Source organism: Loxodonta africana, chromosome 10 (genome assembly GCF_030014295.1).
Source record: "Loxodonta africana isolate mLoxAfr1 chromosome 10, mLoxAfr1.hap2, whole genome shotgun sequence".
Taxonomy (NCBI): domain Eukaryota; kingdom Metazoa; phylum Chordata; class Mammalia; order Proboscidea; family Elephantidae; genus Loxodonta; species Loxodonta africana.
In genome coordinates this window covers 108,291,473-108,542,530 of record NC_087351.1, presented here as the reverse complement: position 1 = coordinate 108,542,530, position 251,058 = coordinate 108,291,473, and the positions used below count along the sequence as shown (strand labels likewise).

General features: G+C 47.3%; 1 protein-coding gene across 2 annotated transcripts; it reads left to right on the top strand.

Moving 5' to 3' along the window:
- The first annotated feature begins 92,250 nt into the window (after positions 1–92,250).
- Positions 92,251–226,625, top strand: CLMN (calmin). Of its 2 annotated transcripts, none has more exons than XM_064292915.1 (13): positions 92,251–92,371; positions 184,704–184,765; positions 192,128–192,223; positions 195,286–195,369; positions 202,517–202,609; positions 204,416–204,606; positions 207,667–207,860; positions 208,960–209,042; positions 214,629–216,278; positions 219,718–219,914; positions 223,465–223,525; positions 224,092–224,162; positions 226,307–226,625. In XM_064292915.1, exons 1-13 carry the CDS (start codon positions 92,290–92,292, stop codon positions 226,473–226,475), a joined length of 3,033 nt encoding a protein of 1,010 aa, XP_064148985.1. In that variant the 5' UTR covers positions 92,251–92,289; the 3' UTR covers positions 226,476–226,625. The 2 variants fall into 2 exon arrangements, with proteins under 2 accessions (XP_064148985.1, XP_023402307.2); XM_023546539.2 differs by lacking the exon at positions 92,251–92,371 and adding an exon at positions 129,557–134,182.
- Positions 226,626–251,058: the final 24,433 nt, after the last annotated feature.

Sequence of the window (251,058 nt, the reverse complement as noted above, 5' to 3'; positions counted from 1 at the left end):
TAGAGCAAACCAAGTACAAAAATATTGTGAAGGAAAGTTGAGGGCACCATCCAATTGTTGCCATTGGGGATGTATACTTTGGGTTACTCAGTATTATGGATTAAATTGTGCCCCCCCAAAATATGCGTTTGGATCCTAACCCCTATACCAGTAAACCAAACAACAAACCGAACCCATTGCCATCGAGTCGATTCCAACTCATAGTGACCCTACGAGACAGAGTAGAACTGCCCCAGTGTGTTTCCAAGGCTGTACTCTTTGCGGGGAGCCCTGGTGGAGAAGTGGTCGAGAGCTACCGGTAGACATAATCTAATCTAATGCAATGTAATCACCTTTCATAAGGCGATCTAATGCACTGTAACTCATCAGTCAGTTGAGGTCATACCAGCTAGAATGGATCCTAAACTTAATCACTTCTGTGTTGTATAAAGAGCAGTGTGTAGACACTGAGACTCATACATAGACACAGGGGGAATACAGACACCATCTGAGGACAACCCCTGAGCCAGATGAATATACAAGCCCAGGAGCTCCAACAATTGCTGGCTGCTGGAGTCCCTGGGTGACGCAAACAGTTTACGTGTCTGGCTGCTAAGTGAAAGGCTGGAGGTCCAAGTCCACTCAGGGGTGCCTCAAAAGAAAGGCCTGGCAATCTATGTGCCCCAAATCAGCCACTGGAAACCCTATGGAACACAGTCCTACTCTGACACACACGTGATCGCCATGAGTCAGGGTCAACTCAACGACAACTGCGCAATAATGACAAACGCATAAAGCCAGGGAAGACTTGATCCCAAAGTTGCATTTAGCTCCACTATGGCATTTCCAGAGTTCCTAAGGATTGAAACATGATCCTCTTCAGTGAATAATCCTGCAGGCGTTATTAGGACTGGGCCAGGTACCTGTGGCCTCTGTGTCAGCAGTCCCATAGTGGCCATCCAACCCATAAATTGTCCTAAAGGGCTGCCTGGTTTCGGCTGTCAGTGGAAGGTGGGAGACATGGAGAGGCTCTGAAAGGCAGTATCTTTCCCATCTGTTGTGCATTACCGTGCGTTAAAGATTTCATACTTTCCACGTACCAACAAATAAAAGCAGCACTAATCTCTTTGTTTAATGTTCCTTGATTGACATCGCTGGGGATTAAGTGGCATACTTATTTCCTCATAACTGGTTCCAAGGGAGAGTCAGAAAGAGAATAAGCTCTCACCCACCAAGCTGGGTGGGAAGCATCATCATGCTGATTGAGGAGGGAAAAAATGGCAGCTCTAGGGATGGATGGGGTTGGGAAAGAGTTTTTTTATTGTCTTGGCCATGAAGACAAGAATCTAGAGGGGACAGAAGATTTTCTGGGTGCATCCACCCATCCATTCACCCATCCATTCACCCATCCATTCACCCATCCATGCATCCATGCATCCATCCTTCCTTCCTTCCTTCCTTCCTTCCTTCCTTCCTTCCTTCCTTCCTTCCTTCCTTCCTTCCTTCCTTCCTTCCTTCCTTCCTTCCTTCCTTCCTTCCTTCCTCCCTCCCTCCCTCCCTCCCTCCCTCCCTCCCTCCCTCCCTCCCTCCCTTCCTTCCTCCCATCCATCCACCCACCCATTCAGCCTTCCATTTATCCAATTAACATTTAGTAAGGCATTTCCATGGCTCAGTCCCTGCAACAGGCCCAGGGCTATATAAGGAGGTATGAGACATAATTCCTCACAGTTCGCCAGAGGAGAGTGTCATAGGCTCTGAAAATTATGTTCAGTTTTAGAAAATAGCCTCCTCCCTCCCAATCATTCAGTGACAGTTTACTGAGTTTCCCTTCATGCGAAGCATTTTTCTGGGTGCCAGGCTCAAGAGGTACAAAGACATAAGCTCTACTTTCTAGGAAGGGAAGCGAGAAGCAGAGAAACACATGCCTTTGAACACCTAGTACATGCCAAGCCGTGCAGAGGTTCTCTTGATTCCTTCTCTCCCGGTACAACAGCCTTAGTAAGATGGGAGTTATTGTAACTATTGTTAATGGCAAGGAACCCAGGGCTCTGAGAGGTGAAGAGACTTGTTCAGGCACTAGATTTCGGGATAGTTGGCCACACACCATCATTGTTGTAACGGACAACTGAGACAGAAATAACAACTACAACAACTACCACTGACATGTCCTGGGGACGTACTATGTGCCAGGATCAGAACTAATGCTTTACAGACATCGGTGTTTCTTACTGACACACCTGGACAAGAATCACCGAGAAGCTTGTAGGAATGTCCCAGAGCCCCAATTTAGCTTCGCATAATCAGAAAAAATCTGAAGAGGAGTCTGGGAACCTGCATTTTAACCATCTCTCCCTTGATTCCTGTTCATGATAACATTTGGGAACCATGAACTATTATTATTTCATTTCCGCTTCACAGCAACCCCACAGGGTAGAGAGTCTCACGCCCACTTTACAGATGAGGAAATGAGGCTCAGAGAAATTAAGTTTGTTGGTTTGAGGTGGAGCCAGAACCTGAACCCAAGTGTTGTGATATAGTCAAATACCAAGCTCTCAACCAGTCACCAACGCTGCCACCGTGGGAAGGCTTGGCTGCACACAGCTCTGCCCTTGGCCTGACATTCTAGAAGCTTCCCCTGGTGACCAGTGATAAGTTGTTCTGGGCTTACCTGAGGCTGGTCCTGCTGCAGGCAGAGGTGAGATGTGTCAGGGGATGGATGAAGTCTGCTAAAATGGAAATTGTTGTTAAAGAAGAGCATAAATATTTAATCACCTACAGTGACTGCTCTTTGCATAACGATTTCAAGTCCAGATTCAATATGAAGCTAGCTTAAAGTAAACACCACACCTGGCTATAAGTCCCATACTTTCCTGAGCAAAGCCGGCTGAGATTGCTCCCTCATTCCAAGCCTGGCTTCCCACGTTCCTGCCCTAAAAAGAAGCCTTTCATTTTGCCCTCACTCACAGAACTTCCAAGGAGATGAAAAGTGCCAGGGACCCGTCCACAGTCTTCTGCCACTTCTGATGGCTTTGACGTTAAAAATCTCACCTCTTTGCCTTCAAAAGACCTTGGAGTGCATGGGCCCCCACTGTCTGAGGTGAGGGGTGAGGATGTAAGGTTTCTCCATGCCGCTGACTGCTCCTTGTGGCTCCCCAAACAGCCAGTTTTGCAGGAAATACTTTGAACTGTTCTCTCCATTACCTGCATTCTTTTGCCTAGATTTTTTTCTTCTTCTGGAGCCCTGGTGGCTCAGTGGTTAAGAGCTTGCCTGGATCCACCAGCCTCTCCTCGGAAACCCTCGGGGGTGGTTCTACCCTGTCCTATAAGGTCTCTACATGTCGGAATTGACTCCACGGCAAAGAGTTTGGCTGGGGTTTTGACCTTCAAAGTGCCAAGCCCATTCTCCATCGAAATACTTCAAAGACAATACCAACAGAACCATGAAACGAATTCCATGGGATTGTCTTTAGCTGGGTCTCCTGAGACGGCTGCAGTATGGGGTAGGGAGAGCAGACAAGACATGAAGGCAGAAAGAGAGGCAACAGCCAGAATGTGAAGAGGGAAGTCACAAAAATAAAACAACAACAACAATAGTAATAACGGCTGATTTTATAGTCCGCTTACCATATGCCAATACCTATATTAAGTCATTAAATACTTACAATTGCATTCGAATTGTGGTATTGGCAAAGAATATTGAATATACCACAGACGGCAAGAACAAGGAATAAATCTGTCTTGGAAGGCGTACAGCCTCAGTTCTCCTTAGAAGAGAGGATGGTGAGACTTTGTCTCACATGCTTTGGACATGTTATCAGAAGGGACCGATTCCTGGAGAAGGGCATCAGGCTTGGTAAAGTAGAGGGTCAGCACAAAAGAAGAGGGCTCTCAACGTGAGATAGAGTGACACAGTGGCTGCAACAATGGGTTCAAACATAGCAATGACTGTGAAAATGGCGCAGGACCGGGCACCGTATCGTTCTGTTGTGCATGAGGTCATTATGAGTCAGAACTGACTCGATAACACCTAACAACAATATTCACAATAACTCTGTGAGGCAGGCACTGCTATTGTTCCCATTATACAGAAGGGGAAACTGAGGCTGCCTTGGTTCCTGCCCATTTCTAAGCCAGATCCTTCAACCTCCTGTTTTTTTTTTTTTTTTTTTTTATGCGTTTTTCCTTCTCTCTACTATATGCTCCCAATACATTTCCTTTCGGTAATGTCAGCCAGAATTGACTTCTGTTGCTTGCCACCAAAGGCCCTAACCAGTATGGGGCAAGCCGAAGAGTCTTCATTTTTTCCAATAATTAGATCCCTGTTTTATTCTCCAGCACCTGAGTCTGCCTCCCAAGCCTAAAATGTGCTCAGTCTCCAGACCCTTCAAAGCCAGTTATTCTCAATGGGAGACAACCCTCATCCAGACCCCGGGACAAATGTCATTCCAACTTGGGGAGGGAGCGCTACTGGCATCTAGTGGATGGAGGCCAGGGATGCTGCTAACCATCCTACAATGCATGGGACAGCCCCCACAGCAAAGAACTACCTAGCAGTAAATGTCGGTGGTGTTGAGATTGAGAAACGCTGCTGTAAGCCTAGGGCCTGGCTTTGTTCTTGGCCGACTTGTGTCTGTCTCCTAACACAAAGGTTCCACTTCTAAGTCCTGCTTCCACTAGACCCCTGAGAATTCATTCCTCCTGCCACTTACTATCTGCAACCCAATCTTGGGGGGCCCTATCACTCTCTGTTGAAATCCTCACTCCCTGCTTGGATGGCACCCTGCTCCCTGTCATCTTTGTCATGTACTCTCTGACCATCTGGACACCTGCTCACCACCTACAGTGAGTCCACCCCACCCACCTGCCCTCCCGCAGTGCCAGCCTTGCCACATTGGCACGAATGCACCCAGGTCTTGGCCAAGACCAGTGCAGTCCCTGTGTTTTGCCACAAAGCAAATATAACCCCCTTCTGGGAAGGGGTCTTCTCCCCCCAGGACTCAGAGTTCAGCACAGACAGAAAACCATCCAACCTGCTTCCTGCTGAAGCCATTCATTTCCCAGGCAGTTCGGAGGCCCAATTCCCTGGAGTTCCAGTGCGGGGGTGAATCTGGCAGCAGAACGAAAAGACTCCATGACCCAGGTCTAAAAATAAAGAATATTATTCAATTGTCATGTCTGACAGAGTGAGCTGCTGATGCAGGAAGCAGACCCATGGCAACTGGATAAACACATTGGAAACCTTTCCCTTGGGTGGATTAGAATGGATCTCACTCAGCCTTCTGGAAACTGAGAATGAACAGGCTTCTCCTGGGCCTGAGAAGCTCAGCTCCCTGGTTTATGGACTTGGGTGGGGTTTGGCTAAGAATATGGGGCAAGATCCCCAGTGGCACAAAGTTTAAGCTCTTAGCTGTTAATCCAAAGGTTGGTGGTTCAAACCCACCCAGACCTGGCGATCTTCGCACATAAAGATTATAGCCTAGAAAACCCTAGAGGGCAGTCCCACTCTGTCACATGGACTCACTGTAAGTTGAAATGGACTTGATAGCCCCTAACAACAATGTGGGAGGAGAGGCCATGGGCCTTCTAGGCTGGTCCTGTCTATTTGGGCTTCCCTGCTTAACAGGTGTTGTGAATTGAACCACGTCTTCTAAAAAGATAGATTGAAGTTCTTATTCCCAATACCTGTGAATGTGACTTTATTTGGAAATTGCATCTTTGCAGAGGTACTTAGTTAAGTTCACATGAGGTCGTACTTGAGTAGTGTGGGGCCTAATCCAATATAACTGATGTCCTTATAAAAGAGGAGCAGAGCCACAGACAGACACAGAGGGAAGACAGCCATGTAATGATGGAGGCAGACACTGGCATGATGCATCTACAAGCCAAGGATTGTGGGAACCCACCAGAAGCTGGAAGAGAGGCAAGGAACAGATTCTCCCTCGGAGCATCCAGAAGGAGCCAGCCTTGCCCACACCTTAATTATGGGCTTGTAGCCTCCAGAACTATGAGCAAATGAACTTCTGTTTCAAGCCACCTAGTTTGCTGGCCTTTGTTTGCAGCCCTAGGAAATGAATACAATGGGTATTCATCTCTCTCCATCTCCAGTTCCTCAGCTGTAATCCAGGATAGATAATACCTACACTGAAGGTAAAGAATGAACAAATCTGTCTTGGAAGAAGTACAGCCAGAATGCTCCTTAGAAGCAAGGATGGCAAGACTACATGTCACATACTTTGGACATGTTATCAGGAGGGATCAGTCCTTGGAGAAGGACGTCATGCTTGGTAAAGTAGAGGGTCGGCGAAAAAGATGAAGACCCTCCATGAGATGGATTGACACAGTGGCTGCAACAATGGGCTCGAGCACAGCAATAATTGTGAGGATGGCACAGAACCAGGCAGTGTTTCGTTCTGTTGTTCATAGGGTGGCTAGGAGTCAGAACCGACTCAATGGCACCTAACAACAACAACACTGAAGGGTTGCTGTATGGATTTGGGGAGATAATAGAGGCAAACTCTGGGCACCTACTGGCTGCTGAGGTAATATTAGTGGAATCTGAAATGCAGCCACCTTCAGAAAAATGAAAACGGGGTCTGGAAAAATGAGGGAGAGAAACACATGTTCCTGGCCCAGCCTAGAGGGAGGCAGCGTGGGCCCCAAGAGATGATCCAGTTGGCGATGTCTGATTTTATGTTTCTGTAAATATTTATACTCCGGCACCTCCCATGAAGGCAGACAATGTACAAGAAATTCACCAAACAATAAGATAGAAAAGAACTTGTCACTCCGCCGGCTCCACCCAGCTCCACCTGCACCTACCCAGGACCTTTCAGAAGCTTCTGCTGCAGGGTGGCCATTCTTTTTTCTTTTAAAATAATTTATTTATTTTTGTTGCTGTTGAGAATAGACACAGCAAAACATACACCAATACAACAGTTTCTACCTATATAACTGAGTGACAAAGTGAATGTAACCAGAAGTAGCGAATGCGACAGCTTCCTGCATGCAACACATGTATCTCCTGTCTCTTGGCTGAGCCTGTGCCAGGGGTGCCAGGAAGGGTGACTCACACCACTTCTTGAGTAGCCATGGGGGCTCCTCAGGGTCCGGCATACCTCCCAACACCCGCACCCAAGTGGAGCATCTCAGCAGTCCCTAGTGGTGAGTAGCAGGCCTGGCCATGGGCAGCAGGCTTCTGCGAGGGCACACAGGATACTGGGTGGAAGGAAGCTCCCAGTGCCAAGCCAGGGTCAGAGGTCACAGCTGGAACCCAGGTTCTGGGTGAGCAGGTGGGTCCAAATGCCCAGATGCTAAGAGCTGTCAGTTGGGTAACCCAGTGCGAGGTGAGAACTCCTGCAGGGACCGAAGGCCTGAGAAGGACAGATGGTCATCTGAGGTTGGGCCAGCAGGAGGCACCTGAGGCAGGGACTCAGGCATCCGAGCAGGAGGAGGTGTCTGGCGCTGCCAGGAGTATAATGGTACAGTATATATATTACCTATATTACCTTGCCAGATATATTAGGTGAAATACAGTACTGTACGTGTATAGGAAACACTGGTGGCATAGTGGCTAAGAGCTACGGCTGCTAACCAAATGCTCAGGGGTTCAAATCCACCAGGTGCTCCTTGGAAGCTCTACGGACAGTTCTACTGTGTCCTGTAGGGTTACTATGAGTAGAGGTCAACCTTATGGCAACAGGTTTGGTTTTGGTTTTTTGGTATGTGTACAGTGTCTTGCTATTTAATCAGCACAGGTACACTATAGTATCCCTTCTACAATATATAAGACGGTGTTCACACAAAGTCCAAATCATATAAGATCCTTTTTCACAGAACGTTAAGTGATGCGTGTTTGTATTATTTTTAACAGTTGCTGTCAAGTTGACTTGACTCATGGCAACCCCGTATGTGTTAGAGTAAAACTCTTCTCCATAGGGCTCTCAATGGCTGACTTTTTACAAGTAGCTCACTAGGCCTTTCTTTTAAGGTGCTTCTAGGGGACTCGAACCTCCAGTCCTTCAGTTAGCAGCAAAGCATATTAACCATTGGCACCACCCGGGGTCTCCATCAGTATATATATGTACCAATATGTACTGGTACGTACCAGTATCAAAAATATATACATAAATATATATAAAACTATGACACTGAATTTATATTAATGGTGGTGGAATATTTTGAAAAGGGTAGCGATAATAGCGGCACAATATAAAAATGTAATAATGTCACTGAATTGTAAATGGGGGCTTTGTTGTATTGGCAAATGTTTTGGTGTGTATATTTTCACCACAACAAAGAAAAATTATTTGAAAAATATTGCCCAGATGCCTCAAAGCCAGAGACAGATTATCGGCTATGAGATTTTCATTTCTGGCGAGACTTCTGCTCCCCCTGCCCACGTTTCTTCTAGGTAGAGACTGTGGACTCCGACACGCCTGGTTCTGAGTCCTGTCTTCACAGATGACCTTGGACAACTCCCCTGAACCTCCTTCCCTCATCTGTGGTCCTCCCTGGGGTTGCTGTGAGGGCTGAATGAAGCTCTGTGTGTGACAGTGTCTAGCCTATTCCAGGTCCATAGACTGAACTGTGCCCTCAAAGAGGATGTGTCCTGACCACTACACCTGTAAACACGACCTTGTTTGGGAATAGGGTTTTCTTGGGTTATGTTAATGAGGTCATACCAGAGTAGATTAGGTCCTAAACCTAATCACTTCTGAGAGATGTCTTACAAAAAGAGCAGAATAGACACACACATGCATGCTGGGAGAAGACAGATGCCATGTGCAGATCATCTACAAGCAAAGAAACACCAAGGATTGCCAGAAACCAGGAGCAAGACCCACAGAAGGAATTGACAAGGCCGGGACCTTGGTTCCAATTTGTAGCCTCCAGAACTATGAGAAAACAAATGTCTGTTTCTTAAAACCACCCACTTGTGGTATATTTATTATGGCAGCTCTAGGTAATTAAGACCAAAAAAGAAAGAAAATTAAACCCAGTGACTAAGACAGTGACCAATAAATAAAGCCCCTCTTTCTCCTGCCTGCTTTTAAAACCTGGGCAGGCCTCGGCTGAGTAGAATGCAGGTTGGTGCCTGGCACAGAGATGGAGCTGAACAAATGTTTGATGAATCAAATTGACTCAGGGGATGCAAACCACCCAGAGAACACAAATTGATAAACTAATCGGATTCTGGAGCCTTCTGCTTCCCTAATTGTTGGGAAACCAAGATGCTGAACTTTGATGACCCTCTGATCTTCCCCAGCAGCTGTAAATTCCTCCCAACGAGTTATCAGATAATGACACGTTTTTCCTGTGAAGTTTTAAAATTCTCTTGAACAATAAAGGTGACCCTTTGGCCTCACTTATCACATTTCATGATAAAGTCAGGACTGGAGATCATAGAGACATTTGCTTGAGAGCAGAAGATAATACTAATTCAGGATAAGAGCTTCAAATGGGAGAGTTCCCGGCAATATAAAATCCTGACTCCACTCACTGATAAACTTCAGAAACCCAGATCTGGTTTGGGCCCCAAGGAGAAAAATAAGCCCAGAAACTGGAGACACAGGTACCATGTTTTGTTTTGTTCTTTTTTATTGTATGTGTGAGGAACACATTCTACTGTCAATAAGTCATTGATCTCAACAGCAAATATTGTGACTTTACAAAAAAAAAAAAAAAAAAAAAAAAGCTTGGCAATATTGGATTGAGGTGCATAAAGCTTCAACTTTAGGGACAGAAGAAGAGGACTGGAATTTCCCTGAGCAGACACTATCTGTCTTGTTCACTGGCATATCCCCAGCCCTTTGTAAAAGGCCTGGGTCGTAGCAGGTACTCACCGAATATTTGCCTCATAAACAAATTAAGCTACGATCTCAAACATAGTTAATAACCACCACTATCAGTCAGAACGCACTTTCACCCCATGCCAGTGAAAAATCCTAAATAGTTTAAGTTCAGTGTGTCCAGGCTTCAGAATAGGCATTCACACAAAAGAAAGCCTGGAGACACCTGATTTCCTGTAAAGGGTCAAGTCAAACATTAGCCAGCCTCATGTCTTGGCTGAACTTGTCTCCCTGCTATGGGTTAGCTGTCTTCTCCTCATTTCTCACTTGAGAAATGTCACACACACAATGAAGCAATTGTCACCCTTTATTCTTTGTCAGTCAGGTGGAGGCATCTTGCCTGCAGAAATGACTCTAAAAAATGCCTAGAAAGATTTCAAACTTAGCAGCCTACACAACTCCAGTGGTCCAGGTTTGTATACTAGAAAGAAACTACTAGAAGCAGAATCAAAGCTGTGGAATATTAGAATAATTGAGGTGGTAAAGAGAGAAAAGCCAGAAAAAAGTGGGGGAACAGAGTCGGAAAGCTCAGACAGGCACTGTATTTTTTAATACTGCCTGGAAAGAGCAGAAGAAGTTGCTCTGTGAAGTGAGATAAATTGTCTGAACCAAGCCTTCTTGTATAAGTTCAGGAAAACTAAATTCATATAAAAATGAGCAATGGAAAATTATCAGGGAAAAATCCTATGCCAAATTATTGTAAGAAAAAAGAGGATGAGGAGCATAATAATATTCCTATAGACAATGAAAGCGTACCAGAAATACATGCTCACAAAATAGACCAAAACCAAAAACTACTGTTGAAAAAAACATGCTAAAAGTCATTCCCCCACACATCTGTCAGTTTGTCGTACCATGGAGGCTTGCGTGTTGCTGTGATGCCAGAAGCTATGCCAGAAAATGAGCCCCTCAGGTTGGGAGGCACTCAAAAGACGACGGGAGAAGAGCTGCGTCGACCTTAATAATCAGGAGGGATCAGTCCCTGGAGAAGGACGTCATGCTTGGTAAAGTGGAGAGTCAGCAAAAAAGAGGAAGACCCTCAACGAGATGGATCAACACGGTGGTTGCAACAATGGGCTCAAACATAACAATTGTGAGGATGACACAGGACTGGGCAGTGTTTTGCTCTGTTGTACACAGGGTTGCTGTGAATTAGAGCCAACTCGATGGCACCTAACAACAACAACAAAAGTCATTAGGAAAGTAATACAAGACACAAAAGAAAAAACATAAATTAGAATTTGAAAATGAAAAGAAAAAATGAGGTAACAGAACTCAAGAATTAGAAATAGGGAAAAAATTCATTTTAAAAATGAAAACAAAGTGGGGTCTTGAAAGCTTGCAAGCAGCCATCTAAGACACAGCTACTGCTTCCATCCCCTCCGGAGCAAAGGAGGATGAGGAAAACCAAAGACACAAGGGAAATATTAGTCCAAAGGACAAATGGACCACAAGTACCGCAGCCTCCACCGGTCTGATCCTAGAAGAACTAGATGGTACCCAGCTACCATCAAAAACCACTCTGGCAGGGATCACAGTAGAGGGTCCCAGACAAAGCGCGAGAAAAACGTAAAAGAAAATTCAAATTCTCACACACAAAAAAGACCAGACTTATTGGTCAGACAGAGACTGGAAGAACCCCCACGACTATGGCCCCTGGACACTCTTTTAACTCAGAACTGAAACTACTACCAAGGGGCACCTTTCAGCCAAAGATTAGACAGCTCTATAAAAGAAACAATAACCCACGTGAGGAGCCTGCTTCTTAATTCAGCCATGTATACGAGACCAAAAGAGCAGCCCCTGCCCAAAAGCAATGACGAGAAGGCAGAAAGGGACAGAAATGACGTACAATGGAAACCGGGAATTGGGGTGTGGGAGGGGAGAGTGTTGACACGTCCAGAGAACTGCAACCTATGTCACGAAACAATTTGTGTCTAAAGTGTTGAACATAAAACTAATTTGCTCTGTAAAGTTTCACCTAAAGCACAATAAAAAAATAAATAAAGATGAAGACCAAAAAAAAAAAAAACGGGAAGAAACAATAGCAAATAACACAACATAAAGTGCCTTTAGCTTTTCACGGACCACGCCTGTGTTACCTTTTCCGCCTGGAAGGTTTATTGGCAGGCATTTGAGCCATTTTAGTATGTTCTGGTGTTGTGGTGGGTACTGGTACAACTGCCTAAAAGACAAGGAGGTTGGTTTGCACCCCATTTGAGTGTCGAGGGCCATGTGTATGAGGGATGCTTCCCGAAGGAATGATTGTGTGAAACTTCTGTGTCTTTTGGCTTCTGTACAGCGAGATAAGGCTTGCAAGTATGTTTCCTATTTCCGTTGGGTCATTGAGAATGTATGGCTGTCAGCATTCGGAAATATTCAAGTAAGTGAGTTATTTTTTGGGTGAAAACAATTTGGGATGCACTTCCTGGGCCATGGGGCTGATATGTCCCGTGCTTCTTTCCTGGAACGTGGTACCCATACAGCCCACCCTAGATCAAACTGGTAACAATCATGTGCAGCGAATGCAAAGCTTATTTAGTATTTTGTGTGTATTTTTGGAAAGCTAAGATACTTGATGGCTTGAGTATAACCAGTAAGTGTGAGGCACCACGAGACTGATATGTCCCACGTGTGTGATATGTTTCATGAAACGGGACTGATACGTCCTGCTTGCAATTGGCACCCCATTTTTTCAAATAATAAACAACTACCAATAAACAATGATGTAGCATTCATTCCATTAGTGAAAAAAATGACATCACCAAAAATGATAAAAATAATAATAATTCATCCATAAAAGGGTTAAGAGAAATAGAAGATGAAAAGCAGGTAGATTTTAAACACAAAAAATAAAGAAATAGAAAAGATTTGAAAGGAAGTAACAAACATTGAAAATAGGCAAAGAAAAACACTTTAGCTTCCTATCCCTTGGTGGGGCATTTCTGAAGGGGCCCCGACCCTCTCTCAGAGAGTCTGCAGTGGGATTGAGCCCAGCTTCCCACAATGACCCGCTCATTCACTCTCTCTTTTTTGGCTTTTCTCCCTTCTCATCTTACATCGCACGCCCTCGCGTGCTTCCGGGAGCCATCCCCAAATAAGCTACTTACACCAAGTCTCGGGGTTCGATTCTCAGGCAAACCTAAACCAAGACAATGAGCACAAAAGCAAAGGATAGCTAGGATGAACTGCAAAACTGTTCTGGACTGTTTATGGAGGTAAAATCAACAACCCCAAGCCCTAGATGGACCAGTGCCCCACTATCATGCTCTGTTCCCAGGCCACCCCCCCAAATATGTCGAGTACAAAAATACAAGTAAAGTTTTCCCTCATAACTTCCTTCTTGGATCTGTTACTGAAACTGGGCTGGTTTGGAGTCCCTGGGTGGCACAAAGGGTTAAGCACTTGACTACTAACTGGCAAGGTTGGAGGTTTAAGTCCACCGAGAGGGACCTCGGAAGAAAGCCCTGGTTATCTGCTTCCAAAAGTTCAGCTCTGAAAACGCTATGGAGCAGTTCTTCTCGGCACACATGGGGTCACCATGAGTTACTTAGTTTGGGGGAAGGACCATACTCTGGACAGGAGGGGACCCTCCAGACCTTGCAGTGGCTCCCCAAGCAGCTATCTTTGCCGCCTCAGATGCCAAGGACACTCTTGGCATCTGTTGCCCCAAGCAGAGTGGGAATTTAGCCCCCAGTGGGATTTTAAAATTTAAACCCCTTTGCAGAATATTAATCCCGCCAGCCTCTTTCCTACCTGGGACCCCAGAGGGGTTGGCCATAATTGAGACCCAGCCATTCCATCTTCTCATGAGGAAGGCTGGGTTCCCAAGGCGTAGCCGACTTGCAGCGGTTTTTATTTGTGTTTTAACGTCTTCAAACTCCAGAGTGTTTCCCCTGAGCACCAGAAGGGCCTGAACTCTTTCCACTCCACCTGCCGCCCGCCTGACACAAAGCTCTGTTTGTGTCCCTGCGGCCGCAGGAAATGGCTACCCCGTGCCACCTCATCCACCAACAGGCCAATACAGCCCCAACACAAGGTGAAGATCAAAACAGGCCTGGACGAGGTGCTGCCAAGCCAAACGCGCAGGAAACGGGGTGCGAGCCAGCAGAGAAACCAGATTCCCTGAAAGCGCTGCTCCCTGCCACGTCTGGAAGGCCGACTCCAATAAACCACCTCCGGAAGGCCTCAAGGACCCCCATGGCCCTCGTCTTTATGGAGATGCCAATAAAAATCTCAGAACATCCAGCCTGCAGGCCCCGTAGGCACTACCCCGGGCTGTAAACCAGGATATGAGTGGCCGGGGAGCCAGCCGGAGGGAAGAGGCCTGCTCTTGAGAAAGCCCACCAGCCACCAGCCCACAGCTAGAAAGTAAAAGAGACGCCATTAGGGAAAGGGAGGGTGGGAGGCAGGGCCTGGCTGATGGGGAGAAAAGCCTGCGTACCCGGCTAGGCTTCTGCTCCAAAGCCAGGCCCAGAGTTGTAAAATCCAGGGGAACTCCAGGAAGGAGTGAAGACCGCCCAGCAACTGCAGGTTCTTAAGCAAGAGGAAGGAGCCAGCCTAGGAAGGAACCGCAGGCCCTGTGGTTGTAAACTCAATCCCAAGGGCACCTTGGGGACAAACTGTGCTCAGCAACGGAAAAGGGTGAAACGTCTGTGTGGACGGGGATGCATGCACTGGGCCCATGTTCACTGGCCATACCCGTCACGTGTGTACACATGGACATGGTTGTATACGTGTGTCTGCCTCCTTTTGTGCTTGGAGGCGTACATAGGCACACAGGTGTTGCCAGGTTTAGCGAATGGCAATACAGGATCTGAGACCAAAAATGAATCATTTCTTAGTGTAAGTTTGTCCCAAATATTGCATGGGACATACTTATACTAAACATTATTCATTGTTTGTCTGAAATTCAAATGTAACTGGGTGTTCTGCATTAGTGCTGAAATTCAGAATGGCACCTGACATTTGAGATCACAGGAGAGGGTCTTTGGTAAGACATCTACTTGCCATCAAGTCTACTCCGACTCATGGGGACCCTGTGTGCATCAGGGTAGATCTGTGCTCCATAGGACAGCCGAACACATTAACTATTTGTAGCACCCAGGGAATATATATATGTAAAAGGGGTGGCAATCTACTTCCAAAAATCAGCCAGTGAAAACCCTCTGGATCACAACTATGATCAGCTGGTCTGATTCCCAACTGATTGTGGGATGGTTCAGGACAGGGCGGTGTCTCGTTCCGTAGTGCACAAGGCCACTGTGATTTGGAGACCGACTAGACGGTGTATATATATGTCAACCAAACCCATTGCCGTCGAGTCGATTCCGACTCATAGCGACCCTATAGGAGAGTAGAACTGCCCCACAGAGTTTCCAAGGAGCAGCTGGTGGATTTGAACTACCGACCTTTTGGTTGGCAGCCGTAGAACTTAACCACTACACCACCAGAGTTTCCGTATATATATATATAAAATGTTAGTATGATAGTCCTCAAAAGTTCTAACAGGTGGTTGGCCAGCCTTAGTAAAAGGAAGGTCGTTTGCCTTGCACAGTGCAGTTGTGACCAAATGCATTTAACTTGCAAATTCACCTACCGGGCTTGCAGACAGAGAAGTAACCACTGTAAATGGCGGGGTGCTATTTCCTGTTTTCACGCCTATGAACAGAGGCACCTGAGTGTGTTTCGGTTGGGAGACTTGAAGCTGCTCCCACCGCCTCAGCCTCAGACACCTCTCCCAGGGGAGCACTGGCCACCCTAGGGTCCTCTAGGGCTTAAAGACATATGCTTTCTCTACCCCATGACCGTGAATTATAGGCCAGCTTCTTTATTTGTGGCTCACCACAAATGCATTGAATAGAAAGAGCTGCCACTCACCTTCTTCTGGACTCCAGAGGAACTGATCATCTAACACTAAGACTCCTTGTCCCTTTGGAAATGGTCTGAGCTCCCAAACTCCCAAAGTCTAAGAGTAGCCCAAGGATGATGTGTTTGGTTGCATCTCTGTATCCCCACTCCATGTGGCAAACATTTCCCGAGCTCTTCCCTGGCCTGCTGCTGGGCATGGATATGAGGGACAGGGAGGTCGCTGGTGGTGGACGAGTCCACCAGACTGACCCCTGGAAATGTTCTAGTTGAGGATCTCAGACTGGCAGCTGCTGGACGAGTCTGGCTGGCCAGTAGCTCATGGCATTTTTTTTTTTTTAAATAATTTTTATTGTGCTTTAAGTGAAAGTTTACAAATCAAGTCAGCATCTCACATAAACACTTACATACACCTTACCACATACTCCCAATTACTCTTCCCCCAGTGAGACAGCCCGCTTCCTCCTTCCAGTCTCTCTTTTGTAACATGGCATTTTTTTAAATGTTTGAATTTGAATGCTTGTAAGTAGGGCATGCACCCTCCAGTTTTGTCCAGTGTCCACTACCCACTATGATCTTTGGATTGGCAGTTTAACGTACGGATGCTAGCTGCTTGCTTCTGCTCAGGGCAGACTCCTCAGTGAGGGCACTGAGTCTCCGAGAGGAGAGGGTCCACTGCAAGGTTGGGGCTGGAACCCAGGTCTTCCAACTTGCAAGTTGGGAGGGGACTTCCACTCCACAGCCCCCAGGCTATGGGGGAGTAAATCCCACACGCTCAAGGGTACAGAGGTGAGACATGGTCCACCTAGCCACGTCGCCTTGGGAAACCTTCCCAGCAGGTGAAGACCTGGGACGACACTACCTTGGGATTTGATAAGGTGGGAACCAATGGGTTACACTGATCCTGGTTGCCCAGTGGTTAAAGCACTCAGTTGCTAACCAAAGGTCCATGGTTTTAACCCACCAGCAGATCTGTGAGAGAAAAGACCTGACGACCTACTCCTGTAAAGATTTCAGCCTAAGAAACCCCATGGGCCAGTTCTACTTCATCTTATAGGGTCTCCATGAGTGGGAATCAACTTGACGGCACACAATAAGAATAATAGCCAATTTCCTTTAGTTAAAGTCACCACTTGGAACGCCAGACATCTGCAAAATAACAAGAACTCCTTTGTTTCTCTGAGGATTTTTTTTTTGGTATGAAAGGATCTTGTCAGAGCCTATTGTTAAATTTTCAGGAAGCTCGTGATTGTTAAACACAAAAAAATTTAACTAAATGAGCTTAAATTAAATAAATTATATCAAAAACATAGGTAATAAATACTCAAAAGTCATCGATTCCTAATTATTTCACTGCGTTTGATCATTACCAATGCTCTTAAGGATATTTATTTATGTTTATTGTACATGTGGCGATAATATTATATAATCGTGTGTTATTGAGCATCTCTTCCCAGCTCCATGTTCAGTCATGTCCTTCATGTTAGTAGCTTGACATTGCTCATTGTGGGAGTATTTACACCATGGAAATTGGCAAGCGCTACAAATGAGGGCTTGATTTATTGTTTTGTTGATTGTTTAAGTTTAGGGAAGTGGTGAAAAAAATGTTAATAATGAAAATTGTTTAAGTGTCATTTTTAAAAAATAAAATCATGACTCTCATACAAATATAAAATTAATGTAAGTCAAAGACTTTATTTAACTCATTAATAAATGGGGACCAGGAAGATATTGTCGTTTTTATTAGTTGTGGTGGAGGTGGCTCTGATTCATGGTGACCCCACATATGACAAAAGACAGCATTGCCTGTTTTGGCACCATTTTCACAACCGTTGGCACGCGCCAGTCCATTGTTGCAGCCCCTGTGTATTTTGAGTGCCTTCCAGAATTATATGGGACAACATGCTGTTGTGGTGCATAGGGTGTTCATTGGCTAATTTTTGCAAGTAGAGGCCAGGCCTTTATTCCTAGTCTGTCTTAGTTGGGAAGTTCTGCTGAAACCTGTCCACCATGGGTATTCGAAATACCAGTGGCATAGCTTCCAGCATCACAGCAACGAAAGGAGGATTTGCCTTACAGAGATTTATATATCCTACCTGCCAAAATTCATTTGCAAAGCCCTGAACAAAAGTTGTTTGCATAGTTAGGCACATAAAACATTTGCATGCTGGCCGTTTTCTACATGTTTAACTTCTATCTCTGCAGATTTCTAAAATAGCCCAGTCAAAGACAAATGAAGGCACATACCCTCATGGTGCCGTCAGATTGGTTCCAATTCATAGCGACCCCACGTGCGACAGAAAGAAACACTGCCCAGTCTTTACCAGCCTTATAAAAGCTGTTATCCCTAAGCCCATTGTTGCAGCTACTATGTCAATCCATCTCGTTGAGGGTCTTCCTCTTTTTCAGTGACCCTCTACCACGCATGATGTCCTTCTCCGGGGACTGGTCCCTCCTGATAAATGTCCAAAGTATGTGAAACGAAGTTTTGCCATCCTCGCTTCTAAGGAGCATTCTGGCTGTGCTTCTTCCAAGACAGATGTGTTCAGTTCTTCTGGCAGTTCATAGTATATTCAATATTCTTCGCCAACACCATAATTCAAAGGCATCAATTCTTCTTCAGTCTTCCTTATTCATCGTCCAGCTTTCACACACATATGAGGTGATTGAAAACACCATGGCTTGAATTCCATTAAAAGAATATCTAGTCATCTCTTTTTCCCATTTCAAAATCTTCCACAACTTTTCTCAACAAAATTAAATTTAAAATCGTCTCGCATACATAGCCATTACAGTTTGAATAACACCAAAACTGAGAAAATATTTTTCCAGGATTTGAAAACTATTATCTAATCAGCAAAGAAGTTTCTCACATCAGTGATGCATGAGTAACGTTCTAACACGTCTTTGTTGTTTCATTTTTGTCTTACTTGTTAAAGTAAATGAAAATCCCAACCAACGTCCATGTCAGAAGTATATTTGTTCATCCCTAATGTTTAATGTGAGCAACTTCTTTGCTGAATTGGACAGTAATCAAGTATTTATTAGTAGTCCGAGTCTGTCAAATCATGGCCGAATGGTAACCATAGGTTAGTTATACACTCAAGAGTTCAGCAAAAAAATCAATGAAAGCATTCTATGAGAATCAATTAGCTGTATAAAACCAAACAAAACCCACAGCCATTGGGCCCATTCCAATGACGCTGTAGGACAGAATAGAACTGCCCCATAGAGCTTCCAAGGCTGTACTCTTTACAGAGGAAACCCTGGTGGTGCAGTGGTTAAGTGCTATGGCTGCTAACCAAAGGGTCGGCAGTTTGAATCCGCCAGGCGCTCCTTGGAAACTCTGTGGGGCAGTTCTACTCTGTCTTATAGGGTCACTATGAGTCGGAATCGACTCAACGACACTGGGTTTGGTTTTTTTTGGTTACTCTTTACAGAAGCAGACTGCCACATCTTTCTCCTGTGAAGTGGCTGATGGGTTCGAACCTCTGACCTTTCAGCTAGTAGCCAAGAGGTAAACGAAGAGTTAACACTGTGCCACCAGGGCTCCTAATTAGCTATATATAAAAAAAATAGCTGTACAGAATTTATAATAAAGAGTAGTATATATTTTATTGTTTGTAAATTGTGTACCGCACATCTCTTACGCCAGCAGCATTTATAATAAACGTATGTACCTGGAGGTATGCATCCATTTTTTTCCCTGGAGAGCCGGTCATTAAAATTTACTAGCACATCACTGATGAAGATCCCCCAGGTCTCACTGGCGACTTCAGGGAAAAGAACAGGCAGCCTCATTCGTTGGCAATTCTCACAGGAAGAGGAAGGGAAAAATAGCCATTATGATTATCACAGGGGTCCCTGTGTGGCACAAATGGTTAACGTAGTCAGCTGATAACTGAAAGGTTGGAAGTTCTAGTCCACCCACAGGCACCTGGGAAGAAAGGCCTGGCCATCTACTCCCTGCCCCCCCCCCAACCACTGAAAAGCCTGTGGAGCACAGTTCTACCCTGACACACACGGGGTTGCCGTGAGTTGGGGTCAGCTCTATGGCACCTGGCTTTTACTGGTTGATCATTATTACACAGCAGAAACCAGCAGATATTCCCCACCAGCTGGAACAGGAAGCTAAGTTGAGTGGTGATCTGTAGCTGCTGGAAAACAGAACGCATCACCGGTAATGGAATTCTAGAAACTCATAGGGTAAAAAACCAAAGACACATACACACACTTAGTTTCTTAGGCAACAGTCCCAATCAAAACAGATACTAACTCATATCATATCTTTTACTTCAGCTTTGAATTACTCTGAAGAAAACTTCCAGCTGGCAACTCTCCACACTGTGGATTAAATAAGCTGATTCAGCTCTGGTTTTGGTGTCGACTGTGTTCGATATGGTCATCCATATTTTATTAATAATAAAATCTTATTATTTTTTGAGGTCACTGGGTGGTGCAAAAGGTTTGTGCTCAACTACCAACCTGTAGGTTGGCAGTGTGAACTCACTCGTCAGTGCTGTGGAAAGAAAGGCCTGGTGATCTGCTCCCCTAAAGACTACACCCAGGAAAACCCCATGGAGCAGTTCTACTCTGTGACACGTGGGGTCACCATGAGTCGGAATTAACTTGACACCAGTTTTTGTTTTTGTTTTTTATCGAGGGCCAGGTTCTGTCTGTATGCTCTTCTGTAAATCCCATAATAACCCTACAAGGTAGTTACTTACGATCTGCATTTCACAGATGAGGATTCAAAGAGGCCCTTCGGCCAGTGAGTGGCTGAGCTGGGATTTGAACCCAGAGCTCCAAAGCCATTGTTCCTTCCACAACACCTGAGCGCCTGGAGCAACACGTGTGCTGAATTTACCAGGAACTATCACAGGGTTTGTAGGAAAGGGCCTGCAATATGTTTGCTCTACCCGGTGCGTGTATGTGTGTGTGTGTGTGTAGTGTGTGTGTGTGTGTGTGTGGCGTGTGGGGGGGTGGGGTAGGGGGAACAGGTTCAGAGTGACCTCTTGGTGGCGCTCTGAGGAGTACACACAACCTGTGGCCCCTGGCTGGTGACTCCTGGCCTTGACCCACTGCTCATGGTGCCCAACCTATTGACAGGTGGTCAGGGTCGAGGGCCGCCTGCCTCCGTGGGTGCCAGTTGCCGTGGAGTCCATTCCAACTCCTGGAGACCCCATGTGTGTCAGCGTAGTACTGTGCTCCATAGGGTTTTCAGTGGCTACTTTTTCAGAAGTAGATCTCCAGGCTTTTCTTCCAGGGTACCTCGAGGTGGTCTTGAACCTCCAACCTTTGGCTTATCAGCTGGCACAGTGCCCACAAAGGCAAATGGGGGATGAGGGCTGCACTTGTTCAGAACTGGTTTCCTGGGCTCAGCAGACATAAACTTCTCTCCACAAACTGTCCTGCAGCGAGGCAGTCTAGAGTGCTCCAGATTTAGCGTGACTCAGGTTCCAGAATGGGGCCGCCTTCCATCTCCCAGGTCTATTGTTTTAGAGCAGAGTTCTCACCCTCGGCACTGTGACATTTGGAGCAGAATAATTCTTTGTTGTAGGGTCTGTCCTGTGCATTGTGGGATGTTGAGCAGTATCCCTGGCCTCCACCCACCAGATCCCAGTAGTACCCCCAGTTGTGACCACCAAAAATGTCTCTCAACATTGCCAGATAGAAGATCCTATAGGACAGAGTAGAACTTCCCCACACGGTTTCCAAGGCGGGGATCTTTATGAAAGCAGACTGCCACATCTTTCTCCCTCGGAGCGGCTGGTGAGTTCAACCACTAAACTTTTGGTTAGCAGCCAAGCGCTTTAACCACAGCACCACTAGGGCTCCATCAGATATAAGACTAGATGGTCCTACATTATTTGCCTGTGAGAGCAGGGGAGGAGAAAGCAGCACCTACTGTGTGCCCGGCACCCTGCCATGTACTAGGGGTGGCAGGGCCCCTGCTCACATGGGTCTTGTCTTTGGATTGGGGGCTTTCACACGAGGAATGCTAAAGCTCTGCAAGCACCCATGGGGCACCTTCTCCGGGTCAGACCCTGTGGGGCCTGGGTCCAGCTCCTCCAGAGCCATGCTTTCCATTGAGCTAATGTGGCTCTCAGTCCCTGGGGGAGACGCTAACATTAGCGAGTGCTGCTTTTTTTTGTGGTTGTTCTTTTGTCTTTCTAGAGAAAGGATGAGAAATTCGCAAGTGATATTTATCATTCTTATCTCCTGAAAATAATCTGCCTAAAGACCCATCAGCACTGAAAAAAAAGTTATTTATTATCGATGTCACTGGAGGCAAACATGAGGGAATGGAAGACAGAGGAGGAAGGCAGCAGGAGGGTGGGAGAGGGCAGGAGGAGGGAAGGAGGAAGGCAGGGGGAGGGAAGGAGGAGGGAAGAAAGAGGGCAGGAGGAGGGCAGGGGAAGGGAAGGAGGAGGGAAGAAGGAGGGCAGGAGGAGGGAAGGAGGCGGGCAGGGGAGGGAAGGAGGAGGGCAGGAGAGAAGGAGGAGGGCAGGAGAGAAGGAGGAGGGAAGGAGGAAGGCAGGGGGAGGGAAGGAGGAGGGCAGGGGGAGGGAAGGAGGAGGGCAGGAACAGCCGGGGTCTCGACATCATCGTTTCACTTACTCCTCTGAGAATTACATAGGGTGGATGGGGAAGAAAGACCAGGCAAGTCGTGGGGCAGGTGAGTGGCAGAGCTGGGGTCCTCTCTCTTGCTGGGAAGCCCACGCTCCCTTTTCTGTGGGAGGAGGGAGGAGGAAAGTGTCTGGGGCCTGGGACCTGGAGGGCTTCGGAGCTTATCTAGTCCAGTCTCCCCAAGATCACAGCGATGACCTGACTTCTTCAAGGCAGTAAGCACCTGGTGTCTGAAGCCGGCCTGTCATCAAGAAAAGAGGGAAGCATAATGTTTATTGCAGCACTTTTCACAACAGCCAAACTGTGGGAACAACCAAAATGTCCCTCAGCGGATGAATGGACAAACACAATGCAGTACATACACACAATGGAATAGCGGTTAAGTGCTACAGCTGCTAACCCAAAGGTCGGCAGTTCAAATCCACCAGGCGCTCCTTGGACACTCTATGGGCAGTTCTACTCTGTCCTTTAGGGTCGCTATGAGTCGGAAGCAACTTGACGGCAACGGGTTTGGTTTTTGGTTCTACTTTACCAAGCATGATGTCCTTCTCCAGGGACTGGTCCCTCCTGATAACATGTCCAAGTACCTTAGATGAAGTCTTGCCATCCTTGCTTCTAAGGAACGTTTTGGCTCTACTTCTTCCAACACAGGTTTGTTCGTTCTTCTGGCAGTCCATGGTATGTTCCATATCCTCGGCTAACACCATAACGCAAAGGCATCAGCTCTTCAGTCTTCCTTATTCTTTCACACAGTAGGTGCTCCTTTATCCTTCCCTGCTCTGACAGGCAAAGAATATAGTACCATCTAGTGCCCCTGGTGGCATAGTGGTTAAGTGCTATGCCTGCTAACCAAAAGGTCAGCAGTTCGAATCTACCAGGCACTCCTTGGAAACTCTGTGGGGCAGTTCTACTCTGTCCTATAGGGTCACCATGAGTCAGAATTGACTTGACAGCAATGGGTTTTTATAAGATAGAAAATGATACGAGTGAGGAGTAAGCTTCTTAGCTCAAGCAGACACATGAGACTGTGTGGGCAGCTCCTGTCTGGAGGGGAGATGAGAAGGCAGAGGGGGACAGGAGCTGGCTGAATGGACACGGGAATACAGAGTGGAGAGAAGGAGTGTGCTGTCTCATTAGGGGGAGAGCAACTAGGAGTATACAGCATGGTGTATATAAATTTGTGTATGAGAGACTGACTTGATTTGTAATCTTTCACTTAAAGCAAAATAAAAATTTTAAAAAGGAAAACAAGATGGAGCACATTTCGGACACACATGGGGTCATCATGAGTCAGAATCAACTCGATGGCAACTGGTATTTTTGAATTTTTTAGTCCTCCAGGGACACCTAGCAATGTCAGCAGGCATACTCAGTTGTCACAACTGGAGGAGGAGGTGGTGCTACGGAATCTAGTGGAGAGGACAGGGGTGCTATTTAACACCCTGCAGTGCTGGACACCCCCTCCCCCATCCCCCAGCACAGAATTATTCCGCCCCTGCTCTAGTCTAAACCCTCTGCCTCCTCCCACTTTACAGATGGGAAACTAAAGCCCAGAGGCGGAGACTCCGGGGTGCCATTGAGGCCCAAGGTGGCACGGTCCTGAGAGTCTCTGAATGGGACCCTGGGTGGCCTGGGCAACAACACAAACTACTATTGGCTGAGTCATGCCCGAGGGCCTAGCTCTGTGTCCCCGCTGAGTGAGTATCATCTCATTTAATCCTCGCAACAAGCTTGTGAGGTCGGTACTGTTATAAACCTGTTATAAACCGAAGCACGGAGAGGTCAGCTGGCCTGCCCAAGGTCACACAGCTCTAGGCAACAGGGTCAGGCTTTGAGCTGGGGACTATCAGAAGGAATCTAATGCCCACATTCTTTCCATTCCACAGCCCCACCCCCCGCAGAGTTCCCAACAAAAACACCCATAACAAACAGAATTATCCTTCCTGATCTCTAACACCACCTCTCAAGGTCATAGGCCTTGTGCTCCTGTTGATTTTGGGCTCAACCATTGTTGCTGTTACGTGCCTCAAGTCATTTCTGACTCATGGCGACCCTGTGCACAACAAAACAAAACACTGCCATCCTCACAATCATTGCTATGCTTGAGCCCACTGTTGTTGCCAATGTGTCAATCCATGTCATAGAGGGTCTTCCTCTTTTTCACTGATCCTCTACTTTACCCAATATGACATCCTTCTCCAGGGACTGTCCCTCTTGATAGCATGTCCAAAGTAGGAGAGATGAAGTCTCACCATCCTCACTTCTAAAGAGTGTTCTACTGCTAACTAAACTATCAAGGAACCCTGGGGCACAGCGGTTAAGTGGCTGCTACCCAAAAGGTCAGCGGTTTGAGCCCACCAGCCATTGCTTGGGAGCAAGATGTAGCAGTCTGCTTCCGTAAAGGTTACAGCCTGGGAAACCTCATAGGGCAGTTCTACTCTGTCCTATAGGGAGGGTCTCAATGAGTCAGAGTGGCCGCCACAGCAACGGCTGTACTAACCTAGAGGTTGGCAGTTCAAACCCAGCCAGCAACCCCAAGGAAAAAAGGCCTGGCGATCCGCTTTCATAAAGATCACTGCCGAGAAAAGCCCATGGAGCAGTTCCACTCTGTACCATATGGGGGCGCCATGAGTTGGATTGACTGGACTGCTGCGGGTTCTTTTTGTCCTCAGAATCACCACCGCCGTGTGGCTTTGGCCAAGATCTCTGGCCTCTCTGAGCCTCGATTTCCCCAGTTGAGTGATGGGTTTCAAGGCCTACACCAGGGGCTCTGGGACTATGGAACGGGATCCTGGGTCACTGCCTGACCCCCTCACTTGTGCGTGGTCCCTCCTCCCCAGCAGAGGACTAGCCGGGTCTGCCCCTCGCCCTGCCCCTCTTTGTCTTTGCAACGGTGGATCTGGTTCCGGTTCCGGGCTGCTGGGCGGGTTTTTTCCACTGCCGGGGTTCGGCAGGCTGGGTATTTGTGTGGGTGGCTAAGCAACCGCCCCCACGCGAGCCCCTGAACAAAGCGTCCCCATAGTGCTTCCCCGGGACCCGCCTCCAGCGCCCGCCGCCTGGCTCAGCCGAGGGTTGGTGCCATGAAGCTGGGCGCATTGTGCATTCGCTGTCTGAGGCCAGAGCTCAGCGCTGGTCAGAGGGTCCGCGCAGGCCAGGGCACGATCAAGGTCATGCCTAGGGGGCCGCAGCCTCAGCCGCGCCATGGACCCCTCAGAGCCCCAGGGCCCTGGGGACTTAGAGAGAAAGCCTTCCCGGGGCCCCCCGGTCCCTGCTGAAGGCATCCACGCTGGGCCACTGCTCTCCTACCTCACCGGGCAGCCCAGGCGCGCTCAGCCGCTGTTCCTCAACAGAGCCCTGGACCGAAGTGACCCGGGAACCACGGTGCAGTGAACCTCCGGCTGAAGCCGAATGTTGGCTTCTCACTGAACTGTAACAACGCCGCGTGTTTTCCAAAATCATTCATTTGGAACATCTGTACATTGTTTATTCATCTAATAAACACTTACTGGCACTGTCCCTGGGGCTTGGGGGGAGTAGGAGTGCCTTCTGGTGGCAAGGAGTCACCGACATGCAAACAAATACCAGGGCATATTCTGGGAACGGGAGCCATTCCCACGACCTTAGAGCAGAGTGTGGCACAATTGGTTAAGCATTGGACTACTAGCCAAAAAGTTGGTGGTTCAAATCCTCCCAGAGGGGCAAGGAAAGACAGCTCAGATGGCTGAAGATTTGGGTTCAAATCTGTTTCCCACTTAGTAACAAGTGACTTGAAGGAGAAAATTAATTTTGTTGAGTTTGTTTCCTCACTAGTAACGATAGATGTCTTACAGGGCTGTTGGGAGTGTAATGGTTAGGAAATGCCTGGCACAGATTGGGGCTTTGTAAATGAGCCCGCCAGGATTGGAATCCTGTTTGTGTCCTGGCCTTCACAGTTTACAAAATACTTCCGCTTGCAGTGTTTCATTTGATGTTCACAGTAACCCTGGGCGTTCAGCAGGGCAGGTGCATTTAGTAGTCCCTTTTTATAGAGGAAAAAAAAAAAAATTTTTTTTTCTTTTTAATATAGAGGAGGAAATTGAGGCTCAGAGAGGTGAAACAACTTGTCAAGGTCACACAGCAACTCAGGGTCAGAGTTGAAAACCCCACACGTCTGGGGATTGGCCTAATGCAGTTGACAAGACTTCACGATGGTGCCAGGAGACTCTGAGGACTAGTGTTTTCAAAGTTCTTGTCCACGCCGAGAAATCTGGAAGACAGCTACCTGGTCAACCGACTGGAATCGATCCATATTTAATGCCTATTCCCAAGTGTCATGGACTGAATTATGTCCCCCAAAATGTGAGTATTCCCATGAGTTCCCAGTATTGTGTGGTTGTCTTCTATTTTGTGATTGTAATTTTATGTTAAAGAAGATTAGGGTGGGATTGTAACACCACCCTTACCCAGGTCACATCCTCAATCCAATATAAAGGGAGTTTCCCTGGGGTATGACCTGCACCGGAAACCCTGGTGGTGTAGTGGTTAAGTGCTACGGCTGTGAACCAAAAGGTCAGCAGTTTGAATCTGCCAGGTCCTCCTTGGAAACTCTATGGGGCAGTTCTACTCTGTCCTGTCAGTTGCTACGAGTCGGAATCAACTTGATGGCACTGGGTTTGGTTTTTTTGGTTTTTATGGCCTGCACCACCTTTTATCTCTCAAGAGATAAAAAGGAAAGGGAAGTGAGCACAGAGGCGAACCTCATACCACCAAGGAAACAGTTCTAGGAGCAGAAGGTGTCCTTTGGACCCGGGGTCTCTGAGTGGAAAAGTTTCTAGTCTGGGGGAAGATTGATGAGGAGGCCGGCTGAGAGTGGAAGCCTTCCCCTGGACCTGACACCCTGACTTTGGGCTTTTAGCCTACGTTTTTACTGTGAGGAAATAAATCTTTCTTTGTTAAAGTCGTTCACTTGTGGTATTTCTGTCGTAGCAGCACTAGATAACTAAGACACCAAGAAAGGTGATCCAACCAAAAGCGGAAATTATCGAACAATATCATTACTATCACACACAAGTAAAATTTTGCTGAAGATCATTCAAAAGCAGCTGCAGCAGGATATCAACAAGGAACTGCCAGAAATTCAGGCCGGATTCAGAAGGGGACGTGGAAGCAGGGATAGCATTGCTGATGCCAGATGGATCCTGGCTGAAAGCAGAGAATACCAGAAGGATGTTTACCTGTGTTTTATTGACTATGCCAAGGCATTCGACTGTGTGGATCATAACAAATTATGGATAACATTGCGAAGAATGGGAATTCCAGAACACTTAATTATGCTGTATGTAGATTAGCATAATAACCTATGCATAGATCAAGAGGCAGGGGTTCTAACAGAACAAGGAGATACTTCGTGGTTTAAAGTCAGGAAGGGTGTGCATCGGCGTTGTATTCTTTCACCATACCTATTCAGTCTGTATGCTGAGCAGATAATCCGAGAAGCTGGACTGTATGAAGAAGAACAGGGCATCAGGATCGGAGGAAGACTCATCAACAACCTGCGTCATGCAGATCACACAACCTTGCTTGCTGAAAGTGAAGAGGACTTGAAGCACTTACTGATGAAGATCAAAGGCCACAGCCTTCAGTATGGATTACACCTGAATATAAAGAAAACAAAAATCCTCACAACTGGACCAATAAACAACATCATGATAAACGGAGAAAAGATTGAAGTCATCAAGGGTTTCATTTTACTTGGACCCACAATCAACAGCAGCAGTCAAGAAATCAAAAGACGCATTGCATTGGGTAAATCTGCTGCAAAGGACCTCTATAAAGTGTTGAAAAGCAAAGTCACCTTGAAGACTAAGGCGTGCCTGACCCAAGCCATGGTGTGTTCAGTCACCTTATATGCATGTGAAAGCTGGACAGTGAGTAAGGAAGACAGCAGGAGAATTGACACCTTTGAACTATGGTGTTAGCAAAGCATATTGACTATACCATGGACCGCCAGAAGAATGAACAAATCTGTCCCGGAAGAAGTACAGCCAGAATGCACCTTAGAAGCAAGGATGCAAGACTACATCTCACATACTTCGGACATGTTGTCAGAGGGGCTCAGTCCCTGGAGAAGGACATCATGCTTGACAAAGTAGAGGGTCATCGAAAAAGAGGAAGATCCTCAACGAGACGAATTGGCACAGTGGCTGCAACAACGGGCTCAAACATAACAACGTTTTTGAGGATGGTGGAGGACCGGGCAGTGTTTCATTCTGTTGTACCTAAGGTCACTATGAGTCGGAAAAGACTCAGTAGCACCTAACAACAACAAGAACTGTGTTTTTATGCAGATAGTGCCCACATTCTACCTTTTCTTGCCACTCACCCCACCTTCCAGGTATTTTTATAAGCTCACAATGCTAATTTTTTGCTGTAGAAAAATTAGCATGGCACACTTACAAAAATGCCTTGGCGGGGGCAGAGTTGGCCAAAAAAAAAAAAAAAAAAAAAACCTAGAAGGCATGTGTTATTTGGGTAAAAATATGGTAGTCATTTCTGAGATTTGGGAGAGACTGGGGATTGGCCTGCCTCTTTGGGCATGTTGGTGGCCCAGGGAATGTCCTAAGAGGCATGCCTCGTGAGGCAGATCATATTTCCCAAAGGTGGTCACAACAGTGTCTCCTGTCCTGAGTTCTGATTTGCGCTGTGACTTTTCCACTCTCGTCTCCCTCCCCTTGAGTCTGAGCTGGACTTAATGGCTTTAATGACTTGCTTAATCAATAGTCTGTGGCGTTAGTGGTATTCTGGGACTTGTAGGACTAGGTCACAAGAAGGCTCATGACTTCCACTGAGGTCTCTTGGATGGATCTTGGAACGCTCTCTAAGAACCCAGCCACCATGCTGTAAGAAATCCCTACATGGAGAGGCCACGTTTCGGTGCTCAATGTTCAAATTCCAGGGAAACATTCCTAATTGACCCACTTTGCTGGCAGTCCCACCAAGACTGTACCCATTGGGGTAAGGGTGTCCCCTAAACCAAATTGGGGTACTGAGGCCAGAAGAGCGGAGGGTAGGTCCTGAGCGGGTGAGGCTGGCCACACATTCACCTTAGCAACCCCAGTGTCTGGCTTGGTGTTCAGCACATATCACAGGTCCTCGGGAAATGTTTGTTTAAGGAGTGAGCAAACAAACAATTGAATGGGTAAACGTGCATGAATGAATGAATGAACAAAGAAATGAGTGAATGACTACACAATGAAAGAGCAGCGTGCCTGTCTTTGAAAACACCTGCCAAGTCTCACAGCATCTGAACTTCCTCCACCCAGCCAGGCCGTTCTCTCCTCAAGATAGCTTTCCAGACCTGGATTCTAGAATGTGCAGAATTTTAATCCCCTAATCCTGTCAGTTTAAGAACATTACACGCTTTGAACAGGGTCTGGGATAATTCCTGAAAACACCCAGGCGCAGCGACTCCCTAGCCCTGATTGATTTTCTGGTAAGTTTTCTGGGGGGGGCAGGGGAGACAGATGTACAGCAGAGTCAACTCCGAGGCCACAGCTGGGCGGCCTGGTGTCTCCTCGGCTGAGTCGGCCAGCTGTGGAGCAGAAGGCAGCTGGATGATGCTCGGCCTGCTGGAGGTTACACTTCCTACCAGGCAGGTGAGTCATCCACACATCTGCCCCAAACCACATATTTCAGGTGTCGGATTATCTCACCCTACCCTGTACGCTGTCTGGCTGAGAGGAAATGGCTGCACTTCACCAACCCCCAAACAAGAACCCCACTACTTCTAATTTCCCACGTGCTCTCAGACCCTCACCCTGGGTGTATAATACAAAGTACTTGATAAGTGTTTGCAATATTGAATAGAACCTTTGAAGCCTTTACAATCTTGTTAGAGCATGCACAATTTAACAAATTAAAAGGCAAGGTGACTCAAGTAGGTATCAATAAAAAACCAAACCCTTTGGCATCAAGTTGATTCTGACTCATAGCAACCCTATAGGACAGAGTAGAACTGCCATATAGGATTTCCAACAATGAAATCTTTATGCAAGCAGACCGCCACATCTTTCCCCTGTAGAGTGGCTGGTGGATTCACTGCCATCCTTTCAGTTAGCAGCTGAGTGTTTAACCACTGCGCCATCAGGGCTCCTTATTAGTACCTACCTGACCAAACCAAAGCCCTTGCCTTCGAGTCAGTTCCAAGTCACAGTGATTCTACAGGGTAGAGTAGACTGTCCTACAGGATTTCCAAGAAGCAGTTTGTATATTCAAACTGCTGACCTTTTAGTTGGCAGCCAAGCTCTTAACCAGTGTGCCATCAGGGCTTCCTTAGTACCTACAAACATCTTAATTATCTAGAGGTACCTTATCAGTTGGCAGCTGTTATCCAGAACAGGAGAGAAGGTTATGTGCCAGGGGCTGTGCTAGGCACTTTTACTATGTCATTCAATCCCTACAGCAACCTGAAGATGCATATCGACTCCATTTTACAGGTGAGGAAACTGAGCCCAGAGAGGTGAAGTACCTTGCCCAAGATCAAGAAACTCCTAAGCAGCAGAGCTGGGACTTGAACCTAAGTGAGATCAGACTCTGTGACCCATCTCCATGCCATTCTGTCACGCTGCCTCCCAGGGATTAAACAAAAGAGGTTTTTGAAATGAAAATCATGGACCTGATTCAAGAGTGAGCCTGCCAGAGCCCTTTACTCTTAGCTTTACATAGTTCTCACAGGTGTGATCATCTCACCTCCTGGTTGACAAATGACTAGAAACAGCAAATAAGAGATAGCAGAAAAGGCTGCAGAGGAGGTGAACTGATAGGAATGGAAGACAGGGTTCAGTTACAGTAAATGGTGGAGTAGCTTCAATCACACTGCTAACCCTCCTGATGAAAACAATGAAAAACTCTGGATAACATATGTTTAAAAAAAAAAACTGGAAAGCAACCAAAGACTGAAGGAAAGGACTCTTGAAAGAAAGGAAACATGATTTTATTGATCTCGACAAAAGACGTTTGCTTTCATTGACTTTTCCCTTTTTTCACTTTCAATTTCATTGATTTCTAAGTTTATTTTTTAGTATTTTTCTTCTCTCATTTTGGGTTTAATTTTCTCTTTCCTTTCTTATTTCTTAAAGTGAAAGCTTAGATCATTAATTTTAGACCTCTTCTCTTTTCTAAACCAGGAGACTTGGTGGCTCAGCTGTTAAAGCACTAGTCTGCTAACCAAAGGGTCAGGGGTTCAAACCCACGAGCTGCTTCATGGGAGAAAGATGTGGCAGTCTGCTTTAATAAAGATGACAGCCTTGGACACCCTATAGGGCAGTTCTACTCTGTGCTATAGGGTCACTGTGAGTCAGAATTGACTCCATGGCAATGAGTTGGTTTGGGGTTGCCTATTAGAAAAGACAACTGACTACCGTCAAGTCCATTCCAACTCATAGGAACCCCATAGGACAGAGTACAACTGCTCTATAGGTTTTCCAAGGCTGAAATCTTTATGGAAGCAGACTGCCATGTCTTTCTCTCCTGGAGCAGCTAGCGGGTTCAAACTGCAACCTTTTGATTAGCAGCTGAGCACTTAACCACTGCATCACGGAGGCCCTTTAGTAGGCAACTAGTGCTATTAATTTTCCTCTAAGCACTACTTTAGCTGCATCTTACAAATTTTTCTATGTAGCGTCTTAATTTTAATTCAGTTCAAATTGCTTTATAACTTCCCTTTTGATTTTTTTGGCCCATAACTCACTTAGAAATTCATTATGTAACATAGTTTATAAAGAAAATGTTCTACATTCTACTTTGGTGAGTAATGTCTGGGATCTTAAAAGCTTGTGAGTGACCATCTAAGATACTCTACCGGTGTCACCCTGTCTGGAGCAAGGGAGAAAGAATAAAACCAAAGACACAGGGGAAAGATTAGTCCAAAGGACTAATGGACCACAACTACCACAGCCTCCACCAGACTGAGTCCAGAACAACTAGATGGTGTCCGGCTACCACCACCAACTGCTCTGACAGGGGTCACAATAGAGGGTCCCACAGACAGCCGGAGAAAAATGTAGAACAAAATTCTAACTCAAAAAAAAAAAAAAAAAAGACTCGACTTACTGGTCTGACAGATATAGGAAAAACCCTGAGAGTATGGCCCTTAGACAACCTTTTCTCTCAGTACTGAAGTCACTCCTGAGGTTCACCCTTTAGCCAAAGATTAGACAGGACTATAAAACGAAATGAGACTAAATGGGCACAGCAGCCCAGGGGCAAAGACAAGAAGGTAGAAGGAGACAGGAAAGCTGGTAATGGGGAACCTAAGAGTGAAGAAGGGGAGTGTTGACATGTCATGGAACTGGCAACCAATGTCACAAAAAAATATGTGTATTAATTGTTTTAAAAAAATTTTGTTATTTAATTTCTAATATTTGGAAATTTCCCGAATATCTCTCAGATATTGATTCCTAATTTAATTCCATCGTGAGCACAGAGCATACTTTGTATAAGTGGCATCCTTTATATTTGTTAACCATTGTTCTATGATCCAGAATATGGTTTATCTTGGTATATGTTCTGTGTGTGTTTGAACAGAGTGTATTCTGCTATCATTGGGTGAATTGTTCCATATATGTCAAATAAACCTTGTTGCTTGATAGTGTTTCATCTGTTCTTGATTCCTCTTTTCCTCTTTTTTGGATTCGGTAGTTTATGAATCTATTTTTATCTGCTTTGTTGGTTTATCACCTCTACCTCCTCGTTTTGTTCTTCTTGTGTTTGTTTTAGGATTTACTTTTAACTTATAACCATCTACCTTCAAATGATATTATATCACTTCGTATACTGTATATGGACCTTACAACAGTACACTTCCATTTCCCCTCCCCTGGCCTTTGTGTTAATTTGTTATACGTTAGACTTCTATACGTGTTATGTTGTTTGTTGTTGTCAGGTCGATTCCAACTCATGGTGACCGCATGTGTTACAGAGTAGAACTGCTCCATAGGGTTTTCTTGGCTGTAATTAACAGAAGCAAATAGCCAGGCCTTTTGTTCCATGTTACTGCTGGGTAGGTTCGAACTGCCAACCTTCCGGTTAGCAGCTGAGTATTTAACCATTGTGGCACCAGGACCCCTGTATATAGCATAAACCCTAAATATATTGTTAATATTTTACTTTAAATAGTTATCTTTTAAATGGATCTTAAACAAAAAAAATGCATTTTGTATTTACCTACATATTTGTTATTTTCACTACTTCACTACTCTTTATTCCTTTAAAAAGATTGACCATACCAAGTAGTGCCAAGGATGTGACTGGCACTCTCATACACTGCTGGTAGGAATGTCAAGTGGTACAACCATTTTGGAAAATAGTTTGCCAGTTTCTTAAAAAGCTAAACACAACCCACATGTGATCCAGCCATTGCACTCCTAGGAATTTATGCAAAAGAAAATAAAGCATATATCCACAGTAAGACCTATGTGAAGGTCTAGAGAAATTTTATTTGTAATCACCACAAACCGATAAAAAAAATAAAAAGTGTCCATTAACAGGTGAATGTATAGACAAACTGTGGTACATACATATAAGGGAATATTATCAGTAATGCGAAGGAACCCACTATTGACACCTGTCTTAGCTATCTAGTGCTGCTATAACAGAAATATGATTTAAAAAAAAAAAAAAAAGGTGGAAGTTTATTCTCTCACAGTCCAGTAGGCTAGAAGTCCAAATTCAGGGCATCAGCTCCAGGGAAAGTCTTTCTCTGTCTGTCGGCTCTGGAGGAAGGTCTTTGTCATCAATCTCCCCCTGGACTAGGAGTTCTCAACGCAGGAACATTGGGTCCAACGCAGGAACCTTGGGTGGTATGAGGTGCCCCCAACTCTCTGCTCAATTCTCTTTTATATTTCAAAAGAGATTGGCTTAAGACATTGTCTAATCCTGTAGACCTCATCAATATAACTGCTGCTAATCCATCTTATTACATCATAGTGATGGGATTTACAACCCACAGGGAAATCACAGCAGATGACAAAATGGTAGACAGTATACAACACTGGGAATCACGACTCAGCCAAGTTGACAGATATTTTGGGGGGACGCAATTCAATCTGTGACAGCCCCACAGTAACACAGATGGAGTACAAAATAATCATGCTGTAAGAAATACGCCAAAGAAATTTCCTGAATAAACTGAATGCTTCGAAGGCCAGCCAAGCAGGGTCAGGGGTTTGGGGACTATGGCTTCAGGGGACATCTAAGTCAATTGGCATAATAAAATCTATTAAGAAAACATTCTGCATCCCACTTTGGAGAGTGGCATCTGGAGTCTTAAATGCTAGCAAGTGGCCACCTAAGATCCATCAATTGGTCTCAACCCACCTGGACAGGGAAGAATGAAGAACAACAAAGACACAAGGTAGTTATGAGCCTAAGAGACAGAAAGGACCACATAAACCAGAGACTACATCAGCCTGAGACCAGAAGAACTAGATGGCGCCTGGCCACAACCAATGACTGCCCTGACAGGGAAGACAACAGAGAACCCCTGAGGAAGCAGGAGAACAGTGGGATGCAGACCCCAAATTGTTGTAAAAAAGATCAGACTTAATGGTCAGACCGGGACTAGAAGGGCCCCAGAGGTCATGGTCCCCAGACCTATGTTAGCCCAAGACAGGAACCATTCTCGGGGCCAACTCTTCAGACAGGGACTGGACTGAAATATGGGATGGAAAATTATACTGGTGAAGAGTGGGCTTCTTGGACCAAGTAGACACATGAAACTGTGTTGGCATCTCCTGTCTGGAGGGGAGATGAGAGGGAAGTGGATGCCAGAAGCTGCCCGAATGGACATGAGGAGAGAGAGTGGAAGGAAGGAGTATGCTGTCTCGGGGGAGAGCAATTCGGATTGTATAGCAAGGTATGTATAAATCTTTGTATGAGAGACTGACTTGATTTGTAAACTCTCACTTTAAGCACAATAAAAATTAATTTAAAAAATATGCCAGATTTTTTTTTAAGTGTACATACTATATGCTTCCAAATATATAAAATTCTAGAAAATTTTAATTACTGTATAGTACAGAAAAGGGCCCTGGTGGTGAAATGGTGAAAATACCCAGCTACTAACCAAAAGGTCGGTGGTTCGAACTCACCAGCCACTCCGCAGGAGAAAGATGTGGCAGTCTACTTCCACAAAGATTTGCAGCCTTAGAAAGCCTATGGGGTAGTTCTACTCTGTCCTATAGGGTCACTATGAGTCGGAATCGACTTGATGTCAGTGGGTTTGGCATAGTACAGAAAGCAGCTCAGTGGATTCCTGGGGGATATAGGATGGGAGAGAGGATGGCTTACAAATTCATACAGGGAAATTTTGGGGGGTGATGGCTATATCTATGTTTTTTTCTTTTTTTGCTAAATTTATACAAACTTTATTCATTAAACAGCTACAACAACAAAAAAAACTTGACCAGTTTCTCTAGAAAAGGCAAACATGAATTGACATATTTTAGAATATACAAAGAAGTCTTAGGGTGGCAAAATAGTTAAGCACTGGACTACTAGCCGATAGGTTGGCGGTTCAAATCCATCCAGATGCACCTTGAAAGAAAGGACTGGTGATCTGTTTCTAAAAGGTCAGCCTTGAAAACCATATAGAGCGGTTCTACTCTGCACACATGGGGTCACCATGAATCGGAGCCAACTCAACATCAACTAACGATAGCAACAGAATGTATGAAAGCAAACCCAGACTTGATTCCAGCTTTTGTTCCAGCATATTCTGGGTGTGCCCTTCTCTCTTGTCCAAGGACTCTCTGATAAGCCAGGTCCTGACAGCTCAGCCTCAGGCCGGCCAAAACCCAAACGAGACCATCTCCTCAGGAATTAGTGTTCTTCCTCTCTGTATAGCCATTATCTTGATTGTGATGATGTTCTTATGGGTGTGTACATGTCAAAACTCTTACGAGTTTCCACTTTAAGTAGGATGCGTGTAAATTGCATATCAATAAAGCTGTAAAAATTAATCAGATGGGCTTAAAGTAGATTGGACATAGCAGAAGACATGATCAGTGAACTTGAAGAGAGCGCAATAGATACTATCTGAACTGAGAAAAGTAATAGTAAAACAAACAATGGAGACTCAGTGATTAGTGGGATAATATCAGGCAGGTTAACATATGTGAAACCAGAGCTTTATACAAAAAAGAGGAAGATAAAAAAAAAAAAACAAAACAAGCCCACTGCCGTTAAGTCAATTCTGACTCATAACGACCGTATAGGACAGAGTAGAACTGCTCCATAGGGTTTCCAAGGAGAGGCTGGCGGATTTGAACTGCTGACCTTTTGGTTAGCAGCCATAGCTCTTAACCACTGTGCCACCAGGGCTCCATATGAAGAGGAGGGAGTTAAGGGAACAGAAAAAGGTATATAAAGAAATAATGATAAAAGATTATTCAAATTTTTCACCAACTACAGGTCCAAAAAGCTCAAGAAACTCCAAGCAGGAAAAATAGGAAGAGATCCATTCATAATCAAATGTCTGAAGACCAAAGATAAAGAGAAAATCTTAGGAGCATCCCGAATAAAAAATATAACACTAAATACAGGGAAACAATAAAAAGGATGACAGCTGTTTTCTCGTGGCAATGTCTTTAGGGCAGAACGACATCTTTAAAAGGGCTGAAAGCAAGTAACTAGCAACCTAGAATTCTATATGCAGTCAAAATTTGCTTCAAAAATCCAGGGAAATAAAGACACTTTCAGATAAATAAATGCCGTGAATTCATTGCCAAGAGATCCACACTATGAGAAATGTTGAAAGAAATTCTTCAACCTATGGATGCGTGGATAAACAAAATCAGGGCTATTCATACAAGGAAATATTATTCAGCCATCGAAAGGAATGAAGTACTGATACATGCTATTTTGTGTATGAAACTTGAAACTATTATTCTAAGTGGAAGGAGCCGGAAATGACAGGCCACATACTGTATGGTTCCATTTATGTGAAATATCCGGAATAAGCAAATCCATAGAGACTGAAAGCAGGCAAGTGGTTGCCAGGGGCTGGAGGAGGGAAAGTGGGGGAGTGGCTGTGTAATGGGTGTGGGGCCTTCTTTGAGGTTGGATGAAAATGTCAGGGAACTAGATAGAGGTGACGGTCACACAACACTGGGAATACACTAATGTAGTAAATGCCGTTAAAATGGTCACAGGTTAACTTTACGTTACGTGCATTTTACTTAAAAAAAAAAAAATCCAGGCTAAAGAGAAATGATACAAGATGGAAATACAAACCTAAATGAGTAGAGTATTGGGAATGTTAAACATGCAAGCAAATATAAATGACATTTTTTCCTTCATTTCCTTAAAAGACGAGCATTTAAAGCAAAAACTTTTTTTTTTTAATATAGTGTAGGACTTACATAAAAGAACAAAAAAACTCTTTGCCATCGAGTTGACTTCAACTCATAGCGACCCTGTAGGACACAGTAGAACTGCTCTATCTGGTTTCCAAGAGGAGGCTTGTGGATTCGAACTGCTGACCTTTTGGTCAGCAGCCAAGCTCTTACCTACTGTACCACCAGGGCTCCATAACTTATGTAGAAGTAGAATATGTGAGAAGAAATATGCAAAGGACAGGAGAAGCATAAATGGATTCATGCCATTGTAGCTCTTACATTTTACACGAAGCGGCACAATGCTAATTCAAGGGAAGCTGTGCTAAGTTAAAGGAACATATTGTAATCTCTGAAGTAACCACTAAAACATAATACAAAAGGGTACAGCTAAAATGCCAAGAGAGGAAAGAAATGGAACACCAAAAAATACTCAATTATCCCCAGAACCTGTTGCTATCAAGACAATTCCAGCTCCCCCCAAATGGAGGAATAAAGAAGAAAAGAGAAAAACAAATAGAAAATGGAGGCTTAAATCCAACCAAGTCAATAACAAAACCCAAAACCAAATCCATTGCCGTGGAGCTGACGCCTACTCATAGTGACCCTGTAGGACAGAGTAGAACTGCCCCATTGTTTCCAAGGAGCGCCTGATTGGTTCAAACAGCCAACCTTTTGGTTAGCAGTTGAGCTCTTAGCCACTATGCCACCAGGGTTTCCAACCATGTCAATAGTTACCTTGAACATAAAATAAACACTCCCGTTAAAAAATAGCGGTTGTAAGACTGGACTAAAAAACAATAATAAAATAATACCCATCTCTATGCTGTTAACAAGAAAGAAACTTTAAATGTAGGGGGGTAAACAGATCTGAACGTAAAGACAGAAAAAATACGTATACCATGCACACACCAATCGTCGATTTAATGCAATACTCGTAAAAGTCAAAATTAAAGCAAAAAATCCATGATGGAAAAATTTAAAAAGAAGATCGGTATTCCTGATTTTTCCTCTTGCCTCAGGCTCCCATGTGGATTGGCACAGCACCATCACTGATCCTTTTTATTTAAAATGTGGAGATTTTCTTCAGCACGTCTAAGTAATCCATGAGTCAAAGGAAAAACCATAAGGGAATTAGAAAATACTTTAATCTTAATGATACTAAAAACATAAAATATTTAAATTTATGGGATGCAGCTAAAACACTTCTTACGGGGAAATATATACCTTTGAACGTTTATATTATGGAAAGAATAAAGTTTTAAAGTCAATGATGTCAGCATTCACCTTAAAAAGCTGGGGGGGAGGCGGGGCCAAGATGGCGGACTAGGTGGACGCTACCACGGATCCCTCTTGCAACAAAGACTCGGAAAAACAAGTGAATCCATCACATACATAACAATCTACGAACCCTGAACAACAAACACAGATTTAGAGATGGAGAACGAACAAATACGGGGAGGCAGCGATTGTTTTCAGAACCTGGAGCCAGCGTACCAGTCAGCGGATTTTCTGGAAAAACTAGTTTCCCAGTGATGGCTCGGAGACAGCAGTCCATATCAAACCACATAAAGAAGCAGACCATGACAGCTTCTCCAACCCCCCAAACAAAAGAATCAAAATCTTTCCCAAATGAAGATACAATCCTGGAATTATCAGATACAGAATATAAAAAACTAATTTACAGAATGCTTCAAGACATCACAAACGAAATAAGGCAAACTGCAGAAAAAGCCAAGGAACACACCGATAAAACTGTTGAAGAACTCAAAAAGATTATTCAAGAACATAGTGGAAAAATTAATAAGTTGCAAGAATCCATAGAGAGACAGCATGTAGAAATCCAAAAGATTAACAATAAAATTACAGAATTAGACAACGCAATAGGAAGTCAGAGGAGCAGACTCGAGCAATTAGAATGCAGACTGGGACATCTGGAGGACCAGGGAATCAACACCAACATAGCTGAAAAAAAATCAGATAAAAGAATTAAAAAAAATGAAGAAACCCTAAGAATCATGTGGGACTCTATCAAGAAGGATAACTTGCGGGTGATTGGAGTCCCAGAACAGGGAGGGGGGACAGAAAACACAGAGAAAATAGTTGAAGAACTCCTGACACAAAACTTCCCTGACACCATGAAAGACGAAAGGATATCTATCCAAGATGCTCATCGAACCCCATTTAAGATTGATCCAAAAAGAAAAACACCAAGACATATTATCATCAAACTTGCCAAAACCAAAGATAAAGTGAAAATTTTAAAAGCAGCCAGGGAGAAAAGAAAGGTTTCCTTCAAGGGAGAATCAATAAGAATAAGTTCAGACTACTCAGCAGAAACCATGCAGGCAAGAAGGGAATGGGACGACATATACAGAACACTGAAGGAGAAAAACTGCCAAACAAGGATCATATATCCAGCAAAACTCTCTCTGAAATATGAAGGCGAAATTAAGATATTTACAGAGGGACACAAGTTTAGAGAATTTGCAAAAACCAAACCAAAGCTACAAGAAATACTAAAGGATATTGTTTGGTCAGAAAACCAATAATATCAGATACCAGCACAATACAAGGTCACAAAACAGAACGTCCTGATATCAACTCAAATAGGGAAATCACAAAAACAAACAAATTAAGATTAATTAAAAAAATAATAATAATAAAAATAATAATACACATAACAAGGAATCATGGAAGTCAATAGGTAAAAGATCACAATAATCAAAAAGAGGGACTAAATACAGGAGGCATTGAACTGCCAGATGGAGAGTGATACAAGGCGATATAGAACGATACAACTTAGGTTTTTACTTAGAAAAATAGGGGTAAATCATAAGGTAACCACAAAAAGGTATAACAACTCCATAACTCAAGATAAAAGCCAAGAAAAACGTTTAACAACTCAACTAACATAAAGTCAAACACTATGAAAACGAGGATCTCACAATTTACTAAGAAAAACGTCTCAGCACAAAAAAGTATGTGGAAAAATGAAATTGCCAACAACACACATGAAAAGGCATCAAAATGACAGCACTAAAAACTTATTTATCTATAATTACGCTGAATGTAAATGGACTAAATGCACCAATAAAGAGACAGAGTCACGGACTGGATAAAGAAACACGATCCATCTATACGCTGCCAACAAGAGACACACCTTAGACTTAGAGACACAAACAAACTAAAACTCAAAGGATGGAAAAAAATATATCAAGCAAACAATAAGCAAAAAAGAAGAGGAGTAGCAATATTAATTTCTGACAAAATAGACTTTAGACTTAAATCCACCACAAAGGATAAAGAAGGACACTATATAATGATAAAAGGGACAATTGATCAGGAAGATATAACCATATTAAATATTTATGCACCCAATGACAGGGCTGCAAGATACATAAATCAAATTTTAACAGAATTGAAAAGTGAGATAGACACCTCCACAATTATAGTAGGAGACTTCAACACACCACTTTCGGAGAAGGACAGGACATCCAGTAAGAAGCTCAATAGAGACACGGAAGACCTACTGACAACAATCAACCAACTTGACCTCATTGACTTATACAGAATTCTCCACCCAACTGCTGCAAAGTATACTTTTTTTTCTAGCACACATGGAACATTCTCTAGAATAGACCACATATTAGGTCATAAAACAAATCTTTGCAGAGTCCAAAACATCGAAATATTACAAAGCATCTTCTCAGACCACAAGGCAATAAAACTAGAAATCAATAACAGAAAAACTAGGGAAAAGAAATCAAAAACTTGGAAAATGAACAATACCCTCCTGAAAAAAGACTGGGTTATAGAAGACATCAAGGAGGGAATAAGGAAATTCATAGAAAGCAACGAGAATGAAAATACTTCCTATCAAAACCTCTGGGACACAGCAAAAGCAGTGCTCAGAGGCCAATTTATATCGATAAATGCACACATACAAAAAGAAGAAAGAGCCAAAATCAGAGAACTGTCCCTACAACTTGAACAATAGAAAGTGAGCAACAAAAGAACCCATCAGGCACCAGAAGAAAACGAATAATAAAAATTAGAGCTGAACTAAATGAATTAGAGAACAGAAAAACAATTGAAAGAATTAACAAAGCCAAAAGCTGGTTCTTTGAAAAAATTAACAAAATTGATAAACCATTGGCTAGACTGACTAAAGAAATACAGGAAAGGAAACAAATAACCCGAATAAGAAACGAGAAGGACCACATCACAACAGAACCAAATGAAATTAAAAGAATCATTTCAGATTATTATGAAAAATTGTACTCTAACAAATTTGAAAACCTAGAAGAAATGGATGAATTCCTGGAAAAACACTACCTACCTAAACTAACACATTCAGAAGTAGAACAACTAAATAGACCCATAACAAAGAAAGAGATTGAAACGGTAATCAAAAAACTCCCAACAAAAAAAAGCCCTGGCCCGGACGGCTTCACTGCAGAGTTCTACCAAACTTTCAGAGAAGAGTTAACACCACTACTACTGAAGGTATTTCAAAGCATAGAAAATGACGGAATACTACCCAGCTCATTCTATGAAGCCACCATCTCCCTGATACCAAAACCAAGTAAAGACATTACAAAAAAAGAAAATCATAGACCTATATCCCTCATGAACATAGATGCAAAAATCCTCAACAAAATTCTAGCCAATAGAATCCAACAACACACCAAAAAAATAATTCACCATGATCAAGTGGGATTTATACCAGGTATGCAAGGCTGGTTTAATATCAGAAGAACCATTAATGTAATCCATCACATAAATAAAACAAAAGATAAAAACCACATGATCTTATCAATTGATGCAGAAAAGGCATTTGACAAAGTCCAACAACCATTTATGCCTTGTGGTCTGAGAAGATGCTTTGTAATATTTCGATGTTTTGGACTCTGCAAAGGTTTGTTTTATGACCTAATATGTGGTCTATTCTAGAGAATGTTCCATGTGCGCTGGAAAAAAAAGTATATTTTGCAGCAGTTGGGTGGAGAGTTCTGTATAAGTCAATGAGGTCAAGTTGGTTGATTGTTGTAATTAGATCTTCCGTGTCTCTGTTTAGCTTCTTACTGGATGTCCTGTCCTTCTCCGAAAGTGGTGTGTTGAAGTCTCCTACTATAATTGTGGAGGTATCTATCTCGCTTTTCAGTTCTGTTAAAATTTGATTTATGTATCTTGCAGCCCTGTCATTGGGTGCGTAAATATTTAATATGGTTATGTCTTCCTGATCAATTGTCCCTTTTATCATTATATAGTGTCCTTCTTTATCCTTTGTGGTGGATTTAAGTCTAAAGTCTATTTTGTCAGAAATTAATATTGCTACTCCTCTTCTTTTTTGCTTATTGTTTGCTTGATATACTTTTTTCCATCCTTTGAGTTTTAGTTTGTTTGTGTCTCTAAGTCTAAGGTGTGTCTCTTGTAGGCAGCATATAGATGGATCGTGTTTCTTTATCCAGTCTGTGACTCTCTGTCTCTTTATTGGTGCATTTAGTCCATTTACATTCAGGGTAATTATAGATAAATAAGTTTTTAGTGCTGTCATTTTGATGCCTTTTTATGTGTGTTGTTGACAATTTCATTTTTCCACACACTTTTTTGTGCTGAGGCGTTTTTCTTAGTAAATTGTGAGATCCTCATTTTCATAGTGTTTGACTTTATGTTAGTTGAGTCGTTACGTTTTTCTTGGTTTTTGTCTTGAGTTATAGAGTTGTTATGCCTTTTTGTGGTTACCTCATTATATACCCCTATTTTTCTAAGTAAAAACCTAACTTGTATTGTTCTATATCGCCTTGTATCACTCTCCATATGGCAGTTCAATGCCTCCTGTATTTAGTCCCTCTTTTTGATTATTGTGATCTTTTACCTATTGACTTCCATAATTCCCTGTTATGTGTATTTTTTTTTTTAATTAATCTTAATTTGTTTGTTTTTGTGATTTCCCTATTTGAGTTGATATCAGGACGTTCTGTTTTGTGACCTTGTGTTGTGCTGATATCTGATATTATTGGTTCTGTGACCAAACAATATCCTTTAGTATTTCTTGTAGCTTTGGTTTGGTTTTTGCAAATTCTCTAAACTTGTGTTTGTCTGTAAATATCTTAATTTCGCCTTCATATTTCAGAGAGAGTTTTGCTGGATATATGATCCTTGGTTGGCAGTTTTTCTCCTTCAGTGTTCTGTATATGTCGTCCCATTCCCTTCTTGCCTGCATGGTTTCTGCTGAGTAGTCAGAACATATTCTTACTGATTCTCCCTTGAAGGAAACCTTTCTTTTCTCCCTGGCTGCTTTTAAAATTTTCTGTTTATCTTTGGTTTTGGTGAGTTTGATGATAATATGTCTTGGTGTTTTTCTTTTTGGATCAATCTTAAATGGGGTTCGATGAGCATCTTGGATAGATATCCTTTCGTCTTTCATGATGTCAGGGAAGTTTTCTGTCAGAAGTTCTTCAACTATTTTCTCTGTGTTTTCTGTCCCCCCTCCCTGTTCTGGGACTCCAATCACCCGCAGGTTATCCTTCTTGATAGAGTCCCACATAATTCTTAGGGTTTCTTCATTTTTTTTAATTCTTTTATCTGATTTTTTTTCAGCTATCCAACAACCATTTATGATAAAAACTCTTACCAAAATAGGAACTGAAGGAAAATTCCTCAACATAATAAAGGGCATCTATGCAAAGCCAACAGCCAATATCACTCTAAATGGAGAGAACCTGAAAGCATTTCCCTTGAGAACGGGAACCAGACAAGGATGCCCTTTATCACCGCTCTTATTCAACATCGTACTTGAAGTCCTAGCCAGGGCAATTAGGCTAGACAAAGAAAGAAAGGGTATCCGGACTGGCAAGGAGGAAGTAAAGTTATCACTATTTGCAGATGACATGATCTTATACACAGAAAACCCTAAGGAATCCTCCAGAAAACTACTGAAACTAATAGAAGAGTTTGGCAGAGTCTCAGGTTATAAAATAAACATACAAAAATCACTTGGATTTCTCTACATCAACAAAAAGAACACCGAAGAGGAAATAACCAAATCAATACCATTCACAGTAGCCCCCAAGAAGATAAAATACTTAGGAATAAATCTTACCAAAGATGTAAAAGACCTATACAAAGAAAACTACAAAGCTCTACTACAAGAAATTCAAAAGGACATACTTAAGTGGAAAAACATACCTTGCTCATGGATAGGAAGACTTAACATAGTAAAAATGTCAATTCTACCAAAAGCCATCTATACATATAACGCACTTCCGATCCAAATTCCAATGTCATATTTTAAGGGGATAGAGAAACAAATCACCAGTTTCATATGGAAGGGAAAGAAGCCCCGGATAAGCAAAGCATTACTGAAAAAGAAGAAGAAAGTGGGAGGCCTCACTCTACCTGATTTCAGAACCTATTATACAGCCACAGTAGTCAAAACAGCCTGGTACTGGTACAACAACAGGCACATAGACCAATGGAACAGAATTGAGAACCCAGATATAAATCCATCCATGTATGAGCAGCTGATATTTGACAAAGGACCAGTGTCAGTAAATTGGGGAAAAGATAGTCTTTTTAACAAATGGTGCTGGCATAACTGGATATCCATTTGCAAAAGAATGAAACAGGACCCATACCTCACACCATGCACAAAAACTAACTCCAAGTGGATCAAAGACCTAAACATAAAGACTAAAATGATAAAGATCATCGAAGAAAAAATAGGGACAACCCTAGGAGCCCTAATACAAGGCATAAACAGAATACAAAACATTACCAAAAATGATGAAGAGAAACCCGATAACTGGGAGCTCCTAAAAATCAAACACCTATGCTCATCTAAACACTTTACCAAAAGAGTAAAAAGACCACCTACAGACTGGGAAAGAATTTTCAGCTATGACATCTCAGACCAGCGCCTGATCTCTAAAATCTACATGATTCTGTCAAAACTCAACCACAAAAAGACAAACAACCCAATCAAGAAGTGGGCAAAGGATATGAACACACATTTCACTAAAGAAGATATTCAGGCAGCCAACAGATACATGAGAAAATGCTCTTGATCATTAGCCATTAGAGAAATGCAAATTAAAACTACGATGAGATTCCATCTCACACCAACAAGGCTGGCATTAATCCAAAAAACACAAAATAATAAATGTTGGAGAGGCTGCGGAGAGATTGGAACTCTTATACACTGCTGGTGGGAATGTCAAATGTTACAACCACTTTGGAAATCTATCTGGCCTTATCTTAAACAGTTAGAAATAGAACTACCATACAACCCAGAAATCCCTAGAATATACCCTAGAGACACAAGAGCCTTCACACAAACAGATATATGCACACCCATGTTTATTGCAGCTCTGTTTACAATAGCAAAAAGCTGGAAGCAACCAAGGTGTCCATCAACGGATGAATGGGTAAATAAATTGTGGTATATTCACACAATGGAATACTACGCATCGATAAAGAACAGTGACGAATCTGTGAAACATTTCATAACATGGAGGAACCTGGAAGGCATTATGCTGAGCGAAATTAGTCAGAGGCAAAAGGACAAATATTGTATAAGACCACTATTATAAGATCTTGAGAAATAGTAAAAACTGAGAACACATACTTTTGTGGTTACGAAGGAGGGAGGGAGGAAGGGAGGGAGAGGGTTTTTTATTGATTAATCAGTAGATAAGAACTGCTTTGGGTGAAGGGAAAGACAACACTCAATACATGGAAGGTCAGCTCAATTGGACTGGACCAAAAGCAAAGAAGTTTCCGGGATAAAACAAATGCTTCAAAGGTCAGCGGAGCAGGGGCGGAGATCTGGGGAACATGGTTCGAGGGGACTTCTAAGTCAATTGGCAAAATAATTCTAGTATGAAAACATTCTGCATCCCACTTTGAAATGTGGCATCTGGGGTCTTAAATGCTAACAAGTGGCCATCTAAGATGCATCAATGGGTCTCAACCCACCTGGAGCAAAGCAAAATGAAGAACACCAAGGCCACACGACAACTAAGAGCTCAAGAGACAGAAAGGGCCACATGAACCAGAGACCTACATCATCCTGAGACCAGAAGAACTAGTTGGTGCCCGGCCACAATCGATGACTGCCCTGACAGGGAGCACAACAGAGAACCCCTGAGGGAACAGGGGATCAGTGGGATGCAGACCCCAAATTCTCATAAAAAGACCAAACTTAATGGTCTGACTGAGACTAGAGGAATCCCGGCAGCCATGCTCCCCAGACCTTCTGTTGGCACAGGACGGGAACCATCCCCGAAGACAACTCATCAGACATGAAAGGGACTGGTCAGCGGGTGGGAGAGAGACGCTGATGAAGAGTGAGCTAATTATATCAGGTGGACACTGGAGAGTGTGTTGGCAACTCTTGTCTAGAGGGGGGATGGGAGGATAGAGAGAGAGGGAAGCTGGCAAAAGTGTCACGAAAGGAGAGACTGAAAGGGCTGACTCAATAGGGGGAGAGCAAGTGGGAGTACGGAGTAAGATGTATGTAAACTTATATGTGACAGACTGATTGGATTTGTAAATGTTCACTTGAAGCTTAATAAAAGTTAATAAAAAAAAAAAAAAGCTAGAGGGGAAAGAGCTAATGAAACTTTGGGTAAGTAGAAGAAACTCCATTGCTGTCGACTCAATTCTGACTCCTAGTGAGCCTGTAGGACAGAGGAGAACTGCCCCAGAGGGCTTCCAAGGCTGCCACATCTTTCTCCCGCAAAGATGGTGGGTTTGAAATGCTGACCTTTCAGTTAGCAGCAGAGTGCTTAACCACTGCGCCACCAGGACTCTTTTCCAAGGTACTGGAGTGAGAATTTGCAACACATATTTGGGGGGGGGCACAACTCAATCCATAACAAAGAAGAAGGAAAAAAATGGTAATGAGGAAAGCAACCTTGGAAACCCTATGGTGCAGTTCTACTCTGTCCTGTAGGGTTGCTATGAGTTGGAATCGACTCGACAGCAATGGGAGGTTTAATTTTTACAGAAGCAGACTGCTACATCTTTCTCCCAGGGAGCAGCTGGTAGATTTCAACCACCAACTTTTCAGTTAGCAGCTGAGCGCTTAACCACTGCACCTCCAGGGCTTCCAAGTAGAAGAAAGTTAAAGTTGAGAGTAGAAACCAATGAAATAGAAAGCATACAAACAATAGGAAAAATCAGCAAGGTCAAAGTGATTTCTTTGAAAGGATGAATATAATGTATCAATCCCTAGCAGGACTGATAAAGAAGAGAGAGATAGAAACCACGATTTACCAATACCAAAAATGAAGATGGTACATTGCACTTCCGGCACTGATCAGTGTCTTAGGCTGGGTCGTCTGGAGAAGGAAAACCAGTAAGGCACATAAATATATATAGAGAGAGACTTATATTAAGGAAATGGCTCACGCCTGTTGTAGAGGCTGGAACGTAGATCAGGCAGGAGGCTTTGCCGGATTCACGTAGCCGCAGGGGCTGGCGAACCCAAGATCGGCAAGCCAGACAGCAGGGCTCTGGCTCACAGCTGCAAAGTCTGACATATCCCAAGATCGGCAGGCAAGACGGCAGCTATGCTGCTAGCTCAAGTCCCAAGAACTGGAGATCAGACGAACAGAAGCCAGCTGCAGGATCCAGAGTGAGCAAAAATCCAGGAGCCTTGCCAGAAAGTCCACCTATGTTGGATGCAGGCCACATCCCCAAGGAAACTCCCTTTCAACTGACTGACAGCAGGTTCCATCATGGAGGTGATCACATTATATCAACTCTCATCACGGAGGTGATCACATCATCATACAACTGCCACATCATAACTACATCATAACTGCCAAGCCACTGAGAATCATGACTCAGCCAAGCTGACACACAACCTTAACGATCACACCAGGCCACCTAGGGACCAAAGAGCTGCAATGGCAGGATAGCTAGCCAGCCTGGAGGGTCCTAAGAACACCTCCTACCTAGGCTCTGTGCCCATACTTACGCACAGTGCAGAGTCTGTCTACACAACCCAAGAAGCACTGCAAAATATTAAGAGAGGGACACGAACTATTGGGTGTTCTAGAATTATATCTACTTCTTGACTTCTGCATGCGCTCGACAACTTCAGAAGTTCTATCCTTGATTTCCTTCGATCTTCACAGCTACCATCTGAGACGCAGGGAAAGCCACATGTCCATTTTACAGATGGGCGAACCCTGTGGTAGAGGTAATCAGTGACTTGCCCGAGAGCCCATGGTAGGTGGCACAGCCAGGACTCAAATCCTGTCAAATCTTTGTCCTCGACACCATTGGGTGGCATGGGACTCAGTGTTCCCCCCTAGTGGGGAGGATGAGGTTGGAATTTGTTGTAGACACTGGAGGCGAGCTGGGAATCCGCCCCCCCCCCCGCCCCCTTACTGACTCTTTTAAGTATCCCTGGGGCCAGGTGAGCCCAGTAAAATTTAAGTAAATAAGGGCTATCTCTTGGAATCAGGAGGCCATCTCCTGGAGGGCTGGGACAGGCAGGCATGCTGGAGGGAAGGTGGGGGTGGTGGGGAGGCGGTGCCCCTTGCTGTGTGTGGGAACGCTGCTGCTGCCAGATTGACACAGCTAGACAAAGAAGGAACTGGAAGGCACTTTGTGCCAGGATGGTGAACCCCTCCCCCCGATGGTCCTGCTAAGAAGGGAGTGCGAGGAGCTGTGCGTGACCCAGGTTTCCTGCTGTTCAGCCACCTCCCCCAGCCCCTGCCTGAGCCCTCCTGTGGGCTGCTTTTCTGGGCCTTGCAACTGAGAAAGGCACCGGTTGTCTCCATTGTCCCGGAGCTCACCCTTCTGGATGCTTCACTCCCCTATTTCTCCCAGGCTGCCTGCCACGGGATTGTTGGGCTTTTTCTCTCCACCTGCATGAAACTTAAGTCGTCTTCTTCTTCTTCTTCTTCTTTTTTTTCTTTAAATTATTTTAAAATGTTTATTTTGTTAGACCAGACTTCATGTTCTGAGACTAGAGGGACCCTGGAGGTCATGGTCCCCAGACTTTCTGTTAGCCCAAGACTGGAACCATTCCCAAAACCAGCTCTTCAGACAGGGACTGGACTGGACTATAAGAAAACGATATTGGTGAGGAGTGAGCTTTTTGGCTCAAATAGACACATGACACTATGTGGGCAGCTCCTGTCTGGAGGTGAGATGAGAAGGTGGGGCGGGGGGGCAGGAGCTGGCTGAATAGACATGGGGAATACAGGGTGGAGAGGACGAATGCGCTGCCTCATTAGGGGGAGAACAGCTAGGAGTACATAGCAAGGTGTACATAAATTTTTGTATGAGAGACTGGATTTGTAAACTTTCACTTAAAGTACAATAAAATTTTTTTTTTTAGTTTTGTTGTTGCTGTTGAAAATGTAGACAGCAAATTGCAAGCAGCCATCTAAGATCCATCAGTTGGTGCCAACCCACTTGGAGCAAAGAGAATGAAGAACACCAAAGACATGAGGAAAATATTAGCCCAAGAGACAAAAGGTCCACAAAACCCAGAGACTCCATCAGCCTGAGACCAGAAGAACTAGATGGTGCCCCGCTACCACCAATGACCACCCTGACAGGGAACCTAACAGAGAGTTCTGGATGGAGTGAGAGAAAAGCACAGAGCAGAACTCAACTTCATGTAAAAAGATGAGACTTAATTATCTCACAGAGACTGGAGGAACCTCTGAAACTCTGGCTCCCGGAAGCACTGTTAACCCAAAACTAAAACCATTCCTGAAGCCCACTCTTCAGACTACAAAACAAAAAATAATACTCGAGAAGCATGTGCTTCTTAGTTCAATCAGATACACGAGACCAAACGGGTGGCTCCTGTCCAGAGGCAGGATAAGAAGGCAGGAAGGGACAGGAACTGATTGAATGGACACAAGAGACCTGGAGTGGAAAGGCGAAGTATGCTGTCACATTGTAGGGATTGCAACTAATGTCACATAAAAATAGGTGTAAAATTTTTTATATGAGAAAGTAACTAGAGCTGTAAAATTGCACCTAAAAAAAAAAAAAAGCACAATAAAAAGAAAGAAAATATACATAGTAAAACATAAACTAATTCAACAATTTCTACATGTGCAATTCAGTGACATTGATTACATTCTTCAAGTCTGCAACCATTCTCACCCTCCTTTTTCAAATGAACTTGCCTCTTTTCTGAATCAGAAATCTGGTCTTCCTGGTATCTGTCTTCCACAGCCCCACCCCAGGGAAAATTTCTGACATTTTGCATCTCCTTAGTTCTATGAACTGTGCCAGAAGTGGGATCAGTCAAAGGGACTCCATGGCAATGAGTTTGGTAGCTCCCCCCACACCTCCATCCAAGAGCAGATCTGTACAGGTACAGTTGTGGTTGCCCCTTAGAGGTTTTGGGTTTTACCAAGTGGAGTCTCAAAGCCAGCTTAGGGGCCCTTAGCCATCCCCACCTCCAATCTCCAATAGCCTCCTCCCTCCCAAGCCACTAGAAATAGTCATCACTCCAGGTGGAAAACAGTCTGCTTGCTCTGGGAGCAGATCTGACAGAAGCTTCTTATCTCCTCTTCCACCCACAGAGAGACCCGTCAACCTGTCCTACACCGGACTTCTGAAGCTGCCATGAGGCTTCCCTCCTCCAGTCTACGCCCTCAACACCCTTGTGGCTCTGTTTCCTCATCTGTAAAATGTTGTTACGTGCCAACGAGTCAGTTTCGACTCATGGTGACCCTGTGTACAACAGGATGAAACACTACCCGGTCCTGAACCATCCTCACAATCATTGCTATGTTTGAGCCCATTCTTGCAGCCACTGTGTCAGTCCATCTCGTTGAGGGTCTTCCTCCTTTTCACTGACCCTCTACTTTACCAAGCGTGATGTCCTTCTCCACAGACTGGTCCCTCCTGATGATGTGTCCAAAGTACATGAGACAAAGTCTCGCCATCCTCACTTCCAAGGAGCATGCTAGCTATACTTCTTCCAAAACAGATGTGTTCATTCTTTCTGTCTGGCAGTGCATGGTATATTTAATACTCTTTGCCAACACCTGTGAAATAGGAATAATAGTAGGATCAACCTCAGAGGATTGCTGGAAGGTCTGTATTGCATCAAATGAGCAGAACTTGTAAGGTGCAATCACTATACACCCCCACCTCACCCCCCACCTTTTGCTCATTTAAATCTGCTCTCAGTGGCTAGTCCTTGCCCTTGATGAAGACCCCCTGGCTTATCTGCTCACTCATAAATAAAACCAAAACCCGTTGCCTTCAAGTCGATTCCTATTCATAGCGACCTTATAAACCAAAACCAAACCTTCCAGTTGATTCTGACTCATAGCGACTCATAGTGACCCTCTAGGACAGAGTAGGACTTCTCCAGAGAGCTTCCAATGTTGTAATCTTTACGAAAGCCAACTGCCACATCTTTCTTCCTCGGAGAGACTGGTGGGTTCAAACCTTTCAGTTAGTAGCTGAGTGCTTAACCACTGTACCACCAGGGCTCCTATAAATAGTACCATTACTAATAACCATCCTGTAGTGTCTTCGCTATCTACAGCTACAGTAACAGAAATACCACAAGTATTTGTGCACCATACCAGAGTAGGGTGGCTTTAAAGAGCAGCTCTGGGAGCTAAAAGTCCAAAGCAGGGACTCGGCCATGTCGATTCATTCCGTGGGCCTCTCTCCTAGTTTCTGGTGTCTGCTGGTGATCTTTGGCGTTCCTGTGTACACAGGTCCTCAGATGTCATCCGTCTCCCTGTATCTCTGTGTCTTTTCTGCTCTTTTTATAAATCAGAAGTGATTAGGTTTAGAGCCCACCCTACTCTGGTATGGCCTCATTAGCATAATGAAAGAAAACCCTGACTTCTAAACAAGGTCACGTATGCAACCACCAAAAGCAGAACCAAACCCGTTGCCACTGAGTCCATTCTGAGTCATAGCAACCCTATAGGACAGAGTAGAACTGCCCCATAGGGTTTCCAAGGAGCCACTGGTGGATTTGAACTGCTGACCTGTTGGTTAGCAGCTGAACTCTTAGCCGCTGTGCCACCAGAGCTCCACATACAGATATAGGGGTTAGGATTTCAACACATATTTTGAGGTAACAAGATTCAATCCATATTATAACATAATAATCCTATGTTTACAGTGTTCCCCTGGAAATATTTTAGTAAATATTCATTTTGATGTAATAATCAAAATTCCTACTTCAATCAAAGTTACAGTTTATTTTCTCCCTTGACTAACCTGTTAAAACCTGTTGCTGTCGAGTTGTCTCCGACTCATAGCGATCCTATAAGGCAGAGTAGAACTGCCTCATAGCATTTCCAAGGCTGTAGTCTTTACGGAAGACTGCCATGTCTTTCTCTCTCGGAGCTGCTGGTGGCTTGGAACTGGTGACCTTTTGGTTAGCATCTGAGCACTTAACCACTGCACCACCAGGGCTCCTCTTGCTTGACTAGGCCCTATCAAGGAGCCAGGCAGTATTTAGGTCCCCGGGAAACTCATCCTTTGCCCCACTGTTGATGGGAGTACAGTCCTGTCACTCCACCTCAGCCACCAAGGCCACTTCACTTCTAGCAGTCACTTGTAGATTTCTTGAAGGTGAGTCGAACACCAGCCCGCTGTGACTCTGAAGCTCCAGGAGACACGGACCATGTTCACTGAGGCCTCCTCTAAGCCCGTCTGGTTAGCCTTGGAGGAGAGAAGGGCACCACTCACAGCTCCCTGACTGGAGGTGGGGTGAGTCCTGGTGAGGTGGAGTAGGGGCTCACCACACACTGAAGGACACATCCCATCTCCTGGCCTCACCTTTGCATTCTGGGGTGGACAGGAAGACTAAGCTCCTAACAACAGTTTTTATCTACCTCCTTTGAAAGATCCTCCCCAGCGGTCTGGTATCCACTCCAGAATGTGGGAGTCGTTAACACCCACCCATTTGAGCCATCATCTCAGGACCTCAATGAAAATAGTGAATAAAACATTTCCATCTAAACACTACAGGACATAACCTTCTCTCCGTTTAAAGGGCCTAGCACACAGCAACCACTCAATGAATATTATTATTCAACTAAGTAAGTTAATGTTAGCTAGCACTGTTATCGCTACTAACGACGATCACCTGTCTAGGCTCTGCTCTTAAAAAACTTCTCTCTGAGTGCCTTGTGCTTTCCTGCCTTTTTGCCCATGCTGTTTCATCTGCACTGGCCACCTTCCCATCTTGCCCCCAGCCTGGAGGACTTCCCCTCTTCCTCCAAGCCCCAGTCAGCCCATGGGCACACTGGCGGGCGATTCTGACCTCCCAAGAGGAAGCTGACTCCTGTCTTATTCTAGGGCTCCCTGTAGCAGATGCTGTGCCTAAATCCTGGCCCTAATGCCACTCACTGTGTGGCCTTCGGAAACTCTGGTGGCATAGTGGTTAAGTGCTATGGCCGCTAACCAAAGGGCCGGCAGTTCGAATCTGCCAGGCACTCCTTGGAAAATCTATGGGGCAGTTTTACTCTCTCCTGTAGGGTCACTATGAGTCAGAATTGACTTGCCGGCACTGGGTTTGGTTTTGGTTGGTTTGGTGTGGCCTTCAAATGCTGTCTTGTCTGCCTGCTCCCTACACGTGCGTGCACACACACACACACAGACACACACACACACCCCTGACTTTGAACCATGGCTTCTCCATTTACATATTCACATAGTCCTACGGCCTGTACTCAACAAGGGTCATTGAATGAATGAGTGAATGGATTCATCAATTAATCAAAATATTAGTCAATCAAAGTGCAAGGATGGTGAGATTTTGATTCACCTACTTTGGACACATCATAAGGAGAGTCCAATCGCTAGAAAAAGACATCATAGGTGGTAGGTAAAGTGGGGAGTTGGTGAGGGAAAGGGAGACCCTTGGTGAAATGAACTGAAACAGTGGCTGAAAGAATACCTACTCAATCATGAAGATGGCTCAGGACCAGGCAACATTTTGTTCTGTCATACATAAGGTCACCATGAGTTGGGGGAGACTTGACGGCCATGAACAACAACACTGAGTCTGACCATACACAACCCCCAGGCATACACCTAAAGCTCACATATGTGCATCAAAAACCATGAACGAGAGTGTTCTTAGCAGGATTGTTTTTAATTGCCTCAAATTAGAAACTACCCAAATATCCACCAGCAATAGAATGGATAAATAAATTGACGTATGCTCATATAATGGAATATTGCAGTAATGGCGGGGGAAAAAAAGCAACAAAATTAACTGCCACGTCTAGGACACAATAAATCCCACAGCCATAAGGATGAACAAAAGAAGCCAGACACAAAGAAACGAGTACTGGGTAATTTCATTTACATATAGTTAAAAAATAGGCAAAACTAGCTTTTCACTTTGCAAAAACTTATCATTGAGTTGTATACTTCACATTCATGTACTTCACAGTATAACATGCTTCAATTAAAATTAAAAGAAAGAAAAACAGCCCACCAGTGGCTTCCCATCACACTGAGAATGAAGTCCAAATTTCTTACGGAGGGCATGTGTGACAGGACTGCCCAGCTCCTGGACTCTGCCTCATTCACCCACTCTCGCCACACTGGCCCTGCTGCTGGTGCTGGAAGCCCACAAAGCTAGTTCTCGCTAGTGGTGGAGAGCGTGACTGCTCCCAGTTCTTCCCCCGCCCTCCATCACGCCCTGTACCGTGTGACTTTGCAGCTCCTCCCTCAGGAGGTTTGGTCTACTTCTCTGCCCTGTTGATGTTAAGCTTGGCCGTGTGTCTTAGTTAGCTAGTGCTACCACAGCAGAAGGACCACAAGTGGGTGGCTTTCACAAACAGAAATTTATTTTGTCGTAGTTTAGGAGGCATATTGTCGTTGTTATGTGCTGTGGAGTTGGTTCCGCCTCATAGGGACCCTATGAAACAGAATAAACACTGCCCGGTCCTGCACCACCCTCACAATCGTTATTATGCTTGAGCCCAATCTAGCAGCCACTGTGTCAATTCATCTTGTTGAGGGTCTTCCTCTTTTTCGCTGATCCTCTGCTTTTCCAAGCATGAAGTCCTTCTCCAGGGATTGGTCCCTCCTAATAACATGTCCATAATACATGAGACAAAGTTTCGCCATCCTCACTCCTAAGGAACAGTCCAGCTTCATTTCTTCCAAGGCAGATTTGCTCGTTCTTCTGGCAGTCCATGGTATATTCAATATTTTCGCCGACACCACAATTCAAATGTGTCAATTCTTCTTCTGTCTTCCATATTCATTGTTCACCTTTCACATGCTTATAAGGCAATTGAGAACACCATGGCTTGGGTCAAGCACACCTTAGTACTCAAGGTGACATCTTTAATTTTTAACACTTTTAAAGAGGTCTTTTGCAGCAGATTTGCCCGATGCAATATGTCATTTGATTTCTTGACTGCTGCTTCCATGGGCATTGATTGTTTTTACAAGTAAAATGAAACCCTTGACAATGTCAACATTTTCTCATTTATCATGGTACTGCTTGTTGGTCCAGTTGTGAGGATTTTTGTTTTCTTTATGTTGAGGTGCGATCCATACTGAAGGCTATGGCCTTTGATCTTCATCAGTAAGTGCTTCAAGTCCTCTTCACTTTCAGCAAGCAAAGTTGTGTCATGTACATAATACAGGTTGTTAATGAGTCTTCCTCCAATCCTGATGCTGCATTCTTCTTCATATAGTCCAGCTTCTTGGATTATTTGCTCAGCATACAGATTAAGCGTGGTGAAAGGATACAACCCTGACGCACACCTTTCCTGATTTTAAATCACGCATTATCCTCTTATTCTGTTTGAGTGACTGCCTCTTGGCCTATATACAGGGTCTGCGTGGGCACAATTAAGTGTTCCAGAATTCCCATTCTTTGCAATGTTATCCATAATTCTTTATGATGCACACAGTTGAGTATCTTTGCATAGTCAATAGGACACAGGTAAACATCTCTCTGGTATTCTCTGCTTTCAGCCAGGATCCATCTGACATCAGCAATGATTTCCCTTGTACCATGTCTTCTTTTTAATCTGGCTTGAATTTCTGGCAGTTCCAGTTGATGTACTGCTGCAACCATTTTTGAGTTATCTTCATCATAATTTTACTTTCCTGTGATATTAATGACGTTGTTCGAGGCTAGAAGTCTGAATTCAGGGCATCCATTCTATGGGGAAGACTTTCTCTCTCCATCAGCTCTGGGGAAAGGTCCTTGTCTCTTCTTAGCTTCTGTTTCTCAATTCCTTCTTGTGGCCTGGCATCTATCTTCCCCATCTCTGCTTCCTTCTGCACCTAATCTGCTCCTTTTATATCTCAGAAGTGATAGGTTTAACGTACACCCTACACTGATACAGCCTCTTTAATGTAACAAAGAAAACCTCATTCCCAGACGGGATTACATCCACAGGTATGTATGTGGATTAGAAATGACAACACACATTTGCGGGGAACCTAGTTTAATCCATAACACCATGTGATATGGGTAGGTGTCACAGTGTGCCAGTTCCAAGCTGTATCTTCAGAGGTCTCACCTGCCTCTGCTTGTCCCATGAGGACATGCCCTCAGGTCAGGGAGGATGACAGACATACGTATGCAGCTGGATGCCTGCCATCAGCTGACCCGCCGAAGCATCACCCAGAATAAAATCACTGTTGGTTTAAGCCCTTGAGTTTGGGGATGTTTGTTTTTCAGCATTATTACGGCAATAGCTGACTAATACACCACTTCGGGGTCTTTACATTTGCTGTTCCTTCTGCCAGGAAAGCTTGTCCCCCAAATAGTCACATGGTTCATGTCCTCATTCAAGTCTTTGTTCAAACATCACTTCTCCAGAGAGGCTTTCCTTAACCAACAAAACAAAACCCATTGCCGTCAAGGCAATTCTGACTCATGGCCACCCCATGTGTTACAAAGTAGAGCTGTTCCATAGGATTTTCTTGGCCATAATCTTTACAAAAGCAGATCCCCAGGCCTTTCTTCTGCAGTGCCGCTGGGTGGGTTTGAACCCCCAACCTTTCCATTAGTACTCGGAAGCAAACTTGCTTGCACTCCCACGCTCTCTGAACCACCCCCAATTCCCTCTTTCCTCTTCCTACCCTTGTCATGCTGAATATTTCTTCCCAGCACTTACTGCTAAAATATTTATTAACTCTTTGTTGGTTTATTTATCCAGCCTCCCATAAGAGAATGTAAGCTCCATGAGGGCAGGACTTCATCCTGTCATTACCCCCAGTGCCTAGTACAGCATCTGGCTCATGGTAATACCAATTCCTCTCACGTTGACTCTGACTCATGGCCACCTGTGTGTACCTAAGCAGAGCTGTGTTCCATAGAATTTTCTTTTTTTTCCTTTTAAATATATAACTTCTTTTTGTTGTTCTTGTTGAGAAGCCATAGGGTTTTCAATGGCTGATGTTTTCGGAAGTAGATTGCCAGGTGCCTCTGGGTAGACGTGAACCTCCAATGTTTCGGTCGGCGGCTGAGCATGTTAACCGTTTCCAGCACCCAGGGACCCGGGCACATTATAGGAGTTCAGTAAATACTTGCTGGTTAAACAAGTGAATCTGCACCTTCTCCCTCGTCCCCATCCACGGCGCTTCCAGCATATGGAGAAACTGAGTCACACGTCATAGCCTTCCCCTCCCTCACACGTTGGGGTTGGCCCAGCCACTAGGTTGGCGGAAGGAAAAATACAGCAGTGAGGAATCTGTGAAATCCAGAAGCTGTCACACCAGCCCCAGGGAAGCTCTTCCTTCCTGACGATGATGGAGTGTGAGCCAGTGTGGGCCTGTAACAGCGCACTTTCTCAGTGTGTCCCTTCCGGAGCCTCTCTGGGGGATCTCTGCGAGGGAACATGCCCCGGGCTGGAAACTCAGTGACCCAGATCAGTGTGGCACTGCGTACTTACCCAACATCACCCACGTTCCCAAGCTCACCAGAGTCTGGCCACAGTCCGCACTGGGGGCTGAGTGTCAACTATGTGCTTAGATCTGTGCTAGGCCCTTTGTGGACTTGGTGACATCGACCCTCCCAAGAACCTGGCCAGTACTCATCATCATTATTATCATTGACGGGGGAGACTGCAGCCGGGGCAGTTATGGGAGCTGGCCCAAGGGAAGAGGCAGAGTCCTTCTGAGGCCAGAGCCCGTGTGGTTTCCACTATATTCTGCAGGCTCCCTTCACAGAGGGCGAGAGAGGGGAAGTTCACATGCCCAAGGTCACACACAGAGCAGCTGAACCTGGGCCAGGATCGGAGCCCCACGCCTCAGAGCTGGGGCTTACCACATTTTACCACATGTTTCAGGGTCTGGAGTTTGATATTTGGAAGTTTCACGTTGAACCTGACCTGCTCACTGGGAATTATTTTTGAGGGCTTAGACGGATAAACAGACAATTCTTGCTTGTGGCTTCAAATCCAAGCCTCCTCTTAAAATGCTTAAATAAGGAAGAGGAAAGAGCACCTACAAAATAAACCAACCAACCCATTGCCATCGAGCCAATTCTGACTCATGGCGACCCCATGTGTTACAGAGTAGAACTGCTCCATAGGGTTTTCTTGGCTGTAATCTTTAAGGATCAGGTCGCCAGTCATTTCTTGCACATCACTGCTGCGTAGGTTCGAACTGCCAACCTTTAGGTTAGGAGTGGAGAGCAAACCATTTGCACCCAGGAACCTAATAGCACCTATATGTCCCTATGAACATAGGTGTAGACATAGCTATAAAGATATGTAACTATAACTATAAACTAGGGAGGAGGAAATGGCCACAGAAATATTTAGAGGGAACTGACGTAGAATGAGGGAGAATAAAAGTCACCTTGGCTCCTACAGGGAAACAGCTGAGCAACTGCAGGGCTGTGCACACAGAAGCCTCTGGCAAGTTTACAAGGAAGATGCAGAAAGTTTCTCTCCAAATAACTTTGCAAACCTCTGTGCAAAGGTCCCTGGGTGCGTGCCCAGTGCAGTTCAGCCCACTGGGCAGCAGTGGGCAGTGTCGGGGGTGGTGGAAGGGAAAGGACAAAGCCGGAGGCTGGAAGCAGTTCAGTCAGCGCTAGTTGCTTGGCCTAAAAGCTGAGAGGTGGGTCCGGAAAGCAGGAAATCAGCTTGTGATTTCTTAGTATTTCTGCAGGCCTCCAGGATGCTGGTCCAGTATGGTGGCTCTGAGCAGGTGCTTTGGTGACAGACAGACCTGGTTCGAATCTTGGCTCTGCCTCTAACTGGCAGTGACACTCCAAGCACATGGCTTTACCTGCCTGGGCCTGAGAAGTGGGATAATAGCATGTAGTCTGCAGAAACATGTGATGAAGAAATGAGGCAATCCGTGTGATGCCCTTAGGTCACCTCTGGTGCCCAGAAAGTGGGGCAGGGATGGGGCTGAACTGCTGCTGGTTCAGACTTCATCGCCACCGGACATGGATTTTCCTTAGTTCAGGTTAGTATTGAAAATGATTTCCATCTTTTGAGCTTGCGCCAATGGATGAGGACGAATCAGGTGGGTATTTACTATTACACAGTGAATCGAAGGGTCGACAGTTCGAATCCACCAGGCGCTCCTTGGAAACTCTATGGGGCAGTTCTACTTTGTCCTGTAGGGTCGCTATGAGTCGGAATCGACTCGACGGCACTGGGTGGTTCACGGGCTGCTTCAAAGAGACCTCTCACTTGCATATTTGTTAACTGTACGTTGCTGTTAGCTGTCATCAAGGCGGCGCCTGACCCCTACTCATGGCGACCCCATGCACAGCAGAATGAAATACTGCCCAGTCCTGCACCATCCCCGTGATGGATTGTGGATCGGACTGTTGTGTTCCATATGGCTTTCATGGGCTGATTTTCAGAAGTAGTTCGCCAGGCCTTTCTTCCTAGTGTTAGTCTAGGAGCTCTGCTGAAACCTGTTCAGCATCATAGGAACAAGCAAGCTTCTACTGACAGACGGGTGGTGACTACACACCAGGTGCATTGGCTGCGAATCCAACCCAGGTCTCCCGCATGGAGGGCGAGAATTCTGCCACTGAGCCAGCACTGCCTCCTAACTGTCTGTCTGCCCCACTGGAATATGTGCTTCAGAGAGGCTGGAAATAAGAACAGTGAGTCCCAGTGCCGGCATACAGGGGCGCTCAGTAAAAGTTTGGTGACGTGAACGTGTGCATGCCTGAGCTGAGTCAGACCCTTGGGGGGGATGAGCCCCCAGAGGACACAGCTGCCCACTTACTGTGGTGCAGGCAATACTATCTGCATGTATCGAGAGCCTGACCAGCATACTAGAAAGACTGGGGCTTGTAAGGTAAGCACCACTGACGCCTCTTCCAGGAAGTCTTCCCCATAACCCATCAGATGACTTGTGCTTCCATGGACCCTGGACACATGAGGTACAGCTTGTGCCCCTCCTGGTCAGGATGCGGAGGGCAGGGGCTCATGCCCGCCTCTCTGCCAAGGCCCGGCTGCAGCCGAGTGAGGGGCTGCCAAGCCCACCGTCATGTTCCCTGCAGACCTCTTCAGCTCACTTTTTCCCCCATATTTTTCCAGGACCCCCACTTGCCACTTGCCCAGAGGACACTTCCAGGCCCTTTGCTCATCTCTGGGCCAGTAATCTGTACTGAAGCCTGAGCCGAGGCAGGCAGAACCCCTTGGCCACCCCTGCGTGGGCCGCTTTCACACCCTTCGTCGGAAATGCGGCTCTCAGGCCGCTCGGGGAAGCCAGGCAGCCATTGATGGTAATAGCCATAACTACGGCCAATTTTCCATAATTGGTGGCCTTTGCCAGGGAATTTTTGCCTGTCGCAGCAGCTTCCCTGTGCTTTGATCTCCCCCAGGTTCCATGAGACACAAAACACTGTTGTCACCTTGAATTACTCCAAGGAGCAGAGTGGCCTTGACCTTCCCACCAGACTTCCCCAGCCCACAAGAGGTAGCAGCAGCAGCCACAGAGGAAGGCCAGGTGACAGGCAAGGGAAGTCCCCAGGCCCATTCCTGGGGGCTGGGGCTTCTGGGAACCCAACTAGTATTACGGTCAAAATTTGGGACTCCAGAGGTGAGGGCTGAGGGACATGTTAGCATATCATAAACACTATTGGTTGTGGGGGGCCTCTTTTGTGCCCAGCGCAAGACTTTTCTCTAATCCTCTCAGCAGCCCTTCTGCAAGGGCATGTTATTATCCCCATTTTACAGAGGAGGAAAGTGAGACTCAGAGATAGTCATATAGCAGGTGGGTGGTGGTGGGAGCGTGTGTGTGCTGAGGGGGAAAGGTTCAGCCCAGGTGTGCTAGGCTCAAGTTCAAAGTTCTTTCTGCCCTGCACAACTCCCTGGAGCTGTGGGCAAGATGTAAGCTCCACCTTCCCAGCAGGGTCTGAGATCCTTGAGGACAGGAGCCTCTCTCCCAGGAGCTCCCCAGGGGCCAGTGAGATGAAAGTGACACCCCTTTCATCTCATTGGTCAGACTGGGTCATGTGGCATTGACAACCACAAAGGAGTCTGGGAAGGTGAGTATATAGCATTTCAATCTCCTACGGGAGCAAGTGGACAAGAAAGAAAAGAGCTAGGAAGAGTTGTTGTGTAGACAACCAACAACATCTCCCACAGGCTAATATAGGTGTTCCTTAACTTTGGCTCACACAACCTAGACCTGCCTTGGTCAGGTGGTTCAACAGCTGTAAGAATTTCGATCCATTGAACTAAAACGGACAGAAGTGGAAAATTCAGTCATTGCCAAGCAAACACTATGTGCCCAGTTCTAGACCTGGTTCATTTCATTCTCACCCTGATCTATGGGACAGTGGTGTTAATTCCACTCTCTGCAGGTTAGGAACATGAGACTCACAGTTTAAATGGAGTGTCCCTACTCACACGGCAAGTGAATTAAATAAAAGGGTGAGAACATGGACCTGAATTTATCTAACTCTGAAAACCCCTCTTTTCCCACAGCTCCATACCCCCTGAGGATGAGGACATTTGGGTGACTGGCCCAAGGTCACTCAGCTGGTTAGGGGCAGAGGCAGGACTACCAACCAGGCTGGTGTTCTTTTTACTCTAAAACTCCTCAGTCACTTCCAGGAAGGGTGTGAGGGGTCTTCCCCACACAGACTATTACCGCTTAGTCGACGTTTCACCATTAGGAAGTCAGATGGGGAACATACTTCAGGAAGAATTCCACTTAGAAATTTGCATTTAAAAATGTGTGGTGAACAGATGACTTGAAGAGTGAAATCATTTACTGACAGACAGGAAAGGCAGGATAAGGTTGTGGGCGGCAGGGGGGAGATAAGTGTAGAGGAGGGGGCAGCGTCCAGGCAGCAGGAACCCACCAGATGGTCCCCTCCATACACTCCCTGCCCTCTTCCCCAGGTAGATCAGCTTCAAGAATTTTCAGTGCTCTTGCTCCTGTGCTCCAGATAGAAACTCCAGGGGGACAGAGAGAGCCTCTGGTAAGCTGAGCTCACCTCTTGGCCAGCAGAGGTGGGCACTCTGACTGATAATCCCACCAGCCAGCCCACCATGAGGAACAGGCAACCCGCCCAAAATAAGTCAGCATGCTACAATCTGAAGGAGGGGGAATTGATGTTGGGCAGGGAAACTCAGCACCTGCCTGGCCCACTTCCCCTTTTGGAGCCTCAGTTTCCTCATCTGTGAAATGGAGACCGTGATACCCATCTAACCGGAAAGTGGTGTGGACATGTCGATGGCGGGCACGCTAGCTGGACGTTCATGTTGTTGGACTGGATGAAGACTGGACGTCCGTGGCTGCTGGTCCCAGTTCAGAGGTAATTCCTTCCATGGTGAAAGGGGTGGGGTGTACAGACATGTATTCTCATTTAATCCTCACAGCGAGCCCACTTTCTGGATGAGCACCAAGCCTCTGAGAAACTAAGTAGCTCGGTAGTCCTGGGCACAGCAGGATTCAATTCAGGTCTAGATGGCTCTGAAGTCACAGTGGCAGTCACATTTTGGGGACCCTAGAGCCAAAGTCAAGGGAGAAAGATATGAAAGTCTGCTTCATAAAGATGTACAGCCTTGGAAACTCCATGGGGCAGTTCTACTCTGTTCTATAGGGTCACTCTGAATCAGAATCAACTCAGTGGCAACGGGTTTGTGTTTGGAGCCAAAGCAAGTGGCCTGACTCATGTGGCATCCACGTGGGCGTCGGCCCGCTGGCCCCCTCCCCGTGGGTCTCCTTTGGAGTCTCTCCATGTGCTTTAGGCTCCAGGGCCCCAGGTCGCTCGGCTTCCCCTCAGAAAGGGCATTCTGTGACTCACTAGAAGTCACTTTGGGGGTGAACAAGGTGCCAGATGCTGGATGCCCTCCCCCTTTCTAGAGGTGTCTGAAGATTTAATTTTTGTTTTTCTTAAAAAGGAATCATTGTGGGGGCAAGGGGACTCATGAAATCAAAGGGAAATTACAGGCAGGCTCAGGCAATTCTCGTTTTCCGGATGCTTGTCAACCATGCTCAGGAAACAAGCTCTCCTTGCAGGTAGGGGCAGCCAGAAACCCTTCTCAGCTGGCCAACATCGTGGCCGAGAATTACCAAAAGGCCTCCCTCTCCCTGGGACCTCTCACTCTACTCAGCAACATTTAAGGAGCAATTGCCCCATCACTCCCTGTTAGGAGCAACATCAATTCTAATGTGAGGTGTTGCCCTAGTTTGCCCACATGCCCTTGCTGGAAGAGGCCACCCTTTCTCAGGCTGCTGCATTCCCTTCTCCCCCAATTTAGGCTCCGGTGCAGGGGGTGGGGTGGGGTGGGGGACAGCCCACCTTTTCTATTGGCTGAGCGGCTGACCCCCCCGTCAGTCCCCATCACCTGGAATCCTCCCGGCAAAGATATTCCATAAAAAGAGGCCATTCATTTGTATGGGGCTGTGGATCAGGAATGGGGTTACAGATTTCTCTGGCACCCAGGCCCACCTAGAAGCCCCAGGGAATGCAGAAATCCCTCCTCCAACTGCAAATTGCCCTCGTGTGATGTTCTCTCGCTTGCTCTTTCACAGCTGCGTGCATTTTCCGTGCCTGAGCAAATTTGGGTACATGCAAATGCGAGTTGTAAACACAAAGAGAAAGGGACATTTGAATGGTGGCCCAGGTTCAGGGGGGCTCACAGTCTCTGATGGCAATGTCTCTCCAAGTCTCTTACAAGGACTCTCTGAGGCTGCAGGTGAGAAGGACATGGGCTGGTTGTGAGCAAGCGAAGAATGGAAAACGGAGTCATGGTGCAGGGCCCACCATTCTACTTCAGTTCCATGGAAGCACCATTGAAATTGATCTGATTTAGTGCACTGATTACCTTGTCTCATTTTATAAATGAAAAAAAAAAAAAAAAACACTGTCGAATTGGTAAGAAGATGTATTCTACAACCACAGCTGAACACCCACGTCGGTCACCATGCCAGGAGTTGGGGTTAAACTGAGGAATAAGATTAAATCCAGGATGTGGGTATGAATTCATCTACTCATTCTTGTACTCGTACGTTCATTCTTTCCCCCCATGGTTATGGATTGAATTGCTTCCCCGCAAAAGAACACGTTGGAATCCTAACCCCATCAGTCCCTGGAGAAGGACATCATGCTTGGTAAAGTAGACGGTCAGCGAAAAAGAGGAAGCCCCTCAACAAGATGGGTTGACACAGTGGCTGCAATAATGGGCTCAAGCATAATGATTGTGAGGTTGGCAGAGGACAGGGCAGTGTTTCCTTCGGTGGTTGTACATAGGGTCACCATGAGTCAGATTCAACTTGAAAGCACCTAACAAAAACATAGCTGTGGATGTAATCCCAATTGGGAGTAGGCTTTTCTTTGTTATGTTAATGACACCATAGCAGTGTAGGGTGTGCCCTAAATCCAGTCCCTTCTGAGTGCTCAAAAGAGCAGTAGAGACCAAGAAGAAAGCAAGCACGGATGGAGGGGAAGATACATGCCACACAGAGATTGCCTAGGGATCAAAGAATGTGGGGTCTGCAGAAACTGAGAGGGATCTTCCCGAGAGAGAGCCGACAGAGGGAGAGAGCCTTCTCCTAGAGCCAGTGCCCTGAATTCGGATTCCCAACCTCCTGAACCGTGAGGAAATAAATTTCTGTTCTTTGAAATCATCTACTTGTGGTATTTCTGTGACAGCAGCTCTAGGACACTAAGACACCCACTAGCTGACTGAGGGCCTACTCAGTGCCAGGGTAAGCCCTGGAACCCAGCGAGGAGCAAGACAGACAAGGTCCCTGCCCGCAAGGGACTGCACTGGTTGGGGGAGGAGGGATAGGCAGCACTTGGGGGAGGGAGGGCAAGAAAACAAACAGGAACAAATAAGGTAATGCCAGCTTGTGGACGTGCTACAAGAGAAAGAGTGAGGGTGGTGAGATGGTAACTGGGGTTTCTTTCTACAGGTCAGTACACACAGATGTCCCAGCACAGGGCACATGCGTATGGAGCCCCATTCTACTGGGGGTGGGGGACAGGAAAACCGGGGGAACCCATTGCTGCAAGTCCATTCTTCAAGCACCTACATGTGGCAGAAGCCTTGCCAGGTGTTGGCCAGGTGCTTTTTCCTAACACATACACCAAACTGTGAGGTCAGCATCATTGTCCCTGCTTTGCAGATGAAGAAAACGGAGGCTCAGGGAAGTCGAGTGCCTACTCCAAGGTCACACAGCCAGTGAGAGGCAGAGTGAGGGGACTCCAGGCCACTCTGTTGAGATGGACATAGGCTGTCTGGTCTTGCTGTTTGTAGAGGTGGCGAGGCCCGGATGGAGTGCTGAAAAATGAGCAGTGGTCAAGGAGGAGGGAAGAGCCGGGAAGGGCAAGCCAGCTGAGCAAAGCTGCTGGGAGAAACTGCCTGGTGTGCAGTGGGAGTTCAGTGGGGCAGGCACGGGCTGTGAGCCAGGAAGTAAGACTGTCCAGACCCTCCAGGGAGCACCTGCCCCTGCCCAAGGTAGGTTCCTGGTCCACAGTAAGGACTTAAGGCTCGGTGATGGAGCCGCGGAGGGTGCGAAGCAGGGAAGGGCCATTTGGGGCTCCCTTCCCCCCTCAGTTGCCCTTGGCAGGTTTTCCCCGCAGGCCTTCCACTCTGGCTGCAGGAGCTGGCGGTGCTGAGCACACGGTCTTGGTTTGGTGCACAGGCTTTGCCGCAGATAGCACACCCTGGGTTCAAACCCCAGCTCCACCACTTCTCTGTGAGGCCCTGAGGAAGGGACTTTCCCACTCTGCACCTTGTCTGCTTCCATTGTAAAATGGGGGCATAGGGTCGCCGGGATTTTTAAATGAAGTCTTACCTACAAATCATTTAGAACGCATCCTGGCACACAGCAGGCACGCGGCAGGGACCAGCTCTCATTTTCCACTTTGCTGGCTTAGGCACCCCACATTCAGTGTAAATACAAGAAAACCCACTGGCACACATATATTTGGTCTGTAGGCATCTGATGTCTTAACTGAGGCTCTAGCCACGAGCTGACCACATCTGCCACCACCTAGGAGGAACCAAGGAGGCTGGAGAGGGACTCGCTCTGATTTGCTTTCTCCCTGAGAGCTGCATGCTCCCACAGGCTCAGCTTCCACACTGGGAGTGGGGTAGCAATAAGAATAGCTGTGGCGGATTTAGGGAATAAAAGAGCAAATGCCTGTAAGGGGCTCCATGACACGCCTTGCATGGCATTGTCACTGGCTCCTGCTGCCTGCCTACTTTCCTTTCCTGCTCTTTCTCCCCAAAGGTCACTTCCCCAGAGTTTCTCAAGGGGCCAGGAGAGCATTAAGCAAGCTGTTTTCTGAGGGTTTCGTTTCTCTTTTCACTGATCCCTAAAAAGCTAGGAGGAAAGCAGCCAGGGATGAGCATGCGGGGGTCAGGAATTCTTGGAGCAGTTCCTCATTTGTGAAATGGGCAGAAAGACTCCTATTCCCAAGGGTGAGGTGCAGATTCCATAAGATAATATTTGTGACGTTTCTGGCCCAAGGTAATTACCTGACTCACAATAAGTAGCTGGCCCACAGTAAGTGCCTGGTCCGAGTAAGTGCCTGGTTCACAGTTAAGTACCTAGTCCACAATGAGTACCTGGCCCACAGTAAGTTCCTGGCCCAAGGAAAGTTCCTGGGACACGGTAAGTACTCGGCCCATGGTAAGTGGTTGGTCCATAGTTAGTACCTGACCCATGGCAAGTACCTGGTCTACAGTAGGGGGCTATTTTTATTAAGATCAAACCACCTTCCCCACTTCTAAGGGGCCTCTCTTCCAAGTCCTAAAGTGCACCAGGGTGAGCACCTCCCAGCCCCACCTTGACCCCCACAACCACCTGCTTTTCTAGAAGAAGCCTCTTGCCTCATTGCCTTTTGTGACATCTGCCATTGTTGGTCATTTCCCTCTGATTTTAGCTGGTCACAGACATGCATGTCCTGGGGCATCTGACAAGCACCTGCAGGCAGATTTTACCCCAAGGCAAGTGCACCCCTCTTCTGAGGACAGGGTCTGGAAGATTCCATGAGCTCAGGCTGCAGAGTCCTTGATGCCATGGGTGGATGCTTGCTGGTCCAGGTGGAGCAGAGGACAAGGCATTCCTGGGAAGGTGTGAGGCTGCTAGGCTCGCAGGATTCTTGAACTTGGTTCATGTAGGACAAGAAGGACCTCCGTGGTCTTGGTAGCCAGCTACATTTCTTGCACACTGCTCATTTTACCAATGAAAATGTGTTCCCAACTTCTGTCTTGCTAACTGACCAACCCTGGTGCCAATTTAGCATAGCTGTAGTTGAGGCTTGCTGGATTCCTGATTATGTTGCTTCCAATACCCACCCCTTGTATATAGGTTAAAGTTAACCAACACACCAAACAAATCCACCAGTGTGCACTGAACCACAGTTCTAAAGACAGCTGCAGCACGCGACAAAGGCTTATTGTGGGTGATGACGTGCTGGGCACGCCTGCCCCTCCACCTCTTCCCTTCCTCCCAGACCTCACCCCCTGGGTTCTGAATCCTGCAACTGGCCTGCTCACCAACTAGTCTTCTGCAGAAATTGAGCTTGGAAGTGGGAAGCGGGCAAGGCCAGAAAAGCAATAAGGAAAGGGAGGGCGCGTCAGCAAGGACATTGATCGCAACCAGGGTTCCCGGCCTGCCCAAATTTGCTGGTGACCTTGGGAGTCCCTTCCCCTCTCTAAAGAAGTGGGCCGGCTAGCTCTGACATTCCACGGGAGATGTGGTCACCCACTGCCCACAAGAGCATCAGGCAGAAAGCTGCAGGCCTGCCTCTGGGCCCTGGCCCCTCGAGGACAGTCGCCTGCTAGCCAGGAGAAGACAGGTTCCTCCCCTCCTGTGGGCTTCCTTCACTGCCCACAGTCATGAGGTCAGAGCCCTGCGTCCCAGCTCCTGCACCCCTGTGGGTGGACGGCTAGTGGCCCACCCCCCAGCTCCAGGCCTCTTCCAGCTCCCACACCCCAAGAATTTGACCCCACCAAGACAGAGATGATGGCGTCCCTGCCCTCAGGAACGCATGGTCTCAAGGTGGGTACCTTTTTTTTTTTCTTTTATTGTGCTTTAGGTGAAAGTTTACACCTCAAGCTAATTTCTCATACACAAATTTATACACATATTGTTATGTGACCATAGTTGCAATCCGTATAATGTGACAGCACACTCCCCCTTTCCACGCTGGATTTCCTGTGTCCACCCAACCAGCTCTTGTCCCTTTCTGCCTTCTCATCCTGCCTCCAGACAGGAGCTGCCCATTTTGTTTCATGTATTTACTTGAACTAAGAAGTATGCTCTTCACGGGTATTATTTTATGTCTTATAGTCCAGTCTAATCTTTGTCTGAAGAGTTGGCTTCGGAAATGGTTTTAGTTCTGGATTAACAGAGAGTCCGGGGCCAGGTCTTCTGGGGTTCCTCTAGTTTCAGTCAGACCGTTAAGTCTGGTTTTCTTTTTTGTTTTTTAACATGAATTTGAGTTCTGCACCACACTTTCTCCTGTTCCGTCAGTGACACTCTGTTGAGTTCTCTGTCAGGGCGATCATTGGTGGTAGCTGGGCACCATCTAGCTTTTCTGGTCTTAGGCTGATGGAGTCTCTGGTTTATGTGGACCTTTTGTCTGTTGGGCTAATATTTTTCTTGTGTCTTTGGTGTTCTTCACTCTCCTTTGCTCCAGGTGCGTTGGGACCAATTGATGCATCTTAGATGGGGTGTCTTTTTTTTCGTTATTATTTCATTGTTGTTGTTGTTGAGAATATACACAACAGTACATTCGTCAATTCAACAATTTCAACAGGTACAATTCAGTGACATTGATTACATTCTTCAAGCTGTGCAGCCATTCTTACCCTCCTTTTTTGAATTTCCTCACCCATTAACATGAACTCACTGTCCCCTAAGCTTCCTATCTAACCTTTCCAGCTGCCGTGGAGTCGATTCCAACTCATAATGACCCTATAGCGACACTATAGCACAGAGTAGAACTGCCCCATAGGGTTTTCAAGGAGCTGCTGGTGGATTCGAACTGCCGATTTTTTGGTTAGTAGCCAAGCACAACCAGGGCTCCTTGATCCCATAAAGATAGTTCTTAAAAGAGCACAATGCTCAAGGCAGACATTCTGTACTAGTTAAGCTAAACCGTTGTTTGGTTTAAGTAAAGAAAACTTCCAGGGACATTTTTTGGTTTAAGGTTTAAAGATTTCCTCAGGGCAATAGTTTTGGGGGACAGTGGGTGTCTTGAACCAGACTGACCTACACTCGAGACTTAGCTCCACCTCTTCTTGGTGGATGACCATGGACATCGAGCCTCTCAATGGCCCGTTGTCTCATCTATGTAATGGAAATATTGATAGATGTATCCCCATGGGGCACATATACCTCATTTCTCATGGGGCTGTTGGGGTGCTCCACTGAGATTGAGAGGATGCATGTTCAGGATACGGGCACTTATGCTGGGAACGGTAATTGAGCCACTCAGAAACTAAGGCGGACATGATGAGGGGGTTGTCTGAAGAGGGAGGGAATCTTGAGCTGCACTTTGAAGGAACCACGGGCTGTGAGAGCAGAAGAAAGAAGGTGGGAGATTAGCCAGATCAGGGGAGCAGGTAAACCAAGATGCAGAGGCTAAAATGAGAAGAGTGGTGTCATGGATTGAATTGTGTCCCCCCAGGATATCTGTCAACTTGCCTAGGTCATGATTTCCAGTATTGTATTATTGTGTACCATTTTGTCATCTGACATGATTTCCCCATGTGTTGTAAATCCTATCACTATGATGTAATGAGATGGATTAGTGGCAGTTATATTGATGAGATCTACAAGATTAGATAGTGTCTTAAGCCAATTTCTTTTGCGACATAAAAGAGAGAAGCAAGCAGAGAGGCATGGGGACTTCATACCACCAGGAAAGCAGAGCCGGGACCTGAGCGTGTTCTTTGGACCCAGGGTTCCTGTTTGGAGAAGCTCTTAGTCCAGGGGAAGACTGACAACAAAGACCTTCCTCCAGGCCTGACAGAGAGAGAAAGCCTTCCCCTGGAGCCAGTGCCCTGAGTTCGGACTTCTAGCCTACTGGATTGTGAGAGAATAAACTTTTCTTTGTTAAAGCCATCCGCTTGTGGTATTTCTGTTATAGCAGCACTAGATAACCAAGACAAGTGGTTTGGGGAGATATGTAGAGTGCCCAGCTTCCCAGACATAATCCGTCCTCTGCCAAACAAATTTCTTCATTTTTCTAGGGCTACCCTCATCCCGTTATCCTTCCCTCCCTCCCTGCTTCCCTCCCTGAAACCCTCCTCCTTACATCCCTCTCTCCCACTTCCTTCACCAAATATTTTTGTTGTTAGCTGTCATGGAGTCAGCCCTGACTCATGGCACTGCCATGCCCAACAGAAGGAAATGCTACCAGGTCCTGTGCCATCCCCATAATTGGATGAGGATTGAATTGTTGTCATCCATAGGGTTTCATAAGCCGATCTTCAGAAGCAGATTGCCAGGCATTTCTTCCTAGCCCATCTTAGTCTGGAAGCTCGGCTGAAACCTGTCCAGCATTATAGCAACATGCAAGCCCCCACTGACTGAAGGGAAGTGGCTGTACATGAGGCACATTGGCTGGGAATGGAACTTGAGTCTTGCGAATGACAGGTAAGAATTCTACCATGGAACCACCAACAACCTCTAAATATTTCTTAAATATCCCCTAAATATCATAAAAAATTATGGATAACATTGGAAAGAATGGAAATTCCAGAACACTTAATGTGCTTATGCAGAACCTGCACTTAAACCAAGAGGTAGTCATTTGAACAGAACAACGGGCTACTGTGTGGTTTAAAATCAGGAAAGGTGTGCATCAGGGTTGTATTCTTTCATCCTACTTATTCATTCTGTATGCTGAGCAAATAATCCAAGAAGCTGGACTATATGAAGAAGAATGCAGCATAGGATTGGAGGAAGACTCATTAACAATCTGTATTATGCAGATGACACAACCTTGCCTGCTGAAAGTGAAGAGGACTTGAAGCACTTACTGATGAGGATCAAAGAGCACAGCCTGCAGTATGGATTACACCTCAACATAAAGAAAACAAAATCTTCACAGCTGCATCAATATGCAACATTATGACATACAGAGAAAAGATTGAAATTGTCAAGGATTTCATTTTGCTTGGACCCACAATCAACACCCATGGAAATGGCTGTCAAGAAATCAAATGATGGACTTCTGGCCAACATGGCGCCAGAGACAAAAGCACCACACCATCCCTCCACAGCAAAAACCAAAAAAACTAAGCAAAACAGAGACAAACGTCATTCCTGGAACCTGAAGTGTCAAATGAAGAGATAAAGAACTCAGATAAGCACCGAATGGAATAACAAACTGACAGAGGACAGAAAGCAAGGAGAGATATGTGCTGAAGGCTCCATCAGCTAACGCAGCACAAATCCGCCATCTTGGACTCCTGTTGGGGATTGGCAGACAGGGAGCACAGGAAGGCAGCTTTGCAGAACTCCCAGCAGGAGACAGAGCACCCAGTAACCAGTGATACACGCTTTCCCATCCCCTAGTCTCTCTCTGTTGCTCTACCTCTGAGCTTCCTGGCTGACTGGGGTGGCTCGGCCGGTCGGAAAGTACAGCATCTGTGCTGCTTGGATTCACCCCACCCACATCGGAGATGGGCGAGCAGGGAGTATGAGAACGCAGCTTCACAAAGTTCCCAGCAGGAGACAGGGAATCCACTCCACACATCACAACCTCGCCTCTCTTTCTTGCCTGTCTGCACTGTGTACTGAGCAGCATATCCCCAAGCAGCAAAGGCACGGCCTGCTGGAACCTGCCCAGCACTGATTCCTGGCCTGCCCTGTCGGCCCTAGTACAAGCCACAAAAAACCCATCCCAGCCCCTACCTTTCAGCTGGATCTGCCCTGCTGCACCAGAGCTGGATGACTGACCCTGCCCATTGGACAAGGAGGTGAAATGTACCATGACTACAGATGAGCAAACAACAAAGAATGCACAGCCTGCCTGCTCAGGCATAATCAAATAAAACAAAACAGCAGGACCAAACAAACAAATGTACCATCAAGGAACGAAGAAAATAACAACTGAACCTCCGGAAGAGAGTGGACAATATCAAAACATATGAAAAAAATAGGACAGGATGGTTCCAGTAGGCATTCAAAATAAAACACCAGATGACTTTCCAGTAGAAGAAAAGGCACTAGAACTACCTGATAGGGAATTGAAATCTCTACTATTCAGAGCCATGCAAGTGTTGGAGCAAAAAGCAGACAAAAATGAGGAAAAAATAGAGAAATTTATGGGAAAGGCAGACGAATTCATGGAAAATACAGGGAAAAAAATGGAACAATTCAGGAAAATAATACAGGAACAAAATGTCAAAATAAATTCCCAATTAGAAATGATTTAAAAAATATAGAGAAATCCAAAAGATAAACAAGATTTCAGAAATGGACAGTGTCATAGAAGGGCTGAGGAGTAGGTTTGAAACGATGGGATACAGAATCAGTGAAATTGAAGACACTTGAATACACCTCTGTTTGAGGAAAAATCAGAAAAAAGAACGAAGAAAAATGAAGAAACCCTGAGAATTATGTGGGATAAAATCAAAAGCAAAAATTGCGAGTGATGAGAGTTCCAGAACAGGGAGAGAAAACGGAAAACACAGAGAGGATCATTGAAGAATTGCTGACAGAAAACTTCCCTGATATCATGAATGATGAAAAGCTGAAGCTCCAAGGAGCTCCGTGAACTCCATATAGGATAGCCCCCAAAAGAAAACACCAAAGCATGTCACAATCACACTCGCTAAAACCAAAGATAAAGAAAAAATCCTGCGAGCAGCTCAAGAAAAAAAGTCACATACAGAAGAGAAATAATAAGACTAAGCACTGATTATTTGGCAGAAACCATGCAGGCAAAGAAGGCAATGGGATGATATATATAAAACCTTGAAAGAAAAAAACTGCTAACCAAGAGTCATATATCCTGCAAAACTTTTGTTCAAATATGATGGGGAAAGTAGAACGTTTCTGGATAAACAGAAATTAAGGGAATATGTAAAAACCAAACCAAACTTACAAGAATTATTAAAAGGAGTCCTTCAGTCTGAGAACAAACAACATCAGACCACAGCCTGAATCTAGGATGCAAGATTGTACCAGCCAGATACCAACCTAGGAAATGAACTCTGAAGGACTATCCAAAACCAAAACAATTGCAACAGGGAACCTGAAAAGTTAATCTGTAAATGACAAGATAAGGGTAAATTTCAAGATAACCACAAAGAAAGTTAACAAGCCTACTCATCAAAATAAAGAAGAAAAACAGTCTCAATAAAAACAAAATCTACGAAAACAAAAGAAATGAAAAAGAAATCCACGAACAAAAGGAACCCAACACAGGAAAGTAAGAAGAACAAAGAAAACGTTAGCACCACAAAAAAAGCACTACAAAATGACAGCAATAAACTCACACCTATCAATAATTACACTGAATGTAAATGGCCTAGATGCACCCATAAAGAGAAACAGAGTGACAGAAAGGATTAAAAAAAAAAAAAAAAAACAGAATCTATCAATATGCTGTCTACAAGATACACACCTTAGAAGCAAAGATGAAAATTTATTAAAAATCAAAGGAGGAAAAAATATATATCAAGCAAATAACTACCAAAAAAGAGCAGGAGTAGAAATACTAATCTCAGGTAAGATAGACTTTAAAACAAAATCCACCATAAAAGACAAAGAAAGTCACTATATAATGATTAAAGGGATGATCCATCATGAGGACTTAACCATAAGGTACATCTATGCGCCCAATGACAGGGCTCCAAAATACATAAAACAAACTCTAACAGCACTGAAAACAGAAATTGACAGTTTCACAATAATAGTAGGAGACTTCAACACACCACTCTCAGTAAAGGACAGAACATCTAGAAAGAAACTCAAAAAAGATACAGAAGAGCTAAAGCACACTATCACCCAGCTTGATCTCATAGACGTATATAGAACACTCCACCCAAAAGCTGCAAAGTACACATTCTTTTCCAACACACATGGAACGCTCTCTAGAATAGACCACATCTTAGGCCACAGAGCAATCCTCAGCTAAATCCAAAACACTGAGATGATACAAAGTATCTTCTCTGACCACAATGCCATCAAAGTAGGAATTAACAATAGGAAGAGTAAGAAAAAAAAATCGATTACATGGAAACTGAATAACACTCTGCTTAAAAACCATTGGGTAATAGAATCAATCAAAGATAGAATCAGAAAGTTCCTAGAATCAAACGAGAATGAAAACACATCATACCAAAACCTTTGGGACACAGCAAAGGCAGTCCTCAGAGGTCAAATTATAGCACTAGATGCACACAATAAAAAAAGAAGTAAGGGACAAAATCAAAACATTAGTTACACAACTTGAACAAATACAAAGAGAACAGCAAAAGAAGCCCACAGCCACTAGAAGAAAGGAAATAATAAAGATCAGAGCAGAAATAAATGAAATAGAGAATAGAAAAACAATAGAATCAACAAAACCAAAAGTTGGTTCTTTGAAAGGATCAACAAACCACTGGCCAAACTGACAAAAGAAAAACAGGAGAGAACACAAATAACCCAAATAAGGAATGAAATGGGGGACATTAAAACAGACCCAACTGAAATAAAAAAGATCATAGCAGAGTATTATGAAAAACTGCACTCCAACAAATTTGAAAACCTAGAGGAAATGGACAAATTTCTAGAGACACATGACCTACCCAAACTAACTGAAAATGATGTTGAAAATCTGAACAGATAAATAACAAGAGAAGAGATTGACAAGATAATGAAAAAAAAAAAAAACTCCCAACAAAAAACCCTGGCCCAGACGGCTTTACTGGAGAATTCCACCAAACATTCAGAGAAGAGCTTACACCAGTACCACTCAAAATATTTCAGAATATAGAAAAGGAAGCAATACTTCTGAACTCATTCTATGAAGCCAGCATAACCCTGATACCAAAACCAGGCAAAGACACCACAAAAAAAGAAAATTACAGACCAATATCTCTCATGGATATAGATGCAAAAATTCTCAACAAAATTCTAGCCAATAGAATTCAGCATCATATCAAAAAACAATACACCATGACCAAGTAGGATTCATATGAGGTATGCAAGGATGGTTCAACATTAGAAAATCAATCAACATAATCCACCACATAAAGAAAAGGAAAGAAAAGAATCACATGGTCATCTCAATCAATGCAGGAAAGGCATTTGACAAAGTCCAACACCCATTCCTGATAAAAATTCTCAATAAAATAGGTATAGAAGGGAAATTTCTCAACATAAAAAAGGGCATCTATGCAAAACCAACAGCCAACATCATTCTCAATGGAGAGAGGCTGAAAACATTCCCCTTGAGAGCAGGAACAAGGTAAGGATGGCCTTTATCACCACTCCTATTTAACACTTGTTGAAGTCTTAGCTAGAGCAATAAGGCAAGAAACAGAAATAAAGGGCATCCAAAATGGTAATGAAGAAGTTAAACTGTCCCTATTTGCAGATCATATGATACTATACTTAGAAAATCCAAAAGATTCCACAAGAAAACTACTGGAACTGATAGAAAGATTTAGCAGAGCTGAAGGGTACAAGATAAACATACAAAAATTGGTTGGATTCCTATACGCCAATAAAGAGAATGGTGAAAAGGAAATTGGGGAAATGATACCATTTATGATAGCCTGTAAAAAAATAAAACACTTGGGAATAAATCTAACCAGGGATGTAAAAGACCTATACAAAGAAAGCTACAAAATACTACTGTAAGAAACCAAAAGAGATCTACATAAATGGAAAAACATACCATGTTCCTGGATAGGTAGGCTCAACATTGTGAAAATGACAATCCTACCCAAAGTGATTTACAAATACAATGCAATACCAGTCCAAATGCCAAGAGCATTCTTTAAAGAGATGGAAAAACTTATCATTAACTTTATATGGAAAGAAGCCCTGGATAAGTAAAGCTCTATTGAAGAAGAAGGATAAAGTAGAAAGACTCCCACTCTCTGACCTCAGAACCTACTATACAGCTGTGGTAGTCAAAACAGCCTGGTACTGGTACAATGACAGATACACTGACCAACGGAACAGAATTGAGAACCTAGATGTAAATCCACCCACCTATGGTCACCTGATCCTTGACAAGAGCCCAAAGTCCACCAAATGGGAAAAGACAGTCTTTTTAACAAATGGTGCTGGCAAAACTGGATGTCCATCTGCAAAAAAATGAAACAGGAGCCATGCCTTACACCATATACAAAAACTGACTAAATATAAAGCCAAAACCGTGAAGATCATAGAAGAAAAAATAGGATCGACACTAGAATCCCTAATACACAGCATTAACACAATACAAATCACAACGAACAACACACAAGCTCCAGAGGATAAGCTAGATAACTGGGATCTTCTAAAAATGAAACACTTAAACGCTTATTTAAAGACTTCACCAAAAGAGTAAAAAAAGAACCTACAGACTGGGAAAAAAAATTTGGCTATTACATATCAGACAGAGGTCTAATCTCTAAAATCTACAAGAAAATCCAACACCTCTACAACAAAAAGACAAATAATCCAATTAAACAATGGGCAAAGGAAATGAACAGACACTTCACCAAAGACGACATTCAAGTGGCCAACAGACACGTGAAGAAATGCTCATTACCTCTAGCCATCAGAGAAATGCAAATCAAAACCATAATGAGATACCATCTCACACTGGCATTACTGGCATGAATCAATAAAACAGAAAAGAACAAATGTTGGAGAGAATGTGGGGAGATCGGAACTCTTACGCACTGCTGGCGGGAATGCAAAATGATGAAACCTTTTTGGAAAATGATATGGCGCTTCCTTAGAAAGCTAGAAATAGAAATACCATATGATCCAGCAATCCCACTTCTAGGAATATATCCTAGAGAAATAAGTGTTGTCACATGAATGGATATATGTACACCCATGTTCATTGCAGCACTGTTCACAATAGCAAAAAAGATGGAAACAACCTAGACGCCTATCAGTGGATGAATGGATAAACAAACTGTGGTACATACACACAACCGAATGTTACACAACGCAAAAGGACAACAATGAATCTGTGAAGCATCTCACAACGTGGATGCGTCTGGAGGACATTATGCTGAGTGAAGTAAATCGGTCACAAAAGGACAAATATTGTATGAGACCTCGACTATAAAAACTCATGAAAAGGTTTACATACAAAAAGAAACAATATTTGGTGCTAACGAGGGAGGGGAGGGATGGGGATGGAAAAACACTTAGTAGACAATAGATAAGTGGTAACTTTGGTGAAGGGTAAGACAGTACACAATACTGGGGAAGCCAGCACAACCCGTACAAGGCAAGTCCACGGTAGCTCCATAGACACGTGGACCTGAGGGACTGAATTGCTGGGCTGAGGGCTGTGGGGACCATGGTCTCAGGGAACCTCTAGCTCAATTGGCATACAGAATTTATAAAGAATGTGTTCTACAATCTACTTTGGCGAGTAGTGTCTGGGTTCTTAGAAACCTGTGACTGGCCATCTAGAACACTCCACTAGTCTCACCCCTTTGGGAGCAAGGAAGAATGAAAAAAACTAAAGACATAAGGGAAAGATTAGTCCAAAGGACTAACGGACCACATCTACCATGGCCTCCACCAGACTGAGTCCAGTAAAACTAGACGGTGCTCAGCTACTACCGCTGATTGCTCTGACAGGGATCACAATAGAGGGTCCCAGACAGAGCTGTAGAAAAATGTAGAACAAGATTCCAACTCAAAAAGAAAGACCAGACTTGCTGGCCTGACAAAGACTGGAGAAACCCGGAGCGTATGGCCCCCGGACACCCTTTCAGCTCAGTAATGAGGCCGCTCTTGAGCTTCACCCTGCAGCCAAGGATTGAACTGTCCCACGGAACAAAACAGGACTAAGGGGGTGCACCAGCCCTGGGGCAGGGACTGGAAAGTAGGAGGGAACAGGACAGCTGATGATAGGGTTGAGAAGGGAGTGTGTTGACAAGTCGTGGGCTTGTTAACCAATGTCATACAACAGTGTGTGTATTGTTTGAGGAGAAACTAGTTTGTTCTGTAAACCTTCATCTAAAGTTCAACTAAAAAAAAAAAGTTTTAAATTGCAAAAACAACAACAAAAGAAACCAAATGACCTATGCATTGGGAAATCTGCTGCAAAAGACCTCTTGAAAGTGTTGAAAAGCAAAGATGTCACTTTGAGGACTAAGATGTATCTGACCCAAGCCATGGAGTTTTCAATTGTCTCATACGCATGTGAAAGATGGACAATGAAGAAGACCAAAGAATTGGGGACCGTGGTTTCAGGGGACATCTAAGTCAATTGGTATAATAAAATCTATGAAGAAAACATTCCGCACCCCCCCTTAGAGAGTGGCGTCTGGGGTCTTAGACACTAGCAAGCGGCCATCTAAGATGCATCAATTGGTGTCAACCCACCTGGATCAAAGGAAAATGAAGAACACCAAGGACACAAAGATAATTATGAGCTCAAGAGACAGAAAGGGCCACATAAACCAGAGACTACATCAGCCTGAGACCAGAAGAACTAGATGGTCCCAGCTATAACTGATGACTGCCCTGACAGGGAACACAACAGAAAACCCCTAAGGGAGCAGGAGAGCAGTGGGATGCAGACCTCAAATTCCGTAAAAAGACCAGACTTAATGGTCTGACTGAGACTAGAAGGACCCCGGAGGTCATAGTCCCCAGACATTCTGTTGGCCCAGGACACGAACCATTCCCAAAGCCAACTCTTCAGACAGGGATTGGACTGGACTGTGGGATAGAAAATGATACTGGTGAGGACTGAGCTTCTTGGATCAAGCAGACACATGAGACTATGTGGGCAGCTCCTGGCTGGAGGGGAGATGAGAGGGCGGGGGTGGGGGGGGAGGTCAGAAGCTGGCCGAGTGGGCACAAAAATAGAGAGTGGAGGGCAGGAGTGTGCTGTCTCATTAGAAGGAGAGCAATTAAGAGTATATAGCAAGGTGTTTATAAATTTTTGTGTGAGAGACTGACTTGATTTGTAAACTTTCACTTAAAGCACAATAAAAATTAAAAACAAAAGAGAAGACCAAATTAAAATTGATGCATTTGAATTATGTTGTTGGCAAAGAATATTGAATATAACATGGACTGCCAGGAAGAATGAACATATCTATCTTGGAAGAAGTACAGTCAGAATTCTCTTTAGAAGTGAGGATGGCAAGACTTGTCTGATGTCCTTTGGACATGTTATCAGAAGGGACCAGTCCCTGGAGAAGGACATCATGCTTGCTAAAGTACAGGGTCAATGAAAAAGGAGAAGACACCTCAGCAAGACGAATTGACACAGTGGCTGCAACATTGGGCTCAAACATAGCAACGATTGTGAGGATGGTGCAGGACGGAGCAGGGTTTCATTCTGTTGTATATGGGGTTGCTATGAGTTGTCGATGGCACCTAACAATAATAACGACAGCAACAACAACAACACTATGCCAGTTATGAGTCAGACTTGACTCAATGGTAACGTTTTGTTTGCTTTTGTTTTTTAACATGCCAGTTGCCATGCTGGGCACTGCTGAACGTCCTTGCCCCCGCAGAGTTACAGACAAGTGGAAGAGAAAGACAGGAAACAATTCATTCTACAAATAGTCCATTCCAAGGGGCGGAAGGGCCTAGAGGGAGAGTTCAGGGAGAGGTGAGAGAATTTATAGGGGAATCTGGTCTCTGTATGTGGTGGGGACAGGACAGAAGCCTTGGATTGTTTACAAAGGTTTGTCCACAACAATTCCTCCCATCAAGATGTGAAATTCATTTCATCACCTCTTGAGTCTGAGCTTGGCCACATGACTTGCTTTGGCCAATGGGGGATGTAAGCAAATGTGACATAAGCAGACGTGTGACCTCTGGAATTCCGAGACCGTGATGTGTAGAGCTTGAGTGTCTTAGGCTGGGTTCTCTAGAGAAGTAAAACCAGTAAAGTGTATAAATATCTATATAAAGAGATTTACATCAAGGAAATGGCTCACACAGTTGTAGAGGCTGGAATGTCCCAAATTCGTAGGTCAGGCTGGAGTCTTCTCCTGATTTACGTAGCTGCAGGGGCTGGGAAACCCAAGAGCAGCAGGTCAGACAAGCAGGACTCTTATTCACACGCTGTGAAGACCCATGAATCCGAAGATGGGCAGGCAAGACCACAGGTAAGCTGCTAGCTCAAGTCCCAAGAATCAGAGATCAGCTGCAGGACAAGAGCGAGCGAAAGCTCACAGGCCTTGTCAGAGGGCCCGCTTATATTGGATGCAGGGCACATCCCCAGGGAAACTCCCTTTCAACTGATTGGCTACTCAAAGCAGATCTCATCATGGAGGTGATCATATTAAATCAAATCTTCATCATGAAAGTGATTACATCATCATGCAACTGCCAAACTATGTCATAACTGCCAAACCACTGAGATCAAAGGCCCAGCCAAGCTGACACACAACCCTAACGATCACACCGACCTAGCCTGCTGAAAGCACTAGCAGACATAGAGTGCCCTTACCAACAGTGTGCCCCACTCCCCACCCCCATCGCACACGTGAGACACTCCGAGAGCATCCATGCCAGCTGAGATGTCAGTGCTCTGCAGGTACAAGAAGGAGCCCAGGACAGACAACAGAAGAGCAGCCCAGATTGCCAACCCATGGAATCATGAGCTAATTAATGGTTGTTGTCATACGGCACTACATTTTTGGAACGGTTTGTTACACAGCCAAAGCTAACTGATACGATGGGTACACCTCATGGTGTATGAGTTGAAGGGATGTCTAAGCTAAATCTGAACAACCAGGAGGAGCTAACCAGGGAAAGACTAGGATGGAGAATTACAGAGAGAGGAGAGAGTGTGTGTAAAAGATATTTGGCAGGAGAGACAGTAACACTTTAATTTTTTAACTTTTTCTTCAACACTTTAATTTTTTAACTTTTTCTTCAACATACATTCAGAAAAATGCACAAATCAGCAAACTATTATATAGTGAGTAACCAGTTCCCATGGAGTCAGTTCTGACACATGGCGACTCCACGTGTGTCGTAGTAGAACTGTGCTCCATAGTTTTCAATGGCTGATTTTTTGGAAGTAGATCACAAGGCCTTTCTTCCAAGGTGCCTCTTGGTGGACTCGAACCTCTAACCATTCAGTTAGTAGTCTTACCCAGGGACTCTACACGCTTGTGGAACCAGATCCATGTAAGAAATAACACAGGAACGACACCCCAGAGGACTCCCTTATGCCTTCTCCCAGTCATCACCTCTTTTTAAGGGTAGCCAGCATCCTGACTTCTATCATCATGGATTGGTTTGAGACCAGTCTCTTTTGTAACTTTTTCTCAGTGGAGGCCTACAGGTCTTGCTCATTTCACTCCACATAATTGTTGTGAGACTCATCTATGTCATTCTTTCACTCTTGCTGATGAACAGTACTCTGTAATTTATCCATTTTCCTCTTGATGGACGTTTAAGCTGTTTCCAGTTTGGGGCTACATGTATGTATTTCTGTTCAGTGAAATTGGTGGATCATGAGGTTTGCATAAGAAGCCCTGGTAGTGCAATGATTAAGTGCTCAGCTTCTAACAGAAAGGCTGGCGATTTGAATCCACCAGTGGCTCCACGGGAGAAAAGACTTGGTGATCTGCCTCCGTAAAGATCCCACCAAAACCAAACCCACTGCTGTCTAGTGACCCTACAGGCAAAAGTAGAACTATGCACAGGGTTTCCAAGGCTGTAAATCTTTACAGAAGCTGACGGCCACATTTTTCTCCTGTGGAGCCACTGGTGGGTTTGAACCACTGACTTTTAGGTTAGCAGCCAAGCACTTATAACCACTGCGCCGCTAGGGTTCCCCGTAAAGATTATAGCCTAGGAAACCCTGTGTAGCATGTCCATGGCATAGTACAACAACAGGGTTTGTATATAAAGCACCTCTTTCAAGGAACAGGCAACTAGAAAGAGAGACAGGGGTTGAAGGCTGAGAGGTGTAACGGGAAGCCAGAGAGTGCCAAGATCCGAAGACATTTTAGGGTTTGAGCGTGTGGTTGGGGGCCATCAGTGGAAGCAAGGAAATAGGTAGGAGATGGCGGAGGGACTCTGAGGGAGAGAAGGTGGTGGCCTAGACCAGGATGCCAATGGAGATGGAAAGAAGGGATGGCGTTCTGGTTAGCTATTGCTGCAAAACAAAACTGAGTGGCTTAAAAGAGCAAGGAACTATCGCTCATGATTTTGGGCATTGGCTGGGCTCAGCTGGGAGGGTCTCATCGGGATCTCTCAGCCAGATGGCAGCTGGAGCTGGGGCCATCTGAAGGCCCAACTGGGCTGAAGATGAGCTTTTGTCCAAGATAGCCTGGCACCTGGGCTGGGATGGCTGGAGCAGCTGAGGCTGATGGGGGAACTCTTCTCTCTTCACATGTGGCTAGCTTAGCTTCCTTACAGTATGGCCGTTCCTGACTCAGTGGCAGCTGACTTTCCCCAGAGCAAATGTTCTAAGAGGCCTGGGCAGAAGCTTCAAGAGTTCTTATGACCCAGTCTCATGTGTTCCAGGACATCGATTCTACCACATTATTCTCTTGGCCAGGCAAGTCATTAAGGCCAGCCCAGGTTCATGCGATGGGAAATTAGACTCCATCTCTTCACACAAAGAGCTGAGTGTGCGCACTGGGAGGAAAGGATTGGTGGCAGCCATCTTGGGATTGAGGGAGGCTTTATGGGATAAAACAGCAGGATTTATGACTACCCCTCTAAAAGGCTTGGATGAAGGCTTTGGGCCTTTTCCCTCGGGAATCTACAGGCTAAAATCCATTTGACTTGCACAAAGCAAACAGATTTTCCCAGAAGAGTCACGCTGTGGTTTCCTCACGAGGATATCCCGCTATCTGGAATGCTCAGCAGTCGGACATCAACACTCCGGAGTGGAAATGCCTCTCAGGATTTCACGCAAACGTAAGAAATCTCCTTGCAGAGGGCAATGGAGAGAGTATTTTTATTTCTGACCTAGCCCAGAGAACTTTCCCTCAGTGGTCTAGTTTACACAAGGCCAACTATGGGTTGAAAGATTTTTCAGTGAATCAGTAACTGTTTCACTGAGTCACCCGGACCAGTTCAAAGAGGTCAAAGGCTGCTGACCTGGAGCAGCAAGAACGGACTTAATTTCTGCACAATACCTGGGGTCAAGGCCTGTCTCTGCTAACCTATGGCCCGGGTCACCTTGGGTACATTCCAGAACCTCTTTGTGCCTTAGCTTCCTCATCAGTCAAATCAGGATGATAATAGAACCTCCCTTGGTCTCTTCTGGGAGAATTCACGAGATAATAAATGTAAAACACTTGACACAACACCTAGCAGACAGAGTGCACAGCAAGTGTAGTCGCACAGCAGATGACACTGTTGTTAGGTGCCACCAAGGTGATTCAGACTCGGGGCCAGAGTAGAATTGCCCCATACGGTTTCCAAGGCTGTAATCTTTCCTGGGAGCTCTCGTGGCCCAGTGGTTAAGCGTTCGACCGCTAACCAAAAAATGCACAATTTGAATCCACCAGCCGCTCCTTAGAAACCCTGTGGGGCTGTTCTACTCGGGTTTCGTTTTTTGGTTTTTAGAATCTTTACTGGAGCAGATCACCAGGCCTTTCTCCCGTGGAGCTGCTGGGTGGGTTCGAACCTCCGATCTTTCAGTTAGCAGGGGAGCACTTAATTGTTGTGCTACCAGGGCTCCTTTACAGCAGACAATAGGTGCACAGTGTATTTGTTAAAACTGAGCACCTACTATGTGCACAGGACCCCATAGTCTGGCCCAGTGATTTTATTTACACCAAGCTTTCGCTTTTAAACCATTCCGTCTCAGGAGGATGACCGACCGAGTTTGCTCTTGATTCTGAAATGTTAAGATATCTTAATGTTAAAAATCTTTTTTCTGCCATGTTGTTGCAAACACCTCATCGAGGGTGTTTTTTCTTCCCTCAACGGCATCCTTTCTCCTTCCACATCCTCAGATTGCCAACATCTCACATTCAGGGGTGAAGAAGAAGCTTTTATCATTTGCTTTACTGGAAAATGTACACTCCTTAAATAGTGTTCTAATGTCGGCAAAAAAAATTAGCAGAGCTGTCTCCAGGGAAGCAGCCTTTGACTATTCAAACCTGGAAAAAATGAAGGGTTTTATTTGTGGAAATTGGGGCATCCAGTGCTGTCTACTTAGAGAAGCAGGTTTTTTGTTTTTTAATTCCTAACCGCACACCAACACCTCCATAGACCAAAAAATGTAATAAAAGTCCAGAGAATACATAAATATTTTACATTATAGGTAATCTCCCAAGTTCAAGTGAAGTTTTTCCTCAGAACACACTTGACTTTGTCCCATAGAAATGCTCTGAGTCCAACTGAAGAAAAGCATCTCTTCTCTGTATGTGTATCTCTTAAAGCGAGCCTGCCTCGTAGGGATTCTCAGCCCCATTTTACTGACGAGATCACAGAGGCCCAGACAGGTTGAGAACTTGCCTAAGGTCATACGGCTTGGACCCTTGAACTCTCTGTCCATGTACTGTACACCCTCCATCCTTCTGCTTGAGCCTGGGTTCCTTCTGTGTCTCAGCACCTCTCTCTGCCACTGGGATTCTCATTACGTCCCACAGGATTCCCGGAGGCAGATGGCAACTGATAGGGAAAGGTTAGCAGGAAAAAAATGGACACATAGGCCAAGACACAGGACACCTGGTGTTCCTAAGGCACAAACGAGGCCCTGACCCTCTTGAGGAGCTTGTGGCCCAACGAGTATTAAGAGTTACTTCTTGGTAAGATTTAAATCTCGTTTGTCTATTCATGCCTCAGAGCATTGGTGATTCAGTGGTAGAATTCTTGGCTTCCATGCGAGAGACTCAGGTTTGATTCCTGGCCAACGCACTTCACGTATAGCCACCACCCATCTGTCAGTGGAGGCTTCAGCATCTTGCTAAGATGCTGAACAGGTTTCAGGGAAGTTCCAGACTAAGAAAGAAAGCCCTGGCAATCTACTTCTGAAAGCCAGTCAGTGAAAACCCTATGGCTCCCCATAGTATGATCCACAACCAATCATGGGGATGGTGCAGGACTGGGCAGTGTTTTGTTCTGTTGTGCATGGGGTTGCCATGAGTCAGAGGTCAACTCAACGACAGCTAACACCAACAACAATTCATGCATGCAGCAAACGTTTATTGAGCACTTACTATGTAATGAACATGGTATTGGGCTCTGGTGACACAAAGACAGCCATGCTTTCAAGGCGCTCTCGAAGAGTTTGCAGTAAAACGGGTGTGATAGATGAGCGACAGCATTGGAGGCAGAAGCATATGGACAGACTGCTGCACAGCTTCCTCGGCCCACCACCAGGTGCTGGGGTCCCACTGCCCAAACAGCTGGAGAGCCTGTCTGCACCGCCGGGCTCTCCTCTCCTCCCATCTCACCTCCACTGATGAATCCAGTAGGGCCTCCCACCTCCCGCCTCGGATCCCTCCTGCACACCACAACCACAGGGACCATCTGACCCCTGTTTGAATCTTCCAAAGGCTCTGCCCTTACGACAAGGTCCACATTCCTGGGTCAGGCCACACCACAGAGAGCTGGGCCCCTGCTCACAGGCAGGTTCTCGCCTTGTTCACTGTGTGATCCCAGTGCGTAGTGCAGGCCCAGGCCATGGTGGCATTCAGTCAGCGTTTGTTGAATGAATAAATAAGCTGGGGGTCTTTATGTTTCAGTGTAGCCTTGTGACATCATAATGCACCCCCTGCCCAGGAAACGCTCTTGGTCTATTAATCATTGGTTAAGTTAACTGAGATCCACTCTAACCTCTTAAAAAAAAAAAGTTGCCTTGGAGTTGATTCCAACTCATGGTGACCCCACGTGTGCCAGAGCAGAACTGTGCTCCACAGGGTTTTCAGTGGCTGATTTTTCAGAAGTAGATCACCAGGCCTTTCTTCCAAGGCACCTGTGGGTGGATTTGAACTGCCAACCTTTCAGTTAGCATTTGAGTGCAATAACTGTACCACCCAGGGACTCCATAGACCCTTAGTTGGACTTGATTTGAAATTTATAATAGTTTTTATATGCTGGGAGCACTGTGACATTAATAGAGCTAAGGCTTTTTAACATTATATAGCCACAACAATAGATAGGTACGTAAATGAAAAACCAAACCCATTGCCGTCGAGTCGATTCCGACTCTTAGCGACCCTACAGGACAGAGTAGAACCGCCCCATAGAGTTTCCAAGGAGCACCTGGCAGATTCGAACTGCTGACCTTTCGGTTAGCAGCCGTACCACTTAACCACTATGCCACCAGGGTTTCCAGATAGGACTAATAAATTGCCGAGCATTTGTCTGGCCCATAGCATAGGCCCTTGACCAGTCTTATCTGGTATAGATCTGTGACCTCGGGCAAGTGACTTAGCAGCTTTAAGCCCCATCTAAACAGGACCCCTGCCTTGTTGGCTCAGGAGGTCACTGAAGCCCAGATGAACATGGCTGTGGACTGCTTTGCAAACCCTAAGAGCTGTGCATGCACAAGGGGTCATAGCAGCCATGAGACAAGGAAGCCACCCAAAGCCCCATCATGGTCCTCTCCAGGAAGTATCTGGGAGGGTACACTGGAGCTATCTTTGTGTTCCCTATTCTTTCCCAAAGGGGGTTTGGGATGTGGAGATGCAAACCTCTTGCTACCACCATCCATGGTTCCTGCTCGGAGTTACCAGCTCCCTAAGCAAAGGGCAGCCCGACCACTGGGCCTGAAGTTCTCCAAGTCCTTACATGGAAGGGATGGCGGATTCAACAGCTTCTGAGGTTTGGTCCAGGGAGTCTCTGACTCCAAGACAGAAGCCAGTTTTAAATGATGACAAGGATTCTAGCAGAGTTGGGAAACGCCTAAAAAATCAGCCTCCGGAAACTCCTGGGAAGCTGAGCCTTCAGGCAGAGTACTCCCCCCGCCCCCCAAAAAATGGAAAGGAAAAAGAGTACTGTTAACTCATGCAGGAGGACCAATACCAATGTCCCCTGGAAGTCAAACGCGCCTCTCTCCCCGCCGGAACTCCAGCCCCCCCCAGGGGCTGTACGAGCCGAGGCAGGGACCGATTTTATCCTAGTCCTTGCCTGGTGTGCAACTGCACCCCTTGCAAATGTGGAAACGCTTTCTGACTGCTCTCCTGGAAGTTTACTCGGGCCCAGGACATGGGGGTCAACTGTTTGTCAGTTTGGTCCCTTTTCCTGCGTGTGGGCCTACAACAAAAGTCATTCATTTATTCATTCAATACTGAGACCCCTCTCCGTGCCAGGCACCATGCTAAGTGCTTGGAGGGAGGAATGAATGAGACACAGCTTTTGTTCTACAGTACCTCATGGTTAATTGGGGGAAGCCACCCCATAAACATAATTATAATGCAAGTGGAAACAGGATAGCAGGGCTCATGGGATATTATGAGATGGTACCAAATATATTTTTTTTTACCAAATATTTTGGACATTGTACAAGATGGGCGCTCAGCCGGGCCTATGGGTGTCGGAGAAGGGTCTCTTGGGTGGACGTGAGTGAGCAGAAGTAAGTCAGGGGAAGGTGACGTGCAGGTAGAGGGGAGGGGGACTGCGTTTCAAAGGGAACAAAATGAATGAAGTCTTTGAGGTGACCATGGAGTGGTGGACTTGCAGCTCAGCAGCACTGAATCAGAAAGTTGAAGCAGGGCTAAGGGTCAAGGAGGCAGCCCAGAGACCAGTCACAGAGGACTTTGTTTGCCAAGCAGAGACACAGAAGGGGGGAGGAGCAATGCTGACACATTACTTCAATGACTATTCAAGCCCCATTAGGGGCCACCCACACGCTCAGCACTGGCGCAGGCTCCTATTCCATGTTGTTGTTGTTGTTATTAGGTGCCATCAAGTTGGTTCTGACTCACAGCCACCCCACGTACAATATAGAACATAACGCTGTCGGGTCCCTCGCCATCCTTACGATCTTTGTTTGAGCCCATTGTTGCAGCCACTGTGTCACTCTCCTTGAGGGATCTTCCTCTTTTCTGCTGGCCCTCTACCTTACCAAGCAAGATGTCCTTCTTTCTCCAGGGACTGGCCCCTCCATGTTGAAACCACCTAAAATTCTCTCCACCTTGGTGCAAAAGAAAAGTTCTTTAGGCTGGGGGTGTCCGATATCTGGTACACAGTTGGTGCTCAGTCACGGCCCCTCTCTGCCAGGGAGCCTGTTAACACCTGTGCAGTACTTCCCAAAGGAGACAGTCTTCACAGATCAGTCATCCTTGGATCTTGAAAATGGCAGAGGCCCACAGCCAACAGCATACGCTGTTTCCCGCCTCCTGCCTCATGACAGGGAAGGAGGCCCACTCTCTTGGTCCTTTGCTCTGGAAAGTAAATGATTTTTGGCCCAACTTCACCCCACAAGAATTACAGAAAATAAGTTGACTAGCATATGGGGCAAAATGAGGTGACACCTGATGACAACCTTGGCTCTGCAGGACACAGATGCAGACAGACCTGCTCCCTGGAGTGTGGCATAACGTTGCACTAGGTCTCAAGCCCTGGGACTCAGGCTCACACACCCAGGAGGGCCCTCATGCACCCAGGAGCACGTGCTCATTCACCCAGAAGCCTGCGCATGTACCCAGGAGTGCCCTCACACACCCAGGAGCCTGCTGACACACTCAGGAGTGCCCTTACACTCCCAGGAGCCTGCTGACACACCCAGGAGTGCCCTCACACTCCCAGGAGCCTGCACATGCACCCAGGAGCACCCTCACGTATCCAGGAGCCCACGCACGCACCCAGGAGTGCCCTCACACACCCAGGAGCCTGCTGACACACTCAGGAGTGCCTTCACACACCCATGAGCCTGCTGACACACCCAGGAGTGCCCTCACACTCCCAGGAGCCTGCACATGCACCCAGGAGCACCCTCGCGTATCCAGGAGCCCATGCACGCACCAAGGAGTGCCCTCACACACCCAGAAGTCTGCTCAAACACCCAGGAGCACCCTCACCCATATAGGAGCCCGCTCATGCACCCAGGAGCCTTCTCGTGCATCCTAGAGCCAGATCAATCGTGTACCCAGGAGCCCACTCAGCACCCAGGAGTTTCCTTATGCACCCAGAACCCCCCTCAGGCACCCAGGAATCTGCTCATACACCAAGAAGCCTAATGACACCATGAGTCCTCACTCCAGGTTTCTGGAGGGGGATGAGAGGACTTGGGGCAGGCTGCTTACTAGTTTTCTGCCTGGTTACAAAACTCACAGTGGGAAACAGGGAAATGGAAACGAGAAAGAAAAAGCCATCTAGAGCTCCACACCGAGACATCCTATTCCTGCTCATGACCTGCCTTCCCATGGGAACGCCGTCAGCCTGTCCCTGGCTATGTCCCTAGAAGAGGGCAGTGCACAGGAAGGCACCCCACCGGGGCTTGTCTCCCCCGATCCCCTGCCCATTTGGCTGCCCCAGTTGGGCTCCTGACAAGGGTCAGCTTCAATGTCAGTCCTCAGGGACCTTCCCTGACTGCCCCCACCCCTCAACCCAGCACTAGTGGCCATGGAGTCGACCCCAACTCCTGGAGACCTGGTGTGTGTCAAAGCAGAACTGTGCTCCATAGGGTTTTCAATGGCTGATTTTTCAGAAGTAGGTCACCAGGTCTTTCTTCCAAGGTGCCTCTGGGTGGATTGGAACCTCCAACCTTTTGATTGGTAGCCAAACTGTTTGCACCCCCCACTCACCTAGTTACCACAAATTGATTTTCTCCTGTTTGGATCTCGCTTTGATCTGTAATTACCTTGTTCTGTTGTTTATTGGCTATTCACCCCTCTGCCCCATAAGGAGCTGGGTGGCCTGTAGGTAGACTCGCCCATCTTACAGGCCTTACCTCAAGGACACAGGTGGCACATAAACAACCATGAGGCCTTCCCAGCTTCTGGTATTTCAGCACCACGAGCAGATGACGCTGGTCACAGGCCCACTTGTTTAAAGGTTCAGGGAGCCTGCCCATTTTTTTCTCTTGGAATACTCCAAATTTAAAGTCATTTTCTGTGTGGCTTTAGGAGTCTTGGAAAGTGACAGAGCACTGAGCTGGGGGCTGGGATTTAGCTCGAGAAACTCATTCCTCCGCCTTGGGCAAATTCCACCACTCCAGGGCCTGGCTTTTTCCGTGTGTAAAACCAATAAAGGACTATTTGCCCTGTCTGAGCCTTGGGCCCCAAACAAGATAAGATCCAGGAACACTCCTGAGTTTAAAGAAACGATGGGAAGAGAGAATTCAAAACAAGAAAGCCTCAACGAGGGCTCCGGAAGGGTCACTTGGAGAGTCAGTGGCCCAGGGCTCAGCGGGGTTCCCCAGCTCCCGAGTCAGGCTGCTTCCCGCTCCTCCCCAGAACCTGGGGTCACATTTCTGGAAGGGGATCCCCGCAGGAAAGGTTCCCAACATCGACACCGGGAAAAAGGCCTTTTTTATCCATGGCCCCCTACTTTGGAGGCAAACGAGAGACTCCCCCCAACTCCCTCTCCGCTCTGGTTCTCCCCCAAGCCAGGTCCTTGCAGTTCCCAAGGTGCCCCCGGGGAATCCGCACTGGGCACGGCTTGGGTCCCTCCCCTCCAAGGGGACAGGAGTGGGAGGGGACCAGGTCCTGAGCCCGGCAGGCTGACCCCCAGGTTGCGTCACCCGGCCCACCGTCCTCTGAGACATCACAATCTGGGGGCCGGGACCCCGCGCCTCAGTCACCGCCCTTTTGCAACCGAACAATCCAACCCACAAACACCCCAAGGAAAAAAAAAAAGAAGGAAGCGCCGGAGCCCGCCTCCCGCCGCCCCGCCCCTCGCCCCCCGGGGCCCCCGCCCCCGGATGGGGGAGTAGCGAGCCCGGCGCCCGCACCGCCGCCCCGCGCCGCCCAGCCCGCCCGCGGCGGGGCGGCCCCTCCGCGCCCCGCCCGCCGCCGCCGCCGGCCTCCAGCTCGGGCGCCTCCCGGTGCCGCCCGCCGCCGCCCGCTCCCCGCTGCCCGGCCCGCCGCGCGCCCGGCCGGCGCCCCCGCTTCATGGCTGCGCACGAATGGGACTGGTTCCAACGCGAGGGCTTCATCGGGCAGCTCAGCGACATCCGAGTCCAGAACCTTCAAGGTACGCACCCGGGCCTCACCGGGAGGGCACCCCGGAGAAGTCCGAGCGCGCGCCCGGGGGACAGCGCCGAGACTTGGCACCTCCGCCCCGCGCCGCCCCCGTGCCCCCGGCCTGACCTCGTTCGTGTCCCTTGACCGGGGCTGAGACAGCCGCCCCCGAGCCCGTCCTGGCCGCCCCCAGCCGGCTTTAGAGTGGCCCGGCGATGGGCGGCACGTGTGTGTGTGTCAGGGCCCCCCATTTTCCTGCGGGGCACATCTCCCACGGAACGGCCACCCTCCGGGCACCGCGGCGAGTTCGGAGAAGTTCTGTGCGTGGGTTCTTGGGGGCGGTGGCCCAGGTCAGGGAGCGGAGTGAAAGTGCGACTGCGTGTGCGAATGTGTGTTCGCGCGCTGCCCGAGCACCTTGGAGACTGGAGACTCTGGGGAGTGAAAGGGGGCGGCGCGGCGGAGCGTGGGAGGGGAGGAGGGGTCCCGGGCTCGGCGGGGTCGGCCGCACTCCAGGTGGTCCACTTCCCTTAGGGTGCTGCCCCTCCCTGGCCTGGGGCTGGAACTGGGGAGAGGGCGAGAGCCGCCCCCCCCCACCATCTCCTAGTCCTGCCCTGCGCGGGATTCTCAGACTTGTAGCGTCTACCTTGCACTGACACAAGGTGAAGTGTGTGCGCGACGAGGGCTGGGGCTGGCTTGTGCCACAGATGAAGTGTGTTTATCTTTCAAGAGTTTGTTCATTGTGAAAACTTAGAAAGCGCCAAAGTACTTAAAGGGGGTAAAAAATCATCCACTGTCACCTTCCCTCCCCCCAACCCATTCAACCAATGAGAGCTCCAGTTGGTGAAGGTTTATTTCCAGCCTGTCTTTTTCATAAGTGGGCTCTGCGGAACTGGACAGAGTTCAGTTCCCGGCCTGTCTTCACCCACCTGTGCAGGTGAAGTTTCCTTAGGCGCTTCACCGGCAAGCTTGGGTTCCTAGAGATTCAAGGGTTGGGGGTGGCGCTGGGAGGAGCTGGGGGGAGCTGGGAGGCCTGAGCAGAGAGGTGATGAGGCTGTAGGTGCCCCGGCCTCCAGCAGGTGCAGTGCCATCACTGCCTGAGGGCAGGGAGCCCCAGGGGGCAGGGTGCCGGTGAGGTGCCGGCCCAGCAGTTAAGTTTAAACACTACATCTGAGGGACTGCTTCCTGGGAGCCCAGGTGGACCTGCTCCACCCCCAGGTTCGGCAAGGACAGTGCAGGCAGAGGTGACTTGGAGCTGAGGAGGGGAGCCTGGTGCAGAGGAGACTGGAAATGGAGTCTGCTCTAGGCTCCCAGATTTCTGGCTGTGATTTGTGTCAAAAAAGGAAGATCGAGCTGGAAATGCTGAAACAAGCAAATGTCTGAATCCCGTTGCCTGAAAAGAACTGATGTCCTTTTAGCTGGTGGGCATTAGACGAGTATCTTTTGCTGAGATGGTGTCTGGTGTGGGCTCTCAGGGTGTGCACGTCTTAGGTGACCAGTGAGTGTTTAATAAGCATTTGCTAACCAATGGTTGGTGCAACAGTTTCCTGCATTCCTGTAACACTCCTTTACAGCTGGCACCTAAACCTCCAGGAACAAATCCTAGGGTAGAGGAGACCGAGTTTGGTGAAGCGATGCTTTCCAGTATGAGCAGTGGTTACTCCTAGGACAGTGGGAGAAGCCTTCAAAGAACAGGGGCAATTTGAGATGGGTCCTGAAGGATGAGTAGGAGTTCACTGAGTGGGCTCCTCCCTCTCCCTTGGCTCCTGGTGAATTATCCTCTATGAAGTGCACTAATCTTAAATTTAAGTGTTATGGATTTTTATGTATGGATACCAGAGACACATTACCTGATGACCAAGGTACACAGGAGTTGACTTGTGCTGACTTACTAATCTGTAGTGCACCATTCCACTTGTTTATCACCACGTCAAAGACGTGGTGAAACCCTTGTGGAATTGTGCGCTATAGATTAGTACCTAAACACAATAAAGCCCGTGCATGCTTTGCTTACTGGTTAACCCACCCCTGAATTGGCTATAGCATGTAACCATGACTCGGTATAAGACGGAGATGATTTTAAGTACCCTACTGCAGTCCCTCATCTCCCTTCTGATCTCCCTTCTCAGTTAGTAAACCCCCTGTGCCCAAAGTAACTGATATTCTGCTTCTATCACACATTACTCTAGAACTTTATAGAAAAATGGAATCATAGAGTACGTCCTCTTTGAATCTGGCATTTTTGCTCAACATTATGTTTGTGAGATTCGTGCACATGGCTTCCTGTATCAGTGTAGTCCTTTTTATGGCTAAGCACAGTTCTGTTGTATGGATGTACCCTGATTTGTTAATCCGTCCATCTGCCAAGGGACCTTTGGGTTGCTTGCAGTCTGTGGCTGTTATGAATGAGGGTGTGCATGCCTTTGGAGAGGGACGTTAGTCCTTGTTCTGCTGGGCAAACCCTCAGGAGTGGAACTGCAGGCTGGGGCTTTGCTGCTCTGCCCGACGTTGCTGAGAGAAGGCTGGGAGTGGAGTCGGGGGCAGGAATCTGTCTTCTTTCTTGGTTTCTCCGTCTCTTGACTGGATGCCCGATAGACATTTTCTCTCCTCGCCTCTCTGGTACCCAGGAAGTGCCAACCAAAGGACAAATCCTGAAGGCACCCCACGCGTGCTCAAAGCGTCTGCCCAGACCAGCTGGTGGCCATCAGCCTGGGCCACGTGACTGGACCATCAGCTATGGTGACATTGGCGGGTCCTTGTCCATCTTAACTCGATGTGGGTGGTAGTCAGGGAGGCAGGAGGAGGCCGGCAGAACGATGACTTTTTAAGCTGTGTGCTGACTTGCCACCCAGGTAGCTGCAGCTGTCGTGGTGATGGGAGGTGGGTACGGGGGGCCTCAGGAATCTGTAATAATAGGTACTGAGAAGGAGTCCCAGCCTCCAGCTGCAGGCGGCAGCTGCTCTCAGCCCAGGCGGTCCTAACTTTTTTTCAGAAAGCTTTTTCTCTCAGGCCTGGGGCAGAGTGCTTCTGGGCTCAGTAAAGAGAGGTTGCTTCCCATAAGACATTGCATTTCAGGGAGGAAAGGTTTGGTCATAGAGCTGTACCTATATAGCGCTGGACTACTGACCAAAAGGTTGGTGGTTCGGACCCACCCAGAGGCACCTCAGGAGAAAGACCTGGTCATAACGTAGTTCTACATCCTACTTTGGTGAGTAGCGTCTGGGGTCTTAGAAGCCTGTGAGTGGCCACTGGTCTCACCCCGTCTGGAGCATGGAAGATTGAAGAAAACCAAAGACACAAGGGAAAGATTAGTCCAAAGGACTAATGGACCACAACTACCACAGCCTCCACCAGGCTGAGTGCCGCACAACTAGATGGTGCCCGGCTACCACCACTGACTGCTCTGACAGGGATCACAATGGAGGGTCCCGGACAGAGCTGGAGAAGAATGTGGAACAAAATTCTAACTCGCACACGCACACGCGCACATACACACACAGGTTTACTGGTCTGACAGAGACTGAAGAAACCCCAAGAGTATGGCCCCCGGACACCTGTATAGCTCAGTAATGAAGTCACCCTTCAGCCAAAGATTAGACAGGCCGTCAAATAAAACAAGACTAAATGGGCACACCAGCCCAGGGGCAAGGAGGGGACAGGAAAGCTGGTAACGGGGAACCCAAGTTCGAGAAGGGGAGAGTATTGACATTGTGGGGTTGGCAACCAGTGTCACAAAACAATATGTGTGTTAATTGTTTAATGAGAAACTAATTTGCTCTGTAAACCTTCATCTAGAGTACAAAAAAGAAATTTACCAAAAAAAAAGTCATTGTTTGGATTTGTATACTTTAGTATTTAGGGGCTAAATGTCTGTAATTTACTTGAAAGCAAAAATAGATGAAGCAAACATGACTAAAAAAAAAAAAAAAACTAGTGCCATCATCATGTTAACAATTGTTAAATGTAGGTAGAAAAGAAGAAGAAGAAAGGCCTGGTGATCTTGTGAAAAAAATCACAGCCATTAAAAGCCCTGTGGGGGACAGTTCTACTCTGACACACATGGGGTCTCCGTGAGTAGACGTTAACTCAATAGCAACTGTTTTTTTTTTTTTTTTCTTTTTTATACGTCTTTCTCTGTATCTCCATGTTGGAAGTATCCTGATATCTCTGTGTTTAGGTTGGAAGCATCTTGGCCCTTGCTCACTTGCTCTTCTATGGCCTTTATCTGTTGCCCTGAACTACGGGATTATGGAATGCAGGCGGATAGGATTGCGATAGCACCAGATCACCCCTAAGGTTTGCTGGAATGAAGATTTCCTGACCTGTCTTCAGAGACCAGGGAGAGCTGGGCAGAAAGCATGGCCTTCCCCGGAGACCTTCCACTCATCACCCCGTATCTGTCCATGGGCAGATGAAGGTGCTCACTGATATGGTCATGTTGATGGCTCATAGCGATGTCTGTGAACAAGAGACTCTGAGACACGTGGACGTCCCTCTGGGCCAAGGCTGCCTGTGCCACCCCCACAGGGCCCCTTGCAAAGAAACGGGGGTGGCCCAAGCTGTTGACCTTTTCAGAAAGGAGGACATGACATTGCAGGGATGTCAGCAGCCTCTGCCTGGTAGCCCCCGCTTCCTCGGAACCACATAGGGTAGAAATGAGGGGTGGTCAGCTAACTGGTCTGGGCCTTAGGCTTCTGTCTGCTGGGGGGCTGCTGGGGGCTCCAGTGCCTTTCCGATGCCAAGGCTGTGCTGGCTGCTCCCTCCCCCTTTGACCTGGCCCCAGGCTTCTGCTGAGTGCTCCACAAGTTTGGGGGTCACTTGCCTGCTTGGGCAAAGAAAGTGCCCGGCCTGTTCATACAGGAAGCCTTGACCACCCAAAGAACGCACAGCCCCCTTCTGCTCAGTGTGGCAAACACGGGCTTCTTGTAGACCCTGGGGATGCAAAGCTGGTTATAGTCCTAGCCTTTAAGGAGCATGACATTGTCGTGGGCTACTTGGCAGGGGCTCAGATTTTCTGATTCTAGTGGTGGAGACAGCAGTTCGTTTGGGGCTGTATCGTATTGTTCCAGCCCTTTTTGGGTTTGGTACTGTGTTCTTGACCCCATGCTCTGGACTGGCTTGGCTTGGGCTGGACTGAGGAGTTGGTGGTAGATGGAGATAGGGGAGGCCGTTCTGGGGGAGCCAGGGGACCCTGTGGCTGTTGCTCCTTCAGTGGTATGGCCACCTGGCCTCAGTGTCCCCCTCAGTCAGAGGTTGTTAGAAAACAGCACTTCCCGGAGGGAGCAAACTGGAGCCATTTGCACTTGCACTTAACTGCCAAATGGAGTTGATGATAGTTGACTTTACTGAGTGTGTTCTGTATGCCAGGGACTGTGCTAACTGCTTCCTTTCATGTTTTCCACAAACCTTTAAGATAGGCACTCTTAGTTTTGTTTCAGAAGTGAAAACATTAAATGACTTGCCCAAAGGCACATGGCTTGTAAGTGGAGCTGGGATTTGAACCCAGTCCTGTTGACCCCAAGCAGTCTTTTGTACTTGCTGTGTGAGCTCACAGGTGAAGTAGCCGTTAACCTCAGGACAGGGCACCCAGGAGGGCTTCTCAGAGGAGAGGGCACTAGAACTGGGCTTTGAAGGGCGAACAGAAGCGTGGTGGTGCAAATCCAATGCTGTGTGGGTAGAAAAGGAGGAAAGTTGCTGGGATGGCAGACAGCAGGTTCAGAGGCAGGTTGTGCCCCTGCGTTTAAGAAGGACCAGCCCACACCCATGCTGTCCATGTCCTCTTTCCATCACAGTGACTCCGGAGCAGGCTCAGACCCTCATCATATTTGCCTGGACCCCCCACAGTGACCTCTTCACAGGCCCTGGGATTTACTTCTCCTCGAATCCACCCAACACCCAAACCAAAAATAAACCAGTTGCCATCGAGTTAATTCCAACTCATGGCAACCCCATGTATATCAGAGTAGAACTGTGCTCCGTAGGGTTTTCAATGGCTGATCTTTCAAAAAAGATTGCCAGGCCTTTCTTCTGAGGTACCTCTCAGTGGATTTGAACCTCCAACTTTTTGGTTAGCTACCGAGCGTGTTAACTGTTTGTACCACCCAGGGACTCCCCACCCAAACACATGTCTCCACTAAACCCTTAGTGGGTCTCCATGGCCTGTAGCTGAGCTCCCAACCTGTGGGCTGAGCACAGCACAGTCGGGGCCAGGGCAGCTCCTTGGCTCCCCCCCGGATTTGTAGGATCATTGTCCCTAAGCGCTGGAATGTGAACATGGTTGGCTGCACTGGCTAAAGTCCAGGCCCCTTAGCCTGGCATCTGAGGCCAGCCTCCTTTCCCACAACTATCCCCCACTCCTTCCCTCCCAGCCCTCTATCTCCTTATCTCTAGACCATCCAGGCATACAGCGGCTGGTGGAATCGGGGATGTTGCTGAGGAGCCGGAGAAGAAAAGGGGCCAGGAAGGACTGTTTCCACTCTGTCCTCCCCCGGCTTTGGAGGGCATAGCAAGGGAGCTAGAGGTTTCTATATAAAACCGGAATGAAATCAAACACGGCTTTTCATGTCCTCAAGGAACTGGCTTCTGCTAGGGCACTGCCCTTGGGGCTGTGTGCCTGGCTCTGCGGGATGAATCATAGCTGGAGCCGGCTGCAGTCGGTCCACAAGCTTTGAGGCAAAAGGCCGTGCTCCAGTCCCGGCTCCACCTCTGGCACGGGGCGTGCTTTCTTCTAGAGGGGCTTTTCCAGGCTGAGCACCGTGCAGTGGGGGAAGTCACAGCCAGGATCAGGGGGCTAAAGGGCTGGGTATGGCCCTGGCTTTGTTGCTAATTTGCTGTGGGATCCTGGGAAAATCTCTTCCTCTAGCTGTGCCTCAGTTTCCTCATTTGTTGGACTCTGAGGGGCTCCAGTGAGCACCCTGGGCAGGTCCTGGAAGAGGTGGGGAGGCCTGTGGCACGTGCGCCCACCTAAAGGCATCCGCAGTTCAGCTCCTGGTGCGTACAGGCAGCGACAGGTGAGACGCCCTAGGCACTGCTGCATGGCCCGCTCAGCCCAGTTGGCTGTGTTCCTGGATTCCAGAGCTCAAACCGGTTCGAACTGGTTCCGTTATGGGCAATGAAGAGAAACCGGAAGAGATTCGAAGTTTTACAGTTTGGGCGATCCAGAACAATAATACCCCAAACCAAACCAAACCAAACTCAACCCAACCCATTGCTGTCAAGTCGATCCAACTCATAACAATCCTATAGCACAGAGCAGAACTGCCCCACAGAGTTTTCAAGGAGCACATGGTGGGTTCCAACTGCCGACCTTTTGGTTAGCAGCCGTAGCACTTAACCATTATGCCACCAGGAACGATAATAGGAGCAGAAAAAATTGTGGGTCAAAGCCCTCGAATGGGAGACTACAAAGAGGCGTAGTGAGCCCTTTCAGAAGCCTGATGCGGAAGATTGGATTATCTGCAGGATTGTGGAAAGTGACCCACATTCAGAGCAGCACCGTCAGCCACCATCTTTGAGCAGGGCACTGCTGTATCTGCTCAAAATCCAGAGGGCAAGAGATTTGGTTGCTATGCAGTGTGTACGCTGCCCTTGTTTTCTAAGAGGGAGATTAAGTTTCTAGCAGGGCTTCAGTGCATAATTTTTTCCATTTTGATTATCCTTCCAGTTCACCAAAATTTAAAAAATTTGGGTCTGTTCCAGTGTTGCTATCTTGGCCACACCTGAACCGGGAAGAGCCGATTCGAAGCCCTGTTGGATTCTTTTCACCGCTGAGTGCTCTAGACTCATTTCAAACATCAAGGGTCCTGTGCAGGAAGGGGTGCAGCTCCTAAGCTTTGTTACTAAAGCTCAAGTCTGAAATGCATGTGCGTTCTCTGCTTATTCTTGGCTGGTCATTTATGGTTTCTGTGAAAGCTGGGGGCTGGGCTTGGAGGTCTACTCTGAACCAGCTGTGCTAGAATCCAAGGTGTACAGGGAGGTTTAGTGACCTGCTCAGGGTCACACAGCAACTGAGGGGTGGGGGGTCCTCCTTACCCAACCTGTGCTGGTTTGTACCAAGGAACAATTTCACCTTTACTTGCCCCCTCAAGTGTGTTCAGGGGACCAGATAAAATGGAAGCCCCAGCACCTCAATGGTTTGCATGTCTTGAAACCAAATCCTTTATCGGATGTGTGTTTATAAATATTTTCTCCCAGTCTGTGGCTTGTCTTTTCAACCTCAGCACAGTGTCTTTGCAGAGCAGAAGTTTTTCATTTTAACGAAGTCCCACCTAACGATTTTTTTTTCTTTTATGGAGCATGCTTTTAGTGTCGTATTTAAAAAATCATTGTCAAAGCTAAGGTTACCTAGATTTTCTCCTGTGTTATCTTCTATAAGTTGTACCTGTAAACAGTTTGTCAGTAAGTGAGAGGCAAGCGCCCTGTCCAGTGGTTATATACCCTGGGGGGAGGTTTCGCCACTGGTCATGTGTTAGTGGCCACGTTCGTGGTCAGCCTTGACTCCCAGGGAGCAGCCTGCTGGCCACGCGATCTTGTGGGGAGGTGGAATATCCGAGCAGATCGTCTGGGGAATTGCCCTTTGCCAGAGAGGCCCTGATTTCATTAACCGCCCTCCCCGACCTGTGGACACTCTGGCATTTAATTTTTGACTGGAACAGCTGGGGCACTGGGCGAAGTCAGCCTGCCCGACAAGCCATAGGTCATGCCTGCCCCGCCTCGGAGGGGAGGGAGAAAAATGCAGTAATTGTCTCTTTAGCGGTTGAACCATTAAAAGTGAACTGATTGTTCCCATAGAAATCTTTTTTTATCCCCACCCCTGTGCCTCTTTTTTTTTTTTTTCCAAATACCGATAGATTGTGTCAGTCACAGAGGAAATCAGAGGCAACATCAAAAATCGCAAGCGTGGCTTTGAAGAGTCTTTGACAGTCTTTCTTTGTCAGTGGTTCAGCCTCCTTTCTTTATTAATTTTTTTCTCTCAGAGCAGGGGTTGGCAAACTACGGCCCACATGCCAAATCTAGTCTGCTGTCTGTTTTTGTAAATAAAGTTTTATTGGAACACAGCCATGATCATTCCTACGCGTATCATCTAAGGCTGCTTTCCTGCTACAATGGCAGAGTTGAATAGTTGCGATGGAGACATACCTGGAAAGGTAAACATATTGGCTGTCTAACCCTTTACAGAAAAACAAGAAATGATAAAAATGTTAGTAAATGCTCTCAACGAAAAGAAAGTTTGTGTGTGTGAGTTTAAAATGTCAGTGCCGGTCTTGTCCAGTCATTCATTCCATTAATGTTCTGACTGAGTTGGTTGCTCCATCTTGGAATGGTGAGTGGCACCCAGATGTTCACTGATCTCGAACCAGAAGTGTTGGCTTTGCATGGCTGCCTGCGTGCCTCTGATGCTCCCTCTTCCAGTGACGGTCCAATTCTGCTTTCGTCTATAAGGAAGCCTCAGTTGGCCCTAATCTGACCTACCCCCTGTGTGACACAGAATCAACTTCCTTCCCATAAGCAGGTGTGCCCCTGGGGCCCCAGGGAGGCTGGGATCAGTACTGCCAGGCCACTAGCCTCCCTGTGGAGAAGGAAGTAAGTGCACTTAGGTTTTGGCAACAGTGAGTCCTGGAAACCCTCTGTTCAGAATGTGGGCGTCTGGAGGGCTTCCTGGAGGATGGCAGGGACTGTGTTCCCTAAACCCAGACTGGGGCACATGGCCTGACAATTAGGAGATGCTTGTGGTGACAACAGCAATGAGTGTTTGTTGTGTATATAATGGCCCAGCCTTATTTCCAAGGACTGATGATATGCCTGGGGTATATTCCATACCTGCTCTTACCCAGCCATTCAGTCAGTAACAGCTATTGAGGCCTCCCAAGAGGCTGGGCTGAAGATGGAGGGGTCCTGGAGAGGACACAGACATCACAAGGCTGAGCTAAGTGTGTGGGGGCCAAGGGCCAAGGTACTGGTTGGGTGGGTGCTTCGGGAGCATTGGTGGGTATGGGGTCAGGGAGAGACCCTGCGGGTTCTTCATAGGGTTGAAGCCAGGCTTGGGTAGGGGAGTGCGAGGGGCTGTGTACCAGAGGGAGCCTGTATGGTTGACACGTACCTTTTATTTTTGCCCTTCTTGAGCACTGTGGAGCCCTGGTGGCACATTGGTTAAGAGCTTGGTTGCTAACCAAAAGGTCGGCAGTTGGAATCCACCAGCTGCTCCTTGGAAACCCTGTGGGATGGGTCTCCTCTGCCCTATGTGTTGGAATCGACTTGATGGCAACGGGTTTGGTTTGGTTGAGCACTGTGGCTGCTGCTTCCAGGAGAGGATAGTCCAAAGCCACCGAGGAGGATTCCGGGAATTTGCGGAAGGTCATTTCAGTTCTGGAGACCTCAGGGTCTCATCGGAAGGACCTTCAGGGCTCTGATGACGTCATTCCCCACTCCTGCTGCCTGTCCTGGGGGGCTCTCCACGCAGCCAGGAACATTCGCGATATTTATATCCGTCTCCTCTTTTCAACTATTTTTAATCCTCTGTGGTATGACATACTTAAAAAACAGTGTTCTGAGCCCTTGTAGCAGGAAACTGAGGTGGGGGGTGGGAAGGGGGCATGGAGATGACCTGCCAGTTTGGTGGTGAAATAGCTCAGACGCTCCCTCAAACCCCTGTACCTGGTGGGCTCAGGCCCTGCAGAGTCTCTTCAGCTACACCAGCTTTTTTGTCATTCTGGCCGCTTTTGTACACATCCTCTTGGTTTGTTGTTGTGCCTCCAGTGTCCCCGGCATCTGCACCTTCTTGCCTCTGGCCCCGTTTCAGCCCCATGGCTGGGAGATCTCCTTCCTGCCATGGCCCTTCTTCACCAGGACTCCCGTGTGCCCACAGGAAGAAGCCCTGTGTGCGAGTGGCCTAGGCCAGCTGAAAACAATGGAAGTGTCTTCCCTCACAGATCTGGAAGCTGGAAGCCTGGATCCGGTGTCCACCGGGCTGTGCTCTCTCTGAAGGAGTCAGGGGGTTATGCTTTCTTGGCTCTTCCAACTTGTGGCTGGCCCGGGTTTTCCCTGGCCGTGGCTGCATCACTCCCATCTCGCCTTCGTCTTCACGTGGCTGACTTTCCTCTGTGTCTGTGTGTCTGTGTGTCTGTCTCTGTTTTCTTACAGGGACACCAATCATAAAGAGATGAGGGCCCACCCTACTCCAGTATGACCTCCTGTGAACTTACCTAACATTGTTGTTTTTGTGTGCTATTGAGTCAATTCCAACTCATGGTGACCCTGTAGGATGGAGCCGAACTGCCCCACAGGGTGACCAAGGCTGTAATCCTCATGGAAGCAGACTGCCACATCTTTCGCCCATGGAGTGGCTGGTGGGTTTGAACCGCCAACCTTTCAGTTAGCAGCCGAGCACTTGACCACCGTGTCACCAGGGCTCCTTGAACTTAACTAATAACACCTGCAAAGACCCTATTTCTAAATAAAGACACATTCTGGGGTTCCGGGGGGTAGGATTTCAACAGATCCTTTTTGGGGACACACAGTTGAACCCACTACACCCTGCCTGTGTCTTCTGGCCCTGCTCACCTCTCTGACCTTCCTGGAATGCCCTCAGGCCCCACTCACACTGGATGTCTCTCTGCCCCCAGCTCCCCAAGGCCACGCGCACTTTCCCATGGCCGGACCTGTGTCCACACCCTTCCTACAGTTCTCAGGGTAGCCCCCCGCCAGCCCCGTCTGCACCCGCCTGGTGGATTCACGGTGCCTCCGCTAGTTCCACGCTCCTGGGCCTTCGCACGTGCCCCCATTCCCAGATGCCTGCGTGGGTCCCCAGGGGGGTGCATGTGTCTGCTGTCCCACAGTCCCTGACACAGCAAGTCTTCATAACTGCGTGTCCAAAGAATAATAAATGGCTGTCGAGCTTGCTCCTTATCCCTGGAAGAGACGTTATCTGGCAGATGTTTGCACACATGGATTGCTCTTCAGGTTCCCATAGGGGCTTGGTGGTGACCCAGTGTGACAGCATTGAGCCCTGCGCTCAGAGTGTGGAGGCCTGGTCTCTGGTCACCAGGCTGCCGCCAGCTGGCTCCTGACAAATGGCAGAAGAGAGGAGTGGAGGGCAGGGGCGAGGGGCAGCATGGCCCTCAGAGACCTTCCATCCAGGAGTGTGGGCCCTGAGACACACATGGGCTCTGACTAACCACGGGCGATGTTACGGTGGCCTTGGCGGTGTGGATGGCCGCAGCACCAGGGTGACGTCACGCAGCCTTATTACATATGCCGGTTGTGTGGATTCTTAGATTGAGCATCTTCTGGCAGCAATAGGAGGAGCCCTGGTGGCACAGTGGTTAAAGTGCTCAGCCGCTAACTGAAAGGTTCGTGGCTTGAACCCACTAGCTCCTCTTCAGGAGAAAGATGTGGCTGTCTGTTTCCGTAAAGTTTACAATCTAGGAAACCCTACAGGGCAGTTCTACTCTGTCCTACAGGGAGGGTCCTAATGAGCTTATGAGTGGGTTTGGCTTTTTTTTTTTTTGGTGGCAGCAATAGCATTTCTTTCCTAACCTTTGTGTTCCTTTGGAGCTGAGATATCTGAACTCTGGAAAGGCTGTTAACCAAGCGAGTCATACCCTGGATATTTTGGGTAAACAGTGTTTTACTTTCTGTGAAATAACAAAGTCTGTTTAGAAAACAAGAGAACAAGATTAGAGTATTGATTTGTAGGCCGTTCCCTACATTGATTGCATCATATCAGATGTTAAGTGTAGAAGGCTGGACGTAGAAGTTGTGAAGCCAAAACCCCAAAACCCGGACCCCTGGAGCCAATTCCCACCCAGAGGGACCCTATAAGATGCTGTAGAACTTCCCCATAAGATTTCCAAGACTGTAATCTTTATGGAGGAGCCCTGGTGGTGCAATGGTTAAGTGCTCAGCTGCTAACCAAAAAGGTTAGCAGTTGGAACCCACCAGCCACTCTGCGAGAAAACAGACCTGGCTATCTGTTCGTATGAAGATTTCAGCCTAGGAAACCCTATGGGGCAGTTGTACTCCATTCTGTAGGATTGATTTGACTCGGAATTGACTTGACACACAACAATCTTTGCAGAAGCCGACTGCCACATCTTTCTCCTGCAGAGTGGCTGGTAGGCTCCAACTGCTAACCTTTTGGTTAGCAGCCGAGCACTTAACCACTGTGCCACCAGGGCTCCTTTATAGGTTACGAAGGGGCTTCAACTCCTAGAGAATGGAAAAATCCCCATCAGGCCCCACTGTGTAGACATGTTTGAATGATACCATATTGTACTTCTAGCATTTTGTGCATTTTCCGCAACTTCCCCTTCTGTCTTAATTGAGCAGAGACCCTGGGTAGTGCCAAGAGTTAGCTGCTAACTGGAAGGTTGGAGTTTCAAGTCCACTCACACGTGCCTCAAAAGAAATGCTTGGTGATCTACTTCCAAAAAAGCAGCCACTGAAGACCCTGTGGAGCCCAGCTCCGCCCTGATACTCTGGGGTCGTCATGAGGCAGAGCTGACTTGACAACAACTGGGTTTCTTACTTAGTCGAGTGCTTGGTCAGCCCCATAACCCTTCTGTTTTGGTTCTGTCATTGTCTCCATGACATTGAGGTTAATGAAGCCAATGCGATCACCCATAACGACACTTTCATTTTTTTTCTGTTTCTACTCGTTTTCATAAAAAAAAAAAAAGGGGGTGAAATGCAATAAAATGCTCCAGTAATTGGCCAAATGCACAGTATGATAAAGACGGCAGTGTGGCTGGACAAGTTCTCTTACACTGTGGTGTGACCCCTTCCTCATCGGGATGGCTCAGGAAGAAGCCCCAGTTTGGCTAACGGAAGATAATTTGGAGTGTCGTTGTTGCAAAATGCATAACATGCAATATAAAAAAAAAATTAACTCAGGAATCGTCTTAATTGGCTATGGGGTATTGGTGTCTCGGTTAGGGGTGTGCAGAGGTGGAGGTAGGAAGACGACCACTGTACAGCCACTGTGCTAAACCTTTACAAAGTACTCATTCAGTCCTCAGAACAACCCCTGTGGTGGGCATTGTCTCTACCCCAGAAAACAGGCTGAGTGACGTTAAGTCCCAAGTGCCAGGCTACTAAGCTAGTAAGTAGTAGAAGCAGGAATCAGAGCTAAGTCTGGGAAGATGAAGTTAGTTGGGGGTGGGAGACAGTAAGAAGAGGGCTGATAAGGACTTGAATTTGGGGGAGAAGGAAAGAATGAGGAGAGATTTGGCCAGTGCTAGATCAAGGCCCAGCTGGTTGTGTTCCGGGCAATTGACCTGGAACTCAGAAAGAAAGATGGCCCCAGGCTAAAGGAGGTTGGGCCAGAAGTCAGCCATCTTGGGTATTGAACCTTACCGAGTGGATTCAGTGACTTAGCTCATCCTACTTATAGCCCCTTGCACACCAAGCTCCTCACACTGTCTCAGTCCCTGCACGATGTCCTGTGATTCCCTGGGCAGATCTGAGAAGAGTGGGGACAAGATTCCCATTTGAAGTGGTTGAAATCATGAAGTCCCCACAGGGTGCGTTAGGGCTGAAGTGACCAGAGGCAGCCACAGGAAACCATGCCACCCTCCTCATCCTGGCGTGTAGTTTGGTGATTGCAGATTGTGAAGTACCAAACCAAACCCACTGCTGTCGAGTCGATTCCAACTCATGGCAGCCGTCCTCTCCATGTGCCATTTTTTCCTACTATAACTCTCCCAGGTTGCTGTTACATGCCCACTTCACAGATACAGACACGGAGGCCCACAGAGGTTCAGCAACCTCACCCCATCCTACAGCTAGTGAGCAGCAGATCTGAGGCTTTGTTCTGCATTCTGGTCTTCTCAGAGACTTACCCCACCCTCCCAGACCCACCAGCACTTGCTGGGGCCCATCTGCACAGGGTACTCACTCTTCTTTCATGGACAGAGGGGCTGGGTTGAGCTCTCCCTTGGAGACTATAATCTCAAACAAGACAAAACATGACACCTTGCCAATCAAAGCTGAAGGCCTTGGGCACTGGGGGAGATGGCAGGGTGTTGGCAGGCCGAGACGATGGTGTCCGTTGAGTTCCCAGGAATGCTGTCCCATGAAATGGTATATGATGGCTTACCTGTGGGGGGCGAAGACACCAGGATGACAGACTAGCAGAGGGGGTGAGGAAAGGAAGAGCAGGAATCAGACGAGTGGTTTCCTGAGTAGATTCAGACCATGAAAGCTTGTTTAGTGCTGGTTTGCCCTGGTAGACCAGAAGCCCTGTTGGGCCAGGCACTGGGCCTGCCCTTGTCCACTGCTGTGTCTCAGGCTTCAGCCTCCTATTCTGGGCCCCGTGTGTGCTCAATATGTATTTGTTGAATGCATGAAAAAGTAGAATCAGGGGGAAAGTATAGACCCCAGGATCTAGCAGAAGTGGATTTGAACTGCTTTTTAGCATCGACCGTGGGTGTCTCTGAGCCTGCCATGTCTTTTTGGTGAAAATGGAGGATAATCCCAACTTCTGCTGGTCATTGGAGCATTCCCTGAGGACGTGTGGGTAAAGGGCTTCCTCAATGCCTGCCCTTGCTTTTTCCAGGTCATTCATGACTGGAGTTCTCTCAGGTTTGCAGGAAAAACAGCATCTTCTCTCATTTCCCCTTCCCCCGGAGGCAATCATCGCACACTTGTTTAGCTGATGACTTTGGTATTTTTCTAAACAGCATATGTGCTTTGCCTCATCTTGCTTTTTATTTATAGGCTCTGATTTCTTACTGTGGAAGTTAAAGACGTAGGTCTCCTCTTTGCCTCTTTAACCCCAAATCTTTCCTATCCCCCCACCTTCTCAGTACGTTTACATTGTGATTTTATTAAGATCAGTAATTAGGGTTTTTCTGTTATGATAAGGTCACTGCTATTCAGAGCTTAGCCATGTAGTAAATGACCATCGCTTTTACTTTCCTGCCCTACTTTTTGTTTTCCTTGGAATTAAAAATTGTCCTTTTGTTGTTGGTGTATGTGCTCCTTAATTCTTCCCCAAACTCTCTGTTCTCCTTCTAGACATCCCCTCACGTTGTTTGCTTGCATCAGTAAATGCTCTGGGTTTGCTCCTCTTGAGCAGGTCTGAGTTCACTGACCTGCTCCTATCTGGACTCGTCACCTCCACACCTGGGCCCCAGCTGTCACCTGGGATCTTTGGTACCTTCATCTGTGGTTCCCTTCACCTCTCTCCTGGCCTGGATTTTGTGTTTTCTGTCTTCCTCTTACGGGGTAATCTCTTGTATGCTGGAGCATATCTTTCCTGAGAAAGAGTGCTGGGTGGTACATCTTCTGAGAATTTGCACATGGGAAAATGAATCTATTCTTCTCTAATTTTTTGGTTGCTAATTTAGCTGGGTATCAAACTCAAGGTTAGGTATCATTTTCCTTCAGTTTTGAAGGCTTTGCTCCTGTGTCTTCTGGCTTCTGTGGTTGGCGTTGAGAAGTCAGAAGTCATTCCCGATTCTTTGTGTGTGGCCTGTATTTATTTATTTTTTTTTTCCTCTCTCTGGAAACTTATCAACCCCATAGGACCCTCTTTTTCTCTTCAGTGGTCTGAGACTTCGAGATGACCTGCCTTGGTACTGATCTCTTCATCTGTTATGCTGAGCACTTTGTGAGAACTTTATATCCAGAAAGTGTGTCCTTCAGTTCCTGGATGTTTTTTTGGATTATTCTATTATGATTTCTTCTCCTTAGTTTTCTCTAACCTTCTAGAACTCCTGTCATTTGGATATTGGTCCCACTGGACTGATCTTCTAGTTTTCTTATCTCTTCCATTTTCTATCCGTTTTGCTGTTTGCTCTACTTTCTGGGATATTTCATCAGCTTCATATTCTATGTTTTAATCTATCACATTTTTAATTTGCAAGAGCTCTTTCTTATTCTTTAGACAAGCCAGCTCTTGTCTGATGGCTGCGGTATCTCCTCTTACACACCGAGGATATTAATGATGGACAGTGGCAGCAGCGGCAGCACAGTGATGGGGCTTTGAAAGGCAGTTAACACAGTGGTTGAGAGCATGCACTGATCACCTTGTTCGAATCCCAGCTTTGCCACTTACTTGCTTTTTGACTCTGGGCAAGTTATTTAACCTCTCTGTTCTTCAAGCACATCATTTGTAAAGTGGGAATAGTCATATTGATGCCTGTCTCAAGAGTTGTTGTGATGATCACATGAGGTACTGGAGGCAAAGGGTTTAGAGCCTTGCCGGGCACACTGTATGTGTGTACGTCTCCTTACTCTCTGCATGGCTTTGTCTCTTCTTCGTTTATGTCTGTCTGTTTGGGTCTACAACTTTCATGTTAAAGGCTTCTTTCTTTACCTGTCTGATAATCCTTGGTCGTCTTATTATATTTAAGGGTTGGGGACTAAAAGATGTCCTCGAAGCTCTGAGTCCATGAAGTGGGAGCTTCTTGGCTTTCTGGAAACTTCTCTGATGAGTGCTCTGCTGGGTTGTTTCATGAGGAGCCCCTGCATCAGTATCTGTAGGTCTTTCTTCCTGGGATGGCCAGATTGCCCATAGAAGAGTCTTGCAGACTCCTATCTGGAAGATCACACCAGGCTGCCGGGATCTGGGAGCTGAGAAGGGAAAGAGGGCTGGACGGGGGATGTCTCTGCACCCAACACGCATAGAATCACTTAATCCTCCTGTTTCCAGTACAATTCCCACCTTCACTGTTGACCCTAAGACCTTCTGTTTTACCCCCTTTTAGAAAATAAACTCCCAGTCTCCTGGCTGTTGGGGGAGGGACAGTCACACAGCGGCCACCACGGGGGAGGGATAAGGGGCTCCAACTGCTTCTGTCATCTAGTCCTCTTCCTGCATCTGTCCACCCCAACCCCACTTACCGAGACACCTGTTACCACTAATTTCTGAACCTTTGGGACTTCTGGGTCGTAAATTGGGTTGGTTCTTGTCTTTCCCCGGTGCCACCTAGGTTGTAGATTGCTTGAGTTTGCTGAATCAGTTACTACTTGTCCATCTGCTCCCCGACCTGCGCCCCCCAGAAGTGTGTTGCTCTTCTCCCTTCTTCCATTCTCCCCATCCTTTAGGGTTTATATTCTACATGCATCCGTACAAAAACACTAAGTCCCTTTGCTCTAGCTTTTAGTGGCTTGTTGAAAGATACTGGAATTAGAAGCTTGGGTTGAATCTGCCCTCCCTTCTGGGAAGTCAGTCCCTTGCCTTTCTGAGTATTCTGAACAACCGACCAGCTGTTCCCACTGGGGTAGGATGCTGGAGAGTGTGCTCTGTGTTCACTCTCACCTTGAAGACTTAGAGTCTGACCTGTTGGCTAGTCTGACGATACCTGTTGGTTCCATTTTGACAGTTTTTAGGTACTACTGCTGAATCCTGGTTACCAGGAGACATCGGGGAAATTGGGAAGGGGGTATTGGTCACACTGGGGTTCCCAGTGGGGGCCCCAAGGCCTGAGGGCTAGGCGTACGGGTGGGGGCAGCTGCAGAGGTTGAGGGAGTTTCATCAACAAGCTCCCCATGGGGGCCCACCCCAGGCCCCAAATCCTTGGTCAGCAGGTTCAAACTTCTCTTGGCCTGTCTGGTGGAATTTTAATCTGACACCCGGCGCAAACCATCATACACGTGCTGTTGTTTTTTTGTTGTTTTAAAGCCGAGGCCTGTCCTGCACAAGGCACCTCAGGAGAGAAAAACTAAGCTTCAGGAACTGAGTGTTTGATTTCCACACTGTTGGAGGTTGGAGCCCTGCCTGCTTTTACAAAACCTTCCCAAGCCCCAAGCCACAGGCTGCCTTGGGGAGAACTGGCTGGTGCCGAGCTTTTAAAGTTAAGCTATTCTTCATGGCAAGATTAAAGATTATCCTGCTGGAGCCTCCATCAGACACTGGCAGGTTGACTTTACTTGATCTTCTAGATTTTTCCATGGGTCAGGTTACCTGGGAGAGGAAGCATTGTGAAACGCACTTTGGAGATTCCGGTAAAGACGGAATCGATACACAACATGACCTTCCAGGACCCCTGAAATGGTGCCTTGTTACCCTCCAGCTCTTATCGGGTAAACACAGTTGATCAATAAGAATAAAACCAGAGAAAAGAGAGGCTTGCTGGCCCCCAGTAGAAACAGAAGGTGTTTGAAGCCAGGCCTGGGTTGGAGTTTTAGCTCCTCACTTTGTAGCTGTGAACTTTAGGCAAGTTATGTGAGCTGTGGAGTTTGGGTCTTTTCTGTCCGTGACGTGTCTTTAATAACAGCAGTGCCCTCCGGGGCCTTTTGGGGGATTAAATGAAGTCATGCATGTTAAGATGTTAAGAGCGTCTAGTTAAAACAAGAGAAGGCCTAGTAGTAGATAGGAGTCCCTGGGTGGTGCATACAGTTAAGTGCTTGGCCGCTAACTGAAAGATCGGAGGTTAGAGGCCTCCTAGAGGTGCCTCAAAAGAGAGGCCTGGCAATCTATTTCTGAAGAATCAGACATTGAGAGCCCTTTAGAGCACAGTTCTACTCTGACACACGTGGAGTCGCCATGAGTTGAAATCAGCTTGATAGCTACAGATGGTAGTGGTAAGTAGAGCCTTGTAGTGGGCAGATTATTGTCCCCTCAATAATCCAGGTCCACCTGGGACCTCAGAATGTGACCTTATTTGCAATAGGGTTTTTGTAGATGTGATTAGGGTAACGATTAATATGAGGTCATACTAGGTTGAGGTGGGCCCTGAGACTAATAAGAGTGTCCTCATAAAAGACTGGAAAGAACACACAGAGGCAGAGAATTAGGCCATGGGACTCACAGGCAGAGATTGGAGGGATGTGTCTACAAGCCAAGGAACTCCAAGGATTGCTGGTAGCCACCATAAGCTGGAAGAGACAAGGGAGGCTCTTCCTTTAACCCCTTCAGAGAGCTCATGGCCCTGCTGATACCTTGATTTTGGACTTCTAGCCTCCAGGCTTGTGGGATAATACCTTCCTGTTGTTTTAAGCTGCCCCATTTGTGGTGGTTTGTTACAGGGGCCACAGGAAACGAACACAGGCCTTTTGAATAAATGTTTTCTTTTTCTTCTTTTCATTTCAAGAAGATTTTAAGTTATTTTTTTGGTATGGTGGTTGGTATTTTGATAGGGGCTTAAATGAATGAGGTGAAGAATGAATGAGCCTATCAATATTTGGGGGCTGTACTGTGTACTGAGCTGAACAGAACACACGTGGGGCCTGGTGTCTATACTCGGGATCATGTTGCGGAGATCGCATGGCAGTGGTTGAGCAGTACTAAGAGACTTGTTTAGATCAAGACTGGAATTCTTTGGAGGTAAGAGAGATTATTGGGGTTGAATGGTCCAGGAAGGTGTCATACAGTAGGAGCTTGTGTTGGGTGGGGACAGGTGGGTGGAGATTGGCAGAGATGGCCCTCCAGGGGAGAGATTGGTGTGAGCCAGGGTGCAGAGGCAGGAAGATGCCAGGAATGTTCAAGAAGGTGGCTGGTGTAGCCTGGGGCGGGGGGGCCAGAGGCCCCTGCAGAGGGTACGCCTGTTCTCTTTGCCATCAAGTTGATTCCGACTCATAGAAACCCTATAGGACAGAGTAGAATTGCCCCATAGGGTTTCCAAGGCTGTAATCTTTACAGAAGCAGACTGCCACATCTTTCTCCCGTGGAGCTGCTGGTGGGTTGACCTTTCAGTTAGCAGCTGAGCACTTAACCACTGTGCCACTAGGGGCTCCTCACAGGGGGTAGGGTCCTATTAATAACAACTTGTCGTTTTTGATTCTGGGCCCTAGTGGCACAGTTGGTTAAGTGTTTGGCTGTTAACCGAAAGATCAGCTGTTCAAATCCACCAGCTGCTCCTTGGAAACCCTATGGGCTAGTTCTCTTCTGTCCTATAGGGTGGCTATGAGTCAGAATCGACTCGACAGCAATGGGTTTGGTTTTTGGTTGGGTTCTTTTTGGCTCATTTTCTTTGTGCAGTTATTTCACTCCGGAGACCTGAGGGCCAGTGTTTCTCAGCGTGTGAGTGTTGGCGGGGGCGGGGGGGTATTTTGGCTTCAGTCCAGGGTGGCCTTCCTTGAGTGGGATGTCCCACATACTGCAGAAGATTTAGTATCCCTCATGGAGCCCACTAAATGCCAGCCATGTGACAATCAAAGCTATCCCCACATGTCTACCTGGGAGTGGAACCGCCCAACTGAAAACAATGAGGGTAAGATGTGTATGATGAAGGGGGAGTCTGTGCTACTGTAAAGAGCTATTTCCATCCTGGGAGACAACAGAGCTGTGGTTACTACATGTGCCCCTTGCTCAAAAGACTCTTTGACATGAAGCTCCAGTGTTGATGCTCTTGGAAAATCAATAGGTGATGTAATCACTCTTCCATGAATCATGTCCATTGTGCCCAAGTAGTCCCCAGTTGTTGGAAGAGTTCAACTCAGTGACGCAATAACGTGCGACCTCTCTGGATTACTCCATGGAAAATTACTTAATGCATCAGGTGCAGATGGGTGCAACTTTTCTTTCTGTTTTCCAAAATACAGTGTTTTCTCTTCAAGTCAAACTAACAGTAGCCCTTCTGGATCGTCAGTTAACTTCACGCAACAGCAACTTCCTACAAATATTTATTTAGCGCCTGTTTGGTGCCAGGGACTCTCCCAAGGCACCGGGGCTAGAGAAGTGAGGAAAACAGACCCAGACTTGGCTGTGTGGGAGGTGAGGGAATCAGTCACCTCTTGGTGCCTTCAGGGTGTGATGACAAGCTGTGACAGGACTATTGAGAGAGTGTTTGACAAGAGATTGGGTGGGGCGCCATGGAAGGCATTTGGGAGAAGGTGGCATTTTAAGTTGAAATGAGAGGACCTCGTTGGAGTTAGCCAGATGGAAGGAAGAGGAGGAATGTTCCGTGCAGAGGCACAGCCTGCACAGAGCCTGAGGTGGACAGGAGCATAGCTCAGGGACACAGCCCCATCAACTTGGGCCAACAAAGGTTGTGTTAGCAGTTGTGTTAGGTTAGGAGCACCAAGAGCAGAGCCCTCGTGTCCTGCCCTGGGTAAGAATGGGTCATCTTTGGGGTGGGAGGGAGAGGTTCTGGATTTTTTCCACTCAGGGAAGCAATAGCCTGCGGCCCTGGGTCATTTTCAGAGAAATCAGAAGGTCCGTGAAGGCCTGTTTTCCTTTAAACTAACTCAGTGCTTAAGAGGCTCTCCAGCATTGATACTGCAGGGCTGGCCCTGATAGTGACCCACGGATTTGGGGTGGCCTTTGCTTTCTTCATCTGTGTGCTTTAGGGGAGGAGCCCTGGTGGTAGGGTGGTTAAGTGCTCAGCTGCTAACCAAAAGGCCAGTGGTTCAAACCCACCAGTCACTCCGTGGGAGAAGACTCGGTGATCTGTTCCTGTAAAGATTACAGCGTAGGAAACCCTGTGGGGCAGCTATGGTCTGTCCTATTGGGTCGCTTTGAGTAGAAATCGACTCCAAGGTACACAAAACAACAACATGCTTTGGGGCATGCCCCATGGAGGTCTCCCCTCCTCCCTCTCTGTCCCTCACACCCATCTCTTCCATCCCCTTTTCCTGCCCCTGTCCCACTCCAGTGCAGTTCTGCCCCCAAGACAGGAACGACCACTCCCTTCAAGTATTTTTTGGTTTGGAGATGATTAAAATGATGAAAAAGATGACGAAGCTGATGACGAAGATGAAGATGGGAATATATTCACCGCTTATATCACCAGTCAGGAGGGACCAGTCCCTGGAGAAAGGCGTCATGCTTGGTAGAGTAGAGGGTCAGCGAAAAAGAGGAAGACCCTTCATAGATGGATTGACACAGTGGCTGCGACAATGGGTTGAAGCATAACGACGATTGTGAGGACGGCGCAGGATTAGGCAGTGTTTTGTTGTGTTGTACATATAGGGTCGCTATGAGTCGGAACTGACTTGACAGCACCTAACAACAACAAATATCACCAATATGTTACCATACATCAGATGCCTACTATATGCCACGGACTCTGCTAGGTATTTTGTATTTAATTCTCGTAACAACTATCTGAGTAGGGGAATTAATCTCCATTTTTCAGATGGGGAGTTGAGGCCCAGAGATGTCAAGTAAAAGGTCCGTGGTCACACAGCTAGTCAGTGACAAGGTCAGAATTTGGCCTTGAGTTTTTCTCAGTCCAAAACCTTTGCTCTTTCCACTAAGGCACAATGATTCCCCCACCGCTGTTGACTTTGGCTCTGTGACTGACACCCGTGTGGCCCTGGTGGCATTTCTTTCCTCTTTGCCCATCCGTATAGACTGAGGGGCTAGACCTGTACTGCCATGACGTTAGCCCATGGTGACATGTGCCGGGGGGATAAAACATGCACAATAATTAAAGACAGTATGAAAAAAAAGAAGGCGAAACATTCTGTGAATAATTTTTTAATGTTGAATTTGCTCAGTAAACCTCCATCTAAAGTACAGTAAAAAGCAAAATAAAAAAAAAAATTTAATATTTGCTTACATGTCAAAACGATAATATTTTGGGTATAGTGGGTTAAATAAAATATACTATTAAAATGAATTTCACCTCTTTCTACTCTTTGTAACCCGACGACTGGAACATTTAACACTGAGTGTATAACCTGCATTTTTTTCGATTCGGCGGCACTAGCTTAGGCTGTAATTTCCGAGAACCTTGAGTACTTGAATTCTCAGATATTAGTGCGCCGTTGTTTCCCTTCTTCCTCAACTGCGCAGTGCTTTTGAACCCCGAACCCTTGGACCTTACTTGTCCCATGGTTAGCCCTGATAGTCTCTAGGGGATTCCTGACCCTTGACCTCTGCCTGACCCCTGACTTGGTCAGAGGAAAGAAACTCGCCTATTCTAGCATCACCAGCCACCCCAGGCAAGTTGGTTCACCTTTCCAAGTCTCAAATGCCTCATGTGTAAAATGGCGGTGGATATCGCTGTCCATATGGGGTGTTAAATAGAAGGCTGGACATGAAGCTCCTGTACCTATAGGAGTTCTATACCTGTCACACTCCCCGCCTTTCAGTAATCTATGGCTGACGTCTCCATTGTGACAGGTAGCATTTTTTTTTTTTTTTGGTATTGTCTTTGCCTTTGGTGATGTTCTTTCTTTACCACAGTTTGTTGGTGATGGTAGCTCTGGAGTCATTCAAGCTGCCCCTGTGTACCCAGCTGCAGCCAAGTCAGATACACTGGTGCTGCCCTGTCCTGAGCCCTAGGAGGCAGGATGCAGGCTGGGGACCTGGATCTGATGTTTTACACCTGGTGCAGGGACACCAGAGGCCGCTGGACAGATGGGTCAGGCATGCGCCCAGAATTCTCTCTCGGGTGCCAAGGGCACCCTACCTCCCCATCTGTTTGGACCTCTGGTGGGTTGAGATCTAGAAATTCTGAAGCTAAAGCTAAGATGGTGATTAGGATACTGGGTCAGCACAGTTGGCTAGTGGTGGCCATTTGGGCGCAGTTGTTCAACAGAGCCCTGGTGGTGCAGTGGTTAAGAGCTTGGCTGCTAACCAAAAGGTCAGCAGTTTGAATCCACCAGCTGCTCCTTGGAAGCCCTATGGGGCAGTTCTGCTCTGTCCTATAGGGTCATTATGAGCAGAATTAACTCCATGGCAACAGTTTTTTTTTTTTTTTGGTTTGATAGAACAGAGGCTGAAGGCAAGAGAGAGGGAGGCAGGAGGGACACACACCACAGCCCTTAAAGAGTGTTTTGTCTGAAATTAGAGCCGTCACGTGTACTAGCCACACAGAGAAGCCAACCACGGAGCCAGATTTGAGGGCGAGTCACCTAACCTCCGCCTGTTCCCTCCTCTGTGATTGGCAGGAAGCGTGCCCACCATATTGATAATGTGTGTACAGCAGCTGGCTCACCATGATGACATCATCTGTGGGGATTATCCGCCTCGTTAATCACCTGTGGCAATTAATGGGTTTGTTTTTATGTAGTTATAAAAGCAGGGTAACCACATTTTTTGGCCACCACCTTAACCCAACTGGTGCTGTGACCTTCATGTTGTTCCTTCTGGCCTTCGGTCATATGATACACGTTTTTCACACTCATAGTCATCATCCCTTCGAGTCTTGCTTTTTATTTTTCCTTGTAATCTATCTATTGCTCCTTCTGTGTTGCTGGACAGGCCCCCTCTGCTCCCCGTGCTGGACGAGGGCCCCTCTGAGTACACAGGTGGGGGTGCTCTGACCCAGCTTCCTCTGGACGATGGGCTGATTTCCAACTAGAGCTGCCTTGTGGGGCACCTTGCTTGGTAAAGGCATCTCGACTTTGGGGTGATGTAATAGTTGTGGTAACAAAGCACCACAAATTGGGTGGCTTATGAGAATAGAAGTTTATTGCCTCAGGGCCCTGGAGTCTGGGAGTCCGAGATCAGAGGGTCAGCTGTGTTGGTTCCTTCTGGAGGCTCTGATGGAGAATCTGTTCCATGCCTCTCTCCTGTTGTCTGGCGGCAGCTGGTGATCCTTGGTGTCCTTGGCTTGTGGATGCATCACTCCAGTCTCTGTCTCAATCATCACGGTCATCTTCCTTGTCTGTCTCTCTGTGTCTCTTCTGTAAGGGCACACTTGGGTTGGATTAGGGCCCCCCTACTCAAGTATGACCTCATGTTAACCTAGCTGATAACATCTTCAAAGACCCTTCTTCCAAACAAGGTCACGTTCACAGGTACCCAGGGTTAGGACTTCACCGTATCTTTTGGGGGGACACAATTCAATCCATACCTGGTGGTATTTCTCAGGATAGATTCTCTGAAAAGGAACGACTGTGTCAGACATTTTATGGCTCTTGATAAACATTCGTGGTGAATGTTATGCATGGGACTGCCATTCCCCTTCTACTGAGGATGGGTTTCTGGACCCTCCAGACCTTCATCACTTGGGCGGAAATCACCAATCAAAATGAGCAAAGCAGCCTCTCCTGAGCTTGAGCTTCCTCAGCCCCTCTGGCCCCAGCCTATGTCAGTCACAGGGAGGTGATTCGGTGGCTGCCTGGGGAGGGCAGGCATGAATGCAATGGGATCCCAGAGTGGCCTGAGTGGGTGAAACCATGTATGTGGGTGAGGCTTCCTGAGGAAGGGAACCGAGGGGCGATATGTCGCTACTGTGAGGAGAGGGAAGGAGAGAGACCCTCATGTCAGGTCTGAGATGCCCTGGATTTAATCGTAGGAACCAACCCAAGTAGGAGGTAGCGTGGTACCGGGTGAACATCACTCAGCTTGGAGCCAACAGCTGGGTTCAAATTCTGGTGCTGCCTCGTAGTAGTAGGACATCTTCAAGCCTCCATTACCTTGTTAAGAAGGTTGGACCACTTAGGGAAAAGATGGTATACACCCGTGGCGTATCTAGGCTATTGCACCAGCCCTGGGCATGTGGCACCACTAAGCAGTCCTTCCTTAAGCACAGTAACGTGTTAATTAAAAGATTAACGAGCTTGACTTGTATTTTTGTGCTGATGTTATGGTAAAGTTATCTAAAAGATGGGCGTCAGATGTTTGCACAAGGGCACAATTTCAATCCTTGCCATAGGCACTATTTCTGTAGATACGCCACTTGCCATGCGGAGTGAATAGAAACTGCTCAGTGGCGCCACGCACCCAGGGCAGGTGCAATACCTGCCCTATCCTAGTTACTCCTATGGTATAACCATTCCATAGAAGGCTTGGCTGCTAGCTGGTAACTCCATCAAGGGAGGTTGCTGTTACTGAAAACAGCTCCCATGGAAGCTTCTGGAGGCAGGGACTCTGCTTTAGTCTTCACAGAGCTACTTGGAGGAAGTGGTTCTCAAACATCGATCAATGGTTACCAAGTGGGGGTGATTTTATCCCCCAGGGATAACTGGCAGTGTCTGTAGATCTTTTTGGTCATCACAGCTGGGGAGGGGGTGCTACTGGCATCTAGTGGGTGGAGGTCAGAGATGTCGCTCAGTGTCCTACAACACACAGGACAGCCCCCACATGACAGGATTATCCAGCCCAGAATGTCCACAGTGCTGAGGCTGAGAAACCTGACTCAGGTGCGTCAGAATCTCCTGAAGGGCCTGTTAGCCCCTGATGCCTGGGCCTGCCCCTGGTGGTGGTGTGGCAGCTAACCAGCCGCTCTGCTCCTGTGAAGATCACAGCCTAGGAAACCCTGTGGGGCAGTTCTGCTCTATCACATGGGGTCACTGTGAGTCGGAATCTGCTCCACACACCTAGCAGCAGCAACAGCAGGTCTGGGATGGGGCCTGAGAATCTGCATGTCTAACAAATTCCCCAGTGATGCTGGTGCTGCCGGTCCCCAAGCTCACTCGGAGAACCGAGCACTGTTGACTCCACAGAGAGCAGCCAGCACACAGCAGGAGATTAATAAACGAATGAAGTGTGCCATTGTCAACACCTCCGCTCCTTGTGCTAGGCGTGCAAGGTGAAGTACCTGCATTTCACAACCACCTGGGAGTGAGGTGTTGTTATCAAGTCCCCCATTTTCCAGATGAAGAAACCGAGGCTCGAGAATGTGATTTACACTAAGTATCTGGAAGCACTGATGGCAAAGGAGCTCTCCCTTTGGAAGGGCCTGCCTTCAGCCCAGCCCCAGGCCTCCTGGACCAGCTGCTGCCAGGAGATGAGATACCAGCTCTCCTCCCACTTCTCTCTTCCTGGTCCAAGTTCTGCTTAAGAGAATCCCAGGGAGGCAGAAAGGGAGGGGTCCATGGAGAAGAATGGGCAAGGGGCCAGGAGGGCAAGGGAGGAAGCTGCCCAGGGCTTCTAGTTCTCAGGACCTCTGGTCTCCCTCCCATAAATGGCTGGGCAGAAGCTCAGGGCTGGCAGAGGCTCAGCATCTACCAGGATCACCCTAGGATTGACTTTTGTGCCCCTCCCTGCCAGCTCATCAGACCCCTGTGGCCCACGGGGACAGTAGGAGACATGATATATGGGGTGGAAGTGCCGGGTATTGGGTATCAGGTAACACTCTTGCAGCTGGGCCTTGAATCTCTGATTGTCCTGTGACTTTGCACGAGAGGCTTTGCCAGTAGAAAAAGAGAGAAATTCTGGAGAGCTTGACAGATGTCAGGCTTGGGGTGTCCACATGGCTTCTTGTTCTTGTTAGTTGCTATTGAGTCAGCTCCGACTCATGGTGGCCTTGTATATAGCAGAATGAAACATTGCCCCGTCCTGCACCATCTCTGTGATCTTTGGTATATTTGGGTCCCTTGTCGCGGCTATTGTGTCAATACATCTCATTGAGGGTTGCCCTCATTTTCGCTGGCCCTCTGCTTTACAAACTGATGTCCTCTCTAGCAATTGGTCATTCCTGATGATGTGTCCAGAGTAAGCCAGACGAAGTCTCACTATCCTCACTCCTAAGGAACATTCTGGCTGTATTTCATCTAAGACTGATTTGTTCATTCTTCTGACAGACCGTGGCTTATTCAGTGTTCTTTGCCAACACCACAATTCAAATGCATCAGTTCTTCTCTCTTCTTTTTAGTTAATCCGCATCCCAATTCTGAGGTGTCTTGGAATCAGGAAAACTTGGATCGAACCCATAAGGAGTCCTTGGGTGGTGCAAATGGTTAGCTTGGCCACCGAACTGAAAGACTAGAGGTTCGAGTTTACCCACAGGTGCCTTGGAAGAAAGGCCTAGAAATCTACTTCTGAAAGATCAGCAGTTTGAAAATCCTATGGAGCACAGTCGACTTGGCGGCAACTGGTTTTTTCTACTCTAGTATGATCTCATCATAACTTGATTACATCTGCAAAGACCCTATTTATGTATTTATAATTAAATATAAATATATTTATTAATTTATAAAAATATAAATATATTTATATATTTACAAATAAGGTTTATTTAACCTGGGTGGAAAGTTTCTTTCTTCATTATAAAGATCGTTTGTTTTGGGGGAGATGGAGTTGGCAAGTGGAAGGGTCACTGTTAGTGGGGTTACCACCCCTTTGCCTGCCTTACCCCTTGTCTTTGGGGTCCCTAGGTGGCTCTGTGGTCCCTTGAACAGTCCCCTTGTCTTCCTGAACTGGTTAGGTCTTCAGGGGTGGCAGGTGAGACAGGAGAGAGGCTTGTTGTGGCTCAGAGGAGACCCCTGTGATGCAGGGGTGGGTTATCCTGGGAAAAGCTGAGCAGAAACCATCAGCTCGTGCTCAGGGAGCTCTTTCTATCTAAACAATGCTCAGAGAGAAAAGGAGCCCTTCTTTGTGTTTGTGCTTAACTGGGGGTGGAAAGCCTGTTGTGGGGGAGCTGAGGAAGAAGAGGGAGAACTGCAAGCAGGAGCCAGTTGTGCACTGGGCTTGATGGGGCAGCGGGGGGAGCAATCATTGACATCATGAGAGCTCCGAGAGTCTGGGATTCTGTGGCTTTACCATAGTCCTCAACAAGTGTTGGTGAGGCCATGGAGCAACTGGAGCGCTCATACACAGCTGGCGGAAATGCCAAATATAACAGCCACTTCGATACAGTTTGGCAGTTTCTTATAAAATGAAACGGACACAATCATATGACCCAGCAGTTCCCCTCCTGGGTATTTACAAGGAGAAATGGAAACATGTCCACACAAAGACCTATAGGGGAGTGTACATAGCAGCTGTGTTCACAAGAACCAAAAACAGGGAACAATCCAAGTGGCCTTCACCTTAGGAATGGATGAGCAGAGAGTAGAACCTCCAGACAGTGGGCTCCTTTTCAGCAAGAAGAAGGAAGGAATGACAAATAACATGCAGCAAACAGATGGGTCTCTAACGTGCTGTGCTGAGTGAAGGAAGCCAGATTCTACCAGCTCCGCAGACTACGATTCCACTTGTATGCGATTCAGGAAAAGGCAAGATTATCAAGCAAAACATGGGTCCATGGTTGCAGAAGCTTGGAGAAGGGAAGGGGCTGGCTACAAAGGGCACAAAGGAAATTTTTAGGGTGATGGAATATTCTAGATCTTGATTGTGGCAGTGGTTACATGACTGTTTGTCAACATTCACAGAAATGTTCACAGAAAAGGGTGAATTTTATTGTGTGTACAATTATGCTACGATGAAGCTGACTTTTAAAAGAGAGAGAGACTCCTAACAAGCTGGGAATCTCCTTATCACCATCTCTTCATGATGCTGTTGTGTTGGTGTGAACAGGGCTGCACAAAAGTGGCCTTTTTTGATCTAGCGACAAATGATGTGATCATTTTTCTAAACCGATCTTTGAAATCCCTTCCTCATAAAAACCACAGGAGCCCCACTGAGCACCAAGCAAGCGTCGATTTACCTTGTAAATGAGCCTTTACAGACTTCTTTCGAGCCTAGTAAAGTGACACCTGCAGGGGGGGAGTCGGATGGCCATCCCTTGTCTCCAGGCCCTAGCAGGCAGCAAGCCCAGAATGCTCTCTGGGAGCAGATTGGCTGGATTTCTTTGTCTTTCTCAGCCTCCTAGAGAGTGTGTTCTTTCTCCACCACTAATGGGAAGATGAGATTCAAGAGCACAGGCCCTGGAGTCAGACAGTCCTGGGGTCACTCTAGATCAGTCTGGATTAAATTTGGCTGCAAGTTGCAGAACACCCCCAAATAATATTGTCGTAGACAGAAATGTATTTCTGCCTCACGTCAAAGTCTGGAGCCGGGTAGCCCAAAGCTGATATGGCAGCTGTGTGCCGCACAATTCGCAGGGACCCAGGCTCCTTCCAGGTCATTGTATTGCCATCCCTCAGGTGTAGCTCTTGACCTCAGGGCCCAAAATAACTGCTAGTGCTCCAGCCATTACATCAGCATTTCAAGCAGCAGGATGGAAGAAGGGACAATAAAGAAGGGACAGAGAGTGCATACTAGCCCTCTTTTAATGGAGATTTCAGTAAAGCACCTCATGGCATTTCTGCTTACATCTCATTGACCACCACGTAGTCACATGGTTGCACTAACTGCAAGGGAGGCTGGGAAATAGTCTGTAGTACTCACCCAAGAACAAAGGGTTCTGTTTCTATAAAGGAAAAGAAAGAATGTATATTTGCTGCCTGAAACATCCTGCTCCTGCCTCCCCATCTCCTAACTTTTCCTTCAGGAGGCATCAGTGGCCCCATGTAACATATCTGCCCAGCCCACCATGACTGGCACACAGCTCTGGCACTGGACAAAGTCGGGGATCTGCAGCACACTGGGGTGATGAGGGCAGGCCCTGACCCACACTGCCTAGGCTCCACTCCCAGTCTACCTATCCCTGGCTATAGGATCGTGGACAAGTCCCTTACCCTCTCAGTGTGTCAGATTCCCATGAGACGGAGACAACAGTGGCATCCTTCTAGAGCAAAGAAAGGCACTTAGCTCAAGGCCTCTGCAGAGTGAGCTGGGTTGTCGAGCGCAGCTCTGTGGTGTGGGCCTAGCACACAGTCACCCACTGAGTAAATACAGGTTGGATGACTGGCTCTGAGGCATCTTCAAAATCTGTCCTCTCTTAATGGTGTTCTCCCAAGTGCCCACTCAGCTGGGACATTAATAACCAGAGACCATTGACAGAGAACATGGTAGGACTAATAAAAATGGTTCCTGTGCATTGAATGCCCCAGGAATTATATACACATTATCTCATTTATTTCCATAACAAGCAGGGAGGAAGGAGTTATTGTGCCCATTTTACAGATGGGAAAACTAAGACCTAAAAAGATAGAGACTGGTCCAGAGCCCCACAGCGAAAACATGGCAGAATTGGGAGTTGTGGCAGTGACTCTTGGCTGACCCCCTCCCAGAGTAGTACTGCCCCATAGGGTTTCCAAAGAGTGGCTGGTGGATTCGAACTGCTGACCTCTTGGTTAGCAGCCATAGCTTGCTATAGCCCTTAACCACTGCGCCACCATTTACCACTGGAATTGTTGATTTTCGAAGTAATTTCTGCACTTGTGTCATTAGTAGTGAGTAAATAATCGAAGTCTGGATATTATAAGTGCATGGAAGAAAATGAAGACAGGTGAAGCGATATAGAGTGACAGGTGGGGGGCAGTGTAGGAGTCAGATTACTGGCCCCCAAGATGCCCATGTTCTGATCCTCAGAAGCTGTGAATACATTGCCATACCTGGAAAAGGGACTTTGAAGACCCGGTTAGGGATCCTGAGATAGGGAGGTTATTCTAGCCGCTCTGGGTGGGCCCAATGCAATCACAGCGTCCTTCTAAGCAAGGAGGGAGGAAGCAGATAAGTCACAGTGGTGGAGCTTGAGAAAGACTCCACTGGCCATTGCTGGCTTTGAAGATAGAGGAAGGGGGCCACGAGACAAGGAATGCGAGTGGCGACCAGGAGAAACTGGGTAGGGAAGGAAATGGATTCTTGCCTGGAGCCTCCAGAAGGAACACAGCCTGGCTGGCACCCTGATTTTAGCCCAGTGAGACCCATTTCAGACGTCAGACCCCCAGAGCTGTAAAATAATCAATGTTTGTTGTTTCAAGTCACCAAATCTGTGATAATTTGTTAGCAGCAGCAATAGGAAATAAATATAGGAAGCCATTTGTGGTCGGGGAAGCCTCTCTGAGGCGAATGATGAGAAGTAGCACACTTGCAAGCAGTGAAAAGAACTTTGGGCAGCGGAGACAGCAAGTGCAAAGGTCCTGAGGTGGGTCTGAGCTTGACTTGGTTGTGAGTCATTCCTCTGTCACTGGCCAGCTGTCACTCCAAGTGATCTGGGCCTTTGGTCAACATCTGAACACTGTCCTTTTCCCCATCAGGCTTCTCCCACCTCCTCGTGTTTGTCCATATTTTTCTCTTTGCTCAGAGTGCTCTTTGAGCCCAGTGAACTCCTATGCATCCGAAGAGGCCCAGCTCAATGTCCCTTTCTCAGGGAGGCCTCTCCTGACACTACCCTTGGCCAACTAACATGTTCCCCCTTGCTATTCTCACAGTCACTTGTGTATGTATCTATTGCCTCTGCTGGGCTCCTTCCCAGGAGTAAAGATTGTCTCTTCCCGCGTCTCTATCTTTAGCACTTGGCACAATGCCTGGCATGCAGGAAGTGAAATCTTTGAGTGAATGGCAGCTCTGACCTCAAAACGAGTTGTTCTGAAGCCCCCTGCTTACCGTTTCCAGGTACCAACCTCTTTACTAACTCCTAACTAACCAGCTTGTGCAGTCCCTAGGTGGCACAAACGGTTAACATTCTCCACTGCTGACTGAAAGATTAGAGGTTTGAGTTTACCCAGAGGTGCCTCGGAAGAAAGGCCTGGCAATTCTGAAAATCAGCCATTGAAAACCCAATGCAGCGGAGTTCTGCTCTGACACACACAGGGCCGCTGTGAGTTGAAGTTGGCTCAACAGCAGCTGGTTAGCTTGTAAGCACCACAGCCTGAACACATTTTCCCCAGGGTCAGTGCCTTTCAACCTTGTAATCATGACTCAAGATGTATGGAGCTTATTGTAGGTCCTGAATCCTTCAGGATCCCTACTGGAAACTCAGAGGGGTGAATGGGGAGGGCTTGAGGTGAGGGCAGGAGCTGGGCACTGACATGGGGCAGTGATGTACCCCCGGACTAGCAGTAATAGAGCCTCTGCCACCTCCAGGCCTGGGAGGCAAGGAGCCTGGAGCTTGAGTGAGGGGCTCAGCAGGGCCGGGGCTGTAGACCTAGGCAGCCCTGCCCAAAACCACAGCTAGAGGGTGGTAGGGGGGTAGATAATCTGACCACCTCTGCCCGCCATCGTCCTGCCCCTGCTTCTCATTGGCTGAACCCAGCAAGTGCTGGAGGACCAGGGCCCGGAGATGTGGCCTGTACTGGGGTCAGCCTCCCAGGTACAAGAAAAAGTTGGGGTGGGGGGGTGTGCAGATGGGAAATAAGCAGCACAGGGGCTCACCCCCAAATCCTCTTCTCCTCACTTTAAAATAAGCCTTCTTTTCTGCAAGTTATAGGCCAGGAAGTACCTCGCCCACGGTCACGCTGCTAGGAAGGGACAGGGGAGCTGGAATGTGGACCCAGGTCTGTCTTCCACCCTACGTGGTTTTCCCACCCCATGCTTGGGTCAGCCTACTGTGAGTCCCTGGGCACTGACTGTGTGCAAGACACCCCCACCCATTCCCCCAACCCCTCTCCTTCCAGGGGTGCCCTGGGGCTTTATCGTACTCTAGAGCCTGGCTCGCGTCTCCTTCATAGCAAGGATCAGAGCCTGTAATTCTATAGTCATGCTCTCTTGGTGGGAGCAGGGACCATCTGTCTCGTTCACCTTTGTAGCCTAGTCAGGTGCCTGGCCTGAGGTACAGATAGATTGTACTGATGGATCCTCCCACTCATCTTAGATTCTTCCCAGGCCAGCAGCCCTCACCTGGCTGCTTGGGGTGGGGGAGTGTGGGGAGGCAGTTGTGTGGGGACGTGGGGCTGCCCTTTGGGGCCAGACTTCTTGCCTGCCCTCCTCCTCCTCAGTGTTCCCCGCCTGTCCTCAGTGGGAGTGTGGAGAGCACCCCGCTTCCTCAGTCTACAGCCTGCACTTGTCCCCCGGCCAGGCAATAGATGGGCCCCATCTCTGCCAGCATTCAGCACGCTTAGCCCGAGGGCTAAATGAGAGGCTTTATGCAGCCTCCTTCCTCACCACTAAGAACGATACCAGGCCTGGTTTTCCAGGGCTGCAGGCTCATCTGATAGTCTGCAGTCCCTGGTGAGGGAAGGAGGCCTAGACCCCATTCTAAGCCTCACAGGGGCAGCGGTAGCCCAGAATTTGTCATTGCCATCGATTTATTTTTTCACATCCCAAGCCAGAGGGGGCCATGTGAGGACAGCACCTCAGCTTGCTTGACCCTTCTAAACAGCCCGGGGTTTGCGCAGCGGGCTTCTGACTGCGTGTCAGGCACTCAGAGCCAGATCCCAGTCCACAGGCCGTGGGTCCAGCGAGGACAGTAGTGACCACCGGAGCCTGGTCGACTTCCCAGCAGAGCTTCAAACACACGGATGTTTATTGGATTTAAAAACAAATTAGAGAAAGCTTGGAAACTAGGAAGGAAAAGTGAATGAAATTATCTTGCAGCCCATTCATCCTGACGCAATTATTGTCACTTTTATGTTTTTGTTTCAAACGATCTCCCAGATACTTTTGTTTGTGCTTGTGGGCATGAAAGACTGTGTGCAAAATTGCCTTCTGCTTTTGCCATTCACCCACTTGTTGTTGTTGGGTGTTGTTGAGTAGATCTGACTCATAGGGACCCCATTTGACAGAGTAGAACTGCCCCGCAGGGTTTCCTGGGCTGTAACCTTTACAGGAGCAGATCACTAGGCTTTTCTCCCCTGGAGCCACTGGCTGGGCTTAAAGCACAGACCTACAGGTTAGCAGCTGAACTTACCTACTTACTTTTCCTTATGCTTGGCTGTGGCCCTATGATCACTTTCAATGGCTGTCCCGTGCTGGGCCTGCTGGGATTGAATTAACCTTTCCCCATGCCCCCTTTGGGTGTTGGTACGCTTAGAAGCCTTTATTTCTGGAAGTCTTCCTGCTCTCCCCATGCTTGTTTTTGCTATTCCGTGAATGTTTGCCTCCAGCTTTCAGCAAACCCTGGCTCCTGGGAAAGCTGGTGGTTTTTGGTGGGGGGCATGGTGCCGTGATGCCCCCCCACCACACCATCTGGGTGCGAGTATGGAAAGCAGGTGGGATCACAGGGCACCCCTGCCTCACCAGCGTGTATGCCTGGAAAGCAGGTGCAATTAGGGGGCACCCCCTGCCCCCTGAGAGTGTGCAAGTCTGAGCTCTTCTCAGGTTTTGACCTGAAGCTACTCAAAGTCAAGGGCATTGTCTTCTAGGATGGAGGCAGATCAATATGTGAGACAGTAGGGCTTTCACTTACACCACCCGGACGGCCAAGGAGCCTGTGACCTGAGATGCAGGGGGTGTCCCCGGAGGGCGGATTGCTTCTCATCACTGGTCTTTGCTTCTCTTGTTTTTATTTGAAACCATTCCAGGGGAGGTTATGGGATCTCTGGAGGCTTTTAAAAATAGCGTGGCTCCTGGTCTTCAAAGTAGTGCACATCCGCTGTGTGAGAGATGGAAAATACCAAAAATATAAAGAGGGAAATAAAAACCACTCCGCACGGCACCCCACAGAAATGGCCGCCGTTCACGTTCTGGTGCGTTTGCCTCCCAGGCGTGCTCCCTCTGAGTGCGTCCATGGCGTCAGTGGTGCGGCTGAGGGTGAGGGCACGCTGTCACATAGCATTCTGGGTACCTGTCCCAGTGGCACCAGCCGAGTGATCTTGAGCTGACCGTTTATCTTCTCCCTGCCTCTATTCCCTCATCTGTGAAATGGGCCTGAAAATAGGGCCTTCCTCACAGAGTGGTGGCTAAACAAGCCCATGTGAGTACAGACTGTAGTGAGTTCTCAGGAGTTTGGGCTGAGCAAGGAAAAAGATAGCAGTGTTGTACAACAAGCTATTCATTGGCACCAAAGCACAGAAGGCCCTTCAGGGGCAAAGGGTGCAGGGAGCCACCAGGACAGAGGGGGGGCTTACCCTGTCTAGGCCATCTCCCTTAGCAGCAAGTTAGGGAGTCTCGGGATCAGAGAGCTCCAAAGGGCAACAGTGGCTTGGGGTCCTTATATCAAAGGCCCCCGGGGGGTACAAATGGTTTGTGCTTGACTGATAACTGAGAGGTTGACAGTTCAAATCAACCCAGTGGTGCTGTGGAAGAAAGGCCTGGCGATTTATTTCTGTAAGGTCACAGTCACGAAAACCCTATGGAGCCCAGTTTTACTCTGAAACACAAGGGGTTGCCAAGAGTCGGAATCAACTTGATGGCAGTGGTCTTGGCTTGGGCAGTTGGGTGCAGTTTCACCGTTATGTAAAGCAGATGGGCTGTCAGTGACTAAAAATCTGCTTAAGTGGGTTATTTTTAAAACAATTGAATGTGTACTGATACGAAATTGGTTCCAGTGGGCTTTTGGGCTAACGGGCCCAGCCTGTGATGAAGAAATAAACAACCTGGACCAGTACACAAAGACCATGCAGGGCTTTTTTTAATAAAATATGTGTCAGGCCTTGAGCCTTATGCCAAGTACACAATAAGCGCTCCATAAATGCTTGCCGTTGCCATTAGCTATTTCAGTTGGTCATATGTATAATTTTGCATCCTACTTGTTTTCACTTTGCATTCAGACCAAACCAAACCCATTGCTGTCCGGTCAATTCTGACTCATAGAGGCCCTATAGGACAGAGTAGAACTGCCCTATAGGGTTTCCAAGGAGCAGCTAGTGGATTTGAACTGCCGACCTTTTGCTTAGTAGCCGAGCTCTTAGCCACTTTGCCACCAGGGCTCCCATTTTGCGTTGGGATCTCAGAATTTCCCCATGTCTTAAACGTTGGTAAACATCATTTTGGTGGCTGCGTGAGAATTCTTGGTATGATTGGTTTCAGTGCTGTTGGCCATTCCAGGTTAATCCAGTTTTGTTTTTCCATTTTTAGTACAACCTGCTGTGCTGACCTTCCTTGTACTTTCAACTGTGTCCTCATTTCTGATGGTCTATAAGGACAAAGACCTAGAAATGGAAATATGGGGTCACAGGCTGTGGGCATTTCTTTCTGAGAAATGTGTGGCCAGAAGGGTGATGTGCTTTGCGTTCATTTCCTGTCCCCCCCCCCCTTTGCAGGGTTTGCTGGGACTGGTGTCACTCCACCTGCACCAGTGTCCTGCTAGGGTTGACGTTTATTTGCGAAAGTAAAAATTCTCAGCCCTGCCCAACTGGGAGAGGCGAGGCTCTGGCTAGTGACAGGCTGCATGCAGACCCAGCTAATGAGACCGCCCTGAGAAGGGCAGGCGCTGTAGGGAAGCAGATTTGCGGGGGCGGGAATAGTCTGTTTACAGAGAGAGTCATCTCAAGGCTGCTGGGTTCCCAGTTAGCACGAGGCTGCAACAGGTGGTTTCCTGGGTGGCTAGCCAAGCCCCAAGCAGACAGGAAGCGTCACACCTGTGCTTAGCTCAGGGGTAAATGTTGTCATCAGTAACCAGGGAGACTGTTGCATCTCCATTCCTGCTCTGACCGGCTAAAGCCTTTTCCAAGGTGGCTTCTTTTTTAATTGTTCTTGTTCTTTTGAGGAGGGGGGAAGTTAAGAATTTGGCAGAAGAGCTTAGTTAGGTTGGGTCTTGATTTAAAAAAAAAAAAAAAAACCATTGCCATCTAGTCGATTCTGACTCATGGCGACCCTACACGCTTCAGAGTAGAGCTGCTCCATAGGGTTCTAAATGGCTGTAATCTTACAGATCACTAAGGCTTTTTGTCATGGTTCTGCTGGATTTGAACCACCAACCTTTAGGTTAGTCTAGCACAAACTGTTTATACCACCCAGACACCTGGCAGGTGGCTCCCTTGTTGTCTTGGAGTTAATTCCAACTCATAGTGACCCCGTAGAGTAGAACTGCCCCACAGGGTTTCCAAGGCTATAAATCTTTATAGAAGCAGCTGCCACATCTTTCTCTCACAGAATGACCGGTGGGTTCGAACTGCTGACCTTTCGGTTAGCAGCCAAGTGCTTAACCACTGTGCCACCAGGGCTCCTTGGCAGGTGGCTGGGAGAACAGAATATTAATGCCAACGAGACCATCAACAGCTAGTGTTTCAGAGAGCTCGGCTCTTTGCAAGCATCTCTACCACAAACATGCGAGCTACACGCCCTTGGTGCTCCTAGCTTCTCTGCGTTGTTATTCTCGCCCTGCTACAACTTGCTGGCCTTACACTGAACACCCACCTCCATGAGCTCTTGGACTCTGTGAGGCAACAACCTGTTTTACAGATGAGGAAACCAGGCTCAGAGAGTTTAACTTGTCCGAGGTACCTAGCTGAGAAGTGGCAGAGCCAGAATTTTACCCAGGTTTGTCCATCTCTAAGACCTGTACTTCTAACACCTGCCATATACCCCCTTCATACGCCTGATATTGGCTGAGCACCTACTGTGTGCCAGAACGCTAGGGTCGGGTGAGAATACAGAGAGCAGCCAGGCTGACGTTCAGCAGCTCACAGCATCGTAAGGGGTGTACTGGCTTCCTATGGCTGTTGTAACAAATCACCACAAATGTACTGGCTTAAGGCTTGTGATGACTTCTTGGAGTCCCTGGGTGGCGCAAATGGTCAAGCGCTTGACTATTAGCCAGAAGGTTGGCAGTTCAAACCCATCCTTGGAAGACAGGCCTGGCCATCAGCTTCTGAAATACCACAGCCTTGAAAACCCTATTCGGAAGAGACTTGAGGGTAACCAACAGCAGCAAGTGGCTTAAAACAACACAAATTTATTCTCTTACAGTTCTAAAGGTCAGAAGTCTGCAGTGAGTCTTCCAGGGCTAAAATCAAAGTGTTGGTACGGCTGTTTCATTCTGGAAGCTCTGGGGAGAGTCCGCTTCCTTGCCCTTTCCAGCCTCTAGAGGCGTCTAACAGCCCTTGGCTTGTGGTGCCTCCATCCGTCTTCAAAGCCAGCGGCGTAGCATCTTCTCTCTCAGACTCTGCTTCCCTCTGTTTCCATCACATGGCCACCTTCTCTTCTGTCTTCTCCGTCCAATCTGTCTCTGCCTCCATTTTTTTAAGGACACTTGTGAGTACATTTAGGGTCCTCCCAGGTAATCGAGGATCTTCTCCCATCTCAACATCCTTAGCTTGATCACATTTGCACAGTCCCTTTTGTCACACATTCCAGGGTTTGTTGGTGTCATCGTTGTTGGCTGCCATCGAGTCGGCCCTGACTCATGGTGACCCCCAGGCACAGGAGAACAAAAGGCTGCCCGGTCCTGCACCATCTCCATGATCGGTTGTGGATCATCAAGATTTCATTGGCTAATTTTTCAGAAGTAGACCTCTAGGCCTTTCTTCCTAGTCTGTCTTAGTCTGGAAGCTCTGCTGAAATCTCTCCACCATGGGTGACCCTGCTGGCATTTAAATACTGCTGGCGTAACTTCCAGAATCACAGCAACATGCAAGCCGCCACAGTAGGACAAACTGACAGGTAGTGGTAGGTGCTGCCTAACAGTTGGCACTCTGTCTGGCAATGCCCAAGATGAGCTCAGACTTCTCAGTGTGCCTCCTAAGACCCTTCAGCTTGGATCTGACAATCTCTTCAGCCTCATCCTTTTCTCTTAGCAGAGCCCTGTGCTCTAGCTGCTCTAGTTTCAGTTGTTCAAACATGCCTGCTCTCTTAACAGCTAGGCCTTTGCATCTTCCGTTCCCTCTGCCTAGAGTACAGCTCCCTTTCCAGCCCTACTTTCTCACTCAGGATTCTTTTTCAGCTTTCCTGAGTCTTACCTCTTTCTAGAAACCTACTCTGGTCCCCAACTTCATTAGGTGCCCTCCTTGGGCTTCTTAGCTGCCTGGACAGATGGTAGCCGTTGCCATGTTGCCCACGTTAACTCTCCGAGAGCAGGAACCCTGTGTTAGTACTTCTAAGCTCTCTGGCTCAGAATACAGGGCTGATGTGGGGGGAGGCTGCTGTAGCAGCGGGGTTGCTGTATGGGGTTTAGTGGTATGGAATAGTGCAAACAGTTTGTGCTCAACTACTTACCTAAATGTTGATAATTTGAACCCACCCAGCAGCACCACGGAAGAAAGGCCTGGCAATCTACTTTCAAAAAGATTATAGCCAAGAAACCCTATGGAGCAGTTCTACTCTGGGACACATGGGGTCATCATAAGTTGGAATCGACTCGATGGCAGCGGGTTTTAACGGAGTGGACCGGAGACCCAGGTCATCTTCCAGGCCCCACCATTCTGTAGTTGTAAAAGCTTAGACCAGTCACTCTACCTTTTGGGTCTCTTTTCTCTGCTGCAAAATGGGCATAAGACCTTCCTTAATCTGCCTTGGGGAAAGTACAGCCAGAACGCTCCTTAGAAGCGAGGGTGGAGAGACTTTGTCTCACATACTTTGGACATGTTATCAGGAGCAATCGGTCCCTGGAGAAGGACATCATGCTTGGTAAAGTAGAGGGTCAGTGAAAAAGAGGAAGACCCTCAACGAGACAGACTGACACAGTGGCTGCAACAATGGCCTCAAGCATCACAACGATTGATTGTGAGGATGGTGCGGGACCGGGCAGTGTTTCGTTCTGTTGTACGTAGGGTCGCTATGAGTTGGAACCGACTTGATGGCACCTAATAACAACAGCAAAGTCACAGAGTCATTGAAAGGCCCTGTAACTAATGGACGATGGGAAACACTTTGTAGACTGGAAGGTGATGTTGGAATGTGCCCGAGAACTTTGCTGTTCAGTAATTGATTACGGGTTGGTTGAGGAGGGTGGAGAGGGAAATGCAGAGAGCTGCTAGGAGCTCTCCATTCCCCAGAGACACAGGAGCACGGGGACAGAGGCAGGTGTGTTTGCACATGAATCATGAGCTGCAGGATCCCTTGAAAGATGCAGAACCCCAGGGCTTCCAGCTTTGTAGCCGCATGGAGGTCTGAACGAGGCTAAAGAGGTGGTTCTCAAAGTGTGGTCCCTGGTCAGCAGCATCAGCCTCCCCTGGGAACTTGGTAAAAATGCAAAGTTGAGATCCCACCCCAGACTTCCGCCTCAGACACTCCAGAGGTGGTGCCCTGCAATCTGAGTGTTAACTCTGATGTGTGCTCAAGTTTGAAAACTCTTGCACTACAGGAATGATTAGCTGCTAACCTAAAGGTCAACAATTCGAACCAACCTAGTAACTCTGTGGGAGGAAGGCCTGGTGATCTGCTTCTGTAAAGATTACAGCCAAGAAAACCCCATGGGACAGTTCTACTCTGTAATACAGGCGGTCGTCATGAGTTGAGTCATCTCGACAGCCACAGGTGCTTTGGTTTGGCACTACAGAAAGGATGACTCTTGCTCACTGCCCTCTCTCCCTTTCTGAGCAAGTGAAAACTATGGATGCACCTGCTGCCTGTTGCCAGTGCCTGGCACCCCAGAGATGCTGGGCCTCAGAGCCACACGAGGTAGGCAGGCAGGCCGAGGCAGGCCCGACACACCTGGCTTTCTGGCTTGTATGCCGACTGTGGACTGGGCTGGGAGGGCTGGGCTGGGAGGGATGGGGCCAGGAGAGGTAGGGCCGGGGAGGGGTGCTGGGAGGGACAGGGCTGGGAGGGCTGGGCTGGGGGATACTGGGCTGGGGTGACTGGGCTGGGAGCTACCTGGAGCCATTTCTGTCGACAGAGTGTTGTGGGCAGAGAGGCTGGTCTGGGTGGAGAGGTTTTTATTTATTTGTGCAGATATAGTTCAGATGGACATATCCGTAGGCTTTCCCTGGTTTGGGGTAACATCAGCTACCAGAGACACCTCCCTCTGCCTCTGAGAACTCACAGAAGAGGCCTGATGTGTCTGGAAGTTTCCACTGTCAAGGCACAGCGGCCCCCTCAGGAGGGCAGGGACGCTGGGGTGGGTGAGGGAGCAAAATGCTGCAGCCCTTGGGGTGACTTAGGAAGGGCCACTGGCCCTTTTTTTTGCTGGTTGTTCACTCACCCTCTCAAATCACAGATGCTGTTCTGGGGTGGGTGTCTGCCTACAAAGCTGTGTCCAAGCTTTCTGTGGGTCCTGTGGCAAGCAAGTACTGATCCATGGCGGGTGGTGAGTGTGATGCTGTAGTTGTTAGTTGTCAGTTGTCGTCAAGTCTATCCCACGTGTTAGAGTAGTAGTGTTTCGTAGGATTTTCTTGGCTATAATCTTTTTTGTTCATAGTTGTTGAAAGTATACACAGCAAAGCATATACCAAATGAACAGTTTCTACGTGTGCAGTTTAGTGACATTGATTCCATTCTTCAACTTGTACGAACATTCTCACCCTCCTTTTCTGAGTTATTCTTCCCCCATTAACATAAATTCACAGCCCCCTAAGCTTCCTATCTAACCTTTCGAGTTGCAGTTTTTAATTTGTTATCCCACATAGATAGTTCTGCAAAAGAGCACGATGCTCAAGGCAAACATTCTTTACTAAACAAGCGAACTTTTTGTTTGGTTTAAAGAAGACTTCAGGGAATTTTTTTGGTTTAAAGATTATCTCAGGGCAACAGTTTGGGGGGTTCATCCAGCCTCCTTGGCTCCAGAAAGTCTGCATTTCATGAGAATTTGGAATTCCATTTTGCATCCTTCTCCCTGTTTGATCAGGATTGTTCCATAGAATCTTTGATCAAAATGTTCAGTAATGATAGTTGGGCACCACCCAGTTCTTCTGGTCTCATGGCACAACTAGGCATGCATTCCATTCCCTTCTGTTATTCCTGACTTCCCTTCTTCCTCTTGGATGTGATCTTAATGGACGCAGATCACCAGGCCTTCTCTTCCATGGTACCTCTGGGTGGGTTCAAATTGCCAACCTTTTGGCTAGTAGTCAACCACAAATGATTTGTGCCACCCCGGGACCATGAGTTGGAATCAACTAGACCGCATCTGGAATGAGAGGCTAATGACCCCTGAATAATCTGCTGTGACACCTGCTGTCTCTCTTCTGGGCCTTTGTGGTTGCTGTTCCCTCTGCCTGGAGGAAGGGGAGACCCCTTGCCAGACTCCCCTTCTTCACACATTTAACCCCCATGAATTCTATGTGGATAAAATCCCACTGGTCTCTCAGGTCTCAGGCTTAGCCATCACCTCCTACGGGAAGTCCTCCTTGCACCCCTCCCCATCACTGGCTAGTGCCCTCCTCCGGCTCCACCCCCACCCCACCCACTCAGTCCCTGAGCTTGGCAAGCTCTGCTGCATCCGCTGGTGTCCTTGTCCATCTCCTACCTTGGACCAGGGGATCGTGAGGCAGGAAGTCAGAGCTTGTGGGAGTGGGGAAGGGATCCCAGAGGTGGTTGGGCGTATCTGCCTATTTTACAAGTCAGAGCACTAAAGGCTGATGGAGCCTGATGCTGAAATGGGAAGTTGGGACTCTGGAGATTGATATCGCTGCCTTTTCTGGGCCACTCGCACTGTCCTGGCCCCACCACTCACCGCCTCTCTGTGATTGGGGCAAGTGACAGTCGTTCTCAACAGTATGCTTCTGTTCGGCACAATTCAGCGAATCACACCAGCATCCTCCGACTTAAAGAATCAGGAGTGATGCCTTCAAGAGCCTTGTGGTCCAGGGCACACTGTGTGTGACACAGATGAGTAAGGGGAGAGACGTGTACCTGGCCAGTTCAGTATACTATGAAAGGTGTGGAGGCGGTAGAAGGTTTATTTTCTAACTTATTATGGACAATATCAAGCATACAGATGTGGAGAGAACAGCAGAAAGAACGCCCACATCCCCATCACTCAGCTCCAGAATTTTCAGCTCACCATGAATCTTGCTTCGTTGATAGGTCTTCACCCATTTTTCCTACCTCACTGTCCAGGGCTGTTTTGAAATAAATTCGAGACATGGTACTATTTTTTTTTTTTTATTAACTTTTATTGAGCTTTAAGTGAACGTTTACAAATCAAGTCAGTCTGTCACATATAAGTTTATATACACCTTACTCCGTTCTCCCACTTGCTTTCCCCCTAACGAGTCAGCCCTTCCAGTCTCTCCTTTCGTGACAATTTTGCCAGCTTCCAACTCTCTCTATCCTCCCATCCCCCCTCCAGACAGGAGATGCCAACACAGTCTCAAGTGTCCACCTGATATCATTAGCTCACTTTTCATCAGCATCTCTCTCCTACCCTCTGTCCAGTCCCTTTCATGTCTGCTGAGTTGTCTTTGGCGATGGTTCCTGTCCTGTGCCAACAGAAGGTCTGGGGACCATGACCGCCGGGATTCCTCTAGTCACAGTCAGACCATTAAGTATGGTCTTTTTATGAGAATTTGGGGTCTGCATCCCACTGATCTCCTGCTCCCTCAGGGGTTCTCTATTGTGCTCCCTGTCAGGGCAGTCATTGCTTGTGGCCGGGCACCAACTAGTTCTTCTGGTCTCAGGATGATGTAGGTCTCTGGTTCATGTGGCCCTTTCTGTCTCTTGGGCTCTTAGTTATCGTGTGACCTTGGTGTTCTTCATTTTCCTTTGCTCCAGGTGGATTGAGACCAATTGGTGCATCTTAGATGGCAGCTTGTTAGCATTTAAGACCCCAGACGCCACATTTCAAAGTGGGATGCAGAATGTTTTCATAATAGAATTATTTTGCCAATTGACTTAGAAGTCCCCTTAAACCAACATGGTACTATTTTATCCATAAATAGTTCAGGATGTTTCTCTAAGAAGATAGGGACACTTTCAAAAGTCTGACCACAATACCATGATCACACCTAAAACAATAAACAATAATTCCTTGATATCATCAAATAGCCAGAGGAAGAAGTTTTTCATGCTGGCATTTGAAGTCTGAGCTTGCCTGCCTCATCTCCATTCTCTTCCTTTTCCCTCCACGGATCAGAGATATTGTATAGACTTCATTGTGTGGTTCCACATGGATCAGTTGTTAGTGGCTGCCTAGAGTGCTCAGTGCAGAAGGATTTTGAGGCCAAGTCTGAGATCAGTGGGAAAGCGTGCCATGATTGATTGGTGATGTCTGCCAAGGGCACAGGTGGAGGGTATGGCAGCACCACAGAGCCTATACCTCAGCTTCATATCCCAGAAGTTCTCTTTGCCTCTATAACCAAGAATTCAGCCCCCTGTTCGCTCTCTCTGACATTTCACCTCCACCCTCCTGCCCATCCCAGATCTCTCTCTTCAATACCCAGCTCAAGTGTCTTCTATTCTGAAAGACGTTCTCAGATGCTGTAGTCATAATTAGTTTTCTCTTCTGTCATACTTCTTGGATGTTTTTATCACTACCCTTGTTGAGGTTGTCATTGTCTCCAGAGAAGGAGGACACGTTGGACAGCTCAGCCAGTGTTTCCCGAACACGTGTATCAATAGCAGGGACAGTGCTGTGCAGGTTCTCTAGAGGAGCTGGCAGCATTCAGACATGGGCTCAGACTCACACATACACCTTTGAACTTTATGCCCTCTTTTCCTGAGAATTTGATGTCTTAAAGGAGTGATTCTAATATCCTTTGGGAATGGGTGGGTTAGGGTTTCATTTTTCCTGTTCAAAATCAAACCCCAAAAGCCACGGCATTGTGCAATAGAAAACAAGACTCGGGCTACAGCCCGGAGACCAGGTCCAGCCCTGCCTCTGCTCTGTGACCACTACTCCATCCCCTACCCTCTGTTTCTTCCTCTGTACAGGTCAGGGATGGGCTCCGTGGTCTGTGAGCCCTCGGCCAGCTCTTGCATTTGACACATGTCTACTTTTGCTCCTGCAGTGAATGGGCTGGTCCTGTTGAAGCAAGGTCTTTAAGCAAGGTGGAAGCAGATAGTTTGTTAGAAATCAGCACCGTTCTTCCCATCAGGACCCTATCCTGGTCCCCTGTACGGTTCAGCTGCCCGTTGATCAGAAGTAATATAAAAAAGCTTCTGGGGGGAGGCAGGAAGTGCCTTGAAAATTATGTCCCCTCTTCATGTGCTACCAGTGATGTTCTTAAAAAATAAATGTGACTTGGCCACTTCCCAGTTCAAAAATATTTCAGGGTCCCCTACAAGTCTGAATCTTATTAAAAAAAAAAAAAAGGAATATTCAAGATCTGGTGTTTGCCTTCTGCCCCATCCTCTGTGCCTGTGAAGTCAAACTGATAATGCTTTTTGCACATGCTGTTCCCAGGGCATTCTGTTCTCCAGCAACTGTACCTGGAGAACTCCTACTCATCCTTCAGAACCCATTCAGACATTCTCACCTTCTTATGCAGCTGATGCTCTAAAGAAAATTCCTGACCATGCCCAGGGATACATGGCCAAGTCCAGTAGGTGTGTCCCACAGCAGATGAAGATGAGACTATTCTCTGGTGAATTGGGGAATGCTGGAGCCCACCCCACCCCTTCCTCCTCTCCCTGCATCTGTCAGCATTGGAGCAGCCCATGTTAGTGCCAGACAACAGAGTGTTGTCACAAAGGGTCATCTGTGGTTGGAAGTCGGAATTTCCATACGTGAATAGAAAGATTTCAGCCAAGCATGGACCTGAATGGGACAGTCTTAATGTCAAGCCAGGAAATGGTGTCATGGTGGGTTAGGAGACACCCCGGGATATTTCCCAGTGATAGACGTGTTTCTGCTCATCCTTCAGGACCCAGTTCATATGTTCTCACCTCCTTGTGCAGCTGATGGTTGGAAGAAAATGACTGACCGTGACCAAGCTTACTCTCCGCCTGTAGTGGGTTGCACGTGTGTGTAAGCAGGAAGTCCCTCCCCCCTTATCTCCCTGGGCCCTGAATGGAGCATTTCTAATCAGGGAGCCCCTTGACCTTGGCAAGGCTGAGGGGTGCCTACACCAGAAGGTTTCCTACTTACACTGACAGTTTCTGACTGACCTGGAAGAGCACCTGTTCATTCTTTAAAGTTCCGCTCAGGTAGACGTTACCTCCTTCCAGAACTTTCCTTGATTCCTCCAAGACTGGGTTAGGAGCTTATCAGCACCACCATGTAGCTCGGGGCTCACTCCCCTCTAGACCATGAGTCCCTGGAGGGTAGGACAGTTTACTTCCATCTTCTTATGCATTAGTGCTGTGCTGGGTACAGTTAGTGCTGTACTGGGTACAGTTAGTGCTGTGCTGGGTACACTTAGTGCAAGGAGTTTGATGAATAAGTGAATACATCACACTCGCTGATAATTCTGGATGGAGGGCGACCTGCCCAATTCTCCCCGCAGCCCGACTCTCTGTGCTTTGCCTCATCTTCCCATTTCATGTTCCCATCCCTGCTCCTCTTTGCCTCTTGACTAACCTGCTGCCTTTAGGCACGCCCTGAACTGGTATACTGAAGTGCAGTTGTCTATTTGAAAGCTCAGAAGGGAAGCCATTGAGTTCATAAAGACTTCCATGGAAAAGAGTTGGGATCGTCAAGAGATAAGCTGATCTGGACCGTGTGTGACTTGGACCAGCCCTGTCTTGGTGACACTGCACAAGTGGTGTGCAGTTCTGGGATTGATTCAAAGGGTCAGGGGTGGGACAGGAACCTGTACCTCGGTCCTCGGTGCCTGACAGTGCTCATATCACCAGAATGTAAGTGCATCAGAAATTTGACGCCTAAGCTTGGTTTTCCTTCTTCAACCTGGCCCCGAGCCCATCTTTAAGATACCCATGGTGGCATGGGAGGTGGGGACAGTTTCTGGGAACCTGGCTAAGGCTTCTGGGTATACACAAACTGCAGTTTATTCTGAAAAGCACCTGGAGATGGCTTGTCCCCAAAACCCAGCCTCTGATACAAGGCCTTGCTTAGTGGGGCCGATGAGGAAGATCGCAACAGCAGGGACATCCTGAAGGAAAGAAGCCCCTCCCCACCTTTGTGTCTCCATGTTCATGGCCCCGGAGAGTACAAGCTTAAGAGAACTCCCCCCTCCCCCCGTCAGGAGATGTTGACGAAATCGATCCCCTCAAACTTTTTGTTAGAGTTCCTGTGTTTGTTTTAAAAATCCTAATAATTGTAATAAATGTTTTATTATGGAATATTTTAAACATTTACAAAAGTAGAGACAATAGGACAATGACACGCCCCCTCTGCATACCTCTCCCAGCTACAGTAATGACCACAGCCATTCTCATTCCTCAGTGCCCCTGCTCTGCCCGCCACCTGCAAATCCCAGACATCCTATGATTTTATCCACAAATATTTTAGGATGGAACTCTAAAAGATAAACACTTCTTAAACATAGCTACAATAATTAAACCTATTGCTGTTGAGTCGATTCCGACTCATAGCAACCCTATAGGACAGAGTAGAACTGCCCCATAGGGTTTCCAAGGAACGGCTGGTAGATTCGAACTGCTGACCTTTTGGTTAGCGGCCAAGCTCTTAACCACTGCACCACCAGGACTCAGTACACAATAACACATTAACATTACCAAAAAAAACCCAACTACATTAGTGCATCTGAAAAACGAACAAAAAGTTCCTGATGTCAAATAGCAACCAAAAAACCAAACCCGTTGCCATCGAGTCCAACTCATGGTGCCCCTGTGTGTTACAGAGTAGAGCTGTGGTCCATTGAATTTTCTTGGCTGTAATCTTTACAGATGCAGGTTGTCAGGCATTTCTTCCATGGTACTGCTGGGTAGGTTCAAACTGCCAACCTTTAGGTTAGTAGCAAACCGTTTGTGCCACCCAGGGACCTTCATCAAATATCACCAGTGTTCAGATTTCCCCGGTTGTCTCGTGCATGGCTTTTGGCTTTGCTGTGTGCAATTGTTTGTAAAAGTTGGGATCCACACAAGGGCTGCACATTGCATTTGGTTGGTCTGTCTGTCTCTCCAGTCTCTGAATTAGAGGGCCTTTAAAAGGAAGGTTTGGATATTCTCCAGCTCTTTACAAGGACTAAGTCCCCACCCCACCCCGCTGCCCCAGTGCCACAGCATAAGTTCCTGAAAGCCGGCTGGCACCGCCTCACTCTGCTTCTGTCTGTCCTTCTGCCTCACACGACAAGTACCTTCTCATTCGTGCATTTGTTCCATTGTGTCCAAAATGTTCTGCAGGTGTTTTATGGACTGAGCTAGATGCAGGAATAGAGAAATGAGTCTCACTGATGAGATGTTTATGAACCACCTAATAACTGCCAAATCTGTATTTGTCTCTGTGTGTACATTTGTGTGCATGTGACTGTGTGTGTGTGGGTGTGTAGTCATACAGACCTGCCACCCCTTGCTTCCTTTGGGTCTTTACTCAAGGGTCACCTTTTCAGAGAGGCTTTCCCTGGCAGTTCTGTTTAAATCAGGGTTTCTCGATCATGGCACTCTTGATATCTGAGTCAAATGATTCTCTGTTGTGGGGGCCTGTCCTGTGCATTGTGGGATGTTCAGCAGATTCCCTGGCCCTTACCCACTAGATGCCAATAGCCCCCCCTCCCCAGTTGTGACAGCTAAAACTCTCCAGGCATCACCAGATGTCCCCACATGCTCTCGGGGCAAAATCTTCCTGGTTGGAAACCATGGTTTAAATTGTAACGACCGCTTCCCACCCATCCCCACACACACTCCATTCCCTTTCCCTGCTTTAGTTCTCTCTTCAGCTCTCACCCCCATGTAAAAGAGGAGGGGTTTTACAAATCTAATTGATTGTTGGCCTCCGCATGCTAGACTGGGAGCACCAGAGGCTGGGACTTTGGTCGCTGCTGTGTCCTCAGGGCCCAGACCACTGTCCAGCCCATAGGAGGGCCCAGTGAGTGTTTGTTGAATGAAGAAGTGACTATCTTATAAACATACTGCAAGATGCTCATAGGATTGAGAAGGCAGTCTGGGTGTCCACTTGAAGGAGCCACACAAGGTTTAAGGATATTCCCACAAGGCAGCGGGCTGGGTCTGGCCAGCTTCTTGGGACCAGGGGGGTGCTTCCGTTGTAACCAGTGTTCAGGGACATGTGCCCAGTTGCCCAGGAACCTGACAAGACTTGGTACGCTGGCAGAGAGGTGAGCAGCTCCCCGAAGGTCATGTTTGCTGCTGACCACATGATTACATGACTACAGCTAGTGGTAGGCCTGCGACTGCTGGGCATGGGCAGGGGTGGCAATAAAAACACCGATGGATTGACAGTACTAGATGCCATGTAGCCCTGGGAAGTTTATACAGTGTGGCCATGGGGTACAGTATGGGGTTCGGTGAAGTCCCTGGGGTAGTACAAATGGTTAACGTGCTCTGCTGCTAACGGAGAAGTTGGAGGTTCAAGTCCATTCACAGGTCTCTCAGAAGAAGGCCTGGAGATCAGTTTCTGAAACGTCAGTCATTGAAAACCCTGGGGAGCACAGTTCCACTCTGATGCACGCGGGGTCACCATGAGTCGGAATGGACTCCACAGCCACAGGTTTGGCTTTTCTCAGTTTAACAGCCAAAGGGGGAAGGGCGTTCAGGGTCGCACAGCTGAGCTCAGACGACCGAGGCCTTGGGAGATTTGGGTGGAGGCACGTCTAGGGGGAAGATGGGCCTTCTGGTGGTGACTAAAGTGACTCGCGAGGATTACGAGCTGTCGTTTTATGATGCAGGATTAGGCCTGGCAAACAGTGAAGAGTGAGTAGATTGTAGCAGCTGTTGTTGACCTTGGACGTGCAGTCAGAGGGGAGACGGGGAGGAGAGGGCAGGGAGCAGTTTCTAGAACGATGGCTCAGGTATACACTCAGACTTACCCGCCTCCCCTTCCCCCCTCCCCCGGTCAAGGCTTGAGATTTTCAAGGTCATCAAGGTCCCTGAAAGGAGCTCTGGTGGTGCGGTGATTAAGGTGCTCGGCTGCTAACTGATAGGTCAGTGGTTCAAACCCTCAAACCCATCAGCTTCTCTGCTGCAGAAAGACGTGGCAGTCTGCTCCCTTAAAGATTACGGCCTTGGAAGCCCTATGGAGCAGTTTTACTCTGTCCTGTAGGGTCTCTGTGAGTTGGAATCGACTGGACAGTAGCAGGTTTGGGTTTTTTTTTTTTTTATTTTAAGGCCCCTGGACGCAGCCATGGACTGCAGGGCGTGCAGAAGCAGCGTGAGATTGTCACAGATCCAGCACAGACACTGCACGGGACCTTTGGGGCCTTTTCTGGCCGTGCCCGGCTGTGCTGGGTATTACCTGTCATGGATGAGCCAGCCTCAGCATGGGTAGCTGGGCCCTATCAGAGGATAGACGTTGTCATGGGCAGGGCCTAGTGATCAGTGAACTTTGCTCTCCTGAACACCTCCTTCTCCCTGATAAGCACGTGGGACTCCTCCAGGGCCGGGGTGAACACCCAGGTGGGGTGGGGCTGGCAGACCCACTGCCCCACCTCCAGGACCAACATCTGTGGGGTAGGAATCTTCCCAGGACAGTGCCAGTGGTGGACAGTCCAAGCCCCTCCCACCTCCTCCGTGTCTTCACCATCTGGGGGTCTTCACCTGCTGGTCCCTCTGCCTCCTGGGATGCTTTTCCCACCCCCACTTTGCAGGGCAGACTCCCTCTCACCCTAAACTGTGCGTGTAGGGAGCGGGTAAGTGTATACATGTGTTCGTTTGTAAAAGTCCATACCATTTTTGGCAGGAATCCCACAAACCACTAATAACACTGTTTGCTTTGGGGGTGGGAAGCTGGGTGGCTGGAGACAGGGCCGGGGCGTATATCCTTTTTGCTGCACATCCTTTTATTATTATGTTGTTGTTAGTTGCTGTCGAGTCTTTTTATTCTACTTTGTGAATTTTGAACCATGAGAGTGTGGATCTATTAAAAAGTTACGTTAAAATCAATAAACTAGGTAGGATTTTCTATGCTTCAACTTCAGTGTTTTCCCTTCGGAGCCTTTACAAATGGTTCATGGTTTTATTTATTAGGTTGAGCGTCTTTTTTCTTCTCTCCCACTTGACTATAAACTCCATGAAGCCAGGGGTCACGTCTTCTTAATCTTTAGTATCCAGCCCAGGGCTTGGTACACAGCTTGACTCACCTCTCGGTGAATTAATAAAGCATGAACTAACTCAGGACACATGCTGGTGCATTGTGGAACTGGTCAGGGATCTATAGCCACCCAGCTCTATACTTGGAACGTTGCCCTGGGTGTCAAGGAGCTCACGGTAGCCAAGGAATTAACTCTACTAAAACGCCCGTGATTCCTGGCGCCCAGCACAGGGCTGCACATAGTACGGCGCAGGAGAGATTTGTTGAGTGTGTGCATGAATTTTTGCCTTCATTCATCTCCAGGCCTTCTGGAGTTTTCCCTCCACCCCATTCTGTTTCCAGGCCCCACAAAAGTTTTGGGGTTTTATCTGTTACAACAGCTACCATTAAAAAAAAAAAAAACCCACTGCCGTCGAGTCGATTCTGACTCAGAGAGACCATCTAGGACAGAGGAGAACTGCCTCATAGGGTTTCCAACAAGTGGATGGTAGATTTGAACTGCCTACCATTTAGTTAGCAACCAAGCTCTTAACCACTGCACCACCAGGGCCCTGCAGCTAGCATTGTTTCCGCTAATTGAATTATGTGAAAGGCATTGAACTGGCTGATGATGCTGTGGGGATGGTCATCAAAGACAGCGCTACCTTCACTGTGGTTTGGCACATTCAGACTTTTGGGGGTGAAAAGGGATGCTGTTTATTATGATATTTAGACAGTGGGGGTAAACTGGGTCATGTGGTCACTGGATACCTGACTCAAAGCCACCTACTCCTGGAAAGCCTCTCCTGGTCATGGTAACCAGAGTACCCGAGTCCTGGACTTGGCTCCCCCCTCTCGGGTTGTCTGACCCTGACCAAGCAATCCTACCTCCTTGAGTTCTGTTTTCTTATTCACAAAATGAAAACAAGTTGAGGTGATGCTAGCTGCAGTAACAGATATATGTCCACATTGCAATGGCTTAAGGGAACCAACTTGATGGCACCTAACAACAACAACAACAGAGTAGAAGTTAATTTCTTACTCATGCAAAGTCCACTGGGACCTGCAAGGGCAGGTACCGACCTCCAGCCAGTAGGTGGCGGAAGAGAGAGGAGGAGGACCGTGGGGACGGTGTACTATGGGGCCTGGCAAGTGACATATCTCTCCACTCTGTTCTGTTGGCCCGAACTTTGTCATGTGCCACCATCTAGGCCAGGGGGCTGAGAGATGCAGTCACCTCCCAGGCAAGTCTCTGCACAGTTGGTGGAGTGTGGACCCTGGGGCAGGCAGCCGTGTCCGTCACCAAGGGGATGCTCAGGTTTGGACATTGTCTTAGTGTCCGAGGGCTGCTGTAACAAAGTACCACAGACTGGGGGCCTTAAAACAACAGAAGTTTGTACTCTGACAGTTCTGGAGTCCAGGAGTTCAAGATCAAGGTGTCAGCAGGGCCATGCTCTCTCTGAAGGCTCAAGGAGAAGATTCTTCCTTGTCTCTCCCTAGCTTCTAATACTTGCTGCCTGTCGTCCCTGGTATTCCGTGGTGGTTCCTGGCATTTTTGGCATTTCTTAGCTTGTGGCTGCATCGCTCCCATCTCTGCCTCCGTCTTCATGTGGCCGTCTTCCTCCGCGTCTGTCTCTCCGTGTCTCTCCTCCTCTTTATAAGGACACCACTCATATTGGATTAGGGTCTACCTTCAAAGATCCTATTTCCAAACAAGGTCATGTTCACAGGTACCAGGGTTAGGACTTCCACATGTATTTGGGGGGACACAATTGAACCTGTAGCAGTGATCCAGGAGGGGAACCTGGCAGGAGCCCAGCTTCGCAGGCCCGTAGGTCCCAGTCAAGAGGCCACATTGTTGTCGGGTGATATCACAAGTCTAAGCCCTTTGAAGACTTGAAAAGCAAGATATGAACGCAAAGCGCTATTTATCACGAGTTAGGGTAAAGCCACTTCAGCTCCGACTTGGGTCAGACCATCTGACCACCTTTCATTAGAGAAGTCCCTGGGCAATGCAAATGGTTAAGTTCTCGACTACTAACCAATAGGTTGGCGGTTTGAACCCACCCAGAGGCACCTCGGAAGAAAGGCCTGGTGATCTTCTTCCAAAAAGGCACAGCCTTGAAAACCCTGTGGAGCAGTTCTACTCTGCACACATGGGGTTTCCATGAGTAAGAATCAACTCGGTGGCAACAGGTTGGGCTTCTGTTTGATACAGTCAGAGGGGACACATATTTAAGTTCACAACCGCAAGCTCCCAAATCAAAGGATGACAGCACTGCTTGTTTTCTCCCTCTTCATTCTGGCCTAAAGCTGCGGACTAGGTGTGGGACCTCTTCAAGTGCCTGGAGTCCTGCGTTGATTGGCATAGTCCCCAGTGGCCTGCAGTGCCAGACCTTGGGTTTCTCCAGGGGATGGCTGTTCACAACGAGTAGCTGCCAAGAGGATTCTGTTGTGGGGCTGTTGCTATAGAGAAAATCTCATTGTATTCAAACTCCAGCTGAGTAAATTGGCATCTTCTGGAGAACATCACCGGAAGGCCCTTCCTCCTTCTTCCTCCTTCAGGCTAGTTAAAGCTGAATGTCCAACAGGGCTGTGTCTGAGCAAGAAAGAATGCCTCGCGCCTTCTGAGCCCACCAGCTGCAGAACGTGATTCACTGGGAAGCAGAAGTAAGACATTGGTGTGGTGGGAACATTTGTGCATTGCTGTGGACAGAAGATCTGATTCACAGATAGTAAGTACTCTCCCCTCCGCTTTCTGGAGCTCACACATGCCACAGGTCTTGTTGTTGTTTAGTCAGCTCCAACTCACGACAACCTTACGCACAACAGAACGAAACACTGCTCAGTCCTGCGCCATCTTCACGATCTTTGGTATGTTTGAGTCCATTGTTGTGGCTGTTGGGGTCAATCCATCTAATGGAGGGTCTCCCTCATTTTCATTGACGTTCTGCTTTCCCAACCATGATGTCTTTGCTAGTAATTGGTTTTTCCTGATGATGTATCCAAAGTTAGCAAGAAGATGTCCCGCCATTCTTGTTTCTAAGGAACATTCTGGTTATATTTCTTCTAAAACTGATTTGTTCATTCTTCTGGAAGCCCATGGTCTATTCAGTACCCTTCACCAACACCACAATTCGAACGCATCAATTCTTCTGTCTTCTTTTTTCACGGTCCAGCTTTTACATGCATATGAGGTGATTGAAAAGACCAAGGCTTGGGTCAGGCACACCTTAGTCATCAAAGCAACATCTTTGATTTATTTTTTAAACTTCAGAGAGGTCTTTTATAGCAGATTTGACCAATGCAATCCATGATTAGATTTCTCGACTGCTGTTTCCATGGACATTGATTGTTGATCCAAGTAGAACAAAATCATTGACAACTTCAATTTCTTCTTCTTTCATCACGATGTTGTTTAGTGGTCCAATCTGCTTTTACTAGATATTTAATAAATGCCAGGTGGCTATCTCTTTCCTGATTCTGCTTGTTCTAGATGATTCTTCAGGTCCTAGCCTGCTGAGCTGTCCTCTGATCATTGGGATGAATTTATTTTATGTGCTTTTTGTGGAGGGAGATGGGGTGGTGAGCAGAACAGCTGGGGAAAATGTACATTTTGGTAGCTGGGTCACAAACTGGGTTAATCATCTGGCTGGTCCAGAACTCTGAGTAAATATTAACTTAAAGAGAGCCCTCAGAGCCCAGCTTGGAGAGTGGCTTTATGCTTTTGAACAGTCGATGACACTTGGTTGCTGGCACCCCACCCAATGTGGGGGACACGTGGAAAGCTCCAGTTGCTTTCCTGGGATGTTTGGGAGTGCAGATGCGGACCCTGGCCTGGCCCCAGCGCCTGTCATCCAGGCCTTTGATGCCACGTCTCCTGAGCCCAGAGCCACGCTGCAATTTGGAGAAGAAATTCCCAGGAAAGGCATCTGGGGAGAGGGAGCTGCCTGCAGGTTGTCAGGACTCATTTCGTCTCAAAGTGACATTGATGGATGTGCACAGGGGGCCGGGCAGTAAGAGGCTGGTGAGGACTTCCAGTTTCTCGCTGCAGGCGGGAGGCAGGCTGTGGCAGGTTCTGACATCATCTGGGGCACCCTGACTTCATGGGGTGGGGGTGGGGGGAGCAGCCACCTACAGGACAGCCAGGTTGGAAGAGCCACACTGCCCAACAGCAATGGTGTGTTCCCCTGGGTCCTCGGCAAAGGCACAGGTTCCCCCCTCCCCAAAACCTCACTCTCTCTGAAACTTTTGAGAGTAAAAGGGGATGCAATTAATTATTGAATTTGGACAATGGGGATAAACTGGGTCTTGTGGTCACTCAAGACCTCACACACACACACACACACACATCACACACACGGTGCCCTCTGTCACTGGGGGCTGCAGCGCTGGCCACCACACGTCTCTTGCTTCCTCAGAGATGTTCCCTAGCAGCACTGTACTCTCTCTTTCCACTCATGCCTTCTTTATTGCACAGGTTCTGGCCTGAGGCTCAGGGCCAGGCCAGGGGAGGCCTCCCGGACGGAGGTGGCCTTGTGCACCGTAGCCTCGCACACAACCACAGTTGTTCACGTCTGCCCTGCAGGCGCCACTCTGTGCTGGGGTCACCCCTCCCCCCATACTTGGCTCTTCGGAGGCGTCCTGTGAACCATGACACTTCCATTCCCTCTTTCCTTGGGGCGAGCCCATCCTGGGAAGCTTCTTGGTCTCTCATGTCTAGAGACCCGGCTGGCCCTTCACACCAGCCCTTCCACCAGGGCGGACACCTGACTGGGTTTAGAACAGTCTGTGAAGGAAAGATGGACACGCGTCGGCTCTTTTTAGAACATTGTTGTCAAGGAAACAACGGGCCTCCTGGAAGAACTAGGAGAAGGCGGAGAAACTTGTGCAGTTCTTGGGGCTTCATAATTATGAAAACACAAAGACTAGCTACTGTTGAAGGCCTGCCAGTGGTGGGGTTGCCTTTTATGTCTCCCTTCTAGTCCTTACTCCCCCCTCCACCCCTACCCCACTGGCCACTGGTATGGCTTTAGCAACCCCACAGGGGAGACAAGGGGATCTCAGAGAGGTTAAGCAGTTTGCCCCTGGCCACACAGCTGGGTGGTAGAGCTGGGAGAGGAGCCAACTTCTGCCCACCTCCACAGGCCCTGCAGGGCCAGGGCAACAAACCAACAGCACCGGTGAGAAGGCTGTCTCATTGGCTCTTTGTTCCTTTGAGGGTGGCTGGGGATGAGAGGTACTTGATGGGAAAGGACGGAGTAGAGCTAAACGTTCCCATCACCGTGGATGCCTTTCCATCCTTAACTCCAGGGAGATCCTTTTTTCCTCTCAGAAGGGCTTATGTTATCGGGGAGACTGTTCTCTCTGTTGCATACACCCAAAGCGTGGTGTTGAAAATAGTAATTCTAGGTTAGATTCTAGTTCCGAAACTTCCTAGCAGCATGGCCTTGAGCAAGTGCTCCAAGCTTCAGTTTCTTTACTGATTGGTAAGATGGGGATAGTAAACTGCCTGTGTTAGTTAAGAGCACAAAGGTGAACCAGTCTACTTATGGACTTTAAGAAGAGATGCTAAACAGGCTACTGACAGGACGGGGGTGTAGCCGAGCTTCAGAAATAGAGGGATCCAGGCACTCGGCTGTCCCAGCTTATCATTCCTGTCATCTCTGCTCCTCTCACATTTTGTCTGATTCTCTCTCACTCTCTAAACCAACTTTCTCTGCCAAGGGAAATACAACTGCCATTAGCTCCCCAGTGTCCTAGCCTTGAGTCCAGAGCTCGCAGGGAAGTAGTTCATTGGCCCAGCTTTGGGCCCCGTGTTTAACCAGTGTCCAAGCTGATCGGTGACAGAAGAGCAGGGTACTGGGACATGGTGGGCTCACGGCCTAGGATGTGGAGTCACGCTAGAATGGGGCAGTTCAATGCCCCTGGTAGCCACGTGGCGGGGACATTGGAGCAAGGAACCATTCTCCAAGACACACCATCATTAAAATTAAACCAGATTGTGTACGTGAACGCCTCTGGCCGACCGTCTGGCTCCAGAAATGTTAGCTCCTGTTCCCCCACTCCCTTAAGTAATTCAGGGTAATTGAAAGAGAAGATTAATTTGAATTAATGAGGTGCAGGTAGTTTTTTTTTTTTAACTTTTAAGTGCATAGGTATTCTATTACCAAAACATTTGAAATGGCTCCTGTTGGGTCTATGTCAGTGAATAGACACCTTCACTGACAGCTGGCATCTTTCACGTCCAAGAGAACGACTTAATGTCTGTTATTTGTAGACAATAAAGAGGGAAAGTGATTAAAAGCGGTAGCGAGCAGTCCCTGGTCTAGACGCAGCTGACGGTTAGCAGGTACTCGGCACTTGTTTAGTTGGATGAATGGAGTATCAATCATTTGCTTTCCTCTGGCCATTGCCTTTGGTTTACCTCTGGAATGCTTATGAGTGTAAACTTCAGTCTTGGATGAAAGATCATGCGTTGTAATTTAGTGGAAACATAGGAAGAATGGCCTTGTTGAATATTTGGTCCAAAGGAAGCCATTGGGTGGCATTCCAGGGTCCTCTCACCACAGTACCCCTACATGTCTGCTTAAGACCCTCTCCCTCCATGGCGCAAATGGTTAGTCACTCGTCTACTAACTGAACAGTTGGTGGTTTGAATCTGTCCAGAGGCACCTTGGAAGAAAGGCTTGGTGACCTGCTTCCAAAAAACCAGCCATTGAAAACCCTAATGGAGCAGAGCTCTACTCTGATACACGTGGGGTCGCCAAGAATTGGTATCAACTCGGGGGCAACTGGTTTGTTTGTTTTTCCCCTCCCAAGGAGCCCTGGTGGCACAACGGTTAAGTGCTCTACTGCTAACTGAAAGGTTAGTGGCTTGAACCCACCCAGGGGCTCTGCAGGAGAAAGACCTGGCAATCTGTTCCCATAAAAGTTATAGCCTAGAAAATCCTTTGGGGGCAGCTCTACTCTGTCACACGGGGTCACTAAGAGTTGAAATTGACTTGATGGCACCCAACAGCAAGGAGCTTAGCTTACAGGTCTCAGAACATTCCATTCTTTATTAGACACCCTCCCAGCCTTTGCTCTTGCTGCTCTCACTGCTTAGCGTGCCCTCTCTTCCGCTTCCCACGGGTGTCTGCTCCAAGGGCACCCCCTCCCAGGAAGCTCCTGAGGCTCACGGCTAGTCCGGCCCATGGAGCCCCTCCCCACCATCCTCACTTCTTCCTGTGTGTTTTCCCACAAGGTGCGGCCTATGTTAGGCAGAAGAACGTGCCCAGCTTGTTGTTCTGTTTCTTTTTAAAATGAATAAACAAAGGGGCCTCTACCCAGGAGCCAGGCACCTGAGTGGCACAAGCGGTTATGCACTTGGCTATTAGTCACAAGGTTGGTGGTTTGAATCTACCAGCAGCACTGAGGAAGAAAGGCCTGGCGATCTGCTTCCGTAAGATTACAGCCAAGAAAACCCTACAGAGTGCAGTTCTACTCTGACACACATGTGTCTCCGTGAGTCCTCGACACCAGCGGGTTTGGTTTTTGGTCTGCTCAGGAGCCACCTGGCCTTCTCTCTGGCCATTTGAGTGTCTTGTCCAGGTAGTTGTGTGAGTATTTAAGAGGTGATGGTGAGCAGAGATGTTTTGGCCTCCATGAACGCTCAGCAAGCACACGGCAGATGCCCTCCCGTGGACACAGCAGGCGTGGGTGTGTTCTAGGAGGCCGGCCTGGTCACAGGGAGCTGCGTGTGTCGGCAGCAAAAACTCTTCCTGAGTGTTAAGCCCTGCAGTCACCTGTTCCGTCAGGAGACCCGTAGGAGTTGCACTCTTAATCTGAAGTTCATTGCTGTGGACAAAACAAGTGGCGTTCCTTCCCACTAAACGTTCACGAAGGCGGTCAGATTATGGTCTTTTGTGAATAGAATTGGGTTTAAAAGGCTGCCAGGAGCACTGCAGAGTCCTTCCTCATGGGGTGCAGAGGGGTGGGTCATGGGGACTCAGGTGGAGGGTGCCCGTGGAGAGGAAAGTGTGGGGGCGCGTTTTGTCCCCTTTAGGGAGGGCTCGGACCTGGACTCTGGAGCCTGACCGCCTGGGCTCAAATTACAGTTCTCCCTGCTTCCAGCTGTGTGACTGTAGACAAGTTACTTAACCTCTCTGTGCCTCAATTTCCTCATTTGTAAAATGGGGATAGTAATAGTGCCTGCCTCCTAGGGCTAAAGAGATGAATGTGAGGATTAAAGGAATCAATATAGATGAGGGGTTTAGAACATTTAATTCTGTGATAACACAGCACACGCGCTCCTAAAAATCACCGCAGCCTGTAAACTCACAAAATAAAGGAAAAATGGGAGGGAGGGAAAAATGGGGTCAGTGACACATAAAGGAAAAGATAGGAACCTGATATAAATGGTAGCACAACTTCACACGTGTTGAGTGAAAATAAAGACATAAAGACTACCATAGATGTGGCATTTTACCCTGAAAAAGGCCTGAAGCTTGCTTGTGGATGTCAGTGTCAGGAGGGGTGTAGCTTGTGCGCTTTTGTGAAGTGGTAGAGGAGGGGCATCCAGAGTCGGAGGGAAAGTTGTGAGGCTAGATGTGGCAGGTGTGGCTGTTGACACACCTGGTGGACCGGGATAGCTGCTTGATGTTTTAGTGTGTGTGTGCACACATGTGAGTGTGTGTATATGTGTGTGTGCGTGTGGTGTATTCCTGTGTGGCTCAGTTCACCTGTGTGCAGCTTTCTTCCAAGGTGACCTCTGCCCACTGCAGGGAGCTAGGCTATGTGGAAAGTGATAGGCCTGGGGTTGGATTCTGTGTTCTTGCTTCCTAGCTGTGAGGCTTCAGGGAAATCACAGGAGAAGGATGTGCTTTGGGGCCCATTTGACAGATGTGTAAACCGAGGCATCCATGAGCTCATGTTTGGAAAGCGCTCCATTTAGTGCAGGCACAAGCTCCATGGGAGTGCATCCCTGGCCTCCTTTCCTCTGTCCCCTTGCCCTTTTCCAATTTGGAAGTTGGGAGGTCCCAGTGGGCCCTTCAGGAGAGTTTGTGCTGGGGAAGCGTGAAGAAGTGATGGTGGGAACTGGTTCCGACCAGTCTGTTGAGTGTAAACATCACTCAGACCCAGGGCTGCAGTCCTCAGATCTCCTCGCTGCTGTGCTCCAGGTTCCAACTACTTTACAAACACCAGCTCTGTTTCATCTGCATGGCAGTCCCCTGATGCTGTGGGCTATTATGATGCCCATTTTACAGGTGAGAGCAGTGTGGCACAGAGAAGGGAAGCCACTTGCCCACCATCACAGACCGAGTACGTGGTGGTGCCCAGGCAGCCTGGTTTCAGAATGCCTCCTCTTGACTCCTTGCGGTTTGCTGCTTTGGTTTTTACTGTTTTAAAAACATTTAATAAGTTGCCTCCCTACTTCAGATGGCTGCTCATACCCCCTGGCGTGCCTTTGGTAATTTCCGGCCCCTAGGAAAAGGAAGGACCACCCTGAGTCCCTAGTGTTGGGGCCAGACAGAGCTAGGGCTGGAAGGAAGAGGCTCCAAGCCAGAAAGCAGCCTGGAGGGAAGTTATTTTTCAATCAAGTCAGGCTGTGCCTCACTAAGCCTTCTCCTCTGCAGGGCCCAAGGACAAAAAGCACTCTCTCCCTGAAGAGATCAAGGCCTGGCTCTGGTCCTGGTCCTTGGGCCCGAGGTTAGAACCTAGACCTGCTGTTATGAGAATAAGCAAAAGTGAAGGAAAGTGTCTCAGAAAATCACCAGGGGCCGGAAGAGTTGCAGCTGCTTTTTATGGCAAAAGGGATTAAACGCTAGGTTCCAGGAGTGGCAGTTCCCCAACAAAGGCCCACAACTCTGTGACACTGCTTACCTCGACAATCAGAGCACATTTGCCCAAAACACTTAGAATTCCCATTTCCTGTGTGATCCTGGGCACTAAATTTACTCACCCCTCTAAACCTCAGTTTCCTCATCTGTAAAATGGGAAGAATCATATCCACAAGTGCCCAGCAAGGGTACAACACTTGCGGAATAAACATCGTTTCCACAATCAAGGATAATAAATGACCTTTGTGGTTTGGACACCGGGTACTCCTTGTTCAGTGAGTTCGGTGTATCAAGTTTAAGACATTCAGAACTGAGCAAGTTGGGAACCAATGTGTTTTCAAGGGAGCGAAGACTATTTGAGGAGGAGGCTAGTCCCTTCATACTGTCTGTCTGACCTTGTAGGGTTAGTAGGTGAGATTCACTTTCCAGGAGCTCGACTGGATCCTGTCCACAAAACTAACACAGAGTGCAAGGCACAAAGCTTCTTCAGAATGCAGGATGGTGGTTGGTGATTGGTCACCATCATTTAAGCACTAACTAGATGGACATGGTCTTTGACCCTTCAACACGCACGCACACACAGACATTTCGTGCAGACGTCAAATGCATATACCACGTGGGAAATAAAGTGTGCTCAGGAAACCTAGAGTTTAGAGGAGTTGATGGATCCAGGTGGTCCCTAGGGCAGATTCCCTGTGTTTGTCATTAAGAACCAGTCTTCTTGTAATGCCTTTTCAAGATCTGGCTGTCTTTGACACTTTTTCTAATACCTTTCCTTCCCGATTCCACCCCCATCCACCCATCCACCCACCCACCCACACACACACACACACACACACGGCTCATCATCTCTGAGCCTTTTGTCCAATCCCCCATGTTGTTCAGAGGCCCCAGGCAATAAGCAGTATTTACAGGCCCTTGCTTAGGCCTTAATCTCTTGAATTTATTCATTCTTTGCGCTCTGTGCTTAGAGACGAGCTTCCTGGCTTCACAGAATGACCTCCAATATGGTTAATCTCCAGGGTTCTAGAAGCTGGCCGATGCTCCCCCAGCTCTTCAGAGCGCCCGTCAGGGTTTGTAAGTCTTTCATTTCTCACTGTAATCGGCTGCCGGTATTTCCTGAGGTTGGGTGGCTCTTTGAGCAGAAATTAGATGTTGTGGTGAACACAGAGAAGGAAGAAGGCCTCACAGAAAGCCTGGCCCCTAGAGTTTGGCCACTGAGCCATCCTATCTTGAATTATTCTCTGCTTGTTTGATGAGATAATGGAGATGAAAGAGTTTTGCTGATTGTAAAGTACTTTGAAATGGCCCACAGGTGTTTATGCACACACACACACAAAATGTTTATTACTGAAGTATTTATAACGGCAGAAAAAAAAAAAAAAGGGAACTAGCCTGAATATCCAATGAGAAGGACGTGTGGCTGGGTGAGCATTCTGTTCAGCCGTCATAAATGACAAGAAGAGATATGTTAGGATTGTGTTCAGCTGCAAGTAACACAAACCCAACTTACAGTGATTTCATCAAAGAAAATCTGTTTGTCTCATACAATGGGAAGCCTGGAGAGAGGCAGCCTGGGGCCAGTTCTGTGAGCAGCAGGGTCATCAGGAGACCGGTGACTTGTGTTTTCTGTTTCATAGCTCCATCCCAGGAAGGCAGAGGGTTAAAGGAAAAGGGGCAAAAACCAGTGTTTTCTGCTTCCTTTTTAAGAGTATTCTTGGTAACCTCATCTCCTAACTTCAACTTCTACTTCATCAACCACGCTTTGTCACGTGGCAGGCTGGGAAACGATCATTTTCAACTAGGCAGACCACTGACACAAAATTGGGATTCTGTTCATTAAGGGAAAAATGATGTTGGAGAGGCAACCTGAAGTGTCTGCCAGAGTCCACCCCGTTAGCTACCCAACATCCAAAACACCCTTCTTCCCGTACCCAACTCGTTCACCCTCTCCTCAAGGGAGAAAGCCACAGCATTTCATTCTGTGATTGCAACCGAGGCTCAAAGTCCAGGCTTGCAAAGGCCTGTAATTGGGATATGGATTTGGGGGAGATGCCCTGTAAACTAAGAGACAAGCTATCAGACCCCCAACAATATACCCATACGGCCAATATACAGGGGTGGAGAAGAAACAAGATAACAGTGATAACATCATCTGCTACTATTCCAAAAAGGTAAGAAAAGATATTAGACGACGTCCGTCGCACAGAGTTCCAAATTGCATATACAATCAATTAAGTTAAAACAAAGAAGCAATATATATGTGTGTATACACAAACACACACATATAGAAGGAAGATTGAGAGGAAATAGTAGTTGTCTTGGAATAATTTAATCCATGTGACTTTTTCCTTTTCTGTATATTACAGATATCTATCAGTTTTCTGGAGCCCTGGTGGTGCAGTGGTTAAGAGCTTGCCTGCTAATCAAAAGGTCGGTGGTTCGTATCCACCAGCCACTCCTCGGAAACCCTATGGGGCAGTTCTACTCCGTCCTGTAGGGTCACTATGAGTTGGAATCGACTTGACGACAACAGTTTGTCTTTTTGTTTGGGGGAGGAGAGTTTATTAATTTTTGAACAGAGAACTGCTTTGTGAGATATTTCCCCTGATTATTGAGGACAAAAGCTCATAAATATTGCATCTTGCATGGGGTTGAGTATGTTGTAATTTTTTTTTTAATAAAACTTAAATTTCTATCAGATACACACAGTTAAAAAATAAAATATATAGGTGTGCTTAGCATAAGAAGCAGTCTCCCTTTGCCCCGCTTTCCTCGCCTGCAGGTCTGCTCCCCAGGGGAAGCCCTCTATACCTTCGGGACTTTGAAGATAGGGCTCTTCCCTTGCCGGAGCTGCAGTCCAGAGAAGTGACTGAACGTATTTGAAGTGGTACAGCCGTCTGCAGCCCTGTGGAGGGACCTGCCAAGGGGCAGGCAGCCTTGCAGGGGCTGGTGACCCAGATTGGAAGGACTTAGAATAGTTCTGCTAATGACTTCCGTCCTGGTTTGCTGGGAAGTCTGGGAGCGGAGCAGTGGGCGATGTCTGCCATCCCAGGCAAGATCTAGGTGGGAGGCAGTGTTGGTAAGGACACGGGCTTCGGGGCCAGGCCTTTGAAACCTGCTTCTTTCACTTAGGAGGTGGAAGAGTTCGGTTCTCCTTGCCTTGGTTAAGCTCACCTGTAATGTGAGGATCAGAAATGCTCAAATTAAGAGCTCTTTGTTGTTGTTTTTGGCGACCCCATGTGTAGCAGAGTAGAACGGTACTCCATAGGGTTTTCAATGGCTGATTTTTTTGTAAGTAGATTGCCAGGCCTTTCTTATGAGGCATCTGTGGGTGGACACGAACCTCCAACCTTTCAGTTAGCAGCAGCCAAGCTTGTTAACTGTTTGCACCACCCAGGGTTACCATGATTTGGAATTGACTCGATGGCCACTGGCTATTTTTAGGTTGGTTGTCGTTTCTAATGTTTACTGGTTTATTTAGATTTCTGTTTCTTCTTGCACAAATTTGGCATTTTATATTGTTTAGGATGTTATTTTAGCTACATCTTCGATTTTTTAGAACACACTTCTTTAATTTTTTTAAATAGTTGGTTTGAGTCAGAATCTAAATAACAGCCATACGTTCTGATCGGCTGGCGTGCCTCTCACACCTCTCAGTCTGAAATCTCTCTCAAGAGATCCCTCCTTCTCTTTTTTCACTTGCAGTTTACTTGTTGAAAAAATTAGTTAAGATGCTTATAATAGTAACCAGCAGAAACCCACAAGATCACACTTAAGCTAAAAAGCCGGGTTTACTTTCAGGGTATGGGGAACCCACTGAACCCAAGAGCAGGGCTGCAGCAGGCCTGGGAGTGGTCCTGAGCAGGTCTCTCCTCAGTAGGCTTTCTCCCGCTCCCTTTCTCCCCTTCTCTTCCTGTCTCTCATCTCTGTGCCTCTCTCTTTCTTCTGGATTGATCTCTTTGCTCTCAGTCAGCGTGGCAGCAAACGGCCTCCCCACTACTTCCTCCATTCAGGAGCCCAGCCAGGTGAATAGGAACCAGAGTCACCTTCTAAAGTCCCAGGTTGTTGTATGCCGTCGAGTTGATTCTGACTCACGGCGACCACATGGGACAGAGTAGAACTGCCCCATAGGGTTTCCCAGGCTGAAATCTTTTTGGAAGCCGATCTCCAGATGTTTTCCCTCGCGGAGCCACTGGTGGGTTCAACCTGCTGACCTTTCAGTTAGCAGCTGAGCACTTAACCCGTGTACCACCAGGGCTCCTTGAAGTCCCAAGGAAGGGATCCAAACCCAGCCCTGACCCAGCGGCTGTGTTGTGGCTGCCAGGAGCCCCGCTGACCTTATCAGGTGGATCAGCCTCAAGGGAGGGCATCCCCATAAAAGGGGGCCACTCAGGGGTGCTGTGCAGGCCACTGGGATGCTCACCACAACAATAGCACCTGTCTCGTCTCCTAGGGTTGCGGGGTGGGAGAAAGGAGTGATGTCCGTGCAGTGCAGGGCACGTAGTGAGCCTGAAACCCTGGAAGCTTTAGCACCAGCACCAGCCAGCCAGCCAGCACCTCTTTGGAATCAGGGTGATTACCTCACACACAACAGTGGCCTGTGGCACAGGGCCTCTTTTCTTCCAGAGAGGCAGTCAGACACAGTCATTAATTGGCCATTCATTTCAGCCAAGTGCCTTGGCGTCTGAGCAGAGGTCGGGCAGGGGATGGGGCACTTTGTGCAGGTAGTGTTGGTTGATCTTCTGATTTGTTCTCTTTGTACTGCACCTGCGGAGCTCTGGTGGTGCAGTGGTTATGGCTCTTGGCGACAGGCACTCCACCAAAAGGTTGGCTGTTGGAACCCACCAGCCACTCTACAGGAGAAAGATGTGGCAGTCTGCTTCTGTAAAGATTTATAGCCTTGGAAACCCTATGGGGCAGTTCTACTCCGTCCCCTAGGGTTGCTATGAGTCAGAATCAACGGTACCGCACCTAGGCCTGGAAAATGCTGGCTTGGGAGAAATCCTTTCCCAGTGACTCAGTGCCCTGAACAGTCCCACGCAGGGACTTTGATTCCAGATGGATTCCTCCTGATGTGTTTAGAGCCAGAGTGATACATCCCAGCACGGAGGGAGGTTCACAAGCCCTTTGGGCAGCACACCCCATGCCTCGTGCTGATTCGGAGCATCTTCATCTGGGCTTTCTAGGTTCCATCTCCTAGGTCCTGCCCGGGGTTGTGATTCACATTACAGCTGAGCAGTCCTGTGAGCAGGTGCCAGATGAAGAGTGAGAAGACCTAGTTTTTGTGCCTAGAGCCATGTTGGTGGGGTTAGATTTACAGATCAATAGTCAAGACCACAGCTGGAAAGGAAGCAATTCAGGCTCTGTCAGAACCTTGAGGAAAGGGAGCACCATCATGGGCATGGACAAGGGAGGCCAGATGCAAAGAGTAGACTGATGGTTGGGTTTCCCATCCATCTACCCATCCATCCACGCATCCATCCATGCATCCCTCCCTCCATCCCTCCATCCATCCAACAAACATCTGTACTTATGCACCCCCGTGGGGGTACAAAGGTATACAAGACACTGTATTTACTTAGGGTGTCATTCATGTGTTAGTTCATTGATTATACTCTGCCATCGTAGATAAAAACATTTGAGGTGGCTTACCTGGTTCATAAAATAAAAAGTGTATAATCATCTATATGAAGGAATATTTTCACAAAAACTGCAGTCCATGGGAAATTAATACTGAGCTCTATGGGCTACCAAAAAAAAAAAAAGCCTGTTGCTGTCGAGTTGATTCTGACTCATAGCGGCCCTGTACGACAGAGTCGAACTGCTCCATGGGGTTTCCGAGGAGCAGCTGGTGGATTTGAACTACTGACCTTTTGGTTAGCAGCTGAACGCTTAACCACTGTACCACCAGGGCTCCCTGTGGGCCACAGCCCCACGCATTTGTGAAAGTTGGACCTCGAGCGTGTTTGTGAGTTTCCTGACAGCAACACAATAGAGGAAGTACAGCTGGTGCTGAGCTTCCTGCTGCCTTGAAGGGGAGAACGGGGTGTTCTCATCCCCTGCCCCTTTGTTGAAGAACTTGGCCAGGAGTCTGATAAAGATATGACATATTTCTCTTGTTTGAGTACCAGTGTGCTTTTATCACCTACATGAGTGCTCCGATTCATTCTCAAGTAAGAAATTCACCCCTGAGAAGCCTGTGACAAGGAATAATTGGTGTAGCATATCTGGAGGGAGGAATTATAGGGCGTCTGTCAAGAGAAGTACCAGAACCTTCTTCCAGCTCACCAGAGGGCTCAGCAGCCTGAAAAACGCTTACGGAGGCTTCCCGGTCAGAGTCACCTGACACGGAATATCTCTGTGTGTTAGTTTTTCTCTATCATGTTAAAATCTGAAGGAACTGAACATTTTTAAGATTTTCACTGGCTAATTCTTTTCAGAAGTTAACTGCTGGGTCCTTCTTCCTAGTCTCTCTTAGTCTGGAAGGGAATCGACTCAATGGCAACAGATTTTTTTTTTTTTTTTTTTTTTTGCGGGGGGGGACATGTTTGGCTAGGGGAGTCTCTTAGCGCACCCAAAATCAGCCCCCCACTGTCTGAAAGCCTGTCTTGTGGAAGAGAGAACTTAGTGGGTAAAACGGGGACCAACTGCAGGATGACAGGCTCCGGTGTGGTGTCAGGAAGCTAGCCCTCAGAGCTGCCCAACCGTAGAAAGGGCCACATAGAGATGTACTGTAAAAACGGCTTGGAGAAGTGTCTGACCTCCTCTAAGTTCACAAGGGGGAAGGAGAACCAAGATCAACACCCCAAGGCTGATTCCTACGAGGCAGAGGTCAGACACGCCTCTTCTCTCCGCCATCTTTACCAACTCTGACACTAGCCCACAGCACTCTGCTGGGTTTAATAATTCATTGCAGTGGCCACACAGAACTCACAGACCATACTCACAATTATGGGGTTTATTAGGGAAGTTAACAGTTACAGTACAGGCTCAAGAGCACTCAGGACACAGTTCTTCCACCAGGATAGCCTCTCCCCAGCTGAGCTCGCATGCATGCCTCTCCCTGGCCCTCAGTCTCTGACAAAAGGCACTCAGCTTTCTCTTTTCTTGTGGGTCGAGAAGCCCACTGCACCATCTCCTGCTGCCAGGTCTCTCCTGCTAGTCTCTCCTTCCTTGGTGGTGGTGGTGGTAGGCTTCTCCTCTCTTCTCTGGAATTGGCTCTCTTTTAAGGCAAAACTGACCAATTCCTTTGGTAGGCCACAATTATCCTATCACACAATCACCTGGGTGGGAGTTAACAAGACCATGGCTAGAAAGGCCACACACAAAAGTAATTAATCGCACCAGAGGTACTGAGCACCTCCTCCTATTGTTGTTAGGCCCTGTCAGGTTGGTTCCGACTTAACAGCGGTCCTGTGTACAACAGAACAAAACACTGCCCCATCCTGTTCCATCCTCACAATCGTTGCTATGCTTGAGCCCGTTGTTGTAGCCACAGTGTCAATTCATCTCGTTGAGGGGATTCCTCTTTTTTGCAGACCCTCCACTTTACCAAATATGATGTCCTTCTCCAGGGACTGGTCCCTCCTGATAACACGTCCAAAGTATGTGAGACGAAGTCTTGCTATCCTTGTGTCTAAGAAGCATTCTGGCTGTACTTCTTCCAAGACAGATTTGTTCGTTTTTCTGGCAGTCCACGGTATATTCAGTATTCTTCACCAACGCCACAATTCAAAGTCATCAGTTCTTGGTCTTCCTTATTTGTTGTCCAGCTTTCACATGCATATGAGACAATTGAAAACACCATGGTTTGGGTCCTAGGAGGCATTTAAGTAGACTCTGGGTGGTACCTGATGGCAGTTTTGAATGGGGAGCTATCCCCAATAACCAGTAGTTGCAACAGAGACCATATGGCCTGAAAAGCCTAGAACATTTACTCTGACCCTGGGCAGAAAAACTTTGGTCTAGAGCAGCAATTCTCAGCCCTCACTCAGTATCCAAATCTCCATGGAGCTTTAAAAACACAGATGTCCAGGCCCCCTACCCCCCAACATTCCGATCCAGTTAGGCCGGAGTGGAGTGCAGGTATCTGTTTTTTAATTTCCCCAGGTGACTGTCACATGCAGCCAGGCTTGAGAATCACTGGTTGAGCCTAAGTGAGTTTGTTAAGATTACAGAAGTGGGTTTTGCAATGCTGCAAGGTGATCCAGCCAAGTGTGGAAATTATAGAACAATATCATTAATATCACATGCAAGCAAAATTTTGCTGAAGATCATTCAAAAACGGCTGCAGCAGTATATCGACAGGGAACTGCCAGAAATTCAGGCCGGTTTCAGAAGAAGACGTGGAACCAGGGATATCATTGCTGATGTCAGATAGATACTGGCTGAAAGCAGAGAATACCAGAAGGATGTTTAGCTGTGTTTTATTGACTATTGGCATTCGACTGTGTGGATCATAACAAATTATGGACAACCTTGTCAAGAATGAAAATTCCAGAACACTTAATTGTGCTCCTGAGGAACCTTGACATAGATCAAGAGGCAGTTGTTCAGACAGAACAAGGGGATACTGATTGGTTTAAAGTCAGGAAAGGTGTATGTCAGGGTTGTACCCTTTCACCATACCTATTCAACCTGTATGCTGAGCAAATAATCTGAGAAGCTGGACTATATGAAGAAGAACGGGACATCAGGATTGGAGGAAGACTCATTAGCAACCTGCGTTATGCAGATGACACAACCTGGCTTGCTGAAAGTGAAGAGGACTTGAAACACTGATGAAGATCAAAGACCACAGCCTTCAGTATGGATTACACCTCAACATAAAGAAAACGAAAATCCTCACAACAGAACCAATGAGCAATATCATGATAAACAGAGAGAAGATTGAAGTTGTCAAGGATTTCATTTTACTTGGATCCACAATCAATACCCATGGAAGTAGCAGTCAGGAAATCAAGAGACGCATTGCATTGGGCAAATCTGCTGCAAAGGACCTCTTTAAAGTGTTGAAGAGCAAAGATGTCACCTTGAAGACTAAGGTGTGCCTGACCCAAGCATGGTATTTTCAGTCGCATCATATGCATGTGAAAGCTGGACAATGAATAAGGAAGACCGAAGAAGAGTCGATGCCTTTGAATTGTGGTGTTGGCGAAGAATAATGAATATACCATGGACTGCCAAAAGAACTAACAAATCTGTCTCAGAAGAAGTACAACCAGAATGCTCCTTAGAAGCGAGGATGGCGAGACTGCATCTTACGTACTTTGGACATGTTGTCAGGAGGGATCAGTCCCTGGAGAAGGACATCATGTTTGGCAGAGTACCGGGTCAGTGGAAAAGAGGAAGACCCTCAACAAGGTGGCCTGGCACAGTGGCTGCAAGAATGAGCTCAAGCGTAACAAAGGCTGTAAGGGTGGCACAGGACCGGGCAGTGTCTTGTTCTGTTGTGCATAGGGTCACTATGAGTCAGAACCGACTCGACGGCACCTAGCAACAACAACAAGCAGGGTTTCTATAGTGACAACCTTGACCTAAGCGGAGTCTTTGAGGTGTGAACCATTGGTGCTATGGCATTAGGGAAACCTTGTAATGATTGAGTCCCTGGGCAGTGCAAATGGTTAACACACTAGCCAAAACGTTGGAAGTTCATGTCCACCCAGAGGCATCTTGGAAGAAAGGCCTGGTGATCTACTTCCAAAAAGGCAGACATTGAAAATCCTGTGGAGCACATGTGGAGTCACCATAAGCTGGACTGGAACTGGTACAAGGACAAAATTTCTCCGGTACCCTGCCGTCAGGTTGATTCCAGCCCTACAGGAGAGGACAGAACTGCCCCACAGGGTGTCCAAGGAGCAGTTGGTGGAGTGGAACTGCTGACCTTTCGGTTAGCAGCCGAGCTCTTAACTGCTACACCACCAGGGCGCCAATACCCTAGTGACTGAGTTTCCTCAAAGAGAGATGAAGGTGAACCACATTACGGAGAGGGGTGTGTGTGTGTGTGTGCGTGCGTGCGTGCGTGCGCACGCGCGCGCGTGCGCCCACACGGATACACACTTGTGTACATTTGCATGTTTATGTATGTAGTTTTTGTTTGTTTTCAGACAAGTGCATCTCGAAAAGGAAACTTCAGCGTGTGAAGGGTTGTATTTGTCACGCTGGCAGAGCTCATTCCCCCGGGGTGGGCTCCAGCGCGGGCAGCCACTCTCGTGTCCCTCGCTTGTGCTAATTAACACGAAATGCTGGTGACAGTTCCAGCTCCAGGAGAATTCACACCTCTTGCCTTTCTCCATCCCAGTTGCCCGTGGTTACTTTTCCCACCTCGCTCTCTGTTCAGGGCAGGGATTTAAATTCACGCCCGTGTCACTTTTTGTTGGCAGCCTGAAGTTGTAAATGGGAATTTCGGGGCTTATTTTGCCCCTTGCATTTATAGCAAAAAAAAAAAAAAAAGTCAACCACCTTCTCTTTCACTGCCTTCATGAGCCATGTAGATCTGACTGCCTTCGGCCCCTCCTGGCTGCTCAAGGCCCTACTGTCCCTTCGAGGCCTGCTCTATGGGGACACAGGACTATGTCCACTAGCTAAGGTGACCAACTTGTCCCCATCTGCCTGGGACTTTCCCAGTTTTAGCACCAAATGTCCCACATCCAGAGAACCCTCTCAATCCCTGGGCAAACCGGGACAGCTGGTCACTCCAACCCTAGACAGTCTCACACCTGCTTGGCTTTTGCATGTATGTAGAAACACTGGAGTTTGAAGGGTGACTGTGCAGGGTTATTAAAGACAGGTGTGCCTAAAAATTCAAGTCAAGGTCGTTTGTATGAGGTTGTGTGTTTTTAATCTTCACTTTCTAAAAGAGCTGAACCCAAGAGAGCAACTCATTCTTCCGGTCAGGCCTGTTAAGCTCTGTTCATAAGGGGCAAACACCAGGTCCACGCATATTTGCAGGTGAGCTCACCTGGGCATGAAACAGATTCCTCATGAAGGGCCTTCAATAAGACGTTTGCTTGGAAGGGCTCCGACCAGCCCAGCACAGTGCCGTGAAACGAGTCTTGGCTCATAGTGACAAGGCTAGCATCTTCTCTCAGCTGTGCTGGAACAAGTCACTGCCCTTCTCTGAGACTCAGTTTCCCCATCCACATGGAGGAAGCACTGTCCCTCCCCTATCAAGGTTGTTGTGAGGATTAAATGAAGTAATGGTACCAAGTGCTTCTCACGGTGCGTGGCAAATGAAGAGGCCTCCTAACTGTTGAGCTCTCCCCTTTCTCCCTCTCTCTCTTCCTCCTTCACACTGGGGCTGAATCCTCACTCAGATCCTGTACTAGTCAGGGTGGGCAGCTGTCGTAACTACAACCCCAAAATGGTGATGGCTTAATGCACTGCAGATGTATTTTTCACTCCCTCAGTGGCCCAACAATGGTTCCCTCATTGGGTGGCTCTACTGGGTGATCCTTGTCCAAGAGAAGACTCAGAAAGTTCAGACTTCTTCTCTCTTGTGGCTCTGCCCTCCCTAGGTCCTTGGAGTCCTGTCCCTGTGGTCAGAAGGGGAAAGAGAGAGTACTTGGAGGACTGTGTGGAAGGTCTGTGTGGGCTATAAAAGTGGAATACTCACTCTCACCCACATCCTATTGGCCAAACTCAGTCATGTGGCTCGCACACTTTCAAGGGAGGCTGGGAAATGTAGTATGGCTATATGCCCAAGGGGATATGCAAACGGAGTTTGCCAAACACATGGTAGTTTCCATCACAGGGAGTGTTGGTTGCCTAGGCTGTGAAGACCCTGTGGAGACATTACTCCACGTTGAAGAATCTCTCTCTGCATTCCCAAAACAGGATTCTACAAGGGGATTGTAGTTAATTTTACACAGAAAAGAGGGTCTGGTTTCAAATAAGCTTAGTTTAAATCAAGTTAAACCAATTTATTACAGGACTTATCAGAGCCTTTAGTGTTCTGATTATAAATATCCATGAGAGGGGATAAGGTATGCAATATTTCTCAAATATATTGTATTCCTCTTTCGAGAGTCATTTTAGAACTAGTGTTCTGCAGAATGTAGTTTGGAAGAAAACTGCTTTAGAAGTTACTCAAGTTAGTATTCAGAAGGTAACATACTTTCACAAAAGCTTTGGTATTTAAAACAATCACCAAAATGTATCGTCCACAACAGAGCGTTTAGTCCCTCAGGGTCAGGGCGTCAGGGACCCATGAGGTGAATCCTCAAGGAGAGAAAAGGAAAAGTTTTGTCTTTCTTCCTTTCCTTCCTTCCTTTTCCTCCTTCCTTCCCCTCCTCCCATCCCACCCTCCCTCCCTCTCAGACCTGGCAGAGGTTCTAAGGAAGGCCACGAGGACAGCGTCGGCTAACTGGATGGGCGCCTGAATGGCCTGTTGCTGTTAGCTCCCACCGAGCCGATCCTGACCCGTGGCGACCCTGTGTGTGAGAGTAGAGCTGCTCCACAGGGTTTTTAAGGCTGTGACCTTTTGGAAGCAGAGCACCAGGCCTTTTTTCTGAGGTGCCTCTGGGTGTGTTCAAACCGCCCACCTTTCAGCTAGTAGTTGAGTTCTTAACCATTTGCGCCACCTAGGGACTGAACGGTCTACAAAGAAAAATAAAAACACACTGCCGTCGAGTTGATTCCGACTCATAGTGACCCTATAGGACAGAGTAGAACCCCCCCATAGGGTTTCCAGGGCTGTAAATCTTTACAGAATCAGGCTGCCACATCTTTCTCCCAGGGAGTGACTGGTTAGGTTCAAACTGCCAACCTTTTGGTTAGCAGCCGAGCACTTTAACCACTGTGCCATCAAGGCTCCTGTGGTCCATAAAAGTCTTTAAATTCCTGCCTCAATTTCGGCTGGGCAGTTCTGGGCAGTCTGCCTGGACGGCTCCTGTCACCCTGCCTGCCCATCTGGGCAGACGTGAAAGCCCCCTTTCCTAAGCCTGGGTTTTTATGGCTGGCTGGCGTCATCTGTCATAAATCAAGGTGGGTTGAGGTTTAGCACTGCGGTTAGACAGAATCGCTGGCACAAAAAAAACTAGAGCGGGGTTATTTTTTATTTTCGTTACAGGCCCCAGCCCTATATATATATAGCTTAAAACTTAATTTGGTGTGTAATTGGGACTAGCTCTTTGGAGCCCTGAGTTATGTGTTTTGGAGCAGCGGAGAAGCAGGGGCACCCTGGGGCAGGACGTGGTATGTTAATTGGTGGCCTCTGGGACCTGTGAGAGAATTGGATTTAAGTCCCCAGTTAGAAGGAGGTTGGCAGTTTTATTTGCGTCTCTGTGGGTGCGTATTGGGGGGCCCACCAGTTTGCGCCAGCCCCATGCATTCCTCTCTGTCCTGACGCCCAGGGGCGAATCCCCCAGCCTGTAGAGGGAAAGGAGGGACAAAGTGACGGAGGGACAGGGAGAGGATGGGGACCATCCCCGCGTGTGGCCTGCCGCTTCCCTGCACACTGAATTGTACTAGTTGCAGGCCCCTCGCGCCTGTGGTCCCAGCGAGGGTTTTGCATTTTATTACCAAAAGTCTCGATAAAAGTGACTTGGGTCAGAGTGAGCACTGAGGGAGGAAAAACAAAGGAAATTAAACGCGCGATCACTGCGGGCGAAAACCACATGGAGGCCTTGACTTTCAGACTGCCAGAGCTGAAGGGGGAAGCGGCCCCCAGGAGTCGGAACTAAAGGACGCTGGCCTGGTGTTCCCCAAGCCTGGCCCCTCTCCTGTTTAAAAAGAAATTGCCATTTAATTTGTTTCTGAGTTTTATTTCTCAAGTGAACCAGCGTGGGGCCATGTAATGAGGCTGTGTTTTGGGGAGGTGTTGAAAGACGAGATGGGAGGGGTGGGGGATGAAACCGCCGAGTGGGGGCCCTGCCGGCCGGGCCAAGGCGGCCTTGCCCAGAGGTGTCATGGTCCGAGAGGCCAGGCGCAATGTGCCTCTGAGCCCCGCCTGTGGGCATAGGTGCCGTTGTCTGGTCCAGCTGATGGGGCCTCTGCTCTGAGCCCCCAGAGAGGGCGATTTCGCTCTATCCCAAGCTGATGGAGTGAGGTGTCCGTGGCTGAAGTGAGACGAAGAGGAAGGGGTTTTCCCAAATAGGGGAAGAAATCTGCTTAGACCTAAATGCGTAGGGGATTTCTGGACCAGGGAGGTACCAGAGGTACCCCTAGAGACTGTCACCGGTGGAGGCTGTGGCTGTCATTCACCTATGAGCTCTGCTTCGGAGAAAACATCTGGGGCCCAGGAAAGGAAGTGCACTAGGGTCCTCCTTCTGCACAAAACAGGACCTTGGTGCAAAGTGCAGGCCTCCCCACCCTCCTGGACAGTGAGGAATGGGGGCCTTTGCCCTTGGATGACCACCCCGCTGGTGACAGGGAGACTCCGGCAGCCATGGCCAGGGTACCCCTCCACCTCTCCCAGAGGGGCTTGCTGTCCCGGCCCTGGTGCCACCCTTCCCTGCCCTGGGTTTCATTCCATTGTGCGTGGGGTCATGAGTCACGCATGGCCGTGAGAAAAGAACTAAACCTCCGATAAATTAAAGAACTTGCCCAAGGTTTGCAATAATAATAGCAGCTGTGATTATTGAGCACCTATGTCGTGCCTAGCCCTGTGCTGAGGTCTTAGAATGCTTTATGTCATGGCAACCTCATCATAGCTGTCCCTCCCTCTCTCTCTTTCTGACCTACCTATGGACTCTCCCCAGCTGCTCAGTAACCTTGAAGAGTAGCCACAGTGCATTGTCATGGTGTAATAAGGACAACTACACTCAATGCTTTAACGCCTTTCGTCCTCACAACTCCATGAAGTGGCTACAGTGATTCCCGTTATACAGATGGGGAAACTGAGGCCCTAGAGGGGAACTGGTCTGCTCAAGGTCACTTAGAGGAGACTGTTGGCAGATGCTGTCCTCTATATTCCAGGAGAGGACATCTGAGGCAGGAGTACCTAGGGGTGGCCACAGAGTCCCCTCAAGGAGGGGGGACTAGGATGGGGTTTCCCACCCTCAGCTTCTGGACTTTTAGGCCTGATATTTCTTTGTCATGGAGGGCTGTCCTGTTTGCTGTAGAATGTTTAGCAGCATCCCCAGCCTCTACCTATTAGATGCCAGTAACACATCTCCTCCGGTTGTGACAGCTGAAAATGTCTTCAGATATTGCCACATGTCCCCTGGGGACAAAATCACCCCTGGTTGAGCCCCACTGGCCAAGTGCGGGGCGTTGAAGGATGGGTGATTCTGACCTGTGTGGGGTGTTCCCAGCATGGGGCATGGAGTGAGGCGAGATGGTAAGCTGAGGACTTCCTAGAGGAGAGTTTGGGGGTGCTGAGACCATCAGTCTGAGAAGCAGCGCCTCCCTCCAGGGAATTCAAGGGAGAGGCAGGCAGAGAGCATACCAGGAGGACAGGCTAAATAAAACTCAGGGTGTCTACCGGAGGCCCACGGGATGGCAGCGTAGGCCTTCATCTGTGAAATGGGGCCACTAGTAGACCCACTTTACAGAAATATAAGAATTCCTGTGTGTCACCCCGCTGCTGCTTGGTGCTTAGGAAGCGATTGAGATGCTATTAGGCGCCCAGCTATGTCTCTCAGAGCTCCCCAGGCTGCTGATGAGCAGGCTTCCCAGTTCCCACCCCACCTTCTCTAAACGAACAAATCTGTCTTGGAGGAAGTACAGCCAGAGTGCTCCTTAGAACCAGGGGTGGTGAGACTTTGTCTTGCTTACCTTGGACATGTTACCTGGAGGGACTAATCCCTGGAGGACATCATGCTGGGTAAAGTAGAGGGTCAGAACAAAAGAGGAAGACCCTCAAGGGGATGGACTGACACAGTGGCTGCAACAATGGGCTCAAACATACCACCGATCGTGAGGATGGTGCAGGACCGGGCAGTGTTTCCGTCTGTTATACGTAGAGTCGGTATGAGTTGGAGCTGACTTGACGGCACCGAGTGACAACTTTTCTAAACCGGCTCTGGTGGCTGAGGAAGTATGAACTTCATGTCCCCCGAGTGGCACTACAGCTTGCTCAGGAACCTTTGTCCTGATGGCAAGTGCGGGAAGAGCTGCCTGGGGTCCGACCAGCCCAGCCTGGTGCACTCGGCCCCTTGCACCCTCTGCGCCTGGGCCAGCAGCTCAGAGACGAGGCCGCAGCTCTTCCCATTTCCTGCCCTCCTCCTGTCCAGCCTTCTCTGAAGCTGAGCAAGGGTCTCCCAGCTGACCTGTCTGGAGGCGTGTCCAAGAGTCAGTCTGTCTTCCTCCCAGGCTGGAGTCCTCTCAGGAGCACCAGAGTCCTTGCCGCTGATGGAACTCAGCAACCAAAGCCATTCGAAGGTACCATTATCAGCAAGAGCCCTTTGGAAAGGAAGGAGACGAAATGATTGTTTCCTTGCCCAGTGCTGGCACGCCATTCCCCAGGCAATGTCGGTGTAGCTGGCCAGGGAGCCGGATCAGTATCTCTACCTCACAGCCCCCGTGCCCGGCGTGCCTGGCTCCAAACCACACCTGTTCCTCCCGCGCCAGGCTGATGTGCCCATCGCCTTCCTCTGCTCTGCCCCGAGACGCCCAAGGAAGTGTGCTAATGGTCTCTTCCCACGAAGACCCGGTTTCTCAACTCTTCAGATTTCCAGGCCCAGTCCCAGAAAGTGTGAATCAGTAAGTCTGGGGTGGGGCCCAGGAATTGACATTTTAACTGCCATCCCAGAGGATTTTGAATTTAGTGATCATTGGTTGTTGTTGTTAATTGCTGTTGAGTCCATTCCGACTCCAAGTGACCCCGTGTGTGCAGAGTAGAACTGCTCCATAGGGTTTTCAAGGCTGTGACCTTTGGGAAACAGATCGCCAGCCAGGGAGTTTTTTGACATAAGTGATCGTTGGGCCAAGGATTGAGGAACATGGAGTATTTACTCGCATTGAAACCGTAAATGTGAGTCTGTTCCATGTGTTAGCTGTGTGTGTGCATGTGTAGTTCTGGAAGGATGGTCATAAAATGTCAATAGTGGTGATCTCTGGGTATAATGGGATTTCATGAAATTTAGATATTTCTGTCCGTGCTATGGAGCCCTGGTGGCACAGTGGTCAAGAGCTTGGCTGCTAACCACAAGGCTGGCAGTTTAAAACCACCGGCCACTCCTTGGGAACCCTGTGGACAGTTCTACTCTGTCCCGTAGGCTCATCGCTATGAGTTGGAATCGACTTGACAGCTAGGAGTTGGAAGCGACTTTGGCTTTTGGTATACTTGACTGCATTGTTTTAATTTTTTAAGTTTAGTTGTTCTTGATTATTTATCATGAGCATACAATTTTTTACAAGCAGATAAAGCCATCAGAGGCGGGGATGGAACAAGTGTATACGGGTATATTTTGACTCCTGGAGCCAGCGCTGTTCTCTGCTGGAATGGGGGTAGAGTGGTTCACAGAACAGTGGGCTCCTGACTCCTGGACACCTGGGGGAGAGAGCAGTGTCACACCTCCCATTTTCAAATTGTCTGTTCTGGCAAAGCCAGAGCCTAGGAATTTGGGATTGTTGAGCTGAGTCAGAAAGCTAGCCCTCCCCTCCTCTCTGTGCTGGGCCTGAGAACCCCTCCTCTTTCTCCCTGCCTTGGCAAGTCAGGAATGGTGATTTTATAGCACGGTTATTACTCTACTGTTGCCCAGTAAACCCACACCAGCCCCCACTAACCCTCCGAGAGAGGGCCAGACCCTTCCAGAGAAATGGTCCCCTACACCTTTACAACGTGATAGGTGTGGTGGAAAAAAGGGACCGTTGGATTTATGGAAACTATATAAAGTTTATGGAGTCTTGGCAGGCCAGAAGTAGAAAGGGCTTGCAGGTAGGAGGTGGGGGTTTTGAGTTGGAGGTCACAAAGGAGTTTCAGATACCAGACGACACAGCCCGTGTCCAGGGCCCGCTCTTTGACTGTGGGGACCAGGGAAGTCACCACTGTGGAGTAGCCCCTGGGGATGCTTTCTGGGGTGATCTCATTTCAGGGAGGATGGGGACCCTCATTCTGCAGAGAGGAGACTCAGCAAAGGTGTTCTGAAAGTTACAAACCTGTCCAAGGTGGCACAGATAGTGTTGTGAGGCCAGCACTGCACTGGCTGTTCTGGGAAGGCTCAGGTCCTCACAGCCTCCTCTCCTGGGTATTGAACGGCGTGCCCAGTTTTAGGTCCAGAAATTATGGTCTCCACACCCTGTTTCAGTTTGGGACACACCTGTTATTCATTTGTGGGTTATCTCACTATCCTCTGATGTATATCCTTCTTGCCTTGTCCCCCGTCATGGATCAGCTTTGAAGGAGATGCACATTTGTGCTCAGGTCCGCCCACTGTCCTCAGCCAGAATGGAAGTGAAGCCACCCACAGGTTAGCGCTGGGATCAGGGCAGGAGCAGAACACAGAGTCTTTGTCTGTCTTCAGGAGCCCCTCTGGGTTCCACTTCTACCCTGTGGTATTCCATGGGATCCAAAGTGACATCCTCCCACCCCCGTCTGCCCTGGAAATTTCAAATTCATTTCTTCTGCATATGCGACTTGTGGTGTCCATATTTCTCTCTCCTCACTGGCTGTGAATTCTTTGAATGTAGATTCCACGATGCTTAATTCTTTATTTCTGATTTTGCTCACAGGGCCTGGCATAGTTCCCGGCATGCGTTAATCACTGAGTAAACATCAGCTGGAAAGATGGATGGTGGATGGGTGGGGAGAGGTGGGGCAGGGTGGATGGATGGATGGGTGTGTGGGTGGGTGGGGGGATGGGTGGGTGAATGGGAAGATGGATAGGTGGACAAATGGATGGACAGACGGATGGACGGGTGATGAATAGACTAACAGACACCCATGTCCTCATTTGTACCTTCCAGGGCAGTTAAACCAACAACCCAACCCAGGTCCTCTCAGGATTTCACTCAATACACTTCTGTTTCAAGGGACATACTTGGCCCTCCCTGAAACCATATGGAGAAACCAGCCTGAGTGTTTGAATGTGTGCGTGTAAATACTTTACAGTCCCCATAAACTTGTTTAAAGACAGGTGGGGGTGAAAGTATAAACCGGGGCAGCCTTTTGGGAGGGCAATTTGGAAGTAGCTATTAAAATATCCAGTGTGCCTACCACAAAGACCCAGCAGTTGCACTTTTAATTGTTAAGTATAAGAGATGTATTCAGATGATACTTGTGCACAAAGAACCAGGTACCATGATGTGTGTACAAGGGTGCTTATTGCCACATTGCTCACAACAGAGAAAATTTGGAAATAGCCTAAGTATCCATCAACAGGCAGACGGTGACTGAACCGTGGAGCACCCTCACTGTGGAAACACACAGCCATTAAATAGAGTGAGGCAGTCGTGTAGGTGCAGACGCCACAAGGTCGTAATGGGGGTTGGGGCAGGGTGCTCTCAGTCTTCCAACTGTTAGACTCCCTGACTCCTAGACTTCAACGACTCCCTTCTCCGAGCTGCCTCCCGGACCCTCTCCCTATCTCATTTCTAGCCACTTTTCCCTTTTTCTCCTCTCCCTACAGGAGTTATATCTTTAATTCCTATGCCTACCTGACAATGACCTTCCTTCACAGAAAAGGGGGAAACAAGAGAAAAATAGTTATGTGTGGAATTACTGTCTGCTGACTCTTCAATTAAAAAGGTTGAAACGTGCAATATTAAAACTTGATTTACGAGCACCGCTCTCTCCCTAGTAATGAAATGGAGAGGAAAGAAGTAGCAGAGCCGTTACTGAAAACCATAGCCTTTTTTCTCCTCCAGGAGATAAATTGGCTCTCATTTACTTATTGCAAAAGAAATGTGAGTTGGTTTTGAATGCATGTGGTGTGCTCTTCCAATACATGGAAATGTAGACCTTAGTCATTTATTTATTTTTTTTTTTTTTTGTGTTCTTCTCAGGTTTACTATTTCTCAAGATCTTATAATAGTGGTCTTATACAATATTTGTCATTTTGCCTCTGACTAATTTCGCTCAGCATAATGCCTTCCAGGTTCCTCCATGTTCTGAAATGTTTCAGAGATTCGTCACTGTTCTTTATCGATGCGTAGTATTCCATTGTGTGAATATACCACAATTTATTTACCCATTCATCCGTTGATGGACACCTTGGTTGCTTCCAACTTTTTGCTATTGTAAACAGAGCTGCAATAAACATGGGTGTGCATATATCTGTTTGTATGAAGGCTCTTGTATCTGTAGGGTATATTCCTAGGAGTGGGATTTCTGGGTTGTATGGTAGTTCTATTTCTAACTGTTTAAGATAACGCCAGATAGATTTCCAAAGTGGTTGTACCATTTTACATTCCCACCAGCAGTGTATGAGAGTTCCAATCTCTCCGCAGCCTCTCCAACATTTATTATTTTGTGTTTTTTGGATTAATGCCAGCCTTGCTGGTGTGAGATGGAATCTCATCGTAGTTTTAATTTGCATTTCTCTAATGGCTAATGATCGAGAGCATTTTCTCATGTATCTGTTGGCTGCCTGAATATCTTCTTTAGAGAAATGTGTGTTCATATCCTTTGCCCACTTCTTGATTGGGTTGTTTGTCTTTTTGTGGTTGAGTTTTGACAGAATCATGTAGATTTTAGAGATCAGGCGCTGGTCGGAGATGTCATAGCTGAAAATTCTTTCCCAATCTGTAGGTGGTCTTTTTACTCTTTTGGAGAAGTCTTTAGATGAGCATAGGTGTTTGATTTTTAGGAGCTCCCAGTTATCGGGTTTCTCTTCATCATTTTTGGTAATGTTTTGTATTCTGTTTATACCTTGTATTAGGGCTCCGAGGGTTGTCCCAATTTTTTCTTCCATGATCTTTATCGTTTTAGTCTTTATGTTTAGGTCTTTGATCCACTTGGAGTTAGTTTTTGTGCATGGTGTGAGGTATGGGTCCTGTTTCATTTTTTTGCAAATGGATATCCAGTTATGCCAGCACCATTTGTTAAAAAGGCTATCTTTTCCCCAGTTAATTGACACTGGTCCTTTGTCAAATATCAGCTGCTCATACGTGGATGGATCTATGTCTGGGTTCTCAATTCTGTTCCATTGGTCTATGTGTCTGTTGTTGTACCAATACCAGGCTGTTTTGACTACTGTGGCTGTATAATAGGTTCTGAAGTCAGGTAAGGTGAGGCCTCCCACTTTCTTCTTCTTTTTCAGTAGTGCTTTGCTTATCCGGGGCTTCTTTCCGTTCCATATGAAATTGGTGATTTGTTTCTCTAGCCCCTTAAAATATGACATTGGAATTTGGATCGGAAGTGCGTTAAATGTATAGATGGCTTTTGGTAGAATAGACATTTTTACTATGTTAAGTCTTCCTATCCATGAGCAAGGTATGTTTTTCCACTTAAGTATGTCCTTTTGAATTTCTTGTAGTAGAGCTTTGTAGTTTTCTTTGTATAGGTCTTTTACATCCTTGGTAAGATTTATTCCTAAGTATCTTATTTTCTTGGGGGCTACTGTGAATGGTATTGATTTGGTTATTTCCTCTTCGGTGTTCTTTTTGTTGATGTAGAGGAATCCAAGTGATTTTTGTATGTTTATTTTATAACCTGAGACTCTGCCAAACTCTTCTATTAGTTTCAGTAGTTTTCTGCAGGATTCCTTAGGGTTTTCTGTGTATATAATCATGTCATCTGCAAATAGTGATAACTTTACTTCTTCCTTGCCAATCCGGATACCTTTTATTTCTTTGTCTAGCCTGATTGCCCTGGCTAAGACTTCCAACACGATGTTGAATAAGAGCGGTGATAAAGGGCGTCCTTGTCTGGTTCCCGTTCTCAAGGGAAATGCTTTCAGGTTCTCTCCATTTAGAGTGATATTGGCTGTTGGCTTTGCATAGATGCCCTTTATTATGTTGAGGAATTTTCCTTCAATTCGTATTTTGGTAAGAGTTTTTATCATGAATGGGTGTTGGACTTTGTCAAATGCCTTTTCTGCATCAATTGATAAGATCATGTGGTTTTTGTCTTTTGTTTTATTTATGTGATGGATTACATTAATGGTTTTTCTGATATTAAACCAGCCTTGCATACCTGGTATAAATCCCACTTGATCAGGGTGAATTATTTTTTTGATGTGTCGTTGGATTCTATTGGCTAGAATTTTGTTGAGGATTTTTGCATCAATGTTCATGAGGGATATAGGTCTATAATTTTCTTTTTTTGTAATGTCTTTACCTGGTTTTGGTATCAGGGAGATGGTGGCTTCATAGAATGAGTTGGGTAGTATTCCGTCATTTTCTATGCTTTGGAATACCTTTAGTAGTAGTGGTGTTAACTCTTCTCTGAAAATTTGGTAGAACTCTGCAGTGAAGCCGTCCGGGCCAGGACTTTTTTTTGTTGGGAGTTTTTTGATTACCGTTTCAATCTCTTTTTTTGTTATGGGTCTATTTAGTTGTTCTACTTCTGAATGTGTTAGTTTAGGTAGGTAGTGTTTTTCCAGGAATTCATCCATTTCTTCTAGGTTTTCAAATTTGTTAGAGTACAATTTTTCATAATAATCTGAAATGATTCTTTTAATTTCATTTGGTTCTGTTGTGATGTGGTCCTTCTCATTTCTTATTCGGGTTATTTGTTTCCTTTCCTGTATTTCTTTAGTCAGTCTAGCCAATGGTTTATCAATTTTGTTAATTTTTTCAAAGAACCAGCTTTTGGCTTTGTTAATTCTTTCGATTGTTTTTCTGTTCTCTAATTCATTTAGTTCAGCTCCAGTTTTTATTATTTGTTTTCTTCTGGTGCCTGATGGATTCTTTTGTTGCTCACTTTCTGTTTGTTCAAGTTGTAGGGACAGTTCTCTGATTTTGGCTCTTTCTTCTTTTTGTATGTGTGCATTTATTGATATAAATTGGCCTCTGAGCACTGCTTTTGCTGTGTCCCAGAGGTTTTGATAGGAAGTATTTTCATTCTCGTTGCTTTCTATGAATTTCCTTATTCCCTCCTTGATGTCTTCTATAACCCAGTCTTTTTTCAGGAGGGTATTGTTCATTTTCCAAGTATTTGATTTCTTTTCCCTCGTTTTTCTGTTATTGATCTCTAGTTTTATTGCCTTGTGGTCTGAGAAGATGCTTTGTAATATTTCCATGTTTTGGACTCTGCAAAGGTTTGTTTTATGACCTAATATGTGGTCAATTCTAGAGAATGTTCCATGTGCGCTGGAAAAAAAAGTATATTTTGCAGCAGTTGGGTGGAGAGTTCTGTATAAGTCAATGAGGTCAAGTTGGTTGATTGTTGTAATTAGATCTTCCGTGTCTCTGTTGAGCTTCTTACTGGATGTCCTGTCCTTCTCCGAAAGTGGTGTGTTGAAGTCTCCTACTATAATTGTGGAGGTATCTATCTCGCTTTTCAGTTCTGTTAAAATTTGATTTATGTATCTTGCAGCCCTGTCATTGGGTGCGTAAATATTTAATATGGTTATGTCTTCCTGATCAATTGTCCCTTTTATCATTATATAGTGTCCTTCTTTATCCTTTGTGGTGGATTTAAGTCTAAAGTCTATTTTGTCAGAAATTAATATTGCTACTCCTCTTCTTTTTTGCTTATTGTTTGCTTGATATACTTTTTTCCATCCTTTGAGTTTTAGTTTGTTTGTGTCTCTAAGTCTAAGGTGTGTCTCTTGTAGGCAGCATATAGATGGATCGTGTTTCTTTATCCAGTCTGTGACTCTCTGTCTCTTTATTGGTGCATTTAGTCCATTTACATTCAGGGTAATTATAGATAAATAAGTTTTTAGTGCTGTCATTTTGATGCCTTTTTATGTGTGTTGTTGACAATTTCATTTTTCCACATACTTTTTTGTGCTGAGGAGTTTTTCTTAGTAAATTGTGAGATCCTCATTTTCATAGTGTTTGACTTTATGTTAGTTGAGTCGTTACGTTTTTCTTGGTTTTTGTCTTGAGTTATAGAGTTGTTATACCTTTTTGTGGTTACCTCATTATATACCCCTATTTTTCTAAGTAAAAACCTAACTTGTATTGTTCTATATCGCCTTGTATCACTCTCCATATGGCAGTTCAATGCCTCCTGTATTTAGTCCCTCTTTTTGATTATTGTGATCTTTTACCTATTGACTTCCATGATTCCCTGTTACGTGTATTTTTTTTTTTTTAATTAATCTTAATTTGTTTGTTTTTGTGATTTCCCTATTTGAGTTGATATCAGGACGTTCTGTTTTGTGACCTTGTGTTGTGCTGATATCTGATATTATTGGTTCTCTGACCAAACAATATCCTTTAGTATTTCTTGTAGCTTTGGTTTGGTTTTTGCAAATTCTCTAAACTTGTGTTTGTCTGTAAATATCTTAATTTCGCCTTCATATTTCAGAGAGAGTTTTGCTGGATATATGATCCTTGGTTGGCAGTTTTTCTCCTTCGGTGTTCTGTATATGTCGTCCCATTCCCTTCTTGCCTGCATGGTTTCTGCTGAGTAGTCAGAACATATTCTTATTGATTCTCCCTTGAAGGAAACCTTTCTTTTCTCCCTGGCTGCTTTTAAAATTTTCTGTTTATCTTTGGTTTTGGTGAGTTTGATGATAATATGTCTTGGTGTTTTTCTTTTTGGATCAATCTTAAATGGGGTTCGATGAGCATCTTGGATAGATATCCTTTCGTCTTTCATGATGTCAGGGAAGTTTTCTGTCAGAAGTTCTTCAACTATTTTCTCTGTGTTTTCTGTCCCCCCTCCCTGTTCTGGGACTCCAATCACCCGCAGGTTATCCTTCTTGATAGAGTCCCACATAATTCTTAGGGTTTCTTCATTTTTTTTAATTCTTTTATCTGATTTTTTTTCAGCTATGTTGGTGTTGATTCCCTGGTCCTCCAGATGTCCCAGTCTGCATTCTAATTGTTCGAGTCTGCTCCTCTGACTTCCTAGTGTGTTGTCTAATTCTGTTATTTTATTGTTAATCTTTTGGATTTCTACATGTTGTCTCTCTATGGATTCTTGCAACTTATTAATTTTTCCAGTATGTTCTTGAATAATCTTTTTGAGTTCTTCAACAGTTTTATCAGTGTGTTCCTTGGCTTTTTCTGCAGATATCCTAATTTCATTTGTGATATCATTAAGCATTCTGTAAATTAGTTTTTTGTATTCTGTATCTGATAATTCCAAAATTGTATCTTCATTTGGGAAAGATTTTGATTCTTTTGTTTGGGGGGTTGGAGAAGCTGTCACGGTCTGCTTCTTTAAGTGGTTTGATATGGATTGTTGTCTCCGAGCCATCACTGGGAAACTAGTTTTTCCAGAAAATCCGCTAAAAAAAAACTGCAGTCAGATCCCTATCAGAGTTCTCCCTCTGGCTCAGGCTATTCAGATGTTAATGAAGCCGCCTGGGGAGGGTGGGGGAGGGAACAGAGAGATAGGAGAGTAGCACCTCAGAATATAGCCAGAGTTGCTTGTCTTGCTTGGAATGACTGTTATATCTGAGATTCCCGCGGGCGCGTCGCCTATGTGTGCTGGCTGTGTGGAGATTGCCCCCAGGGGGTCTGGCCCGCTGGAGTCACGGTCAGATCCTCCGCTTCCAGCCCCACGCCCAGCGTCAAGGCTCCCCTACTGGGACGGTGCACTCTCAACTTCAAAATCAGTTGCTGCCTCCCGGGGACTTCTCGTCCCTCCAGCCGCGTGGCCGTGCCGCCCCCGTGAACCAGGTGGGCCCCCTCCCGGGGTTAGTTCAGATGGGTGGAGTAGCTCCCCGTGCTTGTGCCGCGACCGAGTGTCCCGGCTGGAACGCTGTTCTTTCACTCCAATACCAGTCGCTGCCTCCCGGGGACTTCTCCTACCGGCTGCGTCCCACGCCGCCCGCGCGACCCGGCTGGTCCCCTTCCCGGGGTTAGTTCAGGGGGTGGAGCAACTTTCCGTGTTTATGGCGTACCTGCGTGCAGTCCAAATCCCTGCGGGACGGTTCCCCGGCTCGGATGCTGCTCTTTCTGCTCCAAGATCAGTCACTGCCTCCCGGGGACTTCTCCTACCGGCTGCGTCCCACACCGCCCGTGGAACCGGCTGGTCCCCCTCCCGGGGTTAGTTCAGGGGGGTGGAGCAGGTCTCTGTGCTTGTGCCGTACCTGACTGGTACGCTGGCTCCAGGCTCTGGAAACTATCGCTGCTTCCCCGTATTAGTTCGTTCTCCGTCTCTAAATCTGTGTTTGTTGTTCAGGGTTCGTAGATTGTTATGTATGTGATCGATTCACTTGTTTTTCCGTGTCTTTGTTGTAAGAGGGATCCGAGGTAACGTCTGCCTAGTCCGCCATCTTGGCTCCGCCCCATTAGTCATTTATTTAATGGTCGCCTGGTTTAGACATTTCAAGGAAGCTTCATGAGACGTGTAGCAGCTGAAGCTGAGGAACCTGCTACCAAAGGCCACCACGCACTCAGTGTGACCCATCGCAGAAACACCCTCCAGGTCCTCTCGGACACCAGGACAGCTAATGCCACAGAGCTCAGGAGGGACAGAAAAAGCCCAGAATCCAGAATGACAAGGGCAGGTTCCAAGCCCCAACTTTGCTGCTTATTAACTATTTGACCCTCAGTTTCTTCATCTGTAAAATGGGAATAATGACCTTACTAATCGTGTGACCTTGGGGAAGCCACCACCTCTCTCTGTGCCTCGGTTTTCCCATCTGAAGGTTATAAGAGTGCCTACCTCAAAGGGTTGAGGTAGGATTAAATTAGTTAATACATGTAAAGTGGCATCCCTGGATGGTGCAAACGGTCAACACGCTCGGCTGCTAACCCAAAGGTTGGGGGTTCAAATCTACCCAGAGGCACCTTGGAAGAAAGGCCTGGTGACCTAAAAAAAAAAAAAATCAGCCATTGAGAACCCAATGGAGCACAGTTCTATTTTGACACGTATGGGGTCACCATGAATTGGCATTGACTCCACAGCCGCTGGTTACTGGTGTGTGTGAAGTGCTTAGATTGGTGAATGCCATATAGCAAGTGCTTGGTAAATGTTTTTTAATCATTGTTATTATCATTGCAAACTCCTTAGCCGTAACTGGAAGAGCTGGCATTCAAACCCGGACCCCCTGCTTCCGTTTTCAGGGTGCTGGCTGTTGAGGGGAGTCCCTGGGTGGTGTAAATGGTTAAGCACTCAGCTACTTCCCAAAAGTTTGGGGGTTCGAATCTACCCACAGGCACCTTGGAAGAAAGGTCTGGCTTTCTTCCAAAAGATCACAGCCATTGAAAGATCAGCATAGGAGCTGTGCTCTGACACACATGAGGTCTCCAGGAGTCCGAATCCACAGGAGGGCAACTGGTTTGGTTTTGGGTTGCTTTTTTCTTTTTTTTTTCTGGTCTCGTAGGGTAGACACAGACCTGGGAGTGACTTCCTGCTCCTATCTCTGCAGATGATGCCCTGAGCAGGTCTCAGAACCTCTCAGAGCCCCGTTTTGTTCATTTATAAAATAATAGCTGCTATTCTGCAAGACTGTTTTAGGGGTTTTTTTCTCCTCTCTTTTTTTATTGTGCTTTAAGTGAAAGTTTACAATTCAAGTCAGTTTCTCACACAAAAACTTATACACACATTGTTGTGTGACCCTAGTCACTCTACCTCTAATATGACAGCATACTCCTTCTCTCCACCCTGTATTTCCCGTGTCCATTCAACCAGCTCCTGTCCCCCTCTGCCTTCTCATCTCACCTCCGGGTAGGAGCTGCCCACACAGTCTCATGTGTCTGCTTGAACTAAGAAGCACACGCCTCACCAGTATCATTTTATGTCTTATGGTCCAGTCTAATCTTTGTCTGAAGAGTTGGCTTCAGGAATGGTTTTAGTTTTGGGCTAACAGAGAGTCTGGGGGCCATGTCCTTCAGTCTCAGTGAGACCATTAAGTCTGGTCTTTTTACGAGAATTTGAGTTCTGTGTCCCACTGTTCTCCTGCTCCATCCGGGATTCTCTGTTGTGTTCCGTCAGGGCAGTCGTTGGTGGTAGCTGGGCACCATCTAGCTCTTCTCGTCTCAGACTGATGGAGTCTCTGGTTTATATGGCCCCTTCTGTCTCTTGGGCTCATTATTACCTTGTGTCTTTGGTGTTCTTCATTCTCCTTTGCTCCAGGTGGCTAGAGACCAATTGATGCACCTCAGATGACTGCTTGCTAGCTTTTAAGACCGCAGATGCCAAGAGTGTTGTAAGGTTTAAAGATTAATGGAAGCAAAGTGTCTGGCACAGAATAGTGCTTGGTAGATGGCAGTGGCCCTTTGTAGACAGTGGTAGCCCTTAGTAGATGGCGATGGCCCTTGATAGACAGCTGTTGCCCTTGGTAGACCGAAGTGGCCCTTGGTAGACCACAGTGGCCCTTGGTAAACCTCAGTGGCCCTTGGTAGACAGCAGTGGCCTTGGCAATGGAAGATCTTTTCTAGGAACCTGCGTGGGGAATCCTCTCCCCTAGGGGGGAGTGTCACTTTTGGGTTTAGGTCCCCCCAGTGCACCCTGGGTCCACAGCAGATACCTCCAGAACTCGCCCTTCCTGGAGGGTGCAGAGTCTTCCCTGCTGATAGTTACAAAAAAAAGAGGCTACCGTGCCAGGGACTGTTGAACTCGATATGCAATATGGCAGGTGTCCTTCTGCAGCCTGCCGATCAAGCTTCCTCCTCATCCTCACTGCACAGATCAGAGGCGGGGTGGGTGGCTGGCCCACATGTCCGGAGATGACAGGCTGAGTGCCCAACCCAGCACATTCCAGAGTCTCCATCCAATCTCCAGTCACTGTCCCCCACCTCTCCTGGCACCTCGATCCAGCACCATAGACCATCGCTGCCATTCGGCAGGTATGCAGTGTTGTTTATTGCCTTGTGGCTTTCAGATGTTATTGTAGTAAACATAGAGAGCAAAATTTGCAATTTTAACCATTTTTAAGCGTGTGATTCAGTGGCATTAGTTACTTTAACAAGGCTATGCAACCCTTACCACTACCTACTTTCAAAAGTTTCCCTCACCCCAAATAGAATTATGCATTTTTTAGCACCCATTAAGGAGCCCTGGTAGTGCAGTGGTTAAGAGTTTGGCTGCTAACCAAAAGGTTGGCAGTTCAAACCTACCAGCTGCTCCTTGGACACCCTGTGGGGCAGTCTGCTCTGTCCTGTAGGGTCGCTATGAGTTGGAATTGACTTGATGGCAGCTGGTTTAGGTTTGTTTTTTTTTTTTTAAGCACCCATTAAAGGAGCCCTGGTGGTGCAGTGGAAATGCTGGTGGCATAGAGGTTAAGAGCTATGGCTGCTAACCAAAAGGTCAGCAGTTTGGATCCACCAGGTACTCCTCGGAAACCGTCTGGGGCAGTTCTGCTCTGTCCTATAGGGTCAGCATGAGTCAGAATCGACTTGACAACAATGGGTTTGGTTTTTTTGGGTTTTGGTGGTGCAACAGTGAAGTGCTTGGCTACCAACCAAAAGATTGGTGATTCAAACTCACCCAGGGCTGTTCGGGAAAAAGACTCGGCCACCTGCTTCAGTAAAGATTATAGCCTAGGAAACCCTATGGGGCAGTTGTACTCCGTCACATGGGTCATGATGAATTGAAATCGACTTTATGGCACCCAAAAACAACAACAATGCCCATTAAGCAATAACTCTCCCCTCCCCCCTCCCAACCCCCATCTCCCGGGAACCTCTAATCTGCTTTCTGTCTCTATGAATTTGTCTACTTTAGATATTTCCTATAAGTGGAATCATACAACATTTACTCTTTTATGTCTGGCTTATGTTTTCAAGGTTCATCCATGTTATAGCATGAATCAGTACTTCATTTCTCTGTATAGCTAATATTCCATTGTATGTATACCACATTTTGTTTATCCATTGATCTGTTGGCAGACACTTGGATTGTTTCTACCTTTTGGCTGTTGTGAATAGTGCTGTTAGGAACATTGGATTGGTGTACAGGCATCTGAGGCCATGCGTTCAGGTCTTTGGGGTATATACCTAGGAGTGGAATTGCTGATTCATATGCTAATTTTGTGTTTCTTCTTTTTTTTTTTGAGGAACCATCCAAATGTTTTAATAACTGCACCTTTTTACATTCCCACCAGCAATGCACGAGGGTTCCAATTTCTCCCCACCTCGTGGCTTTAATTTTTATTTTCCCACAGGTGCTTTTTAATGTCGAGAGTCGAATACCCAAATGCTCGCGTGAGGTTCAGTAGAACGTTTTGTTCCATGTGCCTGAACTCGTGGGTTAAATACACTCCCAGGAGTTGGGCTGAGGAAAATGGATTCTGAGTGTCAAACAAGCCCCTGCAGCCCCCTTCTGGGAAGGAATCTGTTCCTTCTTGGGACCTACTGTCCCTAAAATCTCCCCCTGAGAGCGAGGCAGGGTTTTGCACTTGCTTCTTTTCACCTGGCTAACGCGTGTCTTTGTTTTCAGTTGAGAGGGAAAATGTGCAGAAGAGGACCTTTACCCGCTGGATAAATCTACACCTAGAAAAGGTGAGCCAGGCACCTGGGCCCGTGGGAGGTGATAGATTCACCCACAGCTGAGTCACTGTTTAGTGGAGCAGTCGGGGGCATGGCGGCTCTGCGTTCTTGTTTTTCATTCATTCCCTTACTCATTGTTGAGCGCCTCTCACTTCCAGGTAGCCAGCTCATATTGGGAGCATGGAGGTGAGTGGGACATGGCTCTGTCCTCCTGGGTTATCAGTCTAGGTGGGGAAGGAGAGGGTCTGTCTTTAAACAGGAAGCCATGAACCAGTGTTGGCAGCCATTGATGGTTGAGCAACCCAAACAGTTCCGTAGACAAGAGAGGGTGGCCCTTGTGCTCAAGCCCAGGTGAGCGTCTTGACTTCTAACTGGGGCTCTCAGTTAAGAGCCATCTGAACGTTTGATTTATACAAGAACTCTCGAAGACTTTTAACCAAGCCGGGTTCCCTTGTTAATCACGTAACGTTATTGTTGATTAACAATCAACAGTAATAATTTGGGGGCACTTCACTTTGCATTAAGGAGCCCTGGTGGCACAGTGGTTAAAGCATTCAGCTGCTAAGCAAAAGGTCACCAGTTCAAACCCATAAGTCGCTCCGTGGAAGAAAGATGTGGCAGCCTGCTTCTGTAAAGACTGAAAAACCAAACCCGTTGCCATTGAATTGATTCTGACTCATAGCAACCCTGCACAGCCTTGGAAATGCTGTGGGGGAGTCCTACGCTGTCCTATAGGGTCACTATAAGTCAGAATCAACTGGACAGCAGAGGGTTTTCACTCTGCATCAGGCACCTGGCTTAGTGCATCACGCATGGCTGTCTCCTCGTTACCTCCCTCCTCCTGCACAGAGGACACTGAGGCATAGAGAAGTTAAGTGACTTTCCTGAGATCCCACAGCCAAGAAGGAGGCTTTCTGTGGCACCTCCTGTGTAGTGAACTTAGAGACCCTTTTCTCCCTCCGGCTTTTTTTTTTTTTTCCTTCACATTCTGTGGCCAGGCTGTTTAAGATTGCATTTGGTCTGCAAGCTTCTTGTGCCCACACCATAAAACAAAAGCAGCAGAGTTAACTCCTCCCATGAAAAGAGAGAGAATGGTGGGCGCCAGAAGAGACCCATGGTGGGAAGTGGATAATCGACTGAGTGACAGGAGTGATATGAAGCCGCAGAAATCTGAACCCTCCTGACTTACTAGCTAAAACCCCAAGACAGTCACCATTCTCAGTTGTTCAGGGCTGGGGAAGGAGAGGAGACCCTGGGTGGTGGAAACGGTTAACATGCTCAGCTGCTAGCCGATAGGTTGGAGGTTCGAGTCTACCCAGGGTACCTCAGGAGGAAGGCCTGGTGATCTGCTTCCCAAAAATCAGCCCCTGAAAATCCTGTGGAACACAGTTCTACTCTGATATACATGGGGTCACCATAAGTTGGAATCAACTTGAAAGCACTGGCTTGATTTTGGGTTCTGGGGGAGGAGAGATTATTTTTCTCTTTAGGACAGCCGATTTATTGGGATTCTTTTTCCTCACTTCACTTCTTTCTTCTTATCTACCACTACCCACTATCCAGTTCTACAAGTTTACCGAGCTCAGGTAATAGCCTCATTTCTCTTTGAAGCTGGCAGTATTCGAGCACCCCACTTTAGAGGGTTTAGGCATGTGTGTTTTCTTCTCTCCTCTCCTTTAAGAGGCGCAGGAGTGACTGTTGACTGTCCTCACACTACAACAGTTGCCATCGAGTCGACTCCGGCTCATGGCGACCCTGCATGTCTGTAGAACCGCTCTGTAGGGTTTTCAAGGCTCTGACCTTTTGGAAGCAGATTGCCAGACCTTTCTTCCGAGGCACATCTAGGTGGGTTTGAACTGCCAACCTTTTAGTGGTCGAATGCTTAACCATTTGCACCACAGAGGGACAGTGACCACCCACTTTACCCATTACCATCCAGTCGATTACGACTCATAGCGATCCTAGAGGATAGAGTACAACTGCCCACTAGCGTTTCCTAGGCTGTAATCTTTACAGAAGCAGACTGCCACATCTTTCTCCCATGGAGGGACTGGTAGGTTTGAACCACCAATCTTTTGGTTAACAGCTGCACCACCAGGGCTCCCCTGACCACCTTATACCCGTTGCCATTGAGTCAATTCTGACTTACAGCGACCCTATAGGACAGAGTAGAACTGCCCCATAGAGTTTCCAAGGAGCACCTGGTGGATTTGAACTGCTGGCCTCTTGGTTAGCAGCTGTAGCACTTAACCGCTACACCAGCAGGGTTTCCCTACAGCTTGTAAAAAAGGTAACCAAAAAACAAAAGATCCCTGACTGCCCTGTAGGTAACTGAAAGAAAGATTTTTAGAGGAAATAATTGGAATGATTTGAAAACAGAGAAACTAGTATGGCTTTTAGAGAGTGGAGCACTTGACTGAAATTCTAATTCACACGTTTGACCTCTGGGCCTGTAGTCAGAATCCCAGGCAAGCACGGGATCCCCCACACCTGTGTTCCCTGCCTTTAACAGGGTTACACAATCAGCCAGTTAACCCAGGAGGATCCTGAACTCTTTGGGTGAAGGGACTGTAGATCACGTAGGAAGCATTACAAATCATTTGCCAGTTGTTTTGACTCTCAGAGCGTTTTCGGCAGTGCTCATAAAGTGAAGTGTTATTTTTGGACAGAAGAGAAACCGCACCCTAAACCTGCATTCGCTGAGCACCTAAATTAACGCTTGCTGTATGTCAGAATTGCTGGGACGTCCAGCTGGCGCAGCCACCAAGCCTTTCTTTCTTTTATAATTACAAAATAAATACAGAAAAGTACGGAGGATAATATTGCAAACACCCATGCACCTGGTCACCCCCCAAAATGAACCACTGTTAGCATTTATTATCATATCAGGGATTTTCCCGCTGGCCAGGCTCTCACCTCCCCACCCCCTTTTGGGGGGCAGCTGCTGTGAAGATAAATCAGATATCACCTGAAACCGATGCCTAATAAAAAGGGCAAAATTAACAGCCACGTTTCCAACCTTGAGACTTTCAAGAACAACCTTTCATGTAAAGGAAACCTGGGAACCCCTTGGTGGATTGGGCTTAACTGCAATTTGAAGGCTGTCAGAAATATTTACTGAGCCCCTGGCTTCTGAAAAAATTCCTTAATTTACTGAAGGAGTTAGCTCATGAAGACAGCCTTGGGGGTGCTGTTTATTCGGTCATACTGATCTCATGAAGCCCATGGAACGTTCTGGGCCCGAGGCATGTTTGCACTGGAACGATCTCAGCTCTTCCTCCTGCCCTCTGGCTGGATGGACACCGGCCAAAGCCATGTTTGCTGCCGCCCCCGCTGAGACCCTTACAGAAACTGTCAATGGGAATTACTCGTCAGGCTTAACTCAAGAATAAGGCTTGGCCATGGCCAGGCCTGGTAACTGGAAAGTCTGTGAATCCGTTTATTAGGGGGTATTCTGCTCAGGTCTCTCGTTTTCTGCCTCGCATTAGCAGAAATAACATTTCCTTCAGCACCTCGGTAACCTGACGCCGCCATGCTCGGTGTGGCATGGACCCAAGAACTGGGGGAGGTTTGCAAAGAAAATACGTGCCTTTGAGTTCAAAGTCTCTGTTGTCCTTGGAGCCAAGGTCTTTTCTATGCACCTGTGGGCGGAATAGCCCAGTATTTTGACTAAATGGGGGGAAGGGGGCGTGTGTAAGGGCAAGGAAATGCCACCTTCCTTAATAAAAAAACAAAACACAGACGCTCCTAGACTGTGATGGGAAGGAGACCCTCCCAAAGGAAAAGGGCGGCTGGGTTACAGTCCCACTGCACTTCCCAGATTGCCCTTACTCAGGGTCTCTGGCAGGCCCTGGATGGCACAAACGGTTAAGCGCTGGACTATTAACTAAGAGGTTATTGGTTCAAACCCACCCAGAGGTGCCTTGGAAGAAAGGGCTGGCAGCCTACTTCCAAAATGTCATAGCCTTGAAAACCCTATGGAGCTCTGTTCTCTGCACATGTGGGGTCACCATGAGCTGGAGTCCATTTGATGGCAACCGGTTTGGGTCTCTTGCTGGCCACAGGGGCACTGCCCCTTCCTCCCCCACCCCACCAACACCCGCCTCCCCCCAGTTAATCCTGTCTCATCTGTGAACGCTGGCCTTCTATTGTAGCCAGGAGTAGAGATAGCACCCAGCCTAACTGTTCTAACTTTGCCATGGCCCCCAAACCAAAAGGTAAACAGCTAATTCATGTCTGGGGGGGACAGGGGCTTATTAAAAATGCAGGTTCCTAGGCCCTGCTCCCTGATCCTGTTGCAGAAGCTCTGAACATGCTGCTTTAGCGGAGTAATTTACAAGCTCACTTAGTAAACAGAAGGAGTCCCTGGGCGGTGCAAACAGTTAACACTGCTAACTGAAAAGTTGAAGGTTCCAGTCCACTCAGAGGTGCCTCAGAGTCAAGGCCTGACAATCTACATCCAAAAACTCAGCCACTGAAAACCCTATGGAGTGTGGTCTGCTCTGACACACGTGGGGTCACCATGAGTCAGAATCAACTCAACAGCAAATGGTTACTGGTTGTTGTTGTTGTTAGGTGCCATCAAGTGGGTTTCGACTCACTGCGACCCTATGCACAACAGAACGAAACACTGCCTGGTCCTGCGCCATCCTTACAGTCGTTATGCTTGAGCTCATTGTTGCAGCCACTGTGTCCATCCGCCTCGTTGAGGGTCTTCCTCTTTCCCGCTGACCCTGTACTCTGCCAAGCATGATATCCTTCTCCAGGGACTGATCCCACCTGACAACATGTCCAAAGTATGTAAGATGCAGTCTCGCCATCCTTGCCTCTAGGAAGCATTCTGGCCACACTTCTTCCAAGACAGATTTGTTTGTTCTTTTGGTAGTCCATGGTATATTCAATATTCTTCGCCAACACCACAATTCAAAGGGGTGAATTCTTCTTCGGTCTCCCTTATTCATTGTCCAGCTTTCACATGCAGGTTACTGGTTAGTGAACAGGAAACCATTCTTCAAGCAAAGTGTTATCAGGAACCCTAAATAAAGGCCAGTAAGAGCTGAGCCTCTGTGGTTGAAAGGGGTGCTGGTGCCTCTTTAGCCCCACTCTGCCACTATAGGGCACCCTGAAGCAGCTCTGCTGAAGCCTAGGGTTCCCCAGAACACAGTTAGCAAATCAGTGCACCGGAGCAACTGCCTCACCAGCTTCAGCTGGTCCTGTGGATCCAGGCCGCGTCCAACCAAGGGTGGACCCTGTGTTTAACCACACAGGAGCACGCACCTAGACAGCTGACCTCTCCAAGCCCAGGCCCAGAGAAGATGCCAAGGTGGGCTCCTGGCTCGTTCCCACCCAGGCCCCTGCACAGTCCAGATCCTGCTGGGGGAGTTGCCTTCTCCCCTGTGGCTGGGGCCACCATTGCTGATTCAGGGAGCCCAGGAAGAAGAGCAAGGGTAGAGGAAGATGATGGCTCCGTGGGGGCTCACTCTGTGGGGGCAGCTGATGAGAGCATCTCCCCTCTTCTGCCCTACAGCCTCCTGGACAAAATGCCTTACAAATGCTGATAGTCCCCAACTCCGCAGGCAGGAAGCCACTAGTAGGCTGGTTGTACTGACGGCGTTCACAGAAACCCCAGGAAGGCAGGGGCCACCGCAGGCTCTTTAACTGCATTGTCACATCCTGTTGTAGCCCTGGTCCTTGAAAGGGGTCAGATTCCTAACCTGGCCTTCCGGACAGGGACCTCGGCCTGGGAGACCTTCAGCCACACGCCCAAGGCCAACCTCCTGGTGAGGGCTGAGCCGGGATATGAACTTGAACTTGGCCGTGTCTAATTCCTTTGCTTCTCAGTGACCTGGATGAAGGGTGGATAAAGGGCGCAGGTGGAGATAACGTGGGTTTACCTCAGGAAGTCAGGATTCTGCGGAGGAGTGGGGGGCATGGCCTTCAGCAGATTGACTTTTTTAATATAATTTTAATTAGTTTGATTTGTTATAATTTGCATGTATTAATATTTGTAGCTAAATAATCAAGCGTGCGTGTAAATAAACCTTTCGACCTTTTGAGTTCCTAACAGACCTACAGACTTGGGATGGAGGAAAGGATTCCCTCCCCTTCACCCGACATCCACGACTTATCCAACCAGCCATCTGTCCATCCCCCCTCTGCCCTCCCACACCACCTGCCCCACTACTGTCTCAGTCAAGGGTCCCACCACCTCCAGGCTCAGACTAAAATGTTGAAGAAATGATGACAGGAACCTCAAAGGGTGGCCCTCTGAGGACCAGAGCAGTGTTGGAGATGGGAGGGGCCTGGCTGTCATGCAGACTGAGATCCAGAGAGTGACCGACCCACAATCGTGTCATCACAGTGGGGACCTGGGATGTGCTGGTATTCAGCCACTGTGGTCTGATACGGAAAACAGGTCTTTACCAAACAGCTGATCTGACCAGAGGCCGGGCACATCACCCCGCCTCCTGGAGCCTCGGTCTCCCCAGATGTGAAGTAAAGCGCCCTGAAAGAATGTTTTTATCATACAGAAGGCTACCATCAAGACATGCCACTTGTCTCTACTCTTGGACAGAAATGCAGAGCTGGTCTACTGAGTCCAACACAACTAGATGGTGCCCGGCTCCCACCACTGCCTCTTCTGACAGGGATCACATTAGAGGGTCCCGGACAGAGCTGGAGAAAAATGTAGAACAAAATTCTGACTCAAGAAAAAAGACCAGACTTACTAGCCAGAGGGGGACTGGAGAAACCCAGAGAGAAATCCCAGACACCCTTTTAGCTCAGTAATGAAGTCACTCCTGAGGTTCACCCTTCAGCCGAAGATTAAACAGGCCCATAAAACAAAACAAGACTAAAGGGACACACCAGCCCAGAGGCAAGGACTAGAAGGCAGGAGGGGACAGGAAAGCTGATAATGGGGAACCCAAGGTCAAGAAGGGGAGAGTGTTGATAGGTCTTGGGGTGGTTAACCAATGTTGTAAAATGATATGTGTACTGTTTAATGAGAAGCTAGTGTGTCCCATAAACGTTCGTCTAAAGTATGATAAAAAAAAAAAAAAGGAAAAGAAATGTGGAGCTAGTCTAATCTTGGGGGTCTGAGATCTCAGGCTGGAAGGATCTCCGAAGACCACTTGTTCAACAGGCTGTCTGATGCCAAATGTCCTCTACAGCTCTCTTGCCCAGTGGCCATGCACCCCAGCATGGCCATTGTGCCCATAGGACTGGCTTGCTACCTCCTTGGACAGGACTTCCTACCCGTAGACAGAGCTGAATGTTTGTAGGTTTTTTTTGAGTTGAAAGCTGCGTCTGTGAAATGGTGTTATGGCTTACACAGGGCACTAATTGGCTGTTTTCCTTCTTCTTCTTCCATAGTGCAATCCTCCGCTAGAAGTTAAAGATTTATTCATAGATATACAAGATGGCAGAATCCTGATGGCTTTGTTAGAAGTTCTCTCTGGGCAAAATCTGGTACGTATGTCATGGAAGGATCAGGAAGGAAATACAAGGCAGAGACGATCAATATGGGAGGTCTTTGTCAACACAGGTTTCTGTGTACATGTGCGTGCTCGGACATACAGATGTGCGGAAACAAGGGTGACGCTCCTTTATCGGTGACTAAGAGTGGTATAATTCTGTGTAGCTAAGCATTATCTTTTTTTTTTTTAAAGCAAATATATTTTAGTAAAGTAAATAAATGCTCAGTATTTTCTGTGAATCTGTTAAATATGAAGATTGAAACTAGATAAAGTTTAGCTGCTGTTGTTGGATGTCATCAAGTTGATTTCAACTCACCACAACCCCATGTGACAGACTAGAACTGCCCCATAGGGGTTTCTTGGCTGTAATCTTTATAGAAGCAGACCGCCAAGTCCTTCTCCCGCAGAGCTGCTGGGTGCGTTCGAACCGCCAACCTTTCAGTTAAAAGGCTAGCACTTAACCATTGCACTGCAGGGCTCCCTGAAGTTTAGCTAGGTGGCCTTACATTAACTAGAATGATAGGTAAGAATCAGGGCGATTGAGGAGAAAGACCTAAAAGTAGAATGGCTGCCTTCTAGAACATTCTTACCCTGATAATCTAAGCATGACTGAAGCTGAGCCAACTAGCTGATCTTGACATTCACCCCACTTAGGACTTTAGCCAAACCTCTCTAGGTTGGATACGTCCCCTGTGTGCAGATTGGCCCTCCTCGCCTTCAAATACAGCAGGGTTTCTTGACCTTGTCGACATTAGGGTCAACACTCTTTGTTGCAGGGGGCTGTCCTGTAAATTGCAGGGCATTTAGCAGCATCCCTGGCCTCTACCCACTAGTACCCACTAGATGCCAGTAGCACACCTCCCAGGGATATTTGATTTCATTTCAGGTCTCCCAATGAGCCATCAGCATGGTCCCCAAAAGGCTTCTTGGAAAAGTATATTCTAGGCCCTTGCCCTGAGTTCCCACATTCCAGCTCCCCATTTGTCTGCCACTCACATGAAATTAAAGAGTGCAAGTCCTTTACCTCACATCTGGGGAAACTGAGGCTCCAGAAGGCTGGCTGATGTGCCCAGTAGCTGGTCAGATCAGCTCTTTAGTAAATACCTGTTTCCCACATCAGACCACACTGGCTGAACACTAGAACATCCCAGATCCCCAGTATGACAACCAAAAATGTCTCCAGACATTGCCGAATGTTTCTGGGGACAAAATGATCTAGCCCAAGCTGCCGGTAGTGTTGAGGCTGAGAAACGCTGCTCTAGAGCCTGGGGTTTGATTTGACCCAAGTAATCCCTGGAGGCTAGTACAGAGGCACAGTGATGGGGTCACTGATCTAGGAACATTCTGGGCAACTCTGTCAAACCGTTTCCCAGCCACTGGGAGCCTCCTGGGATCTGTCGTGAACTGCAGGTTTAAAGTCAAGAGCCCCTACTTCTGCTCCCAGATCTAACGTCGCTGGAATGTTACCAGAGCCCTTCACCCCTCCTGCCTTTGTTTTCCCGGTAGCAAAATGAGAGATGCCCAGTGCTGCATCGATGAGCTGAAATGATGTACAAAGCTGCGTAATGGATTCTAATGAAGGGCAGACTCGTTGCAGTAAAGCTAGTATTTGGTTTCATAGCAGGTCTCCCAATGAGCCATCAGTATGGTCCCAGAAGGCTTCTGGGAAAAACATCTTACAGGCCCTTGTTCTGAGTTCCCACGCTGCCAGGGCACTGGTCTGCAGCACCAAGTCCTTGGTGGGCCTCAGTGGGAGTCTTTGACTCCCCAGGTAATGTAATTCAGTGGGCCGGGGTGGTGAGTCCACCCTGCCAGCCAAGAACAGGCCTCGGTTTACACATTAGCCTGGCAGTCCACACCTACTGGAGCAGGCACCTGCTGGTTTGCCTTGTAATGTGAACGACCACCTTGAGAAGCAATGATGAGCTTCAGTTGAAGATGTTAGGTCCCTGGGTGACTCAAAGGGTTTTTGCTCAACTACTAACCTAAAGGTTGGCAGTTCAAACCCACCCAGTAGTGCTATGGAAGAAAGGCCTGGCGATCTGGGTCCGTAAAGATTACAGCCTAGAAAACCCTAAGGAGCAGTTCTACTCTTAATTTACGGGGTCAGCATGAGTCGGAATTGACTCCACGGCAAGGGGGTTTGGTTTTGGGTTCTCAGGCTGAGCGTGCTCCCAAGATACAGAACAAACGCATTCAGACTGTTAGCTCCTGTGAGCTGCTCTTTCTCTCTCTCTATTTTTTTTGACCTGGGATAACTGTCCACAAAGCTCTTGGCTGGAAAACAGAAACATCTGTGGCCGTCAGGGAGGGTCTTGGCCGCGTGATTTAGCAGCTGTGCAGGGATCCTTGTAGCTGAAGCTCCCACTGGACACAGCATCCGTGTGGCGAGAGAGTCGTTACTGAAAGCCCCTGGCAGAGGGAGGAGTATCAAAAGCCACGAGCTAGGTCAGAGAGGAAAATTTGACAAATTTGTCCCTAGTTTAACCCACTTTGGTTCTCCCCATTCACCAGCTCAAGTGAGCCAAGTCCCTGCTATCATAAATAAGGGCTCCCCTCGGGGGGCCTGTGATGTTACATTGTATATCCTGGGACTCCTGCGTGAGTTTGGATGCAATCCAGGTGGGTTTTAGCTGTGAGCCCCTGTCTCGAAATTAATGCAAAAAAAAAAAAAAAATGTAAAGAAAAAGGCACAGCCGGTGGTGTTTTAGAGGCCGGGTTCCACTCTGGCCAGCGCACCTCGTGTGCAGCCGCCCACCACCTGTCTGTCCGTGGAGGCTTGTGTGTTGCTGTGATGCTGAACAGGTTTCAGTGACGCTTCCAGACAAAGATAGACTAGGAAGAAAGGCCTGGCGATTTACGTCCAAAAAACAGCCAGTAGAAACCCAATGGATCACACCAGATCTGCAGCTGATCACAGGGACGGTGCACGACCAGGCAGTGTTTCGTTCTGTTGTGCGTGGGGCTGCCATGAGTCAGGGCTGATTCGATGGCAGCAGCAGTTAATAACAGCAACATGTTGGTCTCATTTGTTTGTTTTGTTTCATTTTATAGCTGCACGAATACAAATCCTCATCCCATCGTATTTTTCGGTTGAACAACATAGCGAAAGCGCTTAAGTTTTTGGAAGATAGCAATGTAAGTACTGGAAACATGGCTCGTTAACACAAGGTTTGTTTTTGTTTTATGAAAAGGATGTGGTTTGGAGTTTAGTGCTGATCACAAGAGACGCGTGGAAAGGGGACTGTGCTCAAATGGTCAAATTAAACTTGGTTTAAATTTAACAAGTCACTCAGGTGGTCCGTGGCGGGGGGCGTCTCTGACTCCCACCCACCCCCCCAGGTCATCCTTCAGGATCAAAACTCCAGTGGTTCAGCACAGACGGGGCGGTCGGTTTCTAATATTTTTTTAGAATTTGGTCAACATTGTCCTTTTTCTTTTTCACACGTTTAACTAAGCGTTCTTCGGGCATGTCAGCATGTCACCCTTTCTCCTGGAACTCAAAATGTGAGAGGCAAAGGAGGAAAAAAGCTGAATGAGCCAGGAGGGAAAAAAAAAAAGGAAAATTTCCCTTCTGTAACTTTCTAGACTTGGGTTCGATTCTTCTGTTTTGAACTCTGCTCTGTGTCCTTCAGAAAGGGACGGGGCGGCCTATGGGGTGGAAACTTGCAAAGCTCCTCGTTCATTAGATTGCAGCAGTTCGTCTGGACCCCCGTTCCCCCGCGCCCCCCACCACCGTCACTTGCCCAATTGATAGGACAGCTTCATCCTAAAGCAGGATTCACTGGGGCTCTCAGGGATGAGCAGCAGAAACTGAGCCTGGCAGATGACACAGAAAAGAAACTTGTTGAAAGTATGCTGAGCCTCACAGGATGGCTGCTGGAAAGACTGGAGAACCAGGGGACCTGGAGACAGCCAGTGCCAGGACCACCTCAGAGCCTCTCCACAGGGGACTGTGGACGCAGCTGCCACTGCTTGCCACACCACCCTGGGAGGTGGCCATCGCCGCTGCCACCGTTCTGCTGGAGTGACCTCTCCACACTGCATCCTGTCAGGCTTACTCCGGATTCAGTGACCTGGCGGGAGTGCCTGGCTCCCAGCCCACGTCCCAGCCGCCAAGGGGGCCGGGAGAGCACGGCTATGGCCTTTTGGCTTCTTAAGAGGGAGGTGGCTCTGCCTCACACCAGCCTTACGTTGGGAGGTCCCCAAGCATAGGGAGGTGGTTCAGATGGCGGTGGTCAAAAAATGCATCACACATCCACTACCACGGCTCCCCTTTCTGTAGAGCCAGTTACACCCCAACCTTCACTCTAACGTGGCAGTTTGGAGCTCGGGGCCTGGAGTGCTGCCACTTCCCATTCCATCCATGGCTTCCCCACCCACTTCAGTGAACTGTGGGAAAATGACATGGCCTCTGGGTGCCTCAGCTGGCATGTCTGTAAAATGGAGGCGATAATGATAAAAGGAAGTTCCTGTATATTGCCAACAGTTCACACACTCACTCGGCTGCTCACCGAAAGGCTGGAGGTTCGAGTCTACCCAGAGGCATCTGGGAAGAAAGGCCTGGCGATCAGCTTCCGAAAAACCAGCCTGAAAGCCCTATGGAGCACAGTTCTACTCTGGCACATGTGGGGTTGCCATGAGCCGGCGTCAAGTCAATGGCAGCTCGTACTGGTAAGAATAAAACTGCTCCAGAGAGCTGTTGAGGATGGAATGTGCCCGTCCAGGTAGAGAGTTTGGCCACGTGCTGGCACAGGGCAAGGGCTCCTCGAGCTTCTGCCCTTCCCGCATTCCCCATTCACGGACTGTCATTGCATCTGACTCCCGCCTCCTCCCGGGGTGAGTGTTCACTGTGGCTCTTTGAGCAGCATCCTTCCTGAATTCCAAGAGGCTCTGTCTTCGTTTCACTGTGGTGCCTGCAAACACTGGCCCAGGGCGCTTGTTGTCCTTCCTCCCGTCTTATCAGCCTCTGAGAGTGCCTCTGCTCTGCCTCCTGGTCCACTGAGAGGGGTCTGCTGTGATGTGGAAAGAAGCCCCACCTGCATTTGTCAGAATCACCCAGGTCCATCAATAGTACGCTTTCAGCAGTCATTCAGGGCACATTTACTGGTGCCTTCCATGGTCCTAGAGCCCTGGTGGCACAGTGGTTAAACATTCGACTGCTAAACAAAACGTTGGCAGTTCAAATCCACCAGCTGCTCCTTGGAAACCCTGTGGGGCAGTTCTCGGTCCTGTAGGGTTGCCATGAGTCAGAATCGACTCTCACATTTGGGGCATCAAGAGGAGCCAGGATCCTGCAGAGGTGAAAACCAACAGCTGAGCCTGGGAAGCAAGGGTTGGAGGGGCACTCAGGTAGGGACTGGCACAGCATGGTGACATGGAAGGTCTGGCCTGGACATGCTGGCATCGGAGCCCAGCCCCGGGCTTGGCATTTGGCAGATCCTCTGCCAGTGGTTCTGGAAGTGTCTGTAGGGCCTGCCTGACTATACTGCAGCACAGTCCTCGCTCCTTTATAAAAAAATTTGGCAAGATTCCAAACATGGGTGTGGTCTGTCCACTTTGTGCCCCACTTGGCCCCATTTAGCAGGCAGGTGGGACAGGTGAATGGCCCAGTGTGACGGTGAGCACAGGTGAGCAAGACAGATGGAGAGAGACATTTCAGATGCAGACTCTGGTCCATTCCTCAAATCCACAGAATGCTTATCAGGCCCTTCTGGCCCTTTCTGGTAGTTCCATCCCAGCTGGAGGAAAGATGGGCCATGATGGCTTTACTGAGCCACAGCTGTGCCCAAGATCCGGTGCCTGGGCCCGAGCGGATGGTGGGAGGGGCGGTGGCCAGCTCCAAGATTCAGGTGTGTCAGGCTGCTGTGGGGCTGCCCCGTGTCCCTCCGCCCACCCCAACCGTATCACACAGAGCATGGTGCTGACTCCAGGCCAGAGGCCACCTGCCCCATGGACCCAGCCCTGGGCCCTCTCAGAGTCTCACCCTCCTTATCTATGAAATGGGCGTAACTGGCCTCTCTCACGGGTTTCTTTGAGCACTGAATGAACACATCTGAGAAAACCACAGCGACCACCATGGCTATCTCAGCCTCTGCGTTACCGCCTGTGCTAGAGGCATCAGCACAGAGGAGGTGAAGGATTATTCTCGTAAGCCAGTTGGTCCACTTGTTTTTCAGTATGGCAAAGCCAGTTGAGTTAGGAAGAGAAGGAGGAGAACATTGGCCCTGAAACTCTTGACTGAAGTCTGACTGTGAAATTGTCTGTTCACCACTGAAAAAATAAACCCCGGCTGGGTGCCCAAGGCAAGGCCTTCGGGAATATCTGCTCTTTGGGGCCGTGGCCACCTTCCCTGGTCCAGGTTCTCTGTACCTCATGGCAAGGAGAGCACTTTATTCTCCAAATGACCCTCCATCAGGCACACCTGAGCAGGCCCCTTCACCTGGCACGAGCTCTTGAATTCCAAAGACTAGCCACCTTCTGGCAATTGGATTCATCGCAGCCCAACCAGGCAGCTCTGTCACTTCACTTTGGAACGTTCTCCGCTGACTTCAGCTCAGGCCCCCCAGCTGTCAGTGGCCATTTGGGTTTCCTCCAGGTAGGAGTGGAGGCTGGGATGATAAAGTTGATGGACTGCTTTGATCCCCCTGGGCTGAAACGTGTTCAGTAAGCCACAAAAACAGGGGGCTGTCAGAGGCTGAGGCTTAGGAGCTGAGGAGGCCAAGTATGGCAAGTGATTCATCCTGTAGGACGTGTGTTGGTGACGAATGTGGACAGAATATTGGACTCGAATGTGATCGGATGTGTGGTTCCCAATATTGACAGCTTCCTTCCTGGCCTCCAACCTGCCCATGATGAGTCTGTGTCGTCTGAATTACATTCTTGGCATCAGCAAGCAAAGCAGACCTCAGCCCGGGAATTCGAAAGCCTCTCCCTCTGTCGGGTAAGCCCAGACCTGACGGATAGTGTTATCGGAAACCCTGAACACACTGATGCAGTCAGAAAACAGTGTCAAAAGCTTTAAAAAGCCATGAGGGAGAGAGGAAAGGTATGGAGGACAAAGAGACGTAGTTGTGTGCAAAACTCTCTCCATCTTTTCCTTTCTGAGTCTTCCAGGCAGAATTTTGCAGGGTGGATTTGAAAGTCTACTTTGACTGACTTTATTCCCTCTCAGGCTGCTAACCAAAAGGTCAACAGTTTGAATCCACCAGCCACTCCTTGGAAACCCTACGGGATAGCTCTACTCTTATAGGGTTGCTATGAGTCAGAATTGACTCAAAGGCAATGGGGTCACTCCTGAAGGATGGTTTTTTTACGTTTGTAAAGGGTTATTAAAAAAGAAGAGGAAGAAAATGTAACAGAGACCAAATGTGGCCTGCAAAGCCTAAAATGTTTACTCTCTGGCCCTTGACAGAGGAACTTTGCAGACCTCTCCTTTATGTACTTAGGAGTCCTTGGGTGACACAAATGATTAATGGTTAGTGGTTTGAACCCACCCAGAGGTGCCATGGAAGACAGGCCTGGTGATCTGCTTCTGAAAGGTCACACCCTTGAAAAACTTACGGAGCACAGGCCTGCTCTGCACACATGGGTTTGCCCTCAGTCAGAATCGACTTGATGGTAACTAACAACACTCTGCGTCCTTAGATTGTGTCTTCAGAATAATCTGATGAGTTGGGGCAGTGGTCCTCACACTTTCGCGTGCATCAGAATCACCTGGAGTCCTTGTTAGACCACAGATTGCTGGTACACCCCAGAGCTGCTGATTCAGTAGCTCTGCGGTGGAGACACCAGACCTTACATTTCTAACAAGTTCCCAGGTGATGCTGACGCTGCTGGCCCAGAGACCACACTTTGTGAACCACAGCCTTCGAAGCGTACCAAGACATCATTCTGTGGCCAGAACATAATTAAGTAAATAGATAACTCTCTAGGGATTTCTACAGGAACCGCCTTTTAACCACTCAGTGGGACATTTTGTAATGATGCAGAATCTCTGGGTTTAAGCCCTATTCCAACACAGCATTTCTAATTAGCAATGAATTGGCTATTTTCTGTGGTCCATGATTGCTGGTGTTGACACTCTGTGTTTGTCCCAAGGGTGTGTTAGAACTGGGGGCTTGAGGATTTTAGTGTAGTGTTGTTGTTGTTAGGCTCTGACTTATAGCCACCCTACGTACAACAGAATAAACCACTGCCCCATCCTGCCCCCTGCTCACAGTCATTACTGTGTTTGAACCAATTGCTTCAGCCACTATGCCAATCCATCTCTTTGAGGGTCTTCCTCTTTTTTCACTGACCCTCTACTTTACCAAGCATGATGTCCTTCTCCAGGGACTGGTCATGCCTGATAACATGTCTGAAGTATATGAGACAGAGGCTCACCATCCTTGCTTCTAAGGAGCATTCTGGCTGTACTTCTTCCAAGACAGATTTGTTCAGTCTTCTGCCAGTCCACGGTATATTCGATATCCTTCGCCAACACCAAAATTCAAAGGCGTCAATTCTTGTCATGTAGTGTGGACCTCTTCTAAAAAGCAGAGTTGTCACTTTGATGACCGAGGTGTGCCTGACCCAAGCCACGGTCTTTTCAGCCACCTCCTATGCGTGTGAAAGCTGGATAATGAAAAAGGAAAACTGGAGAAGAATTGACGCGCTTGAGCTGCGGTGTTGATGAAGAATATTTAACGCACGGTGAACTTCCTGAAGAATGAACAAAGCAGTCTTAGAAGAAATAAAACTAGGAACTTGAGAAATAGTTTAAACTGAGAAGAAAACATTCTTTTGTGGTTACGAGAGCGGGGAGGGTGGGAGGGTGCGAGAGGGGTATTCACTAATTAGTTAGTAGATAAGAACTATGTTAGGTGAAGGGAAAGACAACAGAATACAGGGGAGGTCAGCACAACTGGACTAAACCAAAGGCAAAGAAGTTTCCTGAGTAAACTGAATGCTTCGAAGGCCAGTGTAGCAGGGGCAGGGGTTTGGGGACCATGATTTCAGGGGACATCTAAGTCAATTGGCATAATAAAACCTATTAAGAAAACTTTCTGCATCCCACTTTGAAGAGTGGCGTCTGGGGTCTTAAACGCTAGCAAGCAGCCATCTAAGATGCATCGATTTGTCTCAACCCACCTGGATCAAAGGAAAATGAAGAACACCAAGGACACTAGGTAATTACGAGCCCAAGAGACAGAAAGGGCCACATGAACCAGACACTACATCGTCCTGAGACCAGAAGAACCAGATGGTGCTTGGCAACAACCGATGACTGCCCTGACAGGGAACACAACAGAGAACACCTGAGGGAGCAGAAGAGCACTGGGATGCAGACCCCCAATTGTCATAAAAAGACCAGACTTAATGGTCTGACTGAAACTGGAAGGACCCTGGTGGTCATGGCCGCCAGACCTTCTGTTGGCCCAGGACAGGAACCCTTCCCAAAACCAACTCTTCAGATATGGATTGGACTGGACAATGGGTTGGAGAGGGATGCTGGTGAGGAGTGAGCTTATAAGTTTTTATGTGAGAGACTGACTTGATTTGTAAACTTTCACTTAAAGCACAATAAAAATAATAAAAAAGAAAGTAAAGAGATAAAACTGGAATGCTCCTTGAGAGTGAGGGTAAAGAAAGTTTGTCTTGCTTACCATAGACCTGTCATCAGGAAAGAACAATCCCTAGAGAATGACATCATGTTTGGTAGAGGGTCAGTGAAAATGAGGGCAATCTGCAACGAGATGGATTGACACAGTCGCCACAACAATGGACTCAACCGTAGCAAAGATCACGAAGACGGCACAGGACCAGGCGATGTTTTGTCCTCCTGTACACAAAGTTACCATGAGTCAGAGTCAGCCTAACGACACCAGTACCAAGTGTAACCTGCAGACGGGCCTATTGAGTAGTCACTGTCTCTTTTTGGAAAAGAATGGCTGAAACCTTACTAGCCATGTGACCCTGGGCACATTATATTTAACCTCTCTGGGCTTCCCTTGCTGAAATCCCGTGATAACAGCAGCCCCTGTGTGGTAGGGTTTTTGTGAAGATGAACTGAGTTAATGTTTGTAAGGCACTTGGAACAGTGTCTCCACATGGTAAGTACTATGAACGTGTTTATTAAATGCATTTTAGCATGCGGGGTGACATTGGTGAGAGGTGGCCTTGGGCACCACCAAATGGGAATGGCTCAGGATCAGCAAGAGAAAGAGGCTCTTGAGGGCATCAGAGCAACAGGGTCCAACCTCCCTGGGCACCGCCTCTAAGCTGACTGCCTGCTTCTCTCCAGGTAAAACTGGTTAGCATCGACGCAGCAGAAATAGCGGATGGCAACCCTTCTTTGGTTCTTGGGCTGGTGTGGAACATAATCCTCTTCTTTCAGGTAAAGACGGTTTCCTCCCTGTAACACGCACGGTAACGCTCTTCCTGCGTCTGCTTCGCGCCAACAGCAGACACGGTGGAGCCAGATTCAGGCAGAAAGTGAAATTTCTTTTCTGGCCTGTTTTGACTCTTCTGGTTACTGAAAAATGATCCAGGGGAATCTGTTTGCTGAAAAATTGGAGTCCCAGCAGTTTTAAAAGTGGTGTGAGCTGTGTTTTCAGAATAGTGTATCTCTTGGGACTTGAAGAGTTAAATTAAATATCTGCCTCCAAAAATAAGTTTGTTCTAAAGTACTGGAAGCCGTAGAGAGAGCCGGGGAGTACTTCTGACCAAACATTGAACTTGGCAGTTTCTTCCCTAAAATTATTCAAGTGTTCAGCAGAGACAATTAAAGAATGTGTGCTCACGCCAGCTCTGGGAAGAGGAAGGTGTGATAGGTGAGCCCTTGTTTCCCACCCAGCGTAACTTCAGCCTCAATTTGGAAATACAGATTTTACACAGGAAGGATGGGATCCCAGCTGCAGGGTGGTCCGGTGGCATTTTAAATTGCGCTCAAGTTCGTTTCCCTGAGTAGGAGCGGTGAGCTGACATCTCTTCATCTAAATCCCACTCGCCTTTGAAACAGAAAATTGTGGTTCGTCATTTAATTACCCTCTTCAAGAGTAAAAATGGTCTCCTTTGGGGTGATTAGCCAGGGCTTTGGCTCAATACTTGGGTTTCAGAGAGAAGCGCGCATCAACAAGGTTTGGAGACAATTAGATTCAGTTCTGTGTGAACTGGGGACTGAAAAAAAAAAGGCTACCTCTGAGCCTCAGCTTCCACCTCTGTGAAATGGGAGCAGTGAGTGTACTATGTATCTCGCAGGTTTCAGGTGAGTGCTAAGAGAAGCCATGTCTGAAAGCCCTTTGTGCTGAAGGAGGCTGTAGTTGTTGACGTTTACTTACTAAACTTCCTAATAAAAATAGATGCTGGAAACATCCTGAAAACGTATTAAAAGTCAGGACCTCAAATCCACCCTAGAGCTTCATTCATTTTTTTAGTAAATGTTTATTCAGTGTCTCCTAAGTGCAAGGTCCTGGACATCCTAAGTCCAGCCCTTGTGATCCTATGGGATCACAGACAAGCCAGTCCCATGTTATAGAACACTGTGGTGCAGGCCATAAGCAAGACATGGGCAGGTGTCGTAAGCGCCAAGGAAGGGCAACCACTTCAGATGGGGTAGGAGTGACACCGAGGCTGGGTTTTGAAGGACAAATAGGACTATGCCAGTGCTCCCTAAACTGTACTGTGCATCCGAATCACCTGGGGGTAGTGGTGAAAGGCAGATTCTGATTGCATAGGCCTGGGGCAGGGCCTGGGGTTCTGCATTTTTCACAAGCACCCCTGTGATGGGAGCCACATTTTGAGGAACAAGGAAAGGGACATCCAGGCAGCAGGACTAGTGTGAGCAAAGGCAGCGGGACTTGAGGCAGCGTGACACATTAGGGAGTGATAGGCAATGGGGGGGGGGGGGCGGGTGGGCAGAGCCAGGGCAGGAAATCCTCACGTGCAGAGCCCGGCCGGTGCTGGACGGACTCGGGAAGTGCCACACAGACGAAAAGCTGCATGGGACAGCCCGGCCATCGCTGCCCCTGTGCCTGCCTCCCCCTCCGACACTTGGCCATCTGGGGAGGGGTCTCTCCATCTCTGGAGAGCCAGTTCTCTGTGAGCCGTTTCTCTGGCCAGGGCCCACGTGGCCGTGGTCAAATGAGGCGCTCTCTGGGAGGGTCCGTCTGCCCCGGGATCTGAAATGCCATCTTCCTTGCAGATTAAGGAGCTCACGGGAAACCTCAGCAGAAACTCTCCATCTTCAAGCCTGTCACCCAGCTCAGGGGGCACAGATTCGGACTCCTCCTTCCCACCCACGCCCACTGCAGAGAGGAGCGCGGCGCTGTCCCTCAAAGACCAGAGGAAGGCCATCAAGACCCTGTTGGCGTGGGTGCAGAGGAAAACCAGGAAGTAAGCCTGTGGTCCCCTCTCTACCGTGCCAGTTAATGTGCTGGGTTCAGGCAGAGGGAGGAACACCCTTCCCGGGGGTGGACATAGGAAAGGGGAGCCCTGGTGGTGCAATGGTTAAGATCAGCAGTTCAAATCCACCAGCTGCTCCTTGGAAACCCTATGGGACAGTTCTACTTTGTGCTATAGGGTCACTATGAGTCGGAATCAACTTTACAGCAATAGGGCTTTTGGTTTTGAGGTGCCAATTATGCATCTGGAGCCCTGGTGACGCAGCGGTTAAGCACTTGGCTGCTAACCAAAAGTTTGGCAGTTTGGACGCACCCAGTGGCTCTGAGGGGGAAGGACTTGGTGATCTGCTTCCGTAAAGATTACAGTCTAGAAAACCCTACGGAGCAGTTATGCTGTGTCTTATAGGAAGGCTACTGAGTTGGAATTGACCCGGCGACACACAATAACAGCATCGTACGGGCTATCAAAAGAGGGAACACTGCATTTTTCTGTTTGTGCAAAAAACAAACCCAGAAACCTGTGTTCTGAAGAATGGTTTGGAGACAGCTAATGAGAAAGAGAATTTGAATACAAATCAAAGGGATGTTCATCAGTCAGGTTCCAAAATGGGGTTGTCTCCTGGACTCTTTATTATGAAGCTTCAGGGTGTCTTTCAGAGTCTTTACCAACAGCAAACAATAATCACGGAGGCCGTAGCATACTCAGAGTCAGGCCTGGCCTTCCCGAAGCCAAGACAGGTGGACTGGAGCAAACTCCTGGCCACTGTTTATGCCCGGCCCAGAGATTTCAGCAGGGTTAAGCGTGGTGTGGTGGTTAAGAGCTATGGCTGCTACCCAAAAGGTTGGCAGTTCAAACCCACCAGCCGCTCCTTAGAAACCCTGTGGGACAGTTATACTGTGTCATGTAGGGTCGCTATGAGTCAGAACCCTCTCGATGGCAGTGGGTTTGGTTTTGGGTTTTGGTTCTCTAGCAGGGAGTCCCTGGGTGGTACAAACAGTTCATGCACTCAGCTGCTAACCAGAAAGGTTGGAGGTTCCAGTCCACCCAGAGGCACCTCAGAGGAAAGGCCTGGCAGTCTACTTCCAAAGTATCAGCCATTGAAAACCCTAAGGAGCGCAGTTCTAGTTGGACTCACGGGGCCACCATGAGTTGGAATCAACTGGACAGCACCTGGTGTTGGTTTCACTAGTAGCCAGCTGATGCCCCTGGGCTGGGCGGGGCTGAGTGGAAAGCCAGGCCAGGTGTGGTGGAAGCCATATTGCTCGGGTCCAGCCCGCTCGGGTCCAACCCGCTCGGCCACACACAGATTCCGTAAGATCTCGGTGAGTAACTTTGCTCTCCAAGCCCTACCTGCAAAATGGCTGAGTGCTTCTTCACTGCCCTAGTGGGTAAAAAAAAAAAAAAAAAAGTGGGTGGTCAGGATTAAATGTGTCTGCGAAAGCCCCCTGCTGCAGCCCTAACACATAACAAGCATTAACACACATCAGTTCCCCTCTCCCCAGTCGGGGAAATGGGCAAGCACGCTAGACTAGAGCTGATTAATATGAACAGCCATTAATTGTTGTTTAGAAACAAATCAGCCAAATGTGATCAATGTCACGGAATTATACACTTAACGATTGTGTTACTTTTTACCACAGTGAGAAAAAGCAAATCAATCAATCAGCCAAAAGAGAACTCATTGCCAGGGCTTAGGGTTGGGGGGAGGGTGTGATGATAAAGGGGAGGAAGTCCTGCTCTTTGGGGTGATGGAACCCTTTAGTGTCTGGGTTGCAGGGGTAGTTGCCTGAATCTACACTTGTAATAAAATTTCAGCATCACACACCAACCCGCGTGAAAAGGAGTGCCTGTGAAAGGCCTGTAGTTTGGCTAGTAGTCCTGCCCGGATGTCTGTTTCCTGCTTTTGGTGTTGCACTCTGGTTATATAATATGCTAGCCTTGGGGGAAGCTGGGCAAAGGGTACACAGGGATTCTCGGGGCTATAGCTGCAACTTCTCGTGAATCTTAAATGATTTTGAAATAAAAAGGCCTTTTTTAAAAAGTGTTCAGAGACCCCAGTTGAGAGATTGGTGGGGCTTCCAGGGGTGGACTGTAAAGGGAGATTAGTGCCTGGCAGCATTGCCTATCTTTGTTCCTCACGCTTAAAATTACAATCTTATTGTTATTCATAATGATATTACCTGCCATTTGGTGAGTGGCTTCCCTGAACCCTCACTGCCCACTGCATTGCACACTGGGTTCCCAAAGGACATTGGTGATCTTTGTGTGTGTGTGTGGTGAAAATATGCATGACAAAGCATATGATGACATTGCTAATGTTGTGGGATCCCCCCCCCAACCCCGTACACCCCACAGCAGCCCCAGGGAGGCTTCAGTGCGATGATCCCCCCTTTCCAGCGAAGGACGCTGAGACTCAGAGAGAGTGTGACTTGCCCAAGCCCACAGTGCTGGAAGCATGGAGGGGTACCTGGGATATGAACTCAGGTCTTTCTGCCTCCATTTTTATGGCTCAACTCACCCTCCTTGGAGAATTTTTGAATATCACTGATAAAATGAACAGTTTATAAAATTGCTGCATTTATATGTTTGGGGATTTGGAAACACGAGGCCCCATTTTGCCTCTTTGTGTGATATTTACCTCCCTATTCTGTTTCTCCAGAAATGGAAATGTGAATGGGTCTGCGCAGCTCACCTGGTGCTCAAGGGCCAGGGTGTATTGGCCTTAAAGGTCAACAGCTCCTAGCCCTGCTCAGAGACCAGCAAGGTGGCTATGTGCTGACCTCTATATCTTTGAGTTTGTTTGCTGTTGTTGTTGTGTGCCATTGAGTCGATTTTTGACTCATAGCAACCCCATGTGACAGACTACAACTACCCCATAGGGTTTTCTAGTCTGTAATCTTTACAGGAGAAAATAACCAGGTCTTTCTCCCACAGAGCCGCTGGGTAAGTTCGAACTGCCAACCTTTCAGTTAGCAGCCAAGAGCTTAACTGTTGCGCCACCAGGTTTCTCTACTAACCTCTTTTGTTGCTGTCTCTGCTGTTTTTATTTAGGTACGGTGTGGCGGTTCAGGACTTTGCAGGCAGCTGGAGAAGTGGGCTGGCTTTCCTGGCTGTGATAAAGGCCATTGACCCCAGCCTGGTCGACATGAAGCAGGCTCTAGAAGATTCCACACGAGAAAATCTCGAGAAGGCTTTTAGCATCGCACACGATGCCCTTCACATCCCCAGACTCCTAGAGCCAGAAGGTAGCAGTGGTTCTCGCTCTCTCTTTTTAATTGTTTTCGTTACAAATAGAACACATGCCTATGTAGACATTTGGAAAATTTGGAGAAATCTAATAGAGAAATATTTAAATCTCCTATATTCCAGTGTTTTCCTATGCATCTAATTACAATAGTTTTAAATAATTGGGACCATTCAATGTGCGTATAGTTTTATATCTTACTTTTTTTCCTTAACTGTTATAATTTTTTTTTAAACCTAAGTATTTTTTATGTTGCTGTAATGTCTTCATTATATATTTTTATTGGCTGTGTAATAGTCCATTTAGTGGGCATACCCTAACTTACTTAGCTCATCCACTACTGGTGGACGTTGAGGTTATTTCAGAAATATTCGCTTTATAAATAACACTGCAGTGAACATCTTACTAAGTAAAGCTCAGTGCCCCTCTCAGGTTGTTTCCTTAAGGACCAGCTCCCATCAGCAAAGTATCGGAGTCAGAGACTGTATACCTTCTTATGGTGTTTGGCTATCTCTGTCATATTGCTTTCTATTATGTAAGTTAGGTTAATTTAGCACTCCTGCTGTCAGCGTGTTAAGGAGTGCCCAGCACACCATACTCACTGATGGAGGTGGCAGTGGGCTGGCTTCTTGCAGCAAGGAATAACGGAGAGTCTTGGGAATAAGGACCCTGGATTCTGCATGTTCCCTGGGTGGCACCAACAGCTTGCTTTCAACTACTAACCGAGAGGTTGGTGGTTCGAACTCACCCAGAGGCACTGTGGAAGAAAGGCCTGGCGATCTGCTTACATAAAGATTACAGCCAAGAAAACCCTATGGAGTCAATTCTACTCTGTAACTCGTGGGGTCGCCATGAGTCAGTATTGACTCACTGGCAGTGGGCTTGCTTTGTGGGTTGGATTCTACATCTCAACTTCCCTCCTCATCAGCCAGCTGTGAGACTTCAGGCAAGTGATTGACCCTCTCTGGGCCTACCTGTCCTCAGGTGTAAATTAAAAAAAAAAACAAGCCCTCAGTGACCTGCAGGGCTCTTTACCATCAAGGGTCCTGTGATCCTATTTACAAACTGTGTGACCTGCTAACTCCCGTGTCTCTTAACAGACATCATGGTTGACATGCCCGACGAGCAGTCCATCGTGACCTACGTGGCGCAGTTCCTAGAACATTTTCCGGAGTTGGAAGCCGTACGTTTGTTTTCCTTGCCTCTCATTCAGAAACCATACGTTTCTGTTACCCAGCCCTTGGATGAAGCTGGAAGGTGCACTGTGTTGTTCTGTGTGACCAGTGACGATCGTTGGAAGTCGATCCCAGGTCCCTCGAGAATTGCCTTGCCACGTCGTAGTTGCTCTTCCAGAATTATGCCTGACATTAAGTGTAAAAGCAGAACAGGAAGTTAGATGGTTACACCTCTCGCAAACCTTTTCCTATTCCAAACTTCACAAAGATTTTCACAGATGCTCACTTGTAACGTGGACTGGCTAGCTGATTTTCAGGTGTCAGGCGGAACTTTTTAGCAGTCTGCCAGATTTTATCAGAGCGTTAAAAATTGTAAAAGACGTTGACCATTCAAAAGCAGACCTTCTTATTTTCAGAAGCCCAGATAATAGTTGGTGACAGATTTTGTGGGGAACAGACTCCTTTTAGAAGTTGTCGTGGCTTCATTGCCACCCAACCCACGTACAGCCCTGAGATGACAATGACAGCAACAGTAACAACAGCCTTTAACTGAATTCATTGGCAATTTACTGAGCACCTACTGCTGGCTGAGAGGACTCAGTGATAAAGAGGCGAATGAGGTCTCCGCCCTTGCTCATACAGAATACAGTGAGTCGACACATTATAATTTCAGGTTGTTGTAAGTCCTAGACAGTAAAAAATAAGCATGAAGGATTAAAGAGCGCCCAGGGATGGCAGGTACTGTGACCTGTGTGGCTCCGGGCTGGCTGCCATTCCTGCAGTTCTTTGTGGCACAGTAGCATTTTATACGTACATGCCACTGTAGACACTCAGAGAGGCTAAATGACTTCTCCAGGGTCACACAGCTACCAAGCACAGGGGCAGCCTGTATCCTCAGGTCTCTGTGGCTCCCAAGTTCAGTGGCTTAGATCACTTCCAGCTCATGACTGGATCTGAGACTATTAGGACAGCATATTAACTAATTCAGGTTCATTGACATTTAAAGAACATGAATCTCCATGGCTGCAAAAGGCACATTCTTTTCAGCTGCATGTCGGTGGTGGTGGTGGTGGTAGTTGCAGCCAAGGGGACTCTACCTCATGGTGACCTTGTGTATAACATAACAAGATATTGCTGGATCCTGTTTTATCTTCATGATCATTGGTGCATTTACCAAAATAAACCATAAAGCTAGGCTCAATAAATTCCAAAGGGAAAAAAAATCCGTAGAATATAAAAGAAATTCGCTTTGTGAGGTTCAGATATCATTGAATGATCCTTTTTGTTGTTGCTCTTAGGTGCCATCTAGTCAGTTCTGACTCAGCCCAATGTACAACAGAGCTAAACACTACGCAGCCTGGCACCATCCTCACAACAGTTGTTATGCCTAAGTCCATTGTTGCAGCCACTGTGTCAGTCCATCTCATTGAGGGTCTTCCTATTTTTCGATGATCTTCTACCAAGCATGATGCCCTTCTCCAGGGACTGATCCCTACTGATAACATGTCCGAAGTATGTGAGATGTAGTCTTGCCATTCTTGTTTCTAAGGAGCATTCTGGTTGTACTTTTTCCAAGACAGCCTCATTTGTTCTTTTGGCGGTCCACGGTATATTCAATATTCTTCTCCAGCATCACAATTCAAAGGTGTAAATTCTTCTTTGGTCTTCCTTATTCATTGTCCAGCTGTCACATGTGTAGGAGACGATTGAAAACATCACTGCTCAGGTCAGGCCCAGCTTAGTCTTAAGGTGACATCTTTGCTTTTCAACACTTTAAAGAGGTCTTTTGCAGCAGATTTGCCCAGTGCGATGAATCCGTCTTTTGATTTCTTGACTGCTGCTTTCATGGGTGTTGATTATGGATCCAAGTAAAATGAAATCCTTGCCAACTTCAATATTTTCCCCGTTTATTGTGATGTTACTTATTGGTCCAGTTGTGGGGGTTTTTGTTTTCTTTATTTTGAGGTATAGTCCATACTGAAAGCCATGGTCTTTGATCTTCATCAGGTTGTTAATGAATCTTCCTCCAATCCTGATGCCCTGTTCTTTTTCGTATAGTCCAGCTTCTGGGATTATCTGCTCAGCATACAGACTGAATAGGTATGGTGAAAGGATACAACCCCGATGCACACCTTTCCTGACTTTATACCACACAGTATCCCCTTGTTCTGTTCAAATGACTGCCTCTTGACCTATGTACAGGTTCCTCATGAGAACGATTAAGTGTTCTGGAATTCCCATTCTTTGCAATGTTATCCATAATCTGTTATGATCTACATAGTCGAATGCCTTTGAATAGTCAATAAAACACAGGATCCAACTGACATCAGCGATGATATCCCTCTTCTGGATCCAGCTTGAATGTCTGGTAGCGCCCTGTCAGTATACTGCTGCAGCCGCTTTTGAATGATCTTCAGCAAAATTTTACTCGCGTGAGATAGTAATGATATTGTTCAATAGTTGCTGCATTCTGTGGGATCACCTTTCTTGGGAAAAGGCGTAAATAGAGATATCTTCCAGTCGGTTGGCCAGGTAGCTGTCTTCCAAATTTCTTGGCATAGACAAATGAGCACTTCCAGCACTGCATCCATTTGTTGAAACATCTCAACTGGTATTCCATCAATACCTGGAGCCTTGTTTCTCGCCAATGCCTTCTTCAGTGCAGCTTGAACTTCTTCCTTTAGTACCATTGGTTCCCACTCATATGGTACCTCCTGAAATAGTTGAACGACAACTAACTCTTTTTGGTATAATGACCCTGTATATCCCTTCCATCTTCTTTGAGTCATTTAATATTTTCTTCATAGAATCCTTCAGTACTGCAACTCAAGGCTTGAATTTTTTCTTCAGTTCTTTCAGCTTGAGAAATGCAGAGTGTGTTCTTCCCTTCTGGTTTTCCATCTCTTGCACATGTCATCATAGCACTTTGTCATTTTGAGCAGCCCTTTAAAATCTTCTGTTCAGCTCTTTTACTTCGTCATTTCTTCCTTTCGCTTTAGCTACTTGACCTTCAAGAGCAAGTTTCAGAGTCTCTTCTGACATCCATTTTGGCCATTTCTTTCTTTCCTCTCTTTTTAATGACCTCTTGTTTTCTTCACGTATGATGTCCTTGATACATTCCACAACTCGTCTGGTCTTCAGTCATTAGTGTTCGACGTGTCAAATCTATTCTAGAGATGGTCTCTAAATTCAGGTGGGATATTCTCAAGGTGGTACCTTTGCGCTCGTTTACTTGTTCTAATTTTGTTCTGTTTCAATTTGAACTTGCATATGAGCAGTTGATCATCTGTTCTGTGGACAGCCCCTGCCCTTGTTCTGACTGATGATATTGAGTTTTTCCATCATCTCTTCCTACAGATGTAGTCGATTTGACTCATGTGTATTCCACCGGGTGAGGTCCATGTGTATAGTCACCATTTATGTCGGTGACAGAGAAGGATTGCTAGTTGGAAAACATGGCCTTGGTGATAGAAAGGATGCTGGAGATAGCATGATAGAATTTTGCAAGACCAACGACTTCGTCATTGCAAATACCTTTTTTCACCAACATTCCAACTTCCAGTAATTATCAATGTGTGTTGACTGCATGTTCGATCAATTTCAAACTGCAGAAGTTGGTAAAAATCTTCAATTTCTTCATCTTTGGCCTTAGTGGTTGGTTTGTAAATTTGATTAATAGTCGTATTATCTGGTCTTCCTCGTAGGCATATGGGTATTATCCTATCATTGACAGCGTTGTACTTCAGGATAGATCTTGAAATGTTCTTTTTGACAATGAATGTAACACCATTCCTCTTCAAGTTGTTGTTCCCGGCAGAGTAGACCATATGATTCTCTGATTCAAAATGGCCACTGCCAGTCCATTTCAGCTCACTAATGCCTAGGATATCAACATTTATGCATTCCATTCCGTTTTTGATGACTTCCAGTTTTCCTAGATTCATACTTTGTACTTTCCACGTTCTGATTATTAATGGATATTTGCAGCCATTTCTTCTTATTTTGAGTCGTGCCACATTAGCAAATGAAGGTCCAGAAAGCTTGACTCCAGCCACGTCATTAAGGTCGACTCTCCTTTGAGGAGGCAGCTCTTCCCCAGTCATCTTTCGAGTGCCTTCCAACCTGAGGGGCTCATCTTTTGGGACTATATCAAACAATATTACGTGGCTATTCATTAGGTTTTCACTGGCTAATGCTTTTCAGAAGTAGACGGCTGGGTCCTTCTTCCTAGTCTTAGTCTGGAAGCTCAGCTGAAGCCTGTCTGCCATGGGTGACCCTGCTGGTATTTGAATACCAGTGGCATAGCTTCCGGAAACCCTGGTGGTGTAGTGGTTAAGTGCTACCTACGGCTGCTAACCAAGAGGTCGGCAGTTTGAATCCACCAGGTGCTCCTTAGAAACTCTTTGGGGCAGGTCTACTCTGTAGCATACAGTCATTATGAGTCGGAATCGACTCGATGGCAGTGGGTTTGGTTTTTGGTTTGGCATAGCTTCCAGCAACACACAAGCCCCCGCAGTATAACAAACTGACGGACATGTGAACGATCCTTACCCAAACCTAAAAGTTTAGCCTTGGATGTCAACAAATGTTGATTTGGAAGGGGAGGTGATGGTTGAGAGAGAGAGGGTAATTTTCTTTTTTTCATACACTGTCGAAACGCTTAACACTTCTATTAAAGCCATTATTATTAGTGATATTAAAGCCTTTTAGATCCCTTCTAAAATTTTCAAGTCCTGGGAAGTCTATACTGGGAGGAAGAAGAGCTTCAAAATACCTAGCCCAGTGTCCTGGCCAGGGTTCAGAAATATTTGTTGCAATGAGCTAAACTCATTGGATGTCTGGATAAGCTGGGATTTCTGGTGTGTATTCCCTTGGGGGGAAACCCTGGTGGCATAGTGGTTACATGCTATGGCTGCTAACCAAAAGGTTGGCAGTTCAAATCCACCAGGTGCTCCTTGGAAACTCTATGGGGCAGTTCTACTCTGACCTATAAGTTCACTATGAGTCACAGTCGACTCGACAGCAACAGGTTTGGTTTTGGTTTTTTTTTGTTCCCTTGGGGATGTAAAGAGATTGTTCTGCAGTGAGACACCTGTGTTCGAAGAACCAGCATGATTTCCTCCACTTGCCGTTTCTTACTCCTCATCCCTTCTGGGTTAGCTCTTCTAGTCCTTTCCCAGACTAGGCAACGGTCCACAGGAATGCACAGCTGCCAGTCTCTGCTCGTCTAGAAAGGGATCGTCCTTCACTGGAGTTTGGTTCATTGCTTCAAAAAATTGTTTTGTTTTTTTTTAATCTGGTGTTCTCATATTTCATCAGGAATAATCTTTTGCACGGTGGCTAAGAGCTCGGCTGCTAACCAAAAGTCAGCAGTTCGAATCCATCGGCTGCTCCTTGGAACCCTGTGGGGCAGTTCTTCACCTGTAGGGTTGCTATGAGTTGGAATTGACTCAACAGCAGTGGGTTTGGGTTTGGTATATCATAATTGGAACACTTTGCATTCATCTTGAGGTGGCTTTTTGTGTGTTTGTGGAAGAGGTACACTGGCCAGGCTTAAACACTCATATTTCATGTCGTCCCATGTTTCTTTGCAGGAAGATTTTGTGGATTCGGATAAAGAATTCCCTATCGAATCAACGTTTGTCCGCATCAAAGAAACCCCTCCTGAACAGGAGAGCAAAGTCTTCCTTCTGACTGAAAATGGGGAGCGTGCCTATACCGTCAACCATGAAACCAGCCACCCCCCACCCGCCAAAGTCTTTGTGTGTGACAAGCCTGAGAGTGTGAAGGGGCTCCAGCTGCAGCCCTGCCTGGGTGGTGCTTCCAGTGGTGCACTGCCAGACAGCCCCTGCAACCTGATGCACTGGTCCACTGAGCAGGGTGTTCCCTACAAAGCCAGTGATGTCAGTGAGCCATCACCGGAGACTTCCATTTTATCATCCAGAAAGGACAGTCGCAGGGCCAGCTCCTTGCCAACCAAGAAGACCGTCCACTTCAAGGCAGACATTTACAAGGACGCTTCGTGTAGTAGAGACCCTTTCTACAGTCAAGGTGTGGGCTTTGAAGAGAGCCTAAGAGGGGCAAAGGACTCTTTGAAGCAGGATGGACACACCATGGCCAACGAGGCTGATGAGGGAAAGAAACCAAAACAGGACGCCCTAAAGACCCTGGAAGCAGCCTCCAACAAGGCCCCAGATGATGTGTCTCTGGCGGAGGGCGAGCTCAGTGGCTCTCAGTCTTCCCAGGGCACTCCTGCCTGGAACGGGGCACCGGACAATACAGCTGACCACATGGGAGAAAGCCATTCTGTTGCATCTGCTGGAGAAAGCACCATTGTGGCTGATTCCTTGGAGATCAAGGTTCAGCTGCTGAGTGTAGAAGCTGTGGAGAAGGAAGACTCTTTTGAAAGCATACCATTAAAAGCCTCTAAATTTAGTAGAGACCTAGTCGATTTCGCCTCTACCAGCTATGCTTTCGATGAGACTCCTTCACTTCCTGAAAACGAGGCCACCGAGAGTGACGCCTCAGAGGACCACGTTGAAAAACTGGGCAAAAGGAGAGCTAAATCTGCTCATAAAAACAAAGAGCCGTTCACACCCCAGCTGCCATCTGACGAACATGAACCTCACAAGGACCCCGGGCAAGACGTGCCAGGCTCTTCTCTGGCCCCAGAAGAGGCGCCCGTGGATAGGAAACCGGAGGTGCATGAAAAGGCGAAGCGCAAGTCCACGCGCCGTGGTGGCGAGGAAGAGGGGGAAGAAGAACGGTTCCTGGAGGATGAGGGAGAGCTGCCTTCCAACCCTCCAAGCAGCAGTGTCAGCCTGGAGACCCTCAGGAGTCACAGCGAGGAAGGCCTGGACTTCAAGCCCTCCCCGCCCGTCTCAAAGGTCTCCGTCATCCCCCACAAACTCTTCTACTACCCGCACTACGAGGTGCCCCTGGCGGCAGTTCTGGAAGCTTACACCGAAGGCGCGGAGGACTTGAGAAATGAAGACGCGGATCTCGAAGACCCCGATGATTATTTGCAGGACCTGGACTCAAGGGAGGAGGAGGCTGATGACTCTCAGAGTGGCTGCAGCTTTTTGGTGACAGGCGAGGACCTTCCCGGGGCCAGTGACCAGTTGCCATCTCTCACCAGGGGGCCTGTGGGCACCCAACCAGCCCCAGACCCCATGTCCCCAGCCCATCATGAGGACCGCCAGCAAGGCGAGGCCAAGAAGAATGACCCCGCAGAGAGCAATCAGGTACTTGGTTGCAGGAGGGATTTGGAGGCCTGGCTCCTACTCTCCAGCCATGTGCCTGGGCAATTCTGTGCTTCTTTAGTGTTTCCTGCAGAAAAGAGGGATAAATATGGATACCTCCCTCCCAGGCATATTAGGGTGCAAAATTTAAGGAGGGACTTATTCTCAGGCTCCTGTAGGTACAGGTTGGCCCTTGAGATTGCATACCTCCTTAAATTTTGAGCCCTGGGTACCTGCTGGCCTCACCCTAGCCCCAGCCCTGCTCTTGACGATGAGGGTTCCATGAGACCACGCTGGAGGGTACAGCGCAGGGTAGCGGGGATCATTTTTAAAACAGCAATCGTGGCTAACATTTAGCGGGCACTTGGTGAATGGTAGCCCCCATTCTCCTTCAGCAAATGACTTTGGAAACACAGAGTAAGTGAGCCCTCACCTTTGCCTCCACCTCAGGCACTAGTATCTGGTCCCCTCATTTGAAATGAGTTGTGTCAATAAGGTAAGGGCCAGACACATACTCTGAGCCGCTGGTACAGACGTAGCTCCCACTCACCTTCCCACTTCAGCTGAGCCCCCAGCAGCTCAAGAGGGGCTGCCAGAGTGAGTGAGTGAATGAGGTCGGGGGAAGGGGGTCCCTCTGTAGGCACCTCGTTAATAAGATCCCACCCCCAACCCGGGAATCCCGGAGATGGGGCCAGAACCATGCTGCCTGTTCCTCCGCAGATACAGTCCAGGCAGGGTACCAGGTGAGAAAGCCAGGATAGAGAGGCCTGGGTTGGGCCCCCAGGCCGGCTCACCCACCCACTCCCATCTACCACGTGGACAGCAGGGCGCCAGGCACTGCCAGGGCAAGCACAGTAGAAAGGATAGCCCCCGTCTTCAGTGTTTGATGCCAGAGAGAAGGAGCTCCCAGTAGCTGTACCAGCAGAGACCCGGCATCAGACATGAGGAACAGGGCCCAGCAAAGGGACTCAGGGGTTCAATGAAGGGAGACTGACCCAGTCCCAGAGAGGCCGCATGGGTGGGTGGCCCTGGAGCTGGGGAGGGCGTTCTGGGCATAGAAGGTGAGAATTCTACCACTGAACCCCCACTGTCCCCCATCTGAGCACTGTAGACACATGACTGGGGTTGTGGGGGAAAGAGCCTGAATTGGGACATCTAGATATGAACCCATTCCTGCATGGAGCTAGTGATGAGACCCCCAGTCACTCACCGCTCAGGTCTGAGCCTTGAGCTCCTCATGTTCCCAGTGGAAGCAATGCTGACTCTATTTGCCCGCTTGGCCCTGACCTGCTTCCCCAGGCTGTCACCTGTCCAGCCAACCTCTGCCCACTGGTCCCAGCCCACCTGAGTTGAGCCCTTGCCTGAATCCCTGCTATTGAGTGAAGGGAGGGTGCAGCTCTGCAGGACAAGTGTGGCCTGTGAGTCTTGTCCTGAGACACCAGAAGACAAGATGGGGAACATGCCTCTGGCACCTGGCTCTCTTTTAAGTAACCCAAACCCACTGCCGTCGAGTCGATCCCAACTCATAGCAACCCTATAGGACAGAGTGGAACTGCCCCATAGGGTTTCCAAGGCTGTAATCTTTATGGACGCAGAGTGCCGCATCTTCTCCCGCAGAGCAGCTGGTGGGTTCAAACTGCTGACCTTTCAGTGAGCACACACACTTGTTGCCATCAAGTCAATTCCAACTCCCAGCAACCCTATAGGACAGAGTAAAATTGCCTCATAGGGTTTCCAAGGAGCAGCTGGTGGATTTAAACTGCTGACCTTTTGGTTATAGCAGCCGTAGTTCTTAAACACCGCCACCAGGGCTCCAATCATACAACTCTTGTGCCATCCACGCTTCTTCAGGGAACGTTACCAAAAAAAAACCCATTGCCGTCAGGTGGATTCTAACTCATAGTGACCCTATAGGACAGAGTAGAACTGCCCCACAGGGTTTCCAAGGAGCAGCTGGTAGATTCGAACTGTCAACCTTTTGGTTAGCAGCTGAGCTCTTAACCACTGCACCACATTGGCTGTTATTTCAGGAGGCACTTAAGAGATATTTGTTGATTGAAAACCTCACCCATTGCCATCCAGTCGATTCCGACTCATAGGATAGAGTAGAGCTGCCCCATAGGGTTTCCCAGGCTGTAAACCTTTAAGAAGCAGACTGCCACATCTTTCTTCTGTGGAGCGACTGGTGAGTTTGAACCCACTGACCTTTTTTTAGTAGCCAAGCGCTTAACCGCTGTACCACCAAGGCTCCTTCTTTTAAGTAAAAAGCAAAAAAAAACCTTTTACCAGCCAAAGGGAACTCAAAAATAGCAACATTTTCCTTCTTCCAGCCTTTAAAAAAAAGTCCTCTCCTCATTTCCCCTTTCAGAAAGGGTTTCTTTTGCCCACGCTGATGGAGGATGGCTGTCATTTCACATTCCTGAGAGCTTTGGTGAATTCAGCACCGGGCTTTGCTCTCCTGGGGTCATCTGGCCTGGCCACACCAATCCTCTTACTCCCACACCTGTTGAGCAGGTTCTCCCAGCCCCTGAAGGAGTTCTGGAGCAGTGGTTCCAACAATTCCCACCCTTCCGGAATTCTCTCCGGAGCATCGTTGCTGGGTTTCAGGGTGTCTGGTGTGGATGTAGTGGTCAGAAGACCTTCCTTACGAAATACATGTTAGAGGTGCCCCTTCAGCCAGGGCACACGTTACACCTTTGCCTCTGTGTGTACCTCTCCAAGCTCAGGGGCCACCTTTGCACCCCTCAGTCTGCCTGGCTTCCAGGACTCATTCCTTTGTTGAAGGGGACGATGGTGGCATGAAGGATCCAACTGTTGCCCACTGTAAGAGATGTCCTTTTTAGGAAACGCCAAAGTCCAGTGGGAAGAGGTTGATACTTACTCTGCCCCTTTGATGGAGTCCCTGGATGGCACAAATGGTAAAGCACTGGACAACTAACTGAAAGGTTGGTGGTTCTAACCCACCCACAGGTGCCTCGAAAACAAGGTCCTGGTGATCTGCTTCTGCAAGGCCACAGCCTTGAGAACCCTGTGGAGTACAGTTCTACTCCGTAACGCATGGGGTTGCCATGAGTTGGAATTGACTCGATGGTAACTACCAGTGACAGCATGCCCATTTGACAGACAAGGAAAGTCGAGGCTCAGAGAGGTGAAGTCAGTTGCTCAAGGTCATACAGCTGGCTCAGCCAGGATTTGAAACCAGATCTTATTGACTCTAAAATCATGCTGCCTTCACTTCTACTTCAAGCATTGGAATTCTGCTCAGGGAACAAGAGTTGGGACAGGCCTCTGGCGCATGGCAGCTGTGAGGAAGGAACTTACAGGAGAGGCAAGATGGGAGGGACGCCCTGGCTGGGCCTTAGGGTCGAGGTGGAGTGCAGCCGGTGGTATCACTTGCTTATCTCAGCATGACATGCTGGTTTGTGTTCGGTTGTTTTTTCAGTCCCAGAAATCCCCGAACTCGGAAGACTCAGCCAACCCTGTACAAGAAAAGGTAACGGAAGAACCAGTCAGCAGTAAAAAAAAGGAGAAAAGGAAACATGTGGATCACGTAGAAAGTTCAATATTTATAGCACCTGGAACCGTTCGATCCTCAGATGACCTAGAAGAAGACGCTCCTGATCACAAAATCCTCTCCAGGTATTTGACTGGTATCTTTCCACCCTAGACATCGAGCTAGAGGTTTGCTCTCTGAACTCATCCCATTTGCATTGACTGACTCAGTGAGGGGCCCAGGGGTGGAATTGGACCAAGACAGTCTGTATTCATGCAGTGACCTCAACAATTAGCAGGCCTGCTCGTAAGGAGAAAAGGTGGAAGGACGTGAAGCTTGCCTTCTCTCCTCACTCTGTGTACCTTGGGGTGGGAGCTAGCAGTCAACAGCAAAGATGTGGGGTGGGAAAAGTAATGGGTGTGGTGACTCCACCGGTTGGCCCCTGACCCCTGATCACTATGGGGTGAGCTAAGTAGGGGCCAAACCTGGCCATTCATAGCATCATGCTTACTGAAACATACGTATTGAGGTGGTCTTTTATCCCTGCTATATGGACATCCATATGGCTTCTCTCACCAGCTTGGTTCCAAGGAAGTGGCAATGGTTGATTTAATCATGGGAGGAGGGGAGCGGGGAGGCTAATGAGCTTTAACTGAACTATGGGAAGCTTGTCATATGCCTTTGCTCTGTCACTCCAAGGCTACCGGATGAGTTGGGTTTGTCCCAGGTTAAATATTTAAGTCTGAATGTCAAAAGGCCCTGGCCTCTCCGTCACCCTCATCGTCGTTGATAGTCACCCAGTTTACCAAGCCCTCCCTGGGTTGAGGCACGTCACAGCCATGTCCTCCTCAATTCTGTGGTCAGCCCCCTAGGCAGGTAGGTGGGATCGTGCCTCATTATTGCAGACAAGGAAGCTCGGGGGGCATAGAACTTCCCCAAGAGTTGGGGTCTTGGGGTCAGATCAGCCTCACCCCAGGGTCCATATTCTTTCTGTGATCCCTCATTGCCTGCAGTGGTGTGAGCAATGCTGACTGCAAAGGAAAATGATTGAGATGTACTTTTGGGGGGTGGGCAGAAGCAGCCCATACAGAGAGCCAGAGAAGGAGCTGGCGGGACACCCAGCTTTCTACCTCCCCTCTGCTTGGCTTCCACGCCTGGGCTGTGGAGAAACAAAGACAGAGGAGGTGGGGGCAGAGAGGGGTAGGTGACAGAGAGATACCACAGAAACGGCTGCCAACTAGGCTCAGGACTCTCACAGCCCCTCCTCCTGCCCTGGGGATCTGGCAGCTCAGCAGACATCTGTGCTTTAAATGTGCTGCCCCACCCTGCTGTAAACGCAGGTGGACACCTGTGGGCCAATGAGCCATGCCACTAACTCCGGCACCACAGCTCAGGGAAGGGCCACCAGTCATTTGCCAGGCCACTCAGCTTTTCTCCCCAGTCAGGTCGCTTCTCATATATTCTTTGAGCAGCTGCTGTGTGATAGAGTTGGCTAGGCTGGGGATTTCAGGGAGGGAGAAAGAGGTCAGGCGTGGGGCCCAGGAGCTCTGTCCCCCAGGAGCTCCCAGACTAGAGGGACAATCTGGTCTACCAGGACAGGGAGGGACACAGAGCGTGTTGTGAAGAAAAGGGAGGTGTCACGTCTTGGACCTCAGGGAGACCTGGGCCTGAGATTTCTTGAAGCTGAGTGTTGAGGGTTAAATGGGATTTGGATTTGGGAGTGGGAAGGAAGGCATTCCAGGTGAAAGAAACAGTGTGAGCAAATGGCGGACCCTTAGCAGCCCCTCAGTAAATACCTATAGAATGGAAGAAGTGGAGGTAGGAACGAGAGGTACCCTGGGAGAGAGTGAGCACCCTGGATATGGATACGTGCTGATCAAGAAGCAAAAGAAAAGCCATCCCAATGAAGGTGAGACAAAAGGAGGATCGTACCGAAAAGTAAACCGCTATTTCGTTGTATGGAGGCGTGAGGCCAAGTTGGCTTTCCAATGCAAAGGCCTGCCTTACTCTGAGTTTTTAGCATGGACTGGACAGAAGTTGCCTTTCCAGCTCCATCTTTCCAACTCAGCTCAGGCACGCTGTGGCAAAGCCGTACTTATTAAGGTGAAAGTCCCACAGTGAATGCCAGCAGAGAACGGGGGGTGTGCTCAGCAGTGTGAACAGATGAGAGACCGGGCAGTGGGTGGGTGCTGAGGACCTGACCCCTGCCCCCATAGAGCTGGCAGCAGCCTGAGGGAGCACCTTCATTCATGGACTCATTCCCCCAGAGAAATTAGCGTCACTAGAAAAGAATGTCTACATGAAGCATGGTGCTCTTTTAAAGAATTATCTATGTATGTGTGATCAAAATGATAGCAGCAACTTGAAAGGTAGCACCGCTTGAAGAATGTAACCCGTGTCACTGACTTGTACGTGTAGAAATCGTTGAAGTAGTGTGTGTTTTGTTGGGTATGTTTCCACCAAAGTGAATGAATGAATGAAATCCACATAGGAAAAACTGCCCTGGAATCTCCTGGTGCCAGTGTGTAGGGTCAGCTCTCTAGGGGACACCACTGGGTTCCAGGAACTTCATAGGAGTGTTTTGTTCATTCCTGCCCTGTGAATCCAGCCAGGAAGAATGAGCCTTGGTTCTGGATTGAGGACAAGGGCTGACATTTCCCTAGGCCTAGCACAGTGCCTGGCACATAGTAGGTGCTCAGTGACTGAGTGGAAATGTACCCAGTGCAAGGGAAGAGCTTGGTGAAGCTTACAGAACAGCAGTGGATAGGAGTGCCAATGATGAATTCCCTGGGAATGAACTTTTCCCAAGATACCAGGATGACTCTTAGCAGGCCTGCCTTGAGGAGGTGACTCTTCCTGTACTAGGACACGTCAACATGCAGGACCTAGTTCTCCTGTGAGCGCCAATTAGCACCAAAGACTTTACCCGACAGTATACAGTTAGCCCCACGGTCACCACCACCTCCGTGCACTAGGCAGGTTAGGGATGATAGTCCTTTTGACAGATGGAGAAACTGATCAGAGATGTAAGTACTTGGCTCACATGGTCAGCTGGTCAGCGGAGGTGCCAGGACAGCAGCTCAGGCCTCTGGGTGTCCTTCCCCTCAGCAATGGGGCAAGCCCCCTGTTAGAAGAACAGAGGCACATTCCACATCAGCCTCAGGTGTGGTCAGAGCATTAGCCTTCTCATGTTTGAGAGGAAGAGGGGCTGTGCGCCCAGGGGTGGGCAAGTGGAAAGCAGCCCTGGACATGGGCGTGAGCCCTGGAAAGGGAGTCCAGCTACCAGGTCTAGGACTAGGGCTGACTTAGCTTGCACAGGACTTCCTGTGAGTGCCAAGACCTCAGGGTGCTTGGAAAAAGAGGCCACTTCCTGCCTAAAATCCTATGATTTTTAAGAATACTTGTTCTGCTTTCTATTCCAAATTCTGACTTAATTCCTGTGTTTTGTTTGTTTGTTTTTCCTAGTAGTCTAGGGCCCAGTGTGTCTCTCTAATATCCATTCTACTATTTGTAAGCACCTTCCATCTAAAGTGGACACATGGGATAAACATTCTCATTTCTGCCCGTGGGTCTGAAATCGTAACTGCCTAAATAACCGAGTAGAGGACTCAGGGTGGGAGGGGGCCATAAAACTGTACCACCTGTAAAATGGAGAGCCTTGGTGGCACCAATTCAAAACCTGTGTTTGTTTTTCAGGACTAGTCATAGCGACTCCAGCATTTACATCCGACGACATACCAATAGGTCTTTGGAATCGGTTAGTATGTGAATTTGTTCTTCCTCACAGCCCCTGCTAGACATTTCGTTGCCGTCCTTCCTCCTCCCAGCCCAGAGCTTTGAATTCACTGACGGGCAACAACTATACTTGTGGATAGAAGACAAGCACACTGAAACCTCGTTAAGCACGGTCCAGTCGGACACCCAGTTTGGACGATTAGGGATATAAATAAAGTGATGATTTCAAAGCCAGAAGGCCTCTTTGTTATAAAAATGCATCCAAGACTCCCTACACCCAAAAAAGTCATATTCAAAGGCAGAGGTCCGTTTTACACTTACAGGTGTTTAGCTCAGATATGTCGGGACCCAGCTCGGCCCTTGTCCACGTGACGCCCTCATTTAGGTCCCAGGTGGTGGGGCCTTCAGTTCACCAGTGGGGCAGTCGGGGAAGGCGTTAGAGTAACGGATATTGTTTAGCAGTTTGGAATTTTGAGAAAACCGTGACGTGCTCAGCTTTGTATGTTTAAAATCATTTTATTTTCTGTTTCAGAGATTTCGTCTTTACTAATTGGGTTGCGGGGGTTTTGTTTATAAATTTCACTGTAGGATCATTTTAGCTATGTTCAATTGAGGAATGCCGCTGATGTGGATGACAGGAGAAACCGAATGTTAACAAGGTTGGTGGCTTTGCTCTCTTTTAAGTTTTGTGGGGTTTATGTTTGTTTGTTTTTAATATTCATGCAGCCTACCTGTTGGGGGAGAGTGTTCTCAAACGATGCTTTGTTGATCATACTATTAAGGGTTTGGGGGTAATGCAAGACTATACCTGTTCCAGAGAATGAATGGCAATTCCATAGTCGTGGGAGGGCAAAGTAGATATTAAGCAATGCTGCCGTGCAGGCACGGGTCAGGAAATGACAGGTTTAATGACGGGTCTGGGTTATGAGCCCGCACCTGCGTTTAAACAAGGCGGTGGCCCGAGGCAGGTATCAGAGGTAGAGCCAGGCCCAGGCAGCCGTAGTGATCGTGTGGAGCTGCGCGTTCTGCAATGCCGTAGCACCTGACTGCTGTCTCCATTCTGTGTCGCCACTGCAGGTACAATACTCAGAAGCTCACTGAGCTGATTTTACAGTTTTATGGCATCAGAGCAGACATGAAGAGGGAGTGCAAGCATGCCAGGAAGTCTATGAAAGTATTCCTTACTGCGGAAGAACTAGATGGCTTACTCGAATGTAGCTGAATTGCTGTAGAACTGCCCGCTTAGAATATGCGAAACCAGAAAAACCTCCCCAAATCTGACCTCCCCGATTCTGTGATGTCCCTAGTCCTCTTACAGTGGCTGAGTCCCTTCATTTTATTCCATTTGTTAATCTTTGCCGTGGAGTTGAATTGGCTTGGAAAGCCTTAAACGATTGGCATCAGAAGGCTCTGTTGGAAGCTTGCCCCGCACCCAGGAGTGTGGGCCGTAGATCACCAGCCCCCCGATTCTTATTTGAGGCAAGACAAGCTTCCCTTTTACCAGGAAATGGAAATGTCAGTTCAAGTTTCCATCTAGCCCTGGCGTATCCCTAGGAAAATAACACCTTTTTTAAGAGATAAGAACTTTGAACACAGAGCCTGCAGGGCTGAGAAGGCCAGTGCTGTCTACTTCAGCGCTCCACCACTGGCCAAAAGGTTGGCAGTTCGAACACAACCAGAGGTGCCTCAGAAGGAAGGCCAGGGGATCCGTGTCCGAAAGGTCGCAGCCTTGAAAACCCCGTGGGGCACAGTCCTACTTTGCACACGTGGGGATGCGACTCAACAGCGACTAACAGCAACAGCGATAAAAAAATACAGTTTAAATTTTGTTCTAAAAACAGTTTTAAGGAAGAGAAAGGAGTGCAGCCAGTTGTTCACCATCTGCATGGGAATTATGTAAACGATGGCAAATGTTTAATCCCACCTGGGCTCCACCCCTCACCGTATTAGGAAGCGGTTCAGGGATGGGATGGCTTTAGGCTTCCATAATCTCCATCACACTCCCGGGAAAAACCCCAGAGAAGCTTACGCTCTAAGCTTCTATAAATGCAGCTTCACGCCAGGGCTCCTAGCCCCGCTTCCGGTCAGATTATGGTCCCTAACCCTTGCCTTTGTGGAAATTTTGAGGCTGTAGTTGGTCCCTACCACACGGTACCCTTCTGGGTTTCCTTATTATCTGCCAGGCAAAAATAAAATGACATTCTAACACTGCCTTGTGTAAAATAAAAGAAAGATAAATCTGACCAAAAAACAAATCAAGTAATTTTTTTGGTAAAGGTTCTATCCCAAAGCCAAAAACAAAACTTTGAGGGTAGAATATGTTTTTCTAATGGTTTTTGATAGCCGTTTGAGAAGGTTCTGTGATCTGGAAACGCTTAGATGACATGCGAAGCTCCCTCCATTACTAATGAGTGGCGGAGAGCTGACAGGATCTAATTCCCCATGGTGGTGAACACTCCCAGAGCATCGTGACGTGGTGGAAGGTGTCCTGGTCTGAAAGCTAGACCTGGCTCGGGTCGCAGCTGTGTCACAGAGTAAATGGTGTGACCTCGGCAATTCACTCCGCCCCCATGAGTCTCAACATGCCCATCTGAGGAATGGAGCTGACAGCGCCTCCCTCTTAGTTGTGGAAATGAGCTAAGAGTATTTGTGAACATTCAAAGCCCTCTGCCTGGGGTCTGCCCTCACAGTGCTAGGGTCTCCTTGGGCCTGGGGCAGTGAGGTGGGAGTACCGGGGGCTGTGTGGAGTCCACTGCGCTGAGGACCCGCTTGTAACTGCTTACCTCTGTCTTCCCTTCTCCAGGAAGGCCAACAACTCGGGTGAGGCCGTGTTGCCGGGCAGCCACAGCCCGCTGAGCGACTCGCTGACCCAGCTTGTCCATCAGCCAGACATGATGTATTTTATTCTCTTCCTCTGGCTCCTGGTCTACTGCCTGCTGCTCTTTCCCCAGCTGGACGTCAACAGGCTCTGACATGTGTGTCTGGATAATAAAGACGACAGGACCCTGACCAGGGCGGGGCTTCGTACTTCATTTGCTTTTGGGGTTTGGCTAGGGCATTGCTGCAGACACTTGAGGACGTCTGAGGAAATGTAGCCACCCTCCCCTTTCTGGTGTTTCCTTTTTTTTTTTTCTTTCCTGTGAGCCCTGAGCATGCTTTTCTCTTTGGCTGGGTACTCAGAACTCGGATGTGTGGCTGGCGCTCTAGGTGAGGGTTTGTCTTGTGTGCCTTGCTTTGTAAGATATTGAGCATCGTTGCTGAGTTTAGTCAGAACCTGGATCTTAGCCCATCCCAGATGCGAGTTCTCAGGTCCTAGATGGACTTAAGTCACTGACCTCACAGGTGAGGGTCCCCCTGCTGAAAAATGAAAGAGAAGCCCCAGCCTAAGCCCCTCTGGGAAGAGAACAGCCCCATTTTCCTCCAAGAGAGGTGTACCAGGTGGACAGTTGTGGTCTGGGTATTGGTTGTGTTCGCCAGGGAAATTTGAGCAGCATGGAGCTGCTGGTGGAGGGTGGGGGAGGCGTGGCAGAGTCCAAGGAGGACCATGAAGCTTTGCTGGGAGCCAGAGTGCATTCTTTTTCCCTCTTAGTTGTTGTTTTTGAGGAAAAGAGGAAGGACCTTTTGAACTCACTTTTGCGTTGATAGGAATTGAGGTCAAGCTCTATTGTTCAAGCCTTTCCCACCAACGAGCACTCCTTGCAAATAAAATCTTAGTCAGGCCAGAGAAGAGGATACCCAAAAAAGGGGGGCTCTGGGACCCTGTCTTAGTGTCGTTGCATTGCTATAACAGAGACACCACACGTGGGGGCTTTGAAGAACAGAAGGTTATTTTCTCACAGTTCAGGAGGCTGGGAGTTAGAATTCAGAGCACTGGCTCTAGGGGCAGGCTCTCTTTCTCTGTGGGCTCTGGGGGAAGGTCCTTATCTCCTTCAGCTTCTTTAGCCTTGGTGTTGCTCAGCCCCTTGACAGTTTTCACATAGTATCTCTCTTCTCCGCTTTGTGCTTCCTTGCTTTTCTAACTGGATCTTGGTATAGCTCATAAGTGATCAGATTTAGAACCCACCTTTGGCTGCTAACCAAAATGTTGGCAGTTCAAATCCACCAGCCACTCCTTGGAAAACCTATGGGGCAGATCTACTCTGTCCTGTAGGGTCGCTATGAGTCAGAATCAACTTGATGGCAGAGAGTTTAATTTGTCTACACTGATGTGACCTCATTCACATAGCAAAGAAAACCCTATTCCCAAATGGGATGACATCCACAGGTATTGGGGTTAGGATTCCAACATATACCGTGGGAGGACACAATTCAACCCATAACAGACCCCCTCCCACTTTGCCTCAGCTGCCCTTGGGCTTCCAGAGTCAGCTGCTGGAACATCTGCATCCATCTGTCCGCAAGGTGCCACCGGGCAATGTCAGAAGCCCCACTGAGGAGTTGAGAAGGGTTGGGCTAACTATAAGCTGACGTCAGAGCTGGGAGGGACCTGGCCAGTCCCCCGCTCCCCCCCACCCCCAGAAGCCATTGGCCACACCTGCCTCCAGCGGCATAGACAGGCTTTGTGGTCAGTCATAATGGGTTTCTTAAAAAGGCTTTCTGTAAGACACCCTGGAGTGTCCCGGCTCAGGCAGTCTGTGAGAGGAGGGAAAGGCATTTCGCCCACCCTTCGTTTTTTCCTGCCAAGATACAGGTCAGTGGCGACTTCTTGCTTCCTCCTTCCCCAGCTCTCCCCCTCAACAAGCACGTCTTAGCAAGCCTCACACAACCACAGACTCTTAAAGCAAGAAGGCCTTAGGTGAGAGAGCCTCTTGTCTAGTGAAGCTGAGAGGCAAGGCCACATCTGGACACCTGATGCCCCACCCAGAGTGGCCAGCTCTTCAGGATACCTCCATCAGACCCGTGACTGTCCTGAAAAAAAGATAAAACGATTAGATAAATAAGTCTTTCTTTTTTAAAACAAAGCCAAATGCCCTTTTTCTCGTGTTTTTCCCAGGAGGAAGCCATATTCCCCCATGAGATTGTCCCATCTTACTTCTGGGATGGCCTTGACAGCTTGTCAGGTGACATACCGCCATGTCTTCTTAGTGCTCCAGGAACAGCTTATTTCAAGCAGTTGATTTCAAGTTTATAGAATCCCAGCGTGGCCAAAAGAATTTACGTTGCACATCTGAGTCGATGACAGCCAGAATCTGGCCTCTAACCCTTCCCGATAATAGCCCGCCTCCCCACCCCAAATGAGTCTAAACCTTCCAAGCCGAGAGCTGTTGGGAGCTTGGAGTGGTTCCATCTGAATGAGAGCTCCATGGAAAATGAGCTGATTAATGAGCTACTTGGCATCCTCCAATGCTCAAAGGCAGAGATAATAAAGATTATGTGTGTGATGTTTTATAACCCTGAATACCGTGACACCATACAGTCCTCGCCTAAATTAAATGCTTCAAGACCCAGGGAAGAGCTGACCCCAGCGTTAATCATTTCGTTTTACGGACCTAGGCCTTGTTCAGACTTCTCCACAGGCTGCTGCTTTCACCCATTAGGATTTGTAATATTCTTTAAAACTACCTACTGGCAAGCTTTTTTTTTTTTTTTTTTTAACTAGCAAGATGCCTAAAAGTCCTTTGGCTCAGGATGGCAGTAGACTGATTTTTTTTTTTTTTTAAGGAAAGGGGTGAAAAAAAACCTCATTGTCTTGAATACAGGCCTATGTGGAAGAGGCTGGACTGGTGAATATAAAGCCCGCAGGACAAACAACCCAGTTCCCTGCAACTTCTTCTTTTTCAAGTAATACATGGTCATAGTTATTTTTTAAAAATCCTCTAAGGCTTTTAATGAAAGCTAGCTATCCCCTAACTGAGCCTTGCTCTCTAAAAGCAACCACTTTCCACTCTGTTGGCTGCTGCTTCTATTTGCCTTCATATTTCTACACAACACCCTTATACTTCTAATTTTTAAAATTAGAAACATCTAGTGACTTGCCAGGAGCCCTGGTGGAGCAGTGGTTAAGTGCTAGGCTGCTAACCGAAAGATCAGTGGTTCAAACCCACCCAGTGGATCCTCAGGAGAAAAGACCTAGCGATCTACTCCTGTAAAGATTTACAGCCTAGAAAACCCTATAGAGCAGTTCTGCTTTGTTCTAGAGGGTCGCTGTCAGTCGGAATCAGCAATACATGACATGTGACTGCTGTTACGGCTGAGGAAGATTTTGCTCTGACCCATAACCCCGTGTGATTTTCCAGCGTGGTGAGATCACATTATTTGGAAAGTTCCTACTGAATGTTGACATCACAACAGCCACATTAAGGCCTGTTGATCCCTGAGCCAAGTAGTGTATTATAGTTACAGATTCTTTCTTGCCCAATTCTTTTTTTTTTCATTCGGTTTAAGATTTTGTTTTTGGTTTGTTTTGGTGTGGCATATTCTTTAGTAACTTCCTAAGAAAGGGGACATGAGAAGTAAATATGATAAATGTTTTGAGATTTTGCATAACTTAAATTGTCTTTGTCCTTACCCAGGTGTGATTAGGTATAGAATTGCAGGTGGAAAATAATTCATGGCCCCTGGCTTCTCACTTCCAATGTGGTTGTACAGATTTCTGATGCTATTCTGATTCCCAAGCCTTTCTATGTGACTTGGGAGTTTTAGTTTGTTTTGTTTCTCCCCTCCCTGGGTGGTCTAGTTTGTGCTGGGCTACTAACCAAAAGCTTGGCAGTTTGAATTCACCCAGCTGTACTGTGGAAGAAAGACCTGCCAGTCTACATTCAAAAAGCCAGCCATTGGAAACCCTACGGAGCACAGTTCTACTCTGCACACATGGGGTCGCCAAGAGTTGGCATCAACTCAATGGCAGCCAGTTGAAAGCTCTTTAGTCTTTATCCGTAGTGTTCTGAACTGTTACAATGGTGTTGTGTCCTTGTTTTTGTACCTCATGTTGGGCACTCATGGGAATTTCTTGAAGTTTTCAAGTTCTTCCTTTGTGGACTTCCTCATTCTAGTGTTGGACCTCCCAAGCTGATCCTGTAATATTTTTTGTCTTTTTTATTTCTCACCTCTTTGCTTTTTGATCTGCTTTCCTGGAGAATTTTTCAGCATCATCTTCCCAATATACCTGATGAATGTCTCATTGAATTATTAATTTCCAAAACTTTTTGTGTTATCATCTTTTCTGTCTCATAGCATCCTGTTCTTGTTTCATGGATGAAGATCTTCTCTCTCTGCTGTTATTAACGATAGTGTTGAGTGTTTTGAAGTTTTCTCTGCACCCAATTGTATTGCCTTTGTGTCCTCTAAGTTGCCTTTCTCTTGTTTAGCCTCAGTCTCTGTCTTTTATGTTCAAAGCTCTCCTCATGTATCTAGCCATCTTTGGAGGATTAGTTAATGTTTAAGAATGACGCCTCAAAAGGCTGCTTGGAAACTGTGTGTCAGTGGGTGGGCTTTTCTGGAGGGTCATCAGGCCAGCACCCGAACTCTTCACTGGGGGCCCCAGCTGTCAATATTTGCAGATCTTTTCTTTGGAGCTTATTCAGCTTCTTTAGAGATAACTTCCACTGATCTTCTGCCTGGGAAAAAGGGATATGAACAAGGCTACTATTAGCCTAGTCAGTGTCTTTGTGCAATTCAGAAAAAGGTATCGCTTCTAGGCAGAAGCCACCTGTGGACACTTAGTTTGACTGGCAGATGGCACTTTTTGCTCCATCTTCCAGGAGATGGAAACCTGCACTCTAGGGCAAGGTTTACGGAGCAGAGTAAGGGCCGTACCCAGAGACCTAAATGTACCTCTGAGTGCCCAGGATCTAACCACCGAGCGGGCAGTCTCATCACCAGTCAGTGTGTAGATTCCCATTAAATTGCTTGCACCTCTGCTATGCCTGGTGTCCCTGGTTGAAGCCTCTCTAATTTCTCCACGGAGCAGGATGATCATCTGGCTGCAGGGGGCGGGGGGGCTGAGAGTCAACCAAAGCCCCTGTCTTCAGCCCCACATCTTATCCCCCCTTTTCCTATCCCAATTCCGAAGTCTTTCCTGGAGACCCCAGCATGTCTCTGCTGATTCCTCAGGGGCATCCCTGCTGCAGGAGAGTGGTATTAGGACTCCTCTGCCCTGCGCCTTTTCTCCAGCAGCTATTCCCCTGCCTTCAATGCATTGGCCTCTCTTACCTGCTGCTGTCTCCTCTTCCATCCCTTTGTCTTTTTGATTGTATAGCTTGCCTTCCTTTGCTTAGTTTTTTGGGGTTTTTTGAGGGAAGAAGTGAGCATATGTCCAACATACCATCCTGAACCACAGATCCCATTTGAGTGTTCTCACCAGTTTGTCAGGTGCCTCCCTGCTCTGTTGACGTGTTTGTGAACCTACTCTGAGTCCCGCTGGGGCCTTATCGACATCCCTCCTGTTGAGCCATGGATTGCTGAGTGTCTGTCTTGGTCATCTAGTGCTGCTGTAACAAATATCAAAAGTGGAATTTATTTTCTTACAGTCTAGTAGGCTTATAAGCCCAAATTCAGGGTGTCAGCTCCAGGGGAAGGCTTTCTCTCTCTGCCTGCTCTTGAGAAAGGTCCTTGTCTTCAATCTTCTCCTGGACTAGGAGCTTCTCTGCTCAGGAACCTCAGGCCCAAAGGACACACACTCCCAACACTGCTTTCTTGGCGGTATGAGGTCCTTTTGTCTCTCTGCTCCCTTGTCTTTTTTGTATCTCAAAAGAGATTGGCTTACGACACTACCTAATATTGTAGACCTCATCAATATAACTGCCACCAATCCATCTCATTAACATCGTAGTGATAGGATTTATAACACATAGGGAAATCACATCAGATGACAAAATGGTGGACAATCATACAGTACTGGGAATCATGACCTAGCCAAGGTGACAACTATTTTGGGGGGACAATTCAGTCCATGACTGTGTCTGTGTCTCATGCTGTGCCAAGTGCAGGAGAGGGCTAGTTAGATAGCATGTGTGAGCTTGCTTGAATGCCACTTCCTGCCTTCCCCCCAGTTTCCCCTCCCCTACCCCCACTAAACTACCTGAGATCTCTTGCCTCCCCATAAGCTCCAGAGTGTGTAGTCATGGGCTTCCTAGGTTTTCTTTCTCACCCTCACTTCCTTTAGGAAAATAGTGGTCCACGCTGGTGTTTGCTCATGAGCAAGCAGGTTGGGTCCTTTGTGAGTCGGCACTTTGGAGCTTGGGGAACATTTTCTCACAGAACCTTGAGCCATGCCATAGTTGGCTACAGGGCTATTACAGGGTCACTGGGAGCTGCCTTGTCAAACCCGACTTCTGTGAGGAGGTGGACCCCCCAGCCCCCAGCCAGGACTTGGAACCAGGGAGTGGACCTCACCCTCACTGCTCAATGGACTGCCAGCCAGGACACATGCTTCTCCTTTTTGGGGGTTCAGCTATTCCCCAAACCTCTCCCCAATGCAGTGCTTGCCTGTGCTTTGTAAGGGTAGGAAATGTAGAAGGCAGAAGCGTTTGAGGGCGGCCTCATACGTCCTGGACTGTTTGAAAACCTTACGGATTGCATTTGTTTCCTGGGGCTGCTGTAATAAGATACCACAAACCAGGCGGCTTATAGGAAAGTCTCTCATCTGTCAGTCCTGGAGGCTAGGAGTCTGACTTCAGGGTGTCAGCAGGGCTGTGCTCTCTCTGTCCACTCTAGGGGACCATCCTTCCTTGTCTCTTCAGCTTCTGGGAGCCCCCGGTGTTCCTTGACTTGTAGATGTATCGTTTTTTCAGTCTCTCTGTGTCTCCTCTTTTACAAGGATGCCACCTGGATGGGATTAGGGCCCACCTCCTTCTGTGCGACCTCACGTTAACTGATAACACCTCCAAAGACCCGTGGGGGTTAGAACTTCGACGTATCTTTTGGGGGGGGGACACAATTCATAGGGGATCATCTAGGGCCCAACACACTTGTTGGAGAGATGAGAGAACTGACGACAAGAGAAAGGGAAACGCCTAGTCACGCTGCTGGTGAGTGGCCTCTGGGTGGACATCTTGATTCCTGGTTAACTTTTCTGCTCAACCGTAGCCTCCAACCACCCCCTCTTCAGCCAAGGACTCTGAACATTATGGCGCTAATCTTGCAAGCAAAAGTCAGTGTCGAGGAGAGGGGCATGCCTCTCACTGAGAGTCGGAGTTAGAGATGGCTGCTTTGGGAGCTGTTCTCTCTCTGTGGTTATGTCATTGGGGCAGAGTTGAGCAACACCATCTCTTTCCCACGTGCTCCATTTTTCTTAAATCTCCGAAGGCTCCAGAAGGGCGGCTGGAGTTTGGAGATGCAGCCTGTCTCTCCTTTCTGCCTGGAGGCCCCTTCTTCCAGGATCTCAGCTAGTGACCCCTTCTGAACCCAACAGAACTTTGCGTCCCAAGGTCCCTGAAGTGGGCCGTGCCGGCGCTTCAAATCAGCATGGCTTCCCAGAACCTTCCGGAGATGCTCTTGCCAGGAAACAAGAGCACATCCAGCTCCTCAAGGCCCAAATGTGTTCTCGCTCTTTCTCCAACATTGCGTAACCTCCGCTGACACCGTGCTTTGGGAAGATTTAATGTCTGGCTTGCAGCTGCCTTTTGCAGAGCCCCTGCTGAGTTGTGGGCGATTCCTCGGCCCTCCAGCTGCTGCGTGGCTCTTCAAGTACAAGGCCCAGGACCTGGACTTTGTGCTGGAAGGCTGGGAGCCAGCATGGGTGATGCATGCATGTTTACTGAAGATTGCTGGGGAGGTTCCCCCTTCGTGGTTAGCCAGTGTGAACGAGCCAGAAACGAGACTTGGAGGCTGCTTTGCAGGACGTTGAGTTCCATGGGCTCTTTTGACTCTGCCTCTGACCAGGCATTTCCTTGAAGATCAGTCAGCAGCTGACAGAAGGAGCTGATGCTGGACAAGCATGGATGCTGCCTGACTTGTGTGCCGAATATTCCATTTCCATAGTGTCCAGGCGCTGTGTCTTCAGGCCCCTCTGAGCATTTGGTCCGTCTCCATCTGGTTTGAAAGCCCATATTGACCCTCAGGCTTTGTCTCTTCCCTACCATTGTACAGGGAGCGGATGTGGGGTGAGCTTGGCCAGAATATTGAGCAAAGGCCTGGAGACCCGGGCTTCTGGTTCTCCAGAGTCGGCAGAAGCCACCAGAGTTCCTGAGCTGCTCCGGCTGTTGTGGAATCGCCAGCCTGCCCAGTGCCGGGAAGGCTGATTTATCTGTGTTTATAACTTGTTCTGAGAACATTGAAAATGCCTCAGCCCGGTCTGTCATATCAGACTTGTGAGCAAATATTCTAGCTTATGGGGAAAAGATAACCAGTACTTTGTGCTGTGTTTGACTGAATTGTTTTTAAATACACACATGATCCAACAGTCTATGACCCTGATGTCACTGCTAATTGTTTAGAAGTCCCTGACAATCAAATGTCAAGTCTAGCTTTCCTCTGGCAGGCATCTAATTAGCTGAGCTCTTTTTTTTTTAATCACACCCTAGTGGGATAGAGAAAGAGGGTGGGTTTGGGAGTCAGCCAGTTGTGGGTTCAAGTCCCAGCCCTGTCACCAGAGAGCTGGGTGATGTTGGGCAAGTTAACCTCTCTGAGGTTCTGTGTAGAGTAGATGCTCAATGTGTGTTTGTTGAATGAACGATACCTTCCTTGCAAGGTTGTTAGGAAGTTGCAAAATGCCTGGTGGCCCCTTGCTTTCCTTTCCAAGCTTAGTATTTCCTTTCCTAACAAGCATTTCTCTATAGCTTCTTCCATCCTTTCTCCAAACCACCTTCCTTTTGCCAGCTGCCCTATCTGAAAACTAACTCAGGCTTTTTCAAGAGGAAATTAAGGCCATTGGATATCTATGCAGTCCTTACAACTGTCATAAACCAAAAAAAACAAAAATAAAACCCATTGCCATCAAGTCAATTCTGACTCATAGCAACCCTATAAGACAGAGTAGAACTGCCCCATAGGGCTTCCAAGAAGAGCCTGGTGGATTCGAACTGCTGACCTTTTGGTCGTCAGCAAAGTTTACTATGCCATGGGAGGTGGTTATTTCAGAGGAGGAAACGAAAGCACAGAAAGGAAAACTAACAAGATCTTAGAGCTAGTAAGTGGTAGAACCAGGAACATAGGACTCTTGTTTTTAAAAGCTGTTTTTTAGACCTCACTGCCTAGAAAATGATTCTGGGTGACCTTGGCCAATTTGCCAAATTGTGGGTGGAAATTCTCAAAATCTAGAATGTTGACATTGCTCCAAAGAAGGACAGCACTGACCTGGGCATCAAGAACCCGCATCCCAGCCCTGGCTTACCTGCTGTGACCTCTTTGAATAATCCTTTTACTTCTCTTTGGAAGTTGGGAGACCTCTTTAAATAAGGTCCTTTCTGGGTTTAAAAATTCCAAAGATTAGCAAGTAAGGTATATATATTTTTTAATCTCAACAAGTGGTCTATTTGCTTAAAATAAGTGCACTAGGTATAAGTGAATTCCAAAGCTTAAAACATTGTTTCCTGGTTTTAGCATCTGAGAAGGGTGCCTTTGGGAAAGGTGACCATCTAACTGCTTAAGGTTTGGGGTTGAACGGTTGGAGTAGAACCTGAAATATCTGCTTCCTAGGACTTGCAGAACTAAATCGGTCTCCTTAAATTAAGTCAGCACCTGAGGCCGTTCCCAGGGGAATTTCTTTCAAGCTCAAAAGTTCAGCTGCAGGAATAAATAGCTGTGAACAGCCAGGCTTTCCTGCCCCTCCCATGTTTTTCCCCTTCCCTTTACCAGGGACTCAGAAATTCCACTCAGACTCGGGCTGTTTGCAGTCTGATATTTGCTCTCTCAAGCCAAAGGCTGGCATGTTGGTGTAGAATGTCTTTGGGTTGGGAATGGTACCTGGGGAGGGAGCAGTTAAGAGACCTGCCCTTTGCCTTTAAAATAGCAACCCAAGACAGCTGCCCACATCCACGCACCAGTTTGGTAATCTTAGCCAAAGAAATGGTAAAAATAGAAAAATGCCTGTGTCCCACCCTACAGAGTTGGGACAAGTTACTCATCCTGAAAATAGGAGCTTGTTCAGAGCATCTTATATGGAATGGTGAGAGGTGTTTATTTTTTCCGAGTCTGTAATACGTTTAACAGGGTTCATGCTACAGTTTCTTTACTGTAGGAATAATAAATAATAATAATAAATGGCAGGGCGTAATTGACTATGTCTGCGATTTTGTACTGAAAGCACTGAAAGAGCTATTGAGGGGGAGAAGAGAAACGGAAACGCGATTTTGTAGCGCAGGCATTATTTTGTCTATTTAGTATATACATACCTGGAGCTTTGTAAAAAGGGATCTTTGTAAAAAAAAAATATTGTATGACTGTGCACTCTTATTTATTGATGATTGTAAATGAAGATATAAATGACTATTTGCATAATTTATACTTGTGGGGAATTCACTGGAATATTCATTATTGGACTGTTTTCTATTAAGGGACATCAGGCTTGGTGCTATGATGAATGATCATGTAAAATTACATGTATTGTTAAGAAACTTTTTGAATATAAATTTTATGAACTGACCATCTCACTGGTAACACTTACTTCCACATGGGTTCGTGGCCTTCACAAACCAGAAATTACACTCGCCTTCCTTTGCCTAGAAACCCTGGTGGCATGGTGCTTAAGAGCTATGACTGTTAACCAAAAGGTCGGCAGTTCAAATCCACCAGGCGCTCCTTGGAAACCCTATGGGGCAGTTCTACTCTGTCCTATAGAGTTGTTATGTGTTGGAATCGACTCGATGGCAACGGGTTTTCCTTTGCCCTAACAAATTGTACTTTTGCCAGGGTCAAGGTGAAGCCAACGAGCTTTAGAGATTCTAGAGGTTGTAGGGAATGTGTCCTTTCTAACTATATTAACTTGCCTTGAGCCTTTTTGGACATGAAGCTCCAAGAAGAAATACTAATGATAATAATAGCAACTAGCAGGGCTCTGGAGTTAGACAACCTGGGGTTGGATCCTGGATCTGCCTCTAACCAGGTAGCGTATGACCTAGAAAACAGCCCAGTCAAAGCTTATGCACGAATGCATCATTGCAGGGTAGGTGCAATTCCAGGCAACGAGAGTGAGGCAGGGAGGAGGGAAAGCAAACGCAAGGTGGTGTAACAAGTATTTATTGTGCACCAACTAGATATCAGAGTCCTTGGGTGTGCAAATGGTTAATGTGCTCGGCTGCCAACCAGAAGGTTGGAGGTTCAAGTCCACCCAGAGGCACCTTGGAAGAAAGACCTGGCAGTCTGCTTCCAGAAAATCAGGCATTGAAAATCCGATGGGGCACAGTTCCACTCTGACACACATGGCGTTGCCGTGAGTCAGCGTTTCCTCGATGGCAGCTGGTTTTATCATGTCTTAAGCACTCTCCCAGATGCCAGGCTAGGGGCTTACTGCATGGTCCTAAAACCCTCACATCACCCCATGACATGGGCGACCCTGTCCTGCCCACGAGAAGGCTGAGGCTGGAAGAAGTGAATGAAGAGGGTACATGGCAGCATAGGAGTAGGACCTGGGGCCACAGGACTTTTTCTGGCACGTCAGCCTGCCTTCCGTGCCCCAGCGGTGGCCCCCACAAGAATGTGAATGTGGGGTCTGTGACTGCTCTCAGGGCTCCCAGAAACCCAGAGAGAGGGCAGCTGCCAGGGTCTGATGCTGACATCCGGCCACCTGGAAGAAAACTTGGGAAAAACAAAAGATAGAGAACCTCCCTTGTCACCCTGTGCTATGCTCAGTTCTTTTAGGGATCCTAGGCCAGTCTGGAGACCCTGGGTGGTGCAAACGGTTAAGTACTCAGCCACTAACTGAAAGGTTGGTGTTTCGAATCCACCCAGAGGCACCTCGGAAGAAAGCCCTGATGATCTGCTTCCAAAAAGTCAGCCTTTGAAAACCCTGTGGAGCACAGTCTACCTGACACACCTGAGGTAGCCGTGAATTGGAGCCACCTCGATGGCAACCAGTTTAAGGACCCCTGGTGACACAATGGTTAAGTACTCAGCTGCTAACCGAAAAGTTGGCATTTCAAACCCACCCAGCCACTCTCTGGGAGAAAAGATGTGGCGATCTGATCCCATAAAGATTACAGCTTAGAAAATCCTAAGGGGCAGTTCTACTCTGTCACATGGGGTTGCCATGACTCAGGATTGACTCCACAGCCAGCTAACCCTCTAAGTTTGTAGAGGCACATGGTGGCTCTTATGTTACTGATGGTGTAACTGGACCAAGACGGGTCATTTGCTGGAGGCCTGGTGGCACAGTGGTTAAGAGACCAGCTACTAACCAGAAGAATGGCAGTTCAAATCCATCAGCTGCTCTTTGGAAACCCTATGGGGCAGTTCTACTTTGTCCTATAGCATTGCTATGAGTCCAAATCAACTTGAAGGCAACGGGTCCATTGATGTTGATTGTTAAGAGAAGGAGGAGACATGGAGGAACCTGGAAGACATTATGCTGAGAGAAATTAGTCAGAGGCAAAAGGACAAATATTGTATAAGACCACTATTATAAAATCTTGAGAAATAGTATAAACTGAGAAGAACACATACTTTTGTGGTTACGAGGGGGGGAGGGAGAGGGTTTTTTGCTGGTTAATTAGTAGATAAGAACTGCTTTAGGTGAAGGGAAGGACAATACTCAACACATGGAAGGTCAGCTCAACTGGGCTGGACTGGACCAAAAGCAAAGAAGTTTCCGGGATAAACTGAATACTTCAAAGGTCAGTGGAGCAAGGGCGGGGGTTTGGGGACTATGGCTTAAGGGGACTTCTAAGTCAATTGGCAAAATAATTCTATTATGAAAACATTCTGCATCCCACTTTGAAATGTGGCGTCTGGGGTCTTAAATGCTAACAAGCGTCCATCTAAGATGCATCAATTGGTCTCAACCCACCTGGATCAAAGGAGAATGAAGAACACCAAGGTCACACGATAACTAAGAGCCCAGGAGACAGAAAGGGCCACATGAACTAGAGACTTATATCATCCTGAGACCAGAAGAACTAAATGGTGCCCGGCTACAACCGATGACTGCCCTGACAGGGAGCACAACAGAGAACCCCTGAGGGAGCAGGAGATCAGTGGGATAAAAAAAAAAAAAAAATGCAGGAGGCGGAGCCAAGATGGCGGACTAGGCAGACGCTACCTCGGATCCCTCTTACAACAAAGACACGGAAAAACAAGTGAATCGATCACAAACATAACAATCTACGATCCCTGAACAACAAACACAGATTTAGAGACGGAGAACGAACTAATACGGGGAAGCAGCGATTGTTTCCAGAGCGTGGAGCCAGCGTACCAGTCAGGTACGGTACAAGCACAGAGAGCTGCTCCACCCCCCTGAACTAACCCCGGGAGGGGGACCAGCCGGTTCCACTGGCGGCGTGGGACGCAGCCGGTAGGAGAAGTCCCCGGGAGAGAGTGACTGGTCTTGGAGCAGAAAGAGCAGCGTCCGAGCTGGGGAACCGTCCCGCAAGGATTTGGACTGGACGCAGGTACGGCATAAACACGGAGAGTTGCTCCACCCCCCTGAACTAACCCCGGGAAGGGGACCAGCCGGGTCGCGCGGGCGGCGTGGGACGCAGCCAGTAGGAGAAGTCCCCGGGAGGCAGCGACTGGTATTGGAGCGGGGAGAACAGCGTCCCAGCCGGGACACTCGGTCACGGCACAAGCACGGGGAGCTGCTCTACCCATCTGAACTAACCCCGGGAGGAGGCCCAACTGGTTCTCGGGGGCGGCACGGCCACGTGGCTGGAGGGACGAGAAGTCCCCGGGAGGCAGCGACTGATTTTGGAGTCGAGAGTGCACCGTCCCAGTAGGGGAGCCTTGACGCTGGGTGTGCGGCTGGAAGCGGAGGATCTGACCGTGACTCCAGCGGGCCAGACCCCCCGGGGGCAATCTCCACACAGACAGCACACATAGGCGACGCCCCGCGGGAATCTCAGATATAATAGCCATTCCAAGCAAGACAAGCAACTCTGGCTATATTCTGAGGTGCTACTCTCCTATCTCTCTGTTCCCTCCCCCACCCTCCCCAGGCGGCTTCATTAACATCTGAATAGCCTGAGCCAGAGGGAGAACTCTGATAGGGATCTGACTGCATTTTTTTTTTAGCGGATTTTCTGGAAAAACTAGTTTCCCAGTGATGGCTCGGAGACAACAATCCATATCAAACCACTTAAAGAAGCAGACCATGAGAGCTTCTCCAACCCCCTAAACAAAAGAATCAAAATCTTTCCCAAATGAAGATACAATCTTGGAATTATCAGATACAGAATATAAAAAACTAATTTACAGAATGCTTAATGATATCACAAATGAAATTAGGATAACTGCAGAAAAAGCCAAGGAACACACTGATAAAACTGTTGAAGAACTCAAAAAGATTATTCAAGAACATACTGGAAAAACTAATAAGTTGCAAGAATCCATAGAGAGACAACATGTAGAAATCCAAAAGATTAACAATAAAATAACAGAATTAGACAACACACTAGGAAGTCAGAGGAGCAGACTCGAGCAATTAGAATGCAGACTGGGACATCTGGAGGACCAGGGAATCAACAGAAACATAGCTGAAAAAAAATCAGATAAAAGAATTAAAAAAAATGAAGAAACCCTAAGAATTATGTGGGACTCTATCAAGAAGGATAACCTGCGGATGATTGGAGTCCCAGAACAGGGAGGGGGGACAGAAAACACAGAGAAAATAGTTGAAGAACTCCTGACAGAAAACTTCCCTGACATCATGAAAGACGAAAGGATATCTATCCAAGATGCTCATCGAACCCCATTTAAGATTGATACAAAAAGAAAAACACCAAGACATATTATCATCAAACTCACCAAAACCAAAGATAAACAGAAAATTTTAAAAGCAGCCAGGGAGAAAAGAAAGGTTTCCTTCAAGGGACAATCAATAAGAATATGTTCTGACTACTCAGCAGAAACCATGCAGGCAAGAAGGGAATGGGACGACATGTACAGAACACTGAAGGAGAAAAACTGCCAGCCAAGGATCATATATCCAGCAAAACTCTCTCTGAAATATGAAGGCGAAATTAAGATATTTACAGACAAACACAAGTTTAGAGAATTTGCGAAAACCAAACCAAAGCTACAAGAAATACTAAAGGATATTGTTTGGTCAGAGAACCAATAATATCAGATATCAGCACAACACAAGGTCACAAAACAGAACGTCCTGATATCAACTCAAATAGGGAAATCACAAAAACAAACAAATTAAGATTAATTAAAAAAAAATACACATAACAAGGAATCATGGAAGTCAATAGGTAAAAGATCACAATAATCAAAAAGAGGGACTAACTACAGGTGGCATAGAACTGCCATATGGAGAGGGATACAAGGCGATATAGAACAATACAAGTTAGGTTTTTACTTAGAAAAATAGGGGTAAATAATAAGGTAACCACAAAAAGGTATAACAACTCTATAACTCAAGACAAAAACCAAGAAAAACATAACGACTCAACTAACATAAAGTCAAGCACTATGAAAATGAGGATCTCACAATTTACTAAGAAAAACTCCTCAGCACAAAAAAGTATGTGGAAAAATGAAATTGTCAACAACACACATAAAAAGGCATCAAAATGACAGCACTAAAAACTTATTTATCTATAATTACCCTGAATGTAAATGGACTAAATGCACCAATAAAGAGACAGAGAGTCACAGACTGGATAAAGAAACACGATCCATCTATATGCTGCCTACAAGAGACACACCTTAGACTTAGAGACACAAACAAACTAAAACTCAAAGGATGGAAAAAAGTATATCAAGCAAACAATAAGCAAAAAAGAAGAGGAGTAGCAATATTAATTTCTGACAAAATAGACTTTAGACTTAAATCCACCACAAAGGATAAAGAAGGACACTATATAATGATAAAAGGGACAATTGATCAGGAAGACATAACCATATTAAATATTTATGCACCCAATGACAGGGCTGCAAGATACATAAATCAAATTTTAACAGAATTGAAAAGCGAGATAGATACCTCCACAATTATAGTAGGAGACTTCAACACACCACTTTCGGAGAAGGACAGGACATCCAGTAAGAAGCTCAACAGAGACACGGAAGATCTAATTACAACAATCAACCAACTTGACCTCATTGACTTATACAGAACTCTCCACCCAACTGCTGCAAAATATACTTTTTTTTCCAGCGCACATGGAACATTCTCTAGAATAGACCACATATTAGGTCATAAAACAAACCTTTGCAGAATCCAAAACATCGAAATATTACAAAGCATCTTCTCAGACCACAAGGCAATAAAACTAGAGATCAATAACAGAAAAACTAGGGAAAAGAAATCAAATACTTGGAAAATGAACAATACCCTCCTGAAAAAAGTCTGGGTTATAGAAGACATCAAGGAGGGAATAAGGAAATTCATAGAAAGCAACGAGAATGAAAATACTTCCTGTCAAAACCTCTGGGACACAGCAAAAGCAGTGCTCAGAGGCCAATTTATATCAATAAATGCACACATACAAAAGGAAGAAAGAGCCAAAATCAGAGAACTGTCCCTACAACTTGAACAAATAGAAACTGAGCAACAAAAGAATCCATCAGGCACCAGAAGAAAACAAATAATAAAAACTGGAGCTGAACTAAATGAATTAGAGAACAGAAAAACAATTGAAAGAATTAACAAAGCCAAAAGCTGGTTCTTTGAAAAAATTAACAAAATTGATAAACCATTGGCTAGACTGACTAAAGAAATACAGGAAAGGAAACAAATAACCCGAATAAGAAACGAGAAGGACCACATCACAACAGAACCAAATGAAATTAAAAGAATCATTTCAGATTATTATGAAAAATTGTACTCTAACAAATTTGAAAACCTAGAAGAAATGGATGAATTCCTGGAAAAACACTACCTACCTAAACTAACACATTCAGAAGTAGAACAACTAAATAGACCCATAACAAAAAAAGAGATTGAAACGGTAATCAAAAAACTCCCAACAAAAAAAAGCCCTGGCCCGGACGGCTTCACTGCAGAGTTCTACCAAACTTTCAGAGAAGAGTTAACACCACTACTACTAAAGGTATTCCAAAGCATAGAAAATGACGGAATACTACCCAACTCATTCTATGAAGCCACCATCTCCCTGATACCAAAACCAGGTAAAGACATTACAAAAAAAGAAAATTATAGACCTATATCCCTCATGAACATTGATGCAAAAATCCTCAACAAAATTCTAGCCAATAGAATCCAACAACACATCAAAAAAATAATTCACCCTGATCAAGTGGGATTTATACCAGGTATGCAAGGCTGGTTTAATATCAGAAAAACCATTAATGTAATCCATCACATAAATAAAACAAAAGACAAAAACCACATGATCTTATCAATTGATGCAGAAAAGGCATTTGACAAAGTCCAACACCCATTTATGATAAAAACTCTTACCAAAATAGGAATTGAAGGAAAATTCCTCAACATAATAAAGGGCACCTATGCAAAGCCAACAGCCAATATCACTCTAAATGGAGAGAACCTGAAAGCATTTCCCTTGAGAACGGGAACCAGACAAGGACGCCCTTTATCACCGCTCTTATTCAATACCGTGTTGGAAGTCTTAGCCAGGGCAATCAGGCTAGACAAATAAAAGGTATCCGGATTGGCAAGGAAGAAGTAAAGTTATCACTATTTGCAGATGACATGATTATATACACAGAAAACCCCAAGGAATCCTGCAGAAAACTACTGAAACTAATAGAAGAGTTTGGCAGAGTCTCAGGTTATAAAATAAACATACAAAAATCACTTGGATTCCTCTACATCAACAAAAAGAACACCGAAGAGGAAATAACCAAATCAATACCATTCACAGTAGCCCCCAAGAAGATAAAATACTTAGGAATAAATCTTACCAAGGATGTAAAAGACCTATACAAAGAAAACTACAAAGCTCTACTACAAGAAATTCAAAAGGACATACTTAAGTGGAAAAACATACCCTGCTCATGGATAGGAAGACTTAACATAGTAAAAATGTCTATTCTACCAAAAGCCATCTATACATTTAACGCACTTCCGATCCAAATTCCAATGTCATATTTTAAGGGGATAGAGAAACAAATCACCAATTTCATATGGAACGGAAAGAAGCCCCGGATAAGCAAAGCACTACTGAAAAAGAAGAAGAAAGTGGGAGGCCTCACCTTACCTGACTTCAGAACCTATTATACAGCCACAGTAGTCAAAACAGCCTGGTATTGGTACAACAACAGACACATAGACCAATGGAACAGAATTGAGAACCCAGACATAGATCCATCCACGTATGAGCAGCTGATATTTGACAAAGGACCAGTGTCAATTAACTGGAGAAAAGATAGCCTTTTTAACAAATGGTGCTGGCATAACTGGATATCCATTTGCAAAAGAATGAAACAGGACCCATACCTCACACCGTGCACAAAAACTAACTCCAAGTGGATCAAAGACCTAAACATAAAGACTAAAACAATAAAGATCATGGAAGAAAAAATTGGGACAACCTAGGAGCCCTAATACAAGGTATAAACAGAATACAAAACATTACCAAAAATGATGAAGAGAAACCCGATAACTGGGAGCTCCTAAAAATCAAACACCTATGCTCATCTAAAGACTTCTCCAAAAGAGTAAAAAGACCACCTACAGACTGGGAAAGAATTTTCAGCTATGACATCTCTGACCAGCGCCTGATCTCTAAAATCTACATGATTCTGTCAAAACTCAACCACAAAAAGACAAACAACCCAATCAAGAAGTGGGCAAAGGATATGAACACACATTTCACTAAAGAAGATATAAAGGCAGCCAACAGATACATGAGAAAATGCTCTCGATCATTAGCCATTAGAGAAATGCAAATTAAAACTACGATGAGATTCCATCTCACACCAGCAAGGCTGGCATTAATCCAAAAAACACAAAATAATAAATGTTGGAGAGGCTGCGGAGAGATTGGAACTCTCATACACTGCTGGTGGGAATGTCAAATGTTACAACCACTTTGGAAATCTATCTGGCCTTATCTTAAACAGTTAGAAATAGAACTACCATACAACCCAGAAATCCCACTCCTAGGAATATACCCTACAGATACAAGAGCCTTCACACAAACAGATATATGCACACCCATGTTTATTGCAGCTCTGTTTACAATAGCAAAAAGTTGGAAGCAACCAAGGTGTCCATCAACGGATGAATGGGTAAATAAATTGTGGTATATTCACACAATGGAATACTACGCATCGATAAAGAACAGTGACGAATCTCTGAAACATTTCATAACATGGAGGAACCTGGAAGGCATTATGCTGAGCGAAATTAGTCAGAGGCAAAAAGACAAATATTGTATAAGACCACTATTGTAAGATCTTGAGAAATAGTAAACCTGAGAAGAACACATACTTTTGTGGTTACCAGGCGGGGGGGGGGGGAGGGAGGGAGGGAGAGGGTTTTTTATTGATTAATCAGTAGATAAGAACTGCTTTAGGTGAAGGGAAAGACAACACCCAATACATGGAAGGTCAGCTCAATTGGACTGGACCAAAAGCAAAGAAGTTTCCGGGATAAAACGAATGCTTCAAAGGTCAGCGGAGCAAGTGCGGGGGTCTGGGGAACATGGTTTGCGGGAACTTCTAAGTCAATTGGCAAAATAATTCTATTATGAAATCATTCTGCATCCCACTTTGAAGTGTGGCGTCCGGGGTCTTAAATGCTGACAAGCGGCCATCTAAGATGCAGCAATTGGTCTCAACCCACCTGGAGCAAGGGAAAAGGAAGAACACCAAGGCCACACGACAACTAAGAGCCCAAGAGACAGAAGGGGCCACATGAACCAGAGACCTGCATCATCCTGAGACCAGAAGAACCAGTTGGTGCCCGGCCACAACCGATGACTGCCCTGACAGGGAGCACAGCAGAGGACCCCTGAGGGAGCGGGAGATCAGTGGGATGCAGACCGCAAATTCTCATGGAGAGACCAAACTTGATGGTCTGACTGAGACGGGAGGAATCCCAGCGGCCATGCTCCCCAGACCTTCAGTTGACACAGGACAGGAACCACCCCCGAAGACAACTCATCAGAAATGAAAGGGACTGGTCAGCGGGTGGGAGAGAGACGCTGATGAAGAGTGAGCTAATTATATCGGGTGGACACTTGAGATTGTGTTGGCGACTCTTGTCTGGAGGGGGGATGGGAGGATAGAGAGAGAGGGAAGCCGGCAAAATTGTCAAGAAAGGAGAGACTGAAAGGTCTGACTCGAGGGGGAGAGCAAGTGGGAGTAGGGAGTAATATGTATGTAAACTTATATGTGACAGACTGATTGGATTTGTAAACATTCACTTGAAGCTTAATAAAAGTTATTAAAAAAAAAAAATGCAGACCCCAAATTCTCACAAAAAGACCATACTTAATGGTCTGACTGAGACTAGAGGAATCCCGGCGGTCATGGTCCCCAAACCTTCTGTTGGCCCAGGACAGGAAGCATTCCCGAAGACAACTCAGCAGACATGAAAGGGACTGGACAGTGGGTAGGAGAGAGATGCTGATGAAGAGTGAGCTAATGATATCAGGTGGACACTTGAGACTGTGTTGGCATCTCCTGTCTGGAGGGGGGATGGGAGGATAGAGAGAGTTGGAAGCTGGCAAAATTGTCACGAAAGGAGAGACTGGAAGGGCTGACTCATTAGGGGGAAAGCAAGTGGGAGAACGGAGTAAGGTGTATATAAACTTATATGTGACAGTCTGATTTGATTTGTAAACGTTCACTTGAAGCTCAATAAAAGTTAATAAAAAAAAAAAAAGGAAGAGAAGGGGCTGTCCCCTATAGCTCACACTTGCGGTGACTGATGCCAGAAGAGACCCCATCCCCACCACTCTGGGCTTGCCCAAGTGCCCCGGGGAGGGATGGATGAATCACAGATTTCTCCCAAATGGCCATGACCAGTTTGGCCGCGAGGTGCCACCACTGGAAGAATTGCTCCCGCTGGGGCAGGGCACTGCCTAGCACCATGGCTGCTAGGGGTACAGGAGAGCTTGCAGGACTCTCACCTTGGCACAGGTGAGCCTCTGGAATGGTCAAGGCATCAGACAGGTCTGAACTGAATCAGGCTTCTACCTCCCTTAAACCACTCTAAAAGCCCAGGACACAAGTTAGGGAAGGGGTTGCTCCTATGCACAGCACGTGGAATGGGAGCCGCGTTGCACCCCAGGGACCAGTGGGACAGGTGCTTTGCACCCCAAACTAGAGATGGATACCCATTACATAGATTGTATGGGGAAGATTTAACCTCTAAATCACAAAATAGTAGCTTTAATTTTTATTGTCTGTGTGATGAGTGGGATAAAAATCTATCCCCCACCCCCCAGCTCCTCTCCCACCCTCCCACCCCCCACCCTGCAACCAGCATATAGCACATTCTACCACCTGTATTTTAAAGGCACTGTTAAAGGCCAGTCCACTCCTGGATCTGCGGGCCTGGCACATGTGGTCTTTGCATCAATTAGGGATTACATTCAGCTGTGTGTTACAGAGACCCAACCACCCAAAACCAAACCCACTGCCTTTCAGTTGATTCCAACACATAGCAACTCTATAGGACAGAGTAGAACTGCTCCATAGGGTTTCTAAGGCCGTAAATCTTTATGGAACCAGACTGTTATATCTTTCTCCCAAGGAGTGACTGGTGGGTTCGAACCACGGACCTGTCGGTTGGCAGCCAAGCACTTTAACCACTGCACCACCAGAGCTCCTTGGCCTGACTACATGGGGCATTAATTTTCTCACACAGGTGGTTGCAGTGGCTCCATGATGTCAGCCATGTCTCAGGTTTCTTCTCTCTTTCAGTTCTACCATTCTTTAAAAAAAACACCAGTGGCCATCGAGTCAGCTCTGACTCATGGCGACTCCACATGCGTCAGAGTAGTGCTGTGCTCCACAGCGTTTTCAGTGGCCAATTTTTGGAAGTAGATCACCAGGCCTTCCTTCCAAGGTGTCTCTGGGTGGACTAGAACCTCCGACCTTTCGACTAGCAGCCAAGTGGGTTAACCATTTTCACCACCCAGGGACTCCACTACCATTCCTAGCATGTGGCTCTCACCCTCGTGATCTGCTGTGGTCTCACAAGATGGCCTTTATAGCCCCAGCCTCACATCTTTGTGCCAGGAAAGAAGAAGGAAGCTACAAGGAGGAAATAAAAACAAAGCCCCGGTAGACGTCGTATATGTCCCGTTGGCCAACACTATGGAACATAGCCACCCCAGGCTGCAAGGGAGGCTGAGAAATGTAGTTTTATAGGTAGAAACAATGCTTTCCTGTAAGAAAAGTGAGTATTATTCTGTTAGTAAAGAAGGGAGAGTTGATATCGGGGAGACATCTATTGGTGTCTTGTTCATCTTGGAACAATAGGGTTACCTCATTATTTTCCCCATAGAATACCTAATAATTGTGACCACTTATTTGTTGTTGTTGTTGTTGTTGTTAATTGCCATCCAATCGGCCCCTGATTCATGGTGACCCCATGCACAACAGAACGAAACACTGCTGAGTCCTGCACCATCCCCATGATCAGTTGTGGATCAGGTAGTTGTGGTCCATAGGGTTTTCATGGCTGATTTTTGGAAACTCATTGCCAGGCCTTTCTTCCTAGTCCATCTTAGTCTGGAAGCTCCACTGAAACCTGTTCAGCATCGTAGCAACACACAAGCCTCCACTGACAGGTGGTGGCTGGGCATGAGGTACACTGGCCACGAATTGAACGTCGGTCTCCTACGTGGGAGGCAAGCATCCTACCACCAAGCTGCAAATGCCCTGAGCACGTATTAAGTACCTACTATAAGCCAGCAGAGCCCTGGTGGTGGAGTGGTTAACAGCTCGGTTGCTAACCAAAAGGTTGGCAATTCAAATCCACTAGCCGCTCCTTGGAAACCCTACGGGGCAGTTCTACTCTGTCCTATAGGGTCACTATGAGTCAGAACCGACTCCACAGCACCTAACAATGGCAACATTATAAGCCAGAAGAATACACCCTGGTGGTGCAATGGTTAAGCACTCAGGTGCTAAATGAAAGGTCAACAGTTTGAACCCAGGAGAAGGATGTGGCAAGTCTGCCTCTGTAAAAATTACAGCCTTGAAAACCCCATGGGGCAGTTCTGCTCTGTCCTATAGGATCGCTGTGAGTTGGAATCGACTGAATGGCAATTTTTTTTTTTTATATATATATAAGCCAGAAAGTTTGTCAGACCCTTGATGTCCATTTTCTCCTTCAATCCTCACGACAACCCTGAAGATAGAGCTCTACCATCCCTGCTTTATAAAGAAATGGGTGTTGGGAAATATCATTGTCTTGTCCAAGGTTTCACAGAGGCGATAAGTGACAAGGTCTGAATTTTACCCAGCCTCCACTCTCCTTAAAATCTAACTTTCCACAATAATCCAGTATACATCTCGATCATTGCCTCAGAGGTGGGCTGGTACAAACAGATTTTCATATTGAAGATTATTCTTCCAAATCCAGCATTTTTTGTAGCCTTGTCATGTTCCTCTCGGCTGTTTTGTCTCATGGCTTAATGTGTTGATACAAACAATCTGGTATCCAGTCTCATATTGCCATCTGGTTTATTTTGGGTTCTCCAAACATTTTCCGTAGCAAAACTTCTGTAAACACAAGTGCTGGAAAGCTCGCTATTCTCTATTTCTTGGGGTCCAGTGGAGCCTGAATCTTAAGGAAACTGATCAATCAAGATTCTTAGTTCCAAGCAAGAGGAGTTGACTGGATGATTAAGCAGAAATGGTGTAAATGAAAGGATCCAGGATGGGGTCACTCATAGAATTGTTGGGAGAGCTGGAGAGCCAGCTTTGAGAATATTACCTAAATCTGATGAGAATATCTCTGCAGCTGTCCTGCCCCATCAGACCCTAGAGAACGCCACCAGGTACCCCTCTGATGCCCATTCAATGCCAGAAACTCAACCTGGCAACCTTCTGGAGATGCTACCACCAAAGCCAGATGCCCCAACACTACCTGTGCCAGCAAAAATGCAAGGGCCATGAGAGCCTATTTTCTCTCTTTGCCCACTTCCAAGTCAGTCTGACATGGTGTGCCAAGGCCTGTACCCTGGCTTCAGTTTGAGCCCTGAGTCTTATATCGGGAGGCAGGGCTCCATAGTACAGGAATTCTCAAAGGATAGAGAGTCTATCCAAAGATGAAGGACAGGCAACACAAGGGATCCTTATGGTGATGGAACTATTCTGCATCTTGACTGTGGCAGTGTCAATATCCTGGTTGTGATATTGTACAATAGTTCTGCAAGATGTCACCATTGGGGCAAGCGAGTAAAGGATTGTGGTGCAGTGAACTGCTTTAATATGGCCCTTCTGCCACAGCCTTGTAACTCCCACAAAATGATTTGGTGGAACTATGCAAATGACATGCTTTTGGCTCACCAAGGGGATTGGACAGTCTTGCTAATGCAAATAAGGTACATGGAACCCTTTTGGGGCGGG

Coding starts and splice junctions, on each gene's coding strand:
- CLMN (XM_064292915.1), top strand. CDS start 92,290: ATGGCTGCGCACGAATGGGACTGGTTCCAACGCGAGGGCTTCATCGGG. Junction 195,370..202,516: donor AGTTTTTGGAAGATAGCAAT/GTAAGTACTGGA, acceptor GCTTCTCTCCAG/GTAAAACTGGTTAGCATCGA. Junction 223,526..224,091: donor CCAATAGGTCTTTGGAATCG/GTTAGTATGTGA, acceptor ATTTCACTGTAG/GATCATTTTAGCTATGTTCA.